This window comes from Delphinapterus leucas, chromosome 2 (genome assembly GCF_059928025.1).
Source record: "Delphinapterus leucas isolate spDelLeu-1000000601 "Yukka" chromosome 2, BTC_Dleu_Yukka2, whole genome shotgun sequence".
NCBI lineage: Eukaryota > Metazoa > Chordata > Mammalia > Artiodactyla > Monodontidae > Delphinapterus > Delphinapterus leucas.
Window position 1 is genome coordinate 179,787,601 of NC_143130.1, and position 279,421 is coordinate 180,067,021.

The 279,421-nt window shown below is 52.6% G+C and overlaps 6 protein-coding genes, 1 long non-coding RNA gene, 1 other non-coding gene and 1 pseudogene across 9 annotated transcripts; 5 read left to right on the forward strand and 4 right to left on the reverse strand.

The window, feature by feature from the left end:
- The first annotated feature begins 212 nt into the window (after positions 1-212).
- Positions 213-13,773, forward strand: LOC149750371 (uncharacterized). Its single transcript, XR_016392286.1, has 3 exons — positions 213-2,345; positions 11,531-11,649; positions 12,793-13,773. It is a non-coding gene; the product is annotated as an uncharacterized LOC149750371 (long non-coding RNA).
- Positions 13,774-13,829: 56 nt separating this feature from the next.
- Positions 13,830-18,567, reverse strand: ATP5MJ (ATP synthase membrane subunit j). The gene is made up of 4 exons (XM_022575966.2): positions 18,461-18,567; positions 15,435-15,558; positions 14,674-14,697; positions 13,830-13,980 (listed from the first exon to the last, which is right to left on the reverse strand). Exons 2-4 carry the CDS (start codon positions 15,556-15,558, stop codon positions 13,946-13,948), a joined length of 183 nt encoding a protein of 60 aa, XP_022431674.1. The 5' UTR covers positions 18,461-18,567; the 3' UTR covers positions 13,830-13,945.
- On the forward strand, positions 15,503-140,067 carry TDRD9 (tudor domain containing 9). Its single transcript, XM_089908266.1, has 36 exons — positions 15,503-23,303; positions 38,979-39,085; positions 46,248-46,345; positions 47,614-47,835; positions 48,530-48,652; positions 52,582-52,662; positions 56,207-56,371; positions 64,334-64,437; positions 87,696-87,760; positions 89,514-89,568; positions 89,719-89,803; positions 91,177-91,234; positions 94,330-94,434; positions 99,475-99,572; positions 100,354-100,485; positions 101,440-101,605; positions 101,694-101,757; positions 102,054-102,117; positions 102,526-102,570; positions 103,251-103,304; positions 105,537-105,653; positions 107,207-107,314; positions 109,288-109,388; positions 113,080-113,253; positions 114,681-114,792; positions 115,878-116,090; positions 116,373-116,462; positions 116,962-117,222; positions 118,346-118,501; positions 119,980-120,050; positions 121,793-121,902; positions 122,453-122,549; positions 123,750-123,888; positions 129,792-129,910; positions 136,991-137,063; positions 138,332-140,067. The coding sequence occupies exons 1-36, from the start codon at positions 23,098-23,100 to the stop codon at positions 138,431-138,433; spliced, it is 4,140 nt and encodes a 1,379-aa protein (XP_089764392.1). The 5' UTR covers positions 15,503-23,097; the 3' UTR covers positions 138,434-140,067.
- RD3L (RD3 like) lies at positions 31,852-33,336 on the reverse strand. The gene is made up of 2 exons (XM_022575965.2): positions 32,531-33,336; positions 31,852-32,149 (listed from the first exon to the last, which is right to left on the reverse strand). Exons 1-2 carry the CDS (start codon positions 32,827-32,829, stop codon positions 31,852-31,854), a joined length of 597 nt encoding a protein of 198 aa, XP_022431673.1. The 5' UTR covers positions 32,830-33,336.
- LOC111176023 (large ribosomal subunit protein eL6 pseudogene) lies at positions 126,253-127,153 on the forward strand (annotated as a pseudogene).
- A 19,462-nt stretch (positions 140,068-159,529) lies between the features above and the next one.
- Positions 159,530-159,636, reverse strand: LOC115802959 (U6 spliceosomal RNA). The gene has a single exon (XR_004023547.1). It is a non-coding gene; the product is annotated as a U6 spliceosomal RNA (small nuclear RNA).
- A 9,429-nt stretch (positions 159,637-169,065) lies between these two features.
- On the forward strand, positions 169,066-198,382 carry ASPG (asparaginase). The gene is made up of 15 exons (XM_089908267.1): positions 169,066-169,188; positions 173,979-174,087; positions 174,716-174,827; positions 176,066-176,191; positions 177,684-177,767; positions 178,375-178,501; positions 181,842-181,954; positions 184,113-184,295; positions 184,392-184,505; positions 185,008-185,124; positions 186,467-186,562; positions 186,805-186,968; positions 189,367-189,453; positions 191,813-191,893; positions 192,421-198,382. The coding sequence occupies exons 1-15, from the start codon at positions 169,107-169,109 to the stop codon at positions 192,527-192,529; spliced, it is 1,704 nt and encodes a 567-aa protein (XP_089764393.1). The 5' UTR covers positions 169,066-169,106; the 3' UTR covers positions 192,530-198,382.
- Positions 187,737-198,290, reverse strand: LOC149750372 (uncharacterized). Its single transcript, XM_089906289.1, has 3 exons — positions 198,186-198,290; positions 193,844-198,082; positions 187,737-189,561 (listed from the first exon to the last, which is right to left on the reverse strand). Exons 1-2 carry the CDS (start codon positions 198,288-198,290, stop codon positions 196,475-196,477), a joined length of 1,713 nt encoding a protein of 570 aa, XP_089762415.1. The 3' UTR covers positions 187,737-189,561; positions 193,844-196,474.
- Positions 198,383-214,503: 16,121 nt separating the features above from the next.
- On the forward strand, positions 214,504-257,688 carry KIF26A (kinesin family member 26A). 2 transcript variants are annotated; one of them, XM_022575952.3, is made up of 16 exons: positions 214,504-214,676; positions 217,223-217,468; positions 229,946-230,380; positions 236,958-237,148; positions 242,993-243,182; positions 247,291-247,503; positions 248,036-248,129; positions 248,415-248,677; positions 248,791-248,974; positions 249,091-249,253; positions 249,582-249,744; positions 250,366-253,222; positions 254,176-254,381; positions 254,488-254,508; positions 254,876-255,026; positions 255,222-257,688. In XM_022575952.3, exons 1-16 carry the CDS (start codon positions 214,539-214,541, stop codon positions 255,401-255,403), a joined length of 5,697 nt encoding a protein of 1,898 aa, XP_022431660.2. In that variant the 5' UTR covers positions 214,504-214,538; the 3' UTR covers positions 255,404-257,688. The 2 variants fall into 2 exon arrangements, with proteins under 2 accessions (XP_022431660.2, XP_022431661.2); XM_022575953.3 differs by lacking the exon at positions 214,504-214,676 and adding an exon at positions 215,244-216,870.
- The last annotated feature ends 21,733 nt before the right edge of the window (positions 257,689-279,421 follow it).

A 279,421-nucleotide genomic window follows, 5' to 3' on the forward strand; every position in this document is an offset into this window, starting at 1 on the left:
TCCCCCGTCTCCCAGCTCCCCGCCCACACTCGGCTCTCCAGGCCCTGACGCTATGGACACGATGCTGCCGCCCATCTTCGGGGAGCAGGGGCTCCCAGAGCCCAGCGGTGACCAGGCAGCGGGTGTGACCTCCTGGGAGGCCAACCTTGGAACTTGTTTTTCTTGGCGCCCTCCTGGGGACTGCATTCCACCGACCCCAAAACACAAAGCCAGTTAGGAGGGCAGGGCTGCGTTAGGCTCTCAGGGTGTAATTCTTCTTGCCCTTGCAAGGAGGGTGCAATTTACATTTTTATTTATTTGAAATCACACAGTAATTCTTTTTTTAAAAAAAGTAATTAATTAATTAATTTTTGGCTGTGTTGGGTCTCTGTTGCTGCGCACAGGCTTTCTCTAGTTGCAGCGAGCGGGGGCTACTCTTCGTTGTGGTGCGCGGGCTTATTATTGCGGGGGCTTCTCTTGTTGCAGAGCACGGGCTCTAGGTGCACGGGCTTCAGTAGTTGTGGCACGCAGGCTCAGTAGTTGTGGCTCCCGGGCTCTAGAGAGCAGGCTCAGTAGTTGTGGCGCACAGGCTTAGTTGCTCTGCAGCATATGGGACCTTCCCGGACCAGAGCTCGAACCCGTGTCCCCTGCGTTGGCAGGTGGATTCTTAACCACTGTGCCACCAGGAAAGTCCCACACACAGTTAATTCTTGAACACAGTCTCATATAAATCAAAGTGTTACCAATAAAATCCAAATGCATCTTGATCAAGCCCCTTTATTGTGCCCCCCGACTCCCCGTATATTCCGTTTTGTTTCGGCGCCTACTTTGCCAGGTTTTTACTGATATACAAGCTCGTGCCTATATAAACACATAGTTTGAGTGTTGTGCCTGTGTGTGTGTTTAAACTCAAAGGGTGTCGCTCTGTATGTATCATGCTGTAAACTGCTTTTCCCTTGAGCAGACTAAATCTTGGAGATCCTGTCAGTGTGCATAGATCTTCCTTATGACCTGCGTCTGCTGCGGAGGACCCGAGGCTACAGCAATGGCCCCCACAGGAGTCAGCATGCCCATTTTATGGATGAGGAAGTTGAGGCTCAGTGAGGTTGGGTGACTGGCCCAGCGTCACCTCCAGCTGTTTGAGGGTTGGGTCTGGCAGGGACTGGGAGAGGGGCAGGTGGGACTGCTGAGTGTGGAGCACAAAGAAAGGAGTGGCAGGTGAAGGGGACCCCAAGGGCAGAGTCCAGATGCCCGAGGGAGGAAATCAATCAGGGCCTCTGGGAGTCTCAGCGATCCCGGATGGATCAGGCAGGAAGCTGGCCCTCCGCTGGAAGCCGAAGAATTCTGCAGGCCCCGCCCGGCCACACGCTCGCTCTCCCTTCCGGGGCCCGACTCCCCTGAGACTCTGTGGCCGGGGTGCTCAGGGCTGGGCGATGACCGAGTGGGCCCTGTCCTCCAGGACACATGGCCTGGGCCCACTGCCATGCCAGGCGGGCCCAGGGGCAGGGGCAGGGGCAGGTACTGCCCACGTCCATCCCCCACATCCCCATGACACCAGCTCTGGATGTACTCTGCCGGGTGCTCATTCCCCAGGACCTATGTCAGTGTGAGGCACGTGCCGGAAAGACCAGGCCACCCGGGCGGGCCCAGGGTGTGACCTGCAGTGCTTCCCACGACGGCCGAGCCGGCCAAGATGCTGATTGGGGTGGGCTTCCTGAAGACGTGGAAGGACGCAGGGAAGTGGCCTCCAGCCTCCTCAATGCGCTGCTTCCTCCTGACTCACTGCTGGCCTGCCCACCTGTGGCGGGAAGTCACCAAACCTTCCCAGACTTAGGAGCACCTGCCGGGAGATGGGCCTTGCCCCACGCTCCCTACATGTGCCTGCCTCAGCTGACCCACTTCCCAGGCATTTGGCTGAAAGAGGCCAAGGCAATCCCGAGGGGTGGGGTGGGTGCGGCCGGGGTGTGTCCATGGGGCCAGCGCCCATGCAGCATTCTCGGCCTGGTTTCCCAGGGCTGTGCCCCACCTGACCACCTTGTGCCTGTCCCCTTGGAAGCCACTGGCTTATTCACAAGGCCACTTGTGCCCAGCAGCTCAGGGGCATCGCTGCCAGCAGGCTGTCAGTCGGGGCCTTCCCGAAAGAGTCCCAGGGAGGAGCGTCCCTGGGCTTGGTCTGCAGGTTCCGTGCACCCCAGGTCCTGCTGCTCTCCTGGCTGTATGACTTGGACCAGCTACCTCTGGCCCTTCAGGCTTCCTGACTTACAGCGGAGACCCTCAGATTCCATCTCACACGCCGTTACCTGGATCAGACAGAGCCCGGTGTTCAGGAGGAACGGAGCGAGCTGACCACAGGCTGCTGCATCGGGGTCAGTAGCATCTCTGCTTTCTGAGTCTGTATCTCGCCCAAGCAGACTTACTCCCATTAAATCCCGTGGGGCTCACTTTTGGAGCTCTCAGTTTGCCTGCAGAGCAGAATCTCTTGGGGAGCATTTTTTAAAAACTTTCATTATGTGGAACATTGTTAATATTTTACATCGAACTTTTTACAGAAGTAGACAGGATTTATACTGAACTTTCATATCCCCATATCAACCATCAACTCATGCCCATCTTGTTTTATTTATAGTCTACCCAGTTCCCCTTCTCCCTACATTGTTTTGAATCAGACAAAGGAGGTTTTTATCTTTTAGCTGTTTTTTTTAAGTACAAGTGCCAGACTCTCACCCCCAGCAATTTAATCGAGTCATCCAGGCTGGGGCCCAGAAAAAGTGTATTTTAGCGAAGCTCCTTCCTGGGAGACACAGAGGTGCAGCCAGTGGGGAGGGTTTAGAGCCAGCAGATCTATGGAGCTGCTTCCAGGAGGGTCTGGGAGACACCGCGAGACCCCAGAGCGGTGGTACATGGGGTGTCAGCCCAACAACCCTGACCTAGACGTTCAGGTTTGGACGGCCCCCTCTGAGGGCGCATGACACCTTCACTCCAGATGAGGGAGAGAGATCCCATCCCACTCTGACGTGGAGGGTCTGGAGGGGGTGCTGACAGCCCCAGCAATCCCGTGCTTGGGAAAGCAAAGACCAGAGTGGATAAACCCACCTGGAAAGTGGTTAACTGGTCAACCACAAGGCTGCATGTTCCCAGGGGCTGTGCCAGCCAGTTCCTATCAAAGGAGATCCTGGCGCTGGCAGAGCTGGCCCACAAAGGATGCTTTGTTCACCCGTTAAAATAAACACTTCCCCTGGATATTTACTCCCAGGACTCAAATGTAATATGGGGTGTAAGTTACTCTTTAACAGGAGACCTGATCCAGGCCACCAAGCTCTCCTGAACTAATTTCCTGGAAGAAAGGCATCCCTCCGCCAGCCCAGGGGTTTGTTAACCACTCCCCGTGGCGGTCAGAGAGGCTGGCCGTGGCCATCACCCAGACCCCAGGTTCACCCTGAGAACCCTGGTCCTGAGGGCCAGCCTCAGTCTTCCCTGAAGAAGAGTGGCGGTGACCGGTGAGTCCTCGCTGTCTGGGCAGTGAAACCAGAGGCTCTGCAAACACGTGTCTTCCTCTGGTCTGTTCAGTTCCCACCTGGAGAGAACACGAGTGGACTTGGGCTCCTAGCCGGAGAAGGGGGCATGCAGGTGTCCAGACAGGCCCCTGGCACCAGGACCCAGCACACACCCACAGCACTGCCACCAAACCTGGACTTCTAGGTCAGGATCATTGGGTTGACATACTCGACACATCAATCTTTAAAGGTTAAATATAACTTCACGAACTTGGGGGCTTTTACAATCAAAAATTTCAAAGCCCAGTCAATGGAGTGAGAGGTGATGGTCAGAGCTGTCGTGAAGGAAAGCCGGCTGCCAGTCTCTGCTTGCCACACCGATTGGATCAGGTGGACACCTGACCTGAAGGCAGCTCACGCACAGGCTGGCCATGCCCTGTAGCCTGGTGCAGAAAGATGGGCTGGGCCAGTCAGATGTCCCCCTCAGGTATCTGGACCAGGAAGAGAGGAGGGGAGATGCCCCAGAGAGGAGGGTAATGCAGCAAAATGTCACATGGGCCGCACACAGCATCATGACCTCATCCTCGGGCCAAGACCAGGAGGAGGAGAGGAGTGGGCAGAACAGGCACCAGGGAGAAGAAATGCTAGCAGGGGGAGGCCTAAGGGATGCCGAGACCTTCCTTCTCCCAGATCCAGTTCTCCTTCCAGGAGGCCCAGGAGGCCCAGGAGCCCCAATGCTTTCCTTGGGTTCCCCAGGGATCCTGTCCTGTCCAGGCCGACGTGAAGACAAGCCAAGTGAGAGCATCTTGGGATGGACGTCTGTGGACACTGGAGCCTGGTCTCCTTCTGGTCTGCCTTGGTTTACAGGAGGGGCAAGAGTGGAGTCGGGCTGTCCCCTGCACACGAGGGTGGCTCTGTACAGTCCAATGGCCACCTTCAGGTAAATGTAGGTCAGCTCACATTGGCTCACAAGCTGGGATGCTAGCACCTGGCTGTAGGTGTCGGGTGCAGGTGGCCCACCTGTGGGAGGGGCCTGGTGAACAGAGGGACAGTGTGGGTGGGAAGGGCCCAGGGGAGGTCCTGGCCAGTAGTGACACTAGCTCCATCTGTGTTATACCTGTATTTGACTGCAAACCGGGGACTGGAAGACAGTCCGTCTCCTGGAGAGAGGGGACAGAGCCAGGCAGGAAGGCAGGACCTCTGATGCCCAGCCTTGTGCTCAAACAGTGGCTGGGAGGCAGCGGGCCAGCTCAGCCTGCTAACTGGATGCACCAGGGGGCTGGAGGGGAGATGACACTGGGCCCAAGGCCACCCTCCAGGTCACCAGAAATCGAGCTAGGGCCACAAGACTAACTGTGGCCCCCAGACACTGGTGCGGTGGGGCCCCCAGCCTTGGTCAGGGATCGCAGGGAGGGAAGGGAAGCAAGTGTTCAGATATGCAGCTCTTCCCCGGTGACACCTGGGCACTGGGCCCTGTGTTAGGAAAACCTGCTGTGCTCACGTCTGACTCACTGACTGGGCAGAACTGCAGGTGGCTGAGGACCTTGCTGGAGCCTCTGCTCCAGGCTTCCTTCAGAGGCAGGCTCTTCCAAGGGTCTTGAACTTGTGTGATCAGAAGCTCCTTGAGGGCTCCTTAAAGCACAGGCCCGCTGCCTGCCCGAGTGTGTGATGCCGCAGGTCTGGGTGGGGCCTGAGGACCTGCATTTCCTACCGGTTCCCAGATGCTGCTGCCGCTGCAGTGGCCCCGGGACCCCACTTTGAGAGCCACCGCTGTGGCTCAAGCCATTTCAGAGAGGACTTATTTTCAATCATTCTGCACCTGCTTCCTTTTGGAAGGGGGCTGCGGCCCTGTCCAGTGCACTTGAATCACCTATCCTGGACCACTGTCTCCAGGGTGCTGGGGCTCGAGGGCAGGGATCTGGGGAGTGAGGGCAGAGCCCTGCTTCCTTCCTGAAGGTGGGGTGCGGAGACCTCTAGGCAGTGCCTGGAGCTCAGGGCACAGCTCACCTGTGGAAAGGGGTTCTTGGCAGGGATGGGGACCCAGGGACCCCACTTCGATGGCTGGCAGAGGCTCTGAGGCCAGCGGCGCCTCAGCACACGGGATGGACTTTGGAGCTGCTCCGGCTCCCCGGGTGAGGGCATGGGAGGCCACAGTGCTGCTTTCACTGGAAAAGCCACTGGGTTTTGAGGCCAGAGAGGAGATGCAAACACAAGGCTCCTCTCTGCCCTTTTCAAAAGACAGAATGCCCGCACTTCAATGGCAGTGTCTGCACTGAGTCCGGCCATTGTTCGCAGGAGGTAGAACCCCAGCCTCCAGGACAGGCGGCTCCTGTGCTCCCCACAGGAGTCCCTTTGTGGGGTGGGGGAGGCGCTGGGCCCCCGCCAGTCTCCTGGATGCTTCAGGACACTGGCAGGTCCGCTGTAATGTTCCCAAGCCACAGGCTGGGGTATCAAGTCACCTGAAGGAAGGTGATATGAAGGTCAGGGGAGAGCGCAGAGGCATGGCCGCCATGCCGAGGTACCTGTATGCAGGGCCGTGTACTGGGCACCCCTGGGATTCCTGTCACGTTCATTTGAAAGGTGTCTGGAGGCTCAGGATGGGCGGTCAGAAGCTGACTCCCGGGAGAGGACGCGGGTGCGGGTGGCTTCTTGGGGAAGTGGCACCAGGGGAGATCGCGAGGGCGGGGAGGAGCAGGCTTTGTAACACTTTGCAAGAGGAAGAAGCCAATCCGGGGGTTCCACAGGGGAGGGCCGCCCCGGGGGACGTGAACTCGCGGCACTCCTGGCTCCTCCCTGGGCCAGTCCCCAAAAGCAACTTTGCAGGGGCTGCAATGGGGGAGGCCAGCAAAGCCGGGAGGGCACTCAGGGCCATGAGCAGATCCCAGGGGTCTGTGGCAGCAGTGACAGCAGCCACCCCACCTGAGTCCTCCATAGACCCTTCAAGATGGGAAGGAAAACGTCCTTGTAATTCTTTTAAGAAATTCACCTACCAAGGGAGATGTGTAATGATTAAAAGAGCTTAGTGATTATAACCCATAATGGAATAGAATCTGAAAAAGAATATATATAGAGAGAGATATATATGCATATATAACTGAATCACTGTGCTATACACTTGAAACTAACACATTATAAATTAACTACACTTCAATTAAAAAAAAAATAAAAGAGCTTAGTGACACCAGAAGGGCGTATGCAAAACATGGTGAGAGCAGGAGGTGTGGATTCCATCTTGGGGCTTCCTGCGCTGTCCCTTGGCTCAGGGAGAGCCGGAGAATGCTGGACAAAGTCTCACCATGAAGAAAAGAGAAAACCCAAATAAACAAAACAAGAAGTGCAAGAGGAGAAGTCACAACTGATACTGCAGAAGCACAAAACACAGCACTATGAATTATCCCGTGCCAACAAATTGGACAACCTAGAAGAAATGTACAACTTTCTAGAAACATACAGCCCACCAAAACTGAATACAGTAGAAACAGACAACTTGAAAAGACCGATCACTAGATGTGAAATAAAACCTGTAATAAAAAAACCCTTACGGGGGCTTCCCTGGTGGCTCAGTGGTTAAGAATCCGCCTGCCAACGCAGGGGACACGGGTTTGAGCCCTGGTCCGGGAAGATCCCACGTACCGTGGAGCAACTAAGCTCATGCGCCACAACTACTGAGCCTGCACTCTAGAGCCCGTGTGCCACAACTACTGAGCCTGTGAGCCACAACTACTGAGCCTGCACTCTAGAGCCCGTGCTCCACAACAAGAGAAGCCACCGCAATGAGAAGCCTACACACTGCAACTAAGAGTAGCCCCTGCACAGCAATGAAGACCCAATGTAGCCAAAAATAAATAAATTAAATAAATAAATTAAAACAAAACAAAAAAAACCTCCCTACAAACAGAAGTCCAGGACCAGATGGCTTCACAAGCGAATTCTACCAAACATACAAAGATGAATTTATACCAATTCTTCTCAAACTCTTCCAAAAGACTGAAGAGGGAACACTCCCAAAGACATTATATGAAGCCACTATCACCCCGGTATCAAACCCAGACAAAGACACCACCAAAAAAGAAAATTACTGGCCAATATCTTTGATGAATATAGATGCAAAAATTCTCAACAAATATTAGCAAACTGGACTTCCCTGGTGGCGCAGTGGTTAGGAACCTGCCTGCCAATGCAGGGGACACGGGTTTGAGCCCTGGTCCGGGAAGATCCCACATGCCACGGACAACTAAGCCCATGCAACACAACTACTGAGCCTGTGCTCTAGAGCCTGCGAGCCACAACTACTGAGCCCATGTGCCACAACTACTGAAGTCTGTGCACCTAGAGCCTGTGCTCTGCAGGAGAAGCCACCGCAATGAGAGGCTTGTGCACCACAACGAAGGGTAGCCCCTGCTCAACGCAACTAGAGAAAGCCCATGTGCAGCAATGAAGACCCAAAGCAGCCAAAAATAAATAAATAAATAAATTTATATTAAAAAAAATTAGGAAACTGAATCCAACAATACATAAAAAAGATCATACACCATGACCAAGTTGGATTCATCCCAGGGGCACAAGGATGGTTCAACATACGCAAATCAATCAATGTGATACACCACGTCAACAAAAGAAAAGATAAAAACCACATGATCATCACAATAGATGCAGAAAAAAATCTGATAAAATTCAACATCTATTCATGATAAAAACCCTTAAAAAGTGGAATAGAGGGAATATATCTCAAATAATAAAAGCTATTTATGACAAACCCACAGCCAACATAATAGTCAATGGTGAAATGCTGAAATCCTTCCCCCTAAAATCTGGAATAAGACAAAGGATGCCCACTTTCACCACTTTTCTTCAACACAGTATTGGAAATCTTAGCCATAGCAATCAGACAAGCAAAAAAAAAGGTAGTCAAATTGGCAGGGAAGAGGTAAAATTGTCATTATATGCAGATGACAGAATGCTATATATAGAAAACCCTGAAGACTCCATACAAACACTACTATAACTGATAAATGAATTCAGCAAGGTTGCAGGATACAAGTTTAACATACAGAAATTGGTTGTATTTCTTCACACTAACAATGAAACATCAGAAAGGAGATGTAAACAAACAATTTTTTTAAAAATTTGTTTTATTTATTTTTGGCTGCATTGGGTCTTTGTTGCTGTGTGTGGGCTTTCTCTAGTTGCGGTGGGCAGGAGCTACTCTTTGTTGCGGTACGCAAGCTTCTCATTAAGGTGGCAGAGCATGGGCTCTAGGTGCGTGGGCTTCAGTAGTTGTGGCGCGTGGGCTCAGTATCTGTGGCTCACGGGCTCTAGAGTGCAGGCTCAGCAGTTGTGGCGCACGGGCTTAGTTGCTCTGCAGCATGTGGGATCTTCCCGGACCGGGACACAAACCTGTGTCCCCTGCATTGGCAGGCGGACTCTCAACCACTGCACCACCAGGGAAGCCCTATATGTATATTTTAAATAAATTTATTTACTCATTTTTGGCTGCGTTGGGTCTTTGCTGCTGAGCGTGGGCTTTCACTAGTTGTACAGAGCGGGGTACTCTTCGTTGTGGTGCATGGGCTTCCTATTGTGGTGGCTCCTCTTTGTTGCAGCACATGGGCTCTAGGCACATGGGCTTCAGTAGTTGCAGCATATGGGCTCAGCAGTTGTGGCTCACGGGCTCTAGAGCGCAGGCTCAATAGTTGAGGTGCATGGGCTTAGCTGCTCCGCAGCATGTGGGATCTTCCCGGACCAGGGCTCAAACCCATGTCTCCTGCACTGGCAGATGGATTCTTAACCACTGCGCCACCAGGGAAGTCCTAGATGCACTTATATTGTGGACGTCCCATTCCATCCCTACCTTGCTGAGAAACTTTACACGAATGGATGTTTAATTTTGTCTAATGCTTTTTTTTTTTTTGGCATCTATTGAGATGCTATTGTTTTTCCTTGTTATTGTAGTAATATGGTGAGCTACATTGATTTTTTTTTTTTAGTTAAGCAAAGAACACCTTATTTCTGCTACACATAATAGCATACTACCCTAAGAAACAACTACTACTATTTTTTTCTTATTGAAATACAGCTGATTTTCAGTGTTGTGTTAGTTACTGCTGTACAGCAAAGTGATTCAATTATACATACATACATATATATATGTATATACACATTAAAAAAATTTTTTTTCCATTATGATTTACCACAGGATATTGAATATAGTTCTCTGTGCTACATAGTAGGACCTTGTTGTTTATCTATTCTACATATAAAAGCTTACATCTGCTAACCCCAACCTCCCACTCCATCCCTCCCCCACTACTACTATTTTAGTTTCAGCATTAATATGTGCATTTACAAATATAGGTCATCATGTATATCAAAAAATACGCCAGTAATCCCTGCTCCCCGGAGAAAACAATGCTGCAGATAGATTATCAGTCAGTCAGCTGAGGATTATGTCATTATCTAGTCTTTGTTCTTAAGAATCAGCAGGTTCTCTGCTGTTTGCCAGATTCTTTCTCTTGGGGAACCTGCCAGCGTAACCTGATCCTATTCAGGGTTTCTTAAACATCTCAATTTCTCTCCATTCTCTCTATTGAATGTTGCCATTGATTAAAATCCACATCTCATTGATTTTTGAATGTTAAACCAACCCTTCCTTGGTCATGACTTTTTACTTCTGATTGGATTCAATTTGCTAAAATTTTGTTAAAAACTTTGGCATCTATGTTCAAGAGGAATATTGGTCTATAGTTTTCTCTTAATGTCGCTCTACTTTTGAATCATGCTGGTGCTGATCTCACAGAATGAGTTGGGGAGTGTTTCCCCCTGTTCTATTAAGGAAGAATTTGTGTATAATTGGTATTATTTCATTCTTCAATATCTGGTGTAACTCATCAGGGAAGCCATCTGAGCCTGGAGTTTTCTGAGCAAGTTTTCAACTACAGATTAAATTTCTTTGATTTAGGGCTATTTGGGTTCTCCATTCTTCTTGAGCAAGCTTCAGTGGTGTCTCACAAGGAACTTGTCAATTTCATACACCCTGTAGAATTTTCTGGTTTCAAGCTCTTTGTGATATTCCCTTATCCTTTTAATATCTGTAGAATCTGTAGTAACGGCACCTCCCTCATTCCTGATATTACTTTTTTCTTCTTCCTTTATTTTTTCTTCATCAGTCTAGCTAGAGTGTCCATTTTATTTATCTTCTCAAAGAACAAGCTTCTGCTTTCACTGAGTGCCTACTACAAATGCCTGGTCCTATGTGAGATACCAGGTGGAAAGAGATGAATTAGTGTCCTTTACATAAATCTGCTATTTTATTCTTTTTTAGAAACTCCTCTGCTTTTTATTTCTGAAATTTTTTTTTTTTTTTTTTTGTGGTACGCAGGCCTCTCACTGTTGTGGCCTCTCCCGTTGCGGAGCACAGGCTCTGGACATGCAGGCTCAGTGGCCATGGCTCACAGGCCTAGCCACTCCGCGGCATGTGGGGTCTTCCCGGACCGGGGCACGAACCCGTGTCCCCTGCATCGGCAGGCGGACTCTCAACCACTGTGTCACCAGGGAAGCCCTGAAATTTTTTTTAAAAATTAATTTGATTTATTATTTATTTTTGGCTGTGTTGGGTCTTTGTTGCCGCACACAGGCCTTTTTTAGTTGCGGTGCGTGGGCCTCCTATTGCGGTGGCCTCTCTCGTTGCAGAGCATGGGCTCTAGGCGCGCAGGTTTCAGTAGTTGTGGCTTGTGGGCTCTAGAGCACAGGCTCAGTAGTTGTGGCACACGGGCTTAGCTGCTCCGTGGCATGTGGTATCCTCCTGGACCAGGGCTCGAACCCATGTCCCCTGCATCGGCAGGCGGACTCTCAACCACTGCGCCACCAGGGAAGTCCCAAATCAATCATCTTACAGGTGCCACACAGCTCGACTGGGGCACACGCACCCCTGGGATATATTAATACAATGACAAGCAAGCAACACATGCCTCCTCCAGAGGCTCCCTGGTAGCTGAAACACACTGTTGAAAGTTACCCCTTCAGATGCTGGGACCATGTTCTCCTCCCTCTGCCTTTAGGGTCCTCCACAGGCCACTCTGAAGAACACTGACGAAGCACGGATGGGCGGGATGTGTGGACCTCTGGATAAAGGGCCTCCTTGGAGCTCCACCTGGAAACTGGCTGCTCCTGCCCACGGGTGAGTTTGAGGCCCTCTCTGCTTCTGTAGACAGACGTCTCTCTTTTGCCGGCACCGCCCGAGCGCTGCTCTGAACAGGGTGCCCCCCGTGCCCAGCACAGCTCCGCACAGTCCCACATCTGTACTCAGCGCCCACAGGAAGCCTGGTGACGACAGGCTGGCGGCATGCACTGGCTCCACCTGCAGGCCACCTCGGGACATGACCGGCTTGTGTGCAAACAGCAAGTGGGTTCTGGGCAGCAACAAAACTCTGCTTCTTTCTGCAACAAAACACGCTGCCCCCACTTAGGAATTAGGGACGGGAAACCACTTGGTGCAGCAGGAAGACAGTTTTGTTCCACTCTTTAAGGCACGGCTGATGCTGGGCACAGTCTCCAGGGGTGGGGATGGGGGTAGAGCAGGTCTCTCCTCAACATCCTCCAACCTGCCGCTCTCACAGGCCACAGGGTCCACCTTTCATAGGATATACTCCATCTCAGTCAAGTTCCCTTCACAACATAAATCCCAAGAGCCCCTCACCCCATTCTGCAAAGGTGCAGTACGGGCAACTGGTCCATGACGGGTTTTTATTTACTGATGATAACTCAAGGAACCCACAAGCAGTAGAGAGGGACACACTCCCAGGGCTTGCACACCAGCTCCTCTGCTGATTCCAGGGGCTGGCTGCCCAGGCCTCACCTTCTCCTTCTCCAGATAAGAGCTCAGCCTCCCGGAGCGCAAGTCCTCATCCCAGCATCGGCTAGCTGACCTCTGGCACTTCACTGCCCTCTCTCAGCCTCAGTTTCCTCCTATGTAAAATGGGACTGCAGCTCTACCTCATTCGGTTCTTAGGACTCAGTGTGCTAAGAGGCACAGCACCAGGGGGAACATGGGTGGACACTGATGTAGTGGATGTAAGGGCTCGGGGTGGGAGGGGGCGGGACGTTCTTTGTACGGATCAGTGGTTCTCAAAGTGTGGTCCCTGGGCATCAGCACGTCCTGGGAACCTGTGAGAGATACAAGTTCTCAGGCCCCTTGCCACACCAATGGAAGCAGAAATGCTGGGCCCCGCTAGTCCTTGCTGACCGCCCTCCAGGTGATGCCTGTCTCAGAACAGATGGCCCACGTGAGTAATTTTTAAGATTAGGACTTTCTGATCCACAGTGCTGGCTCATCCTCTGGAGGGAGAAGAGAACAAAAGCTTATCGGAGAAAATGTGATCCCTGCTTTAGAATGCAACCCTGCTCCCAGCTCCAATGCCAGCTCTCACTGGGGCTGTACGACGCTTTCACGCCAGTTCCCCGTTGAGCCAACAACCGTGAGGCAGTCAGTGAGCCTGATAAGTGGGTTTTATCCCCATTTTACAACAGAAGAAACCAAGGCTCAGAGACTCCATCCAAAAGTGGCAGCCATTTGTCAGGCACCAACCACGGCGAGAGACCAGGACCAAGACCTGGGCCACCATTTCTATTCCACAGGCAGACCCCCGTCACCTGCAAAGCACCAGATTTCAAACTGGACTCAATTCCACCCCTACGCTTACTGCTTTAGAATCTATTTTTTAAATGCAATTTTAGGGGTTTTGGTAATCGCCTTAAATGGAGAAAACCATTATGCAGCATTCACTTGACATTAGCCAAACTAGAAGAAGTATCAATTGCTTTAAAAAAAAAAATTTATGTACCTTGCCTTAGAAGTGATTTCTGGATAAAATTTTCTAGAGCTTATAATTCCATCCACCATGTGATCTAATATTGCCTATTTCTAAAGCATTTTACATAACTTTGCTGTACACCTGAAACTAACAACATTGTAAATCAAGTATACTCCAATAAAATTTTTTTTAAAAAGGCATTGTACAGTTTAAATAATGCTCTTGCATACTTTCTCTTACTGCACTCCACAGTAACTCTAAGTTAGAACTTACACATTATCTCCATTTTCCAGATGAGAAAACAGAGGCTCAGGGAGGTCATAGGAGTTAAGTAGCAGAGTCATCTGCTTACCACTTACTGACCTCCAGAGTGTGAAGTCTAGATCTGCCCTCCACCCCTGTGCTAACCGAGGTGTTCACTCATCGGCCCCTTGGATTTCCTAAGGACAGGGCAGCTCGGCGAGACTCTGGCTGCACCTGGTGCGCGCAGACCTACTCGGAGTGTGGCGGGGGCGGGTCGAAGGGAGGGACACGGGTGCAGGCAGCATGGGTCTCACAGGTACGTTTATTCATGCCCAAGGGCAGCGGCACTGCTGCAAGTCAACCCGATGTCCCACGTTCCCACAACACAGCCAGACCGACGTCCCATCCAAGGAGAGCTTGTTAATGATGACCACGAGCAGGCTCAGGACTGGAAGCTTTTCAAAGAGAAGCGTGACACAGATACAATTTAGGAGGAAAGGAACAAGCAGACTGTGGTTCATTATATAGGTATGTACTGACAAGCCAGAAGATCCAAAGGACAACTTTCAACATGATGGAGCACATGGAGGGTTATTTCTATACGAATGTACATGGAGGGTCTGTGGAATCAACATGGGCATGCAGCTCACGTGCAGGCGCAAAGAGCAAGCAGCACGGAAATGTCTCCTCCCCAAGGTCAAGGGTCAGTCCTAAGTTTGCACAGGAATCAGATGACTAGAGTTTCACTGTCATTTGGAAGCGAAGTGAAGAAACGCCCAGCACTAGGGCACAAATTTATGTGGTTCTTGCTTTCAAAACACGTTTTACAGGGCAGCCCACTGGCACAGCTAACTCCTGCTTGCCTACTGGTGACACCAGCTAGCTCCGATCAATTCATTTCACTCCTGGAAGCTGTACTTGGCCCAAGGGGTGAGCAACGGTTTTTAACACACAGACTGTAGGGGGCAGAACTTCAGAGTCCGCTTCCAGCAGGCCAGCGCTCTCCACGTTCTGAAGTGCTCCTACTGCCTCTGCGTGCTTAGTGAACCACGCAGCAGCTTCAATTCACAACAGGGATATACCTTGTCCCAAAAAGGTACGATGGGGTTTTTTCATTCCCCACCCATTTTAAGAAGCAGAAATCTTACCTTTCAAGGCTTTACTTCTTTTATCTAAAATAAATGGAAAGAAAAATTGGTCATGTCAATGCTTTACAAAAATGCCTTTAGTCGACTCACTGTCGAAATCATCATTTGGCTGAAAAGTTCATAGCTTAGGCAAAGCTATTAAATGAAGCTTTCAGAAAATAGGAATTCCTATAGTGTCTCAAAGCCAAGAAGTGGTAAAAATTCTACCACAGATGTTCTCTCAACAGTTAAACAGCCCTTCAGAATCCGCAGGACTCTTCACACTCTACCAGGTTCTAACCTCCAGTCTTGCAGTTTAAAGTTTCTCCTTTCTTTCCTCTTTTTAACCAATCGCTCATTCATACACAGTTGGCCCTCATCTCTGCTTCACTGAGAACCAAATGGTTACTCTGCCCCAATTTTTATTAAGGAAATATTTAAACGTTCAGATCAGTGGAAAAGGTACAGTAAAACACTACATACCATGACACTTCATCCCTAAATATTTTAACCTGCATCTCTTAAAACTAAGGACATCTCCTATGCATTCTAAATACCATTGCCACACCTAAGAAAATTAACAATTCCGATATCAAGGTCTTGTTCAAATTTCTTATCGCTGACATAGCTCTTACACTCCCCACATTTTAACAAAGGACCACCAGGGGTTCAGATGTTCACTCCTAGTTAAGAACCACAGCTTCTTTACAATATGAACTGTGATTCCTCTTGAAAGTAATTTTCTTCTTGACCTCCAATGAATCAAACACAAAGAAACTTACCAGCACTCCTGATTTTATAAACGATAAAAGCCATCAGCCCCATTCCTACCCAAATCTCCTGGTAAACTTGGGTATAGTAGGGCTTCATGGGGATCCAAACATTCTTAATAAGGCTTTGAAGCATCTGAAAAGGAACACAGTGATAAATATTACCATGACTATTGTTTTAAACCTAACTGGTAAGAAGTTTCCATTTATTAAGTTTGACCCTATTTCCCAAACTATTCAACAGGGAGCAGCCCCTATGCCAGACCTGCTACCCGAAGCCATTCCAACATCTACATGGGGACTCCCGCTCTCAACAGCTTTCCAAGCTCCACTCACCTCTCACCATCCCCTGACCTTGGCCATCCGGGCACTCCTCACTTCACATTCCTCCAGCCCCAGAGCTCTCCCAGCCCGGGCTGTCCCACGCTGTCATCAATGGTCCCCCTCTCCGAAGGCTATCGTCCACGAATGCCCCCAAATTATGCCAAGAATGACACACTTTTGAAGAAACTAGCATACCTGCATCACCATGTTAAGAACTGTTGGCGTTCAAAGCTGGGAAAGAACACGGTCAAGGCATGGTGATTTCCCTGTGACACTAACACCCAGGCTTGGGCTCACGTTCACCAGCTGTATCTCAGTCCTTCTTTTGTTTTGTTTGAATCTCAGCTGTACTGAGGCATAACTGACGTATAAACTGTGAGTCATTTACGGTGTACACCATGGTGGTGACTTGATACCTGTGCACAGTGTGCAGGGACTTCCCCTGTCTAGGCGATTAACACATCCATCACCTCACTTTTTTTTTTTTTTGGAGAGAACTTTCACTTCTCTAAAGAGCCAGAGCATCTGGGAGAACAGTGTCCTTGGTAGAGGCAGCTCACGGGCCAAGACCCAAGGTCAGAACACGCTTGGAGTGGGAGGAACAGCGAGAAGGCCACTGCGGTCACTCAGATTCAAATCCTGGCTCTGTCATTTTCCAGCTAACTTAAACTGCCTCGGTTTCCTCATCTCTAAAACAGCACCCGCCTCAGAGGGCTGTTATGAAGATGGAGGAGTTGCTCTGTGTCAATTGCAGTATCTGCTGTCCTACAGCAAGTGCTTGTTACATAAAGTGTCATGGCTGGGCTAGTGGACAGAAGATGGCCAGGTCATACAGGGCCTTGGAGGCCACAGCAAAGAGCGCAGCTTTTATTCTCAGAATGTCATGCAAATTTAACAGCATTCATGAAGTGCTTTACTTGCTTATCTCCTGCACTACTTGGACATATCTGGCTGGACACAGTTGCCTGAGATCACACAGCTGAATCTGTAAGTCACCCAGCTGGATCTGCTCCTCATTACTGAGAATCTGCTCTGAGGCCTGGCTTCCAGCTCTTCCAAAGAGAGAACACACCCAGGCTGAGACCCAGGCCTGAAGGCTAGCCAGCCCCCTGAGTGACCCAGGAAGACGTGACTGTGTCCTCCTCCTGGAACCCCTTGCAGACATGTCTGCCCTCACATTTCCTGTCTTCAGGCAGTACCGGGATGCTCTGCCAGAGCATAACGTTCCAAGAAACCAACAGCCCTGTCCTGAAAAGGCAGATGAGAGGATCCAAACAGGATGTGGAGGAAGCCTCTGGAAGCCCTGGACAGGAAGAGATCAGAGGCACTGAGCAAATTCCTCTCCTCCCTGTGCCCAGCACTGACCGGGAAGGAAGACCAATGGGGTCGGAAGCCTGCGAATCCTAGGTTCCTACACCAGTTCAGCCTGTTTTGCCCTCGATCCTGGCAATGTCTTGAAGCTGTCATTTCAGAGGTTTCCCTTTCTGTGAAACAGGGATAGCTCCACCTGCCCCACTGGGCTCTCAAAGTAAAGGACCCCAACCTACTGCCTGGTGTGGAATAAAACCTCAGTAAGTGATGGCAGCAAGAGCAGAAAGAGTGTCTGCAAATGCCCAGCTGAGCACAATAGTACTAAGCTCCTGAGGTTCCACGAGGAAGGACTTAAGGAGCTGAGGGCAAGGCCCAGGTCAGGTAGTGGCCTTAGAGCAAGGCCGGAAGGGGATCTAGAAGGAAAAGAGTAAAGCAAACTGGGAGGGTGTAAAGGAGGTAAGAAGGAGCCAAAGAAACTTCTGTTATCTCCATATTTTGCTCGGGGCCCAGGCCCCTGGTGTTGTCTCCTCACCTAGAATTACCCAAGAGTGCTTCAGGGTAGGTACACGGGAGATGCTTACCTCTCACCCCGCCTTCGGCCCAAGGCTGACATATCTGGCTGGACAAGCGACATGTTCCCAATGTTTACAAAATGAGGCCCCCTACTTTTTCTGCCTGAGTTCATTCTATCTAGCATCGTTTCCCAGCTGTGTGAGTTTTATTAGCGCCCATTCCTTCAAAGACCCGTCCTATTCAAAGGCCAAGTGGGTGTCGGCTGTGTCCGTTTAAGTCTGCAAAGTGGTTGGTATGTTACATTAACAGCAAACTATCACCTGATCTTACAGTGGAAACAGGAAACGTCTGACCCGTTGAGCCTCAGACCGGGCTTCACAGGCTGAGGTCCGTACAATTGCAATAACCTCCGATCCCGTTTTGGTCCCCGTTTCCCCCTCTCCCAAAGCCCTGTCATACGTACAGTGTAGCTCCGAGAACAGTGCGCTTGCAAGGAAACTTGAGGTGTAAAGGAGAGAAGAGAGTAAACGTGGGGAAAGAGCTCTCGGCTTGGATCCTGACCCCATCACTAACCTGCCCTGTAAGCTCGGTTAGGTGGTTGAACCTCTCACGGCCAAAGGAAAAGGCGTAGCGCGGCCTCGACTAATAACAGCTAACCCCAGAACGACCTCCCTTTACAGTTTGGGGGACCCAAGTAAAAAGTGCGCGTGGGCAGGGAGAAGAGTTGGACCTCAAGGTCAGCGGGGATGGAGGTGTGGCCGCGGTGGGACCGGGGAGGCTCCCACCCGCTGCGGAGGCCACTCCGGGCCCCAGGTCCTCGCCGCCCGCGATCCGGCCCCTCACCGTACCGGCTACCCCGCGCCGAGCGCCGACCCCAGCCCCGCACTCACCTCGGCGAAAGACTAGCGCCTCAGCCAGCCCCAACTCAAAGCTGATGTCTCGGAAAGGTCACCGAACGCGCAGGCGCCGCGCGGGGCCTGCCGGGAAGGCGGAAGGAGCGGCGTCGCCCTAGACCAGCGCGCCTCCCCCGGCCGCGCCTGCGCACCACAGCGCCCCCAGCGGCCGCCCGGGTTCGGCCGCCTGGAGGGTTGGGGGAGGGGACGTGGTGTGTGTGTGTGTGTGTGTGTGTGTGTGTGTGTGTGTGTGTGTGTGTGTGTGCGCGCGCGCGCGACAATCACGTGACTTAACCATTCGTATTTGCCTGGGAGTGGGACTTTCAGTGCTGAAACTGAGGTGCTCTTGGACAAAGCCGACGAGTTGGTCTACCTGAAAAAGGGAATCTTTACTTGTGTTAAACGCAGAAAAGTTGCATCTCCCGTCTCTGATTTTCTTGCCATTTCTCTGTGTTAACATTTTTTGCTCTGCATATTTTTATGCATCAATTCTGTGCATCGTAATTCTACTCAACAGACAATCTAAAGACTTCCACAGGGGTGCAAGACACTGGACCTAAAAGACGCAGGCTTTAAAAATAACCATGCTTGGGACCTCCTGGTGGTTCAGTAAGACTCTGTGCTCCCAATGCCGGGGGCCGAGGTTCGATCCCTGGTCCTGGAACTAGATCCCACGTGCATACCACAACTAAGAGTCCACATGCCACAACTAAGGGTTCGCATTGCCACAACTAAAAGATCCTGCATGCCTCAACTAAACATGCCACAACGAAGATCCCACAACTAAGACCCGTGCAGCCAAAATAAATAAATATTAAAAAATAAATAAAAATAACCATGCTTAATATGTGCAAGAAATTAAACAACAAGACTGAAAATCTCAGCAGAAAACTGGAAACTGTAAAAAGTTAAACAAAAGAAAGCCACTTAGCTGACTTGAAAAAGAGCCCAATAGAAGTTGGATTGATTTAGCAACAGATTAGACAGTTGAAGAATTACTGAATTGGAGGCTGGGTTAGAAGAAACCATTCAGGAACACAGACAAAAGAGAAAGGAACAGCAAGAAAGTCTATCATAGGTGTAACTGGTGTCTTAGTATAACTGCCAATCTAGAATTCCATGCGTGAGGAAATTAGCATTCAGAACAGAAGGCGAAATGACATTTTGGGCCAACTAAGACTGAGGGAATAATCACCAGTAGGTCTGCAGATTAAAAAAAAAAATCAATGTTCATTATTCAGGCAGAAGGAAAGTGAGCTCAGAAGGAAGGATGGGGAGGGTGAAAGGAAGAGCAACAGACTTGGTCCTACTTCGAAGTGAAAGGAGCTTAGGATCAAATGAAGCTGCATGCAAAACTTGGAAAACTTAGGGTAGTGATGCTCAAAGTGTGGTCTCGGGGTACCCAAGGCCCCCGAGGGCCGAAACTATTGTTTGTAATAATGGTAAGATGTTACTTGTCTTTTTCACTAGAATTCTCTCACAAGTGTACGGTGGAGTTTTCCAGAGGCTGTGTGGCTTGTGATGCCACAACAAATAAGTACAAAAACAGGAGAATCCAGCTATCTTCCATTATGGCAGACACTAAGAGGTCTGTGAAAATGTAAGCGTCTTTTACTCTTCTCAAACACAAAAATTTGGGGGTAAATATAGTGACTTTTCATAATGATTCCCTTTAACATCAACTGGTTTTATTATCATCACTTTAAAATGAATTTAAGAAGTAAATAAAACATTTCTCAGTTGCAATCCCTAAATAAAGCAGATAGAACCCACGTAAACAAAAGCTCTGTAGGGTCTTCAACAATGTTTTTCTTCAACAATTTTTTTTTTTTTTTTTTTTTTGCGGTACGCGGGCCTCTCACTGTTGTGGCCTCTCCCGTTTCGGAGCACAGGCTCCAGACGCGCAGGCTCAGCGGCCATGGCTCACGGGCCCAGACGCTCCGCGGCATGTGGGATCTTCCCGGACCTGGGCACGAACCCATGTCCCCTGCATCGGCAGGCGGACTCTCAACCACTGCGCCACCAGGGAAGCCCTCTTCAACAATTTTTAAGCATGTAAGTGGGTCCTGAGACACGGACAAGGTTTGAAACACTGTCTTAGAAAAAGAATGTTTTAGACTAATAATGAGCTAGAAAACCACAGAGGACAATAAGCACTTAGGAAGAACTTAAGGAAGAGCATCATCATTGTAAAGCTATTTCAAGACAAATCTTTTAAACTTCAAACTCGACTTGAGAGCAACAGAATTTTAATGTCCTCAGCTGTTAATCCAACGTAGCCCATGAAAAACACATGTTCAAAGAAAACAATGTTTAAAGAAAGGGTCATCCCAGCAGATTAATTCAAAATGCAAAATGCTGTATTTTGTGGCTGGGAAGGTCACTGAAGATATGAAGGTATTTTGGGCAAAGCTCCTCCCACTTCAGAGCATCAACATCACTTGGAATTGCTCTCAGCTGTTTTCCCTTTGGGCCTGAAGCTCCAACTGCCCTGGGGACGCAAATATGAGAAACCTCCACCAAGGCCCGCTCCGTGGCCTTCCCCTTTGCTCTAGCCTAGATGTCTACATGCCTATACGGAACTATGAAGCTGCCTCTTTTTAACTGTGGACTTTGGGCAGGAATGCCAGATGAGCTGGGCCAGATGACTAAAGAGCACCAAGAACTACTCATGAAATGAAGGGGGCTCGAAGCCATTTACTCTGTCACGACACCGAATGTTAACCAGTGTTTCGTCTGGAAAGTGGCAGTTAAATGACAACACATTTCAAAACTGAAGAAGCATCAAGACGGTGTCCTTCAACTGCAGTTAAAAACTCAAACCTCAGGAGGACCGAAGGAGGTAGTAAGCCAAAAGGATCAAAGAACAGAAAAAGCCCTTCAGAAAACATCTGCGTGAAAGGCACTTTCTTCAGAAAAAGAGCAACTTCCACTTAGAAACACACTCACTGTAACATCAACAAAGGAAGGTCGTGTGGGAACAGTACCGTACTAGGAAACACAAATGGGATTTGCAGAGTTGTTTGAAGTGGTTTTGGCCTATCTTGTGAAATTCAGAACATGTGCTAGCCTTCACAAAATGGATGAAGTTGCAGTATTTTCCAACCAATGCTGAATGACATACTGAGAGTCTAAATGACTTTATGATCACATTTTCTTACTTATTGAAAAATATGTTCTTTTTTCCTTGCCAAAAAATGTGCGTGTGAGGGGGACTTTTGAAGCCTGCACTATTTGGAACAGTAAAAATACGAGGCCCAGGGCTCGTAATACATCAGTGGTGTGGCCAAGATAGGGCCTGGGACTTCTAGCTCAGTACCATGCTGGGTTTGTTTTTTGTAAGAAACCAGTAGCTCAACCCGGCCTAGTCTGACTTCTCTCTGCACTGTTGTCAGGCTGACCTCCTATCTGCCACTCTTTGGGCATTTTCCAGTGTTTAACTGATTGGCCCTCACGCTGTTGACCAGTGCCATGCTCTGGATGCCTCCCACCTATTTCTTCACAGGGCTCTTTCCTGTGAGCCCGCACTGTGCCAGACACTGCACTGGGCACTGACGGTGTGAAGGTGAGCAGGCAGTAACGTCACTCTTCTGATTCTCCCTGTTGCCTTTCTTCCTTTGTATATCTTTACTGGATTTTTCCTCTCTGACCCTTCTTTCAGGCTGCTTCCTAATTTCTCTCTACCTTCACTGGCTCTGGCCTGGACCATTTCAGCTGCTCCCAGGGTGGTTTTAACCACCATCCATTTGCTGACGACCTCCAAATGCGAACCTCTCACCACCTGTTTCTGTCTAGCTGTGGGGAGGACACCACCCCTGAGACGCGGATTTAGGAAGGAAGGAAGGAAGGAAGATGAACTCAGTTTAGTCAAGATCTCGCCCCACTGAACTTCTTCCAGATCCTCAATTCAGCCAGCAGGGCCACCTGCCTTTAGGCCTTCATCAGCGGACTACCTCCCCCTCCGAGTCCTCTTTCGCCGAGCTTGTTCCTGGTTCTTCTGCAGGTTTCCACTTAGGTGTCATTTTCTCCAAGAAGCCTTCCCCGACTTCCTTGCTCCCTTCCCCAAATTAGGTGCAAGATGTCCCAGGTTAGCAGGCTCTGGTTTGCCTTCCATCTTCTCCATGCTGAGGTCTATTACCACGACCCTGCACTGGGCCAGGCGCACAGCTGGTGCTCAATAAACGTCTGTCCCGTGTTGGCCCAGAGCGCCCACCAAGCCTCAGATGGAGTAGCCCTCAAAGCGGGAGATTGGAGAGAGACTGGAGGCCTTGTTCTTGCACATCCCGGGTTTGCTGATGCTGGGCCGCGCCCCCAGACGGCCGAGGGGCCCTGAGGGACTCGTTTTGCCAACTTCGGTACCTGGCGGCCGACCCCCAGCGGCCGGACTTCGGCGTCGCTGACGGGCAAGCGCTCCCGGCAGGCTTCACACGGCGCAGCGGGGCGGGGCCGGTGGCACAAGGTCAGGGTGGCGCGTGGGGCGCGTGGCGCGTGTGGGGCGCTCTGATTGGAGGGCTTGCGGCGGGGCGGGGCCGCGGGCCTGCAGACGCTGCGTCGTGCGGGCGCTGCGTCGTGGTGCGACGTGTTCCCGCTTCTCTGACCCGAGGTTGAAGAGGCGCGGACGCCGGCCTGTGAGCATGCTGCGCAAGCTCACCCTCGACCAGATCAATGACTGGTTCACCATCGGCAAGACGGTGACCAATGTGGAGCTGCTGGGCTCGCCGCCCGCCCTCCCGGCCGAGGTGGCCCGGGACGAGGCGCAGCGCAGGGACGTGGGCCATGAGGCCCCGGCTCCGGCCCAGGCCCAGGCCCAGGCCCAGGCCAGGCTGGTGCCGCCCGGGAGGTAAGGAGGCTGGGGGGGAGAGACGGGGGCGGGCGCAGGTGCGGGCCTGGGCAACGAGGACCTAGGCCTCCCCGACCCCGCATGACGATGTCGCTGGCCTCGGCCGCTCTGGTGAGATGTCTGGCCGTCCCAGAGTGAGCTGGCCGCCAAGCAAGCCCCACCCCGTGGCTTGGTCCAGGTTAACTTCTCCCTCCCAGAAGTGGAGCCGCTCCAGAGTTTGGTTCAGTTTAAAAACTTTTTATTGGTAGGCTTTATTTATTTACTTTTTAGAGCAATTTAAGTTTATGGAGAAATTGAACAGAAAGTAGAGCCCCATGTACCTCCTGCTCCCCGAACAGTTTCTCTCATTGTCAGCATCTAGCTTTACTGTGGTATGTTTATTATTATTAACTAAATCAGTCGATAAGACGAGGGTTCATTCTTTTTTTTTTTTTTTGCGGTACGCGGGCCTCTCACTGCTGCGGCCCCTCCCGCCGCGGAGCACAGGCTCCGGACGCGCAGGCTCAGCGGCCGTGGCTCACGGGCCCAGCCTCTCCGCGGCACGTGGGACCCTCCCGAACCGGGGCACGAACCCGTGTCCCCTGCATCGGCAGGCGGACTCTCAACCACTGCGCCACCAGGGAAGCCCTCCTCCATGTCTTTTTAGGGCTTGGTAGCTCGTTTCTTTTTAGTGCTGAATAATATTCCATTGTCTGGATGCACCACGGCCCGATCACCACTGAAGAATATCTCGGTGGCTTCCAAGTTTTGGCAGTTATAAATAAAGCTGCTGTAAACATTCTTGTGCAGGTTTTTGTGGGCTCAGAAGTTTCGGCGCATTTGGGTAAATACCAAGGAGCACTAGTGCTGGATCTTTGTTCAGTTTTATTAGTGCTTCTCCTCCCATTATTCCTTGACTTGGGTGCTGTCAGTTAATCTGTTCACATGATTTTAGTGGAAATAAGGCAAGAGGATGCCTATATTTGTAGGAGACCTAGACCTGGTGAGTAGAAACACCTGCTCCCTCTTTAAAGAAGGTCAGTGTGGAAGTATCCCCTGCTTGGGGTATCTGCATCACTGCTTGGCCTCTTCCCCCCGAGTTCAACACCCTTTACCGTTGAGAGGGTGGTTTTGATTTTAATTTTTTTTAAGTTACCATTGTGCATTGCCCCCAGCCTTCACCCCCATTTGATCTAGTGGATGGACTCAAGAGTCTGAGCCACGGTCTCATGGGTTGTTTCGAGCCTTTGTAAAGTCAAGTGCAACTTGGGATCGTTGGTAAATTTGTTTCTTGGAGGCAGGGAGGGGATAGAGAGACTCTGGTACAGCTTTAGAGTGGCTGTTTTGTTTACGTTTTCACACACTTTGTTTCCTTTAATTACTCTGGCGAATGATCCCTTAGATCCGCCCCCTGCCCCCACTCCCCTGCTTGCTCCATAGACTTAATGGGCAGAACAGTATTGCTTTTAAATGACTCACTGTGGTACTGAAGTAAGCTATTATTGACCTTGTCAGAAACGACAAGCATGGATTTAAATGTCCTTTTAACTTCCTGGACCCTTAATGCTCATCTAATGCCAGAGTCTCTAGCAAATTGTAGGCACTCAGTTAAATATAGCTATATTATTTAATCCTCAAAACAACCCTTTGAGGTTGCTGGCATTACCTTGATTTTATAGATGAGGAAACACACTTGGGTGGTAGAGTGACTTGCCTGGTTTCCAGGAATAAATGGTCAAGGTAGGTAGAATGACTTCCTCCCCCACCCCCAAAAGATATCCACTGGAACCTGTGAGCATTTTACGTAACGTGGCAAAAGGGATTTTGCAGATGTAATTAAGGTTACAGATCCTAAAATAGGGAGATTACCTGGATTATCTAATCAAATGAGCTCTTAAAAGCAGAGACCTTTTCTGGGTAGAGTCAGGGATTTGAAACTTGAGAGGGACTTGACTGGTCATTGTTAGAGGGGCCACATGGAAAGCTTGAGAAGGAATGTGGGCAGCTAAGAGCAAAGACTGGATACTGGCTGACAGCCAGCAAGGAAATGGGGACCTCAGTTCTACAACTTCAAGGAACTGAATTTGGCCAACGACCTGAATGAGCCTCCAGCTTAGGGAATGCAGCCCTGCCAACACCTTGATTTTGGCCTTGTGGGACCCTAGACAGAGGACCCAGTTGGGTCCACCTGGACTTGTGATTTACAGAAACTGAGAGATAATGAATTTGTGTTGTTTTAATCTGCTGAACTTGGGGTGACTTGTGGCAGCAGCAGGAAACTAATACAGTGGTAGAGCTGGGATTCAGACTTAGGTGAGCTGCCTATGAAGCTGTTGCAGCTACAGTGCCTGGCAGACAACGGCTGCTCAGAGGCTTGTTGAATGATGTCTTCCCAGTGAAGGAGAGTTTTTTTTAAAAATAAATTTATTTATTTAATTTATTTATTTTTGGCTGCGTTGGGTCCTCATTGCTACATGTGGGCTGCTCTAGTTGCAGCGAGTGGGGGCTACTCTTCATCGCGGTGTGCAGGCTTCTCATCGTGGTGGCTTCTCTTGTTGCGGAGCATGGGCTCTAGGTGCGCGGGCTTCAGTAGTTGTGGCACGTGGGCTCAGTAGTTGTGGCTTGCGGGCTCTAGAGCGCAGGCTCAGGAGTTGTGGCGCAGCGGGCTTAGTTGCTCTGCGGCATGTGGGACCTTCCTGGACCAGGGCTCGAACCTGTATCCCCTGCATTGGCGGGCGGATTCTTAACCACTGTGCCACCAGGGAAGCCCTGAAGGAGAGTTTTTATGTTGGTGAGAAAACATTCGATGTAGGGGAAGGCAGGCTTTATAGGTCTAGGGTATCGCATAATGAAAAGGTATTTGAGAGGAACAGTCACTCAGGTGGGAAGATTAGCTTGCATTGAGTCCCCGGAGTCCAGTCTGTGGGTGCTGTTAAATCAGCTTAATGAGTCATATGAGTTGTGACCAAAAAAAGAGCAATAGAAAATACCAGACTGTATCATGGTAGTTCAAATAAGAATTGCTCTGTGAGATGGACCTGTGTCTGTGTGGTGAGTACAGAGTCACAATGTGAGTTTCTTTCTGAAAGAAAGCCCTGCTTGAGTTCCTGTGGTGAGAAGTGAGCCAGGACCAGGAGTTGGGAAGGGTGGTAAAGTGAGTAGGGGTAGTTGAATGGTTTGCAAATGATATATTCAGTGATCCTATGAATTTCTTCCCATCTTGTTTTCCACATGTTATTGTATTTTCGCTCCTTTGTGCTGATTGTGGGGTATGCTTTCCCTTTTTTCTTTTTCTTTTGGCTGTGCTGGGTCTTCGTTGCAGGCTTCTCTCTAGTTGTGGTGCGTGGGTTTCATTGCCCTGCAGCATGTGGGATCTTAGTTTCCCGACCAGGGATTGAACCCGTGTCCCCTGCGTTGGAAGGCAGATTCTTAATCACTGCACCACCAGGGAAGTCCTGGGGTATGCTTTCTTTTATTTTTACATTCCTGTTTCTTCACCTTGGCATATGAAAAAGAGAAACTCAGTGGCTGTGTTAGGCCGTTGTGTTTTCCTCCAGGGTTGTCTGTGCCAGCTTTCCTTTGGAATGCAGGGCATGGTCCTCAGATTGTGGCTGGCAGCCTCGCTGCAATCCCATTGCCCTTCTGCCCAGTGTTGCTTTCTTTGTGTGTGGACTTCCCTCTGTCTTCCTAACTCACGCGAACTCCTGGGCTCATGACGGTCTTGCTTAATTCTCGCTTTGACATCTTTGACTCTCCAGTACCTTAAAATGTACTTTGTCACAGAGAAACTCCACTACAGAAAGCTTTCAAATCACTTTTCAAAAGCATCTGGTGATGCTGTTACCCAGTTTCCCTTTTTGTTAATTTCACGTTTCCTTCTTGAAATGTCTTACTATAAGCTGAATGCCTACTGCGTTGTGCATTGTGTCAGGTGACACAGGCAGTACAAGCAATCTCACTCCTTCTGACAGACGAGGCAAGTTCCATCTTATAGCTGAGGAAGTCAAGGATCAGGTAAGTTGAGAAACTTATCCCAGCCCATGTATCTGTTATGTTGTACAATGGGTGTATTTGACTCCAAAGCATGTGACTTTTTCCTTTTTGCCTTGTCTTTCAGTATTTAGGCCTTCCCTAGATGGTAGTATTTGCTTGTGTTACCCTCCAAGGAGTTCTGTTTTCTGTTCACCCACAAAAGTCCATGTTTTTTAAAAACCTTTGTCTGTTTAACAGATTTAGTCTATTAGGTAATTTTCCCGTTAATTGAAAAACTATTTGAGTGTCTATTCTGTATCTACCACGTGCAGCTGGAGTAGAGGGATTGAGAGGGAGGGAGGACATGAAGTCAGAGAGGCAGCAGGGTGCCAGGTCAAGAGTTCCTTGTTCAGTCTCAGTGAGCAGCCTGCTGCTTCATCTTTGACATCCGGGAGCCCACTGGAGGGCGCTTGGAGATTTTGGGCATAGCTGCCACGTGTGGTCTCCGCTCTGACAGGGTCACTGCCAGTTGAATGAATGAAGGGGGCCCAGGGCAGAAACAGGGAGGTCAGGTATCAACTTTATGTGTAAACTTGGTTGCACCATGGTGCCCAGATATTTGGTCAAACATTACTCTGGGTCTTTCAGTGAAGATATTTTTTGGATAGAATTAACGTTTAAATAGGCGGATTTTGAGTAAAGCAGGTTAACCTCCATAATGTGGGTGAGCCTCATGCAATCAGTTTATGGCCTGAATAGAACAAAGACTGATCTCCCCTGAGCAAGAAGGAATTCTGCCAACAAACTCCCTTTAGACTCAGACTGCAACTGACCTGGGTCTCCAGCAGATTTTGGACTTGCACCTCTACAATTGTGTAAGCTAATACCTTAAAACTAATCTCTGTATATACAGATGTCCTGTTGGTTCTGTTTCTTTGGAGAACCCTTACTAATACATCATCCAAGCAAGAGAGGGGACGATGGTTTAGACCAGGACAGTAGCAGTGGAGGTGGTAAGCGATGGTGGAATTCAGGGTATATTACTAAGAGGCGGGAACTTTGTAGCTGGATCAGGTATAGAATAGGAATGGGGAAGCAGTCACGGGTGACACCAAGGTTTCCGGCTGAGCATTTGGAAGGTGTTGCCATCCACTGAGAAAGGCCAGACCGCAGGAAGAGCTGGTTTTGGGGGAATACGAGGTGTTTGATTTTGAACATGTTAACTCTGAAAATCCTGTTAGATAACAGTAAGTGCATGAATCGAGGAAAGAAGTCTGGTTATGGAGCTAGATGTTTGGCAGTTTAAGGCTTTGAGGCCAATGAGACGAGACCACCCAGGATCTGGGTGATGGAGCCTGGTGGGTGAGTGCAGAGAGAGGGGACGTCTAAGGACCCAAGCCTGGAGCACCTGAATGTTTAGAGGTTGGTGAGAAAAAATGTGCAAAGGAGACCGAGAAGGAACCACCAGCAGGGTCCGAGGAAAACCAAGCGAGCGAGCCTGTTTTAAACAACTGCTTGCTTAGTGCCCTGTATGTGCATCTCTTAGTACTTTGAAGGAATTATTTATTTATTTATCTATTTAATTTATTTATTTTTACTTTTTATTTTTTGGCTGCGTTGGGTCTTCGTTGCTGCACGCGGGCTTCCTCTAGTTGCGGCGAGCGGGGGCTGCTCTTCATTGCGGTGTGCGGGCTTCTCATTGCGGTGGCTTCTTTTTGTGGAGCACAGGCTCTAGGTGTGCAGGCTTCAGTAGTTGTGGTGCACGGGCTCAGTAGTTGTGGCACACGGGCTTAGTTGCTCCACAGCATGTGGGATCTTCCTGGACCAGGGCTTGAACCTGTGTCCCCTGCACTGGCAGGCGGATTCTTAACTGCTGTGCCACCAGGGAAGTCCCAAGGAATTATTTTATGCGTTGTTTTCCCCACATAAGAACTTCTTGAGGGTGCAGATTTTCACTGAATCTCCACCTCTTAGCACAGTACCTGGCATATAGTAGGAACTCAGATGTCTGTTTGGATGAATGAACTGCCTTCGTAGGTCCCAATTATTGATTGCTTACAATGTGCTTGGTCCTTATTCTAGAAATGATGAGAGTTGCTTCCTCAATTGCTCCTACCTTGAGTGAATCCTGAAATCTGAGTTATTCCTCTGACCAGAGCTGATTTCCCTAAGGTAGGGGTGTGCGTGAGTGTGTGTGTGTGTGTATGTACACAATCAGTCCAATAAAAATCAGCGTATCCTGGCAACTGTACCGTAAAGTATTTCTAGAATAAGAGTGTCTCACTGTGTATACGATCACCACCCTGGTCTAAATAAACCACCATCATCTCTTGCCTGGATTATTACAAAAGCCTTCTATTTTTGGTCTCCTGGCTTCCTGTCTTTGCCCCCAATAATTTATTTTAGCACCTAGAAGAATACCTGGCGTGAGGTGGATGCCCAGTTGATATTTCTTGAATGAAGGAATCCTTGTTTGTTTTTTTTTTGCGGTATGCGGGCCTCTCACTGCTGCAGCCTCTCCTGCAGCGGAGCACAGGCTCCGGACGCGCAGGCTCAACGGCCATGGCTCACGGGCCCAGCCGCTCCGCGGCATGTGGGATCCTCCCGGACCGGGGCATGAACCCGCGTCCCCTGCATCGGCAGGCGGACTCTCAACCACTGCGCCACCAGGGAAGCCCTGAATGAAGGAATCCTTGAGTAAACATTCACACGTAAGGTTTGAGGAGCACATGTGCGACTTTCTGTGGGGTAGATGGCTATTAGAACAAGATGTAGACTCTGATTGTGGCTTACCGAGTGTTCCTCCATCTGGCACCTGACTCACCTCCTGCTGTCTTTCACTGCATTCTGGACACATTGGCATTTTTCTATGTCTTGAAGACACCACACTCCTTTCCACACTGGGGCTTCCACACCTGTCTGTCTTGTGCCTGGAGTGCCTGCCCTCTTCCATTCCTGCCCTGTTTCTTCCCATGACAGGCTCCTTTCATCATTCGGGGCTCTGCTCCTTCAAGAAGTCTCCTGTGACCTCCATAGCTACAGAAGTCTTCCCCCAGCTTCTTTGGCAGTCTCTCTAGTCTTTGTGAACTTTTTCTCCTCCTCTAAAGCACTTATCACTTGCCCCAAGTCTTGCTGTTTGTGATGTGTTTTGGGGTCCTCCACCATTGTGGGGGGGCCAGAATGATTCTGAGATTTCTGGCTTGTAGAATTGGATGGATAGGTAGGGTTGTCAGTTCCTGAGAAATGACTGGAAAACACTAGTTGAGGTGTTCGAAGAGTTATGCTTTTAGTTTGTGTAAAGTGTGTTGTTTTGATTCCTCTGTTCCTTTCTTGAATTTTATTTATCCTTTTAGGAAACAAACCTCTATGATTTGGTTTTGAGCATGTTGATTTAAGTTGCCTGTAAGTCTCCCAGAGGAGGTGTCAAGTAGGCAATTGCCTGTATGCATTTGGAGCTCAGACGTAAGTTGGGGCTGGAGGTGGTGTAGGGGCCTGCCAGGCTGATGTGAATCCTAGCCCTGCCATTCAGTATCTCTTGTGATATTGGGCAAAGGCATCGAACAGGTGTGAGGCTGTTTGCTGATCTGTCAGATGGGAATAACATCACCTACTTTCAAGTAGGTGCACGAACCCGTGTCCCCTGCATCGGCAGGTGGACTCTCAACCACTGCGCCACCAGGGAAGCCCCTTTTTTTTCTTTTTAATGAAAAAAAACTCACTCGAATAAATCTCCAAATATAAAGTTATGGACATTAGGTTCCTTGGATTTTCTTTTAAGAATGGTATAGATTCTAGCGCTTTATCATAGAAATAAATCTGACTAATGAATAGTTCCCTACTTTAATGAAATTCTGAGAGGTTGAATTTTACATGTTAAATATTTTGCTATTTTAAATGAACATAATATTGGTTTAGATTATAGATTGGCATTGACTGTTTTTCTTTGAGTAGCTGTTACTACCGTTGTTAAACTAGTCCATTTCTTTTTTGCTCATGTAATATAGAGCTGTTTTTTAAATACTTTTCCTTAATGCTGGTTGAGATTAAAAACGAATCTCAGTGTTGGGATGAAGCACTGCTTTGTTTTCAAACTGCACATTATTTTTTCCCTCACCGCCGTCTTCCCCCTCCCCCGCAGAGAATGACTGATCCATTGTTACATTGTAAAGATAAGATTCACATCAATCATTTATTTTATTCTATACATAGTTCTTTTTAGAATAAAAGCAAGGTTAATGTCAAAGTTAATTTATCGAATTTCATACTTGGTACTTTCATACAAATTTCATATTTCAGATTTCAAAATAAAATGCCTTAGTTCCTGTTGGGATGTGTTTGAGGTATAAGAAAATACTTCAAACATTTTTTGAAAATATTTAGGAAACATTTTAGTTAAAAGCATACTGTTCAATGAAAACATTGCATTTTTAGAGTGGTTAAAAAAGGAACACTATTTAAAACATAGGCTACATCGACAGGAATTTTAACTTATGATCTTGCGACAAAGAGTAGCATTAAGTCACATCACTTTCTCTTTTTCTTAATATTAAGGGTTCTGATACTAAGACTGTCAAAAACTCCTCTGTTTACAAGTAATTTAACTTGATGGGTAATAATATGGTAGGTTCCATATCGTTTGTGAGAATGTTGGGAACCTGTTCTTTGTGTTTTTGTCTACGTAACTTGAAATAGTGGGTATTTCATCCTTGTCTGGACTCTTGGAGCTTTCTCCTGGGATCACGGAGCGAACAGGACAGGCTGCGCTCTGTGACTCTTCCACGCCTTCTTGCTGACTGCCTTTGTCAGTACTACTTAAGAAGTCCTTCAGAACTTGCTTGAAGATGTAGACAATTTCCCATGGCAGTACATCATTTTCTGCTAGAACTTCTCGAAATCTAGAGGCAAAGCAGTTATCAGTATTCAATTCAGAAAATCTCTTTTGTCGTATCCCTTTGTCTCCAAAATTCAGCTTAGATAATGTAACCATATAGTAGTTACCCACCTTGTGAGTAAACTGCACATTGCTTTAAAATTATACTTCTAGTAAAGAAATTTCAAAAGAGACTTTAAAACATTTCCTAGCCAGTGAAATATCAACAGTGTTTTGTTTTGTTTTGTTTTGTTTTTGTCCGGCCCATCCTTAGGGATTTTGGTTGCTGGGTAGTTGATACACATGATTAAAAAATTTATATGATATAATACGATTTCCAATCTAAAGATATGAGGAGCTTAGACTTGACAGCAAATATCACAAGAAGGGAACGTAGTATTTTTACCTGCTGAGAATAGCTCCAGTTTGACAAGGTTGAACCTGTGAGCAAAGAACTTCAAGTTGTCTTTGTTCAGTAGCTGGGATGGTTGCGTGGGGATTCTGATAGTTTCTCAGCCAATTGTAATCCACACCTGTTCTTTTCACTTTTTGCTCATTTTCGATCTCTTGTATTAATCTCTCTCGTTCCTTTAGATGCCATTTTAATTCCCGAAGCAGAGTCTTTGTCACTACTTCTGAGTCAGGGTAGCGTGTGGATTTGTAGGAATTGTGTTTTGGCCATTTCATCCAGCCAAAAAGTGGCATTTTTAGCCTATGGAAATATTCTCACTTGTTTATTTGCATAAAATATTATGGTTCTGATGAGCAAATATTTGTTTCTTTACAGTAACTTTGCCAGAAAAGTGCATGAATTTTTCACTGGTTAGATATAAAGCTCAAAATAAGATTAGAATGGATTAAAGTCTTAATTTCTAACTAGGTCAGTGCCAAAAACCAGGCTTTGAAAATACTTTTATGTAGCTAAGGAGAAATGAAATGCAGTCAGATAATCTACAGACTGAACAATTTTCTGAAAATACCACTAACACTTGCTATTAAAAGTTCTTAGGAGGCTTTAAAATATTAACATATAGGAAAGTGCTATCTGCAAACATACTTTTGACTTATGTTTTGTACAGAAAAGGTTTAAAGATTACCTGTGAAGTTGATGGATCCGATGTGGTGATGTTGCCGAAGAGTTTACTTGAATTGGTGATGAAGCTGTGCTTCACTCAGGCATATCTCCTTCTCCTGGATGTGTCCCCTGTTGAAAGAATGATTCTCCTCCTTTACCCACTGAAACTGTATTTGAAATAACTAACCTTCTATGTTAGGAATGAGGTTGTGATGTTTTCATTTGGAGAGAATGCTCATTAATTCACCTTGTAAGTAAGCTAGAAGAAATGACAAAAATAACTTACTATTTAATCTTTACAAATTATATAATGGTTTGCCTTTTGAATGTAGCTCAGTGTATTTGAAAGAGATGCCGGTAGCTACAGATTCTGGTCCTAAATGCATTTAGACATATCTTTGATAAAGAAACGAAGAAAGGTCGTCTGAAGCACCACAGATGCGCTGCCAGCTCAAGTGAAGACTGTCGCACGATGCGATGCTTTGCTGTGCATAGCTGCGGGTCACAGTTTAGTGCTGTATTTTTATGCCTGTAGAGCTCTAAAAATAACCATGTTGCTTTTATTCTTCAGCTTAACTTTCAGTCGGTTTAGAAGCCAGGTCACTGTCCCCTCTAATGAAAGCAGGAAAAATAGATCAGACTTGACTATTTGCACAATATACATTCTGAGAAACCTCGTTACAATTGAGCAAAGTAGGCAAAGTATGCTGATATCAGTCGTGTGAAATATTTAGTAAATGTTATATTCTGTACACATTTTGTTTTTCTAAATAGTATTTAAATTTGTATATTTAAACAAGTTGTAATGCTCGAGGACATTATATACACATAAGTAGATAACTTTAAAATATACTTTATAATCTCTAAAAACATGGTGATAAGACAATAATAGATTAAGGTCAGAAAAAAAATAGAGCGATGACAACATATCAAGTTCACAACAAAATCTTATAGTTCATTATAGAAAATCATTTTCGTGTTTTCTTTTGGAGCTGAAAGTGAAACTTATTCACAGTTTGGGCGAGTACTGATGTGTAATTGGTCTTTATTGTGCTAGTTTTCTATTCCAGAGAGGTTTGTGTCTTTGGTTTAAGCATGGACAGGTTCGTTACTCTGTAGTTCTGTGTTAAATGACTGTGTAGTGGCTTTTCCTTTTATAATATTTGTTTCTTCTGTTGCTTTTTCCTTCAAATGAACTGTGAAGAATAGACCTCGTTTACATCAGACCTGCATGTCATGCATGATAAAGAGTGATGTGTGTGGTCATCCTCCAGCTCCTGTTACTTATATGTTAGAAAAACCCAGATGTCAGGATTCATTATCTGTAACTAGAAGGTTTTCATATTACATTGTGTATAGTACTGTGAAAGGGAAGGGAGTAAAGTTTATCATGACAGAACTGTCCTATCTGATTTTCTACTATAGTTATGATGAGTCAGGCTGCTTCTCCCTTTGAATAGACTCGTTGTCATTGCTTTAATTTTTAAATTTTTTGCCTCTGAAATGGTAACAAAAATATAAAAAATGTATTGGATGTGTAGCATAAACCGACTTTCTGTTCCAGGCCCTCTTTAGTCTTGCCTGTCCCTTCTTCTCCGGCTTGCTCTCTTGCTCTACCTGAGTCTGTCTGTCGTGTCAGCCAAGCCTGACTGCCCCACACAGGCCGTGCTCCCTCCGGCACTTCAGCTTTGGTCACACTGACTCTCTCTTCTGAGTTGCTCGTTTTTCTTTTCCATGTACCTATACTGTAATTCTCTTATTTATTTATTTTTGCCTGTGTTGGGTCTCCGTTGCTGCGCGAGAGATTTCTCTAGTCGCGGTGAGTGGGGGCTACTCTTCATTGTGGTGCGCGGGCTTCTCATTGCGGTGGCTTCTCTTGTTGTGGAGCATGGGCTCTAGGCTTGCGGACTTCAGTAGTTGCGGCACGCAGGCTCTAGGGCGTGTGGGCTTCAGCAGTTGTGGCGTGCGGGCTCCGTAGTTGTGGTGCGTGGGCTCAGTAGTTGTGGTGCGCAGGCTCAGTAGTTGTGGTGCACGGGCTCAGTAGTTGTGGCTCGCGGGCTCTAGAGCACAGGCTCAGTAGTTGTGGCGCACGGGCTTAGTTGCTCCGCCACGTGTGAGATCTTCCCGGACCAAGGATCGAACCTGTGTCCCCTGCACTGGCAGGCAGATTTTAAACTACTGTTCCCCCAGGGAAGTCCCTATACTGTAACTCTTTTTTTAGGGCTCAGTTTCGATACCAACTAATTTTTTCTTCTGTCTGAGGGAAAAACATTTTTCCCTTGGCCCCCACGCCCTGTTCCTTTGAATTCCGGTTTTATTTCTCTTTACTGTTAAACTAATAGTCCTTTACAACTAGGTTCTGTCTGTCCTCCACTTATTTGCAGCTCTCATTAGCTCAGCAGATAGTTTTGACTGTGCCGTGTCCTAGATGCAGGTTAGGGACTGGGGATGCAGCAGTGGACCAGACAGACCTATTCTCTGTCCTCATGGAGCCCGTGTTCTAGTGGAAAGATGAACCCGAGGACCCAAATCACCCAGTGCAGCGGTCATGATACACTCGAGGTCTCCCCAGTTCACTGTGGAGGTCAGGGAAGGCCTTTCTGGGTAGGGGCTGTCCTTTGAGCAGAGGTTTAAAGACCAGCGAGGAAGCCACACAACGCGCCTCATGCGGCCAGCTCCCCCCTCTGCTTGGCCTGTTAGTGCCTAGCTGGCTATTGAGATTCAAGTCTGGCCTTCAGGGAGCTTTCCTTACGCCTCGGCTCACATTCAGTGCGTTTTCCTTTGATCTTCCTCGGGTAAGCCAATTTTCCTAGTACTTAGTGTGTGCTACTTGCATTATTATACGTTTTATTTTTTCTGTCCTATCTCCGGAGACTGTTATGCCCAAACGGCATTCTCTGACTACAGTAGTCCCCTACTAGCATGTAGATAGAGAACAGAAGTATTTGTAGATCAAGGAAAGGAAGTACCTTTGCATTAATCCTTCCTGTTTGTTGGGAGTATAACCAGATTAATGTTGGATTTTATTCGTCACACATTTTAGTAAGTTGAATAAATGAATTATTTCTAATGAATTGCAACCTCATTAGGCTATTTTATGTGGAAGACATAAAGCTTAAACTATGACGCAGTTAGGTTAATTTCTTTTTGGTCTTTGTCATGGTTTTCTAGGCTTTATCTTCTTAGCTGAACAGCAAAAAATTTTATGACTTGAAGTGAGATAGGATCATATCATTCATTTTGTGTGTGTGTGTGTGTGTGTGTGTGTGTGTAGAAGTTTAAGATGTGTAAGGAAGTACTTAAGTCTAAAAAGACAAAATTTTGGAATCTCGAAGGGCAGGCTACGGAGCCAGGTTGTTTATATACAACTTGTATATATTTATGATCGGGGGCCTTATACAGTTCTCAGCAGCATTTGATTGCAATTAAAGGAAGATTTTTCATTGTGAGAGGACTGATATCTTTCTGTTTTTAATCCCTTTGCTACTGAATTCAGAGTTCTGAATTATTGGTTGGTTCTTTTTGGCTATTAAAGATGCATTTAATATTTGAGAAACTGTGATGTTAAATTCCTTTTCCCAATATTATTCCCTCTTTAAAATACTCTAATTAAAACACACTGAGATGTACTTTTTCATGTTAAAAATCCTATTCTATTGGGTTGTCCACATCTTACTAACTTAAGAGAATTCTTAGTGTGCGTCTGCGTTCTGTGCCGCAAGTGTTTACTCGAGAGAGACCATTGTTCTTGCTCTGTAACCTTTATAGACGTTGTTCACAAGTTTTACATTATAGTTCAGTTCAGTTTGTTGATATTTTCCTTTTCTGACTTTTCCTTTTTTGTGTTCTTGTTTAAGCCCTTCTTTACTTCAAAGTTACAACATACAGAAGAAGATCAGCTTTTTAGGCTTAAAAAAATAAGTACTCCTGGGTGTTGAGTTGGTTTGAAATTGATTTGAGATTGGTTTGAGGTGTAGGGGTCCCCAAATTGGATAATCATTATTCAAAGTAAGTAGTCATTGTTCCACCCAGGAGATTTTCCTGATTCCTTGTACGCCCAGTAACTGTGTGGCGTATCCTGGGTATTTTGAATATTATACTATATTATGGGACTCTGGGTCTTGCTTAAATCCTGTGGGGAATGCAGCTGGCCGGCTGTGTTCAGGCTGCAAGTTCCAGCCAGCTTCCTTTGGGCAGTGGTCCCTCTGGTTTTCAGAGCCTTTGCAGGGTTGTCTGGATCTGTCTTGCACTGTGCCATCTAGTGGCCGTCCTGTAGCTCAGTTCTCAAAGTCTGTGATGGGCCGTTTGGGGTCAGGGCGCGCCTGCCAGCCCAGGGGTGCACCCAGCAGTTCCTAAAGGTTCTCAGGTGTCTGCAATCTCCCTGGTGCTTTCCCAGCCCAGGGCCTCCCTTTTCTGGTCCTCTGGCCAGAAGACAGGGGCTTTGTTGCCCTGCTCTGCCAGGCACTTCCTGCAGTGATGTCTGTCTCCCAGGCCAAGCAGTGGGAGGGCAGAGAAAGAAAAAAGGCAGTGAGAGTTGGCCCCACCCTCTTGTAGAGGGAGTTTCCCTCCCTCGGAGTTTGATGCTCCCACCGCACCTGGCTTGTGAGAGAATGGAGAAAAGAAAAATGTAAGGTGTGCACTGCCCCCGTTTTGAGTATTTGGAGTCCCCTTTCCTGCTGGACCATATGGTAGCTCTATTTTTAGTTTTTTAAAGAACCTCCATACTGTTCTCCATAGTGGCTGCGTTTTGGAAAACAGCCACTTTACGTTCCCACCAACAGTGTAGGAAGGTTCTCTTCTCCACACCCTCTCCAGCATTTTATTATTTGTAAATTTTTTGATGATGGCCATTCTGACTAGTGTGAGGTGATACCTCATTGCACTTTTGATTTGCATTTCTCTAATAATTAGCAATGTTGAGCATCTTTTCATGTGCCTCTTGGCCACCTGGATGTCTTCTGTGGAGAAATGTCTACTCAGGTCTTCTGTCCATTTTTTGATTGGGTTGTTTTTTTTTGATGCTGAGCTGTGTGAGCCATTTGTATAGTTTGGAAATTAAGCCCTTGTCTGTCGCATCATTTGCAAATATTTTCTCCCATTCTGTAGGTTGTCTTTTTTTTTTTTTATGGTTTCCTTTGCTGTGCAAAAGGTTGTAAGTTTGATTAGTTCCCTTTGTTTATTTTTGGTTTTATTTCTATTGCCTTGGGATACTGACCTAAGAAAACACATTGCTATGATTTATGTCAGAGGATGTTTTGCTTCTGTGCTCTCCTGAACCTGTAGCGTCTTGACTGCCTTTAGTTCAAAATAATCCTCATGCAAAAGTGACACATTTTAGGGAGGCTCATTCTGAACCCCTACAGCTCCCATACATGTCTTTGCATGTGCTTCCTTGTCTACAGGTGCTGCGAATACTGCCCTTGGGGAAGATACTGAGGAAAGAAGTGTCAGCTGGCAGGAGATGTGTTCTGAGGTTAATAGGACAGGTCACAGTGCTCTGCGGAGTAACCACTTGTACCCATCTGCCTCCCTCTCCTCGTAACCCAAGCATAGTTGTACTTCTTGCCAATTCAAAGGGTGGAAAAGGTTTCTCATTGTTTTAATTTGCATCTATTTGGTGACTGACTGTGAATTTGAGTGTATTTTCATTTGTTTATTGACGATTTGCAGGTTTTTTTATAGGACTTAATGTAAAAGTAACTATTCAAGAATTCTCCTAGCATGTGGGAATTTCTTGGCTTTCTGTAAACAGTGTACTAACTTTTAATATTCTTTGCAGGCCACTGAGCCAAAAGAGCTCAGAGACGGAGTATGTTAACAAATACAGAAAACTTGAAGCACAGGAGTTTGATATGTATGGCAGTGATCATTCAACCAGTGGGCCAGGTAAACGAGTATCTTTAAATATCATAAAATATGATATGTGAGTTGTTCACATGTTAAAACATTAACTTCCTTTTTTTTTTTTTTTTGCGATACACGGGCCTCTCACTGTTGTGGCCTCTCCCGTTGCGGAGCACAGGCTCCGGACGCGCAGGCTCAGCGGCCATGGCCCACGGGCCCAGCCGCTCTGCGGCATGTGGGATCTTCCCAGACCGAGGCACGAACCCACGTCCCCTGCATCAGCAGGCAGACTCTCAACCACTGCACCTCCAGGGAAGCCCTAAAACATTAACTTCTTAAAAGTCTTTAAGAAGTGTATTTTGATCAATAACGACTCCATATTGCTTGTTAATTCAGGATTTTGGGGGGAGCAGTATATGACAGATTATAAATTGTGAGTGTGTGATGATGTGTTGTGAGCTGCTCATGTTTTCCTCTCGTAAGCACAGTGTCTAAATAGTCTGTCCTTTGGAAGACTAATAACGGTCCCTGACCTTACTATTAATTAGAATTACTTAAAATTGTTATTATAATTTTAATAATAACAATACAATAATATATTATATTATTATAAAATTATTTCATTGTTATTAAAATTATTATAGTTTTTAAAATAATAATCATATTAAAACAAAATTTTAAATAGTACATAAATGTATACAGTAAAAGGTAAAGGTCCTTCTTAACCTCTCCTCCTCCTAAGGAGGAGATACAAGGATACAACTGTTCAGAGTTTAGGTTAAGCTAGTTACTTTCTGTGAGTATGCACTTTCTTTTAGTGAGCTGATTGTCTTATTAGCGTTAGACCGTATTCATATGACAGAAGTAAGTTTTTGATTTTTTTGCTTTATAAAAGGTTATCCGTCACAAACTTCCTACCAATTCAGTCAGGAAGTTCTGCCTCCTTTCTTTCTACTCTGTGTACTTATGCTCGGACTTAGGGACAGAAGTTGGGGTTAGAGTAATATTTTCCAGCCTTTTTGAAAATTATGAAATATAGTCCATACATAAAAGTATACTAATCCTTATTCTTCTTGGTCTTTATTTGGGTTTCTTGACAATATAAAATATTGGTATCTTTCATCAATTCTGGAAAATTCTGAGCCATTATCTATGCTCCACTCTCTCATGCAGTTTTGTATTTTTCATTTTTTTGGTCACTCTACTATATGCAGATTAATTTCTCATTGTTCATCTTTCTCCTAAGGCAGAAGCAGCTTTGAGTTCTTTGTCTTCCCCTCTGTGTCCTTGCCTTATTATAGACTTTGGCCTGGTGTTTCCTCTCTCTCTTGCCAAGCTTTCGGTTTTTTAAACATGATGTTTGTATATTTCGTCTAGCATCTTTAGTTGTCCTCAGGAGGAATATTTGTGTGAACAACCCAGTACATTATTACCAGAAGTGATAGTTCAAAGTGATAGTGTGTCCTTTGATTCAATATTTACTTATTCTAAGAAAAGTACAACGTAGTATGTGTAAGAACATTTATTGCATTGTTGCTTATTTATGGGAAGCCTTAGAAGTCTCTTAAATGTCAGTGAACAGAGGCCTGGTGATTTTTATCTGTGTAGGAGAGTGTGTGGACTTTGATAGAAGCCTGAAATAGCTGTGTGTTATTGTGGAAACACATCTGTCATTTAATATTTCCTTTTGGGGAAGTGTGTTAGTTTTCAGAAGACTCTTGATGATGTGATTCTTCTTGTTGCACTCACATATACAAACCCCGAGCACACCACTGTGGGTCCTGCAGCCTGCCATAGGGATTGCCGCTGTGTGGAGGTGGCTAGATGACAAATGAGTGCCTGCAAGTGCAAGTGTCTGCTCTTGTAACTTTTGACTTGGATTCATATTTGAAACTGCTATTTGCTTCCTCTGTCCATGGCATCTTAATATATTTGGAGCTTTTCACTAGGCAGTCATATAGCTTTGACTGCACTTGGAGGATTGACTCAACGACCAATGTTTATCAAGGTGTGTGCCAGGGACAGTGTGAAGCAATGAGAATATAAGTTAAAAAGACCTGGTCCCTCTTCTTACAGAGGTTATCATTTAATCATGTAGTTACACAAGTAAATGCTTTTGGAGGTAAATCCTCTGAAAGATAAACTCTCTGGGGACTTAGGACAAGGGTTTCTGCCTTTAGCTGGGGTATCAGGAAAGTAACAATTGAGCTTGGAGCTGAAGAATTAATAGAAGTTATAGAAGTTACCTAGACAGTTTGGGGATCGGGGGAGGGGAAAATGTATGCAGACGGCCTGTAATAGGAGAAAGTCTGGGGTGTGGGTGGGCAGGGTCAGTTGGAGACTGAATAATAGCCCTCCACAGAGATCCTCACCCTCCTCTTCAGAACATGTGGTGACTGTGCTACATCACATGGTAAAAGGAACTTTACATATTAAGTTGAGGAGCTTGAGGTGGAGGGACTGGGGGTGGGTCTGGTGTAATCGCAGGGCTGTAAGCAGAGTCAGTCGTAGATGTGAGGACAGAAGCCGGAGTGATACAAGGAGGGGGCGGTGAGCCAGGGAGTGCAGACGGCTTCTTGAAGCTGAAGAGGTGGGGAATGGGTTCTTCCCCACAGAGCCTCCAGAAGGAACCAGCTGTGCAGACCTCTGGATCTTAGCCCAGACTGCTTTTGGACCTCTGACGTTCAGAGCTGTAAGAGAATACTGTAAATGTGTGTTGTTTTAAGCTACTAAGGTTGGGATCACGTGTCACAGGAGCAGTAGAAGACGAATGCGGTTGTGTCGGATGAGGCTGGATGAGATGTAGGCACAACTGGTGACAGGGCCTGGGGCCATGACTAAGAATTTTAGGTTTTAAGAATTTTAGTTTTTTTTGTTTGTTTGTTTTTGCGGTACGCGGGCCTCTCACTGTTGTGGCCTCTCCCGCTACGCAGCACAGGCTCCGGACGCGGCTCAGCAGCCATGGCTCACAGGCCCAGCCGCTCCACGGCATGTGGGATCTTCCCGGACCGGGGCACGAACCCGTGTCTCCTGCATTGCCAGGCGGACTCTCAACCACTGCGCCACCAGGGAAGCCCAAGAATTTTAGTCTTAATACTCAGAGCAAGGGGAAGCTGTTGAAAGTTCTAGCTTTACCTTGGCATGAGTGTGTGTGGGTGGGGGAACGTCGAGGGATGAGATCAGTGTTTTGAGAAGACCACTCTGGTCATATTGGAGAGACTGGACTGGTGGGGACTAGCATGGACATGAGGAGAAGTCCAGGTGAGACTGGATGGTGACTGATGACTGGGGTGATGGCATGGCGTGGGGAGCCGGTTGTGGGATGGCCGGACAGGACCAGGTGATGCATGGATGGGGATGTGAGGGAGGAGAGGGGCCGCAGGAAGCAGGAGGTGCTGCTCCATGCTTTGAAGTGCGGCAGTGCCTATGGGAAGGAGATGAGGTTCTCGTGTGTGTGTGTGTGTGTGTGTGTATACACAGCTATTTCTATCCCTATTCTGTCTGTTTACATTAAAACTGTGAGATTGCACTGGTACCTCTAATTCCAGTCCAGCCCCAAGGTTTCAACGTGAAAATTTTGTTATATCTAGTTTAAAATACTTTGATTCAAAATACCTTTGCTGGGACTTCCCTGGTGGTGCAGTGGTTAAGAATCCACCTGCCAGCAGGGGACATGGATTTGAGCCCTGGTCTGGGAAGATCCCACATGCCATGTAGCAACTAAGCCCGTGAGCCGCAACTATTGAGCCTGCGCTCTGGAGCCCGCAAGTCACAACTACTGAGCCCGCGTGCCACAACTACTGAAGCCCGTGTGCCTAGAGCCTGTGCTCTGCAACAAGAGAAGCCACCACAGTGAGAAGCCCATGTACTGCAACAAAGACCCAACACAGCCAAAATAAAAATAAATAAATAAATAAATAATAAATTAAAAAATAATAATAATTTAAAAATACGTTTGCTTTTGGCGTGATACAGGTGTTATTTCATCTATATAACTGTTTTAAAAAATCATTTCTGAGTAGAAATCCAAGAACACACATTCATTGAATTTCTGTGAATTACATTAGAATCATTGTATATAGTTTAAAGTAAATCATTTTTTAAAAATTGAGATTTAATAGCATTTCTGAACAGCTTGACCTTGGTTCTAGGCTGTGGACTCCTGCGGGGTTTCTGTTGTTTTCATATAGCAGTTTTGAATTTGTCCTGGCATGGTGTCCTTAGTTGTGATTAAAGGCCACAGTGCTACCTCCCTTTTAATTTGGTGATATTTTTGCTGGTGGTTTCCATCCCTTTGATAGCTTTTCTTTTGAGTTTAAGAGAATGGCCTGTCTGGAGTTTTTAATAACTGAAAAGGGAAATATTCAAATTAAGTTTAATTTTGTGTTTGGAATACCAACCCATACTTGGAAAAAGTGATATGTAATTATTTTGAAGATTTAATTTTATACTTAAATCAGCAATGTAGTAATTAAACTTATTTTCTGTAGTGTACAGTGTCTAGATTTTATGATAAGAAACATTATTATGTTCTCCAGTTAAAATCCATTATATACTGTTTGGAACCCTGACTGCTGAATTTTTTTGGTTAGATTTTTTGTATTTGAGAAACTAGCAATTTTCATGGTTTCCAGTTTTTTCCAGTTCATGTGAGATATTTTAATGTTAATAACCTCAGATAAAGAGATAACAGGAAAATAAAATTTGAGGTTGAGGTATTTCTCATATCACTTTTGGATTACACTTTGCTGTACGTGGCTTGTTGATCTGCGTTGTTACCCGTTTCCTCTGAGAATTTACCTGTAATATTTTCCTGGCCCCTCCTTTGATTTGGTTGCTGCTGCACAGGTGAAAGAGCTGCACAGCCGTGAACATGTCTTTTGCTTCTGGTCTTCCCTCTGGCGGTGGATGTGGAGGCTGGACTTGATTTGCGCTCGGGTCGGCTGCAGCCAGTGACCTAAAAGTGTCAGCCCGTGTTTCTTGTTAAATAGAGAGAGGGCTGTGGTTTAGACAATACAGTTAGGACTTCTGCAATTTTTTTCTTGTAGCATTTCTGTCTTTAAGCAGCAACCTTCAAAATGCATGTAATCGAGGAATGTAAGTCACATCAGTGTTGTCAAAGTGATGGCTCGTTCAGCAGCACCGTGAGCCACGGCTGCAGGTTCTGAGCAAAAAATACAGCTGCTACCTTTCTGTCTTTCTAAAGAGTCTGTGTCACCTCTCTTCCCCATGCAGGCCTTGTCCCTCTCACCCTGTGTCCCACTCCCTGTCACTGCATCTCCCAGCGGTGTAGCAGCTCAGGAGCTCCTCCCTCTGTCTCTCCTCGTTCGTTGGGCCTCGTGGAGTCTCATCCCTTCCCTTTGTGTTAAGAAGGCCTATTATTGATTGATAAGCCTACCAACACCAAGAATGGGAAGGTCTCTATTTTTTCCCTATTTATGCATATATCATCTCAGTTCTTGCATTTGTAGACTGGCCTGGGTACCCAGCCATCATTTAGAATTCGACATAATTTAATAAAATCTTGGAACCATTTGTAAGTTAGGAACTGTTTACACATTGAGTTTTGCTACATGTTTTGAAGGTAGTGTGGTTAAATTAAAGGGCTTTTTAGCTGAGAGTGCTTCTGGAAGGGGTGAGATTGAGCGCAAGTATACCAGTGGGAACACAGGACAGCGTCAGTGATTGTGTTTCTTAAAAGCTAAGCGGAGCAATGGAAGGAGAGTGAGATGTGAGAGTGGACAGAAGTGCACACTTTGTGGAGTTTGGCAGTCAGTAGTGAGGTGACTAGAAGGTTAGAAAGCTGTTGAGGGCAGGACTTAGAGAACTTTCCCCTGAAGTCAGTGCCGCGATGCCCTAGAAGGAACTCTGTTTCCACAAAGAAGCTGTTTTTGCTTTGAGAGAGAACAGAACTGGCTCCTCTGTTCTTAAAATTCAGAACAAGTACTGCACATCTTGATTCAACTATAGGAAAATAGCCATTTTCATTATATAGTTAGACCGATTTTGAAACTGAGAGTATGTGTAGGAGAAAATGTAGGAGAGCAAAAACAAAGCATGGACACGTGTGTCAAGTGGGAAGGGTGACGGCAGAACAGAGGGAGAGGCTGGGGCAGAGAAGCGAAGGGCTGGGAGGAACAGGGAGGGCGGTGTTGAGGGGAGACCTGGGGAGGGAGCCAGCTCAGTGCTGAGTTTGGGGGGGACAGGGAAGCTTTCAAAGTTTGTTTACTTTGGAAGTAAAACTTACTTCCCAATCCTGTGAATTTTGATGATTTATCAAGAATTTGTGGCATCCCCGGAGTATAGTGCGTGTATTTACAGGAGGACGTTCAATAGCAGAGCTGGGCAGACCTCCCCAGGGTGTGTCTTTCTTTTTTTTTTTAAATAATAAATTTATTTTACTTTATTTATTTATTTTTGGCTGTGTTGGGTCTTCGTTGCTGCTTAACAGGCCTTCTCTAGTTGCAGCGAGCGGGGGCTACTCTTCATTGCAGTGCACGGGCTTCTCATTGCGGTGGCTTTTCTCATTGTGGAGCACGGGCTGTAGGCACGCGGGCTTCAGTAGTTGTGGCACGTGGGCTCAGTAGTCATGTCTCACGGGCTCTAGAGCGCAGGCTCAGTAGTTGTGGCGCATGGGCTTAGTTGCTCCACGGCATGTAGGATCTTCCCGGACCAGGGATCGAACCCGTGTCCCCTGTATTGGCAGGCGGACTGTCAACCACTGCACCATCAGGGAAGCGCCCCAGGGTGTGTCTTTGTCAGAGTGAAGTTGTCCCTTCCAGGGTGCTTATTCCTAAGGTATCCTTATGGTGTTTGGTTGTCTACTACGGATTTAGTAGCAAGGAATGAACACTTAACAAATTGGTGTGAAATTTCAAATAAAAGTTTGTTCTTTAAGCTAATCATTTTTGTGCCATTTTCAAGTGATGAGTACTGTGCTCTACAGATCTTTTATCTTAGAAGGTAGTGCTGAGCCTTCAACACTGATTGCTGTGATGGAGGGTAAGACGGTGCTCAGCTTGTATAAATTACTCGCAGTGGGTGCTAAGGGAATTTCCTAATTACCCTGCTCACAGTGTTAGCCTGTACAATATGTATTTGTGTGTGTGTACAGCTTGCTGTGTATATAGATAAAACAGTAGGTTGTTCACCTTGTCTTTTTTCATATAAGAAATAGCATCGTATTTGTTTTGTCTGAATCCAGGTCCAAGGCCACCTTTAGCTAAATCAAGCAGTGTGATGTGCATCCCAGAGACAACTTATAAATATCCTGATTTGCCTATAAATCGATGTAAGGAAGAGGTAAAATTATTTTTGTCATAATGTAATTTTGTTGTTTGACTAAATACCGGCGACCCAGCACTTGGTTTCTGGTCTGAAAGTGATGAGGTGCTGGGCAGGCACCCTGGGGAGGTGGTTTTGTGTAATAAGCGTGTTGATGGCCTTCCTTTCGGCTGTGCTTCACTTGTTCAGCCTTCCCCTGAGCTCATCTCCTCATATTTAATTATTCACCTAGTCTTCCCTGCTCCGAAATAAGTGTGAGTAAACACCTGCTGGGCCCCAGGAGAGCTGCTTCTCGCAATACCGGCTGCCCAGACTTTTTAGAAAGCAAATAATGCCCTCAGCTGCAGTCTTCTCTAGCATTCCACTGGGTTTTCTTTGCACTCTGCCTCATTTGTTTGCCTGGTGATTGGTCAGTCATTGATATGTAATTTTAAGAACAATGTTGGGCAATATAGCAGCAGGATGGTTACACTTTTAATTAGTTACATGTTATTAAACATGGGTAAAAGTAAGCGTATTGAAACCTTAACTGTACTAGCGGAAGAAGTGGTTATGGATAGGAACAAACTGTAAATGTTCTAAATTTAATTTTTATTTTGCTTTAGATCGAATCATGCAGCTTTTGTAGAGTAGATATACTTTATTAATTTTTAAGAGGCCAGTATTCAAATTAATTTGTATTCCCTGACCATGGCAATCGCTAGAGTGATAAGAGCTTACACATATCTAGGGTGGAGGCGGGGAGCGGTGGGGAGAGATCGGGCTGGCGTTCTCGGGCCGCTCCATGCAGTCTGTACGTGGCGCACTAGAAGTTCATTGTTTTTAAGTGTGTCTGAAGAGTTTCAAATGAGAATTTAAAGCCACTTGAGTGTAATAACAGCTGTGTTTTCATGTTTCTCAGTAGAATTACACGGAGGTTCATTACAAAATTTTAAAATAATAGAAATTTAGACTTAGCAAGAGCTATAGAAATTCATTTTGGTGTTTTCATATTTATAGACGAAGAAATTGAGACATGGGGATCAGTGAACTTGGCCTGAATTTCTGTGGCCATTAGTTATTGTTCACTGTTCAAATTGGTTTCAAATTCAGCAGCCATTAGTAACCTTCTTTCTCTCGTTTGTGATGTTTAGGTGGTTAGGTAATAATTTAACTTTTAAGGATGAAAAGAAAATAAATTCTGAAAGTCTTCTTGAGATAAAGCTTTTGGTTCATAGGTAATACTTTATTACATCATTGTTAAATTTGTGGCAATTTTGAAGGTTTGTTTTTTGTTCTAATTCTAGGTCATTTCTTTGATAGAAAGTAATTCTGTGGTAATTATACACGGTGCCACTGGTAGTGGTAAAAGTACTCAGCTCCCGCAGTATATCTTGGATCATTACATCCAACGCTCTACCTATTGCAACATTGTGGTCACCCAGCCACGGAAGATCGGGGCCAGCAGCATCGCCAGGTGGATCAGTAAAGAGCGCGCCTGGACTTTGGGTGGTTTGGTGGGCTATCAGGTGAGACTGAGAGAGGGAGCCATCTCTCTCTGTTAATTTTTGTTTTTAATTTACCTTTTGGCCATGCCACATGGCATGTGGGATCTTAGTTCCTTGACCAGGGATTGAACCCATGCCCCCTGTGTTGCAAGCGCAGAGTCTTAACCACTGGACTGCCAGGGAAGTCCCTCTTTGTTAATTTTTAATTTTATACAAGTTGATGATAAGGTGTGATTATTTTCTGCTGGAAAAGAAAATGAAATCAGTTGCTTATAGAGCAGAATTATGGCATAATTTTAAAAACAGTGAATCTCTGAAGTTCTTGAAAATATTGATAACTTTAGTTTCTTTCTCAGTTGAATAGAAAAGAAGTGAGAATGCTCAGACTTGAGAATGGCTTTTATATAATTTTATCTTTCAATTATATCTTTATGTTGAAGATGTCTTCATACACAATCATCTTAACATAAAAATGATACGGGAAGTACGACTAGATAGGCCAGTCTCTCCACCCATCACCAAAGAAGAAGAAGAAGAAGAAAAATCAACTTGAGAATTTCAGTTTTAATTTAGACCCTATATTTTTTGTGATATACAGTAATTTTTTTCCCCTTTCTTACCTTCATTATGAAATGAGCATAGCATTTTTTGGTAATTAAATGTGAACCACTTAAACTGAAAATTTTCTCCTTTCTTTTCCCTTCCCCAATTTTAGGTAGGGCTGGAGAGAATAGCGACGGAAGACACCAGGTTAATCTATGTGACAGGCGGGGTGCTGCTGCGGAAGATAGTCAGCGCCAGGAGTTTGATGGAATTCACACATGTCTTCATCGATGAAGTAGGTGCTCTGCTCTTCTGTTCATACTCCTGTTTGGTGAGAGAACACAGTGCAAGTTACTTGTAAAGTGTCAAAAAGTAATTTGGGCCTATATCTGCTTATTCTACTAAGAATGTTGATTTTCTGTTTTGATCCTTTGCTCTTACTTCCAAAATGCGGGTGGGGAGGTTGAGGACTGTGAATCCTTGTTTAGAGCAGGGGTTGGCAGACTACAGCCCTCAGGCCGAAGCTGGCCCCTGTTCTTGTAAGTAAAGTTTTATTGGCACACAGTTTTGCTCTTTGTTTATGATTGCTGGTGTTCTACAGAAGAGATGAATAGTTGGGACAGGACCGCATGTTCCGTGAAGCTGGAAGTATTTGCCCTCTGGCCTTTTACAGGGAAAGGCTGCTGACCCTGGTTTAGAGTGTTAGCCACATCAGACAATTAAGAACTTTAATTGTCTGTAGGTATTTTTAGTGCCTTACAGATACTTTCCATCTAGTAAAACAAGGACAATAATATCTTTTAAGAAAATGAATAAAGTAAATAGATGATATTGATCTATTCACTTTTCTAAAAAAATCCCTAATAAAGTATTGTGAACACTGTCTCTGTGCCAGTCTTAGCTTTCTCGACTTTTCTCAGTAAGGATGGAATATTTAATTGATTTTGATTTGATCCTATTCTGTTCTGTTTAGGCCGTGCCACGCGGCTTGTGGGATCTTAGTTCCCTGACCAGGGATTGAACCTGCGCCCTCTGCAGTGAGAGCGCCGAGTCCTAACCACTGGACCACCAGGGAATTCCCAATTTTGTTTATATAGAGTTTTTTGAGGTGGGGAGATGCTGTGTTCAAACAGTTTTCCCAGGAGCTTTGGAAATGCCTCTACCCCAAACTCTTGAGTTTTAAACCTCATCAGTAATTATGCCTTGAGAAGCTTTACTTATTTCTTGTGGCGTTAGAAACATCAGCAAATAAATAGGATTTGTGGGAGACTGTGAGGTGGGGCTGGAGTACCTGATAGAGGCTGGAATGAAACCCCCTGAGCAGCCCTTTAGGGAAAGGTCTCTCCATTCTCTTGATATGTTGTGTGATCAGTAGAATACCAAAACATACTGCCAATGGAAATAATCAGTAAACAGTCTATAATAGGAATAGAAAAGAGTGTTATTTGAGCCAAACTAAGGACTATAGCCTGGGACACACAGGTTAAAGAAGCTCTTGAATTGTGTTCTGCTGGACTACAAAATGGGGGGCTTATAAAGGCAAAAACTGAAAAATACAAGTTGTTTGTTGAGAATTAGGATTGGAGCTGGAGAGAAATAAGGGTGCTAGTTAAGCAAGGATTGGTTGGGGTCTGGAATGGTTGCATAGTTATAAGCGGAGACCTTGAGACCATAATAAGGTTGTAGCTGGCAGCTGCTGGCAGATACTGTTTTGAGAATGGCTGGAGGTGTCCTTGAGTCTGATACAGTTCAGAAAATTCAGGTTCCAAGTGATGGAGGAACGTGTCTGAAACCACATCCACAAGGGCCACCCGGCTCCATTTTGGATGCCTGAACCATAGTTACTCCATCTTTATGTTTAAGTGCATTCTCGTCGTTAATGGTTAAAGCAGATGCACAATGCCTGTGTGACAAGCCACAAAACAAGGCTGTTCTAATTAGCATAAAGTCCAAGCATGTCACGTATAAGCCAGAATGACTTCCCCATACCTCAATATGTGAAAATTTCTTCCATCGATACTGCAGGTAAAGCTGAATGGGTGCATTTACTAGCTTGTGTACATTTACTTGGTTTTAAATTACTGTTGTTTGGGAGAGTAAAAGGTGGAAAATATGTTGTTATTCTTTGCAATACAGTGTGATGTGCAGTATGGTTCATAATTTTTCTTTATGACTTTTGGCAGTTTTGAGTGTCTTTAGGTAGTGATGAAATTCAAACTTAGGCAGTATGCCCAAAGGTGGTATTACACAGTCCACAGTAGTTACCGTTTGTTGTTGAACCTTTTACTGAGGCCTCCAGATAGCATGGTGTTGTGGGGTAGTTCACTCCGGAGCTCTACTTCTCATGCCTCCATTTATTTCTGTAGATCCAGCCACTTTCTGACTGTGTTAGGAGGTGTCTTTGCACACACACGCCTGAGTGGCGTGGACATGCCCATGCACAGCGTTACTGGGTGCATTCTTTCCTGAAGCTGTGTGATGGTAGCTGAACACAGGTCAGCTACACTGTGCAGGAGCTTGTCCTACAGGGGGGTGCCTCGTCACCTGGTTACACGAGCAGCTTCCTACTCTACCACCGTGTCCCCAGCGCCTCGTAGGTGTTCTAATAACTATTGCTTAAAGAATTAATGGGTTGGATAGACCTGAAGTTTCAGTTTTACAAAGAATATTGTTCCTATTGTGCAGGATGATTTGAATTCCAAAAGAAATCTAAGTAAAGTTGAAGGTGGCCAGGCAGTTGAAAATGGAATGATCATGTCCTTCAGTTCTTAGCTCTTGAAAAAGAATAAACTAGCTTCAGGTGAATCATTCGTTTAGTAAACATTTTTTGAGTACCTGCCTCATTAGGTGCTGAGGTTATAAAGATGCAGGAGTTGTAGTTTCTGCTCTTAGCCACTCTGCTGGGGAGACACATATCTACTGAGATATGTGTAATTATGGGCAACGGAGAAGGGCCTGGGGCAGGGAGAGGACTGTGGGCATCCTGGGATATAGGGGTGAGTGGGGTCCTCAGGGCAGGAGGGGGAGGCAGCCCGGCCTCCAGCAACTGGGAGAAGCCGGGTTGTGTGAAGTCAGAGCTCTGGAGGCTGTAGTGGTGGTGTGGAGGCCAGGGGAGTCTCAGCGCTAAGGAGAGGTCACTTTGGGGCTCTTGCCTGAGCACAGCCTTTATTGTTCTTTATTAAGTACGCGAGGCAGGATGTTTGTGTTGAGGAAGTGCTCTGGGGTTTGGTGATAGAATGAAATGAGAGTTGGATTAATAAGGTGTCTGTTAGGGTTTCCAGCCGTTAGGCCAGAACGTTAAATACTTTTCAGCTGCTGTTTTTTTCTTTTCTCTGTACTACTTTTGTCCATACCTGCTTCAGTGGGAAGTGCGGCCAGGAAGGAGCCGGCTAGAGAACAAACAATGGAGCCTTTTGCCTGGAGGAGAAGGGAGCGCCCTCTTTCAGACTCAGCTAATCTCTCCACTTGGGCAGAGGAATGTCCCAGAGTAGAATCTGCTGTCCCCTTGTGCCATGGGGAGCCCGACTAAGTGTAGAGAAACGGCCGCACGTGACTTAGCCCTGGGTGTTGGCTGGTTCGGGACAGGCCCTCGGGGACTCGGCCTGGAGGGTGCTGTCTGAGCAGCAGGCCCCCGGGGGACCCCGCAGCCCCATTTCCCCGGGTGCTACTGCGGGGCTTCCGATTGCCCTCAGCTCTTCACCCAGCCCTGCGCTACCTGTTCTGACTGAGCCAGCTCTTCCGGAGCCCACCCTGTGAGTTCCAGCCTGCCAGGCAGGGGGCACTGCTGCCTGGGCATAGCCACCGCCCTGCACTCCCTTGCTGAAGTAGTAGCGTAAACATGCCCGTGCAGAGGGGTGCTGTGGGCCGGGAGCGGCAGAGGGAGGCTGGTCTGCTGCTTCTCGGTGGTGGCATGCTTTGTGTTGTCACAGTGGGCAGGGCTGAGAGCGCTAAACATTCCTCTGTCCAGATGCCAGTAGGGCCCTACAGAGAAGCACGGGGGCTGGGGGCGACAGTGACGCACACGCCCCTCGTGTGCTCTCTGGTTTGTGGGCCGCCGTTCTTTGCTTCCTCTTAACCAGGAGTGATAGTTTCCTGAGGAACGGCGTTTAGCGCAGAGACTTAGTCCCCAGGCCCCTAGGCGCACTGTTGAACCCCTTGCCCTCCGGTCACTCAGCGGTGATATGTGCCTTCCCATGTTGGGGGTGCCCCCTTTCTATTTTGCAGGTACACGAGCGAACTGAAGAAATGGATTTCCTGTTGTTGGTCGTCCGCAAACTTCTAAGAACAAATTCACGTTTTGTGAAGGTAAAGTTGATTTCATGAGTAACTGGAACATTTAGGGTTAAGATTTATTATTTAGTTTTGTTTCTCTTTATTTTAATAGAAGCTAGTTGTTCATTGTCTTGTGTAGTCCTCCAGATCTTGCTAGGAAACTGGCTAAAGGGCGCTCTTGTATGATCAGACTATGGAGTACTTTTTGGTTATTATGTTGCATTAAATTGTGAAATATTCTCCAGGCTGCAGGAAATGATCTGATGCTAGTTGATGCTAATGAAATGCTGGGTATTAGAGCACTGATTTTGGTTGAATAGGTACCATAATCTGAAGGTATGTGACTATATCTGTAATCTCTGTTTTAAAAGTAGCACTGAGTCACATTGAAGTTTGAGAATAGTTATATGCACTGTTATTATAGGAGACTTGAGTTAGGAGCTAACTGGAAGTCCGTGGCAAAAATGGTAAACATTGCTTACATTCTGTTTGAGCAAAAAGGACAAAGAAGTGAACTAGGCCAAAATAGCAAAAGGTTTATAATTATGCAGTTTAGACATAGGTCAACCCAGCCATGCTAAGTAGGAGTCTTTCAGAAGCAGCAGTGATTGGGTGCATGTCATTCATTATATAAAGGAACTGTGGAAGGATTTGCTGTTATTGGAAAGCAGATGCCCTCTAAATCATAACATATTTTGTCTTCAGGTGTTTCATCTCTCTGTCCGTTCAGGGAGACATTCCCACCCTGCCCCAAGGTGGGGACATCAACCTTAGGAGGCTCACAGTCTCACCTGGTGGGTGCTGACTAAATGGCACCTGAAATTTGCAATAAGTTGTCTTATTGCTTGAGATGACTATAAAATGAATGAGAGAATTTGGCTATTTCATTCCTTTTTCTGAATCTTAAAGATGACATTGAAGGTTGTTCAACAATTCTGGACCTTTCTTTTTCTTTGTTTTTTGGCCGTGCCGTGGGGCATGTGGGATCTCAGTTCCCTGACCAGGGATTGAACCCATGCCCCCTGCATAGGAAACGTGGAGTCTTAACCACTGGACTGCCAAGGAAGTCCCCAGAATCTGGACCTTTCTTTTTTTTTTAAATTTATTTATTTTTGGCTGCGTTGGGTCTTTGTTGCTGCACGTGGGCTTTCTCTAGTTGTGGTGAGCAGGGGGCTATTCTTCATTGTGGTGTGCGGGCTTCTCATTGCAGTGGCTTCTCTTGTTGTGGAGCACGGGCTCTAGGTGCATGGGCTTCAGTAGTTGTGGCTCATGGGCTCAGTAGTTGTGACTTGCAGGCTCTAGAGCGCAGGCTCAGTAGTTGTGGCGCATGGGTTTAGTTGCTTCACGGCATGTGGGATCTTCCCGGACCAGGGCTCGAACCCGTGTCCCCTGCATTGGCAGGCGGATTCTTAACCACTGCGCCACGAGGGAAGCCCCCAAATTCCTTTTTTCTTACTTTTTAGAAAGAGAGTGGCTGTCAGAGACTTAGATGCAGGAGCACGGGCAGATGGGCCTTCCAGACCCCCTTCCGCTCCCCACCCATACCTTTAGAGGTCCCTGGCTTTGTGCCATCCCCCAGCCTGCTGACCCTGCTGTCACTGCTGGCTGACCAGACTCAGCCCAGGCCACCCTGGACAAGCAGGTGTCTTGGGCAGGCTGTTGAACGGTCTGTCTGGAGGAGAGGCTGAGAGCTGCTTGGGGGAGGGTGCACGACAGGGAAGTTGGTGGCAGCACGGAACCTCATAGCTTTGAGCAGTCCAGATTTGACCTTCTCGTCGCCTGCTGCCTCAGTAGAACAAAAGCCTTGCAGTTCCTTAGCCTCACTGTTCCTTGGAAGGTGGTTTAGAGAACATCTGCAATGGGTGTGCCCATTGGGGGCCACTCTTACACCCCAAGTGGTTTCTCAGAGCCTGCCTTCTAACCATAAGCATCTTGTCTCAGTGAGTTCTGGTCAGCAGGACTTTGACCTCTTGTATCTAACATTAGCTGGGAAAATACAGACATTTTGTTTACCCAGTAAGTGTATTAATAATACCTGTGTAAAGTTTTTACTTTTCTGCTAAGATTTACACTTCAGAAACGTAGTAGGTAGTCAGTGGTCAGCAGATAGCTGTGTTTACCTCCTGCTTAGCATTTTGGAGACTGGTGGATGGCGCAGACCCTTTGTAACGCTGCCACCTTCTCCAGGGCACAGCTGATGGGCTGTGGATGCTGCCTCTGGTATTCATGGCTGAGTTTCTTAAGGATGTCATCCCATATTTGCTTTTTGGCAAAACTGAAACCTGTGGTGAGTCCCTGAGCCTCTGCTGTCCCACTTGGTCTGGACTGGTTCCCCTGGGCTGCTGCACAGCGGCTGTCCTGGGGCTTCTCCAGTTTCTCGGCTTAGAGTCAAGGTTTTATGGGCCCCTTTTCTTCTTCCTCTTTCGTGCCTTTTTTTTTTAAAGAGCTTTTGTATATTTTTAATAAATTTATTTTATTTATTTATTTTTGTCTGCGTTGGGTCTTTGTTGCTGCGCGTGGGCTTTTTCTAGTTGCAGCGAGCGGGGGTTACTCTTTGTTGGCGGTGTGCCGTCTTCTCATTGCAGTGGCTTCTCTTGTTGCGGAGCACAGGCTCTAGGCATGTGGGCTTCAGTAGTTGTGGCACATGGGCTCAGTAGTTGTGGCTCGTGGGCTCAGTAGTTGTGGCTTGCAGGCTCCAGAGCGCAGGCTCTGTGGTGGCACATGGGATTCGTTGCTCTGCGGCATGTGGGATCTTCCCGGACCAGGGCTCGAACCCGTGTCCCCTACATTGGCAAGCAGATTCTTAATCACTGCGCCACCAGGGAAGCCCTCTCTTTGGTGCTTTTTACTCCCTCATTTTTCTGGAGCATAACATCTAGTAGCTTATTCTGTCTTAAGTTAGCTTTCTTTTTTTTTTTTAGCTGTAGCTTTTTTTTTTTTTAAATAAATTATTTATTTTAGTTTCGGCTGTGTTGTGTCTTCGTTGCTGCACGCGGGCTTTCTCTAGTTGTGGTGAGCGGGGGCTACTCTTTGTTGTGGTGCACGGGCTTCTCATTGCAGTGGCTTCTCTTGCTGTGGAGCACGGGCTCTAGGTGCGCAGACTTTAGTAGTTGTGGCACGTGGGCTCAGTAGCTGTGGCTCACGGGCTCTAGAGCGCAGGCTCAGTAGTTGTGGCACACGGGTTTAGTTGCTCCACAGCATGTGGGATCTTCCCGGACCAGGGCTCGAACCTGTGTCCCCTGCATTGGCAGGCGGATTCTTAACCACTGCACCATCAGGGAAGCCCTTAAGTTAGCTTTCTGATGCAAAGTGTCCTTTTAGGTTAATGGTTGTAATTTAGCATAATTGGAGAAATGTAATTTCTCACTTGATAAAGCAATTGAAGAGAAATTTAAAAGTTGGCATCTCTGAGCATTCTTTAAACTGTAATAATTTGAATTACACTGGAGATCAAATTGAAGTATTCAGTTAAAGTTTTGAAAATTATTAAAACAGAAGACAAGCCTAGAATTGTAAAAGTATTTCATTTCAGTTATTATCATCATCATTTTGTCTAATGGTTTTTCTTACTCTGTAGGTAGTCCTGATGTCAGCCACCATCAACTGTAAAGAGTTTGCAGATTACTTTGCTGTTCCTGTTCAGAACAAGGTGAACCCTGCTTATATTTTTGAAGTGGAAGGAAAGCCCTATGCAGTTGAGGAGTATTATCTTAATGATTTGGAGCACGTTCATCATAGCAGGGTATGTTGGAACGCACTGTTTCTTTTACAGTGAATGTACTTTTGTATTTGATCACACCTGCATTTATTAGCTACAACTGCAAGGCTCTTTTGGAGCTTAAAATTGGAGCAGAGAGGTGGTGTGGGATGGGGCTGGAGAAGAATAAGAGGAAGGAAGCTCCGGGGTTTGTTGTCATAAACGTGAGCATGATAAGCACTCTGTGTGTCCCGGTGAAAGTTATTCAAACTGCTTTTGTACTTTATTGATGTTGAAGAAAAAATGTCAGCTTTTGGTCAGCTGCAAAATGGCAGATTCAGCTGAGGGTAGGAGGTAATTTTATTTCTGTTAAATTAAATTTTCTAATGTAAGTTGAATTGCTCTAAACTGAAGAAGGATTGCATTGTGGGAACAGTGTGTGATAACATATTCTTATGAAAAGTTGCAGTTGATTTACAGTTGTTTTCACGTGGGTAATACATTTATAGGATTTGAAGATCGAAGAGTATATGCAGGTATAAAATATCTCCTTCCTACTCCTGTCCATTGTCTGCCCAGTTCCCCCACTAAATTATTGTCATTAATTTCTCTGGATCTTTCCATATTTACAGGCAAATATGGGTGTATTGTTTCTGTTTTTTACAGAATGATAGCGTTCTATGTGCATCTTGTTTTTTTTTTTCACTTACCTTTTCACATTTTTTACATGTCATATAGTTTCTTCATTTCCTTTTTAGAGCTACATAACATTCTTTTATGTGAATATAAATATAAAGATTATTCTTTTTTTTTAAATTGAAGTATGGTTGATTTACAATGTTGTGTTAGTTTCTGGTGTACAAAGTGATTCGGTTATATATATATTGTGTGTGTATATATATTCTTTTTCATATTCTTTTCCATTATGGTTTATTACAGGGTCTTGAATATAGTTCCCTGTGCTATACAGTAGGACCTTAACTGTTTATGTATTTTATATGTAGTAGTTGGTATCTGCTAATCCCAAACTCCTAATTTATCTCTCCCCCACCCCTTTTCCCCTTTCATAACCAGAAGTTTGTTTTCTATGTCTCTGAGTCTTTCTGCAAATAAGTTCATTTGTATCATATTTTAGATTCCACATGTAAGAGATATCATATGGTATTTGTCTTTCTCTGTCTGACTTACTTCACTTACTATGATAATCTCTAGGTCCATCCATGTTGCTGCAAATGGCATTATTTCATTCTTTTCTATGGCTGAGTAGTATCCCATTGTATATATGTACCACATCTTCTTTACCCATTCATCTGTCGATGGACATTTAGGTTGCTTCTATGCCTTGGCTATTGTGAATAGTGCTGCTATGAACGTTGGGGTGCATGTAGTAAAGATTATTCTTTATTTAACTAATCTCCAGTGTTTCTTATCTTTTCTTATTAAAAACAGTGCTAAAGAGAACATCTTTGTGCATGTGAAGGTATATCTTGTAGGCCAGGGTTTCTTAGCCTCAGCACAGTTGATATTTTGGGCCAGGTAATTCTGTATGGCGGGGGCTGTCCTGTGCATTGGAGGATGCTTGATATTTAATAGCTCTGCTGGCCTTGACCCACCAGATGCAAGTAGGGCTCCTTCCCATCCCCACCCCCCTGTGACAACCAAAAATGTTTCTGGACATCCCTGGGATGGGAGTAAAACACCTCTTTCGAGGACCCCTGTGTAGGTTGTGCCTTCCTGGAAGTGGGTCAGAGGATGTGTGCATTTAGAATTTTGATGCACGTTGCCAAATTGCTCTATATAAGAGTTTGACTTTTATTAAAAACATCTGTAGGGACTTCCCTGGCGGTCCAGTGGTTAAGACTCTGGACTCCCAATGTAGGGGACATGGGTTTGATCCCTGGTTGGGGAACTAAGATCCCACATGCTGCGCAGCTCGGCCAAAAAAAAAGAAAAATCTGTAATGTTAAAATAAACAGTCTCTACTACAATGAGTCGACTGACTAGGGTTCACCTCATTAGAAGATGTGTTTTGTCAAATCTAATTATGTCAGAGGGAGGCCAGTGATGGCCATTAGAATGTAGCACTTCTTTTTTTTTCTCCCAGCTTTTAATTTTTTTTAAAAAATTAATTAATTATTTATTTTTGGCTGCATTGGGTCTTTGTTGCTGCGCGTGGGCTTTAGCTGCGGCAAGCGGGGCTACTCTCCGTTGCAGTGCACGGGCTTCTCACTGCAGTGGCTCCTCTTGTTGCGGAGCACGGGCTCTAGGCGCGTGGGCTTCGGTAGTTGTGGTACACGGGCTCAGTAGTTGTGGCTCGCGGGCTCTAGAGCGCAGGTTCAGTAGTTGTGGTGCACGGGCTTAGTTGCCCCGTGGCATGTGGGATATTCCCAGACCAGGGCTCAAAACCCGTGTCCCCTGCATTCGCAGGCGGGTTCTTAACCACTGTGCCAACAGGGAGGTCCTCTCCCAGCTTTTAAAATGACAGTATTTCAAAACAGAAAAGTAGAAAGAAATTTTGTAGTGAACACCCGTGTGTCCATCACCTAGAGTCTACAGTTAACATTTACTTTGTAGCACTTCAAAAAAACCCCAAACCTGTCAGAACTAAGAAACTAACACTGGAACATTACTATTAGCTGAACTTGAGTTTGTTTGGATTTCACTGGCTTTCCCTAAAGTTCTTTTTCTGCTCTAGGATCCCACATTGTGTTTAGCTGTCATGTCTCCTTAGGTTCCCCTGGGCTGTGACAGTTTCTCAGACTTCTCTTATTTTTGATGACCTTGATGATTTTTAGGAGAACTGGCCAGGTATTTTGTAGGATGCCCCATTACTGGAATTTTTCTGGTGTTTTTCTCATGATTAGACCGGGGCTATGAGTTTGGGGGAGGAAGACCACCGGGGTGAAGTGTTGTTCCATCACATAATGACCAGCAGCACGGCTCATTGCTGGTGACATGACCTTGATCTCCTGGCCCCGGTGGTGTTTACCAGGTTTCTCCCTTGTAACGTTACTCTGCCCTCCTTTTCTTTTTCCATATATACGTATGTGTGTGTATATATATGTATACGTGTGTGTGTGTATATATATGTGTGTGTGTGTATATACGTGTGTGTGTATATATATACGTGTGTGTGTATATATACGTGTGTGTGTATATATATGTATGTGTGTATATGTATATACATATGTGTGTGTATATATACGTGTATATATACATATGTGTGTGTATATATATACGTATGTGTGTATATATACGTATGTGTGTGTGTATATATATACGTGTGTGTATATACGTCTGTGTGTATATATACGTGTGTATATATATACGTATGTGTGTATATATACGTATGTGTGTATATATATACGTGTGTGTGTATATATATACGTATGTGTGTGTATATATATACGTGTGTGTGTATATATATACGTATGTGTGTGTGTATATATATACGTATGTGTGTGTGTATATATATACGTATGTGTGTGTATATATACGTGTGTGTATATATACGTGTGTGTGTATATATATACGTGTGTGTATATATATACGTGTGTGTGTATATATACGTATGTGTGTATATATATACGTGTGTGTGTATATATACGTGTGTATATATACGTATGTGTGTATATATATACGTGTGTGTATATATATACGTGTGTGTATATATATACGTGTGTGTATATATATACGTATGTGTGTATATATATACGTGTGTGTATATATATACGTATGCGTGTGTATATAGATATACGTATGCGTGTGTATATATACGTATGCGTGTGTATATATATACGTGTGCGTGTGTGTATATATACGTGTGTGTATATATATACGTGTGTATATATATACGTATGTGTGTATATATACGTATGTGTGTGTATATATACGTGTGTGTATATATACGTGTGTGTATATATATACGTGTGTGTATATATATACGTATGTGTGTATATACGTATGTGTGTGTATATATACGTATGTATGTGTGTATATATACGTGTGTGTATATATACTATGTGTGTGTATATATACACGTGTGTGTATATATACACGTGTGTGTATATATACGTGTGTATATATACGTATGCGTGTGTATATATATACGTGTGCGTGTGTATATATACACGTGTGTGTGTATATACACGTGTGTGTATATATACGTATGTGTGTGTATATATACATACGTGTGTGTGTGTATATATACACGTGTGTATATATACGTGTGCGTGTATATATACGTGTGCGTATACATACACGTGTGCGTGTATATATACACGTGTGTGTATATATACGTGTGTGTGTATATACGTATGTGTGTGTATATATACTGTGTGTATATATACGTGTGTGTATATACGTGTGTATATATACACGCGTGTGTATATATACGTGCGTGTGTGTGTATACGCGCGTGTGTGTATATACACGCGTGTGTGTATATATACATGTGTGTGTGTATATACGTGTGTGTATATACGTGTGTGTGTATATACGTGTGTGTATATACGTGTGTGTGTGTATATACGTGTGTGTGTATATATATGTGTGTGTCTATATATACGTGTGTGTCTATATATATGTGTGTGTCTATATATACGTGTGTGTGTCTATATATACGTGTGTGTATATATATACGTGTGTGTGTATATATATACGTGTGTGTGTATATATACGTGTGTGTGTATATATACGTGTGTGTGTATACGTATGTGTGTGTGTATATATACGTATGTGTGTGTATATACACGCGTGTGTATATACACGTGTGTGTGTATATACACGTGTGTATATATATACGTGTGTGTATATATACGTGTGTGTGTATATACACGTGTGTATATATATACGTGTGTATATATATACGTGTGTGTGTGTATATATATACGTATGTGTGTGTATACATATATATACATGTGTGTGTGTATATATATATGTATGTGTGTGTATATATATATACGTATGTGTGTGTGTGTATATATATATATATGTTAGGTTAGTTTTATTGTCTGTCACTGCTCCCCCCCCAAGGTTATGAACAGGGTAAGGAGACACTTTCTTTCCTTTTCTTACTGGACTCCGTGGTTGGAAACAAGTCTCTCTAAGTGCAGCCCGTATTCAAGGTGGAGGGGAGAGGGCCCGTATTTATAACATTTAAGCATTGTGCCTTGTCTGACCCATTTTGGAATATGAGTAATAATGCTTTACTAGTCTTTTCACCTGGCCAATGTCTGATTGACTTCTGTTGATGTGTATTTTGTGTTTGATTCCTTGTGGATGTGCTGAGGAGCGGGGTCTGGCCTGGGCACGTTCCGTGAGCCTGTGTAGGCCCTGGCAGCAGATGGGTGCATCGTGTTCACCTGCTAGAGGACATCTGGCCCCAGCGCTGTTTACCGTATGTCCTGATCGGTGTCACTTAGGGTTTCAATGAACCGATACTCAAGATTTAACTCTGTATTAATTTTAAGCCTTACAGAAAAGGTGCTTTATGTAGATTCTGTTATAGCTTTTGGAGTCAGAGGGCCTTTGTTAAAATCACAGTTTTATTACCGTGATTAGTCGTGCTGTCATGTGATTACTCAGCACGCTGTCTCGTGTTGCGAGGGAGAAGGTCCTCCTCCTCCAGAGCAGCAGCCTCTTCACCCTGTGGTTGTCTCATCCCTTCCCACCTCCTTAGGGGCCTCGTCTGATTCACTGCCCTCCTCTCCGTGTCTTTCCTAGCATCTTGTCCACATTTAAACGGCACTGAGTCTCTTTCATCTTAAAAGACACCCACGTTAGGTGCGCTGTTTCTCATAGCTTTTGCCAGACTTTGAACTCCCAGTGCCCACTTCTCCACCCTCCCCCCACTGACTGCCACCTCTCAGCCGAGACTGCACCCCGCAGTGTCACTAGTAACCACCTCGTGAAGTCCAGAGCACTCGGCCCTACACCCCCTGAGCTCTCTCTAATATTTGACACTGTTGGCCACTTTGATTTTCTTGAAACTCACCATTCCCTTGGGTCCCATGATGCCCTCCTGGTCTTTCTGTTACCAACTCTGGCTGTTACTTTCAGTGTCCTTTGAAGAGCCCTTTTCATGCTTCATTTTCAACTTTTTTTTTAATTGCCAAAAAACCCTCACAAAACCTGCCCGTAGGAAAGGACATAAAATGTAATCATGAACTGGGATAAATTGTGGCCACCCGTGATCTGCAGCCTGGTCCAGCAGCAGAGCATGGCCCACTCCCCAGGCCTCCCCGTGGGTTCTTTTTGGAGCACACTCCACCACCCTAGAGCATCATTGTTCTATAATTCTGCTTGGTTTTGCTGTAATCCATTTGAAGGGGAATTGGGAGGATGGTGTGGGACGGGTTGCTTCCCGGACAGGCTGGTTGGCCTGGGCGAGGCCGACTGGGATGGAGGCAGACAGGCAGGGCTCCAGGGCCTCAGCTTGGAACAGAAAAATCATGGTCGCTGAACACTGGGCACCGGTGGGTGGGCTGACTGGAGCCACCCTGGCCCCGCCTCTGTGAATAGCAGCGCTTCCCTCCACAGTCCCGCTCCTGACTGAGCATGCCCTCTGCAGTGCACTTCACTCCACTGCCTGCCCACACTGTGCTCTCTGGGAATGCGGAGGCTTGTCTGTCGTGCCTCCTCCTGGTTTCCTCTCCGCAAACAGAAGGGAATGGGTACAGCAGGTCGATGGGTGGGCTGTGACTAGTGTATGTCCTTTGTCACCTGTGTCAAGGCTGGCTTGGAGAAAGCAGGGCTATGTTTGGTATCTTAGCAGTGTGTTCAAAAAATATTCTCTAGGCTTGGATTCTAGAACTCAGTGAAATCACTTGTGAACTGATGTCATGCTTTTCCCACAACTTGTTTGTAGGAAAACAATTCTAGATGGATTTGGATCTACTGTTGGAGTTTGTGAAAAGTATACCTTTTCTTCTATTTCTTTTTTGTCTGGTTGTGTTATGGTAAATACTGGTTATTGTTTGGGTAAAGTAGCAAATTATTTAAAGGTTGAACATCAAGAATGCTTATTCAAAATTATTGATTAAATAAGAGTCAATTTGTCATATTTATATTAGTAGAATTGTAATTTTAATGAAACATGGATTATTTGAATACTAGCTGACTTAATTTACTCTAAGTAAAAATTGGAAAAGGAGTTTCTCCTGAAGTCTTCTGATCTGTTTTTCACAAAATCAAATGTTGTGTCTTTCATACAGTACTTGATAAGTAAAATTATTAAATAAACAAAATAAACAAAAATATTCTTGGTGAAAAAACTCAGTATGGCTACAAAATAGATTTTATGGCAACAATGACATAACCTAATGCTGGATATTCTGGAGAGATATGCAGTGATGGCCTTGGTCCTATGAACACTCTCAGCTCAGACTGGTAATTCTAACCTCACCAGGGAGTCTGTGGATGTGGTTGAACCCCAGTGTTCCAGAGAAGCACCTGAAGGGCAAGTTTAAAGGAACTGGCCTCCACGTGGCTTTGTTTTAATACACAGTTAAAAGTAGTCTAGGGACCCCCTCAAAAAGCTTGGTAGCTATAATATGACATGGTTATATTATTACTGTAAATTGGCAGATACAGATGGGCTGTTGCCTTCTCCCGGTACTTGTGATTTTTAGGGCTATTTTCCACATGATGCTGTTGCAGTCCTCAGGCGCTCTGAGGTCGAGGGCATGAGCACTGCCTCTGACCAGAAGCTCTTCCTGGCTCCACCGGCATTGGGAGCAACTTTTCCTTTGTTTTCGTAATAGATTTCCCACCAGAGGTCTCACTTCTGTATGTGTGGACCCTGACTCCTCCGTTGCTCCCGCGACGTGTGTGCCGTGAGTGTCGGGGCCTTGAGAAGGGCTTGACGCTTAGCATTCACCAGATACTGGCTGCAAACGATGCCATGTTTGTTCGGGGTATTTGTTATGGTGGTAAACTCGCGGGTCACCCATCCAACCCGAGTTTCCTTGGTGATCCTGTTTTGGCTTTTCCTCTTCCTCTTTCTAGCTTTCTCCTCACCTCTTGGAGGAGCCAGTGATAACCAAGGACATCTATGAAGTCGCTGTCTCCCTCATTCAGATGTTTGATGACTTGGACATGAAGGAGAGTGGGTAAGAGGTGCTCCACGTGGCAGTGTACTTGAATGTATCTGAGAATTAAGAAATCTTTATTCGTTCTGAAGCTTTTTACTGTTTTTATAATAGTAACTGTAGATACTGTTTCAGTAGTCACTGTGTATATTTTAAAATAATGTCAGTATCTTGCAAATTTTTTTACTGGAAACTTCTATTTTAAAGTAGTTAAAATCATGCTAAGAACAGTTTAGGACTGACTGTGTTTAAAGCTAGAAACTGCAGCCTGAAGATAGAATAGTTTTTCCAGACACACAGAAGTCATGTCAGGGCTTCCCTGGTGGCGCGGTGGTCGGGAATCCGCCTGCCATATCAGGGGACATGGGTTCGAGCCCTGGTCCAGGAAGATCTCACATGGCGCGGAGCAACTAAGTCTGTGTGCCACAACTACTGAGCCTGCGCTCTAAAGCCTGCAAGCCACAACTACTGAGCCCATGTGCCACAACTACTGAAGCCCGGGTGCCTGGAGCCCCTGCTCCGCAGCAAGAGAAGCCACCGCAATGAGAAGCCCGTGCACCGCAACGAAGAGTAGCCCCCGCTCACCGCAACTAGAGAAAGCCCACACGCAGCAACGAAGACCCAACACAGGCAAAAATTAATTAATTAATTAATTAATTTAAAAGTAGAAAGATAAAACCAAAAGCTAATAAAAATCTTTAAAAAGAAAAAAAAAAAAGGAAGTCATGTCAGTCAAGTCACTCACAGTCCTAAGGTAAAACTCAAAGGACCACATTAGGAGAAACTGTTGAAAGCCTTTCTTTGCCTTTGTTTCCATTTACTGTGAAGATATATTCCCGATTCTAAGCAGTCTCCCATTGTAATCCAGACGCTTTTTCATTTAGCTGGCTCTTTGAAACCTAGAACATATTTATTTTCCCTTAAGGACAATTTTAGGTTCCAAGTGGTAGTTAGAGTCTTAATTTTCAAAATATTATACCATATTAAGACCTTTTACTGTGCTCATTTTGCTACAGCTCATAAATACCATTTATAATTGGGACAACAAACAGAATATAGATTCCACCTCCTCATAGTAACCAGCACTCGGTTGCTGGGAAAGCTGTTCTCTTATAGGCCCTAGACACACACAGACATGGTATTTCTCTTCTTTTAGTTGTTAGTTGTGTAACGTAAACATACAGAAAGTGTCAAGGTATTCACTGTCTTTAGTTCCTCCTCAAGGTATTCATTGTCTTACATTCCTGGTGAACAGTACCTTGCAGTGAGGTGGCTGTATTCTGTGCCTTCAGAATAGATTTCCTGCCAGACATTTCACTTTTGTGTGTTCGGATTCTGACTCCCCCGTTTCTCCAGTGCCGGGGTCAGGGATGTGCCAGGATCTCCATGTGTCTGGGGCCTTGAGTAGTGCTTGACACATGAGTTGGAAAATCCAAGTTACATGCAGCTCTGTTTTTAAGCTCCCACAATTTTTTTGTTGTTTTTAATATGATCAGTGTGTTTAGCTTTACTCAGATATATATCATTTTATTCATCATTGTTTCATCTTAGACTTTCCTTTACTTTTTCTAATTTCTTAAGTAACTTTATTGAGGTATAATTTACATATATTAAATATACCCTTTTTTATTGTCTTTCAATATTTTACGATATTTTCCCATAATATTCTGGCTTCTCTTATTATGGTGAGAGGTTACCTTTTGGTTCAGCTGTTCCTTGTAGGTAAATCTGCCTTTGCCTGGTTAACTTTCAGCCTCCTTCCTTGTCTTTGTCCTGTGGTTTGACTGCTGTGAATAGGTGTGGCAGTCTTTTCATTGATCTTGCTTGAGGCTCAGTGGACTCAGGGAGTCTGAATGGTGGTGGCTTGGGTGTTGCCCAGCAACCTTTCATCCAGTAGTATCCACTGATGCTCTCTCCTGAGTCATTGGTACATTAGTGAGGTTCTGATTTTATCACTTGTTCTTATTATTCTCTGAGATTGTTCTATAAAGAGGAATTTTCCTTTTATTACCCTGCCTCTTTTCTCCTTATCTCTCTTTCCATGTCACAGTGGACTCGTGGATTTTTTTTTTCCGTTTTAAATAGATTTTATTTTTTAGAGCAGTTTTAGGTTCAAGGCAAAATTGAGCAGAAAGTACAAATAGTTCCTGTGTACCCCCTTTCCTACAGATGCACAGCCTCCCCTCCTATCAAGTCTCCTACCAGAGTAGCACATTTGTTACAATTGACACATCATTATCACTTAGAGACTATAGTTTAGGGTTCACTCTTAACCCTAAAGATTCCTAGAAATCCTCTGTGCTTGACCTGTTCATCCCTTCCTCCTCCATAACCTCTGGCAATCACTGACTTTTTACTGTCTCCATGGTTTTGCCTTTTCCAGAATGTCATAGAGTTGGAATCGTACATATTGCAGCTTTTAGATTGGCTTCTTTCACTTAGAAATAAGCAGTTAAAGTTCCTCCATGTGTTTTCAGGACTTTTTAGTGCTGAATCATATTTTATCATCTGGATGCACCACAGTCTGTTTACCTGTTCACCTACTGAAGGACATCTTGGTTGCTTTCAAGTTTTGGCAATTGTGAATAAAGCCACTATAAATATCCAAGTGCAGGTTTTTGTGTGGATGTAAGTTTTCATTTCATTTGAGTAAATACCAACGAGTGCATTCGTTAGATCATATGGTAAGAGTATGTTTAGTTTTGTAAGAAACTGCGAAATTGTGCTCCAAGGTGGCTGCACCATTTTGCATTCCCACCAGCAATGAACAAGAGTTCCTGTTGCTCCACATCCTCTCCAGCGTTTGGTGCTGTCAGTGTTCTGACAGTTCTAATAGGTATGCAGTGGTATCTTGTTTTAATTTGCATTTCCCTGATGACATATGTTGTGGAGCATCTTTTCATAGGTTTATTTGACATCTGTGTGTCTTATTTGGTGATGTGTCTTTTCAGGGCTTTTGCCCATTTTTTACTTGGATTGTTCATATTCTTATTGTTGAGTTCTAAGAGCATTATATATATATTTAGGATAACAGGTCTTTTTATCATATATGTGTTTTGCAAATGTTTCCTCTTGGTCTGTGGTTTGTCTTCTCATTCTCTTGAGACTCATGGATTTTATTTATTTAAAGTGCCAAAGTTAATCAGTTTTATTTTTTTAACAGTCAGTTGTCCAAAATTTGGCCAGCGGGAGCCTTTGGTAAGTTGGCTCCTGTATTATTTGACGTGACTTCCTTAGTTTTGGGGCATTTATTTGCTTTCTGGCACAAGGTGTTCCAAGCCATTCATCTTGTTCTTTCCCTGCACTAGACCAAGAATCATTTCTCCAAGGAACTGATCCTTGTAGTGAGGAATGTTTTTAGAAAACAGGATTTGGATTCTAAGTGTGCTCATTGCTACTGGGGTGTCTGTCATTGCTTCTAAGTCTTTTCAGTGGCTGTAATTTTATTGAAGTATAGTTGATTTACAATGTTGTGTTAGTTCCAGGTGTACAGCAAAGGGATTCGTGTGTGTGTGTGTATATATATATATATATATATATATATATATATATATATATTCTTTTTCAGATTCTTCTCAATTAAAGGTTATATTCCACTGGAGTAATATTTCATTGTATATATGTACCACATCATCTTTATCTGTTCATCTGTCAGTGGACATTTAGGTTGTTTCCATGTCTTGGCTATTTGAATAGTCTGCTGTGAACATAGGGGTGCATGTATCTTTTTGAGTTATAGTTTTGTCTGGATATATGCCCAGGAGTGGGATTGCTCTATCATATGGTAATTCTATTTTTAGTTATTGAAGGAACCTCCATACTCTTCTCCATAGTGGCTGCATCAACTTACATTCCCATTAACAGCGTAGGAGGGTTCCCTTTTCTCCACACCCTCTCCAGCATTTGTTATTTGTAGACTTTTTAATGATGGCCATTCTGACTGGCGTGAGGTGGTACCTCATTGTAGTTTTGACTTGCATTTCTCTAATAATTAGCAATGTTGAACATTTTTTCATGTGCCTGTTGCCCATCTGTATGTCTTCTTTGGAAAAATGTCTATTTGGAAATGTCTATTTCTGCCCATTTTTTGTTTGTTTTTTGTTGTTGTTGGTAATTTATTTTAACTGTCATACATGAAATGATATTTAAACTCAAATTTAATATTGTTCTTTTCTTAGCTTTTCTTTTATATGTTCGTTACTGAACCAAACTCAGGTCTGCTCACCCATGTGCAGTAAAGCAAGTCTACTGACGCTGGTTGTGGTGAAGAAAAGTGCAGGGTTTATTGCAGGCGCCAAGCAAGGAGTCCAGGCAGCTAATGCTCAAAAAGCCTGAACTCCTTGAAAGCCTTTAAAGGCTTTTAAAGACAGGTTTTTAAAGGTAGGGTGAGGGAGAGTTGTGGGGTGCCTGATCAGCTCGTGGACGCTCGTCTGATTGGTTGTTGATGAGGTAATCGGGAGTCAACATCCTCAGCCTTCTGGTTCCAACTGGTCTGGGGTCTACAGGCTTGTGGTCACCATGCAGTTAACTTCTTCTACCTGGTGGGGGTTTCAGTATCTGCAAAACAGCTCAAAGGATGTGGCTCAGGATAGTACCTATTGCCCTTGAGGAGGAACTAAAGGTCCTTGACTTTGTTTAATGGCTAAACTATTATTATTTTGTCTTGCTTGACTGTTTTCCTTTGTTTCTGCATTTTTTCACTTCTCTGATTAAATTTGCTCTTTGGAACTCTTGGAAGGCCTAGGAGGCTAAAGTTTTTCTACAAATAAGAGGAAGGTGGAGGACATGGTGTGTGTGTGGGGTGGTTTCTGTCCTGGGAAGGCCCCATAGGGTCCTGCTTGATTACATTTTTAGTGCTTTTCTTAAACACCAAAACTTCTGGTTGCTAAAACATTATTTGCTTATTTGTTTTCCCCCATAATATAATAAAAAAATAGTTTAACAAGTAAATAGTGATAGTCCTTCTAAAACTAAACCTGTGAGTGAAGTATAAAACTGCTTTGCTGTTCCTTTTGTTCTTAGAATATATCTCGCTGGATATACAGTCAGAGAGAGCTGTTTTCAAATATTACTTTAAATAATAATTCTCTCTGTTTGGTAACCAGTTTATTTTACACCTAGGTTCATTTGTTTATTAGTTGCCTATTTAAAACATTTTAAAGAACCCTATTTTAATTGATTATTTGCCATAATTTCCTTCCTTCCACTTTTTTGGTTTACTTTGTTACTGTTTTTTAACTATTAAATTGATTGTTATTTTAGTTTCATCCTTTTATTTTATCGATAGAAGTATTTAATCCATGAATTTTTATTTGGTGACTTCTGTGATTGTATCCCATATGTTCTGATATGTAGTGTTTTTGTTATTTTTGAGACAGTCTCAATTTTGGCTTATATTTCCCCTTTGACCCAAGAGAAATTAAATTTTTTTTGATAAAAGGGCCTTTAAGCACTTTTTACTAATAATGTCAAGTTTGATGGAATTGTTATCATAAAATATTATTTGTATTATTTTTGCTTCATGGAACTGAAGTGTTTTTTTTTTTTTCTGTGATCTAGCACATGGTCAGTTGTCATGAATATTCTGCATGCCCTTGAAATGACAATTTTTATTATCAGAGTGAAAAGTTTGACATATGGTCATAAGTTGCACACTATCCATTATGTTGTTAGCTTTTTAAATTTATTTTTTTTTTAGAATTTTTTTTTTGATGTGGACCATGTTTTAAAGTCTTTATTGAATTTGTTACAATACCGCTTCTGCTTTATGTTTTGGTTTTTTGGCCCCAAGGCATGTGGGATCTCAGCTCCCCGACCAGGGATCAAACCAGCACCCCCTGCATTGGAAGGCGAAGTCTTAACCACTGGACCGCCAGGGAGGTCCCTAAATTTATTTTTTGACCCTTGGAATGGTTGTGGAATGAGACTGGTGTGTGAAGCCTCCTCTTATTAGTGTATTTCTGTTTCTCCCTTCATCATGTGTGGTTTCTGCTTTGTGAAGAGGGCTGCTCCAGTCTTTTGCTGCTAGATACTCATAACTGTCACAGTGTCGTGAACTATGGCCTTCTGCATTATACTGTGCCCTTCTTTGCCTTGCTTAATACTGTGGAGTCTGAATTCTACTTTGTCATATATCAAGATTGCAACTCTTGCTTTCTTTTGTTTGTCTTTACCTCTAAAATCGTTGCCATCCATTTGTTTTCATTTTCTGAATTGCTTAGTGTCTAAGTGTGAGTTTTGCATATAGCATAGAGTTGGTTTTGCTTTGTGAGCTACTTGAAAATCTTTTTCTTTTGCTCATTGGCTTCAGCCATCCAGGCTTACTGATGTATATGACTCATGTGTTCAGCCTCAGATATGTCATATTTATTGCATGGTTCTTCCTTTTCTTTTTATGTTTTGAATTTTTTCTTGGTAGTTAGGGATGTTTATACTTTTGTTTTTTTGTTTACCTTTAATACCTTTATATAAGGCCCATATGTTACATAGCCTTCTTATATTTGGGTTTTTTTTCCAATTTTTTTAAACTGACATATAGTTGATTTACAATATTGTGTTCTAGGTATACAGCATATTGATTCAGTTTTATATATGTGTGTGTGTGTGTGTGTGTGTGTGTGTGTGTATGTATATATATACTTTTTCAGGTTCTTTTCCCTTATAGGTTATTACAAAATATTGAGTATAGTTCCTTGTGCTATACAGTAATTCCTTGTTAGTTATCTATTTTTTTTTGAATTTTATTTATTTTTTTATATAGCAGGTTCTTATTAGTCATCCATTTCATACACATCAGTGTACACATGTCCATCCCAATCTCAAGTTCAGCACACGCCCCCGCCCCCCCCCCACTGCTTTCCCCCCTTGGTGTCCATATGTTTGTTCTCTACATCTGTGTCTCTATTTCTGCCCTGCAGACCAGTTCATTGGTACCATTTTTCTAGGTTCCACATATATGTGTTAATATGCCATATTTTTTTTCTCTTTCTGACTTCGCTCTGTATGACAGTCTCTAGATTCATCCACATCTCTACAAAGGACCCAATTTCATTCCTTTTTATGGCTGAGTAATATTCCATTGTATATATGTACCACATCTTTATCCACTCGTCTGTCAATGGGCATTTAGGTTGCTTCCGTGACCTGACTATTGTAAATAGTGCTGCAGTGAACATTGGGGTGCATGTGTCTTTTTGAATTGTGGTTTTCTCTGGGTATATGCCCAGTAGTGGGATTGCTGGGTCATATGGTAATTCTGTTTTTAGTTTTTGAAGGAACCACCATACTGTTCTCTGTAGTGGCTGTATCAATTTACATTCCCACCAACAGTGCAAGAGAATTCCCTTTTCTCCACACCCTCTCCAGCATTCGTTGTTTGTAGATTTTCTGATGATGCCCATTCTAACTGGTGTGAGGTGATACCTGATTGTAGTTTTGATTTGCATGTCTCTAATAATTACTGATTTTAAACAGCTTTTCATGTGTTCCTCGGCCATCTGTATGTCCTCTTTGGAGAAATGTCTATTTAGGTCTTCTGCCCATTTTTTGATTGGGTTGTTTGTTTTTTTTAATATTGAGCTGCATGAGCTGTTTGTATATTTTGGAGATTAATCCCTTGATTTGTTTGCAAATATTTTTTCCCATTCTGAGGGTTGTCTTTTCATCTTGTTTGTAGTTTCCTATGCTTTGCAAAAGCTTTGGAGTTTCATTAGATCCCATTTGTTTATTTTATTTAATTTATTTATTATTTTTTTTTGCGGTATGCGGGCCTCTCACTGCTGTGGCCTCTTCCGTTGCAGAGCACAGGCTCCAGATGCGCAGGCTCAGCGGCCATGGCTCACGGGCCCAGCCGCTTCGCGGCATGTGGGATCTTCCCAGACTGGGGCACGAACCCATGTCCCCTGCATCGGCAGGTGGACTCTCAACCACTGCACCACCAGGGAAGCCCCCATTTGTTTATTTTTGTTTTTATTTCCATTACTCTAAGAGGTGGATCAAAAAAGATCTTGCTGTGATTTATGTCAAAGAGTGTTCTTCCTATGTTTTCCTCTAAGAGTTTTATAGTGTCCAGTCTTACATTTAGGTCTCTAATCCATTTTGAGTTTATTTTTGTGTATGGTGTTAGGGAGTGTTCTAATTTCATTCTTTTATTATGTAGCTGTCCAGTTTTCCCAGCACCACTTACTGTCTTCTCTCCATTGTATATCCTTGCCTTCTTTGTCATAGATTAGTTGACCGTAGGTGCGTGGGTTTATCTCTGTGCTTTCTATCCTGTTCCATTGATCTATATTTCTGCTTTTGTGCCAGTACCATATTGTCTTGATTACTGTAGCTTTGTAGTATAGTCTCAAGTCAGGGATTCTGATTCCTCCAGCTCTGTTTTTTTCCCTCAAGACTGCTTTGACTATTCGGGGTCTTTTGTGTCTCCATACAAATTTTAAGATTTTTTGTTCTAGTTCTGTAAAAAATTGCCAATGGTAATTTGATAGGGATTGCATTGAATCTGTGGATTGCTTTGGGTAGTATAGTCATTTTCACAATATTGATTCTTCCAATCCAAGAACATGGTATATCTCTCCATCCGTTGGTATCATCTTTAATTTCTTTCAACAGAGTCTTATAGTTTTCTGCATACAGGTCTTTTTTCTCCCTAGGTTGGTTTATTCCTAGGTATTTTACTCTTTGTTGCAGTGGTAAATGAGAGTGTTTCCTTAATCTCTTTCTGATCTTTCATTGTTAGTGTATAGGAATGCAAGAGATTTCTGTGCCTTAATTTTGTATCCTGCAACTTTACCAAATTCACTGATTAGCTCTAGTAGTTTTCTGTGGCATCTTTAGGATTCTCTGCATATAGTATCATGTCATCTGCAGACAGTGCCAGTTTTACTTCTTTTCCAATTTGTATTCCTTTTATATCTTTTTCTTCTCTGATTGCTGTGGCTAGGACTTCCAAAACTGTGTTGAATAATAGTGATGAGAGTGGACATCCTTGTCTTGTTCCTGATCTTAGAGGAAATGCTTTCAGTTTTTCACCATTGAGAATGATGTTCGCTGTGGGTTTGAGATATATGGCCTTTATTATGTTGAGGTAGGTTCCCTCTATGCCCACTTTCTGGAGAGTTTTTATCATAAATGGGTGTTGAATTTTGTCAAAAGCTTTTTCTGCATCTGTTGAGATGATCATATGGTTTTTCTTCTTCAGTTTGTGAATATGGTGTATCACATTGATTGATATGTGTATATTGAAGAATCCTTGCATCCCTGGGATAAATCCCACTTGATCATGGTGTATGATCCTTTTAATTGTTGTTGGATTCTGTTTGCTAGTATTTTGTTGAGGATTTTTGCATCTAAATTCATCAGTGATATTGGTCTGTAATTTTCTTTTTTTGTAGTATCTTTCTCTGGTTTTGGTATCAGGCTGAAAGGGGCCTCATAGAATGAGTTTGGGAGTGTTCCTTCCTCTGCAATTTTTTGGAAGAGTTTGAGAAGGATGGGTGTTAGCTCTTCTTTAAATGTTTGATAGAATTCACCTGTGAAGCCATCTGGTCCTGGGCTTTTGTTTGTTGGAAGATTTTTTTTTTTTTTGTGGTACGCGGGCCTCTCACTGTTGTGGTCTCTCCCGTTGCGGAGCACAGGCTCCAGACGTGCAGGCTCAGCGGCCATGGCTCCCGGGCCCAGCCGCTCCGCGGCACATGGGATCTTCCCACACCGAGGCACAAACCCGTGTCCCCTGCATCGGCAGGTGGACTTTCAACCACTGCGCCACCAGGGAAGCCCGGCAGGCGGACTCTCAACCACTGCGCCACCAGGGAAGCCCTTGTTGGAAGATTTTTAATCTTCAATTAAATCTTCAGTTTCAATTTCATTACTTGTGATTGGTCTGTTCATATTTTCTGTTTCTTCCTGATTCAGTCTTGGAGGTTATACCTTTGTAAGAATTTGTCCATTTCTTCCAGATTGTCCATTTTATTGGCATAGAGTTACTTGTAGTAGTCTCTTAGGATGCTTTGTATTTCTGCAGTGTCTGTTGTAACTTCTCCTTTTTCATTTCTAATTTTATTGATTTGAGTCCTCTCTGTCTTTTTCTTTTTTAAAAAATTTATTTATTATTTATTTTTGGCTGTGTTGGGTCTTCATTTCTGTGCGAGGGCTTTCTTGAGTTGCGGCAAGCGGGGGCCACTCTTCATCGCCATGCGCGGGCCTCTCACTATCGTGGCCTCTCTTGTTGCGGAGCACAGGCTCCGTAGTTGTGGCTCACGGGCCAAGTTGCTCCGCGGCATGTGGGATCTTCCCAGACCAGGGCTCGAACCTGTGTCCCCTGCATTGGCAGGCAGATTCTCAACCACTGCACCACCAGGGAAACCCTGTCTTTTTCTTGATGAGTCTGGCTAATGGTTTATCAACTTTGTTTATCTTCTCAAAGAACCAGCTTTTAGTTTTATTGACCTTTGCTATTGTTTTCTTTGTTTCTATTTCATTTATTTCTGCTCTGATCTTTATGATTTCTTTCTTCTGCTAACTTTGGGTTTTGTTTGTTCTTCTTTCTGTAGTTCGTTTAGGTGTAAGGTTAGGTTGTTTATTTGAGATTTTTCTTGCTTCTTGAGGTAGGCTTGTATAGCTATAAACTTCCCTCTTTGAATTGCTTTTGCTGCATCCCATAGGTTTTGGACCGTCATGTTTTAATTACCATTTGTCTCTAGGTAATTTTTGATTTCCTCTTTGATTTCTTCAGTGATCTCTTGGTAATTTAGTAACGTATTGTTTAGCCTCCATGTGTTTGTGTTTTTTATGTTTTTTTCCCCCTGTAATTGATTTCTTAATCTCATAGTGTTGTGGTCAGAAAAGATGCTTGATATGATTTCAATTTTCTTAAAGTTACTGAGGCTTGATTTGTGACCCAAGATGTGATCTATCCTGGAGAATGTTCTGTGTGCACTTGAGAAGAAAGTGTAATCTGCTGTTTTTGGATGGAATGTCCTATAAATATCAATTAAATCTATCTGGTCTATTGTGTCATTTAAAGTTTGTGTGTCCTTATTAATTTTCCGTTTGGATGATCTGTCCATTGGTGTAAGTGAGGTGTTAAAGTCCCCCACTATTATTGTGTTACTGTCAGTTTCCTCTTTTATAGGTGTTAGCAGTTGCCTTATGCATTGAGATGCTCCTATGTTGGGTGCATATATATTTATAATTGTTATATCTTCTTCTTGGATTGATCCCTTGATCATTATGTAGTGTCCTTCCTTGTCTCTTGTAACATTCTTTATTATAAAGTCTATTTCATCTGATATGAGTGTTGCTACTCCAGCTTTCTTTTGATTTCCATTTGCATGGAATATCTTTTTCCATCCCCTCACTTGCAGTCTGTATGTGTCCCTAGGTCTGAAGTGGGTCTCTTGTAGACAGCGTATATATGGGTCTTGTTTTTGTATCCATTCAGCGAGCCTGTGTCTTTTGGTTGGAGCATTTAATCCATTCACGTTTAAGGTAGTTATCGATATGTATGTTCCTATTATCATTTTCGTAATTGTTTTGGGTTTGTTTTTTTAGGTCCTTTTCTTCTCTTGTGTTTCCCACTTAGAGAAGTTCCTTTAGCATTTTTTGTAGAACTGGTTTGGTGTTGCTGAATTCTCTTAGCTTTTGCTTGTCTGTAAAACTTTTGATTTCTCCATCGAATCTGAATGAGATCCTTGCTGGGTAGAGTAATCTTGGTTGTAGGTTCTTCCCTTTTATCACTTTAAGTATATCATGCCACTCCCTTCTGGCTTGTAGAGTTTCTGCTGAGAAATCAGCTGTTAACCTTATGTTAACCTTATGGGAGTTCCCTTGTATGTTATTTGTCATTCTTCCCTTGCTGCTTTCAGTAATTTTTCTTTGTCTTCAGTTTTGCCAGTTTGATTACTATGTGTCCTGGCGTGTTTCTCCTTGTGTTTATCTGGTATGGGACTCTCTGCACTTCCTGGACTTGGGTGGCTATTTCCTTTCCCATGTTAGGGAAGTTTTTGACTATAATCTCTTGAAATATTTTCTCTGGTCCTTTCTCTCTCTCTTCTCCTTCTGGGACCCCTATAATGCGAATGTTGTTGCACTTAATGTTGTCCCAGAGGTTTCTTAGGCTGTCTTCATTTCTTTTCATTCTTTTTTCTTTACTCTGTTCTGCAGCAGTGAATTCCACCATTTTGTCTTCCAGGTCACTTATCCATTCTTCTGCCTCAGTTATTCTGCTATTGATTCCTTCTAGTGTATTTTTCATTTCAGTTATTGTGTTGTTCATCTCTGTTTGTTTGTTCTTTAATTCTTCTAGGTCTTTGTTAAATATTTCTTGCATCTTCTTGATCTTTGCCTCCGTTCTTTTTCCAAGGTCCTGGATCATCTTCACTCTCATTATTCTGAATTCTTTTTCTGGAAGGTTGCTTATCTCCACTTCATTTTGTCTTTTTTCTGGGGTTTTAAGTTGTTCCTTCATCTGGTACCTAGCCCTCTGCCTTTTCATCTTGTCTCTCTTTCTGTGAACGCGGTTTTTGTTCCACAGGCTGTAGGATTGTAGTTCTTCTTGCTTCCACTGTCTAGCCTCTGGTGGATCTGGTTATCTGTTTTATACATAGTAGTGGGTATGTGTTAATCCCAAACTCCTTATTTATCCCTCCCCCAACCTTTCCCCTTTGGTAACCATAAATTTATTTTCTATGTCTGTGGGTCTATTTCTGTTTTGTGAATAAGTTCACTTATATCTTTTTTTTTTTTTTTTTTTAGATTCCACATATAAGCAGTATCATATGGTATTTGTCTTTCTCTGTCTGGCTTACTTCACTTAGTATGATAATCTCTAGGTCCATCCATGCTGCTGCAAATGGCATTATTTCATTCTTTTTATGGCTGAGTTGTATTCCATTGTATATGTACATGCACCACATCTTTCTTATCCATTAATCTGTCCATGGACATGTTGGTTGCTTCCATGTCTCAGCTATTATAAACAGTGCTGCTCTGAACTTAGGGGTACATTGTATCTTTTTGACTTATAGTTTTCTCCATGCTCAGGAGTGGGATTGCTGGATCATATGGTAGTTCTATTTTTAGTTTTCTGAGGCACCTCCATACTGTTTTCCATAGCGGCTGCATCAATTTTAACATTCCCACCAACAGTGTAGGAAGGTTTGCTTTTCTCCACACCCTTTCCAGCATTTGTTATTTGTAGACTTTTTGATGATGGCCATTCTAACCGGAATGAGGTGATACCTCATTGTAGTTTTGACTTGCATTTCTCTAATAATTAGCAATGTTGAGCGTTTTTTCCTATGCCTGTTGACCATCTGTATTTCTTCTGGAGGTATGTCTCTTTAGGTCTTCTGCCTATTTTGTGATTGGGTTGTTTTTTTTGGTATTGAGCTATATGAGCTATTTGTTCATTTTGGAAATTAATCCCTTGTCGGTTGCATTGTTTGCAAATATTTTCTCCCACTCTGTAGGTTGTCTTTTCATTTCATTTATGGTTTCCTTTGCTATGCAAAAGCTTTTAAGTTTAATTAGGTCCCATTTGTTTATTTTTGTTTTTATTTCCATTACTCTAGGAGATGGATCCAAAAAGATATTGCTTCAATTTATGTCAAAGAGTGCTCTGCCTATGTTTTCCTCTAGAAGTTTTATAGTATCCAGTTTTACATTTAGGTCTTTAATCCATTTTGAGTTTATTTTTGTGCATGGTGTTAGAGAATGTTCTAATTTCATTTTTTAATATGTAGCTGTCCAGTTTTCCCAGCTCCACTTATTGAAAAGACTGTCTTTTCTCCATTGTGTATTCTTACCTCCTTTGTCATAGATTACTAGACCATAGGTGTGTGGGTTTATTTCTGGGCTTTCCATCCTGTTCCATTGATGTATATTTCTGTTTTCGTGACAGCACCATACTGTTTTGATTACTGTGGCTTTGTAGTATAATCTTAAGCCAGGCAGCCTGATTCCTCCAGCTCCATTTTTCTTTGTCAAGATTGCTTTGGCCATTCTGGGTCATTTATGTTTCCATACAAATTAAAAAAATTTTTATTCTGTGATCATTTGATCATCTCAATAGATGCAGAAAAAGCTTTTGATAATATTCAACATCCATTTATGATAAAAACTCTCCAGGAAGTGGGCATAGAGGGAAGCTACCTCAACATAAGAAGGGCCATATGTGACAAACTCACAGATAACATTATAGTCAATGGTGAAAAGCTGAAAGTATTTCTTCTAAGATCAGGAGCAAGACAAGGATGCCCACTCTCACCAGTTTAATTCAACATAGTTTGTCTCTTTCTTTTCCGGTACGTGGGCCTCTCACTGCTGTGGCCTCTCCCGTTGCAGAGCACAGGCTCTGGACGCGCAGGCTCAGCGGCCATGGCTCACGGGCCCAGCCGCTTCGTGGCACGTGGGATCCTCCCAGACCGGGGCATGAACCTGTGTCCCCTGCATTGGCAGGCAGACTCTCAACCACTGCGCCACCAGGGAAGCCCCTTCAACGTAGTTTTGGAAGTCCTAGTCACATCAGTCAGAGAAGAAAAAGAAATAAAAGGCATCCAAACTAGAAAAGAAGTCATAAAACTGTACTGTTTGCAGATGACATCATATATGTTAACCTAAGAAAATATTCTTCGACTTCCACTTGCTACCTTTGTGGCAAACAAGGAACTTATTGTACTTGTCCCCATCTAAGCCCTCCATTCTCCTTCCTTTTTCTCCCCTTAGTTTAAAAATGGCTTTATTGAGATATAATTCACATACTGTACAGTTCATACATTTAAAGTGTACATTTCAGTAGTTTCTGGTATATTCACATATATGTGCAGCCATCACCATAGTCAATTTTAGAATATTTTCATCACCTCAGAAAGAAACCTTGAACCCTTTAATTGTTGCTCCTTGTCTTTCCCATCACCCCTGCACCTAAGCAACCACTAATCAACTCTCTGTATATATTTCCCTATTCTTTTTTTTTTTTTTTTTGTGGTACGCGGGTCTCTCACTGTTGTGGCCCCTCTCGTTGCGGAGCACAGGCTCCAGACGCGCAGGCTCAGCAGCCATGGCTCATGGGCCCAGCTGCTCCGCGGCATGTGGGATCTTCCCGGACCGGGGCACGAACCTGTGTCCCCTGCATCAGCAGGTGGACTCTCAACCACTGCGCCACCAGGGAAGCCCTGGTGTTAGGGAATGTTCTGATTTCGTTCTTTTACATGTAGCTGTCCAGTTTTCCCAGCACCACTTATTGAAGAGGCTGTCTTTTCTCCATTGTATATTCTTGGCTCCTTTATCAAAAATAAGGTGACCGTATGTGTGTGGGTTTATCTCTGGGCTTTCTATCCTGTTCCATTGATCTGTATTTCTGTTTTTGTACCAGTTCCATACTGTCTTGATTACTCTAGCTTTGTAGTATAGTCTGAAGTCCGGGAATCTGATTCCTCCAGCTCCATTTTTCTTTCTCAAGATTGCTTTGGCTATTCGGCGTCTTTTGTGTTTCCATACAAATTGTGAAATTTTTTGTTCTAGTTCTGTGAAAAACACCATTGGTTGATTGATAGGGATTGCAGTGAATCTGTAGACTGCTTTGGGTAGTATAGTCATTTTCACAGTGTTGACTCTTCCAATCCAAGAACATGGTATATCTCTCCATCTGTTTGTATTGCCTTTTATTTCTTTTATCAGTGTCTTATAGTTTTCTGCCTACAGGTCTTTTCTCTCCTCAGGTAGGTTTATTCCTAGGTATTTTACTCTTTCTGTTGCAGTGGTAAATGGGAGTGTTTCCTTAATTTCTCCTTCAGATTTTTCATCATTAGTGTATAGGAATGCAGGAGATTTCTGTGCCTTAATTTTGTATCCTACAACTTTACCAGATTCATTGATGAGCTCTAGTAGTTTTCTGGTAGCATCTTTAGGATTCTCTATGTATAGTATAGTATCGTGTCCTCTGCAAACAGTGACAGTTTTACCTCTTCTTTTCCGATTTGGATTCCTTTTATTTATTTTTTCTTCTGTGACTGCCGTGGCTAAAACTTCCAAAACTGTTTTGAAAAATAGTGGTGAGAGTGGGCCACCCTGTCTTGTTCTGATCTTAGAGGAAATGGTTTCAGTTTTTCACCATTGAGAACGATGTTGGCTGTGGGTTTGTCATATATGGCCTTTATTATGTTGAGGTAAGTTCCGTGTATGCCTACTTTCTGGAGGGTTTTTATCATAAATGGATGTTGAATTATGTCAGAAGTTTTTCCTGCATCTATTGAGATGATCATATTGTTTTTCTCCTTCAGTTTGTTAATATGGTGTATCACATTGATTTGCGTATATTGAAGAATCCTTGCATTCCTGGGATAAACCCCACTTGATCATGGTGTATGTTCCTTTTAATGTGCTGTTGGATTCTGTTTGCTAGTATTTTGTTGAGGATTTTTGCATCTATGTTCATCAGTGATATTGTCCTGTAGTTTCCTTTTTTAATCACATCTTTGTCTGGTTTTGGTATCGGGGTGATGGTGGCCTCATAGAATGGGTTTGGGAATGTTCCTCCCTCTGCTCTATTTTGGAAGAGTTTGAGAAGGATGGGTGTTAGCTCTTCTCTAAATGTTTGATAGAATTCATCTGTGAAGCCATCTGGTTCTGGGCTTTTGTTTGTTGGAAAATTTTTAATCACAGTTTCAATTTCAGTGCTTGTGATTGGTCTGTTTATATTTTCTATTTCTTCCTGGTTCAGTCTCAGAAGTTTGTGCTTTTCTAAGAATTTGTCCATTTCTTCTAGGTTGTCCATTTTATTGGCATATAGGTGCTTGTAGTAATCTCTCATTATGATCCTTTGTATTTCTGCAGTGTACTTGTTACTTCTCCTTTTTCATTTCTAATTCTATTGATTTGAGTCTTCTCTTTTTTTTCTTGATGAGTCTGGCTAATGGTTTATCAATTTTGTTTATCTTCTCAAAGAACCAGCTTTTAGTTTTATTGATCTTTGCTATTGTTTCCTTCATTTCTTTTTCATTTATTTCTGATCTGATCTTTTTGATTTCTTTCCTTCTGCTAACTTGGGTTTTTTTTGGTTCTTGTTTGTCTCATTGCTTTAGGTGTAAGGTTAGGTTGTTTATTTGAGATGTTTCCTATTTCTTAAGGTAGGATCGTATTGCTATAAACTTCCCTCTTAGAGCTGCTCTTGCTGCATCCCATAGGTTTTGGGTTGTTGTGGTTTCATTGTCATTTGTCTCTAGGTAGTTTTTGATTTCCTCTTTGACTTCTTCAGTGATCTCTTGGTAATTTAGTAATGTATTGTTCAGCCTCCATGTGTTTGTATTTTTTATAGTTTTTTTCCTGTAATTGATATCTAGTCTCATAGCATTGTGGTCAGAAAAGATACTTGATATGATTTCCATTTTCTTAAATTTACCAAGGCTTGATTTGTGACCCAAGGTATGATCTATCCTGGAGAATGTTCGATGAGCACTTGAGAAGAAAGTGTATTCTGTTGTTTTGGGATGGAACGTCCTATAAATATCAATTAAGTCCATCTTGTCTAATGTGTCATTTAAAGCTTGTATTTCCTTATTCATTTTCATTTTGTATGATCTGTCCTTTGGTGAAAGAGGGGTGTTAAAGTCCCATACTGTTACGGTGTTACTGTTGATTTCCCCTTTTATGGCTCTTAGCATTTGCCTTATGTATTGAGATGCTCCTATGTTGGGTGCATAAATATTTACAATTGTTATATCTTCTTCTTGGATTGATCCCTTGATCATTATGTAGTATCCTTCTTTGTCTCTTGTAATAGTCTTTATTTTAAAATCTATTTTGTCTGGGGCTTCCCTGGTGGCGCAGTGGTTGAGAGTCTGCCTGCCGATGCAGGGGACATGGGTTTGTGCCCCAGTCCGGGAGGATCCCACATGCCACAGAGCGGCTAGGTCCATGAGCCATGGCCGCTGAGCCTGCGCATCCGGAGCCTATGCTCCGCGACGGGAGAGGCCACAACAGTGAGAGGCCCGTGTACCACAAAAATAAAAATAAAGTCTATTTTGTCTGATATGAGAATTGCTACTCCAGCTTTCTTTTGATTTCCATTTGCATGGAATATCTTTTTCCATCCCCTCACTTTCAGTCTGTATGTGTCCCTAGGTCTGATGTGGGTCTCTTGTAGGCAGCATATGTACAGGTCTTATTTTTGTATGCATTCAGCCAGTCTGTGTCTTTTGGTTGGAGCATTTAATCCATTTACATTTAAGGTAATTATCGATATGTATGTTCCTGTTACCATTTCCTTAATTGTTTTGGGTTTGTTGTTTTAGGTCTTTTCCTTCTCTTGTGTTTCCTGCCTAGAGAAGTTCCTTTAGCATTTGTTGTAAAGCTGGTTTGGTGGTGCTGAATTCTCTTAACTTTTGCTTGTCTGTAAAGGTTTTAATTTCTCCATCGAATCTGAATGAGATCCTTGCTGGGTAGAGTAATCTTGGTTGTAGGTTTTTCCCTTTCATCACTTTAAATATGTCCTGCCAGTCCCTTCTGGCTTGCAGAGTTTCTGCTGAAAGATCAGCTGTTAACCTCATGGGGATTCCCTTGTATGTTATTTGTTGCTTTTCCCTTGCTGCTTTTAATATTTTTTCTTTGTATTTAATTTTTGATAGTTTGATTAATATGTGTCTTGTTGTGTTTCTCCTTGGATTTATCCTGTATGGGATTCTGTGCTTCCTGGACTTGAATGACTGTTCCCTTTCCTATTTAGGGAAGTTTTCAGCTATAATCTTTTCAAATATTTTCATAGACCCTTTCTTTTTGTCTTCTTCTTCTGGGACCCCTGTAATTCGAACGTTGTTGTGTTTAATGTTGTCCCAGAGGTCTCTCAGACTGTCCTCAATTCTTTTCCTTCTCTTTTCTTTATTCTGCTCTGCGGTACTTATTTCCACTGTTTCATCTTCCAAGTCACTTACCCGTTCTTCTGCCTCAGTTATTCTGCTATTGATTCCTTCTAGAGAATTTTTAATTTCACTTATTTTGTTGTTCATTATTGTTTGCTCTTTAATTCTTCTGTATCCTTGCTAAACGTTTCTTGTATTTTCTCCATCCTGTTTTCAAGATTTTGGATCATCTTTACTGTCACTACTCTGAATTCTTTTTCAGGTAGAGTGCCTGTTTCCTCTTCATTTGGTCAGGTGGGTTTTTTTCTTGCTCATTCATCTGCTGTGTGTTTTTCTGTCTTCTCATTTTGCTTACCTTACTGTGTTTGGGGTCTCCTTTTTGCAGGCTGCAGGTTCGTAGTTCCCATTGTTTTTGGTGACTACCCCCAGTGGGTGAGGTTGGTTCAGTGGGTTGTGTAGGCTTCCTGGTGGAGGGGACTAGCGCCTGTGTTCTGGTGGATGAGGCTGGATCTTGTCTTCCTCGTGGGCAGGGCTGCATCCGGTGGTGTTTTGAGGGGCGGGGGTATGTGAACTTAGTATGATTTTAGGCTGCCTCTCTAATGGGTGGGGTTGTATTCCTGTCTTGCTAGTTGTTTGGCATGGGGTGTCCAGCACTGGAGCTTGCTGGCCGTTGGGTGGAGCTGGGTCTTAGCGTTGAGGTGGAGATCTCTGGGAGAGCCCTTGCCAATTGACATTACCTGGGGCTGGGAGGTCTCTGGTGGTCCAGTGTCCTGAACTCGGCTTTTCCACCTCAGAGGCTCGGGCCTGACATCAGGCCAGAGTACCAAGACCCTGTCAGCCACATGGTTCAGACGAAAAGGGAGAAAAAAGGAAAGAAAAAAAAGTTTAAAAATTATTAAAATAAAAAAATAATAAAACAAAGAAAAAAAAAGAGAGCAACCAAACCAGTAAACAAACCCACCAATGATAACAAGTGCTAAAAACTAAACTAAGATCAACATGAAAATCAGAAACAAATCAGTCGCAGAGAACAAACCCCAAGTCTACAGTTTCTCCCAAGTCCACTGCCTCAGTTTTGGGACGATTCGTTGTCTATTCAGGTATTCCACAGATGCAGGTACATCAAGTTGATTGTGGGGATTTAATCCACTGCTCCTGAGGCTGCTGGGAGAGATTTCCCTTTCTCTTCTTCGTTCGAACAGCTCCTGGGGTTCAGCTTTGGTTTTGGCCCCTCCTCTGCATGTAGGTTGCCCTCAGGCATCTGTTCCCGCCCAGACAGGAGGGGGTTAAAGCAGCGGCTCATTAGGGGACTATTGCTCACTCAGGCCAGGGGGAAGTGAGGGGTAAGGTAGTCATAATTATAACGCAGGGCGAGCCTGCAGCGGCAGAGGCGGCTGTGATGTGGCAACAGCCTGGGGCGTGCAGTGTGTTCTCCCGGGGAAGTTGTCCCTGGATCACGGGACCCTGGCAGTGACGGGCTGCATAGACTCCCAGGGCAGGGGGTTGGGGGGTGGATAGTGACCTGCGCTTTTCACACTGGTTTTTTGGTGGCAGCAGCAGCAGCGTTAGCGTTTCATGCCTGTTTCTGGGGTCCAAGCTGATAGCCGCGGCTCATGCCCATCTCTGGAGCTTGCTTAGGCAGTGCTCTGCCTTCTGTGGGTAGACAGGGAAGGAATCCCCTCTCTTGCACACCCCGAAACAGTGGTCTCTTGCCTCTTAGGCAGGTCCAGACTTTTTCGCAGACTCCCTCCTGGCTAGCTGTGATACACTGGCCCTCTCAGGCTGTGTTCACGCAGCCAACCCCAGTCCTCTCCCTGGGATCTGCCCTCCGAAGCTCGAGCCTCATCTCCCAGCCCCCATCTGCCCCCGGGCGGGTGAGCAGACAAGCCTCTCGGGCTGCTGAGTGCTGGTCGGCACGGATCCTCTGTGCAGGGATCTCTCCTCTTTGCCCTCTGCACCCTGTTGCTGCGCTCTTCTCCGTGGCTCCGAAGCTTCCCCCGCCACTCCCCGTCTCCGCCAGTGAGGCGTCTTCCTAGCGTGTGGAAACTTTTCCTTCTTCACAGCTCCCTCCTAGAGGTGCAGGTCCTGTCCCTATTGTTTCTCCTGTCTGTTTTTTCTTTTTTCTTTTGCCCTACCCAGGTACATGGGGATTTTCTTGCCTTTTGGGAAGACTGAGGTCTTCTGCCAGGGTTCAGTAGGTATTCTGTAAGAGTTGTTCCACATGTAGATGTATATTTGATGTGGAAGGAAGGTGATCTGCATGTCTTACTCCTCTGCCATCTTGAAGGTCCCCAACAATTGATTTTTGTTTATTGATCTTATATTCTGCAACTTTGTTGAACTCATTTATTAGTTCTAGGAGGATTCCTTAGGGTTTCTGTATATAAGATCATGTCATCTATTGAATAAAGATAGTTTTATTTCTTCTTTTCCAATCTGGATGCCTTGTATTTCTTTTTCTTGCCTAACTGCCCTGGCTAGAACCTCCAGTACATTGTTGAAAAGAAGTGTCAAGTGTGGATGCCCTTGTCTTGTTACTGATCATAGGGGGAAAACATCCATCTTTCTCTGTTAGGTTATTATGTTTGCTGAGGGCTTTTTGTAGATGACCTTCATCAGGTTGAGAAAGTTCACTTCTATTTCTAGTTTGTTGAGTGTTCTTTTTTTTTAATTAATTAATTACTTTATTTATTTATTTTTGGCTGCGTTGGGTCTTTGTTACTGTGCATGGGCTCTCTCTAGTTGCAGCGAGTGGGGGCTATTCTTTGTTGCAGTGCGCGGGCTTCTCATTGTGGTAGCTTTTCTTGTTGTGGAGCGTGGGCTCTGGGTGCGCAGGCTTCAGTAGTTGTGGCTCATGGGCTCTAGAGTCCAGGCTCAGTAGTTGTGGCACACGGGCTTAGTTCCTCTGCAGCATGTGGGGTCTTCCTGGACCAGGGCTCAAACCCGTGTCCCCTGCATTGACAGGCGGATTCTTAACCACTGTGCCACCAGGGAAGTCCTGCTGAGTGTTTTTTAAATGAAAGCGTGTTAGATTTTATTAGATGATTTTTGTCTATTGAGATAATCATGTGATTTTTGTCTTTGTTGATTTTTGAGATGTTAAATCAACTTTGCATCCCTCGGATAAATCCCACTTGGTCATGGTGTATGCTTCTTTTTATATGTTGCTGGATTTGGTTTACTTAGTATTTTGTTGAGGATTTTTACATTCATATTCTTAAGGTATTGGTCTGTAGTTTTCTTATGTCTGTCTGGTTTTGGTATCAGGGTAATACTGGCCTCATAAAATGAGTTGGGAAATGTTCTGTTTTTTTGGAAGAGTTTGTGAAGAATTGGTATTACTTCTTTGAATGTTTTTTGGAATTCAGCTGTGAAGCCATTGGGGTCTGGGCTTTCTTTATGGGTAGTTTTAAAATTACTAATTCAATCTTGTTGTTTGTTATAGATCTATTCAGATTGTCTGTTTTTTCTTGGGTCAGTTTCAGTAGTTTGTGTCTTTTTAGGACTAGTAGTAATGTCTTCTCTTTCATTTCTCATTGTAGTATATGGACTTGCTTTTTTTCTTTTGGTCAAACTAGGTAGATTTGTCAATTTGTTGATCTTTTCAAAGAGCTAGGTTTTTGTTTTTCTGTTGTTTTTCTTTTCCTATTTCATTGATTTCCACTCTAATCTTTATTTTTTTCTTGGAACAGTCAAGAAACAACAATCCATGCTGTGCCTGGGAACAGTAACTGCAAAGAAAGAGGAGGGGGTGAGAGGGGTAAACTAGTAACTGCAGCTCCGTGGCTCTTTGTCCCCTCTTTGTTCTTGTCACGGTCTTACTGCTGAACTGAAGGGGCTGATTTCCTTGTTTCTTGTCTGTCTCTCTAGCTAGAATGTAAGCTCCAAAGAGTGGGGACCTTGTCTGTCTTTCTGCTGTGCCTGCCTGAGGGAGGAGGGCCTGGCACAGGGGAGGGGCTCAAGGGTTTGTGGAGGAATGAAAGTTCTGACTTCGCACAACTTAAATATGTTGCTAACAGCAGGGAGGCGAGAGGACAGTTTGAGATCTTGGTCTATAAACATGCTTTCTAATAATAGTTTGGATTCCTTGGAGTTGAAGTTTTGTTTGTAGTAGTTTTTCTAAATGTTTGTATTTTGAGGTTCTGGATTACAGTCACTGAATTTCAAAGAAGACTTTTTCGGATAGTGAGTTTTTATGGGAGAAAGTAGTCAAGAGGCTTGGGGTCCCTTGGGTGATCCTGGGGCTTTGGACAGTGTCTCACGTCCTGGGGCCTCTGTGTTTTCTTATGTAAAAGAAGGAAAATTATACTCGATGGCCTAGATGTAAGAACCTTTCAGGGTCAGAAGCCATAATATGAGGATTCTGGAAAAACAGTGGCTACTTAGCCTTGATTAATACTTGTGCACTTCACATTTTAACAGGACCAAGACGTGGTCGGGCACCCCATTTGTGTCAGAGCGGAGCAGTGTGTTGGTGTTTTTGCCAGGTGAGTGTCATTCTTCCGTGATCTAGAATCTGCGCTGGATGGAGACTAGTTTGTGTCTCGCACGTATTGTGAAAAATGGTATTTGTAGTGCGGGTTTATTCTTTTTAGACTCTGGGAATGTGAATAAATGTGATTTTCGGTTTGACTTCTTACTATAACCTTTGTGTTGCTAAAAACGTTGACAATGAACAGTTTAACTTTTTGAGGGCAGTCTGACCCCCTTCAGAAAAAATTGGCTATGTTAAATTTGCTATTTCATACATATGGTTATAAATGTGAAGTAATTGTCATCTGTCTGTATTTAAAGCTTATTTAATAACAATATCATTATTGTAATACCATGAAAATCATCAGGGTAGCCCTTGAGTTCCTTTTTCTTCAGTATTTGACAAAATAATCTCTTAAGATACTTAAAGATTAATCTTTGTTAAGTTGTACTTTTTCAAAATGATGATTTTGATTTTTTAATCAAGTGATATAGCTGAGGAAACCTTATGACAATAATTCATGTATTCTTTGCTGTTGCAAGGTAATATGTAGAACATATGAGTATTTGTGCTACTTGTGGTGGAGAACAAAAAGCATGAATAAAGTAACATTTTACTTTGGAATGCAGCATGGGAGTTTAGAACTTTGATCATGTTTTGCTTAGGTTGATACGGATTAGCTTTATATCCAGGAAACAAGCATTAGCTGACAGTGGTATGGAGTTGCATTTGTCCCAATAAATATTTGTCAGTGATTGCTGTGTGCATAATATTGTATCAAGGAAGAAATGACCAAAGTAGAGTCAGGGCAGTACTATCTTAAGAACACCTGATGTGAAATAAATGCTTTCTAACTGCTAAACATTGCCTGAATAAAATATGTATAAATGATATTTTACAGTTTAGTTTGTTGTTTTTCTTTTATGTGTTTATGTGAGTTCATTTGACAGTACATTTATTTCATTAATTGATCTTTGGGGAATGGTTCTGTGTTAGTTTTTTTAGGGCTACTGTAACAAAGTGCTATAAACCAGAAAGCTTAGAACAAGAGAAGTTTATTCTTTCACTCTGCTGGAGACTAGAAGTTCAAAATCAAGGTGTCAGCAGGGCCCTGCTCCCTCTGAGGCTCTGGGTAGAATCCTTCCTTGACTCTTCCCAGCTTCTCTTGGCCGTCAGTCTTTGGCCCTCCTTGGCTTGTGGCTGCAATACTTCTATCTCTGCCTTGATCGTTACGTGGCGTTTTCTGTGCAGGTGTCTTCTTGTGAGGACACCAGTCCTATTGGAATAAAGGCCTATTTCTCTCCACTGTGACCTCATCTTAACTAATTATATCTGCAATCATGCTTTATTTACAAATATGAACCTTATGAAAAAAAATTAAAACATCTCTGTGACGAAGACTTTTTAAATATTAATTTTTGGTTGTAAAATTTTGCATAATCAAAGTAGGACATTTGGAAAACCAGTGGCGGGAAGAGAGGAATGTAAAATTACTCATCTCCTATGGCCAGCACTCACAGGCCATTGTTGTGGAAAGGAAAACATAGAAAGAATATGGTTTTTCTCATATTTTTGAGTTAGTGGTAGTCAGTGTCATTATGCATTTTTACTTGTAATTTTGATATATTTAGGTGAAGAGGATAAAAAAGTCAGATAAAATGAATTGGTAGAGCCGTATTTATAAAAGATGTCATCTTAATTTAAAGGTTGTTTTCTAGAAATAAATACAAATCTTTTTTTCCCCCTCCACTTATTTTCTTCCCTAGGTCTGGGTGAAATAAACTATATGCATGAACTTCTCACAAACATGGTTCATAAAAGGTGTGTTTAAAATGATACTGTTGTATTTTTACTTGTAAAGCATTGTATTGTTTCTAGCTTAAATAATTTTAATGATCTCAATGAGTAGTTATTCATTTTCATATATATCTAGTCTTTATGGATATTTTATTTCATTTACTTCTTTCTTAGGTTACAGGTCTATCCACTTCATTCAAGTGTGACTTTGGAAGAACAGAATAATGTGTTTTTAAGTCCAGTGCCTGGGTACAGAAAGGTAGGACAGCTGGGAGACCAGTTCTGAGCACTTAGGTACATTTTCCTTAGAGACTCTGCTAATGAGAAGTGCTGACATTCCAGCTGTTTGTACGATATGTTCTGTAGCTGGTGGTTAGTCACCTAAACAAGCACTTGCCTGATGAGCCAAGTATGTTATTTCATTTTGTCTGTATTTTACAAGTCAGTTTGCTAAGGTTTTTTATTTCCTCAGTCTCAGGACCTTGTTTCTAGTGGATTTCAGTGCCTCTTACCCCCAGCAGTTCTTAAACTGTGGGACTGTTCTCTTGTCCCTGGCACTGCGCTGGAGGTTTTGGTTAGAACCCACATTCTTAGTCCTGGTTTAAGAGTATTTCTTTAATTTTCTTTTTTATGTGTGAATGATGGGATTGTCTTATCACAACCCTTCTAGTGCTGCTTGAGATCACCAGGGACTCCAGACATGCAGCCCAGTCCCCTTGATTCCAGTGAGAAGGTTCTGCATCTCTAGGGGCAGCCTAGACCTTGCATGGCAACTCAGGGCTCTTATGTACTACAGACCTTCCTGGGAACTTTAGCCTGGTTGTGCTCTGTGCCCCTGGGTAATTCCAAGACCCCCTGAAGCTATCATATCTGAGGTCAGGGAGAGCTGTCTTTGCCCTGTTTCTTGCCTGCTGCTTTTATGAACCTTCTGTGTTGCATGGGCCTGGTTTTCTGTACATCAGGGGCTTCCACTGGACCCGTGGAATGATTCCACCAGGAAAAGGCTGTACCTTAACATTGAGGTGTAGGGGTTAAGAGTATGCGTGGGGAGTTGGACAGATGACATGGGTCTCTGTCCCCTGTAGGTGTGTGCTTCTGAGCACATCGCTTCTCAGACTTAATTTTACTGTTGGAAAGTAGAGTCGATAACACTTACCTTGCAGAGCTGTTAGGAAGGTTAATTATAATAATATATGTCCGTACTTAAATTGTGGTAGTGCTGCAGTGCCTGACACGAAGTAGGTGTCCAATGATTGGATGCTGGTGCTACAGGTAATAGCTAATATTTATTGAGCACTTGGTTCACGCCTGGAGCAGTTCTAAGCATTTCACGTTTATTAACTCAAGTAATAGGGAAGATATTATTGTTATCTCCATTCTATAGATGAGAAAACTGAGGTTAAGTAGTCCAGGGTCCAACGCTGGGGTAGGGCAGAGCTGGGATTCAGAGCAGGTTTGGCTGCTGAGCCCGCGCTGCACTGACTCCTCCTCGTGCCCCGCCCCCAGGACCCTTGACTAACTGTGACTTCTGTATAAAATAGAAAAAATGGCTAATTTCAAAATTTGAGCCCAGTACCTAATGATTTCCTGTATATAGTGAGCATGTCAGATTCTTTTTTTGATGTTTGATAGGTCATTCTGTCTACCAACATTGCGGAGAGTTCTGTCACGGTTCCAGACGTCAAATATGGTGAGATCCTGCTGTTCTCCTCACAAAGTAAACCATAGTATTTGTAGCCTGTGTCCCCCTCAGGAGTTGTGCTTCCCCGTCTCTTCCCCTGTTCTGGAGGAGAGAATGTAGGAAAGTGGGTTCCGAAGTTCCTCCTGTACGTCTCTCTCCCCCGCCCTCCTCTGAGCTCACGTGTCTGTTCAGCCGGGCAGCCTCTGCGGCGCAGCTACTAACACACACAGGAAGCGATCGGGGGCGTCCCCGGGGCGCTGTGGGCAGTAGGAGAGCTTTGGGGCTGCCCCTGCTGGACATAGTGACTGGAGGGAGGGGCCCGAGCCCGCCCTGTTGCTGCAGGTCGTTGAGAAAGACACCACGTCAGCGTGGGGTGAGGCCACTCATAGTCTGGTCTCCCACGTGTGTGTCCTTGATGATGCTGTGAGGTTGCGTTAATTCATGTTCGGGAGCCTGACGCTTGCTGGGCGCTGTTCTCGGTTGTTGGCAGGTGTACGGGGCGAGTGAGGCGTGTTGTCTTCTGGTGGGAGAGCCAGGCAGTTAGCAGGGGAAGAAATAGGTGCAATTTCAGGTCGAGGTAGATGTTATGTAGGGAAATAAATCAGAGAAAGCGATTACAGTTAATTGGGTAAATGACCTTTTAGATGGGGCGATGTGGGAACACCTCTGTGAGGACGTGATAGCTGAGGAAGGCGTGACTTGGGTGAGGAGTGAGCGTGGAAAGAGGCGGGACAGCGTGGGGAGCAGCTGCGAGGAGCAGCAAGGTGGCCAGTGTGGCTAGGACAGGTCAGCCGGCGCCACAGCAGCCCTCCGTCTGGGCCAGCGGCCGTCCAGGTGCTGCGGGGACAGTGCACAAACAGGCGAGGCTCCGTTCTCCTGACACATGGGGGGCGGGTGTTGACACGCAGGCAATCAGTTAGACAAACAGCCACGTGCCGCCAGGTAGACTGCCGCATGTCCAGAGGAAGAGGTGGAGGAGCGGGGCAGGGGTCAGGGAGGGGCAGCCGGAGCTGCGGGGGCAGCGGCCAGTGGGGGCATCTGCGGGAAGGGCGTTTCTGTAGAAGGGACAGGAGGCGCCAAGTCCCTGAAGGAGCGCAGGACAGCCGGGAGGCCGGGCGAGCTGGACGGGGCGAGGTCAGGGGGGTCACGGGCACCAGGGCACCAGGCGTGGAGGCCACCAGGGCATCGGAGACTCCAGCTTTTCCCGAGGGAGCCGGGGACGTCAGCGACTTGTGAGGGAGGAACGACGGCACGTCAGGTCCGCTCGACAGCCTGTGGGGGACATGGTGGGGGAGACGGAGATGAGGCTGAGGAGAGGGCCGGTGGGCGTCGGGTGCCTTAGGAGGGGAGCCCGGGGGGCAGAGGCGGAGGCGGCCATTCCTGGGCGGAGCCTGCGGGGATTTGACTTGCTGAGGGGTCGGGTGCAGCGGTTTCATGGCTCGTGGTGACTCCCCGCCATGCGCCCCATCCCTGGGAGTCAGCGGAGACTGGCCCGGGCTGTTGAGACGGCGGCGGATGGCCTGGTGGCGGCCTTGAGGAGGTTAGGGCGAGGGCTCCGCGCCGCCCAGGGAGCATGAGCGGACGGTTCAAGGGGGGGAGCCTGTGGAGGCGCGGCCGGCTTGGAGGGGTCACGGAGGGTCGGCGCCGAGGCACTGGGGGTCGTGAAGCCAGACGGCGCTCCTGAGGCAGTGTCTGTGACGGGCGGGCGGAGAGCCGGGGCAGCGGCCAGAGCGCTGGCGGGCCGGGAGAACGTGTGTGCCAGGCGGCGCGGGGCCCAGAGGTGCAGAGGACGCGTGGGAGCCGGCCATGGGGGTGGGGCGAGGCACCTGGTGGGCGGCTTGGCTCCCATCCTGGGGAGGAGGCCGATGTGGGCGGAGGGGTGCTGCTGAGGGGGTGCAGGGTCCTCTGACGGCCTCTGCGTTCCCCGTGAGCCAGAGGCCAGGCCTCAGCTGAAAGCGAGCAGAACAGGAAGTGCCGGAGGTGTGAGGAGGCTGGATGGACGGGGCAGCCTGAGTCCCGAGGGCCGCTGGCGACCGGGAGCTTAAAGGGCACCGTCAGCCTACAGCCCGTTTTGTTTCTCTTCTTCCCTCTCCCGCCCCTTGGGCTGCGCGGTGTAGGTGGAGAGCTGTGATCAGCAGGTCTGGGGTCGAGTCAGCTGAGCAGAGCAGGGTGACAGGAGGCCAGGGGTCAAGGCAGATGTGTGGAGTGGTCACAGTGGGGGCTGGGAGCCCGTGGCTTGGTCAGGAGGGAAGGAAGGTCATTAGGCGGAGGGGCGGGGACAGTTAGCAGCAGGCCCTGACGTGCACAGATGGCAGGTCCGTTTGTAGGGATTAAGGGTAGGGTTACAGGACGGGGGGGTGGGGGGGGTGGGAGGGGAGGAAAGCGGTCTGGTGCCAGGGAAAGGTGCTTGCGATTGAGATTGAGGGGGGGTCAGGTAGGGTGGTGGGAAGGAGATGCTGAGACAGGTGGGAGATAGGATCTCGAAACCGAGGGCCTCGGCGTTGCCAGCACCGTTTTTATGGGAATGGAGATCCCCAAACGCTATGGCGGGAGGAGTGTTCAAGAGCCCTGGGGAGCCAGCAAGGAGGGCTGGTGGTGGTAGCGCAGTCAGTGAGCAGGAGGGAAGCGGCGCTGAGGAGCAGGCCGAGGCCGAGGCGGGCCGGGACAGGAGCCAGCACCGCCCCGCCAGCTGCCTGCTCTCCTTCCAGGGGCTGGGAGCGCGACACTGCAGCACAGAGATGCTGAGAGCGGCTGTCCCCCCCCGGCCCCCCGCCCCGCCAGTGCGCACACGGGATTGGGACCTGGCAGTCCCCCACTTTACCTGTGCTCCTGCGCAGCCCGCGTAGGCTCGTATTATGACGTGTGGGCTCTTACAGGGCATATGTTCTTTCTGCCCAGACTCCCAGGACTTAGAAGAAAGAATGGGACCCCGGCCTCCCCGTCCTAGGCAGTCAGGAATGGCCGGTGCATTTCCGGAGGCTTCTGTGTGTACACTAATTGTAAAGGCTGTGTGTTTCATAAGTTGTCTTATCGCTATGCATTGTGATTGTTACACAATTATTTTTTGCTAGCCTGGTATTTACATTCTCTTTTTTAAATGACAGTTATAGATTTTTGTTTGACTAGAACTCTGGTTTGTGATGAAGATACGAATTACCAGAGCCTGCGATTGAGTTGGGCCTCTAAAACCAGTTGTGATCAGAGAAAAGGTAAGGCATTTGTGTTCCAGCACAATAATAGGAGTTGGTGGCGCATTCGGGTGTCTTCTTGAATTTTTTGCTTTTTGTACCTTTAGTCTTACTCAGAGATTTCCTTTATTGGAACTGGTTTTAAGTTCTAAGCAACAGCATTTCATACTGTCAGGCTCTCTGTTCAAATCCACGATCCTCCTCGTGTCCATTGAAGTAGGTAAGAGCCTTTGCACATACTGGATGAGAGTTCTGTCATCTTTCACAGTGACTAGTTACGGAAGCCGTGCGGGTCCCTTGCTAATTGCTGCTAGTCCTTCCTGTGACTTCTCTCCAAGTTGTCCTCCTTCCAGGATGATCTTTCCTGAGCTGAGCCGGCTCCACGGAGGGGCAGCCTTTTCTGCGAGTGCACACGGTGTATTGCTGGGGAGACGAGGGTGTGGAGTCGTTTGTCGGGGCCAGGATGTCGGGGGGTGGGGGGGGCTTTGGCCACAGTGGCCGTGCAGTTGCCTGCGGGGAGTGGCCCCAGGACACAGCCTTCTCGCCATGGACTGAGACGTAGCTTGTGCTTTATGAGAGAGCCTTCAGGGAGGACAGCTGAAGGACTGCTCCAAGAATACCTGTTGGGTTGGGTCATAAAGCTACCACATCAAAAAACAGAATAGAGGCCACATTTACTGAATGCTTGCCACAGGCCAGGCACGAGTCTAAGTGTTTTCCGTGTACTTACGCATTTACCCCTCATTCCCCCAGTGAGGTAGCGCGCTGTTAACACCCCGACTTCTCAGTGATGCAGCCGACACACAGAAGGAGTAGCCTGCTCGGGTTACCCTGGGAAGTGCTGGGACCGAGACTAGGACCCAGACGTACGGCTACAGCCCGCAACTTTAACCATGTTGTCGTGTTACCTCTCTTGAAATGACTTGCCTGGAGAGGGATTAAGAGAGAATGATTAAGGGACTTCCCTGGTGGCGCAGTGGTTAAGAATCCGCCTGCCAGTGCAAGGGACATGGGTTTGAGCCCTGATCCCACAGGCCGCGGAGCAACTAAACTCATGCGCCACAACTACTGAGCCTGCGCTCTAGAGCCCGTGAGCCACAACTACTGAGCCCGCGTGCCACAACTACTGAAGCCCGCACGCCTAGAGCCCATGCTTCGCAACAAGAGAAGACACCGCAATGAGAAACCCACGCACCGCAACGAAGAGTAGCCCGCGCTCGCCGCAACTAAAGCCCACGTGCAGCAATGAAGACCCAACACAGACAAAAAAATTAATTAATTAATTTTAAAAAAAGAGAATGATTAAGGAGTCACTGAAATATGGTCATGGAGAGCTTCTCATCACCTTGGGAAAAGCTTATGTATTGTTATAATCATCTCAACCCCCACCCCCGCCAAAAAAAACCCAGAACATAAAACTATGCTTAGAAGAAGTGATTAGAAATATTGTTGGCCAAAAAGTTCGTTTGGTTTTTGCCATAAGGTGTAATGGAAAAAAGCCAACCCAATAGATATACAAAAATGTTTAAAGTGATTATTTTTGGGTCAGTCTTGAGATTATAGGAATTGTATCCTTTGTCTTTTTGTATGTTCAAAATTTCTATGATTAGAAAATTTTTCCCATACAGGAAGTTGCAAAAAATGGTACATAGAGTCCCTTGAACCCTGGCCCCAGCATCTCAGCTTGTTAGTGGTGACACCTCCTACCTCAGAGCAGCGTCAGCCCAGGCAGCTGATGTCAGCACAGGGCTGGACCGCGCACCCTAGTCAGTTGCCCAGGTTCACACTGTGCAGGCCTCTCTCCAGTTGATCCCATGTGTAGCCACCGCCACGGTCAGGACACAGAACTGTTCCAGCTGCCTTGAAGGAGCTGCCTGGTGCTGCATCTCTAGCCACACTGTCCCCTGCCACTCTCTGCCGACCTCGAACCCCTTCTTCATAGCCATAGCTATGGCCTTTCAAGGACATTATTTAGGTGGAATCATACCGCATATAACCTTTTAAGATTGGCTTTCTTCACTCGTAGTGAAGTGTAGTGTCCTTAAGCTCCATCCAAGTTGCTGCATGTGTCAAAAGTTTCCTTTTTATTGCTGAATAATATTCCATTGTATTTTGAAAATTAGTAAAGGGAAACCTCTCTAAAATGGAGGGGGAGGTCAGAAGGGGGCGCTCTTGTGCGGTACCACCTGAAGTACCACTGGAGCTCAATTATAGGAAGAATTGTCAACTTCAGATGCCAACAAGAACCAGCAACAGGAAAGAAGCATCAGTTATAGGCCCCAACAGGAAAAACTGTGCCTTGCATCTCCCACAAGAAGTCATCTGCCCCAGCAACTCGGCCAGTGAGAAACCGTCCCCACCCTGAACTCTCACTTTTCTCCAGTGGACTTGTGTTCAAAATAACCCCTCCCAGCTTCCTCCTTTTTCTCTATAAAATAATGTTCCTCTTCTTTATATGGGACTTGCCTATGGTTTTTGCCATAGCTTGCTTGTCCCAAATTGCAATTCTCTGCTATTTCTGAATAAACCCATTTTGCTGGTAAAATTACTGTTTTTATTTATTTATTTTGAATATTTATTTATTTGGCTGCACCAGGTCTTAGTTGCGGTACTCAGCATCTTTTAGTTGCGGCACTTGGGATCTTTTAGTTGTGGCACGCAGGATCTAGTTCCCTGACCAGGGATCGAACCCAGGCCCCCTGCATTGGGAGCGTGGAGTCTTAACCACTGGACCACCAGGGAAGTCCCAATTACTATTTTATTTTTAAGGTCAACAGTACCATTCACCTGTTGAGGGGCATTTGAGCTGTTTGTAGTTCTTGGCGATTACAAATAAAGCTACTGTGAATATTGATGTACAAGTTTTTGTGTGGACATAAAATTGCATTTCTCTGGGATAAAATCCCAGGAGTGCAATTACTGGGTGGTATGGTAAGTATATGTTTACTTTTATAAGAAACTGCCCCAAACTATCTCCATGGTGGCTGTACCATTTTACAGTTGTACCAGCAATGTGTGAGATCTGTTTTTTTCACATCCTTGCCAGCATTTGGTATACCACTATTTTTTATTTTAGCCATTCTAAAAGGTACATAATAATATCTCATTGCAATTCTAATTTGCATTTCCTTAATGCTAATGAGGTTAAATGTCTTTTCTTATGCTTATTTGTCTTCTGTATCTCTTCAGTGAAATGTCTGTTCAAGTCTTTGGCCCATTTTCTAACTGGATTGTTTGTATTTTTATTGTTGAGTTTTGGGAGTTCTTTATATTATATATACTAGATATAGTCCTTTATTAGATAGGTGGTTTCCAAATATTTCACCCAGTCTATATTTTGTCTTTTAATCCTCTTAACAGGGTATTTCATAGACAAAAAGTTTTAAATTTTGGTGTGGTCTAATTTATCAGTTTCTCATTTTATGCATCATGCCTCTGGTGTCATGTGAAAAACTCTTCACCTAGCCCTAGGTTGCAAAGATTTTTCTCCTGTGTTTTCTTCTAGACATTTCGTAGATATGTTTTGCATTTGTATCTGTGATCCATTTGAATTAACTTTTGTAGATGGTGTGAGGTTTGCTTATGGATGCCCAGCTGTTCCTGCACCACTGTTCTCCTCCCATTGAAGGCTTCTGTGCCTTTGTGAAACATCGCTTGGGTGTACTTTTCTGGGTGTATTTCTGATTCTTCATTACGTTCTATTAGCTGTGTGTTTTTCTCTCTACCAATACCACATTGTCTTGATCACCGTATAGTAAGACTTATCACGAAACAGATGGATTCCTCCCACTTTATTCCTCATTTTCAGAATTGTTTTAGCTATTCGACTTTGCCTTTCCATATAGACTTTAGAATAATCTTGTCTATATTCACACACAAAAAAGCCTCCTGTGATTTTGCTAGGAATTGTGTTAACCTGTACATCAGTGTGTGGAGAATTGATATATTTGCTCTGATGAAGCTGCGTATCCCTGAACATAGTGTGTCTCCCTTTATTTAGGTCGTCTTTGATTTGTTTAATCAGCATTTTGTTGTTCTCAGCATACAGATCCCTGTATATGTTTTGCTAGATTTACACCTAAGTAATTTGGAGGGATTATAACGATTGTGATGGCGTTTTTAATTCCGGTTTTCACATGTTCATTTCTAGTGTATAGAAATGTGATTGATTTTTGTGTGTTGGTATTGTGCCCTGTGACTTGCTGATTTCACCGATTAGTTCTAGGAGTTGATTTTGGTTTTGTCATTACCTTGGGATTTTCCATTTAGACAGTCCTGTCATTTGAAGATATGGTGGATAGATGGTGGCGGAGGCAGCATTCTGGACTCTGCACTCAGTCTCCTGTGGCAGGACAGGTGGGTGGGGGCAGAAGGGGATGGGGGTCCAGGCTCCACAGGTGGGGAAGGAAAGCTCCTCCCTGGGCTGCCCTGTTTTTTAAAAGCTGAGTATTTGTGAAGGATCCCCGCTCCCCACCTGTCTCCTGTCTCTCAGATTTTATTGTGTTTGGGGATAAAGGAGTCTCCATTGCACAAGCAATACCATCACAAGAGAGCAGTCGTTTATAGGATGGTCTCCGTGGTCCAGGCCTGGTTTTGAGCTGTTTGCGTGTGATCACTCATTTCATATGAAGCCATTGTCTTGAAGGACGCCTTTGCGGAGGTGTTGGGATGGGTAACAACCAGCCGTTTCACTGGGGCTTCTCTCGCCAGCTTGATTACTTTTGTTTGGTGACCTCTGTATTTTTACCAGTATGAACTATGCATTTGCAGGAGATGTGTGGTATTTAAAATGTTTAGATTGCCATTGTGTTTTGGGGCCAAGGTGTTTCTCTTTAGAAATATGCATTGGATTTTCCACTATATATCACTGAGTAGGAGTCAGCACTTAATCTGTATATAGAAGATCACTTCTAACACTTATTCTGAAGTTTTTACCAAACTGACCTGGTTTGGTAGAAGATAACGGAAGTTTTTCTTAATATTTAATGGTTATTCTTAAGTATATCTTTATGCTAGTGTTAAAGTAATTAACGTCAGAGTTTGAACGTTTCTCCTTTGCAGGCCGTGCTGGACGAGTGTCTAAAGGATACTGTTACAGACTCATACACAAGGATTTCTGGGACCGCTCCATCCCCGACCATGTCATTCCTGAGATGTTGGTAGTAAACTTCGGCCATCTTTATGACATAGTTTGTTTTTTGTAGACAGTTTTGCTGAACAGTTTAATATAATTTTGAGTGTCGTATGATTTTGATCCCAGAAAAATCACTTCTGATCAAACTCGTCTTTAATCACAGAACTGGCTTCTAGTCACTAAGCACCAGTGAGGGACTTCACACCCATGTCACGTTTCTGGCCCTGTAGGAGGACTGTCCACAGACGCTGCTGCTGTGTGTTTATTTATTTATTTATTTGTTTGTTTATTTATTTTGCGGTACGCGGGCCTCTCACTGCTGTGGCCTCTCCCGTTGCGGAGCACAGGCTCCAGACGCGCAGGCTCAGCGGCCATGGCTCACGGGCCCAGCCGCTCCGCTGCATGTGGGATCTTCCCGGACCGGGGCACGAGCCCATGTCCCCTGCATCGGCAGGCGGACTCTCAACCACTGCGCCACCAGGGAAGCCCTGCTGTGTGCTTTTATAGTTCATGCTGTGGAACTGGCTTCTGTCTTTCCTCTCCTGCCTCTCTCTCCTTTCTCTCCCTCTCTCCCCGCTTCCTCTCCTTTCTTTCTCACCCTTTCCCTTTTCCATCTTCCCTTCTTTATCTCTCTCTCTCCTTCTCTTCCCCCATCTCTTCATCTCCCATTTCTCTCTCTCCTTCTCCCACTCCTCTTTCTCTGTTTTCCTTTCTTCTTTTTCTCTCCTCCTCTCTCTAGTCATGTGAATAGGTTAATTGATTTACTTATTTTTACTGTTTCTCAATTTCAGTTCTGTTCTTTTCAGCGTTGTCCATTAGGAAGCACAATATTGAAAGTGAAATTACTTGATATGGGTGAACCGAGGGCTCTGCTGGCAACAGCCCTTTCTCCACCTAGCCTGAGTGACATTGAACGCACCATCCTTCTGCTAAAGGAGGTGGGACCATCTGATACTTGTTCGTGTTAGGAAAAGCTAAGATTTTTTGGGTGAATTTTAGAAGTTTCATACTGTGGATATCTTTAAGGTATTTTGACAGTTGTAAATAATCAGCATTTCCTTGGAAAAGCATGTCATGACTAATTTTTGATTCCAGATTTTATATATGTTGTTCAGACCAGCTTTGTTAGTTGTCTGAAGGTGAAGCTCCTACTCTCTCACCCCGCCCCCGTGGGGGATTGCTGTTTGTTGGCGGGGCTGAGAAGCGCTGGATAGGAGATGGCAGCCGTAGAGCTCTGCTCTCCTGCCCTGGCTCTGTGAGCCTCCTCCCCACTTCCCCTCTAGTTCTGCTCTTCACCCTCATGCTAGCCTCTCCTCTTCCTGTTGCTGGAAGCCCTGCTCTGCTCCTGTGCATTCTCTGACTCTCCCCCGACCCACGCTCCGCTCTTGCTGCATGCAGTGCCCAGTGCCCCGGCCTGGGCAGGCCACCTGTTGGGGCTGTGCACATCCTGCCTCAGACCCTCAAAGCTGGGGCTGCCTCTAATACCTTGGGTACCTGCCTGGGCGTCCGTAAAATACACTTAGTCCAGTTGAGGACGTCGTTCTCTGTGCGCAGTCTGTACGTTTTGGCTGTGAGTGACCACGCGACGTGGTGGTTGGAGGTTTGGTTTAGTGCTGTGCGTGCCATGTTCGTTAAATCTGGGACTTAAGTAGACTTTTGTGGGGGTAGCTTGAGCATCACCTCCCAGCATTAAAAAATAATAAAATGTGTTCTGAGTATCAAAACACGTATTAAAAAACTTTAGTGTCAGTCTTTCATAAGTTGACTTAGGTATCTTTTAGAGCCTTATTCACCAAAATTTGGTCGTTTCCTGTTTTAAACTCCCTGCCTTAAGGAAGAAAAGAGTGTGAATAAATCAGTGCTTGCTAATCGCACTGATTTATTTTATAAAGGTTGGAGCACTTGCGGTGAGTGGGCAGAGAGGAGATGAAAACCCCCATGATGGTGAATTGACCTTCTTAGGAAGAGTTTTAGCCCAACTTCCTGTTAATCAGCAGCTTGGTAAACTCATAGTCCTCGGACATGCGTTTGGATGTCTAGACGAGTGTCTTATCATAGGTGAGTGTGGGAGCCGAGAAGCGGGAATGGGGGGTGATGTAAGGCTACTCCAACAGTCTTATCTTCTCTTTGTTTTTTCTCTTGTTAGCGGCATCTCTTTCTTTGAAGAATTTTTTTGTGATGCCTTTTAGGCAGCATCTTGATGGATACAGGTATTTAACATTCATATTTGTTTTTTGTTGTTGTGGTGGTTTTTTTTTTTTGCGGTACACGGGCCTCTCACTGTTGTGGCCTCTCCCGTTGCGGAGCACAGGCTCCGGACGCGCAGGCCTAGCAGCCATGGCTCACGGGCCCAGCCGCTCCGCGGCATGTGGTATCTTCCCGGACCAGGGCACGAACCCGTGTCCCCTGCATCGGCAGGCAGACTCTCAAGCACTGCGCCAACATTCATATTTTTAAAAGTCACTGTGTTTTAGTGGTGTCAAGTGACACTGTTCATTGTTTATAGGAACAAAGTGGATTTCTGTGGCAACAGTAAGAGTGACTGTGCTGCGCTTGTTGAAGCGTTCAGGGTAAGTTTTCCCAGCGTGAGCTGTGAAGGCGGCTGCCACCGCTTGTCAGCACATGCCGTCTCTACCAGAAGCACTGTGAGGGTTGCCGATGTCCATTAGTAAGCAAAGTGTGTTGGGAGATGGGGACTTCCCTGGCGGTCCAGTGGTTAGGACTGCATGCTTCCACTGCAGGGGGCGCAGGTGCCATCCCTGGTCAGGGAGCTGAGATCCTGTAAGCCTTGCGGCACAGACAAAAAAAAAAAAAAATTGTGTTGGGAGAAGTAGATGAGGGTGGGAGTCCAATTCTATGAAGTAGATTGGAAAAATTAAATTTGTAAATTTTCTGTGGTCAGAATGTGTTGAAATTGGACTTACTTTATTCGCTAACCGAATTTTTTTATTTTGAAACTCTGGATCATTTGTTTTTAGGCTTGGCAGACTTGCAGGCAAAGAGGAGAGCTGCGGCATCCGAAGGTCGGTGAGCTGTTTCTTTGTGGATGGCTGCCTGTGTCGTGGAAGCTTCCCGAGCCTTCTCTAGCTCAGCCTCAGCGCTGTGTGTGAACCGGCAGTGTTCAGCCTGAGTGGAGGTCACTGTGGACGGTTCTTAGGGCCCGCAGTCCAGGGCAGCTCCTGGGCTCACCTTCAGCTGTAGTCACTTCCCAGAGGCAGCCGTGCTGCCTGTCGCCCACCCCTGGGTAGTAGTGACCCTTCCTGTGTCAGGAGCCTCTTAGCTGCCAGTACTGAATACCTGTGGGATGTGCCTCGGTGTGTTGGCTCAAAACTAGGAAACCCGAAGCTTTTCGTTCTGCTGTTTTCAGCAAAGTTTTAGATAATGGGCTTGAAAAAACCAACCTGTTAGCCTTCATTTTTTGGGGTGGGCGTGGTTGCGTGTTGTTCTTCTTCTAAACTGACTAGGTTCAAAAGATTGTTGATAGGTCTGTGTGTTTAAATTTGCCATGCCTAGATGTATCCTTAAAATAACTACGTGAGTTACTCGTGAAAGTCACCTTTTACAGAGTCAGCCATATTATTTTTCTTGTTGGTGTATATTCTTTTTGGTGTATACTTTTAGCCGAGATATATGGATTACAGTAGCCAAATTAGCTCTGATTTGTTACGTTAATATTGAATATTATCCTTTTATGTATTTAAAGGATGAACTTGACTGGGGACGGTTAAATTACATTCAGATCAAGAGAATTAGAGAGGTAAGTTATAAATTCTTTGAATGCAAGTAAAGATGACTTATCAAATGTTTATCAAGTACCAGCAGTACCCAGGGTAGCAGAGAGTATTCCAAGAAGTACATCCTCGTTTCCAGCTTTGGTAGAATTTATGTGTTCCATTCACGGTTACATTGACTACAGCTGAAGGACACAGATTAAGGTCAGCAAAGGTAAGAGGCGGGTGGGGAGGAGCCAGGAGAGACCAGGTGCCAGCTTGCAGCCGTCCTCTCCCGGTGGAGTCTTCTGGGCAGCACGATGTGTGACAACCCACGTGAAGTACTGCAAGCCAGGGAGGCTGTCCCGAGCCTTGGCGTCCAAGGTTTTATTGAGGGTTGGTTACATAAGTGTGGGGTGCCCACATGGCTGACCTTAACTTCCTTAGTTTTTAGCCCCTCCGGAGGTTACTGATACTGTATGTCCTCACCATACAGAAGTCACATTTCTACCATGAACTGTTTATTGTGTCCAAGGCCTCAGGTAAACAAAGTCACTCTTACAAGGCAGGATATTCCAAGGGCCTGGAGGTGACCTGCCAGGAGCCAGACCTTTCTTTGGAATGTCCAGGGTGTGGACAACCGGGCCTACTGACTTAATCCTTTACTGCACAGTTTGCAAGACAATCTGTCTTTTTTGTTTGTTTGTTTTTTGTTTGTTTTTTTTTTTGAATCTGTTTTATTTTTATTTTCAGAGAACTTACTCTTGGTTTGATTTGTCAGTTTTACTGTGCAGGTGTGTTGAGGGAAGGGGAAAGGTGGAGGATTTCAAAGGATTGATTTTTAATTTTTTCCATTAATTTAGTTTTTCTGTGTCTCTTGGTTTACGTTTTCAGTCTTACTGAGATGAGAATTTAATTTCTTAATACTTTCAGTCTTTCTAATTAAAGGTATTTAAAGCTGTGAATTTTCTTATGAGCACAGTTTGGGGCACATCTCATTGATTTGTGACATGTAGGGATCTCATTGTTTTCCCTGTCTGTAACTTATTTTAGTGTTGGTTTCCTCCTTGATTCAGAGTTTTTAGAAGAATATTTGAGTTTACAGGTAGAAAGAAATATTTTTAGGTATCTTGTTTTTTGTTAATATTTTTGTTTTTATTGCATTTTGATCAGAGAAAGTGACTTGCATAATTTTTAGTTGATTTTTAATTAGAGAAGTTGTATGTATCAATACTACAGCCTTACAGAAGATTTTTTTTAATAAAATTATTTTTTATTTATTTATTTTTGTCTGCATTGGGTGTTTGTTGCTGCACGCAGGCTTTCTCTAGTTGCGGTGAGTGGGGACTACCCTTCTTTGAGGTGACTTCTCTTGTTGCAGAGCTCGGGCTCTAGGTGCGCGGGCTCAGTAGTTGTGGCACACGGGCTCTAGAGCGCAGGCTCAGTAGATGTGGCTCACGGGCTTAGTTGCTCCGTGGCATGTGGAATCTTCCCAGACCAGGGCTCGAACCCACGTCTCCTGCGATGGCAGGGAGCTTCTTAATCACTGCACCACCAGGGAAGTCCCCTCTTAGCTTGTGTTTAATCACAAAAGAAGTATACGTTTATGGCAGAGGTTTCGGAAGTGTTTAAAGGACTTAAAGCAAAGGCTGTGATCATAGTCTCCTGTTCCTCTGACACCTGTAGATGACTGTGTTTGTGCATTTGCAGTGGTTTCCTGTGTGTGCTTATAAACTGGGATCATGAAGCATATACAGCTTTGTATCCTGGTATTTTCTGTTAATATTGTATTGAGCATCCTTTCCATTCTTTATTAATTAATCTTTAATAAGATGGTTCTTTAAATGAGTTTTTAGATTTTTTCATTAATTTTCTTGGCTGCATTGGGTCTTCGTTGCAGTGCGCGGGCTTCTCATTGCGGTGGCTTCTCTCGTTGCGGAGCACGGGCTCTAGAGCATGCGGGCTTCCGTAGATGTGGTGCGTGGGCTCAGTAGTTGCTGCTTGCAGGCTCAGTAGTTGTGGCACACGGGCTTAGTTGCTCCACAGCATGTGGGATCTTCCCAGACCAGGGCTCGAACCCGTGTCCCCTGCACTGGCAGGTGGATTCTTAACCACTGTGCCACCAGGGAAGTCCTAATAATATGGTTCTTCATTGCTGCAGTGTTTCATCCCATAGACATACTCATGCTTTCCCCATTATGTACTACTTTTCTAGTGCATTTGCTATTCTGAATAATATAATCACTTGGAGACATCATCTCCCAATGTGTTTTTCTTAGGTGGCTGAATTATATGAAGAATTGAAGACTAGAATCTCACAGTTCAACATGTATGTTGATTCCCGGCGGCCTGTCATGGACCAAGAGTATACATACAAGCAGCGATTCATCCTGCAGGTACTCTGGAGTTTCCTGGATGTCTCTTCCTGGTTCTTTCTGCTTATTAGGTCTTGTGGTTTTGACAGGGCTTATTTCCTCCTCCTTTTTTTTTTTTAAAAATGATTTGGAAAGCTTACAGTTATTAATTAGAAATCTGACGGCTTTTTAAAATTTTTAATTAATTAATTAATTTTTTGCTGCGTTGGGTCTTCGTTGCTGCACGCTGGCTTTCTCTAGTTGTGGTGAGCGGGGGCTACACTTCATTGCGGTGCGCGGGCTTCTCATTGCAGTGGCTCCTCTTGTTGCAGGGCACGGGCTCTAGGCACACGGGCTTCAGTAGTTGTGGCTCATGGGCTCAGTATTTGTGGCTTGCGGGCTCTAGAGTGCAGCCTCAGTAGTTGTGGCGCACGGGCTTAGTTGTGCTCCACGGCATGTGTGATCTTCCCGGACCAGGGCTCGAACCGGTGTCCTCTGCATTGGCAGGTGGATTCTCAACCACTGCACCAGCAGGGAAGCCCTAGTTCCCCTTTCTGATACAAATCATGCCTCACAGGAGATTTTAGGTCCATAGTGCTAATACTGTGTTTGGGCACCAAGAAAAACTCTGGTCTTATACCTAGTTTAGGTTTTCCATGTCACTGAGTTGCTGATCCAGACCCATTTCTAATCTCTGGAGTAGTGTTTCTAAAGACTGCTAAATGTTATTACTGCTTCTGGAGAGATCCTTTTGTTTTGGCTTTTAAGAAAGTATAAATGCTGTTAACATTATTATGTGGTTCTTCCCTTGCACTGAAAAATTATTTTAACTTTGGAGGCCATGATCAAATTAGCTTGTTGGATGGAACCATCTAGGCATTGTGTAGAGGGAAGTGTGTCCTAGAAAGGTGGCCAGTACTTCTGATGTAGGGGCTCAGAGGAGGAGTACCTCTTGTATGTGTCAGTGTGTTGGCTGACGCATACAGAATTGGGTTCTAGGTGGATCCTGTAAACTGGGGGATGCTGGGAAATGGAGTGTTTCTCTGGATGTAAAATTACTTGAAGTTTAGGAGAGACTCTTCCATGGGTGTATGTTTCATATAGTATATTTTTATTGAAGAAGGGACTCCTCGCAGCATGCTTTTAGAAGTGAATATTCGATGCAAGCCTGCTGCTCTAAACCTAAGTGTCTTAATTGTAATTTTATCTAAACATTTGGGAAAGGGCCTGACCCATAGAAGTGAGTATGTCAGGGAAAATGTAGAAAAAGTTGGCTAACCCCCGGGGCTCTCTGTGTACAATCATTTGTATCCTTGTTCAACTCACCACTGCTTTCTAAACCTCATTCTGAAAAGTACTTAGGCTCCTTGGAGGAAAGACCATGCAGAAAGTGTTTCGGTTATGGGGAAGTAACCAGAATTGTGACTTTCTGCTTGATTGGTTTAAAGGTCCAGTGGTTTTTTTTGTTTTTTTGTTTTTTAACATTAAGCTCAGCTTTTATATTGTAGATGATACTCTGGGATGAGGTTAGTATATTGGTGAGATAAAGTGATAAAATAATGCTGTTACTTCATGAAAATAAGTTTCTCTTCCAGGTTGTATTGGCAGGTGCTTTTTATCCAAATTACTTTACTTTTGGGCACCCCGACGAAGAGATGGCAGTGAGGGAGCTGGCGGGCAAAGACCCAAAGACAACCATTGTGGTAGGTGGAGAGATAGGCAGCCTTCTCTGGGGTGGAGGCCGGGTGCTCAGTTTTCAGATGAGCTTCATTCCAATGTGGCGAACACGGAACATTTTATTTCCCCACTTGCCTCTATATTTTTATAAGTACTAAGTGGATTTTTTTCCCCTAAAGTGAATTTCATGGCTTGTCTGACCTTTTCACATGCATCCACTAGTTTCTCAGTCTCGCTTCCTGTTTTGCAGACCTAACCTTAAAAAAGAAAGCCTAAAAAAAAAAAAAGGAAGCCTTGCAGAGTTAGGTATTCATGGCTAACCTTGACTGCTCATGTCCCATTTTGAAGGATTTAAGATACTTCTCCATAAATTTAAGAACATTTAGTTAATTGACAACTTCATTTTACACAAAGTAAAGAGTTATATGGTTGGCACCTTTGTACTGTGATTTAAACTCTGATCCCCATTCATGCTTAATAGAATCGCCTAGAGAGTGTTTATTTTGAAATTCAGATTTGAGGCCCCATGGCACAGAATCTGAACTAGAAAGTGTGGCCTGGAAATCAGTGTTTAACATGAGCTTTGGGCAAATCTGATGGTCAGTCCCAGGCACTGACTATCAGATCAACATTTGTGGACCCTTTGTTTAAACCTGAGTACAGGATCACTTCAGGGTAGGCAACTGGAATAAAGCATTTGGCAATCGGGCTTTTAGCGGATCCTGGGTTCCATTACCGGCCTATATCTAATAAAAAGGGGGTATAGAGCACGTGGCAGAGTTCCTGGCCTAAAGTAAACATGCCATCATTGCCAGCTCTTACTCCTCTTGTTGTTTCCATCACACTGTTACTGAAGAAGTAAGAGTTCACAAGGGAGAGGGTCTCTGCAGAGCACTGGAGAGGAGCTGGTGCTCGCACTGGGGACGAGAGGCAGCTGAGATGCAGTTTGTACCTGGGGGCGGGTTTTACCTGAAGGGGCCGTCATTAGATCCTTTTTGCTCTCGAGGAGGTGTGGCTGGGCCTCTGCTCGTACTGACCGTCATGGTGGACCAAGCCCTTCTGGTTGGCTTCCTCTCATGCCTTGGTGGTGCTCCCTCCTGACCTGTGCACCAGGGGAGGGACCCCACAGCACATTTCCTCAGACGTGGGCTGTGCTTGCCTCCTTCAGCCTGTTCACCTTGCCAGCCAGGGGCCAAAAGGTTACCTGCTGTGTGCGTTATAAAAACTAAGTGTGGCTAGTGTTTACGTAGCGTTATCATCTGTGAGGGCCTTTGTCGAGTGCTTTTTACTCATTCTTCTCTGAGCTTCACATTGGCTCTCTGAGTGAGGACTTATTGTCCCCCTTAATTAGTGATGTGGCTGTTGGGTCCTAGGGTGGCTCCATAACTTTCTGCCTGCAGAACGCTGACAAGCCAGGACTTGAGCTCAGACCTGAGTCCCCAGCCCTTGCTTTTCAGCCACCCACTGCCTCTCATGGAGCTGTGCTGGGCTCTGAGATAAGCAGGTCACGGGGCAGGGGACTCCCAGTTTCGCGCCGGAGCTCGGAACACAGATTGCCCTGGTGGGAGGGAGAAAGCACTCGGACAGGGAGGGGTTGCTGCAGCTCCTTTCCTGTTAGAGCAGCCTACGGGGTGAGGACGCACCCCCTCCTCCACCAAGTGGTGCATTTCCCTTTAACATTTAAGTTCCTGCTGTTGCCTATATAGAAATACTATGTTTTTAAAAGATGTATTTAGTCAGCTTGGTTATTTTAAGGTAAAAATGAAAAATAAGTCTTAACTTTTCTGTATCAGACTTTTGGACTCTTTTAACAGGGGAAGAATTAGCCTTTGTTTAACATGTATTATTAAAACTTATTATAATTTAGAAGTCATTAGTCCTTAAATACCCTGCTGTCGGGTCTACGCCTTGTGCTTAAAGACAGCGTGCTCTGTTTTTGTGAACATTATGACCGTGAGCTCTGTGTTTGCTCCTGTTAATGCAGTGTGGTGTTTTACAGCTGAAGCACGTTCCTCCCTATGGATTTCTCTACTATAAACAACTGCAGTCTCTCTTTAGACAGTGCGGCCAAGTCAGATCCATCGTGTTTGATGGTGCAAAGTAAGTAGTGTATTTTTGTAATCCACCGCAATTACGAAAGAACCACGAGATTTTATGTTTACAGGGGCTGATTCTTTCAGCTTGGGGGCGTGTGGAAATGGGTCGTCAGAGGGCTGCTGAGGACACAGCTCTTAAAGCACAGCTGTGGTTTATCTTGTTGTCAGGAGCAGTTTATCTTCTCTTTGAACCACGTTCCTCCTAAAGGACGTCTGGTGCCGAGAAGGTTCAGTAGGGTGATGAGGTTCAGGGTTGGCGCTCTGGAAGTGCCCTGCACTCGGGCGTGTCCATCTGAGATTTCACAGTAAGTTGCCAGCCGCCAGAGATGCCTGCAGGAGAGTTTATCTGCTTATAGTTATTTAGAACTTAGATGTTCTGAATATTTTTGGAAGACAAATATTGCAAAACTCAGTTACATTTGGCCTATTTTAATTGCAGATAAGGAGTAAGTGGTGTGTTTTGGAGTATCACTTTGAGTTTTCATTTCCAAGAGAGAATGCTTATGCACAGAAAAGGCTATTAGGGTTTTTAAATTGATTTTTAATTTTTAAAATTGGGGGCTTCCCTGGTGGCGCAGTGGTTGAGAGTCCGTCTGCCAATGCAGGGGACGCGGGTTCGTGCCCCGGTCCGGGAGGATCCCACATGCCGCGGAGTGGCTGGGCCCGTGAGCCACGGCCACTGAGCCTGCGCGTTTGGAGCCTGTGCCCCGCAACGGGAGAAGCCACAACAGTGAGAGGCCCACATACCACGAGAAAAAAAAAAAAAAAAAAAAATGGAAAAAATTTTCTCGTGTCCTACACATTTTATTAATTTACAAAGTTTTGTAAATCTAGTAAATAAGAAATACTTTTAGTTTTTCTTTGATTAATGTCCAATAACTCAAGTTGAGCATATTCATTCTGCTTAAATTTTGGATTAATTGCCTCACACATTTTAAGTTCCATTCCTGTGATTAATATATTGATTTTCTTTGTAAGCATGTAAATGCCTCACATGGCAAATATATAACCCTAATAAGTAAAGTCTTTCTAGGTGCTTCTAACAACTGTTACAGATTTAATTAAACTTACAGTGTCTCAAGTTTTCTTAAATATTCTTATATAAATTAGCAGTCAAATTCTTAATCACATATACAAAATCACTTACTTAAAAATTGGATCCTCGTAGCTACACCGTCTTTCTTGAATATGGAAAGTCCATTTGCCTTGCTGAGCCTCCAGTTCTGTGTGCGTGGGTGCTCTTCGTCCTGATTTGGATAGTGCAGTCTGGGCTCTCGCTAAGCTTGCAGCGGCCTCTTTCCTTAATCCTTACTGCTGGATTGCATTTGGTGTTCATTTCTTCTTCTTTCTGTCAGGGTTATCTATATAGGTATTCTAATTATATTTTACTTGATTCCTCATAGATTTCTGGTGTTTAGTCATAATACCAATGTCATACCAATTACTTGGGGATGTAACAGTGTTCTTCTGGTGATACCAGTCCTGTGCATCAAATATTAAAGGCAGAGAATGACATAAAATAGTTGCTGAGTCAAGACTGTCCTCCCCCTTGGGATCCAGCAGGGCCTGCTGTGTGCAGGACCAAGGGCACTGGAGCACAGGCCGTACGTGGGCGCACGTTTCCTCCTGTGAGACATTTTCAAATTAGTGGTCGGCGTGGAGAGTAAAATCAGTTCCACAGATGTTTGCCCATCGTGAAGTGTCCTGGGAGAGGCCTGGGGGGTTGGAAGAAGATATCGCATCTGAGGCTCGGAGTAGGAGCAGTGACATTCACCTGGGCCTTCCTCTGGAGGAGTTGGAGGGGCCTGGAGGGGAGGCAGCCCTGGCAGGTGGGGCAGGAGCCCAGTGTGAGCGGAGCTGTGGTTTGGGAAAGCGTAGGGTGTGTGCCAGGCGCAGCCAGAGCCCTCTTGCCGGGAGCTGGTTTTGTGTCAGATTGAGTCTGAAGAGTGGGCGTCAGGCGCTGTCTTTCGGATGGTATTTGTAGCCAGCTGACGAGTATGAACGCCAGTAGTGGGTATTTAGAGAGCCCTGGGTGTTCTGACTAGAACTGTGTTTTGTAGAACTTAACTGGGGAGTGATGAAGAGGAGACGAAGCCGTCCAGCATAAACTTGGCAGTCGTCCAAGCCGAGGTGACTTTTGACATGAAAAGGGGGCAGCGGATGGGAGGGAAGAGCTCTTGGATTCGGCTGTTGATGGCCCGTGGAGGACCAAGATGAGATAGGAGCTAGCGAGGGCCAGGACTTCAGCCGGGGGGAGTGGACAGGAGGGCAGGGCTGGGGGCTGAGGGGGGCGCGGGGAATGTCACGGGTTTGGCTCTCGCCACGTGTTGAGTTGAAAATACTCAGGGAAGACGAGAGTCTTGGAAATGTGCTCTAGAGTATTTGAAAGAAATTATTTCTAAGGAGAGGCTTAGGCTCCTTCTAGAGAAAGATGGCAGAAATGGAAGTGAATAAAGGGAGCTGAGGACAGGAGGAGACTGCACGTGCTCACTTGTGAGCTCACTCAGGGTCGGTGGAGGGGGCTTGAAAGGGAGCCGAGGGCAGGGGGACAGTGCGGTGGAGACAGGAGGCTGCGGAGAGGCCAGAGGACTGGACAGGATGGGACGCGACAGGCTGCCCTTCATCAGCTCGGGGTCCTTCCAGGCCACCCAGAATCACACATTTCCATGACAGTAGTTGAGGCAGTCATAAGTCTATCTTTCTGAGTATGATGTTTTGCTCCGGGAGATTTTGACGTGCATATACAAACAAATGTAAACTTGAAGATTTTTTCCTTTTTGCCAGGAAGTGTCTGGCAGGCACCCTTACTGCATGTTTTTTTTTTTAAATTAATTTATTTTTTGGCTGTGTTGGGTCTTCGTTGCTGCGCGCGGACTTTCTCTAGTTGCAGCGAGCGCGGGCTACTCTTCATTGCGGTGCGTGGGCTTCCCATTGCCGTGGCCTCTCCTGTTGCAGAGCACGGGCTCTAGGTGTGCGGGTTTCAGTAGTTGTGGCACACGGGCTCGGTAGTTGTGGCTCACGGGCTCTAGAGCGCAGGCTCAGTAGTTGTGGTGCACGGGCTTAGTTGCTCCGCGGCATGTGGAATCTTCCCGAACCAGGGCTGAAACCCATGTCCCCTGCATTGGCAGGCAGATTCTTAACCACTGAGCCACCAGGGAAGTCCCCTTACTGCATGTTTGATTCTTATTCCCCCAGAGGGAGGAATGTGATAATAGGACACCGCGATGTGGTTGGGTCGTAAGGTGGGGCATGCCTCAACATTACTGGGTGATAAACTGGATGGTTTTTTGGATGGAGATCAGAAAGATCACTGAACTACTCAGTTGTGTGCTTTTCTCTGTCTGATTTTTATTTTACAATAAAATAGAAGAAAACAAAAACCCGAATCTGTCACTTTGTTCTAATGATGAGAATTAAGATTTCTTAGCCGAAAATTCCTTTTGAACTTAATCTTTATTCTGCATTATACTGAGTAATACATGAGGATGATACTTGGTTTTAATTTAATGGTATGTCATTGTAACTTTTATTTCTCTTAAGTGAATAATTTTCCCTTAGATACGTCTTCTTGATTAATTATTGAAGGAAGAGTTGCTGGTATTTTGAAGAGAGGTGTTACTGAAAATCTCTGTCTAAACTTGAGAGAAATTAACATGCCTCATAAACTTATTTTTTTATTTACATTTGTGGAACAGAGCCTTTGTGGAGTTTTCACGCAATCCAACAGAGAGGTTTAAAACTCTTCCTGCAGTGTATATGGCCATTAAGATGTCTCAGCTGAAAGTTTCCCTTGAACTCAGTGTTCATTCTGCAGAGGAGATTGAAGGGAAGGTGCAAGGAGGGGCTGTTTCCAAGCTCAGGAATACAAGGTATTTTCAGAAGGGAGGCGGGCACAACTCTGTCCACCTGCTTTCACATTCTCAATATTATTTTTAAACAACTGTTTAACCTTGCTTAAGTTCACACTAAAAGCACTGGCGTGGTAGCCTGGTTTCATCATCTCCTAGCTGTGTGTGCTTGGGCACATTACTTGACCTCTCTGAACCTCAGTGTTTTCATCTGTTTAATAGCTATGATACCTATTGTACAAGGCTGTTTGGAGGATTGGGTAGAACCATTTGTGTCATTTTCAGTTTAAATCGGAGGGATTGACCCTAATGTTAGTTTCCTTTCTTCCTCCTTACAGTTACTGCCTTTCTCTTCCTAAGCAGAGGAGAGTCTCCCTTGCCCTTAGCAGAGCCAGCAGTGGGACAAGACGCAGGTGCAGTTGGGAGCAGCCCACCACTTGCCAGCACAGGCCACCCGTCCCTGTTGAGCAGGGTGGGGGGGCCGGACTGCCTGCACGGGTCTGCTTGGCCCCCAGGCAACTGCTGTGCAGTTCGCAGGCTGGCTTCTCTTGGACCAAATTAAATCGCCCTTCAGTGTTTCTGACAGGTTACTTTGCCTTTCAGTCATATTCACACAGTGCTGTATGTAGGAATTCTCCCGCATCTTTTCTTGTTTGTAATCTTTTTAACCCCATGAGGAATTTGACAGGGATTTGAGGAATTGTTGAGGTAGGGAAGTATGTTCCATCGAGTTTCATCCAGTGTGGGATGGTTTGATTCTGCGAGTTTGGGAGTTGAGTGGGTTCAGTCTGTAATAACATGGAGTAGGCCCGTCTTGCTGGGTAACTTAGCCTGAGTCACTCTTGTTTAATAAGTGGGTTGGAAAATTGGGAAGAGAGGTGGATCAGATCTCTTATAATTCTTCCTCTTGATTTAAGAATAAAATTATTAGGAAAGGAAACTTTTTATCAATTTATATTTCATCTCCTGGAATTTTAGCATCTATTATATTATTGCTTCAAGAGATGAATGATAATTCTTCAGTTTATTAGAAAATCACGTATGTGTTTCCTAACAACATTAAATAGGCTTGGATTCTTGTAGTTTTCTAAAAGTCAGAGTCAGTCACCTCTGAAACCACAAGTTAGGAAACATTGCAGGTCCTAGATTTAGAATTTATATCCTTAAAAGTAGATATTCCGTAACAGTCTTGACCTTTAGAATATATTCCTGAAGGGTAGTATGTAACTACTGGCGTACACACCCTCCCCCAGGGCAGCTCAGGAAGCCATCAGAAACTCACATTTCAGATAAGATCGACTTCGTTTGTCATCTCGGCTTTAGGTATTTTATTAAAATGTTCTTTTCTTATAGAAACAGTGGAATAGTTCAAGCAGTAACTTCATATATGTAAACATGTTTTCTTTGTAATACTTTTATTGCCTTTTAAAATAAATTGTGTTAAATAGGGTGAATGTGGACTTCCAGAAGCAGACAGTTGATCCTGTGCAAGTCTCATTTAACACGTTAGACAGATCCCAGAAGATTACAGATCTCTTCTTAACGATTGATGTTACAGAGGTAAGAATGGTGTGGTCCAGTCATCAGAGCTTTTCTGTCGTCTTAATCTAGAGCTGTCATGTTGTACACGTGAGATAGTGGATGTATAGAGACACTCGCCCACAGCCTGTGTACCTTAGTCATCTACACTGGACCCTTAAACAGTGTGGGGCTAATCCATGGGTAACTCACTGTCGGCCCTCCGTATCCGTGGTCCCACCGCATCCTCAGATTCGACCAGCCACGGACCATGCAGTCCTGTAGTCTTTACTGTTGAAAAGTATCCGGGTAAGCAGACCCTCGCAGAGCAAACCTGCCTTGTTTAAGGGTTACCTGTAGCAAATCTGGATGAGCTTGAATTACTCTCACTTGCTGAATTGAAATGTGGCTGTAACACAAATGTGTAAACACAAATATTCATTCTAGAGTCAAAGTTTAATTTTTAAAATGTTAGTACATTTTAAAATCAGTTTTGGCGACAAGATACATGTAAAAATGTTAATTGGCATAGTGCTATTTGCTTGTGTAATTCAATTTACATCCACAAAACTAGCATTGGCACCATTATTCATTGGGGTATAGTTTTTACTTCTTCAAAATAAAATTTCAGTTAAAATGCATCGGGCTTCCTGGTAAATCTGTAGTTACCCTTCACTGGGAGACTTCCCATAGAAACCTGGATGCCAGGAGACTGGAGAGCTCCAGCAGTGCGGCCCTGGCCATCTTGCAGCGGCAGCAGGCGAGGACATCCACTCTCCCGTCCCCTCACTGCTCTTCCAGGGGGCTGTGCGTTCACCCCGCACCCAGCCCTCACCACCCAGAGGGCCCCTGGGGCCCCTGGGGTCTGGTCAGGGATGGAACAGCCCTGTTCTCATGTGCCCCCCAGAGCCTACAGTGCTTGTGTGCCCGCAAGTCTTGTGCCTCCAGACAGCGTTCCTCACCTCGCTCAACCCGGGCACCCCCTCCCCCGTAGAATACTTAGGGACCGGGGAATCTGGCTTGTGACATGTAGTAGGGTGGTATGCCAGGGCTGCAGTTTGAGAGTCTGTGCCTCTTGACGGAAATCCTCTCTAGAGTTCATCTCTGCTCTTCCTCCTCCTTTTTAGGTGGTTGAAGTGGGGCACTTTTGGGGATATAGGATTGATGAAAAAAGCTCAGAGATTCTGAAAAAGCTTACTGCTGAAATCAGCCGTCTGAAGTTGGTGCCCTTGCCCGTTCACCCACATCCAGACTTGGTCTGTCTGGCTCCTTTTGCTGATTTTGATAAAGAAAGCTACTTTAGAGCACAAATCCTTTATGTTTCTGGAAATTCTGCTGAGGTATGTTTTTCTGTAACAAATCACTGAAAGGGAAATGAAACAGACTTATAGCAGTTGATAGAAAGTCTTTTCTAACCTCAAGTGGAAATTAAATATAAACTAATTACAGTTAGAAAAGTGGTCTAGTAGCAAAGTTACTTCCCTCAGTGACGTGAGGATTTAAGCCCCAGTCCCTGGGAATCCTGTGATGACAGAGCTGGGATGGACGGTCGAGTGGCCGTGGCTGGTGGCACAGTGTTTGCCTGGGCCTGTACTAACGGAGGCACTTTCCTCATCCTCTAGGTGTTCTTTGTAGACTACGGAAACAGAGCGCATGTAGCTCTGGACGTCTTAATGGAGATTCCCTGTCAGTTTCTTGAACTTCCCTTTCAGGTAAGGTCGAGACGCTCCCGTGGTCTGAGAGCGTAAAGCTAGAAGGGTTCTGGAGGCCATGTGGTTGCCCCTCAGCTTATGGACAGGGCCAAGGCCCAGAGGGCTGGCATTCGTTTTGTCGTGCTCTCCGAATTTGGTTTCTGCTTCTTCCCAAAAATATATTGCTGTAGATATTTTTGCTAGTACTGCTTTTGGAGCAAGTTAAAATGTATGGAGTGTTTCACACTTAGCAAAAAAGGTAGTTTTAATTCAGCAGTAATTTCTAATGCTTTCCCACATAAACTTTCTAAAAGTTATTCTAAACTTTTTTTGTTTTCGAAAAGGAAAAACAAGGGTTTTTTTACCTATGAAATCCTCACTTACCCTGAAACTGTTTTCAGTAGGATTTGTAGGAGATCACTGGTGAGGATCCCAGCACCAGGGTCACTTTTCAGTGGTATTTGGGGTGAGTGTCTCGCACATTTATAAACTGGCTCAGCTGTGCGCTTCTGTCTCGTAGGCTTTGGAGTTTAAGATTTGCAAGATGCGCCCATCCGCGAGGTGTCTGGTGTGCGGCGAGCACTGGAGCGGCAGGGCCAGCCGGCGCTTCTCCTCGCTGGTCAGTGGCCACGCCCTCCTCGTGAAGGTCTTCTCCGTGGTGCATGGCGTCCTACATGTGGACGCCTACCTCTCCTCGGCGCTGCAGGACGCCGTCAACGTGCGAGACGTCCTCGTCAAGGAGGGCTATGCCGAGCTGGCCGAGGAGCCCTATGAGTCCAAGGTGTGCGCTTCCGTCCTCCTTTTAGGAGCCTGTGTGTGTGTCTGAGTGTGTGTGTGCAGAGGGCGGGGGAGTGAGAGAGAAGGGGGGCCCTTTTCCTCTCTCAGGATATTGGGGGGTGAAGAGCTGGACAGTGTTTAGTGTGTTGAGGTCTGTGGTGCCCTCGTAAATGTCTTCTAGTTTCTTTGAGACCGAATAATGGTGGTCAAGTGATGTTCTTGTTGGTTTCTGATTATGGAGCTGTTTTTTTTTTTCTTGGAATGAAGATTATATGTGAAAATGTTCTCTGTTTGGGGATTTTTAAAAAAATGGATTCCAAGATTTAGCTCCCTAAGGAAAGTAATCATATAAAATATTAGTTTCAAGTATTTTGAACATTTCAAAATGTCTTTCAGCTGTTTCTTTCAAAATCAGTTCTGAAGCTATTTTTCTTGATCTGAAGGTTTGAGGTGCCACATTGAGGCTCACGTTGAAGGTGGTTTGTTTTTCCTTCTGTAATTTCTGCTGGGGATGAGGTGCTGAGTTGGGCAAGGGACAAACAAGCAGGATAACGTCACTCTAGAGCTGGCTGGGTTGTGTTTCCATGTGGGAAAACACTTCCGGGGATCCTGGTAATATTCCCAATATGAAACTGACTTTTTTTTTTTTTTTTTTTTTTTTTTTGCGGTACGCGGGCCTCTCACTGTTGTGGCCTCTCCCGTTGTGGAGCGCAGGCTCAGCGGCCATGGCTCACAGGCCCAGCCGCTCCGCGGCATGTGGGATCCTCCCGGACCAGGGCACGAACCCGTGTCCCCTGCATCGGCAGGTGGACTCTCAACCACTGTGCCACCGGGGAAGCCCGAAACTGACATTTTGTATACAAAAAATTCTTTTTCTCACTCTTTTCAGTTATTTGATGGCTGAAAGGTAGTAAAGGCTAATGAATTGAGCCTTTAATGCATTCTGTTTTATTTCTTTTGTTTGAATTTTAAAATGTACTTGAGAAAATTATCTTTTGATACCTTAATAATGTAAAGATCACCTAAGAATAAGGTCATGCCTGTGAAATACTTTGATTAGCTTGGAATAAAGTGCTTTTAGTACTGGTTTTCCTTTTAGCAAAATGAACTTTTCTTATTTTGTTCAGCAAAGCCATGAAGTTCTCAAGGGTCTCTTTTCCAAATCAGCAGAATATGTGACAGACATGTCCGAGCCATCCGCCTTGAAAGACGACAAAAAGTATCTGATCCGGATTTTGTTAGAGAGCTTTTCTTCCAATAAACTGGGTAACCCAAACTGCAAGGTAATTTATAGGAGTTATTTTAAAATACAGTTAAAATTAAAAAAAAATCATTCTACATTTATAAGCTGAATTGTAGCTAGTAGTCATGGTGGTTTTTTCTTTACTGTTTTTTTTAAAATTAATTTATTTTTGGCTGTGTTGGGTTTTCGTTGCTGCGCGTGGGCTTTTTATAGTTGTGGTGAGCGGGGGCTGCTCTTCGTTGCGGTGCACGGGCTTCTCATTGCTGTGGCTTCTCTTGTTGTGGAGCACGGGCTCTAGGCACGTGGGCTTCAGTAGTTGTGGCACGTGGGCTTCAGTAGTTGTGGCTCATGGGCTCTAGAGCACAGGCTCAGTAGTTGAGGTGTACGAGCTTAGTTGTTCCGCGGCATGTGGGGTCTTCCCGGACCAGGGCTCGAACCTGTGTCCCCTGCATTGGCAGGTGGAGTCTTAACCACTGTGCCACCAGGGAAGTCCCTCTTTACTGGTTTTTAACTGTTACTTTTCTCACAATAGAGCCTATATTAATAAGACCAAAACCCAGGGTTTAGTATAGAGCAATGCTTTGACTAGTTCTTCTTTTCTTCCAAAAAAAAATTATTTATTTATTTATTTATTTATTAATTAATTAGCTAGCTAGCTATTCCGGGTCTTAGTTGCAGCATGTGGGGTCTAGTTCCCTGACCAGGCTCGAACCTGGGCCCCCTGCATTGGGAGCGCAGAGTCTTAGCCAGTGGGCCACCAGGGAAGTCCCATGACTAGTTCTTTTTTAAAACTAACCTTTCCAAAGGCGATGTTGAGTGAAAAAAATGCACAGCCTGAAAGTTGAGGATTATATTTTATTTGGCAGACTTTCTGAGGACTTGAAGCCTGGGAGGCAGCCTCTCAGGTAGTTCTGAGGGACTGCTCCGAAGAGGTGAAGGAGAAGCCAGGATGTATAGGAATTTTGCAACAAAAACCAGGCAGTCGGACAGCAGGCAACATTTTTCAGTCACAGCGACCAGTGCTTGTCTGTCAGAGCAAGGGGAAGCACAGTGTGTGGGCTTTTGAGAACCAGCGTCAAGGCTTAGCTTCATCCCGTGGAGGTGCTCTAGTCACTTGGCCCGTTTGGAGGAGGGCTGACAGGGACTCACTCTTACACTGCCCCAGCCTTTGGCTGTGTGGTCATAGACCTGCTTATTTAACTGGAATAGTCTGCTGCCATGAAAAGAATACTTTCACTGAAGTATTTGGCAGTGTTTCCTTTTTTTGACCAAAGTATGTGTATGTATTTATATATATAGAGAGAGGAAAGTTAGCGAAACCATGGAAGGAATCAGTTGCATACCAGAAAAATACCTCCTTTAACGCATTTTTCTCCCATTAAATCTCAAAGATGTTATGACTGACGAAGGTGTAGCTTTTTTCTTTTTTTAAACTATGAGCTGGCTTTTGGATTTTTTAAATGTATGTGAAGTGACATTTTACTTACTGGTAACATCTTGTATATTTTATGTGTACAGGCAATACTTCATGGGCCTTTTAACCCTTATGAACTGAGGTGTCATAGTCTGACCAGAATATCCAAGTTCAGGTATGATTAACTTAAGTTTCCCATGAAGTTTTTTTCTTTGGTCCTCTTTTTACAGAGCTCATCAGAAACTATCTTTTTTTTAATACCTGACCTGTAGGAATGTGTTACTTTTTCTGACTCCTTCCAGCTTCTCCACTAGCTCCAAATCTGCAGTTCCCATTCTCTCTTATGTGAAAGCCATTCTGTATAAGACATGTTGGAGTATCTTTCATCAAAGCCTTCGTTTTTTCTGCTCTTACTGTAATTGTTATACATTCAGCAGGTCTGTGAGTGCCCCCTGCGTCCTGGGAGCAGTTGGGGAGAACAGTAGTGAACAAACACAGCTGGTGTCCTCCCTCAGATTATGGGTCCAGTGGGCAGAGGGTAGGACAGAGAAAGCCACTTATTTCAAGATAGGTTGATGAGGGTCTTGTTAGGGGCCATGGAACATTACGAAGGCATCTAAGAGGGGCCCCTGTCCACAGTCGGAAGGCCGTCGAGATTTTCCAGGGAAATGTGAGACCTGAAGCCTGCAGAGGAGTTAGACCAGGAGAAGTCCAGCTGTCAGGGCAGGCAGGGTGAGGGCTGGGTGGGGAGGGTCCCAGCAGCAGGCATATGGGCCTTGGGTCACCTCTGAGGAAGTGGAGGGAAAGTGCGGGGGCTGCAGAGCCTCACAAGCCACGTGGGAAGCCTCACTGTGTGTGCTTTATTTTTTAATTTTTTTAATTTTTTATAAATTATTTATTTTTGGGTGTGTTGGGTCTTCGTTTCTGTGCAAGGGCTTTCTCTAGTTGCAGTGAGTGGGGGCCACTCTTCATCGCGGTGCGCGGGCCTCTCACTGTCACGGCCTCTCTTGTTGCGGAGCACAGGCTCCGGACGCGCAGGCTCAGTAGTTGTGGCTCACGGGCTCTAGAGCGCAGGCTCAGTAGTTGTGGTGCATGGGCTTAGTTGCTCCACAGCATGTGGGAGCTTCCCAGACCAGGGCTCGAACCCATGTCCCCTGCATTGGCAGGCAGACTCTCAACCACTGCGCCACCAGGGAAGCCCTGTGTGCACTTTAAATGGTCACTTCGGCTACAGGGTAGACCCTGGCTTCTCGAAGTCTCCTCCAGGACCAGCAGCAGACGTGTCCCCAAGAGCTTGTTAGGGATGCAGGGCTCAGCCCCACCCAGACCTTTCGAACCTGCATTTTCACAAGGTGTTCAAGTGCTCTGTGAACACTTTAAAGTGTGCAGAGCTCCAGCATGAAGGACGCTCGGGTAGGCGCAGACCTCTGAGGCTGCTCACACTGTGCTCCAGAGCAGGACCGCCGTGGACCGTGCCGAGTCCACGACAGGAGGTGCAGAGGTGGGCAGCTTTGTGAGAGCTTTCGGTGTGGACCCAGCAGGCCGGTGCCTGATTAGAGTTGGTGCTGGGGGAGGAGTGGGAGTGGAGGGCGCCCTGCTGGGCTCCGCTGAGAGGGGGAAGGGGGCGGGTGGCCACGGCACAGAGGTCTGGGGCGCAGGTAGAGGTTCGGGCAGCGTCAGCACGTGGCTCCAGGGATGGCTGGGATCACACGAGGGGTGGAAGAGCGGAAGGGGTGGAGGACCAGCCCCAGGGCTCCAGCGTGAGGAGGCTCAGTGCAGACGGGCCGTGGTGTATTGCGCCTGTTGGGCCTGTGTCTGCGTGTCGGAGTGCCTTTGAAACGTGCTCCTCGCGGGTTTGGCGTCACTCACTGCCTCGCGGGTGGGGGAGCAGCCGTCTCCCGACAGCTCTCCTTTCAGGCGTGTTCGGATTGAGAAGGAGAGCATCAACTCCGTCATCATCAGCGACAGCCCTGAGGACCTCCACCAGAGGATGCTGGTTGCAGCTTCCCTTTCGGTTAACGCCACCGGTGAGTGAAGGCCTGCTGTCCCTGCGGTGTTGCTTTTCTCTTCTTCCCCTTGACTCCAGTTCCTGGAACAGTTTGTCTTGTAATCAGTGAACAGCCTCACGCCTGTGTGCCATGTTTTAGACTATTTCCTGAGTACACTGGCTGGTGGGAGTTTAAGAACTGGAGCATCATCACCTTCCCGCTGTGCAGGGATGCGTGGATTGATTCCTTGATCATCCATTCATTCCACTGTGCTTGGCCACGAAGGAGAGCAAATCCAAGAGCTTGGCCCAGGGACAAACCCTATAGCCTAAGGAGGAGAAAGGAAAGGCGAGAGTAACCAGACAGGACGGGTCCCCAAACGGGGTCGAAGCTTGAGCCTTAGGATAAGGGGTTCCTCTTGGGGTGCTGTGGGGACCGACACCAGGGAGCACTTCTCTGCTGGGGCACATCTGTGGGGACAGACTCAACACAGGGAGGGAGGCCTGAGGACAAGGAGGAGTTGTGGGGGGGAAGATGGCACACTCATTACAATGCGCCCAGCGCTGCCCTTGGCTGTGACTGTCCACAGGGTCCACCATGCTGCTGAGGGAGACCTCGCTGATGCCGCACATCCCCGGCCTTCCTGCGCTTCTCAGCATGCTGTTTGCACCAGTCATGGAGCTCAGGTATGGGGTGCTCCCTCGTCTTGTCCCCAGGCTTTGGTAAGATGCGAACCCAGTGGGAGAAACGGGGCCCCTCCCTCCTTTTGGAGAGAAAGCGCTGATGGAAAAGTGTCCTTGGCAGGTCTGGAGGCCGGCCGCACCTCCCCCAGCTTCAGTGTGATTGAGGGAGGCATTATGGTTATTTGCGGAGCTACACTGAGACTCAGTTTAGAAAGAAGCTCAGAGAGCTGACAAGGACATGCAGCCTCACACAGGAGCGTGACTTGAAGTGGGGCAAGGGATCAAAGTGGAGGTGGAGGTGAGGCCCAGCATCAGCACCGCGCTGATGGACGTCCTGTTGTTAATGGGCTGTGGTTGTGACACCAAGTCTCCTGGCACCGGTTGTCAGTGGGAAACCATGCCCGTCCCACTCGCGATGGTGCCACGAGGTAAGACTGCAGCGGTGGCTCTTTCTTGTGCCAAGATCAGACAGGAACTCCTAGAGGCTTTAGTAAAGAGAAGTGTGTCAGTGAGCAGGGCTCGCTTTTTTTTTTTAATTAATTAATTAATTTCTTTTTGGCTGCATTGGGTCTTCATTGCTGCGTGCGGGCTTTCTCTAGTTGCGGCGAGCAGGGGCTACTCTTCGTTCCAGTGCGTGGGCTGCTCATTGCGGTGGCTTCTCGTTGTGGAGCATGGGCTCTAGGCGTGTGGGCTTCAGTAGTTGTGGCATGTAGGCTCAGTAGTTGTGGCTCACGGGCTCTAGAGCGCTGGCTTCAGTAGTTGTGACACACGGGCTCAGTTGTTGTGGCTTGCGGGCTCTAGAGTGCCAGGTCAGTAGTTGTGACGCACGGGCTTAGTTGCTCCACAGCATGTGGGATCTTCCCGGACCAGGGCTCGAACCTGCGTCCCCTGCATTGGCAGCCGGATTCTTAACCAATGCGCCACCAGGGAAGCCCCTCAATATTTTCTAATAACCTATAAGGGAAAAGAGTCTGAAGAGGGATATATACACATACATACATATATATATCCAAATTGCTGTGTTGTATACCTGAAACTAACACAATATTGTTAATCAACTATACTTCAATAAGTAAATAAATATATATATACTATCTGTATGTATAAAATAAACTCAGGCTGCCCATTCAAAAAAACAAAAACAAAAAACCCCGTGGCTTAACAATTTTGAAATATTAACTTTTCTCAAAACTTTTCATTTAGAGTTGATCGAGATGGCAAATGCTATACTGGAGTCCTCTGTGGTTTGGGGTGGAATCCGACTACAGGGGCCCCTCTCCTGCCGGAGCATGACATGGAGCTCGCATTTGACGTGCAGTTCAGCGTGGAGGATGCCATAGAGGTAAGGCTGCTGAGGTCATCATAGAGTGGGAGCTGCTGCTCGCTCTCGTTTTGCTGGTACAGCCGTTTAGCAACAGGAGCTGTGTCTGACGCCGTGCTTAAAATGCAGGCGCACACCTCCGGTCCTGGAGGTGCTCGCTCTCCCTTGACCTGCCTGTTTTACTTTTCTGTGCAAAGTAGCTTCCTGACAGGTGGTGCTCTCTGAATTTCTCATTAGGTACCTCCCGGCACAGTAAGCCTTCCTGGGCAGTAGGACTGAACAGCAGGCAGCAAGACTGCCGTGCATGTCTACCCAGGCCTCACCCCAAGTCAGGACCAGCTGGACATCCTTGCTAGTTCCTGTTGGGGACTGAGGAAAGTCCTGCCCCACTCGGTCCTTTCCACACACACGCGGTGGGGGGCTTGCTGGGCTGACCCTTGGGTGCAAACTCGACTCTGCAGCGGAAGTACCTATGCTGGTCTGGGACCAGATCAGTGCACAAGTTAAGGCTGACCATTTAGAGACTTGGGTGACAAAGTAATTTTATAGCTTTTGAATTTAATAATGAAAAATTTGGGCTTATGTTTTATATGCTTTTGTTTTTGTATTTCATTGTTGTAGTAACTCAGTTCTCTTGCATTTTACAAAATGAGAAACAAAGCTGGTCTTTCAGGACAGGTAGTTTGGAAGCACTCCTCCAGAGTGCTAGAAGTTCCATGGAGTCGCTGAGGTTGGCATAGCTGTGCAGGAGGGGGTGGGGTGGGGGAGGGGCACTGGGTGAGGCCTGCGGTCTGGTCCTTTCTCCAGGGGGCATGTGGCTTTGTTGATTGAACTTGACTGCCCTTTCATGTAAAGGGGCTTTGGAGCTTAAAAGTACTCCTTAGATCATAGACCTAGTCATGAAATGTGAAGCTGTAAAACTTCTAGAAGTAAATGCAGGAGAAAATCTATATGACCTTGGGTTTGGCAATGAGTTTGTAGATGCAATGAAGCATAATCTGAAAGAAAAAATTGATAATTTGGACTTTATCAAATTAAAACCTGCTCTGCAGAAGACCCTGTTAAGAGGATGAAAAGACAAGCTACACACGGGGAGGAAATATTTGCAAATATGTATCTAAGGAAGGACTTTTGTTCATAATGTGTAATGAACTCTTAAAACTCAACAAAATAAGCAATTAAATTAAATATGGATGGCAATAAACCAATGAAAAGGTGTTCAACATCATATGTCATTAGGAAAATGCAAGTTAAGATCTCAGTGATGTACCTCTGCAGACCTATTAGAATGGCTAAAATCCAAAAAACTGAAAATACCCAGTGCTGGCAAGGATGTGGAGCAACAGGAACACTGTTACTGCTGGTGGGAGTGCAGAGCGGGGCTAGTGTTTTGTGGAGGATAAGGTTCTTCAAAGTTAAACATACACCGACCGTAAGACCCAGGAGTCCTACTTTTAAGTATTTATCAAAGAGATTTGAAAACTTACATCCACATAAGACCTGTTTGTGAATATGGATTGCAGCATTCATAATAGCTAACAACTGGAAGCAGTCAAGATGTCCTTCAGCAGGGGATGGACAAGCTGTGGCACAGCCGTACACAGTGGAGCACTGCGCAGCAGTAAAGGGAGTGAGCAGTTGATTCCTGCAACAACGTGAGCGAATTTTAAATGCATGTTATTAAGTGAGAGAAGCCAGGACTCGGGCGGGGGCTGCAGATGGTATGATTCTATTCATATGACATTCTGGAAAAGGCCAGACTATAGGGACGGAAAACAGATTCGTGGTTCCTGGGGGCAGAGGAGTGATGGACCACAAAGGATACCACAGGGACTGGAGAGTGAAGGAGCTGCCCTGTGTGTGCTGCGGGGGTAGATGCATGGCTCTGTGTGCTTGTCAAAACCCGTAGTCTGACTACCAAATGTAAAATAGATGGCTAGTGGGAAGCAGCCGCATAGCACAGGGAGGTCAGCTCGGTGACTTGTGACCACCTAGAGGGGTGGGATAGGGAGGGTGGGAGGGAGACGCAAGAGGAGGGGATATAGGGTTGTATGTATGTATATAGCTGAATCACTTTGTTATACAGCAGAAACTAACACAACATTGTAAAGCAATTGTACTCCAATGAAGATGTTAAAAACAACAACAACAAAAAACCAAAAAATCCCATAGTCTGGGGCTTCCCTGTTGGTGTAGTGGTTAAGACTCCACGCTCCCAGTGCAGGGGGCCCGGGTTCGATCCTTGGTCAGGGAATTAGATCCCACGTGCGTGCCGCAGCTAAGAGTTAGCCTGCCACAACTAAGGAGCCCATTGCTGCAACTAAGGAGTCCACCTGCTGCAGCTAAGACCTGGTGCAACCAAATAAGTAAGTAAAAAAATAGTTTTTCCCATCTTGCAAGATGGCGGGTGAAAAGGCTGAGAAGCCAGATACTAAGGAGAAAAACCTGAAGCCAAGAAGGCTGATGCTGGTGGCAAGGTTAAAAAGGTGAAGCAGGTTAAGAAGGGGAAGCCTCACTGCAGCCGAAACCCTGTCCTCGTCAGAGGAATTGGCAGATATTCCCGATCGGCTGTGTATTCCAGAAAGGCCTCGTACGAGAGGAAGTATTCAGCAGCTAAATCCAAGGTTGAAAAGAAAAAGAAGGTGAAGGTTCTTGCTACTGTCACAAAACCAGTTGGTGGTGACAAGAATGGTGGTACCCGGGTGGTTAAACTTCGCAAAATGCCTAGGTATCATCCTACTGAAGATGTGCCTTGAGAGCTGTTGAGTCACGGCAAAAAACCCTTCAGTAAGCATGTGAGAAAACTGCGCGCTAGCATCACTCCTGGGACCATTCTGATCTGCCTCACTGGGCGCCACAGAGGCAAGAGGGTCATTTTCCTGAAGCAGCTGAGCAGTGGCTTGCTACTTGTGACCGGGCCTCTGTCCCTCAATCGAGTTCCTCTGTGGAGAACACACCAGAAATCTGTCATTGCCACTTCCACCAAAATTGATATCAGTGGTGTGAAAATCCCAGAACATCTCACTGACGCTTACTTCAAGAAGAAGAAACTGCGTAAGCCCAGGCACCAGGAAGGTGAGATCTTCGACACAGAGAGAGAGAAATACGAGATTACAGAGCAGCGGAAGGTTGATCAGAAAGCTGTGGACTCAAATCCTGCAAAGAATCAAAGCTGTTCCTCAGCTCCAGGGCTACCTCCGCTCTGTGTTCGCTCTTACAAACAGAATTTATCCTCACAAAGTAGTGTTCTAAACTTCTTACAAAGAACCTAATTAAATAATTGGGTCCAAAAAAAAATAAGTAAAAAAATAAATATTAAAAAAAAAAAACATAGTCCATGCCCCGTGAAAGAGTGGAACTCTGATATATGCAATCCACACACACACACACACACACACACACACCCAACACCGACTAGGATTTGGGGGATAATTGCATTGAAGGGGGTGAGGGGAAAAGGAGCTTTGGAAAACACTTTTGACTGGAAATGGTAAGGCTCCTGTCTTCTACTTGGTAAAGTTGTTTCTCATGGAGTGCAAGTTATTTCTGAAACTGTGTGCTACTGGGCTTGAGCAACAGAGTAAACGGACGCAGGAGCCAGGTTTCTTATTACTAAACTTAGAGATGGACTTAGAAAGGAAGGCTAGAACACACCCTGTGGGACAGGGTGACTGAGAGACATGGTTCAGTAGGAATTCATGTTTAACTTCATGCAAGTAAGTTACGTGTGTATACATGATTTCGTACGCACGCACCAATAACCTAGCTCTCTGAGCGCAAGAAATGATGACACCCCAGTAGCCATGAACAAACCCAGGGCCCAGATTGCGGTTTCTGATAGGATTTTCCAATAAAAGGAACCAGGGCTCCTTGGAGAAATGGGCAGAGGAAACACAGGATGAGCCTGGAGCTTCTTGTAGAGCGAGGAAGTAAAGAAGCACTCAAGAAACAAAAGTATGCAGCCTGTCACAGGGACATGGGAGGCCAGTGGCCAGGGTTGGGACAGAGCAATAAAATAAATCATGGGGTATTGGGTTATAACCCACAGTGTCCAAAGGGTGTAAACAAGTGATTGAATAAACAAATGGGGACGAGGAGACAAATCTTCCACTCAGGAGAATTCCCAGCAGTGCCCAGGAGGTGGAGCTTACACCTCCCCTGTTCCCTCCTCCCCGCTTTGAGAGTGGACTAGACTTAGTGACTGGCTTCCACGGAGCCTGGCAGACACTGCCTCGGCTAAGTGGCCAAGGCCAGCATCACCAGTGATCCGTCCTGGCGATGGCGCACGTGTCCTGACGGGACGGGATGAGAAGGGCCCCCACCTCTTTGGGGTTCTCCCCAGAACTCACCACCCCAACCTAATCATGAGAAAGGCGTCACATAAGCCCAGACTAGGGGGCATCTCACAAAATATCTGACCAGAAATCAGAACTGTCAAGGTCTCAAAAAACAGGAAAAGGCTAAGAAACTGCCCTGGACCAAAGGAGACCGGGGAGACGTGACAACAGGTGCAGTGTGGTGCCCTGGATTGGGTCCGGAGATAGAAAGAGGACGTGAGTGGAAAAGGTGGTCAAATCCACATGGAGCCTGGACTCCAGTTAATAGTGACGTGCCCAGGTCAGCCTCTGAGTAGTGACAGATGGACTGCGGGTGGAAGGCGTTCGCGTCTGGGAGGGGTGCACGGAACGTCTGTTCTGTCTTCGCTGCTCTTCCTAAATTTCAGATTACTCAAAGCAGAAAGTTCATTAAACACTATGACACAGGCTGGAACAAAATATGGCACGTTGTTACTCTGGGGGGCACTCCTCAGGCTTCTGTGGGAACGTTGCAAACAGGGCGACAGTAGGGGCCGAGAGGGGCGGAAAGGGTGAAGGGGTCAGGTACATGGTGACCGGTGGTAACTGGACTTACTGTGCAGTGTATACAAGCACCGAATTATTCTTTTGTACCCCTGCAACTAACATACTGTCATGTACCAATTGTACCTCAATTGAAAAAACACACACAAGGGACTTCCCTGGTGGTCCAGTGGTTAAGAATCCTCCTTCCAATGCAGGGGACGTGGGTTCAATCCCTGGTCGGTGAACTAAGATCCCACATGCTGTGGGGCAACTAAGCCCATGTGCTCTAGAGCCTGCGTGCCACAACTACTAAGGCCACGTGCTCTGGAGCCCGTGTGCCACAACTAGAGAGAAGCTCGTGCTGCAGCGAAAGACCCCATGTGCCTCAACTAAGACCTGATGCAGCCAAATAAATAAATATTAAAAAAAATAAAGGAAGAAAAGACACACACAAAGTGAGAGGAACATATGGTCCTCCCTCGGTATCTGTGGGAGATTGGTTCCAAGACCCCCATCAGATACCAAAATCTGCAGAAGCTCAAGTCCCTTATATAAAATGGTGTAGTATTTGCATATAACCTGTACACACCACCCATACACTTTAGATGATCTCTGGATTACTTATAATACCTAATACAATGTAAACCCTATGTAAATAGTTGCCAGTGTATGGCAAATTCAGGTTTTGATTTTTGGAACTTCATGGAATTTTTTTTTTCTGAATGTTTTTGATCCAAGGTTGGTTGAATCCACAGATACAGAGGGCTTACTGGGTATGTGATACAAGTAGATTTTGAACAGTGTAACCCCATGGGTTAAACTATTAAATTTTAATAGAAGTTTAAAAAGTGTGCTTACACTGAAAAGTCTGAACCTTCCTTGCTGTTTTTTTTTCTGTTATTGCTTCTTAAATTATTGATAGTGGTTATTGGTGTTATTTGTGTCGTTTTGATAATTTCTTCCAGAAACGATACTGATGATAATCATGAAAATATGAAATCTGAATGCTTATGAATTATTTAAATGTGGAGTGGAATTCAATTATAGAAGAACCATATGAGTACGTTGCCATTTTATTTACAGATTAATATTCTCAGAGCTGCTATTAACAAGCTAGTGTGTGATGGACCAAATGGATCGATGTGTCTTGGGCCAGAAAGGATCACACAGTTGCAGGATAATGCTCGGCAGAAACTTTTAGGGTGAGTTGTGTGATGACAAGTTTTCTTTCTTAGCTGTCTAGATTGTGAATGCCTTGAATTGTTTATGAGACGTGATAGACTGATCCTCTGACGCGGGGCGGCAGCTAGAGGTGCCAGACGGAGGCACCAGCCACCTGTGTCCTGATCGTCAGCCAGGAGCCAGGCAGCAAGTAGGGGCGGCTTGAGAATGTGATAAAGAGACCCTTTCAAATGGCACAGGCAGGTCGGAGGGAAACCACAGTGGGCACCTCAGGGGGAAAGGGAGGGAAGGGGCCTGGGCTGTGGAGGCTGAGAGGCTGTGTGGAGAGGACCAACTTACAGGAGTGGGCCCCGCTGTCACGCTTCCCCCTCCCCCTCCGACACTTGCTGGGCTCTCCGTTGGCCAAACCCAATCCCAATCCCTAGGACAGGGGCTCTCGTTGGTGCAGCCTGTGAGCCCAGGTCAGCCTGGACAGCTCAGAGGAGGCCGAGAAGGGAGGACAGACATGGGGGAGGAGCAAACAGAAGGCTCCCGGCACATCCAGTCCTGCGTGAGAACAGGGAGCAGTGGACACCTTTCAGAAAGGTGTTAGATAAACAGAGCTGCCTTAGCCATTGTGATAAAGGCTGAAAATATTTTTACGTGAACTTTGTGTTGAAGTTTAACATACATACAGTGCACAGGTCATCTCAGTGTGTTTGCACGCAGTGAATGTGCCACGTGACCAGCAGCTGAGGGAAACCGTGTTATAAAACATAAGAAGTGCTCATAAAGCTAAAAGAAATCACCCAAAATGCATATGGGAAGGAGCGGCAGGTCACCAAATTGGCAGATGCTCCCTGTTCTTACACAGCTCTGCTCCCAATAGCACAGGACACCTTCTCGCCAGGAAGGACCAGTCACCTGGTGCTCCTTTGCCTCTCCTTATCCCCTCTCTCTCCACCCCCGACGAGGGTGGCCGTGTCCTGACTTGCTGTGCTCTGGGTAGGTGGGGGTTAGGGTAGCAGTTCAGTGGTTTTAGTAAGTTTGCGGACTTGTGCTAACCATCACCACAACTCAGCTTTACAACAGTTCTGTCATCCCCAAAAGTTCGCTTATAAATACCTTAGAACAGTTGTGGTGATAGTCACACAAATCTGTAAATTTACTAAAATTATTAAATTGTGTACTTAAATTAATTAGTTCTTGGTACGTACCTCAATAAAGCTGTTTTTAGAAACACAAGTTCTTACGTTTGTCAGCAACTCCTATTCCTGCCCCCACTCTGGGCAACCACTGAGCTGCTCTTGGTCTCCATAGATTTGCCTTCTCTGAAAATTTTATATAAATGGCATAATGTTTTTTTAAAAAAAAATCTGGCTTCTTTTATTGAGCATAATATGTTTGAGGTTCATCCGTGTTGTAACATGTTTGTTCTTTTTAACAACTGAATAATACTCCACTGTTTGTCTATGCCATATTTCCTTTATCCATCCATTCACCAGTTGATGAAATGGTTGGATTGTTTCCAGTATTTGGCTGTTATGAATAATGCTACTCTGGAAAGTCATGTAAAGTCTTTGACTGAACATATATTTTCTTCTCTCTCGGGTAGATATCTAGGAGTAGAATTGGTAGGTTGTATAGTAAGTTTATGTTAATTTTAAGAAATGGACAAACTGTTTTCCAAAGTGACTTGCGTATTACATTCCCACCAGCAACATATGACAGTTCCAGTCTCTTCACATCCTTGCCTGCACCTGGCATTGTCAGTGTATTTTTTGTTGTACTTAATCTAGTGGAGTTATGGTAGTATCTTATTATGGTTTTAATTTGCATTTCCTTAATAACTAATGATATAAAAGATCTTTTTATATCCTTATTAACCAGTCATACACCTTTTCTGGTGAAGTATCTTCAGATCTTTTCCCTGTTTTTTAATTGGCTTGATTGTCGTCTTATTGAGTTGTAGGAATTCTTTATAATGCTATAGCTAAAGGTCTCTTCCGAATTTGCAATTTGCAGATATTTTCCCCGTCACACAGCTTGTCTTTTCATTTTCTTAATGGCATATCCTAAAGAACACGTTATTAATTTTGATGGTGTCCACTTTAGCTTTTTTAAAAAAAATTTTATGCTTTTGGTGTTATATCTGAAAAATCTTTGCTAAACCCAACTTCACAGAAGAGTTTTCTTTCTCCTCTGTTTTCCTCTAATTCTTATATTTACTTATGGTACTGAGGTCTTTGATCCATTTTGAGATGATATTTGTATATGGTGTGACGTGTAAGAGTCTTAAGTTCATTTTTTCACATATGAACATCCAGTTGTTATAACATCATTTGCTGAAGAACTGTCTTTTCCCCCTCTGAATTGCCTTGGCACCTGTCAAAAATCAATTGGCCATAAATGTAAAGATTTATTTTTGAACTTTCCTATTTTCTGTTGATTTGTGTCTGTCTTTAATAGAAATTGGGTAGTGTTAGTCCTCATATTTTGTTCTTCTTTTTCAAAGTTGTTTTTTTACTCTTTTAGATCCTTTTACTTTCCATATAAAATTTAAGATCGTCTTGTTCATTTCTACAACAAACCTTGCAGGGGTTGTGATGGGGCTTGTATTGAATCTGTAGATCAGTTTGAGGAGAACTGCCATCTTAACAGTATTGAGTTGTACAATGCACTGAGCTGGAATGTCTGTTAGATATCCTTTAATTTCCCTTAACACTTTTTATGGTTTTCAAGTGTGCAGTATTTTGTTAAATTATTTCTATTTTAGTCTTTTTGATGCTATTGTGAATTTAAATTGTTTTCTTTATTTTTGCATTGTTCATTGCTAGAAATGAACAATTGATTTTTTTTTTTTTTTTTTTTGGCGGTACACGGGCCTCTCACTGTTGTGGCCTCTCCCATTGCGGAGCACAGGCTCCGGACGTGCAGGCTCAGCGGCCATGGCTCACGGGCCTAGCCGCTCCGCGGCATGTGGGATCTTCCCGGATCGGGGCACAAACCCGTGTCCCCTGCATCAGCAGGTGACTCTCAACCACTGCGCCACCAAGGAAGCTCGATTTTTATATATTGATCTTTTATCCTGTGACCTTGTTAAACCTGTTTGTTAGTGCCAGTAGTTTTTGTAGGTTCTTTAGGATTTCCTACATACAGGATCATATCTATGAATAAAGACAGTTTTACTGCTTCCTTTCCAATCTGTATGCTCTTAATTTCTTTTTCCTGTTTTATTACACTGGCTAGAACCCTCTGTATTGAGCTGAATAGAAGTGGTGAGAACATACATCTTTGCCTTGTTCCCAGTTTTGGGGAGAAAGCATCGTTTTTCACTACTAAGTATGTTAGCTGCAGGTTAGCTGCAGGGTTTTTTAGAGGCTCTTTATCAGGTTGAAGGAGTTACTTTCTATTCCTAGTTTGCTGAGAGCTTTCATAAGGAAAGAATGTCACATTTTGCCAAATGCCTTTTCTGTGTCTGTGAGATAATCATGTTTTTTTTCCTTTGATTTGTATGGTATATTACATTAATTGCTTTTTGGTTGTTAAAACTAGCCTGCATTCCCGGGCTGAATTCCACATAGTGTGTAATTCTTTTTATAAACTTGTTTTATTTTTATTTATTTTTAAAATTTATTTTTATTTTTGGCTGTGTTGAGTCTTCGTTGTTGCATGCGGACTTTCTCTGGTTGCAGCAAGTGGGGGCTACTCTTTGTTGCAGTGTGCGGGCTTCTCACTGCGGTGGCTTCTCTTGTTGCGGAGCTCTAGGCGTGCAGGCTCAGTAGCTGTGGCTCGCAGGCTCAGTAGCTGTGGCACACGAGCCTAGTTGCTCTGCAGCATATGGGATCTTCCCGGACCAGGGCTCAAACCTGTGTCCCCTGCGTTGGCAGGCGGATTCTTAACCACTGCGCCATGAGGGAAGTCCCTATAAACTTGTTTTATAGCAAACAAGTTAAAGGTTTTTAATAGGTTTTTGCTAAAGATTTTTCATCCGTTTTCATGAGGGTTATTGGTTTCACAAGATATCACAAGTTTTCTTGTGATATCTTTGTCTGATTTGGTATCAGAGTAGCACTGGCTTCATAGAATGAGTTAGGAGGTGTTTCCTGCTATTTTCTGAAAGAGTTTATATAAGATTGATATTTCTTTAAATATTTGATAGAAATTACTAATGAAATCATTTGAGCTTGGACTTCTCTTTGTGGGGGGATTTTAAATTACTAATTTCTTGTGTTTTAGGTCTGTTCAGATTTTCTTTCTTCTTAAGTCAGTTTAGCTTAGCTAAAGTTTATTACTTCTGTTGACCCCTTTAAAGAACTAACTTTTGGTTTTGTTGATTTTTCCCCCCCCTAGTGTTTAACTTTTTTCTGTTTCATTGATGTTCACTCTCATAATGATTATTCCCTTACTTCTGATTGCTTTGGGTTTAGCGTGCTCTTTTTCTAGTTTCATAACTTATAAGCTTAATTATTGTTTTGAGACCTTCTTTTCTGTTACAGACGTTCAAAGCTATACATTTCTCTCCGTTACTGTTTTTGCTGCATCCCATACTTCTTGATTTGTTGTATTTTGATTTTTATTCTTTGTAAAATATTCTCTAGTTTCCCTTGTGATTTCTTCTTTGACGGGTTATTTAGAAGTATATTGTTTAATTTTCAAGTACTTTGGGATTTTTCAACTTTTTAAAATGTTGATATATAATTTATTTCTGTGTAGGTATTATACATACTTGGAATGATTTCAGTCTTTCAGAATTTCTTTTAAAATTTATTGAGACTTTTTTTATGGCCTGACATACAGTCTTTCCTGGAAAATGGTCCATGTTCACTTGAGAAGAATGCACGTCTGTTGTTGGGTGGGCGTTTTGTAGATGTTGGGTGGATTGAGTTGGTGCTCTAGGACTCACTGTCTTTGCTGCTCTTCTCTCTAGTTCTGTAATGTTGAAACTGGGGTATTGAAATTTCTAACTAATCATTGAGTTATTTCTTTTTTCAAGTCTGTCAGCTTTTCTTTTATGTCCTTTGGGGCTCTGTTAGACACGTTTATGTTTATAATTTTTGTATCTTTCTGATGTATTAGCCCTTTCATCATTATGAAATCTTTTTATTCTAGTAATATTTCTTGTTTTAAAGTCTATTTTGTCTGATATTAATATAGCTACTCTGGCTTGGTTTTGTTACTGTTTGCATGGCATATCTTTTCCTATCCTTTTACTTATAACCTATTTGCATCTTTGAATTTTTATAAATGATTTTTCTGCCCTATTCCTGCTCTCCTCTCCTTTGGGACTCCCATTTTACATGTGTTTGTGTACAATTGATGTTGTCCCACTGATCTCTGAGGCTCTGGTCATTTTTCTTCAATCCTTTTTCTCTCTGTTGTTCAGATTAGTTAGCTTCTATTGATCTATCCTTAAGTTTACTGATTCTTTATTTGTCCATCTCACACCTGCAGATTTTGGTCTCCTACATAAGGAATTTTCCATTTTAGTTATTGTACCTTTCAACTCTAAAATTTCTCTTTGGTTCTGTGTATAGTTTTAAATTTTTATTGAGATTACCTTTGAGTCATTGCCATCATATTTTCCTTTATTTCTTTAAACACAGTTTGCTTTAAAGTCTTACCTGCTAAAACCACATCTGAGTCCACTCAATCAGCTTCTGTTGGCTGTTCTTTTTTTTATTCCTGAGTATGGGTCACACATTCCTGTTTCTTCACAAAATATCTCATAATTTTTGCTGAAAATTGGGCATTTTAGATAATGTAGTGTATTAATGTAGGGTTTTGATTACTCCCTGCAAAATTCTGCAGAATCAGTTTCCCCACTATGTTGTAAGGCCACTAATGCCTGTTTTTTTAATTCTCCTTTTTATTTTTCAGCCTGGCTTGTTAGGGGTCATCCTTGTGTCTGCATTGCTTAGTGCTCAGCCAATGACTAGTGAGAAGTTGTGCTTAAATACCTAAGTCATTAAGGCTTCTGCCCTCTGCTGGTGGGTCTCTGTGTGGGTCAGGTAGTACATCCAAAGTTCAGGCAGTTTTGAAATCTGGCTTTTATTTCTTGCCAGGGCTTTCCTGTGCGTGTATGCCACCTTCTAGTCGGCCAGGGCTGTGTGGCAGGCCAGGGGCCTTCGTAGGTCTCTGCTGCACGGGTGTGCGCAGCTTCTCCGTCAGCTAGGGAGTGTGTGGTGAGCCCGACTAGCCTCTGCGGCACTCGTTTCCAGGATCTCCCTCTTGCATTTCTGGATTGTCAGCTGGTCTGCTGCTGGCCCCAAGCAGGACCAGGGCAGAAGGCTCCCAGAGCTGTGGGCTTTCTCCATTTATTTCCTACTGAGGTTGCCATTTTTACTGACAGTGCTGCCAGGCATGAGGGTTTTTACTTTACCCTCTGCTCCAAATCAAGTAAATTCAGTCTGGCAGTGAAGATGCCTGTTTTCACCCTGGGAACACTAGGGTGCCAGGTTGAGCTGGTGGGGTGGGTGTGAGTGGTGGGTGTGAGTAGCCCCAGGCATGAATTCCACAGACTCCACTGTTGTTACCTGGAGTTCAGCAGTTTTTCGTGAATGAATGCTTCTGAATTTGCTTTTGGTTAATATCCAGAGTCTTCAGGCATGGTTTTTGGACGATTTTGTCTAGTTTTATAGTTGTTTGGGGGGGTAGTGCAAGATTTGCAGACTTCTTTACATTCTTATTGCTAGAATTCTCTATCTCTGCCTTTTTAAGCTGATGACATTTCCAACTTGTCATGGCTGCTTAAGAATAAATGGTATAAAAGATCCTTTTACATTTCCTAGAACTTGACTTGGTAACCCAGGCGACGTGTGGTAACGGAGCAGCTCCACTGGTTACTAGGGGAACACAGAAAACAAGGGTCAGTCTTATGGACCCACGTTGCTCCATTTTTTTTTGTTTTTGAATGTATAGGGGGTTAAAATATTCTCTGATCATAATTACATAAATTTTGACCTTTCAGAAACTTATTGGAGTTACAATTCTGAGGGAAAGTACATAGGATTTAAGTACAAAGTACATAGGATTTAAATCTCATTTTAAAAATCACAGTAGTGTTTTCAATTGCTAACGTATAATTAAGGTGACTTAAACTCTCTTTTTTTAAATTTTAGTTTGTTCTGTCCATTGAAACCAAGAGAGAAGATTGTTCCTAAGTGGCATGAAAAGCCATATGAGTGGAATCAGGTGAGTGAGAAATAGGTGGCCATGTGAGCAGCCTACCACCAGGATTGATGGGAACAGAGCTCTTGATGGATTCAGGGGCTCCAACAGGGTTGGTGGAGGATGCCCGGGGAGCAGAGGGAGCCTGGCGGCAAAGTGCGTGGTTCTTTGGTTAACGGGGCAGGGTCACAGGCCACACAGGCTGTTTCTGGATAGTATACTCTGTGTAATGTCTTGGTGAAAAATTAGACCTCAGGCTAATTATCCTTTAATTTTGGATAAAACAGGTATGAGTGTTTGGATAGGGTACATTGGTTGTTGTTGGAGTGGCTTGGAGACATCCACCTTCTCACTGTGCCCTCATATGGCAGAGAGAGTGGTGTCTCTCTGGTGTCTCTTCTTATAAGGGCATTAATCCCATCCTAATCCCATCATGGGAGCCCCACCGTCATGACCTCATCTAACCTGAATAACCTCGCAAAGGCCTCATCTCCAAATATCATCACATTGGGGATTCGGAAGACACAATTCAGTCCATAGCAGTTGTGAAGTAGGGCACGGCCCATATGGGGCACCTTGACATTTCCTGTCTGTAAGATTTAGAGTAAAATGTAACTTCAGGAAGGGAACTCAGGGAGGAGTTTGAAGCTTTAATCCTAGAGCCAAGGATGTCTTTATAAATAAACCAGCTGGGGCACTAGTTCCTCATTCCTTGGCAGTGGAAGTAGGCTACCACCCCTGGAGATGGTGTTGTCCCACTCTGAGTCTGGAAGTTACTTCTGCTGCGGAATGTTCCTTCTCTCCATGTGCTCCATGACTGGTTTCCCCTGTTAGAGCCCTAAGGACCAGTCCCTGGAGCCAGCTCCATCATGTGCACAGAGCTGTGCCCCAGCCACCTCTCCTACAGCCTCCACGGGGGTGTTTGAAGCTAATAGCAGGGCTTAATTGGAAAGCAGAATTTCATTCTGAGGTTGATGTGGTTTAGAAAACTTACATGCTTTAATGCCTCTGTTCACGTTTACTGTTCACAGTTACATAGGAAGGAATGTATGGGAGATTTCTGGGTAAAGATTGCCATATTATTAGGATGAATTTAAAGATGAAATAGCAGATATATAGTATTTATTGTTGTGAGAATAGAGAAGCATTCTGTAAATATTTTTGGAAAATTAAAAGAGTAGTTTCTGCCATCTTATGTGTCTATGTATATGTGTGTGTATAATTTTATTTGTTTTACTTTATGTCTAGAAAAGTCCCATTGCAGAGCCTGACTGGTCCTTTTGCCCCGACAGGTTGATCTGAAGCTGGTGATGGAGCAGGCGGACCGGGAGAGCAGCAGAGGGAAGAACACCTTTCTGTACCAGCTGCACAAACTGATCGTCCTCAGGTCCTAGACGGGATGCAGGCTGTACCCAGCCCTCCTGGGGGCCATGGAGGCCTGTTAAAGGCTCCACCCGCAGGCTGCCTCCCTCTGTCCACTCTGTCTGAAAGGCCTTCTCGGTCCCAGTTCCTTTCCTCTTCGGATGGTGGCTGGAAAGTGGTATTTCTGTTCAAGTGAAAGATTGGGAAAAGCCTAGTCTTTTCTAGAAACAGAAGATCACTGTATTAATAAACACTTTGGGAATAGTTATTCTGAAAGAAGACTTCATTTGGAAAAAGAGCTGTATTTTGCTTTCAATTTACTAAGGTAAATATAAGTGGCTAATTTTTCATGTAAGGTTCTAGAACATGCTTGTATGTTCTATTTTGTTACACTGGTTTAAACCTGGGGCACAGGAGAAACCAGGGCTCCCAGTGTACCACAAGGGGAAAGCAGTGTGTTTTTTCAAAACCATGTGCCATTTTCTAATTTTTTTTCCATGAAGGAAAATACCTAATTTTGGTAAAACTACTTCAGTTTTGTATATTTTAGGTTTCTACTTAAGTTAAATTCTTAGTCCACATTTTGGAAATTAGAGAGATTACCTGGTCACTAGTATATCTATGTTAAAACAATAAAAGCATTAGACTAAGTTTGTTTCTGACAGTTATTAGTCAGAGGAGATTAAAAGGTATTTCATTCTGAAAAAAATCCAAATAAAGGAATATAGACTTCTTTTTAAAAGTCAACTTTTGTCAGACAGGGTTTCACCAGAAAAGCAGAGCCACTGTAAATGCAGCAGTAAATGAGATCTGAGTTAGCTCTTACACGAGCGTGACAGGAGCTGGAGTGAAGGTCTGGAAGGGCCAGTGGGCGGATCGGAGAAATGGTCCACCTGAGCCGGCTGCTTACAGGCGGACAGTTTGAGGCTTGTGAGAGCACACATATTTGGTCAGCAACGTGGGGTCATGACCAGGAGCTCATGTAGAGAACTCGAAAACCACCCCGTCTAGGGGAGCTTCTGTAAACTGGGGGCCTGGCCAAGGGCTGTGCTGGGCCGGCAGCCAGGAAGCACGCTGGATGCTGAGTGTGCCGGCAGCAGCGGCTGCTCCCGACACGACCGTCTGAGCACATGGCCCCCACTTCACCTGTGCCCCAGTCTTGCTCAGCTGCTTCTGAGGCAGCCCAGAGCAGAAGCATTCCAGTGGGGGGTTTCTGGGGAATGCGCTTCCCACCTTTATGCAGGAGGTGGTGCTACCAAGCTAGCAACACACCATCCTTTGTTCAACTTTAAGGTTAAGATTTCACCTGCCTTGTGAAAAGAAGCAGGATATTTTGACCCTGCTGTTTGCTTTTTGCTTTGCCAGGTGGAAGTAGTTAGCCCATGTCTGCAGAGTGAGCACATTGTGGGGTTAGCAGTGCAGGAGGACAGACCTGAGCCGATGAGCACCCGTTCTGCTTGTTAGCTTTTGAATAAAAGTTCTGTGAATGGTTAAAAAATTAAATAGTACCAAAAGGCTTGTTTAAAAAAAGAAAAAAAAATACAGTTTTTTGATTTCTCTGGTTCTCACCCTCAAAGAAAACCATTCTAACTCTTACCTGTTTTGTTTTTTGGAATTGCCTCCATCTTGATAAGTACTTTATTAAGTAAATTATGCTTTTTCATGATTTCCGCTTTAGTCATTAATTAATTGCTGCTATAATAGATGAAGATTGAGCTCTTTCCATCTTTCTGTACCTTATTTTCCCCATCCCTCATACAGTCACGTCAATATTGCTGGTTAAATCAGTCATCAGTCTTTATAACATTAACTTTGTAAATATTATTTTCTGCAAAACCAGGTAGTGTATTTGATGGCATCTCCTTCCACATCACTTTAATTTAGAGGGTAATTGCCTTGCTTTTCATGTGCATAATTCTCTAGTCACATACTTTTAAACAGTTGTTTATTCTTAGAAAGTTATGTATTACTTGCTAAGTAAGTAACTTTATTTAAAAAGTTACTTAGGGGCTTCCCTGGTGGCGCGGTGGTTGAGAGTCCACCTGCTGATGCAGGGGGCACGGGTTCACGCCCCGGTCTGGGAGGGTCCCACGTGCCGCGGAGCAGCTGGGCCCGTGAGCCATGGCCGCTGGTCCTGCACGTCCGGAGCCTGTGCTCCACAGTGGGAGAGGCCGTGGCAGTGAGAGGCCCGCGTACCGCCAAAAAAAAAAAAAAAAAAAGTTAGTAATACATATCCGTGATGTGAAATGAAAAGGTTTTAAAGGGCAGGTAGGAAAAGTCTGTCTTCCCATCCCACCAGCGCTGAGCTCTCCTCTGAGGCGGCTGTGGTTTCTTCATTTGCACAGTCCTTCAGCGGGTGTTAATTAAGCACATACTGTGCCCCAGGCACTGGGGCAGGTGCTTACAGACACTGACACCCTCACGGAGCTGACCTCAGAGTGTGTATAGGCAAAGGATGGGCAACCAGGCAGGCAGTGGTAAGAGCTGTGAAGTCAGTTGAAGGGACTGAAGGGATGGGGCAGAAGGTGCCTGCTGTCTATAAAGGGCCCAGTGGTAAATGTCCTAGGCTCTGTGGGCCACGTGGTGTCTGTGCTGCTCGTCAGCTCTGCAGTTGTAGCTCAGAAGTTGTCGTAGGTGATACTTAAACAAATGAGTGGGCTGCATTCCAGAAAAAAAAAAATTTATAAAAACAAGTGTCAGACCATGGTTGTTGTTTTGCTGACCCTGCAGTAGAGGGCAGGGGCAGGTGCAGGGCAGTGACACTGTCCTGTAGACGGCAGTCAGGGAAAGCCTTTGTGATGGGGGGACAGCCAGTAGAGATCCCATCTGGGGATATCTGGGAAAAAGGTGTTCTGGGCAGAGGAAAATGTGCCCAGGCCCTGAGGAGGGAGCACATGCTTGGTGTATTTGGAGAGCCAGCCAGGAGGCTGGGGGCAAGGATGGTTAGGAGGGGACATTAGACAGAAGCCAGGTCTGGGACCGTGGGGCAGAGTCCAGCTTTTATTCTGAGTGAGGTGGCAGGCTCACAGAGGGGCTTGAGCAGTAGTACCGTGCCTCAACTGATTTTCTGAGAGAGACCATCCTGGCTGCTGCATGGGGCACAGGGTGAGATCACTGCAGGTAAGGCACAGGGAGAGACACTGGTGCTGAGAGCAGGTGGCCGGACTGGGGTGTGTTCCAGAGGGGAAGGAACACGAGGGAACAGGGTTGGATTTGAAAAATCAGAGAGGAAGAACGTTCTCAGGACGCCAGTGTAGTGGGCTGAACTTCCCCTCAAAGCCGTGTCCACATCTTAACCCCTGGGACTCTCTGGAAATGTGATCTTACTTGGAGAAAGGATCTGATTAGGTAAGTTAAGGATGCTGAGATGAGAAGATCATCCTGGATTTAGGGTAGGCCCTAAAGCCGATAATCAGCATCCTTATAACAGACACATAGAGGACCCAGAGGGAAGAGGCCATGTGAAGATGGAGGCAGAGATTGGAGCGATGTGGTCCTGAGGCAAGGACCACCCAGAGCCACCAGAGGCTGGAAGAGGCAGGGGGAACCTCCCCTAGAGCTGTGGGAAGAGTGGAACCCTGCTGGCCCCTTGCTCTCAGACTCCTGGCCTCCAGAGCTGTAGAGAATCCACTTCTGTCGTGTCAAGCCCCCAGTGTGTTACAGCAGTCACAGAAAGCTAAAAAATGGACACAACTGTCATCTTTCTAAGATCTAACACGGGAAAAAATGGCTCCAAAGAAATCCCACAGTGACAGAAGCTCTGACTAATGCAACTATAGATAGAACACACCTCCCCAAACATTCTCTGTTTAGAAAATTGAGCAGGGAATTTTACAGATTTAGTGAAATTCATTCCAGAAAATACTTTTTTCAGTGAAAATTTTCATTGTTGATATAATGCTAATTAATGTGTTTTAGATTCACAAACACTTTGTCAGAATGGTGTCAGAATGGCAGGCGAATGCCTTGTAGCTGAAACTTCCTGCCTGATGTCTAGTTGCTGCCCCTTCTCCCGTCCTCCGCCCTGTGGCATGCACGTCACCTCAGTGCTCAGATGCCTCTAGTCCAGCCTGGACGCGCCTTTGGCTGTCGTGTCACCACACAACCTTGCAGCCTGGGTCCCAGTGCCACGGGGCTATTTCTCATCATTTCCTGAGCATTGCATGTACTTGGGTATTCTGTCCGTGCACACAGTGTTCCTTCCGCTTGGATTGACTTCTACCCCTGCTTGCCCCGACTTCTGCCCCTGCTTGCCCCTGGTGAATTCCTCCTCTGCCTCTGTACACCCCCAGCGGTGCCCTTTGTACTGCAAAGCTGTCCGTAAGTCTCTGGACAGAATTAAGTATCCCGTCTCCTGGGTGGTCCAAGGATCTGCTTATGCTGCCAGAATTAAGTGGTTCGTTTATTCCACAAGCGTTTTTGGATTGCCTTTTGAGAGGTTAGGGTTGATGACCCCGCCCCTTAGTAAATGCTAAGAGAGGGGTTTCACATTATATGTCTCTTAAGGGTAGAATCTGTATTAATTTCTGAATCTGAAATACCTGACACCTACTTGGTATTCAAATACGGTTTGAATAGAACCCACCACAGCCTGGGGAGGGAGGGAGACAGGAGGGGAGGGGCTGAGGGGTGGCCCTGTGTTGAGAGGAGCAGGAGGGCCGCGGGCGGGGTGAAAGCCACGGGCATACACCCAGACAGTGCTCCTGCCTGTCCAGGCTTCTCCAGCAGGGAAACCCGATGGCACTGGCCAGTGCATGTGCCTCGAGGCAGCTGGCAAAGCCACCTCCTGTCACGGGGCTTATTGCCATGGAGATGTCAAAGTGCTGTGTTCAGATGTTAAGAGCGACTTGCTAAATGTGAAGTGGATTAGTGAATCCCAGCAGTTCTGACTTAGAAGTGCAGAAGGAGATTATCAACGTAAGTAGTTTTAGGAAGAGGCAGCTTTCTGGACAGGTGAATACCTGCTGGCACCAGGCACAGGGCGCTGGAGGTAGAAGTGAAGGAGGCTTCCTGCCCGCAAGAGCTCATGGTTTAGTGAGGAGACAGTGTTCAGGAGGAGCGTGGTCTGTGTTGTCACGGGGCAGCCGGGGCCGCAGGGGGCTCTTGTCGAGGGTGGGCCTTAGCCTGGTGCAGGTGGGCGTGGGGGGAGTCTCCCCAAACTCGGCGTTTCTGCTGAGCTTTGAGGACAGGTGGAGAGTCTGATGAGGAAACTGGTTGGGGCCCGGAGGGGCAGCTGTGTGAAGACGCTGGAATGCCTGCACGGTTGGGAGACTGAGCGGTTCTGGGAGGCTGAGTGGTTCTGGAAGGTTCCGGAAGGCTCAGGTGTAGGATCGAAGACAGGGAAACTAGCCCGAGGGGAGACTGAAGGGGTGGGGAGCAGCTGTTTTTCTGTCTGCCCTGCAGTACCTCCCCGACCCTGTCCTGAGAACTCTGGACACTGGACACCCCCTTCTGAGTATTGCTTCTCCTCCCAGGCCATCTGTGTGGTGGGCTCCATATTGATCCAGAAGTGGGCACCTGCCTTCACTGGACCACTATGCCCGTCAGGTTTTTAAATTGGAGATCAGGGCGTCAGGCCACTCTCGAGTGGCTGAAACGAGAAGGCCTGAAGCTCTGGAGTTCTCTTCCGTGGGGAGAAGGCCAGCCTGCTGCCTGAGTGATGGCTGAAGCCATCATGTCCAGAGAAGCAGGGATGGGAGGGGCAGGGGAGCTTGAAGGACATTTGAGTCCTTTGTTCTGGCCTCAGTCCTGCCCCTGGGGTCCGTGACACCGTCCAGAAGTCTAATAATAAACTCTGCTTGACAGGTAGGCTGGTTCAGGTTGGGGTTTGTCTGAGAGAATGCCAGCAGACAATGGAGTGTGGGGTTTTATAATGAAGGCAGCGCCTGCCAGCGAGGGGTGTTAAGCAGAGCAGTGACATGATAACGTCTGGACTGTAGATAATTCCGGCTTCAGGGTGATGAATAGATGGGATGAATAGGAGCAGAAAATGATGAGACCGACGACTGGGAGAACAGCTGCTCGGGCAGGAGGAGGGGACCTTCCAGGACCGAGGCAGGCAGGAGCTGGGGAGAGAGAAGAATGGATTTTCACACCCCTGAAGGAGGTAGGCTTAATGTATAACTGGGTGGTGAACAGTCTTCCGGGGTGGCCTTTAGCGTTTAATTTAGATAATTGGGTCAATGGCGACATCTTTTGCCAGGAAAACAACAGTTTTGGTGGAATGGGGAAGATTGTGGATTTGAGCTTGAATCACCCATGGGTAGTTGAGCAAAGATGTATAAGAAGCCGAGAGGTGTCTGGAGGTCAGGAGAGGCATCTGGGTGGAGGGAAGGGTCTTGGATGGAGCAATTTACAGGTGGTCACTGAACTATTTTATTTTTTCTCTTAGAATTTAATTTCCAAAACACGTCTGCAATTCCATCATGTGTCACCATCTTGGTGGCCACCAGCATCTCTGATCCAGTAACTTCCTGACCCAGTCTCTCCGTGGCTTCTGTTTTCCTCCGCTTCTGCCCATTCTTCCTTTTAGAAGTAGGGATCCGATCATAAAATTCAGTGTTCCACAGGCCTCCTGGGCCATGGTTAGTGTGTTGGGGAGATGGGGGAAGAAAACATCTTGGCGTGGGAAGTACTTGGACACTAGTCTTCACGTGATGGCCATGGTCACAAGGGCCGTGGAAGGGGGGGAGCCCTGAATGGGGACTTACAAACAAGCAAGGGGAGAGATGCAGTGGCTGCAACCTGGGCAGACCAGGAAACTGGGGAGGGAGTGGTCAGAGGCAGTCCCTTCGTGATGAGTAATAAACATGAAGGTGAAGGGAACAGAATCAAGTGTTAGTTATTACGTGGACTGAATTTTCCCACCAAAGGACAGGTACCTAAATAGAGCTGAGAAATAAACAAAACCCAGCTCTACACTACACAGCTAACACAGCTTCAAGTGTTTTAAGAGAACACACTTAAAGTGGTGAAAGTTGAAAATAAAGACGAGGGCAAAGATACCAGATAAATGAGAACAAAAAGCAGAATGTACAGCTAACATCGGACGAGGTGATGTTTAAGGTCAAGTGTGTTGAATTAAGAGGAATGTTATGTAATGTCAAAGGCACAATTAATGGTGTGTTAGGAACACGTGTGCACCAAGCAGCATAGTGATGGAGAGCCTGAACAGAAAGTTTCTGGAAATGCTGGGAGAATTTCATGCAAATACAGTGCTAATGGGTGATCTCGGAACACCTGGGTTCACTCCTGAGCATTCTAATTGACCAATTAGGATACAGAAATTAAATCATACAGTCAATAAAGCTGATATAATATGTATGTAGAATCCCGCAACCCTCACATTTCAAGTATCCTTTCTCTTAGGTTTGTGAAATGTTTACAAAAATAGATCATGTATGTGACTACAAAGAAACACTTTTTTTAAATCAGAGAATTTAAAGGCCACATTTTTTTGGTTATAATCCATTAAAGTTGGACATAAATAATAAAAAGGTGTCCCCCTCCTTTCCGAATTTTAACTGCTTGGAAATTAGAAAAAGAAGATGCACATATATAACTCGGATCAAAAGAAGAAATTAAAAGAAAAATCACAAACTGCCAAGAATGCAATGAAAAGATGCTCTGTGCTGAAATGTGTACGATTCTCAGGCTAAAAGAAAAAGGAACTAAGTATTCTTAAGAAATTAGACAAAGAAAAGCAATTGCTGGGACTTCCCTGGTGGTCCAGTGGGTAAGACTCTGTGCTCCCAGTGCAGGGGGCCTAGGTTTGATCCCTGATCGGGGAACTAGATCCCACATGCTGCACCTAAGAGTTCGCATGCCACAGCTAAAGATCCTGCATGCCACAATGAAGACCCGTTGCAGCCAAAATAAATAAAATATTAAAAAAAAATTTTTTTAATTGCTCGGAAGAGAAATATAGTAAAGATATAAAATCAGGAAATAGAAATTAATCAGGATAAATAAGTCCAAAAGCTGGTTTCATAAAAATAGATAAGCCCGTCACAAGTCTGACTAAGAGAAAAAATAACAACAGGAGCAAAACAGGCTAAATGGAGTGAAATTCCACTAAAAAAGGGTCTGGCATCAGCTTGGCTCGCAGCCTGCAGAGAACAGATGACCCAAATGCTGGCTAATCTCTCTCAAGCCACCTTCAGTTCATCTGAAGAAGCTGGCGCATGACTTTAATGTCACTACACAGAGCCCACTTAGGAATACAGACAGAAAAAACTAAATTATCACCAAACGGAATCCAGTGATGTTGAAAAAAAAAAAAAAAACTGACAAAGCAGGGCCTATTCCAGGAACGTAAGAGCAGTTTCATGTCAAGAACCATCAGTCAAGTCCCACATTAATACAGGAGGAAAAGTGTGTGGTTCTATTCAATGGATGCTGAAAAGGCATTTCATGAAATTTAGCATCAATTGCTAAGTCAAAAGAAAAAAATGAAGTACAGCAGAAACAGTAGAGAGTTGCAGGCAGTTCTTGCTTGCACAGCAGGCGGGGCGGCGAAAATGCAGACAGTCTGCGAAGCTGTCCTGTGAGATGCGTGGTCAGAACAGTAGAACACTGTCCGCTTCAAATACAGAGAATAATGAAAAGAACAGTCAATCTAGTGCATATCGTACACTGTAATTTAAAAGATTGGAAACACTGAGAATTAAAGTGAAAAAACAGTGGTTTGAACAGCGCTTCCCTCTTTTCACCGTCTAACTTTTGGCGCGGAACCTTCACAGTCCTTCCTAGGTCGGAACGAGCATCCAGCACCGCCCTCTTGCCGGAAAGCTGGCCCTGCTCCCTCGGCGTCCTCCTCCCCGTTGCCCCAGGTCCCGGGCCGCGCACCTCCAGCCCCAGAGCAGCCAACAGGGCCTGCGTCCCCTGCAGCCTCTCTTCTAGGGGCGTTAGGGTCCACTCCGATTTCACTGCCAGTGTTATCAGCGCTTTTCCTATCTTTGCTGCACTTTCACCTCAATTGGCCGGTTTCCTCTTTAAAGTGTCCGTTTTTGTAAGACATCATGTGAGTTTGTCCCTGGTGAGGCAAGGAGGCGACGCCACTACAGACTTTGCAGTTTGTGTGTGAGTGAAATAACACACTCGGTGATCAGGGACCGACGGACTTCGGGAGAAACGCAGTGTGGACGGAGGAGCTCAGCGCGCGCCCGGCTTGTCCCGGGCGCAGCTGCTCACGGTCACCACGCTGCGGGGACTGGGGTCTAAACCGAGTTGTTGGGAGGCTGGTGCTCCTGAAAAGGAATGAAAGCCCAAAATCCACAGTAAGTGTCCTCTTCAGTGGCAAAGCATTCAGACCATTCAGTTAAAATTAGGAACTGGACGGGGATGTCTCCTGTGCCTATTGTTTAAAACAACTTGAAGGGGCTTCCCTGATGGCGCAGTGGGTAAGAATCCGCCTGCCAATGCAGGAGACATGGGTTCGTGCCCTGGTCCGGGAAGATCCCACATGCTTCGGAGCAACTAAGCACGTGCACCGCAACTACTGAAGCCAGTGCGCCTAGAGCCCATGCTCCGCAACAAGCCCCCGCTCGCTGCAACTAGAGAAAGCCCACGTGCAGCAACAAAGACCCAACACAGCCAAAAATAAAAACAAATTTATTAAAAGTTAAAAAAAATAAAACGACTTGAAGGTTCTAGCAAATGCAATAAACCTAGAAAGATGGAATAACTGATACAACATTAGACATAGATAAAGCTCTTTTTTGCCGGTATGATGTATAATCTGTGTGTTGGGGTCCCTAAGACCTCCTCCAGTTTTGGTGATTCCCTAGCAGGACCCACAGCTAAGAGTTATGACAGCAAAAGGATATGAAGTAAAATCAGCAAAGGAAGCAGGCACATGGGCAAAGTCCATGAAAGCAGCAGGTGCAAACTTCCAAGAGCCCTCTCCCAGGGAAGTCACACACCGTTAATTTGTCCGGCAATGAGCTGTGACAGCCTGTGTGAAGTGCTGTCCACTGGGAATCTCCTCGGAGTCTCAGTGCCCGGGGGTCGGTCGTCTTGGAGGCTGGTCGCCTAGGCCCCCTCTGTCCCACATGCGCTGCGATGACAGTCTCCCAGTTCGGCATAAACCTCAGCGTTTATGCAAAGGGTTTAGGCTCAGTGAGTCGCCCTTATAAGTTAGAGAACGGCGGGAACCCTCCTGAAGTCTAAGCTCCCAGATGCCAGGCAAAGGCCAGCCCTGCAAGCAGAGGCCTTTCCAGGAGTCCAGGATCGTGCCTGCTGTGCGAGCTCTGCAACAACAAGATCCTTTGGTAAGGCTTCTGGACACACGCTAGGGATACAAAAGTCATTAGCTTCCGTGGCAACGAGAGCCTAGAAGGCCTTCCATGTACATCCTGAAAAAATATGCTTCAGAATAAAGGTGGAGCATCTATACCCTCATGAAGAAAACTGAGACGGTATTGAAAGACAGAAACAAAATCTGAACAGATGAAAAAGCATACTTGGGAAGATTTTACATCATGAAAGATGTCGTTGATATGCAAATATAGTACAATTCCAGTAAGAATCCCAATGAGGTATCTTTTTGGATTTGGATGAAAATATCTTGAAATTGTATGCGGATGAGTAAATGCCCGAGGATAGAATCCTGCTTGAGGTATGGGCAGCCCCTTATTAACCTAGGTGGGAAAACCAGAAGCTATACAAGGAGATACAAACATACTTGATTAACGCTGAAAAACGTCGTATGGCAAAAGACACCATAACCAGTCACCGGGTAGAATGGAAAATATTTGTGATGTGGATGACCAAGGGCTAATATATACTACGCAAAAACCTTAAAAAAAAACCCATCAGGAAAGAGCAACAATCAAACAGAAAAACAACAATTATATGAATAGAAGGTGTAGAGAAGAGCAAATCTTAATGGCCAGAAACATGAAAATGCTCAAATTCCTTAGGAGTAAGGGAAATAGAAACCAGCGAGCTTTATACCCACAGACTGGTGGGCAAGACTTTTTAAAGTGCTGTATCATACAGCTGCAACTATTCCCTGGTGACGGGTAGTCACCACTTCTCTTCTGCCTCACACTGTACAGCTGTCCTGACATATCAAAGTTAAAGGAGAGGCCTGTTTTCAATTTTCACAGATGTTGCCAGATTGACTTCCAAAGAAGCTAAAACACTTCATATTTTACCAGCAATATATATATTTTTTCCCTTCCACCTCCACATCAGCAACTTTTAAAATGATACAGCACTTTTAAAAAGATCCGGCCGCCGCCATTAAAGAGTGAGCTGAGATTTAGAGCTGCTCCCTGAAGGGATTCCACAAGGAAGGGCGAGTGGGAACAGAGAGGTGCGGAAATGTGCATATTATCTCATTCTAAAAATAAGTAACCACGTTACATGTACACGTGTGTGTGTTTGTGCTTATGCTTGTCTGGAAGGGACTAAGAGCACAGAGAAAAATGTGGAAGGATACATTCTAGATAATGACCTCTGTCATCTGGGATGGGATGGGCCCTTTTAGATTTCTTCCTGCTGCTCTCCTGGAACACAGACCCGATGGCTGGTGCTTCAGCAGCCATCTTCAACCTTGAGATGACCTTGATAGTGGAAACCACCCACATACAATGGCAGAATCTGGGTTCCTGTCAACCAACCATCCCACTAGCCCTGGACTGCCTACCTCTAGACTTCTTTTATGTGAGAGGGAAACTAACTTTTTAAACTCTTTGTTACTTTTGGTCTGTGTTACAAGCAGCCGAACATAGTTCCTGTTTGATACAATATATACTTTAAAAAAAGAACTTAAAAAGTAAAAGAATACACATTCAATCAACAAAGGGCTCAGTTACAGGAGGAGTATTAAAAATTGCAAGAAGAGACCAAGGCAAATGGATATCGTCTAGATTCAGTGCAGTCATGGATATTTGCTTCCAGGCTATACGTTCTGACTTGGCTGAATTCAAAGTAACTCTTGACCACCTGCTTCCCACTCTGCAAAGTCCAGGCTTCCTTTTAGAAGCATAGACATTATCCAAATTGCCAGAATCCAAGTGAGTAAAGCATCTTCTACTAAGTGTCTTCTCTCTCCACCATGAAGTTACTCTGTACATTAAGGAATGCAAAAGATGGATCTGATCCAGCCCCTGACGGCAAGTTAAGACTCCCTAGAAACTAGAGAACAATGGCTGAGGGTGCAATTAAATACCACGTGAGGAAGTGCTGCAGAATGTAGCGCTCTGCTTTCTGTCATGTCATGGATTATTCCCTGGATTTGCTTTTGAGTCGGAACAATCGTTTTAGAACATTAACTGGAAAAGATTTTTTTTTCAAGCAAAAGAGAAAAATGGCTTTATAACCTCAGAGAAGTAGTATAATGTTGAAAGATGATAGGCAAAGACTTCAGAGGAATCTTAAATTAGACTGTGCTTTTGAAGACCTGCAGTTAGAGAGGCGTGTTATCTCTTACATAATATTTTCTTGCTTAAATTACATTTCATAATGAGCTACTTATACTTGGGTTTCAGGAAACCAATTCCAGTGTGGGGAACGTGTTTTTCCTCGCAAGTGGAGAAACATCAGAATGACAGCACTGCCCTCTGGCGCCTCTCTCCTGGAACTACAGGTTTTGCCTCAGCAAAAGGCAACGCTTTTGAAGCTTTTCTGAATGTTAGCTTGCAAACTGGTAATGGTAGGGACTACCTCATAAATGAAAAAAAAATTGGAAGTACTGATGAGAAATTATGACCAGAAAGCAGAATTTCTTCCAACTTTGTGGAAGCATTTTTATAAACAATATGGAGCGTTATATAAGTTTTATTGTTTGTATGTTATTGGTTGCTCGGGCTTATTACAAAATAACTTGATTTGGGAGCGCATAAAACAAAAAGATATTGCCCGGTCTTTTTATGTTCTCTCCTTTTTTCATATAGCTCTAAGTCAGCGGTTATTTTTGCCTTTTCTAAAAATGGAGGCACCGTTTACACACAGGGAGTGTATGGATCTGAGTCATAGTTCAGCGAATGCTGACGGACTCGTGCAGCCACACCTCTACTAAGAGAACAGAATGTCTCCATCAGCACTGAAGCCTCCACGTGCACAGCAAGCACCGTTCTGACTTCCTTCACTGTACAGTAGTCTTGACTGTTGCAGAAGTTCATGTAAGTGGAATCCTACAGCGGAACGTACTCTTTCGGTCAGGCTGCTTTTTGCTCAACATAATATTTTTGAGGTTCATTCGTGTTGTTGTATAAATCAATCATTTGTTCTTTTATTGTCCATTGTACGAAAACAGCGGTTTATTTATCCACTCTCCTACTGATGGGCATGTGGATTGTTTTCACTTTGGGCCTATGATGAATGAAGCTGCTGTGAACAAGTCCTTGTAGATACATGTTTTCATGTCTCCTGGATAAATACCTAGGAGTGGTGAGATTACTGGGTCATAGAGCAGATGGTGGTTGGACTTTATAAGGAGTTGACCAAACTTTCCCAAGTGGTGGCTGCTTGGAGCCTTCTCTTCCTGTAGTCTTTAGAATTCTGTCTACCCCACTAAACTAAAGTAGTTAAGCCCCTCTTATGAATTGTTCTTTGTATTAAATTTTACCTGTATCTTCCTCAGTGAAGTATTTGCTCAAGTCTTATGCCTCGTTTAGGGGGTTGGTGTTTTTTTGTTTTTTTGTTTGTTTTTTTTTTGCGGTACGTGGGCCTCTCACTGCTGTGGCCTCTCCCGTTGCGGAGCACAGGCTCCGGACGCGCAGGCTCAGCGGCCATGGCTCACGGGCCCAGCCGTTCCGCGCCATGTGGGATCTTCCCGGACTGGCCACGAACCCGTGTCCCCCGCATCGGCAGGCGGACTCGCAACCACCGCGCCACCAGGGAAGCCCCTGGGGGTTGGTGTTTTTATTACTGAATTGTGGGAGTTCTTTATTCAGGATATAAGTGCTGTGTCAGGTATATGTTTTGCGAAAATTTTATCCTAGTCTATCCTTGCCTATTCATTTTATTGTAGTAAAAACACAAAACAATTACCGTTACAAAATGTTAAGTGTATTTACATTGCTGTGAAACCCGTCTCCAGGACTTTTTCATCTTGTGGATCTGAAACTCTGTCCCCCCTGAAGAGCACGCCCCCCTCCTCCTTCAGCTCCCAACAGCCACCACTCTCCTTTCTGTCTTACCTCACATAAGTAGGTTTATGCAGTATTTGTCTTTTTGTGACTGGCTTATCCCATTTAGTGTAATGTTCTCAAGACTCACCTGTGTTGCAGCCTGTGCCAGAACTTACTTCCTTTTTAAGGCTGAGTAAGAGTCCATTGTGTGGATGGACGTTAGGCTTTTCCGTTCATCCATCCATGGACACTTGGGTGGCTCGCACCTCTTGGCTGTTGTGAATAGTGCTGCTGTGAGCATGGGTGTGCAAAGATGTCCTCAAGACACTGCTTTTAATTCTTTTGGATGAATACCCAGAAGTGGGATTGATGGACCATATGGTAGTTCTAGTTTTAATTTTTTGAGAACCCTCCATACTGTTTTCCATAGTGCCTGCACCATTTTAAAATCCTGCCGGCAGTGCACAAAGCTTCCAATTTCTCTACCTTCTCACCCCTATTTGTTGTTTTCTGTTGTTGTTGTTGTTTATAGCAGCCACACTATTGGGTATAAGGTGACGTCTCGTTGTGACGCTGTTTGCATTTCTCTGATGACTAGTCACGTTGAGCACCTTTTCAGGTGCTTATTGGTCATTTGTATATAATCTAGAGAAATGTCCATCCAAGTCCTTTGTTCATTTTTATTTTCTTTTATTTTTTAATTTTTTTTGCGGTACGCGGGCCTCTCACTGTTGTGGCCTCTCCCTTTGCGGAGCACAGGCCCCCGGACGCGCAGGCTCAGCGGCCGTGGCTCACGGGCCCAGCCGCTCCGCGGCATGTGGGATCTTCCAGGAGCGGGGCACGAACCCGTGTCCCCTGCATCGGCAGGCGGACTCTCAACCACTGCGCCACCAGGGAAGCCCCTTTGTTCATTTTTAAAGTGAGTTATTTGATTTTTGTTGATTTGTAGGAATCCTTTATACATTCTATTAACCCCTTATCAGGTACCTGATTTGCAAATATTTTCTTTGATTCTGTAGGTTGCTTTTCACTTTGTTTATTGTGTCCTTTGATGCACAAAAGTTTTAAAGTTTAATCTAGTCCCATTTGTCTGTCTTCCTTTTGTTGCCTGTGCTTTTGGTGTCACATCCAAGAAATTATTGCCAAGTCCAGTGTCATGAAGCTTTCCCCCATGTTTTCTTCTAGGAGTTTTATAGTTTTAGGTCTTACGTTTAGGTCTTTTAGCCGTTTTGAGTTATTTATTATATGTGGTCTATTCATTTTTTAACAGTGTCTTGAGATGAAGTGTAGTTTGGGATTTTGATGTTTATTAATTTAAAATTTTTATTTTATGGTTAGTTCCTTTGAGTTTCCTAAGAAATCTTTGTCACAGAGAAATGCTTCTGTGTTTTCTTCTAGAAATGTTATAGTTTCAGCGTTTGTATTTGCGCTTGTGACCCACGTCAGGTTCACTCCTGTGTGGGGTGAGGTCGGGGCGGAGGGTATTTTCCCTTGGAGGGGCTACTGCAGCAGACCTCCCCGTCCTGTTGGATGCTGCGATGCTCCACTGGCTTCCCCTCAAGGTGGCAGATGTTCTCCTCCAGCTGGCAGGGCCCCTCGGCTGTCAGTTCTCTCTGGGGACGTTTTTTGCTGAAGAAGCCCTGCCCTCCCCTGCTTCGCAAATCACACTTTCCTCCAGAGGAAGTGTGCGTCCAGTGACTGATCCATACAGGGCTTGAAAACACCTTCTCTTGAAATCCAGACAGCTGTGCAGGCCGGCCCCGAGGCCCTGGGCTGGCTGGGGTCTCCCTGGGGCTGGACCTCCCTCCCCTGCAGGGCTGCGTCCCAAGAGCACCCCCCAATCAGCCTACCCCAGGGCCCGGCCACGCCTCACACCTCCTTGACTGGGGGCAGGGGTGGGGCTCCTGCAGGGCGCCTGGACCCTCCGGGGAGTGGGAGGGCAACAGCGGCCTACTCTTCCCAGAGCCCCTGGTCACACGCGTGGCACGGTCTTCGCGTGCAAGGCATCCACTTGGTCCCTTTCGGCTCCTTGTACCAGTTTCCAGGCGGGGTGTTTTCCTCCTCACCTCCAGCAAGCAATCCCTGGGCCTCAGCAGGTGCCTGGGACGTCCCGTCAGCTCTCACGTCCAGGGATCAGCCCTGCAGAATGGTCCCCCCGCCTCACACACACGTCAGACCCCAGTCACAAGGCTCAGTTGTCACCTGGGCTTCTGACTGACCGTCTGTAGATCAAGGTGTCCGTGACCCCCTCCTCAGGTTCAATTAACTTGCTAAAGCGGCTCGCAGAACTCAGGGAAACATGGTGCTTACACCAGATTAGTCCAAAAGGGGTGTGAAGATTAATGGAGGGAAACCTCACTGAAACGGGGTCAGGAGGCCAGAGGGGGCGCCCTCATCACGGACCACTCACATCAGTGCAGCTCCCGGTGGGTGGACACTGCAGGCCAACGCTGCTTTGTTGCCCTTTGCAGATACCGTGTGTTTTTACAAACTGAAGCTTTGTGGTGACCTTGCGTCAGCACGTCTGTTGGCACTGTTTTCCCGGAAGCATTTGCTCACTTTGTCACGTTTTGGTAATTCTCTCAGTATCGCAAACTTTATTATTATTACCGTATTTGTTATGGTGACCTGTGACCTTTGAAGTTACGTTGTCATTGTTTTGGGGCGCCTTGAACTGCACCCATGTCAGCCGGCAACCTTAATGGACGGATGTGCCTGTGTTCTGACTGCTGACCGGCGTCCCCCCCCCCCGCCCGCTTCTTCCCCCCAGGCCCCCCCATCCCCTGCGTCATGACAGCACGAAATCAGGCCAGTTAATCCCCCTACAAAGGCCCCTAAGTGTTCAAGTGAAAGGAAGAGTGGCATCTCTCTGCAAGCCACACCCCGCATCCCCGCAGGGCCCTGCCCTGCAGCCCGACACCACCCTCTGCATGGCTCAGAAAGGCTCAGCCTGGTGCCCGGGTCACCCTGGGTCCCTTCTAGCCCGTCCCTCGTCCTCCACACCGCCCTTTGTCCCCAGAGCAGTGGGCTACCCTGTGACAGCTCAGAGTGTCCCGAGGCGGTGAGAGGCAAGGCCTGAGTCCGGTGTGCAGTTACCAGCGGCCTGGGTGGGCATGCCAGGGAGCCTGCTGCCACCCTCCCAGGGCTGAGTCCCGGGGTGGGAACAGCTGCTGCCCCCAGTGACCGGGCTCAGGCAGGAGCGTGTCAACGGTGGGTGTGTAGAGCCGCAGCATTTGGGAGGAAGGCCCGAGCCGGGCTTAGCCCATTTGGGCTTAGCCGAAGAGGCTCCCCACTCTTCTCCCCGGTTCCCATCCCCCATCGGGAGGGCTTCTTTGGCGCCTCTCCCTCCCGCGCCTCCCGCCGTGTCCCAGGTGCAGCTCTTCTCCCTGCTCTGTTCTCGAGCCTCCTGTTGACAAAAACATTCATCCATATTCAATCTAAGAAAAAATGGAAAATTTTATTCGAGCCAACCTGAGGATTCTAACGCGGGGACAGTCTTTCAGAAGCTCTGAGGACTGTTCCTCCCCTTAGAGGTCAAAGCACAGTTGTATATGTTTTTGAGACAAAGGGTTATACGTCAAGGTAACATGTGGACACTTTACAGAGTCCAGCAAGGGGAGTGGTGGGTCATCGTGACCCCTTATGGGATTGAGAAAGGAATGTTATCTCCTAAGGAGTGACTTTGCTGGCGCCGGGGGAACCGGCCTTTTGGGCGTGTCTCGCGGCGGGGGGTGTCTAGTTAGTGTGTGATGCAGACGCACAGGGCGTGCTGAAGGGGGCCAACGGCAGAGAAAATTTTATGTTAACTTTTTCTTTTCTTGCCTTAAAAATCACCTTACCTCGTCATTCCCACCTGACGGCCCTCAGTCGCCACTGCAGCCATTTGAGCCAGTGCCTGCTGCTGCCCCCACGTGCTGTCCACAGGCCCGCCCTGCTCACTGGCCACAGGAGCCTCTGGGAGCCTCAGGGGTCTCACGTGACACACAGGTGCGTCCCAGGCCGAAGGAATCGTGTTCGTGAGGGTGTCCCGCAGTGACTGGCCCCTCGGATGGCTTTGTGAAAGGGGGAGAAGCTGAGGGAGCCTGTGGCCCCCCGGTGTCTGCCAGGGCCTCAGGAGAGAGGGGGTGCGCTTTTCCCAGAGGACTGGTGGGGGGCTGCTTCCCCAGTGCCCACCATACCTTCAGGACCCGCGGCTGCTCTGCCCCCATGGAGTCCCCACGTGTCTGTCTGCAGAGGCTGAGCCCTCGGACTGCTGCTCGAGACCCGTGAGGGCGGAGGCGACGACCAGGGACGAAAGCCTGCCCCAGTGGGTGGGCTGAGTGGAGGGGGGTCCCCATCTGCCACCGGAAGGCCAGCCACCACGTGGCCACCGGTTCTCCGCCGGCCGCTCCCCACACCGCACATAAGTGTGTGGACGTGACTGTCCCCATAACGCTTCATTTGCGGGGACAGCTGGGCCACATTTGGCCCTTGAGTCATGGTTTGCTGGCCCCTGGTCTAGGCCCGTGGTTCTCAAACTTGTGCTTGCGTCATTGTTCCCCCGCGGGGGTATCGGAGCATAGATTGTCGGGGTCCACCCCCGGGTTTCTGAGTCAGGCCGTCTGCCAAGTGTGCCTTTCCAAGTTCCAGGTGAGGCTCTAGACCAGGGCTGGCTTTGAGAGCCCTGCTCCGGAAGACGGGTACGAGTGCCGGGTGGGCAGGGAGCAAGTAGTTGGGGCTGTGGGTGCATTGGGACCAGCCAGGAGCTTCCAAGCCCCAGACACGCCTCCCCCGCCGTGATCCTGCTGTCTGGGACACGCCTCCCCCGCCGTGACCCCGCTGTCTGGGACACGCCTCCCCCGCCGTGATCCCGCTGTCTGGGATGGGGCCGGGCGTCATATTTTATAAATGCCCCGGGAGGGGTTCTGACCCCGAGCACCCCTGCGCTGGGGGCAGGGAATGGCTCTAGCAAGGGTGTGGATGGGAAGAGAGAGAGAAAAGAGGGTACGAGGGGTCCCTGGGGGTCCAAGAAACAAGTTCCTCTGAACAACTTGAGAAGTAAAACAGATAAAGGCAGGGGTTGGGGTGACCTTGATGAGAACTGATGGCCCTGCCCAGGTCCTCAAAACCCACCTCCCAGTCTGGGCACCACTGGCAAGGCTTGACCAGTGGAGGAGCCTTGGGGGATCCTGGAACAGCTCTTCACTCCAGGGAGAGGGTCTGGGACAGTTCCCTGCCCCCAGGGGGAGAGAGAGGATTGGGGACAGCTCCCGCCCCAGGGAGAGGGCTGCACATGTCATCACCCCCAACCACTGAGTTGGGAAGACCAATCCCTGTGGGAGGAGCCAGATCCTCTGGCAGGGGCACGATGGGCACTGAAGCAGCCCTCCAGGGGTCGTTTGTCCCCTCTGCTCTACAACAGGGGGTCAGGTTGCCCAGGGCCTTCATCTTCCTTAGGGTCTGGGCACCCCACCCACCCATCCACACACACACACTCAAGCCCTGGTGTTGGCATGTGGACCCCACCTTCACCCCTGACTCTCCTGGCTTCTCCCCTTTTCCTGGCTTCACAGCTGCAATGTCAGGCTCAGGCTGGGCCTCGGTCTCCCTGCTTCCACTCCAAGACACCTTGTTGCCATGACTTTAAATGTCATCCCTGTGCTCTTGACTCTAGAGCATACAGCTGTTGTTTCCTCTGGGCTCTCCAGGTGGTATCTCAAACATAAGGCACCCAGCATGGCCCCAATTCCTGCCCCAGGCTTTCTGGACTTGGGAAAGAACATCTCCATCAAAGGTGCTGCTCTGGTCCAAACTTGAGTTGTCCCTGTTTTTATTTTTAGTGTTCCAATAAAACTTTATTGGGGATGGGAATATATGTATATGTATAACTCATTCACTTTGTTGTAGAACAGAAACTAACACACCATTATAAAGCAATTATACTCCAATAAAAATGTTAAAAAAAAAGAACAGAAAACTTTATTGGGAGACTCCCCTGGTGGTGCAGAGGTTGAGAATCTGCCTACCAATGCAGGGGACACAGGTTCGGGCCTGGTCCGGGAAGATCCTATGTGCCACGGAGCAGCTAAGCCCGTGCGCCACAACTGCTGATCCTGTGCTCTTGAGCCCACGAGCCACAACTACAGAGCCCGTGAGCCACAACTACTGAAGCCCACGCGCCTAGAGCCCGTGCTCCACAACAAGAGAAGCCACCACAATGAGAAGCCCGCGGACCGCAACGAAGAGTAGCCCCCGCTCGCCACAACTAGAGAAAAGCCTGTGTGCAGCAACAAAGACCCAACGCAGCCAAAAATAAATAAATAAATAAGTAAATAAATTTACTAAAAAAAAAAAAACTTTATTGGAACTGGCCCAAGTGGTGGGTCAGATTTGGTCCATGGGTCACTGTTTTCCACTTTTGCATTAATCCACTGTCCAGTGGTGTGTTTTAAAAAAATTTTTATAGTGATTTTTATTTATTTATTTTTGTGGTACGCGGGCCTCTCACTGCTGTGGCCTCTCCTGTTGTGGAGCACAGGCTCCGGACACGCAGGCTCAGCGCCCATGGCTCACGGGCCCAGCCGCTCCGCGGCATGTGGGATCTTCCCGGAGCGGGGCACGAACCCGTGTCCCCTGCATCGGCAGGCGGACTCTCAACCACTGTGCCACCAGGGAAGCCCTGATTTTTATTTTTATACAATTTTATTTTATTTTATTTTTTAATAATTTATTTACTTTTGGCTGCGTTGGGTCTTCACTGCTGTGCATGAGCCCTCTCCAGCTGCGGCGAGCGGGAGCCACTCATCGCCACAGTGCATGGGCCTCTCACTGTGGTAGCTTCCCTTGTTGCGGAGCACGGACTCTAGGGGCGCGGGCCTCAGCAGCTGTGGTGCACAGGCCTAGCTGCTCCGCGGCATGTGGGATCCCCCTGGACCAGGGCTCGAACCCGTGTCCCCTGCATCGGCAGGCGGACTCTCAACCACTGTGCCACCAGGGAAGTCCCTTTTATACAATTTTAAAGGTTACTTTCCATTTACAGTTATTACAAAATATTGGCTATATTCCCCTAAATATATGGAACACTTCGCGAATTTGCATGTCATCTTTGTGCAGAGGCCACGCCAATCTCCTCTCTATCGTTTCAGTTTTCATATATGTGCTGCCAGAGTGAGCACGAGTCGTCCCTGAGTCTTGTCTTTGCCTCACACCCCAAGCTTCAAAACATGCTCCCGGGATGACCACCTCTCACTTCCTCCCCAGCTACTGTCACACTTCTGCGGGACCCTGACTGCACAGCCCTCAGCGGCTCTCCTGACCCCTCCTGTCTGCCTCTCTCCACACAGCAGAGCTTAAGTCGAACCAGCCAGCCCTCTGGGGGCTGACAGTCACATTTAGGGTTAAACCCAGGGTCCTTACCTGGCTCCACGACCCCTCAGCCAGCATCTGACCTCCTGGGCATTGTTCAGACTCTCAGGCTTGTGCCTGCCTGGGGCCCTGGCACCTGCCTCTTTCTGCCTGGCATACTTGCTCTCTGCTTAGGCTCTGCTCAGACATCAGCCCTTCAGAGAGACTGTCCCTTGCCACCCTGTTGGAAGCAGGACCATCTATCACTCTACTCCCTGTTGTTCCTTACAGCACTTGTCATCGCCCGACACTGGGGGAGGGTTGTCTGTTGCTGCTCCTCCCCACCAGAAGGTGTGCTCCAGGAGGACAGGGGCTGAGTCCCCAGGGCCTAGAGAAGCTCCTGGCACACAGCAGGGACCCACACACGTGTCACGTAAACAGTTAAGTAAGAGAACGTTTAGACGTAGGTAACCATAAGCAAAAATACAATCAAAGCAGAATAGTGAGGAAGGCTGGCAGAGGAGCTGAGCTGCCAGACGGTGTCTGCAAATGACATTCAGTCACACACCCTGGAAAAGAAGCCACTGTTAGGATATCACCAGAAAAGCCCTGCCCGACATACAAACTTGGTTTCCTGGGACTTACGGTTAACCAGTGAGTTGTAAAGGAATGGCTTCCCAAGGTGAATTGTGGCTCAGATAGACAGAGGAGCATGTATGAAAGAGTCTACTTACCCCACAGGCAGGGGCCCAGGCAGGTGTTAGGACCCGCTCCAGGGAGAAGCCCAATGACAAACACACATATAGAGCAGGAACGGTGATATGAATGTGCAAACAGATGCAAAACTGGGCTTTCTGGGTGGAGGGGCTGAACTGTGTCTCCCCCTATATTAACATGGTGAAGCCCTGACTCCTCAGCACCTCGGAATGTGACTGGCTGTATTTGGAGACAGGACCTTGAAAGAGATGATTAGGTTAAAACAAACAAAAAAAAATGTGGCCATTAGGGTGGGTCCTAATCCAATCTGACCGGTGTTCTTTTAAGAAGAGGAAATGTGTTCACTCAAAGAGACAAAGAGATGTGTGTGCAGAGAGCCATCCACTTACCAAGGAGAGGCCTCAGAAGAAACCCACCCTTCTCAGCTTGACATGGAACTTCCAGCCTCCAGAGCTGTGAGAAAATAAACTTCTGTTGTTTAAACCACCCAGTCTGTGGTACTTTGTTGTAACAGCCTGAGCAGATTAACACAAACACTCCCCGGACAGGTTCATTTGCTTGTGTGTCGACAAGAATTACTTTTGCATTGTTGTCAGTTATCAAAATAACTTCTGTCAATGAAAAACATTAATCAACAGTCAATCTAAGAAACAGATGGAAAATTTTATTTGAACCAACCTGAGGATTATAACCTGGGAGACAGTCTTTCATAAAGCTCTGAGGACTGTTCTGTCTGTTAGAGGTCAAAGCACACTTATGTAAGATATTTTGAGAAAAAGGGTTTTATGTCAAATGACATATTGACAGTTTACACAATTCAGATCTACATGTTCAAAGTGAGTAGTGGGTCATCGTGACCCCTTACAGGATTAAGAAGGAAGCTTGTCTCCTAAGAAGTTAAGAATGTGGTGGGTCATTTCGACCTTTACAAGATTAAGAAGGAATGTTATCTACTAAGGAGGTCTGGTTAATGCAAATGCACAATGCACACTACGGGGGAGGGAGGAAACCCAAACAGGCAGAGAAAATTTTTATATTTAAATTTTTCTTGTCTTGCCATAAAATATGAATTTTATTTCATCAATTTCCCCCTTTTGATCATTAATCTTTTGATAGAAAGCATTAGGTGGTCAAATATTTGGTCCCTCAATATCAGGGTGGCTGCTTACCTGCCCTGAGTCCATCATGTCCCTCAATGTTGGGTCTTAGTAAACCCAGTTCTTTCTTTCCCTTTAGGGGTTGCACTAGTAAGATATTTGGCAAGGACTAATGGTGAATTCCAATTTGTCCAATAGGACTTATGCCAATTTTACCTTGCATGTGCATTGTGCATGTTCATTAATTTATAGAGAACTATAGGTGTGAGCAATAGTTTCAAGTCGTTTAGATATCATCTTAATAGAAGTAGGTGATACACAGACCGAAAGGCAAGAAACTATCACTTTACTTTTTAAAAATATTTATTTATTTAGCCTGCCCTGGGTCTTAGTTGTGGCATGCAGACTTCTTAGTTGCAGCATGCAAATTCTCAGTTGCAGCATGCAAATTCTCAGTTGTGGCATGCATGTGGGATCTAGTTCCCTGACCAGGGATCAAACCCGGGCCCCTTGCATTGGGAGCCCTGAGTCTTAGCTACTGGACCACCAGGGAAGTCCCAAAAAACTATCACTTTCTATGTTATACAAACTGTAATCAAAATTGACAATAACAGTAACAATGTCATTAGTAAAGGTTTAAGCAAAGATCCTGCTAAACCATACCATTTTCCTAGTATCTCCCCTACATTGGGAAGAGGATTCTTCAGAGCTGAAATTTGATTCTTCATATGTATCTTAAGATGAATTATGTTAGAAGATTCATCAGGTATAAAAACCCAATATTCAGTGTGTGTCATAACACACGTTCCCCCTTGGAGAGCAGTTAGAGAATATTTAGGGCTATACGATTCTGCAGGACTGATTTTCTCATCATGAAGACTTCTGAATCAAGCAAGCTAATGGCTTGATGACTACCATTCAAAGCTTGCTGAGTAAATTTTGTTAAAGCCTCTGTGGTTAATGTTATATTCTATTCCAAGTGAAGGAACAAATATTGCCACCAGGTGGTCATACCATTGGAAAATCGATCAAACCCGGTGTGCTCACATTACAGGCAGATTGGCAGGGACTGTCTCCAAAACTACCCACAGCTGACCTTGAGCCAAAGGGAGAAATACATTTGGTTCATAAGCAAAAGTGTGAACAATTGTCAAAGTAATTGGTATACGAGCCTGGTCTTGTATACCATCTTGGGTCAGGCGTCTACTTCAGACGTTTGTTGTCTCCTCATCCTGGTCTGGTAGTGCTGGTCTTAGTTGAAGTAGGGTGTCAGAAACAGGAGTTGCAGTCAATTCAAGAGAGGAGGACTGTTAGGTCCCTTCCAACCTGGCTGTAAAGAATCCTTTATCTGATGCCTTTTCCAGTATGCATAATCTCCTTTTCGAAGTTCATGGGGCATCTGATCTTCATCCAAAGATAGATTATTGTGATAAGATTCAGAAACAAACTTAGAATGTCCTTTTAATATAATCCAGTTAAACTTTACGGTAATGTAACATAGCAACAAGGAGCCATCTGGGAAGTGATTCTTAGGTAGTAAATACAAAACAAAAGCAAAAACACCCTTAAAGACAACAACACTAGAACTTAATGTTCACTGAAATGTAATATTTTTCTCTCTAAAGTTACCCTCATTTCTACCAATGATATAGCCAAATTAAGACTACTTAATTTGCAAAATAAGTCTGGTTTCAATAAACTTGGCCTGATTATTTCCGTAAGTGTAATTGATCATACGGGTTCTTACAATATGGCTGTGCTGGAACTTTTTATAAAGAATCTCAAATTGAACTTTTAAAAGACCTCTCTGGGCTTCCCTGGTGGCGCAGTTGTTGAGAGTCCGCCTGCCGATGCAGAGGACGCGGGTTCGTGCCCCGGTCTGGGAAGATCCCACATGCCATGGAGCGGCTGGGCCTATGAGCCATGGCCGCTGAGCCTGCACGTCCGGAGCCTGTGCTCCGCAACGGGAGAGGCCACAGCAGTGAGAGGCTCGCGTACTGAAATAAATAAATAAATAAATAAAAATAAAAATAAAAGACCTCTCAAGGCCAGGAAAGCCATGCCAAGGTCTTGTTATCAGATTCTGCCTGTAATATCTACAGATTTGGGTGGATTCCTTTCTTCTAGAGGTCCCCCAAATATCTTGAGATTCTTGCACCTGTCAGGAGGTGGCCTTCCTTGTTCACCTGGAAAGGCTGCTGGGAACTTAAGAGTTTCCAGTTTCTGGAGGGATCAGGTAGAAAGAAAAGATAAATGTTTCAGTTCTAATTACAAAGGTATAATTTACCAAATTTAAGTCATAAGTCGCTTAAGGGGAAGGGTTTCCTTATATCTGGAAAACACAGATTAAAAACCAGTAATATTCCAGACAAAAACCCCAAAAATTATAACCATACTCATCAGGTTGCTCAGTCTATGTGACTAATCCTTAATCTTCTTTTAACAGCTTTATGAAGTCACCAGGTTAAAGAATTCTTTAATTTCTTACCCAGCTCAGCAGTATGACCTGAAAGTGATCAGAAACCTGTACTTGTCCAAAAGCCCTTTATATGAATCTTCTTGAAGATGGAGCATTTTTGCAAAAGCATCTGAGTAAAACAATAACTATCTATAAATGACAAAAGACTTTGAAAGGCGTGGTTAAAGACCTGATTACAATGCAATTGACAAACTTCGTTACCGTTGTGACATACAACATTTTAAGATGTTAACTAGAATTATAATTGATAACATTTTATCAGGATATACCCGATTTTTAGGAGTTCCATATAATTTCTTTTTTTAAAAATAAATTTATTTATTATTTATTTATGTTTTGGCTGTGTTGGGTCTTCATTGCTGCACGTGGGCTTTCTCTAGTTGCGGCTAGCAGGGGCTACTCTTCGTTGTGGTGTGCGGGCTTCTCATTGGGTTGGCTTGTCTTTGTATAGGAGCACAGGGTCTAGGTGTGTGGGCTTCAGTAGTTGTGGCACGTGGGCTCAGTAGCTGTGGCTCGCGGGCTCTAGAGCACAGGCTCAGTAGTTGTGGCACACGGGATTAGTTGCTCCGCGGCATGTGGGATCTTCCCGGACCAGGGCTCGAACCTGTGTCCCCTGCATTGGCAGGCAGATTCTTAACCCCTGCGCCACCAGGGACGTCCCTGTATAATTTCTAGACTATCTATTTTAATAAAATTTACCCATACAATATAACCTAAGAAGGTTTATCACTCATTTGATGATGCTTCCCTTGTAATTTAACAACCAAATAAGCCTAATTAGTTTAATATGCTTCTTTGATAAGAAGAGCAAACAATTCTCTTGAGGTGTTCTGGGGGCCTTTGGGAAACCTCAAAGTTAGTCAGAGGTCAGACAAACTTCAATTCGAATTTGATCTTTGTCAAAAATATCAAAAAGGCTTTAAAAACCCTTTATCAAATAGGATCATAGGTCTCTGTGAAACAATACTTACTGACTTAACCAAGTGACAATAAAAGATTTCAAAGGCACATACATAAAGTTACAATAGATTAATTAAAAGGTAAAGGAACCTTACAATCTGTTATCAAAAGCAGATTGATATTCTAAGAAAACTTTGTTCTCTTAACAAAGAGAAAATCATACTCCATTTTTGCACCAGCCTTTTTTTTTCTTTTTCTCGCTGCACAGCTTGCGGGGTCTTAGTTCCCCAACCGGGGATTGAACCTGCGGCCCCAGCAGTGAGAGTGCCGAGTCCTAACCACTGAACTGCCAGGGAATTCCCACCAGCCTTTTTTTTTTTTTTTTTGCGGTACGCGGGCCTCTCACTGCTGTGTTCTCTCCCGTTGCGGAGCACAGGCTCTGGACGCGCAGGCTCAGCGGCCATGGCTCACGGGCCCAGCCGCTCCGCGGCATGTGGGATCTTCCCGGACCGGGGCACGAACCCGTGTCCCCTGCATCGGCAGGCGGACTCTCAGCCACTGTGCCACCAGGGAAGCCCCCACCAGCTTATTTTTAATAACAAAATTCATTTACTCAAATTCAATCTAAATCTTAGTCCTGACCACCGTAGAATTCCCTTATTTTTTTTATTTAAAAAAATTGATTAATTAATTAATTATTTGGCTGCATCTGGTCTTAGTTGCGGCACACAGGATCTTGGTTGTGGCATGCAGGATCTTTTGTTGCGGTGCGCGGGTTCTTTGCTGCAGTGCGTGGGCTCCTCTCTAGTCGTGGTGCGGGGGCTCCAGAGCGCACGGGCTTAGTTGCCCTGCGGCATGTGGGATCTTATTTCCCCGACCAGGGATCGAACCTGCGTCCCCTGCATTGGAAGGTGGATTCTTAACCACTGGACCACCAAAGAAGTCCCTAGAATTCCCTTCTAAAGATCTTCCCCCGCCCCCGCAAACCTTCTACAACTTTCTCTATCCATATTAAGTTGTGCTTTACTTTCTATACTATTTAGAAATAGCCAGCTTTAGGACAAAATTACTTCCTTTTCCTTTACAAAAACACACGTCCATTTCTTTTACCTTCCTTCTCCTTACATACACTAGTGTTTTCCTTATTAATTTTTAATTATATATTTTAATTACAATTTTTAACCTTAGTTTTAAAACCTTAAAAAACCTTAGTGAAAACCAAGGAGAAGTTAATTATGAACTATTTATCATACCAGCATTTCCTGATTGCCAAATTTAAGAACATAGTCTAGAAACTAATTTCTTTCCTCAGTGGAATACAAGACCTGTCCAATGAACAAAACATCTTTAGTTTTTCTCTAATAAGAAGACTAAAGTAAGGGCTTCCCTGGTGGCGCAAGTGTAAAGAATCCACCTGCCAATGCAGGGGACACGGGTTTGTGCCCTGGTCTGGAAAGATCCCACATGCCACAGAGCAACTAAGCCCGTGCGTCACAACTACTGAGCCTGCGCTCTAGAGCCCACGAGGCACAACTACTGAGCCCGTGTGCCACAACTACTTAAGCCCGTGCGCCTAGAGCCTGTGCTCCGCAACAAGAGAAGCCATTGCAATGAGAAGCCCACCCACCGCAATGAAGAGTAGCCCCTGCTTGCCACAACTAGAGAAAGCCCGCGTGCAGCAATGAAGACTTAATGCAGCCAAAAATAAAATAAATAAATAAATAAATAAAAGACAAAAGTAGGTAAACTTAGACTTGTTTAGCAATGAATGTTTCAGTATCTTATTTGGAAATGATATGGATATTCAATGAATTCCCATCATTTAACTTAATTTAGCAGTTTCAAGTTACCAAAAACCTGGAGAAACTATTTTTAAGTAGACAGTCCTAAAACATACTTTTTCCTAAAGAATTCACCTAGAAACTCTTATTTACATTTCATTTACTTAAAAGTTTCATCATATCATGTTATTTTTCTTGCTGACCAATTTTGCAACAGGAATAAGATTTTTGTTTTTAAAAGAACTAAATTTTAAAAAAAAATTTATTTATTTTTGGCTGCGTTGGGTCTTTGTTTATAGAACTGCTTAATTCCCTTTAAGCCAGTTAAATAGAGCTCTTTTACTAGTTAAATTTGGCGACACCACACATCTACAACACACACATATATATAGATACAACACACAGACACAGAGACCCCATAGTTCCCATTCCAAAATTTCAGCCATGAGTCAGGTACAATAGTACAAAATCCATCAGTTACATACAACACAGGGAATATAGCCAATATTTTATAATAACTGTCAATGAAAAAGCAATCGGTCGATCTAAGAAAGAAATGGAAAATTTTATTTGAGCCAAACTTGAGGACTCTAACCTGGGAAGAGCATCTCAGAAAGCTCTGAGAACTGTTCTGCCCATTAGAAGTCAAGGCACAGTTCTATAATTTGTTGAGACAGAAAGCTGTACGCCAGATGACTTATTATTGACAGTTTACATAATCCAGATCTAAGCGTCATCCTGGTGAGTCATGTGACCCCTTACAAGATCAAGAAGGAATGTGACCATTGGAGGAGTTGTCTTGTCGACGCTAGGAGAAAGTTCCTCTTCACGGTTGAGCAGGTATTCCTGCTGATGGGGGAGGGGAAGGTCTGGTCGATGCCTAACGCAGACACACAGTGCACGGTGCGGGAAGTGAGGAGGCCAAAGGGCAGAGAAGAGTTTTTATGTTCAAATTTTTCTTGTCTTGCCATAAAATATGAATTTTGTTTCACATAACTATAAATAGAGCATAACTTTTAAAAATTGTGAATCGCTATATTGTACACCTATAACATATAATGTCTACATCAACTATACTGCAGTAAAAAAAATAATAATAAAAGGTAAAGCTACCCCCGCAAAAAATCTCATCAGTTACAAAAGGGGTTGGCTTCAAATTGGGTTTCTGGCAGATGGAACAGATCAAGGTCACCTGTTTGGATGGCTAAATCGTTTTTACTAATATACAGGGAGAAGACATTTGTATCTGTCCTTGACAAGTCAAGTTCCAAATTACCTATCCCTCCCCTCCCTTTTGTTTTTTCTTAGGTTAAGAGTTACCGTCCTGAAATTTGCATTTTTAAAAGACGGCCGGGATTAAAGTTCCCAGAGAGGACCAGGTAGAACATTGACATCTGAAAGGCATAGGAGAAAAGAAAGTTCCTCCTAGGAAGATTTTGTTCCCTTAAGGCCAGAATTACTTTTACTCTTGTCTTGACAGAAAATAGGAATTTTATTTCATCACTTCCATGGAATCAAAATCAAGTACGGGGAGGGCTCTCTCTGGAGAGGAATCAGTTTTCCAGCAAACCACGTCGTGGTCCCTGTCGTCCCCCCAGCCCACCACCGCCGCCAGTCAGGGTACAGGGCCTTGGTGTGCCGGCACCCAGGGAGGGAAACACGGACTCAATGCATCTGAGATGAAGCCTGCGGCTTGTTCCTCCCGGTACCCTGCATCCCCCTTCCCTTCCCTCCGTAGGATCTCCTGGGACTGAAGGTGGTGGGCTCTATCTAGCCCTGGAGGGGGTCCCTTCGGGCCCTTCTGGACGGTGTGAGTGGGCCGGCTGGGGTCTCTGCCTGCCCCCGCCATCCCAGGCACTGGACACCGAGGGCATGGTCAACAGTGCTGGATCTACTGGAGCGCCAGGGCCTGGGGGGACTGCCTGGGAGGGGATGGCGACCCCGCTCCGCATTGGGGGTCCTCTGGCACCACTGTCCGTGAGGCACCTGGCCTTTGAGCCACAAGTCACAGCTACTCAAAACGCCCCGGCCCGCTGCACTGAAGTCGGATCGCCTGGGATCGCTCGGGACCTGTCCCCTATCCGCCCACCCGGGACCGGACCCGCCCCGCCCCTCCCCCTCCCCTCCCCCTCCCCCTCCCCCCATCCCGGGACAGGCCCCGACCCTCCGGCGAGTATCCGCCCCCAGGCAGGTCCCTCCACACCCCCCGCAGGTCCCTCCCTCCCCCGCCCCGCCCCCGGCAGGCTCCGCCCCTCCCCCCCCGGCAGCCCTCTGCGCGCCCCGCCTGCCGTCAGTCCCCCCGGTCCCCGGTCCCCTGGCTCACGGGCATGGCGCGCGCGGCGGGGCCCGAGCGGCGGCTCCTGGCCATCTACACCGGAGGCACCATCGGCATGCGGAGCGAGCGCGGCGGTGAGTGGGTGCCGGCGCCCGGGCACCGCGGGTGGGGTGGGGGTCGTCCGCTCGCCTTTGGCCTGTCGGGGGTCGCCAGGCCCCGCGGGGCCGCGCCCCTGACCCCGCCGCTCCCGGTGGGCGGTCAGCCCGCCCGGGGGCACAGCCTCTCCCCCGCGCTGTCGTCGGCTCCTCCCGGGGCCGAGCCTCGACCACCGTGGCGTCTGTCTGAGCGCCCTACCCCGCACAGACAAGCCGGTGGGCAGGTGTTCAGAGTCTGCCGACGCCCCTCACTGGGGACCACCGAGCGGCTGCAAGGCGACCCCAGCCGTTCCCCGCTGTTCCCGGCCCGGGCTCGGCCGGGCAGCGGGCACCAGACACCTTTGGGAAGTGTTCACGTGCACGAGCAGTCCGGGCAGGTTGGGCGTTTCGTTTCTCTGCCCCTGTGACGTTGGCCTGAGTGGGTCCTCGAGGCAGTGACTGCTGGGCCGGGCGCTGAGCTCTGCGGGCCACTGGGGCAGGGGTGCCCCCAGGCCGGGCAGAGCACCTTTGGGCAGGGACCGGGTTTGGGGAGCCTGGGGCCCCGCAGGGGTGGGAAGAGGACTGTACACACCTCCAGAATGTTCCAGCGCTCCCGGGAGAGCGGACACTGTCTGTGCTCTCCACACAGGCCCCCCGGGCTCCCTCCCTGGCCCCAGGTGCCTGTCCGGGCTGTCCTCACACCTGGCCCTGGAGTGTCCCCCTACTCGGATCGTCTGCCAGCTCCATGGCGGGGGACGTGCCAGAGCTGCCCCGTGCTAACAGGACGGTCGCCTTTGCCCTTGGTCCTGGGGCCACTTCCCCAGCGCCCCCTCCTGGCCACCGTTTCCACTGAAGCAGCTATGCAGATGCCACTAGCACTTTCTCGCTCCAGCAACTGCTTCTGGGTCCTCTGGGCCTGTTCGTGCCATCCCCCGACACTGGCTGCCAATTCGCAGACATCTCTTGAGGCCCACTCCGTGCTGGGCCCCAGGACTCAGACCCCCAAAGAGCCCTGTCCTGGAGGCGCTCAGGGATGGAGAGCATGGTTTCCACACCCCCTCACACCCTCCCCCCCCAGTTACTCCCCCTGGGCTGCTGGGGAGTCTGCCCTGTGCTGCCCCAGGGCTGGGGCAGACAGCGGGGAGTGGCTGGCCCTGTCTGCATCCCTGGACTGTCTGGGGCCCTGGCCCACCCCTGTCGCTGCCCCTCCAGGCTTGGCACCTGGCCAACTGTGATTGCTGAGATTCCATTGAGCTCGACTCATTGTTCTCCAGGGTCCAGGCTGCAGGGACAAGGTGGACTCTGACCTGGATCCCACCTGCACTGCGTCGTGTCCCCTCACAGCCCCCCACCTCCCCGGGGCCCCTTAGGCTCACTCTCCCAGGCGCTGCCTTTTCCAGAGAGGATGTAAACTCCCACGTCTGGAAGGTGACCTGGAGACTGACTCTAGAAAGACGGGGTGTGGTGGGAGCGCCTTTCAGACAGGCAGGAGTCATCCACGAGACCTCAGGACAGCACCCCAGGCTGGGGACGGAGCCAGATGGATGGAGGAGCCAGGCCTGGGCCCGTTGGGCCGCCGTGCTCTGCCGGCCTCTGCCCTCTCTGAGCCCAGCTGGGGGCTGGGGGGACGCAGACACTCCAGGCCCTTCCTGCCCGGGGAATTCTGATCCGGAGGGCGGAGGGCATCAATGATTAACTCGCCTGGCACTGCTGATATGGGCTCCGGCCCACGAGGGGGTGGTGAGGGGCAGCCACAGCAAAGCTGTTTGGATTGTCGCTGTTGGGAGCCCTTCTGCGCCTGCTGGTAAACAGTGGCCTGCAGGGCACTCGGCGCCCCACACGTGAGCTCTGCCAAAGGTCAGGATGGTGACAGGAGGGCAGAGGCCGTGGCAGCTAGGGACGCCCGTCACCCATCCCCTCTCTGAGTTTGGGGAAGATGTCACTGGTCAAGGGACATCGTGAATCCCAAATCAGCCGATCACCCCAAGCCCAAGGCCGAGCAGCATCACGGCTCAGGAGCCCTGACGCCCTGAGCGTCCCTCGTGGGCCTGGCTCCTGGCGGGCGTAGCAGGGTGAGTAGAGCCTCGGAGCCTGGCAGCTGAAGGTGCCAGGACATCCCAGGAGGCCACCGGAGGGCCTGGCAGCCAAGCCGCATCCGGAGGGGTGATGTCCATGGCTTCTTGCGCCCTTGGCCTAGACCCCCTTCCTGAGTGAGTTGCCACACGTTCACAAGTTCACTGTTTTATAGCCTGAGCTGTGCTGGGATGGCCCTTACAGATGAGTGGGTCTCGTGGAGCCGCTGCCAGTGACAGCTCCCTGCCTGCACGGCCTGGGGACAAGGCCCGGGCAGGACGGCTTCTGCTTCTATAGGGCCTGAAGCTTGGGGGCCCGTGCTAAGAAAGAGACTACAATTTACAAAATCAGAATTAGATGAGAAAGCAGGTGTTTATTTGTTTGTTTCGTTGTTGTTAGTTTTTTCGGCTGCACCGCGCAGCACGTGGGATCTTAGTTCCCTGACCAGGGCTCGAACCCATGCCCCCTGCGGTGGTCGTCTTAACCACTGGATTGCCAGGGAAGTCCCCTTGTTTTTGTTTTTTTTTGGGGGGGAACAGGTGTTTATTTAGAATGACGAAGGAAATCACAACAAGCTGCTAGCTCTGAAAAGCCAAGAACATTCCAAATCCCAGAAAAGTATGTTTTGTCCGCTGACTCCCTGAGCCTCCCTCAGGGCTGTTCCCCACGCCTTTGGCTGATTGGTGTAAAGACGTGTCGGCAGAATTCTGCACAGAGCGGACAGAACAGGAGAGTTTAGCCTTCTCTTCGGCTGGTTTTGCCTGTCCACCCACACGCTCCCCAGGCGGGGACACCAGGGTCTGGGCCCCGTGGGGCTCGCTGGCCCTGCACCTTCCTGCCGCCCCGAGGCGTGGAGTGTCCCCGGAAGCCAGTGTCCCACCGTCCACTAGCAATAGCCTCACTCTGGGTGGAGGTGACCGTGCACATCACCTGCCCCGTCAGTGGATCCCAGGTTTACATGGACACCCCAGTGCCACCCACTGGGAGGGCAGCTAGCGTGAAGAGTGGCGTGCGGGCTTCCTGCGGCTGCCCTGACCCGTGACCACAAACGGGGGCCTAGAGCAGCAGAAGCATCTCTCGGGAGATGCTCCATCACTGCAGGCCGGTGTGTTCGTGTCTCTGCTCTGTCCTTACACAGCCTTCTCTGGGTGTCAACTCTCTTCTGTCTCTGTCTTACAAGGATGTGAGTGGTGGTACTCAGCACCCACCCGCATAAGCCAGCATCATCTCATCATCTCAGGACCCTAACTCAATCACGGCCTCAAAACCTTTGCATTTCAGGTCCTGGGGGTCAGGAGGGGACACCTTTTGGGGCCTGACGCAGAAGGGTGGGTGGCTCTGAGACTCCCTCAATGCCCAGGGTTTGGAGTTCAGGCCTCCTTGCTGTCAGGGCTGGCGAGTCCAGACCTTTGTGGAGGCAGGTGTGTGTCCTGGCCACACTTCAGGCATCTCGGGAGGGTGGCCGGGCTGGCAGTCACACACGGATGTCCCCTCTGTCTACTGAGCCCCGTCACTCCTGCAGCAAAGCATATGGAGCCCCTAAAGGGCGCTTCCTGGGTTGGGGGGCTGTTCAAGGTGGTCCCCCTTGGGTCTCCTTCTCTGGCTGGGGAGATGGCACCACGAAGATCCTTGGGCCAACGCAACTGTGTTTACTGGGGGTTGGCAAGAGCTGGGCCTGGGATTTACTTGGGACAGTTTATTACGCGGCAGCAGGAGACTGATACACCGGGCAAAGGGTGAAGGCTGGGAGCAATGTTGTCGCCCAGGGTGACCACTGACCCTGGTCCTGAAGGTCTTACATGTTTCAGCCAAGGGTGCTTCTCGAGGGGGAACCCTGCTGTTCTCGCCTCTGTGTCCAGGTGTTCGACATAGCCAGGAGTGTGGGAGACGCCCAACAGAACCTCAGTGAGGGGTGCATATGCCCAGAGAAGTTTAGCCGACTTGACCAAGGTCACAGAGCTTGCAGGGAGCAGGGTGGGGCAAAAAGCCAGGGCCCCAGTGCAAAGATTCTTCTGGGAGCCTTTGCTGAGGAGTTGTTTGTTTCCAGGAAACACTTGTGACTTCTCAGGGTTTTCTTAGAACACACACCGTTTCTGCCCAGTGCCTCCTTAGATGCATGTTTCTGGACATGGAGGCTGCAGGCAGAGGGCCTGGGCTGGACCCTGAAGGTGTCACACACAGTCCAGGTAGGGAGAAACGGTAACAGGGAGCGTGTGGGAATGGCACCAGCATCTGGACATCAAGGAGGGCTTCCTGGAAGTGGTATCCTGAGCTGGGATGAAGCACCTGCTGGGTGAGAAGCGGAAAGGAGTAGAGGACTTCCAGGCAGAGCCAACAGCGTGTCCACGGGCAGAGCGGTGTGGACGTTCTGGGAAGTGGGGGAAGAAGAGTGGGCACATGTGTCCGAGTTGTCAGAGGGCCAGGGCCCCCTGAGCCTCGGTGGCGGAGCCCTGGGGCTGTCTGGGTGAGAGTAGCAGTCCCGACACCGGGCAGCTGCCCATCCTTGCCAGGGCCCGGGGCAGCTGCAGGCCCGTCTGCCCAGCCTCTGACTTCCCTGAGGGCCAGAGCTCACCCAGCCAGCTCCCAGCCCCCCACCCCTGCTGCCCAGCCCCCAGTGAGGAGGGAGGGGCCGGTGGTGGAGGGTGTGTGTGGAGGGGGCGGTACTGGTGGTGGCTACCAGCCTCTGACCCTGCCTCCCTGCCCGACCCCGCCTGCAGTGCTCGTCCCTGGCAAGGGCCTGGCCGCCGTTCTGAGGACACTGCCCATGTTCCACGATGAGGGGCATGCCCAGGCCTGTGGCCTCCCCGAGGACACCTTAGTGCTGCCGTGAGTGTCGGCTCCTCGGGGGTCCCGGGCAGGGACGATGGCCAGCTGTCATGGGGTGGGGGGCATCCTGAGACTGGCGCCTGCCAGGCTGTGGCTTCTCAGTGTGTCCATGGCGAGCTGCTAGAGGATGCTGTCCCCACGGGCTCCCACTTCGATGGCTCTAGAACTGACTACAGCCCCCTTTCAAGTGAGCCCCGTGGGGACTGAAGCCCATAGGAGAGGCAAGGGCTGGCCCCAGGTGCCCCGCCTTGTGAAGGTCCCTCTGTTTCCCAGCTTGTGGCCCAGGCTGTCCGCTGCTTTTCGCTGCTGGCCGGCTGAGCGGGGAGTTGCCCTCCCGGTCGCTGACCTCCCTCCTGCCAGCAGCCCTCCTCCCAGGGTCGTCCTGGCTCACCGAGGGGAGGGGACACTGCTCTGGAGCAACCTGGCCTGGCCTGTCCTTGGCCCCTCCCGGGACCACGGTCCTTGCTCCTGGGGCCTCGAGTGGAAGGGAGCTGGTGGGGATGCAGAGCCCACGGCCACGGCCCTGGGTGCGGGGGCCTGGCTGGGCAGAAGGGAACGGGGCCGCCGAGCGAGCAGGCAGGCGGGCGCAGAGTGCGAGCCTGCTGTCCACCTCCTGCAGGCCTGCCAGCCCCACCTGCCCCGACCAGAGGGTCATGTACACGGTGCTGGAGTGCCAGCCTCTCTTCGACTCCAGTGACATGACCATCACTGAGTGGGTTCAGATCGCCCAGACCATTGAGGTGAGGTGACGGGGGAGTGTGGGCGGGGCTGGGGCCAGGAGCCAAGTGGGTCGCACCTCAGCTGCAAGGCTCCCAAGGCCCTTTTACCTGCACCCGTGAGGGTGGGCATCGAGGGACCCCATTTCTCACCTTCCTCCCTTAAGAAAGCCCGCTCCCCACAGAAAGGCTTGTCGCACAGCCTGCCCCTTCCTGGCCGCAGGGCGCTGGCCCCAGTTCCACACTTGTCTCGTTCTGCTGGGGCAGGACGGCTTCCGGGGCCTCACCCCTCTCACGGTGAGCGCCTGGGACCGCGTGCGGCCCTGGGCCCGGCCCTTGTGTCTCTGAATGTCCGTAGCCGTGCTCTGGGGCAGTGTCCCTGCTCTGTGGCCAGCAGCATCCTACAGTTGGGGCCCGACCACTTCTCTGAACGCCTAGGGCCGCTGTCCTGGCCGCAGAGGCCAGCCATGCGCAGATTCACTGTGTGGCCAGCAGAGGGCGCCCCAGCCCGCCACGTAGCTCGGCTCCCCTGCAGCTACAGGCCCAGCCTGGCTTGGTCTTTCAGTGGGCCGCGAGAGATGGTCCCCTGAGGTCCCCTTGCCTCCCGGGACTGTGCCCCTCGCAACTACAACCCAGGTCAGCTGCCCACTGAGGCCCAGACTTGGCTGCCCGCTAGGAGGTGGTGGCCGGGGCTGCATCCCTGCAGAGGTGGCCTGTGTGCCTGGAGGCACCTTCCCCATGTCCGCCTGTGGGCATCCTTTCCACCTCTCACATCACAGCCAGCTCCCAGCACTGGCTGTGCCTTGTGTCCGCACCTGGCCCTCCCACTGGACCGAGAGGCTGGCGGGCTTGCTCACCCCTCAGACCCTGCTGCCCCAGGGGCAGTGGTCACTGAGCAAGGGGCCCTCCAGGAGCACCGAGCTGACCAGTGTGCTCGGGAGCCCAGACCGGGCATTGCACGGGGCAGACCTTCCCATCCTCAGATAAGAGTGTTCAGAGACCCCGACCTGAGTTCTCCCATGGGTTAGGGGTGTCACGGGGAGGCCCGAGGGGACGGGAGGAGGCTGTCCTGGGCGCGAGGAGAGCACAGGCGCCGGGACTCCAGGCAGAAGCTCCATTTCCAGCGCGCTTCCCCGGCCAGCGGTGACCCGGGTCCCACTGGCACCTCCCCGGGTCCCTCCAGCTGTATGTGGGGCCCTTACCTTCCTTTTCCTGGTGGCCCCGAAGGCCAGGCCTGCCTGAGCTTGCCGCCCCTCCTGCAGAGACACTACGGGCAGTACCATGGCTTTGTGGTCATCCATGGCACCGACACCATGGCCTTCGCCGCCTCCGTGCTCTCCTTCATGCTGGAAAACCTGCAGAAAACTGTCATCCTCACTGGTGCCCAGGTAACAACCCGGGCTGCCCAGTGGGCACAAGGTCCGGGCCTTCCTGAGGCCACAGGGCAGTTCAGCGCTGCTGGGGGCCCAGGTGGGTCCCCGGGCTCCTTGCTCGGTCCGGCAGCTCCCCGAGCTGGTTCCTGCTCTGCCTGAGCCGGCCAGCGCTGGTCAGTGCCCTGGTCCTGCCTGGTGCCAGCCCTGCCACCCTGGGGGTGGGTCCACAGCCTGCTGCCAGCCTTGTCCAGCTGCCCTCCTTTTGTCGCTGTCATCCTCTTCCCACTGTGGTTCCCACCGATGCCATCCCTGGGCACCTGGGCGCATGCTACCCCCTCCTCTCTCACCCTGACCCAGCACAACCCCCAAAGCCAACAGGTGGAATATTCTAGAAAACTGCTGGATTTGAAGGGGGGTGGTGGGGGAAGCCTGGACCCCCGTCAGGGCCTGCGTCAGAGGCTGCCTGCGGTGGCGCCACGGGGCCAGCCCTCCCCAAGGCCCTGGAGAGCCTTCCCCGGGGTCAGAGGTCGGGAAATCCCGTTGCCAGGTGCTGACCCGGCTGCCTGCCCTGCTCTGTCCATGGTCCCTGCGGGTGTCACAGTGGGGCGGCCCCACTCAGGGGAGGCCCAGGGACGCACCGCACACACCCCATTGCTGCCGAGCACGTCCCACTCGGAGCTTGAGTGGAGGGATGGGGTGCAGGCTGACCCTGGCCCTTCCCAGACCCTCCTGAGCCCCTGGGTGTAGGTCGCCATCAGGCCTCTCCCAAGGGACGAAGGGGAGGGTTTTGAGCACTGCCGGCCCCGGGGAAGGATCACGCTCGTGCTCTTCTAACCCCCGTGCTGGCCCTGATGAAGCGTCCCTGTTATAACGCAGGGGAGACTGAGGCTCAAGGCGCGGGGCTGCTGGCCCACTGCCACACCCCTTCTGAGGACCCAGGACTGTGGCCCCAGGCCAGGGCTCATCCTCTGGAGGCCCTGGGCCCACCCCTGCCCAGCCGGCCCGTCTGCATACCCCTTTGTTGCCTTCCTGGGCAGGAGTGGTGGGGATCTGGGTACGGGTCAGCGTCAGCCCCGGGGGCACTGGCCCTCACGTAGACACGGGAGCAGGCCTGGGACCTGGTGCTCGGAGGTCCCGCGTGAGGCTTCTGGCCGTCGCGTCCACCCACGGTCAGCCCTTGGCCACCCGGTCCAGAACTGGCTGGGGCAGTGACGGAGCAGGGCCTCTGTGCCCCGGGGCCAGGGAGATGGGCTGGGCAGTGGCAGGTCCCTGGGCAGGAGCCCATCCGGCCGGCCTCCGGCAGCGGGCACTGGGGCCTGCGGGGAGCAGAGGGCGCTGGGGTGCGGGCCAGACTGGCATGCCCAGCAGGTGCAGCTCCCCGAGCAGCGGTCCCCACCGACCCGAGCCTGCCTGCCCCCTCTCCTGGACCCCTGCCCGGGCTCCGCACTGGCTCCCTCCTACACTGCCTGAGCCTCAGCCCCTCTCCTCTCCGTGGCCTCTCCTCCAGGTGCCCATCCACGCCCTGTGGAACGACGGCCGTGAGAACCTGCTGGGTGCCCTGCTGCTGGCTGGCCAGTACGTGATCCCCGAGGTACCTCCTCCTGCCTCCTTCCTGCGGCTCCTGGGAACCCAGGCCCGGGGCTCGGGGTGTGGTGCTCAGGGGGACACACAGGGGCGCGTCTGGAAGGGTTTAAAGATCTGTCTTTCCCCTTGAACGTGAAGTACACCGTAGAGAAAATGGGAAAATAGAGAAGGCGGCAGGAGACAGTCACTGCCTCTCACCCCCCGAGACGTCTGCTGCTGGCAGTGTGGTGGATCTCTCCGGGTCACGTGCATATATATGTGGTTTACGTATATTTGTCTCATGCCTATGATATGGTGTATATTTGTTTACACCACGTGCATATGTACGTGTGCACGTTCCCATTAGTAGGTTGTACTGGTTTTGGAGCGGGCTCTTTTTCCTCTTCATCTCTCCTGGTCACGTGGTGACACAGGGAGGCATTTACAAGATCCCCCCTCACATCTCAGGGGACGGGGAGAGGAGCCCTGCGAGGGGGTCGCCCGCCCTGGGGAGGGGCTTCATGGAACGCCGTCAGGGCCTGTCTCACTGCCGAGGTGCCCAGCCCGCCCCACGGGAACAGCTCCTGAGCAGGGTGGGGGCTCCCCGGCGCTGAGCTGCTCCCCGCCCCCCGCAGGTCTGCCTGTTCTTCCAGAACCAGCTGTTTCGGGGCAACCGAGTGACCAAGGTGGACACGCGCAGGTTTGCGGCCTTCTGCTCCCCCAACCTGCCCCCTCTGGCCACCGTGGGCGCTGATGTCACAAGTAAGTGAGCAGGGGTCACGTCGTGCAGGGAGCTGCCGTGGGGACTGTGCGGGGCCTCCTGGGTGGGAGCGCACGGCTCGGGGTTCTGCCCTGGGCTGCGGAGAAGCCGGGGACTGGGGGGCGCTGCTCAGAGTGGGGAGGCCCCAGCAGGTAACCCCGGCTCGGAGCCGGGGGGCCATCCTGGGAGGGGCCACGTGGCCCCAGGCCCAGGAGTCCCTCAGTGACGGTCAGTGGCTCTGCCACTCGCCTCGGCCTCCCGGGGACGTGGTTCTCGTAGTGCGACCTCATCCTGGGGACTTTCAGGGATGTTTCAGGCTGCCCAGCCCCTGTCGTGGGGTTGCCCGACGCCTCCCGTGGGTGGTGGACCCTGAGCCCTCCCCCCGGGGGACCCCCGACGCCGGCCCTGGTGAGGAGCCGTCTCCAGCCCAGTCCTCGGCGAGCGCCGTGGGGTTGGTGCTCAGGCCTCACCCGACTCAGCCACCCTCATGGCCGTGGAGACGCTCTCCACCCAGGATGTCCGCTCTCCTGTGTGTCTCCGGGGCCCCCCGCCCCCGCTCCGGGTCCGCCGTGGGCATGGCCAGCCCCTCCGCGAGGCGACGTGACGGCTTCACTCCGGTGGCCTTGCTGTCCGCCCGGTCCCTGCCGTCTACATGTTGCCCCCTCGCCCCCCGCACCGTGTCTCCTCCTGTGCCTTCGAGACGTGGGCATCCAGGCGTGGTGGTGGGCAGGACCTCTGCCAGGCAGTTGTGGGGCTACAGCAGGAGGAGGGAAGGACCATGCAGGGAGGCATTGCGGCCCCAAGCCCTGACTTCATTCTGGGGGTCTTACCCTGCATTTCCCTCCCCCTGCCCACCCACCCTGCTTGCCGGAGCGGCCTGGGGGTTGGTAAGGCCCAGAACGGTCGGTGCATCTAAGGTGTGTATAGCACGCCTGGGTTCTCGGGGCCAGAGTCAGGAAGGCTTCCTGGAGGAGGTGGCCCATGTGCTGGTACTGGCAGATGGATCGCTTCCTTGCTGTGGTGGGCAGTGGCGCTCAGCCCCTCCTGCCCTGGTGCCAGCCAGCTGAGGAAGGAGGAGTGGGCGGGAAGGAGGGGGCGGCCGCTGTGCAGGCCTCCCTCCCCCGTGGGGGCTGAGTCACACCTTCTCTGGGGCTCAGAGGGGAGCTCCCAGGACGCAGCCCACTGGCAGGTGCGGAGTTCACCCTGGATCCCCAGGCCCCTACCTGTGCCACGCCAAGCCCGCGCCGGCCTTGAGGTGCAGGGCACACTGGTGCAGGCTGGGCTGGGCGGCTGGCCGGGTGAGGGGCTGAGGCTGGCCCCGAGAGGAGAGGCCGCCCTTGGACCCCCAAGCCCGTGATCCCAGGAGGATTGTGTCCCCCCAGCCAGGGTGCCCGTGTGGTGTGTGAGGGTCCCGGGCTGGTCCCGGCACCTGGTGCTGAGAAACACCAGCCTCTGCCCGGGGTGTGTCCGGCGGGGCCCCTGGGGAGGCGGGGAGCTGGGGGCTGCCACCAGCACTGGGGCGGCCGGCGCCCTCTCACTGCTTTTTGTTGCATTTTCCCTCCCCTCTGTGAGGTTGTCACAGACGAGGGGCTCGGGGCTCGGGGGGGGGGAGCTGTGCCGGGCAAGGGGTGGGTGGGGGGGTGGGTGCTGGCACCGCCCTTCCCCGAGTGGGTGAGGCACGTGCGGTCACACCGGGCCTCCAGGAGCCCCAGGTTCTCGCTGTGCAGAAGCCCTGGCCCCAGGGAGGGGGAGTCAGGCCGACAGGCTCAGGCCAGCGGGGTCCCAGCAGCTGAAGGGGATGCGGGACCCAGTGTCCCCTGTGCACGTGGGCTCCGCTACGTGGCCCTGCAGTGGCAGTGTTAGGACCTAGCAGGGACGGTGGTCCTCACACCACCTTCCCTCCTCTCGGCCCCTCTGCGCATGGGGACAGCGGTCCCCTGGTGTCCAGTAGGCCCAGGTGGAAAGACTTGGGGTCCCATGGACTCTGAGGGGGATGGGCTGGCCGGGCAGGGCGGCGTGGGCCTGCTCTGTCTCCGTAAACCCCCCTCTGCAGCCATAACTCCTGGCTGGTGGCCTCGCTCCCACCCGCCGCCGTCTTATCTGCTCGCCCAGCTGGGGCCGGGGCCCGAAATTGAAGGACGCCTCTCGCTGCTGACGGCCGCCCTCCTCCCAAGCCCATCCCCCAGAGCCCCCGCGTCTCCCACCCTCCCAGCTCCCTGTGAAAGGGCAGCACGTGTCTGGAACGTTCCTCAGTTTATTATCATATGAGAATTGCTCTGGTGGAAACAGCAGGAGGCCCGCAGGCTTGCAACCCCCTCCACGCGACCGGGTTGGTGGAGGAGCCCTGGGCGGGGGCCCTGGAGCCCGCATTCCCCTCCAGGCTCTGCACCTGACTCTGGGCAGCCTTGGGCAAGGCCCTTTCCCTCCCTGGGCCTCAGTTTCCCTGGGCTGGACAATGGGGCCTCCTTGGTACCTGCTCCCTCAGCCCGGCCTCTGCTCGAGGCTGCCATGTGCGAGGGGCCGAGAGAATGGGACCCTGGGCTCAGCGCCGGGCTCCTGAGGGTCGAAGGCCAGGCCTGCCGCCCAGATGCCTGCCCCCTGCCCATGGCTGGAGCAGAAGGCCTGGGAGGCCTTTGGTCCCCGCAGAGCAGCAGCCTTTAGACGCACGGAGAGGCTGATCCTCTGGGGAGTTCTCGGCATGGCAGGCACTGACCCCACGGAATTGCCCCCTTCACGCTCCACGGGGCTTAGGAGCCGCCCTGGGCGTGGAGAGCGGGCTGGGCTCACGTTAGGCCTCTGAGACTTTGGCGTGAATGAGATGGAGGTTTTCTTTCCCCAAAGGTTAGGGATCCAGAAGACTCATTCATTCATTCATTCACTGACTTGCTGGGCCGTGGGCCAGGTCGGTGCCCAGTAAGGGGCTCGTGAGGCTGGCTGGTCAGAGGATGCCGCCCTGACTGCTCCTGGGACCCAGGATTGCAGGTTCCTGGTGATCCCCCAGCTCTGCCCCGTCTGCTGTGCTTCTTGCTGTTGCACGTGCCGTGCCCTCTGCCTGGAAGGCCCTTCCTCCACCTGCCCTTCCCCTCTCCTGCACTGGCGTGGCCTGCTGGGCTCTGGAGGCCTCTGTCCCTGCAGGGTCCTCTTTGCCCCCTGAACCCCACGCCTGCCACGGGGGCTGGCTCAGGCTGGAGCTGCGCCCCTCGCCTGAGCGAGCTGGGAGAGGGGGCAGGGGACGGGACTCCGGAGGCACCAGACAGAGGCCGGGGGGTCCGGGGAGGCTGGGCCGGGACCGTGGCCTGCAGATGGCTGGAAGGTGTGCATTCGGTCCCTCTGTCCTCACAGTCAACCGGGAGCTGGTGCGGAAGGTCCGTGGGCAGGGCCGGCTGGTGGTGCACAGCAGCATGGAGCGCGACGTGGGCCTGCTGCGCCTCTACCCCGGGATCCCCGCCACCCTGGTAGGGACCCCGGCTCAGCCCCCACGGTGCCTGCCTCCTGTACCCCCTCCCCTCCCCACCTTCGTGTCACTGGGACCTGCACCCCCTCTGCTGCCTTCTCAGCCCGTTCACCTTATTTGTGACCTGGGCTTGTCCCCGCGGATGTCACAGCACCGGGTTCCGAGGGCTCCTCTGAGGCTGAGGGAGTGTGGCCCTGGACTCTGCTCTTTCTTGTGGCCGCTCTGGTGGTCCCTGCCGTCCACCCCTTGGCCACCAGCTGTTCCTGGGGCGGACAAAGCGCCTGCCTCCGTCCTGCCCAGTGAGTCAGGCCCAGATGCTGGGCTGCCAGTTGGATGGAGGGGTCTCGGGTAAAAGCGTCTCTGGGCATCTCTGGCACTGAGTGCGGGGCTGCAGGGGCTCAGAACACGCTTGCTTCAGTGCTGTGACCGGCAGGGCACTGCAGCCCCCTCTTCTACCCTACACACGTGGCTTCCCAGGTGTGTCGCTATACCTGGGGTGGCCTGGCATCGGGCTGCCTTTAACCTCTGGGCCACAGTCTGTGAACTGGAGCCTGCTCCCCTCCCAGGGCGCTGGGGACAGACTGGGCAGAGCCGCGTTGGGACCAGAAGGGTTTTGCTGGAGGCGCGCTCCAGTGAGGGCTGCCCTCGAAGATGAGGGTCGTCCCGGGGGCTGGTGGCTGGATCCCACGCACAGGTCTCACGTCGTATAGTAGCCAGAGGCCACTGCACGAGGCTGCCATCTTAAGTGGGGCTTAGCTGCACAGGCTCCTTCTGGGAAAGCATGCCGGCCTGTGAAGTCTTTCTAGAACATGCCGTAGCTGGGGGAGTGCAGAGCCATAAGCTGCGCCGAGCTCAGGCGGGGGGACGGGACCCCCAGGGCTTCGCTCGACGGGGACTTCTGGGCTGTCGGGGCAGGGCCTGCTGCTGGTGACCTAGTCTCCAGCGGCAGCGGGTCCTGGTCTCCAGTCTCCCCGTTCCCGGGTACCTGCCAGCAACAGGTCTGCTTTCACCTTTGGTCTCTACCTGGAGAAGCAGAGGGAGCCGATGGCAGTTCTGAGAGGCTCTGATGGGGGCACAGCCAGAGGGCTGGACGCCTGCTGCACATGTCAGCAGCTTGGCCTCTGGGCTCCCCCGTGTAGCAGGTTCAGGGACAGACAGTGCTCAGCCCTGGGGCCTCTGTGCTGACACAGGGCATGGTTGAGCTGGGCAACAGGTGTCCCCGCAGGGTGGACTCTGAGGGGACCATCCTTGTTCGAGGTAAACCCCAGGCCCTGTCCTCTTCTTCTTCTTTTTTTTTTAAAATTAATTAATTAATTTTTGCCTGTGTTGGGTCTTCGTTGCTGCACGTGGGCTTTCTCTAGTTGTGGCGAGCGGGGGCTGCTCTTCGTTGCGGTGTGTGGGCTTCCCATTGCGGTGGCTTCTCTTGTTGCAGAGCATGGGTTCTAGGAGCGCGGGCTTCAGTAGTTGTGGCACTGCGGGCTCAGTAGTTGTGGCGTGCGGGTTCTAGAGCGCAGGCTCAGTAGTTGTGGCTCACGGGCTTAGTTGCTCCACAGCATGTTGGATCTTCCTGGACCGGGGCTCGAACCTGTGTTCCCTGCACTGGCAGGTGAACTCTTAACCACTGCGCCACCAGGGAAGCCCCCGTCCCCTGTCTTCCGAGTGGAGCCTTGCAGCCTTGTGGGATGTGCGGACAGCACCCTGGCCTAAGCTGAACCCTGCATGTGTGTTTAGCTGCAGGGCCCTTTCCCCACACACTGGCTTGCTGGGAGCATCCCCTGCATGTGTGTTTAGCTGCAGGGCCCTTTCCCCACATGCTGGCTTGCTGGGAGCATCACCTGTTGTGTGTCAGACGGGGCAGAGCTTTGGACCGGATGGAGGGGCCAGGGGCCGGGAGGGGCGGTGTGGTGGCCCAGCTGGGATGGGGGGCCCTTCACTCCGTGAGACCTTTGATGGCCCTTTCTCATCTCCAGCTGGCTCCTTGTGACCTCTGACCCATTTCCACGGTGTTTGTGGCCTTAACACTTAGAAGGGGACAAGGTTCCCTTTGGGGGGATGTGTTGGGGAGCGTGGCGGGCACCGAGGGTGCAGGGCCAGCCTGTTGGTCCCCATTGCTGGAGCAGGAAGCCAGGCCCCTCACCCTCGCCTCCTGGCCCCCGCAGGTCCGGGTCTTCCTGCAACCCCCCCTAAAGGGCGTGGTCATGGAAACCTTCGGATCGGGAAACGGGCCCACCAAGCCCGACCTGCTTCAGGAGCTGCGGGTGGCAGCTGAGCGAGGCCTGGTCATCGTCAACTGCACCCACTGCCTTCAGGGCGCCGTCACCTCAGACTATGGCGCTGGCACGGTGGGGCGGGGACACCGAGGCCTTGGGAGGGAGGGCAGGGGCAAGTCTGGCTGTGACCCCGTGCCCCATCGTCCGCCGGTGCCTCCGTTCCTGCAGGCCCTGGCGGGAGCCGGCACCATCTCAGGCTCCGACATGACATCGGAGGCGGCCCTGGCCAAGCTGTCGTATGTGCTTGGCCTGCCGGGGCTGAGCCTGGATGGCAGGAAGGAGGTGCGTGCCCCTCCGGCTGGGGACCCGGGCCCACACTGGTGGGCGGTGGGGCCCAGTCCGGGGGATGTGTGCCTGGGTTTGGAAGGGGGGCGAGGACGGGGGGGCTCCCCCGAACGGTTGCCAACCCCAAGCCCGGGCACTGCCTGTCCTCACCTCGAGGAGCCCCAGGTCTGGCTTGGGCTGAGGATCCCCAAACTGCTCCCAGGGTATCCCCTCCCTCTTGCTTTTCAGGCTGGCCTCAGACACGGCTGTCCCCGGGCCCTGGGGCTGGGCAGAGGCCACAGGGGCCTGGGGAGACCCTGGGCTGGAGGGCTGGAGGGTGGGGCCGGCCTGGTGTGGGGATCTGCCTGGGGTTAGGCTCCGGCCTCAGGCATGGAGCCCGAGGGAGGAGTTTCAGGCCCTGGGCAGCCCTCTCCCGGGGCCTGGCCTGCGAGGTTGGTCTGGGCTGCTGGGTCCGGGCCCTGATGGAGCTGGCCCGGCTCTCCGTGTGCCCCCCCGGCAGCTGCTGGCCAGGGACCTGCGCGGGGAGATGACGCTGCCTGCTGTGGACGAGCTCCGGCCCTCTCTGCGGGGCAGCACGCTGGGCCGCGGGGTTGCCCAGCTCCTTAGTCTGAGCCAGGTACTGTCCAGCGTGGGCGAGGGGGTCTGGGCGGTGGGTCCCTGAGGGATGGGCTCCCGCCCCCTGGCATTTTGGTGCCAGGAGCAGAAAACCACCAGGCACGAACTGGTTCTGGGCTCGGGGCCACAGTGGGGAGGGTTTGCAGGGACTCGTGGGCCAGTGTGTGGGAAGGGGCCAGGCAGTCGAGAGGGGCCCTTGCAGCGTGCACACGGTGCTCAGAACGTGGCCGCTCACCCGGTGGGGAGCCGGGCCGGGCCTGCTGGCCCTGGTGCAGGGCCGCCTCGTGAGGGGGGCGCTCTCAGGCAGCATGGGCGCTCCGTCCGTCCTGCTGCTGGCGGGAGAGAGGTGTCTGCTCTGGGGTCTCCCCGGGAAGAGGGGCCAGGCTTGGAGCTCCTTCCCCTTCTCAGCCAGGGTGCCCAGGCCCAGGAAGGGACCGAGGACTTGCTTTAGGGCCTGGGATCTGAGATTTAAGCTGGGCCAGGCTCACGGGGGTGACTGGGGCCTCCTGGTGCCCCACCTTACCACTACCCCCGGCACTGGCCTCTGGGAGAAGTGTTCAGACCTGGTGCACCTGGCAGGAGACGGGCACTGTGTCCCGTTGCTGACCCGGGTCACACCACGTGCCTCAGTTTCCCCTCTGCAGAGTGAGGGTGGGAGAGTGGAGAGTGGCGGGAACTTAACCTGCTTGCCAGGGATGGGCAGCAGCCAGACGTGTGCGGCCTGTCGTCACAGTGGATGCCTCGGGCCTTAATGACTCCAGATCTCAGGCCCCGCCATGGTGCCTGGCGCGGGGATGCCTACGGGGGCCTCTGATGGGACCCCCAGCCGTCTGGCGCCTTGGGGAGCTGTTAGGCGACCCATGGAATTCCCAGCACGGGGTCCAGGCGTCCCTTCCTGCTGGGGAGGGCCAGGCACCCCTTCCCACCCTCCCCCAGGCAGGTGCCCTATGAGTTACCCCTGCCTCCTGGCCCGCAGGAGAGGCAGGCGAGGACATGGGTCTCAGCGGGCGGGTGGCAGGCCCCGGTCACACAGCTGATGGGACAGAGCCAGGTGTTGGCCTGTGTCCTGCCTGGACTTTGCTCCCAGGGCTGGGGGTCCCGAGTAGGCCTCGGGTGTGGTGCCTAGCCCCTTCCTTTTACCATGTTGAGACTTGAGGGGGCGCTGGACCCCATCCTGGGACTCACTGCCGACACGGTGCGTGGGCCAGCAGGGTTCCCACGGGCCCTGCGCCCCACCTCTGCCCACCTGTTCCCCTGCTCCTGGCCCTGCCCACTCCTGGGGGTGGTGAGGACCCCAGGAAGCGGCAGGGGTCCCAAGGTGCTGCGGCGCCCCCTCACCCCAGGAGGCTGAGGATGTGCGAGATGCCCTGGCACCCAGCCTGGCCTGCGCCGCGGCCCACGCCGGCGACCTGGAGGCCCTGCAGGCGCTTGCAGAGCTGGTGAGACCCCTGCCCGCCTTCGGGGACCAGCTCCAGCTGCACCAGGCCCCGGGGGGTGGGGCGCTGCCCAGATGTGGGCAGGACTGCCTGTCCCGGGGCTTGCTCACCTCCCTGCAGCCGAGGGGGGCACGTGGCTGTGTCAGGCCCCCCTTGGGTGCACCCCGACCCTGTCCCTTCCCTGTGGCCTACCTGGCCCTGTCCGGCCTCCCCTCAGTGGGTGGTGATCCCTTGCACCGCCCCAGGGCAGTGACCTGAGCCTGGAGGACTTTGGTGGTCAAACTCCGCTGCACTCGGCTGCCCGAGGGGGCCAGGCTGGGGTGGTCACCATGCTGTTGCAGAGAGGGCTGGACGTGAACGCACGGGACAAGGATGGCCTCAGCCCGCTGCTGCTGGCCGTGAGGGGCAGGTACTGGGCTGGGGGGGCGGGCACTGTGGCGGATGTGCGGGCAGGGGTGCCGTGTGGGGCAGGGCCTGGACAGGAATGCCTCAGAGGGGGCCTTCAGTGTGCCTGTGGTCACACAGCATGCCCAGGCAAAGCCAGGTGGGACCAAGGACGCTTGCTTCCTGGAGCCTCGCCCACCTCCAGCTGGGCCCTAGGCACTAGCGGTGACCTTGCCAGGTGTGAACAGGGCCCAGACTGGGAGGCCTGACTCTGGGCAGGGTGGTCAGGGAGGGCTTCCTGGAGGTGACCACCAAGCTGAGCCAGGCAGGCCCGGCAAGGCCCTGGCACGGAATTTCTAGAAAAGAAAAACGCTTACAGAGCACAAGGGGTCTCATGTGTGTTCCCTCCGTCCTCCACCTGAGGGGCTGGGGGTGGGGCAAGGGGAGAAACCCCCAACCCAGCACTGGGATGGAGCAGGTACAGAGCAGGTGACATAGTGCCAGACGTTGGGCTGGGTGAGCACAGGTCCCCAAGGGGGCAGGCTCAGCATGCATGCTAGTGGGGGGGGTCCCCCAAGCTGGCCCCATCCAACAAACCCTGGCTTTTTAGGGCAGGGCCCCAGCCTGGGTTTTATTGGGGGCCCCCGCCCAAGTGGAGAGTTGCAGAGCTGAGCTCTTGCTGAGGCCCGAGGGCCCTGGGCAGTCATTGTGGGCACCTGACGTCTGGTTCCTTCTAAGGAGGAGCAGAGGCCCCCTGCCCTGCAACCAAGGCCAGAGGCTGGGGCCCCCTGGAGGGGCCACCCTGTGTGCTCACCTGTGACGTGCACTGCAGGCTGGGGCGGCGGCACCTTGCAGGGCGGGTTGTGTGAGGATCGACGTGAAGGAAAACACACGAGCTGGTGGTCACCACCCGGGAGCCGGGGTCACAGGCTCTGACCCCTTCCCTTGGGGTTGGGCCTGGCGGGCGGGCAGCCAGCCAGCCGAGGCTGGAGGAGCAGGCATCGGGGCTGGTGAACACCTGTACCCGTGTCCTCTGCTGGGGTGGCTGTCTCCTTGCCCTCCCAGGCCCGCCTGGCGTCTCTCCGAGGGGCAGGCCTCTCCTGCTCTGACGGACAGTTGGAACTCACGGCGGATGGGCACGGTGGGGCCTGGTAGCCACTTGGCCCTGCATTCTAGGGGCTTACGTTGCTCCGAGGCCTGGAACTTTCTGGGAAGACCTAGGGGCAGGGGCGGGACCACTCCCCCACCTGTTTCCCCGTCCCCTGCCCGGCAGCTGGGAGGGGCATCACATACATGTGTGTGTGAGCGCACTGGTGAGCACGGGTGTGAGGGTGTGTCTGGGACACGGGGATCACAGGCCTTGCTTTCCATCTCTTGTAGTCTTGCTGTTTCCGAATGCAGAGCTGGTCTCAGTTTAGCATCTGCCACAGGCCCCGGGCCCTCCCCAGGGGCTCTCGGCCTGCAGGACCCTGGGTTATTTCTGGGGGTCTCATGAGTCCTATGGAGAGCCCAGGCCACCAGACCGCTCGGCTCAGTCCTGGGCCAGGGCGCCTCACCCTTGGGGCAGTGGGCAGTGGGGTAGCCCCTCCCTCTCAGCCTCCTGGGAGCATCAAAGGGTTCTCAGAACAGGCGGGGGACCGAGGGGGAGGGCTTCACGTGGGGTGTGCCCGTGGCGCCCAGGCCAGGTGATCTGGCTGGAGACTCTGCGGCTCACACTTGGGTGTGGGTGGCAGCATGGTGAGCTCACCCCGTCCTGGTCCCACCCGCTCGTCCCCAGCTGGCTGTCACGGCAGCTCCCTCGCCTCCCGAACCGGTCTCCCGGCTCACCCCCCAGCGGGCCCTGCTGTGCCCTGGAGGGGCTGGCCTCACCCTGGAGGGCTCCGGGGGGGGTGGGGGGGCCCCACTCTCCTCCCCAGCTCCCTAAAAGTGGGGTGACCATGCAGTTGATGGTACACCCCCAAACTCGGGGCTCTGTGCTCTCTGTTCCTGGGCTCGGAGCAGGTGCCTCGACACCCACAGGCCTCTGGGCCCTGCTCCGGGCCAGCCTGACGCCCATGTTCTTCCGTCAATGTCTCATGCCCACCCCATCCCCAAGGGCAGACTACCGGCCCAAGGGATTCCGTTTTCCCAGACTCGGCCCTGGCGGGTGTGAGCTCGGCAGGGAGGCTCCTCCAGTGTGGGCCGTCCGAAGGTGCCCAGAGCGGGGCCTCGGGGCCTTTGGCGGGGGTGCTGCGGACGGAGGTGCTGCACAGCCAGGGCTGACTGACCGCCCCCCCGGCGTGGGTCTGGGTGCTGGGGACCGAGGTGGGGTGGCCCTAGTCTGGGGAGGGTGGGTTCCTGGTCTTGGGCACAGGACAAGGCCCTGCTGGCGTCTCGCAGAGGCTGCGGCGGGCAGGCGGTCACCACGCTGTTTCTCACGGCAGGCATCAGGGTGTCATTGGGCTGCTGCGGGCGGCTGGGGCCTGCCTGTCCCCCCAGGAACTGGAGGACTCGGGGACAGAGCTCTGCAGGTGAGGGTCGCAGGCGTACCTGTGCTTCCCAGGACGTGGGCTTCAGAGCGGGGAGAGCCCATCGTGCACCAGCTGGGCCCTTGGAGCACTTGAGGGTGGGGTTTGTTCCTAGAAGAGGGAGCAGTCCAGCAAGGGGGTGTGTGTGAGCGTGTGCGTGAGTGTGTGTGGGTAGAGGAGGGCCGTGGAGGGGTCGGCTGGGAGGGTGCCTGGGTGTGGGCTCGGGGGAGCCTGGGCTGCGTTTGGGGAGGTTGGGGGCACGGGGTGGGGGCAGGGCAGTCGGCAGCTCTCACGCGTGGCCGTGCTCCCCCGTGGGGAGGACACCAAGGCCCAGCAGCTGCCCTGCCCTGGTCGGCGTTCGGCTGCCAGCTGCCAGCAGGACTCTGACCTCAGCCGCTCTGAGTGACCACCAGGCAGACCTGGGGAGGCTGAGGCCCGGGAGGGGTGGTGGTAGGCTGGGCAGGGGGCAGGCAGCCTCCGCTCCTTCCTCCGTCCCCTGGGACCCTCCCCGTGGCGCTGCAGATGTTCTGTTGCTGGCTCCCCCCCACCCCGCCCTGCCCACCAGCCCCTCCTGTGTCCAGCCCGGGCTGCCCTGGGCAGGTCTGAGGCCTCGAGGAGGGGAGGGGCCGAGGGGGGGCAGGCTGGGGGCTGGAAGCGCCTTGGAAGTCAGAGCCCCCAGGCGTGGGCTGGGTGACAAGGGCGGTGTCTTAGACCGTGGCTGCTGTGGTGTGAGGAGGGGTGGCTGCCTGCTCTCCAGGAAGAGGACCTGAAGCTCTGGCCCCCTCGTCCCCACCGGCCAGCATCCCCCCACCCCCGAGCCTTGGAGGCCCCCGTCCTAGACACAGTGGGGTGGAGAGAGCCCACTGGCCCCAGCCTCAGCCCCTCCCTCCCTGGAGTGCAGCGTCCCTGGGGGGACGAATCCTGCTGGCTGACCTGCCTCTTCTCAGCACCGACAGGGCTAAGGCGGGCGGGGCTGGGGGGTCTCAGACGTGCGGGATGGTGGCGGGGCCCAGGCGGGGAGGGTCTTGGCTCTGAAGGGACTTCTGGGGTGATTTGGTTCAGAGCTGCACCCCAGGTGGGCCTCGATGGCTCCGTTGACAGATGGGGAAACAGGCAGAGGGGGGAAGTGGCAGCCAGCTCCCACGGGAGTGGGTCATCCGACCTGAGCTGCTTGGCTGGATTTGTTGGGGGCCCTTGGCCAGCTCTTCCAGGAGGTGAGTGTGTGTGGGAACCAGCGTGAGAGGCCTGCAGGCAGATCTGGGGGCGGGGCGGGTGGTGGTGCCGTCAGCGTGATTCACCTCAGGGATGACCCAGCGCCGCTTCGGGGGCTGCTGCTGCCGTTTCCTGACCCAGAGGGAGTCCCTAGGGCCCCGTTGGGGGATGGCCCTTCTGCCCGGCAGTCCTGGCCAGCACACCTGGCTTGGACCCCTTCCCTGCCTGGTCCCAGGGTGAGAGCAAAGGGAGGATGCAGACGACCCCACGAGGGCCCGGGAGGTGCGCTGTGAGTCCCCCGCCACCTCCCTAGGGCAGGCAGGCCCAGGCCCCCTCCTAGCCAGGACCCCCCCATGCGGCCTGCCTCTGTGGGCCCCGCCAGGGAGAGCTGTGTTGTGAAATATGAAACTGGCGGGCGGCACTCAGCCGGTGGGGTGTGTGTGGTGTGCACGTGCACGCGTGTGCGTGCATCCTCACGCGTGTGCCTTCGTGTGCGCACCCTTGACCTGAGTCCCAGTCACCCCTGCTGGGTGAAACCAGACTCCAGGCCGTCAGCTGGCCCGCAGCGACTCCTGCGCTCCTGCCCCAGGGCTCGGGCACTGCTGGGTCAGCTGTTTGGGGCTGGCTTTGCAAAAGTGCCGGTGGGCAGATGGACGTGTGCCCGGTGGTCTCTGACGGCTCCCCGTCCTCCGCTCCCCCTCCCAGGCTGGCATCCAGGGCAGACTGTGAAGGCCTGCGGGCATGGTGGCAGGCAGGGGCCGACCTGAGGCAGCCGGGCTATGATGGGCGCAGCGCCCTGCACGTCGTGAGTGCCAACAGTGCCCTCTGAGGCCACCTCGTCCAGGAAGGCCTCCCTGACAGCTCCATTGGCTCCCGCTTCCCAAATGCCCAACTCCTGCTCTCCGGGTGGATGCACTTCATATGCGGGAACCACAGGGGTGGGAGGGCTGTCCCTTTTCCTGTCCCAGGTTCCCTCCCAGGGCCGAGACCTGTGGGGACAAGGGCAACGGAGGAGTCATGGGGTCCTTGGTACATGGGTGGGAGGGCAGCCTGGTGGGCCACTGGGGGTGGGAGGCGGGGTTCAGGGCCAGGCTGCTGGTCCGAATCCCTGAGGCAGCCCCTCCCGCATTCCCCTTCACCCACCCTGCAGGCAGAGGCAGCTGGGAGCCTGGAAGTGGTGGCCCTTCTGCAGAGCCTTCAGGGTGGGGTTGGTGACCAGGCCCTGGGCCCAGTAAGTCCCCCAGCCCCCTGTGGGGTTGGACCTGGTGGGGACTGTGTCCTGGGGACAGAGCCGGTCTAAGTCAGTGGGGCCTGCAGAGCCCCTCCTGTGGGTGGGGCGCACCCTCTGTGGGAAGCTGCAAACTGCCTGGAGGGAGGGCCAACCCCAGACCCCCTGCTTCCGTCCTGTCAGGCCGCCCCATAGTGCACCCTGCCCCATGGCGCACCCTGCCGCGGCACTGGAGGCCCCAGCCATGGTCAAGAAGCTCCCCGAGCCTGGAGGGGGCCTGCCCGCCCTGCCCCGCCCCACCAGGACCAGCACCCACTGGGCTGGGTGGGCCAGGTTCCAGCTGACTCCCCACCCCCACCCCATCAGCTGGCCTTCCGGAAAACTCTCCAGGCTGGTTGGGTTTGCTCAGGTCCTTGGGTCCCTCCCCTGTGAAAGCCTGCTTCCCACTGACAGGTGCCCGGGCTTGTCTGTCTGCTCTGCCTCCATACAGTATCTGGGCCTCCACTCCTCTAGAGACCTCCCGTTGTCAGGAAGCGCTGCCTGGTGTCTAACCTGAAGCTGTCCTGCTGCAGTGTAAGCCACTCCTTCCTGTTGAGACCTGCCGGAAGGATGACGGCAGGCCCACCCCCGCGGCTCTGACTGTGCTGTGTGCCCCCTTCCCCTGCCCCCCTCCTCGCTGCTGGAGCTGCTTCCCATTCTGTTTGCAGAATGCAGCCTAAAGGTCTTTGTTGGGTAGAGTGGCAATAAAATCTCTCTGAGGGCCATTCCCTCCCGAGATCCCCAAAGCCCGGCTCCAGTGGGTCTGTCTGGGTCCCAGGACCGTGGGTATGTGTGTGGGGTGTCAGGCCCCAGGCTCTGGGTCACCCTGGGGGTGAGGGACGCCCCGCCAATCCTTCCCAAGGCACCAGGAGTGAGTGTAAGTGTGGGCCCCTGGGTGGGGTGGGCAGGCTGTTCCCTCCCCAGACAGCCTCTGCCCCATCTCCTCTCCTCCCAGACCTCCTCTTGAAGCTTGGGGTCACCTCCTCCAGGCAGCCCCCACCCACATCTTCTTCTGCTGAACTCTCCTCATGGAGACCATCTCTCTATCTCTCCCGGTGCCCCTCGTCCGTTCTTCACGGGGGCCTCTGCGGTGTGCCGGCCCCTTGGCCCCATTCATTGCAGCCCCTGATCTGCTGGTAGCGCGGGACCTGCTGCCTCTTATGAGCCAGGCCCATCCTGGGGAGCCTGGGTGGGCGGGAGCGCCCTGCTGTGCGCAGGTGTGGGATGGGCAGGGCAGGCCCGGGCCTGGTGGGTGTGGCTCTCTGAGGCCAGTGTCACTGCCTTACCAGAGGCCCCGCTGGGGCTGAAATCAGGTGTTTGGACCCACGGCCTGAACTGGAAGCACCGGAAGCAGTCCGGTGGGGCGACAAGGGCATGACCTTGGGCCTGGGCTGGCCTGAGGCCTCCCGCCCCCGCCCCGCCCCTGGCCCTGCTGGGCGCGAGGAGCCTCCCCGCTCCAGGTCCCCCACCACCTTGGCCCCTCGCTAACTGCCCCCATAAGGACTGCCTTCAATCTGTCCGTCTGGCCCCTGAGCTGGGGGCTCAGGAAGCCGCTGGGCCCAACCTGAGGGCAAGGGTGACCCTAAAGAGCTCTCCCTTGCACCCACCATGCAGCTTCTCCCAGAGGCGCTGGGCCGGGGGCGGCTCCGCCCGCACCCCCAGGCTTCTCAGCCCGGTTCCCAGGCCCGGCCTGGCAGCCTTCCAGATCTTGCCCAGACACGGGTGTGCCTGGGCCTTGCACAAACAGGTGACACCACACGAGCGTGGTGGGGCCCCATACCCTGACGACAGCCCAGTGAGCGGGGGCCTGGGGGGAAGAGGGACCCTGGGGCTCCAGAGCCGGGAGCCCCTGCAGTTGCCGGTGGGCTGGGACCCTCAGAAGGCCAGAGGGTGGCAGGACCATTGGACAAATACCTGGACAATTGGAGAGCACCTTCCGCATCCCACTGCCGGTACCCATCCCCACGTCCTCCGTGGCGCCCGGCACACAGCAGCTCACCAGACACAGCCATCCCCTTTGGCTCTGCTGCCAAGGGACGGGGGACCGGATGGGGCAGAGCCTGTGCTCACGGCCACGCCACACTCAGCGCGTCTCCCAGGCCCCGCGGAGCCCAGATCGTGAGAGCTGCAGTGCCTCAAGTTACCCCACGTGGGCCCTCCCTCCCAGAAAGCCGGCCAGTGGAGGAGTGCCCACTGGAACCCGGTGTCCCAGGGCGAGAGCACTCGCTGCACTGGCTTTTCCCCAAGTGGGTCATCGAGGGCAGGGGAGAGGCTTCTGCCAGCTCCCCTCCAGGCCCCCACTTCTCAGGCCCCTCCCCACACTTGGGGGATGCAGAGCCCCACAATGAGCGGCTCCTGGACTGGGCAGGTGTCCCAGGAAGCTCTGGAAAGTCTCAGACATCTGTCTGAAAAGTTCCCCAGGGCCATTCCTCAGAGAGTGGCCAAGTCGCAGCAGGGGAGTAAGGGGCCGCCCTCCTCGCCCCCAGCGCTGCGCAAGGTGGGGGCAGGGGGATAGCCCTGCGAATAACAAAGTTGAAGGGTCACCTGCCAGGCGCTAGCTTCCATCCCGCGACGCCCCCGAATGGGCACCAGCCCATCTTCCTTCCCACTTTACAGCTGAAGAAACTAAGGCCCAGGCCTGTGCTCAGGGTCCCAGGCGGGCACGTGGCAGAGCTGGGCTACCAGCCCGCCTGGCACTGCACCGGCCCCCTCACCCCTTGAAGGTAGTGCCACCGGGAGAGGTCGCCGGGCTGGTGGGAAATGCGGGAGTGAGGCGAGCTCGGCGAGGGCGGGGTACACGTGCAAGGCGCCCAGATCCCCTCGGGGTCTCAGAGGGGCCGGAGCTGCGTGGCTCGCACCCGGTGATTTCACTTGGGGTGGCGCTTCGGCTCCCAACAGCCCATCTCCTGTCACTGGGATCCCAGGGTTATCGCTGGGAAACATCTCTCATTTAGGCCGTTATCCACGTTTACCCAGTGTCTTCTGTCCTTAGATTTCTCAGTCAGGGCCGCCCTCACCCCAGCTACAGGTCACACCTCAATACCTCCTGCTGCGAGTGGGGGCCCCAGGCACTGGTACTGGTCACCTCTTCCTCTCCACTCTTACCAGTCCCCTCTGGTGCCGGCGACGGTGGCAGTGTGGAGGGAGAGGTCTGCCCCGGACTGGGCTGCACCAGGGCCGAGAACAGGGGACAGGAGAGGTGGGGTCTTTCCGCCCATGCAGTGACGGGGGTGCGCGTGTGGGGGGGTGGGGGTGGGGGGTGGGGGGGCAGGAGCTCCCAAGCTCATTGTCTTGGCTACACCCCTCTGTGCCCCCTCCCCCAGCTCCTGCCCACACACGCTGCCACTCAGGCCTGTAGGCTCAGCAGAGACGTGGGCTGTGGGGTCCCAGCTCCACCGTGGAGCGCCGTGTGACCTCTGAGAGGCCACTGCCTCTCTCTGAGCCTCAGTTTCCCCAACTGCAAATGGAAACGATGAAACCTTTGCTACTCACTTTACTGGGTGGTGGTGCAGGTAAACCACACACAGCATGTGTGACAAGGTCTAGAGGGTCCGTCACAACTCGGTGGCTGCATCCCGACCTGGGACCAGCCTGGGCTCCCGAGCCCAGAGGACACGGGGGTGCAGCTGGTGGCGCGGCCTTGTGTGGCCACCCTGGACTTAGCCAAACGATGGTGACCACCACCCGCCGCCCCCCCACCCCCGGGCCGCACCAGTGGCTCAGGGTTTGGGCCGAGGACTTTAGGGGTCACCTCCCTCCAAATTTTCTCTTTCCTAAAGCTTGGATTCTGCCATTAGCCCCCAGCGGGCAGCTCTGCTGCCCCAACATGTCCAGGTGACTAAAGTGGGCAGGCCGGGGTGCACGGGGCTGCGGGGTGCCGGCCCAGGGCTCTGCCGGGCGTGGAGGGGACGGGGACAGGAATGTTGTGCCCTGGCTCCCCTGCCACCCAGGGTGGGGAGTGTGGGCGCAGGATGGGGCTTCCAGCGTGGGCTCTGAGGAGGGGTCTGGGCTGCCCTCCTTACCCTCTGGGAGGAGACAGGGTCTGAGAACCAGAAACCTGCCGGCGCGTCCTCACCCTCCCTCTAGTTTCACTTTCCATTTGTTCCCTTCCTCCCCTCTCCCACGAAGTTCCCTTTGAAGTGAGAAGGGACACGGATGGGCGTGTCCAGCCGGCCCTCCCGCCACCCATGGGCGGTACCCGGGTCCCGGGCTTCTGCCGGCTCCGGTCCTCACCTGGGCACCAATTCGGCTGCCGTCCCCACCTCCCCGCAGTGAGCCCGGGCGCCCCGGGTCCCTGGCGGGACGGTGCGGGTATGGTCCCCGGGCCCGGAGCGTGGACCCCAGGGGCACTGGGGGCAGCGGGCCGGGCGGGGCCGGGAGGCCGGTGAGTCAGGGCCACCCCCGCGTGGGCGCGCCGAGCAGGTACCGGGGCCGCGGACGACCGGCCGCGCGACCTGCCGGCCCGGGAGCCGCCCCGCCCGGAAAAACCGGTCGGGCCGGCGCGGCCCGGGCGCATTCCGGCGGCGGGGGAGGGCGGCCACCAGCTTAAAAGGCGCTGCGGCACTGGCCGCCGCCGCACGGACGCACCGCCGGGCATCGCGGGGCCGTGGGCAGAGGGGACGCGCCGCCGGGACGGCTGGGCTTGCGGGGGCTCGTCGGGCGCGGTCGGTCGGTCGGGGCTGGGTCCGGCTGCCGCGCTCCCCCTGCGTGTCCGGGCGTCGGGGCGCGCGGCCGGGGTCCCGGGCGGCGGGGCTCTTCTCTCCACAGCGCGGCGGACGCGGATCGCGCGCTGGGTTCAGTGGTTCTTAACAGTTCAACAGTTCTGTAGCGCAATTGTGAAATGTTTAGGACCACTAGACCCGGCGGGCCTGCACGCAGCGACAGCAATGGAGCGGCCCACGCGCGGCCCGGGAGCAGGGCCAGGGGCGGGGGCGCCTGGAAGGAGACCTCGGACCCTGCGCCGCGCACCCTAGGCCGGCCCAGGCCCTCTGCACCTCGCCCGGCAGACCCCGAGGCCGGGCCTGGGGCCGAGCGCAGCGGGAGGCGGCGGGGCGTGATGGCGCCGAGCGCTGGGAAGCGCTGGGAAGGGCTGGGAAGCGCTGGGAGGCGCTGGGAAGCCCTGGGAAGCCCTGGGAAGGGCTGGGGTTTGGGCGCGCCGGGCCCACGCTCCTGGCGCGCTGCCTGCGCGGAGAAGCCACTGCTGTCCTCCTGTAGCCCGAGCACCCCCCCACCCCTTCGACACTTAAAACTCCGTCGGCTTCCCAGCCGGGCCCTGGCGGTGGCCGCGCGGGGTGAAGGAGCTCTCCTAGCCCTCGGCCTCCCGGTCCTGGTGACGCGGAGGCCGCGCCCTCCGGGGCGGGAGTGGGTCGTGGGCTCGGGCTTGCTGGTGGAGAGCTGGAGCCTTCGCTTCGCAGAGGGCCCGTGCGGGGCGATTGCAGGGGCCCAGTGACAGCGTGTGGAATGAATGAAGGACCCCCAGGGACAGAAACGTGTGGGGGGGAGGAAGTTGGGAGACCACGCCCCAGGTAGGGGAACAGGCCCGCGGACTCGGTGGGCCGGACCGCCTTGGCCAGGGCGTCCCCTCTGCAGTGCGTCCTGGGAGCACGCGCCCGATAGGTCCCGTGGGAGCCGCGGGAGCCCGCGTATCTCTGGGAGGGGCTGGCCCCAGCGGGGGCTCAGCAAAGTGTCACCCCATTCCCACCTCCCGCCAGGGCGAGGCGTCCCTCCCGGAGGATGAGACTGACCTGCCCGGGAGCCTGCCTGGCCCGCGGGTGTGGCGCCACCCTCTGGGGAGGGAAGGTCCCTGCCTCCTTGGCCCCCGGGAGTAGGGGAGCCGAAGGGCAGCCTGGATGGCGGGTCGGACAGGCCTGGGTTTGAGGCCCACCGGAGGCGCGCGGACCAGCTGGATGGCTTTGGGCCAGTCACCAGCTCGTGAGTGTGGTGGTGGTGGTTCGCGGGGTGGGAGGGCGGATGCCAGCCCTCTACAGGGTGGATGTGAGGACAGGAGACGTGGTGTGGAGGGAGAGGCTGGCCGCACGCAGGATGTGGCCCCAGCCCAGGCTGTGGGCCCTCTGGCTGCCTGGGGGAGGGGTCGTGTACCCGGCATGAGGGTCCACCTTCCAGCCGGCACTTTCCCCCTTTGCTCAGTAAACTCTACTGCAGCTGCCTCTCGGGAGCACAGCAGGGCCAGGCCGGGTCCGCGGTGCTCTGAGGGGCCCAGAGGGTCTCAGCAAGGCTGCTGACGCTGTCTCCTGACCGCCAGTGGCAGCTTCATTCGACAGTGTTCTTCCTGCCCCACCTGCTGTGCCCCCAGCAGCCCAGAGGCAGGGGCTCCCCTGCTGGGGTCCAGGTGAGGGGTCATGGGGTGTTACCTAGTCTGTGGTCTGGAATCATTTTGTACGATGTGAATATATACATTACAGACTGATGAAAATAAACATATGTTCTAAAGCATCATCGTGTCCCGGGCTGGCTGTCCTTTCTCCCCCGGGCCTCGTCGTGGTCTCTTCTTCCTTCCAGCCCCAGAGGAAGAGAAATGAGGACACTTGTGTAGGGGGGTGGCCAGGTCCCCACCTGGCCTGGCTGCCAGCCTCTGCCTTGCCTCTGGCCCCGTGGTCTCCCAGCAAGCCCCTAGCCCCTGCCACCAGCTTTCTCTTAGTTGGGGAAGGGACACCTCCTGAAACCTTCTCCCACCTCCCTGACCCAGGCCCCTGGGCCCCTCCCCGCCTTCTGTTTTGAGCTGCTGCCTTGAAGAGCCGGGCTGGGGAGAGGGCTTGGTCCCGGGGCCCCAACTTCAGGTGGCTCCACCTGCTTCCAGCCTCACCCCATACTGGCGCCCGGCTGGCTGCTACCGTGCCCAGCCTGGCTGGACTCTGGTCACCGGGAGGGGCGAGGTTGGAGGGCTTAGGGGCTGAAGTGATGGAGGACCCTCCTCGGCCGTACCCACCCCCCTCCCCCATCCTGGCACAGACTGAGAGTCAGTCGTGGTTACAAGCCTTGTCGCCCATAAGCAAGTGACCGTGGCAATTCCCTCCTCTCAGAGAGCCCATTGTTTCCTCTGGCAGTGGGGCTGGTAGTGCCCATCTCGCGGGGCTCGCTGCAGGGCCACTCCCAGAGCGCTGATGTGGGGCAGAGCTAGAGCTTATCGCAGGGACGGTAATACCTCGTGTGGGAGGGCTGATGGGGGGAAGAGCCCAGGTAGCAATGGGGTGGGGTCTCAGCCCACGCCCCCTCGGTCCCTGGGGCTTTCTGTGACAAGCCCTGTCTCTGCTCACATACATTGGCCCCTGCCCCTGCCCCCCGACCCCTCTCCTCTCTCTGGCATTATGCCCAGGGTCCCCAGTACCCATTCTCTTTAGCAATGGAAGCCCCTAGTGTCCACTGGGCACTTGGCCCCCTGGGCTGCTAGTGTGGGGTTCTGGCCTGCCTCTACTTCCTCTTTCCCCTTTCCCCTTTCCGGGTGGAACCAGGCCACTGTGGTGCTAAGCCCGCCCTGGCCTTGCAGACAGAGGGCCACCCTGGGCCATGGCAGAGCCTCCCTGGATGAGGCTGACCAACTCATCAAGGTTTGCCTGGGACTTTCAGGTTTTAACACTGGAAATCTCATGTTCTGGGCGCCCTGTTTGTTCAGGGCAAACTGGGACAGCTGATCACCCCACCCTGGACTAGTTCGGGGGATCCACCACCCTGGTTCCTTGGACCACTTACCAGCTTGTCTTTTCCACAAGAGAAATTAACCTTCTGTTTTTTAAAGCCACTGTTATTTTGGTCTCTGTTAAAGTAGCTAAACCAGTCTTCTGAGCGAGTGGTCTCCAGCTTTGCCATGTGGCTGTCACCGGGAGGGCTGGTGAAGGTCACCAGGCCCAGGCTCAGAGCAGGATGGACGGGGAACCCACGCCTTGGCCAGGTTCCCAGGTGATTCTGATCGAGGCCCAAGGCCAGGAACCACTGTCTTAAGTGATTGATCTCAGCAAGAGAAAAGCATTGGAGGAATGAGGGTAGACAGACCCCGGAACCTGTGGCTTTTGCAGATGTCCCGAGCCTCTAATCCCCAGGGAAGCAAGAGCCCAGAACAGACACTGCCTGTCAGTCCCTCTGTCCCCAGCATCCCTGCCTGAGTCCCTAGGGCATGGGCAACCTGCTGGAGGCTCCCCCCAGGCTATAGTGAGTCTACATCCAAGTGCCCCTGAGGTTGAGAATCTTCATAGAGGAGGAGGGACAGATGACAGTTCCCTACTTTCTCCACATCCTTGGTGACTTGGTGAGTGTCCACTGCGACGGTGCTGTGGTTCTTGAAGACTGCGGGGCACACAGATGGCAGGGGACATGTCCAAGAGAGCTTCCCTCAAGCCCTCCAGTCGTTGGGGATCACTCTTTTTTTTTTTTTTTGAAGTCTTATTTTATTTTATTTTTTAATCATACCTCATCTAAAAAAATAGCTCTGAAATTGCAATGGATACTACTGAATACACATAGTTGATGACTTTAATCAGGCATTCTTTGTTTTTTTTTTTAACATCTTTATTGGAGTATAATTGCTTTACAATGGTGTGTTAGTTTCTGCTGTATAACAAAGTGAATCAGCTATACATATACATATATCCCCATATCTCCTCCCTCTTGCGTCTCCCTCCCACCCTCCCTATCCCACTCCTCTAGGTGGTCACAAAGCATCGAGCTGATCTCCCTGTGCTATGAGGCAGCTTCCCACGAGCTATCTATTTTACCTTTGTTAGTGTATATATGTCCACTCCACTCTCTCACTTTGTCCCAGCTTACCCTTCCCCCTCCCCGTGTCTTCAAGTCCATTCTCTACATCTGCGCCTTTATTCCTGTCCTGCCCCTGGGTTCTTCAGAACCATTTTTTTTTTTTAGATTCCATATACATGTGTTAGCATACGGTATTTGTTTTTCTCTTTCTGACTTACTTCACTCTGTATGACAGACTCTAGGTCCATCCACCTCACTACAAATAACTCAATTTCGTTCCTTTTTATGGCTGAGTAATATTCCATTGTATATGGGGATCACCCTTGTCTTTATTTTTTCAGTGTCTAAAGAGGTAATTAACGTATAGTAAAATCTACAATGTATGTTAAAAGCGTACAATCTGATGGCGTTTGCCCTATGCATACATCCATGAAACCATCTCCATTACCAAGGTAAGGAGCAGATCCACCCCCCAACGGGGTTAACGTGGCCCTTTGCGATTACTTCCTCCCTTCCCCAACGCCCCCCACCCCTGACACGAAGTTTTCTTTCTTGGAACATTTTCAAATGCAAATTCAATATCTTTAATGGATATAGGACTATTTGGTTTATCTATTTCTTCTCAGGGGAGTTTTATCAGTTTGTATCTTTCAAAGAATTTGTTTATTTAATCTAAGTTGTCAGATTTATTGGTATAAAGTTATTCATGATATTCCATTATTATTTGTTTGGCATCTGTAGCATCTGTGCAATGTCCCATCTCACATTCTTTTATTTTTTCAAAATTTTATTTATTTATTTATCTGCCCAGCATACGGGATCTTAGTTCCCCAACCAGGAATTGAACCTGTACCCCCCTGCAGTGGAAACTCGGAGTCTTAACTGCTGGACCGCCAGGGAAGTTCCCTCCCCTTCTTTTTTTTTTTTTTTTAAACCCAAACTCCCTGATGGTTTTCAGGGAGGATTTTTTTTTTTAAGATTTTTAAATTTATTATTTATTTTATTTATTTTTGGCTGGGTCAGATCTTAGTTGTGGCACCAGGATCTTCACTGAGTCATGAGGGATCTTTTGTTGTGGCACACAGGCTTCTGTCTAGTTGTGGTGTACGGTTTCCAGGGCGCGTGGGCTCTGTAGTTTGTGACATGCGGGCTCTCTCATTGAGGCGCACAAGCTCAGTAGTTGTGGCGCACGGGCTTAGTTGCCCCATGGCATGTGGGATCTCAGTTCCCTGACCAGGAATCGAACCTGCATCCCCTGCATTGTAAGGTGAATCCTTTACCACTGGACCACTAGGGAAGTCCCCCCTCCCGCCCTTAATATTGATGATTTTGTGTTTTCTCAGCCTGGCTAGAGGTTTATCATTTTTATTGATCATCTGAAAGAACCCACTGTGAGTTTGATTAATGTTCTCTATTATTTTTCTGTTTTCTATTTAATTGATTTCCACTCTTTTATCTCTGTTATTTCCCTTCTTCTACTTACTTTAGGTTTTGTTTTTCTTTTTGTTTTTTGTTCTGCTTTTCTAGCTTCTTCTTTTTTTTTTGCGGTACATGGGCCTCTCACTGTTGTGTGGCCTCTCCCGTTGTGGAGCACAGGCTCCGGATGCGCAGGCTCAGCGGCCATGGCTCACGGGCCCAGCCGCTCTGTGGCATGTGGGATCTTCCCGGACCGGGGCACGAACCCGTGTCCCCTGCATCGGCAGGCGAACTCTCAACCACTGCGCCACCAGGGAAGCCCTCTAGCTTCTTAAGATGGTGTCTGTTAGGCCATTTGAGGTTGACCCAAAGCTCCCTGAAGCTCTGTTCATTGTTTTTTTAAATATTTATTTATTGATTGATTGATTTGGCTGTGCCAGGTCTTAGTTGCGGCACATGGGATCTTCGTTGCTGTGTTAGGGATCTTTAGTTGCAGCATGCAGGATCTAGTTCCCTGACCAGGGATGGAACCCGGGCCCCCTGCATTGGGAGCGCGGAGTCTTAACCACTGGAACAGGGGAGCCCCTCTGTTCATTGTTTACAGTTTTGTTTTCTCTGTGTTTCACTTTGGATAGTTTCTATTTCCAGCTAAATAATTGCTTCTTCTGCAGTGTCTAATTGGTATTAATTGCATCAGTGTAATTGTCATCCTGGACGTTATATTTTCCACCTATGGGAGCTTGGCTGGGTCTGTTTAATAGCGTAATCTCTGCTTAATGTATTTAAGCATTCCTAGACCTTCTTGAACTGCAATAGTTACAACAGTAGTTTTAATGTTCTTGTGAACTGATTTTATCATGTACATCACTTCTGGGTCTGTTTCTGTGTGTGTGTGTGCGTGTGCGTGTGTGTGCGTGTGTGTGCGTGTTATTTATTTATTTATTGAAGTATAGTTGATTTACAGTATTGTGTTCGTTTCAGGTGTACAGCAAAGGGATTCAGTTATGTGTGTATACATCTATCTATCTACCTATCTATCTATCAATCTATCTATCTATCTACCTATCTATCTACCTATCTATCTATCTACCTATCTACCTATCTACCTGTCTACCTATCTATCTACCTATCTATCTATCTATCTATCTACCTATCTATCAATCTATCTATCTATCTACCTGTCTACCTATCTATCTACCTATCTATCTATCTATCTATCTACATATCTATCTACCTATCTATCTACCTACCTATCTATCTATCTATCTATCTATCTACCTATCTATCTATCTATCTACATATCTATCTACCTATCTACCTATCTACCTATCTATCTATCTATCTATCTACCTACCTATCTATCTATCTATCTACCTATCTATCTATTTATCTATCTACCTATCTACCTATCTATCTACCTACCTACCTATCTACCTATCTATCTATCTACCTATCTACCTATCTATCTACTTATCTATCTATCTATCTATCTATCTATCTATCTATCTATCTACCTATCTATTTATCTATCTACCTATCTATCTACCTATCTACCTACCTATCTATCTATCTATCTATCTACCTATCTATCTACCTATCTATCTACCTATCTATCTATTCTTTTTCAGATTCTTTTGCTTTATAGGGATATTGATATTGAGGGACTTCCCTGGTGGTCCAGTGGTAAAGAATCTACCTTCTAATGCAGGGGACATGGGTTTGATCCCTGGTCGAGGACCTGAGATCCCACATGCCACAGGGCAACTAAGCCCGCGCACCACAACTCCTGAGCTCGCACGCCTCAACGAGAGAGCCCGCGTGCCACAAACTATAGAGCCCACGCGCTCTGGAACCCTCACACCACAACTAGAGAAGAGAAAACCCACACGTCACAACGAGAGAAGCCTGTGTGCCGGAATGAAAGATCACATGTGCCTCAGCGAAGATCCCACATGCCGCAACTAAGACCTAATGCAGCCAAAGAAACCCAAAAACAAACCAGAATTAAAAAACCCCAAGATATTGAATATAGTTCCCTGTGCTATACAGTAAATCCTTGTCATTTATCTATTCTAGATCTAGTAGCGTGCATGTGTTGATCCCAAACTCCTAATTTATCCCCCTTTTCCACTTTGATAACCGTAAGTTTGTTTTCTATGTCTGTGAGTCTGTTTTTGTTTTGTAAATAAGTTCATTTGTGTTATTTTTTTAGATTCCACATTTAAGTGATATATGCTATTTCCATCTGACTTACCTCACTTAGTATGGTCATCTCTAGGTCCATCCATGTTACTGCAGACGACATTGTTTCATTCTTTTTTATGGCTGAGTACTATTCTGACATATACATACACAGAGATATCTCACATCTCCTTAATCCATTCCTCTGTTGAGAGACACTTAGGTTGCTCCCATGTCTTGCCTATTGTGAATAGCGCTGCTATGAACATTGGGGTGCATGTATTTTTTCACATTAGGGTTTTCATCTTTTCTGGGTATACGCCCAGGAGTGGGATTGCTCTAACATATGGTAATTCTATTTTTAGTTTTTAAAAGAACCTCCATACTGTTTGTTCTCCAAACTGTGCACCAATTTACATTCCCACCCACAGTGTAGGAGGCTTCTCCGGGCCTGTTTCTGTTAACTGATTTTTCTCCTCATTTTGTGGTTTTCTGTTTCTTTGTGTGCCTGGTAATTTTTGATTGGCTGCCAAGCATTGTGGCTTTAAACACTGTTGGGTGCTGGATAATTTTGTACCTTACAAACATTGTGAGCCTTGTCCTGGGATGTGCTTGAACTACCTGCAAAGAGCTTGATCCTTTTGAGGATTGCTTTTAGCTTTGTTAAGCAGGAGCTGTTCAACATTTATTCTGTTGCCCCAACAATGAGGCAGCCCTCAAGTCCTCTACCCAACACCTTGCAAACAATGAGACTTATTCCTTCTGGTCAGTGGGAACACACACCATTCCCAGCATGTTTAAAATTTTTTTTTAATTATGGGAAAATATACAATACATAAAATTTATTCTTTTAACCATTTTTTTTTTCGGTATGTGGGCCTCTTACTGTTGTAGCCTCTCCTGTTGCAGAGCACAGGCTCTGGACGCGCAGGCTCAGCAGCCATGGCTCACGGGCCCAGTCGCTCTGCGGCATGTGGGATCCTCCCGCACCAGGGCACGAACCTGTGTCCCCTGCATCGGCAGGCGGACTCTCAACCACTGCGCCACCAGGGAAGCCCTCTTTTAACCATTTTTAAATGCACAGTTCTGTGGCATTATGTACATTCACATCGCTGTGCAACCATTGCCACCATCCACCTCCAGAACTTTTTCTCATCTTGTGAAACTGAAACTCTTTCTCCATTAAATAATGGTTCCCCGTTCCCCTCCTCCCAGCCCTTGGAACCACTGTTCTACTTTCTGTCTTTAAAAAAAAAATTATTAATTTATTTGGCTGCGCTGGGTCTTAGTTGTAGCATGCGGGAGCTTTGTTGTGGCGCAAGGATCTTTAGTTGCGGTGTGCATGCAGGATCTAGTTCCCCAACCAGGGATCGAATCTAGGCCCCCTGCATTGGGAGCACGGAGCCTTAACCACTGGACCACCAGGGAAGTCCCTCTACTTTCTCTCTTTCAGAGTTAAGACAGTTACCTCAAATGAGCAGAGTCGTACTGTATTTCCATCTTCTGTGACTGGCTTGTTTCACTGAGCAAATGTCCTCAAGGCTCATCCATCTTGTGGCAGGTGTCAGGATTCCCTGCTTCCTCGAGGCGCGGAGCAGTGCTCCACCGTGTGGTGGGACCGCAGCTTGCTGACCTACTCCTCTGTCGATGGACACTTGAGTTGCCTCCACCTTTGGGCTGCTGTGAGCGATGCTGCTGTAGACATGGTGTGCGCGCATCTGCTTTGGTTCCCACGTGGTTGAAACGCAGGCAGCTTTCCTTCTGTTCCCTCCCGGTGGCTCCTTCTCTGGCCTTGGGGAACGTCCTTTCCTTCACGTGCCGACGGGCACTGGGCTAGAGACTCAAGGGGCCCCTTTGCCGGTCTCCAGAGCTATGGTGGTTCTGGCAGCTCTTCTCTCTGAGACTCTGCCCTGCAGGCTCGCGCAGCCTTGGCTGCCTCAGAGTCCCGACGGTGTGCGCTCTGTCCGGGGATGCCTGAGAGCTCCCCCTGGTGCCCCCTCCACGTGCTGAGGCCCGTCAGCTCTCCCCGGCCAGTGGGCTGGGCCAGCGCACGCCCTGCCTCACCTGCTGCCCTCTCTCAGGGGTGCCTGTCCCGTCCTGCCTGAGAGCCAATGTCTGTGAATGGTTGCTTCACCCATTTTGTCCCTTTTTGAATATTTCTGGTGGGAGTGTGAATCTGGTCGCTGCTGCTCTATCTTGGCTCAAAAAGCCCCCCGCCCCGTTACCGCAAGAATAGTGGCTCAAACCTCCCCCTGTGATCTGCTGATTCTTTGCCATGGTCCTCTCCCAGAAATGTGTGTTGTGACAGACACACGGTTGGGGGTGGGGTCCCCATCCTGCTCTCCTCTGGAACTAGATCTCTCCTGGACTCTTCGTGCTTACCACCCCCGATGCTGGATTTTCCTGGGGACTCAGATGTTCCACTGGCTCAGTGCTGGGGCATGGAGGCTCCATCAGATCCCACCTAAATCCACGTGTAGCTCGTCACACGTACACACAACTTCCCTGAGGGCCTGGCCTCAGCAGAAGTGGGTGGAGGTGGCCACCTCCAGGAGTGGTTCCTGGGGGGTGTCTAAGTGGCAGAGCCAGCTCAGTCCCGGCAGAGGGGACCCTCCAGGTACCTTGTCCTCCTCCCTCCAAGACTCAGCCTTCCTTTTTCTCCAGACCAAGTCCCCATCGTGCCTGAGGAGTGTCTTGGGAAGATGCCCCAGCACACAGGCCAAGGTGACATGCCATGGGCAAGGTGACACTTGGCCATACATTTTGTGAAGTCTGGCTTCTTTAGTCTTTGCTCCTCGTTTTAAAAACCATTCAGATAAGTGTTTAATTTTCCTTTGGAGTCACTTTGGTCTCAGACCGTGGGTGGTGGTATAAAGCACTCAATTGCTTTCTTTGTAATTTCCACTGGGATTTTTCTCTAGAGTTATTCAGAAGTATGTTTTCACTTTCATCTACATTTCTAAATTAAACAAATAATTTCTTTTAAAAGTGAACTTTAAGCGTTTATATAATTTAAAAAGTCAAATAATAATTATAAAACTTGTTAAGAAAAACAGGAGCTTCCTGCCCCAAGTTAGCATACTATGTCACCATTCCTTTCTGGTACAGTTTTTAATTAAAAAAATAATTGCCTCATTTTTTAATTTGCATAGTTATGATGGAAGTTTATATCCCTTCTAAATGTGTTCAAACACATTATGTAATCTATATCCTTCCTTCCCTCCCTCCCGCCCTCCCTCCTTTCCTCCCTCCCTTCCTCCCTCCCTCTCTTCCTTTCTTCCTTCCTTCTTTCCTTCTTTCCTTCCTTCTTTCTAAGGCCTCCCTGTACAGTGCTCTGAATGCCTGCTCCAATCTGGACCCTTAGGACTCAGCTGACACCTGTAAACCTCTGTTCACCACCCTGGAAATGCCCTTTATCTCTTTCCTGGGTTGGAGTCCCATTTCCTTGATCCCATGTCCTCTTTTTCCTTGGTTTAGTTCTTTATTTGGGAGGAGCCCATCTGCCAGGAACTTGGAGAAAGGGAAAGATCAAAGGCCAAGTTTTTGTCTTCATTCTACTTTTCTACTCAGTTGATAGTTGGGCTGGGTATAGAATTCTAGATAGGGAATAATTTTTCCTCAGCGTTTTGGAAACTGCTCTATTCTCTTCTAGTTTCCATTTGCTACTGTTGAGAAGTAGAGGCCAATCTGCTTCTTGCTTGACATGTGGATTCCTCCCCCCATCGCAAGCTTTTAGTATCTTCTGTTTGTTCCTGGTGTTGTTTTGAGATTTCACAAAGATGTTGGTCTTTCTTTCTTTTTTTTTTAAATTGTGGAAACCATTAAATCCTCAGTCCTTAGTTCTGGGATTTTTTTTTTCATTATTTCCTTACCCATATTTTTTCTGCTCTTTCTTCCTGCAACTACTATTATTCAGATATTGAACTTCTTACTCTAATCCTGTAATTTTCTTTTCTTTCTCCTCCCCTTATTTTTCTCTTTCTTTTTCTTCTACTTTCTGGGGTATTTCCTTGATTTTATCTTTCATCCTTTCGAATTTTATTTCTGTTATCACAGTTTTATTTTCCAAGTGCTTCTCTTATTGTTCTCTGAATTGCATCTGTACTTAAGTTCATGGAACTCAACGTCTTCTCTTCTTTCTTTGAGGAACCCCCATGGTCATGCCCAGGATGAGTGAGGTATGGTGGTTCATGAGGCATGCAGATGTCCTCGACATGGTCAGTGGTGTGCCTGGACCCTGGGGTCTGGAGGGCGTGGCTCCCTCAGCACCCCCATCTTTATTCATCCAGCACACCAGCTCATGCTGTTTGCATTCTCAGTGTGTGTGGTCCATCATGCTGTACACTCTTGTGTAAGCTGTATTATGCACACACACACACACACACACACACACACACACCCAACCTGTGTTCAAAAGGGCAGCTTCATGTCCAGCCCTGGTTCCTGCAGATCCAGAGCTGAGCTGGACTCTGCCCCTGCCCTGGAGAGGTGAAGGGAGCTGTTTGTATGGGACAGTCACCCAGACGGGCTCCTCAGGAAGCAGCAAGGCCATTTCTGGCACGTTGTCAGGGCAGTGATGCAGCTGCACTAGGGTTTTCCCAGGGCTTTCCAGCTTGCACCCCCTGCCCCCATGTGTCCCTCTACCCTGGTCATTGCCTGTCCTCGAGCTAGAGGTTGAGCCCAGGTCTTTGAGGGGTAGGGGGAGACGGAGCAAAAACGGGGGTGAGGGAGGAGGAAGGAGTCGGGGTGGGCTGAGGCCTGTGGGGGTGGGGGGGACACAGGGAGGCACGTGGAGGGGATGCTGAAGAGGTCTCAGGGCTGGCACCTCTCACTCTCAGGGGTCTAAGCAAGCCCCTGCCCCTCTCAGGGCCTCAGTTTTCCTATCTGCATAAGAGGGAAACCAGACGGTTTCTGTCTCAAATATTGATGCATTCTTTTTCACCAGAGACTGTGGCCAAGGGGCGCCATCTGCCGGCCACAAGTGGCAGTGTCCCCATTGCAGCTGTGGCTGTGTGAACACAGGGGATTGGCTTCCCAGAGTCCTGGTTCCTGCCCTCTGACCCCATCAACCAGGGAGTCGGGGAGGAGGGGTCTGCTCCTGCTACTTGGTGACCTTCCTGACTGGTTTCCTGTCTTCCTTAAACATTCACTGACACCTGGGAATCAGTGACACCTGTGCCCTGGAGGGACACAGGAACATGCCAGGTGCGGCAGGAGTACCAGGACTGGGGGACTAGTTCTGCCTAGGGCTTGAAGCCTTCCTGGAAGAGATGGCATCTGAGTGCACCCTGAAGTTGGAGTTCGTCAGCTATGAGGGGGAAGTCCAGGCAAAGAGGACAAAAGAAGTTGAAGGAGCGGAGCCCAAAGAGGAGGAGGTCCAGGCTGGGTGCCTTGCGGGCTGGCTGAGGGACCACCACTTTCTGTGGGGCACCTCAGAATTTCTACTGGGGCTGGGAGCCTTGCAGGGTGGGCTGGAGGGCCAGAGTGCTCCTGTCACGGTGCGGCCACTCATTACAGGGTTTGGGGACCACTCGGTGCCACGTACATTTCCTCTCGGGAGCTAGGGAGGTTCAGACAGATCAGGAATGCTTCCATCTGGGCCAGGAAGTGTCCTCAGGCGGGTCAAACCCGCTGACCTAGGGCTGGGCTGGGCGGGTCTGGGCAAGTCATCCCAGGGTCAGGGTCTGACCCTGCAGCCTTGCTCTGGATCGGGTGGGAAGGAGGGCCAGTGTGAGGAGGCCAGAGCAGACATCCAGGTTGGGGGCCAGAAGGGCTGCACCCAGGAAGGGGATGGAGGGCAGGCGCCCCTCTGCAATGGGACTTCACACAGGAATTAGCAACAAAAAGCATGCCTGGGAATCACTCATGCCTTTATTTCTTCAACAGCTATCAGTGGGTATCTACCCTGCGTCAGGTATGAGAGAAACAGCCGATTTTCTAATGGGGATGACGCGCAGTAAACAAGACAAATAAGAAACATTCATAGTAACGCATGGTAGGTGCTGAGGAGGAAAACTAAAGCATTGCAGTGCTGGGGAATATTGGGAGGGTTTGGGGTTTTAGGTAAGGTGGGTAGGGAGGGCTTTGCCAGGAAGGTGACCTTCCAGAAAAGAGAGAGAGAGCAGAGTGGATGTCTGGGGAACAGCGTCCCCTGCCGAGGGAACAGGAATGAGCCCCTGAGGGGGCGGTGCTCAGCAACAGCAAGGAGTCTGTGAGGCTGTGGGACGCTGGGGCTCCCAGGGCATGACAAGGCAAGCAAAAGTCCTGAGCAGAGAGGTGGTGTGATATCACCCACCGGCTCGAAGGCATCCCTGGCTGCTGTGTTGAGAGCAGACCCAAGGAGGTGGCAGTGGTCACAGAGCCTCCAGTTAGGGGCCCCTGCAGTAAACATGACGGTGGCCGGGACAGGGCATGGGCAGCACAGGCTGTGCAAAGCAGTCTGACTCTGGTCATTGTGTCAAGGGCGCGGGAACAGGAAATCCTGATGGATAGGACCCAAGGGCGCCGAGAGCAAGCAGGAGTCAAGGATGACTCCAGGGTGATTGAACTGAGTGAACGAATGAGCGAGTGAATGATGGAAAACCCAGCACCCAGGAGGCCCCTCCTCCACTGCCCTTATCTGAGCCCATCCCCACGTGACTTGAAGAAAGGGCCAAGGGGCGGGCCCTTGCGCCACGGCGCTGGCCGAGGTGCTGAAACCACGGTGCTGGAGGTGGTCCCATCTCTCTGGGCCTGGGGCTCCTCCTGGCGTGGGGTGCTGGGCAGGGGCGCGGGGCAGAGGGCAGGGGGGGTGGCCCAGTGACCAGTGAGGGTCCCTGTTCCACAGGGCGCCGGCCTGACTCTGCTGGTCTCTCTCTCTCTCTACTTGACACACCCTTATCCTGCAGCCCACTGCGGCAGGGGTGGGGGTGGGGATGTGATCATCCTCGCCTCCTGCTTCTGACCCCCGGCTGAGAGCCCCCAGGTCAAGGCCATGTCCTGCCCTCCACAGCTGCACTACTGGGGCCAGGCCCTGGGGGTGAAGGGGCTACCTGCACAGACGCTGGATCCAGACGGCCTGGGATGCATTCTGGCAACTTTGTCCACCACTCTGCCTGTTTCCTCATCTGTGTGCTGGGGATCGCAGTAACACCCCCTGCTAGAGTTGTTGTGAAAATTAAATGAGTGGCCCCCAGCACTCAGCCACCCCTGAAGGAGAACTGGGAACATGGCTGATCTTCTCCTGACCTGAAGCCTGCCGCCCCAACCCCCCCGGAGACCCTGCCCTGAGCCGAGGTGGGCTTCCCTTGCGGACACGGTGGGGCTGTCATCACGGGCCGCCCTCTTGAGGCACCCCTCACCACCCACCCCAGACATGAGCCCAGCCTCTTGGAGGGGTGCTGAGGGGGCGCCTGGCGAGCTGACCAGACTTGGAGAAGTTGGGAGGGGCCCAAGCCCCCCTTGAGATAAGGGGGAAGGTTTCTTTCCCTCCCCCACCCTGCCCATGGAGGGGAGGGAGGGGCTGCTCCATGCTGAGTGGGGTCCTAGTTCGAGGACCTCAGATCATCTTATCTCTGGCAGCTTAGGCACTGCAATCCTTTTTTTTTTTTGCGGTACGCGGGCCTCTCACTGTTGTGGCCTCTCCCGTTGAGGAGCACAGGCTCCGGACGCGCAGGCTCTGCGGCCATGGCTCACGGGCCCAGTCGCTCCGTGGCATGTGGGATCTTCCCAGACCAGGGCACAAACCCGTGTCTCCTGCATCGGCAGACGGACTCTCAACCACTGCGCCACCAGGGAAGCCCTGCAATCCTTCTTGAACTCTTTATTAAACACCCACACTCATGGTTTAAATGCCCTGCAACAGTTAAAACCACACGGGGGGGGGGGGAGGCGGGGAGAAAGTGGAGAGAAGCCTCTCTCCGGCCCACCCTCTCCTCTCCGCAGAAGCAACAACTCCTACCTGTCCCTTGCGTCTCTCCCAGGAAAGGTCCAGGCCTTTATGGGCATAAATGTTCTCTAGAAACGCAAACCTGACCCTGCTGCACACTGTGTCTGGGCATCTTTCCAGGATCCCCTGGTTTTTGACCTGTGTCTACTGTCAGCGAGGATCGAGTATTAGGATCTGTTGGCCGTTTCCCTACTGGTCCCCTTTGCCACCATCATAGAGACTGCTGCCAGGCATTCATCTTCCAAAGTGCAACGTGGACGCATGTCAGGATGCCGGCCCAGCTCTCAGATTGCTGGCTGGAAGGGCTTGGCCCCTCTTAGAAAGGCTGGCTGGGGGTGGGCTGGAGACCACCCACGGGAACTTGGGTTGCATATGGAACTGGGGGCGTTTCCCAGTGTCGCCAGCGGGTCGTGGTGAGGTGGGGGTATGGCTCAGGCTCCCCATGCCCGGTGCAGGACTCTGACCACTGCAGCCTGGTGTCCTCCCGCTGTCCTGAAATACTGCCATGTGGGGTCTGATTGGAAGCCGAGTCCAGCAATTAATCCTGTCAGAGCTCCACTCAGCTGCAGGGGTTTTTCTCCTTTGCTCCCTTGGCCTAGATTTCCCCTGGGACAGCTCTGACTGGCCGTGGCGTGCTTGGTAAATTAAATGTTAAAAAAAATCCCCACGATGGCTTTAATCAATCCACTGAGAAGGTGGCAGCCCCCTCCCAGAAGAGCGGGGTCCACTGGAGGAAGCGCCCCAGGATCAGGGTCTTGGAGAGGTGGGGAGGGAGGAGGGTGGGAGGTCCCCAGGGTGGCCTCCAGTGGCCGACAGGAGGGGCTGAGGAGGGGGAGTGGGCGACTCCGGGCCTCCTTGTGGCTTCTGCCCTGATCTCTGCCCCAGGCCAGGAGTAGCCACGGGGATGGGGAGGCGGGCAGCTCCTCCCGGGGTGTCTCTCCTGACGCGAGGCCCGGGTGGGGCAGAGCAGTGGTAATGGCCAGCCCTGCGCCGGGCAGATAAGGTGTTTATGATGAGCCCTTCGGGTGCAGTCAGGTGGAGACAATGTCCTCCAGTTGCCACTGGAGTGTCAGGGGAGGAACGCCGTGAAGCAGGAGGGTCTCCCAGCGGCGGAAGAGGGGTGAGTAGGGAGAGTCCATGGTCCTTTCCAGGGAGCAGAGGGGGCTGCCGGGCTGGCCCAGCCCAGCTGTCATGTCAGGCCATCTGCGCACCTGTGCCTCTGAAAGGGCCCAGCGCTGTGACGTCCAGGCCCTCGCTTCTCTGGTCTTCTCTCCATGCCTGCTTACCTTCCGCATCCTGTTCAGGTCCATCTCCCCCGGCAGTGTTGCTTAATACCCACCCCGCTAACTCCCAAAGACCTCGCCGTGGGCCTAGGTTATTTAGGAAACCCTGTCCCGGGGCTCCACCCTCCCCAGGCAGGCGTCCCGCCGCCTGGCCTGCGCCCACAGAGGGCGCCCGTCAGCTTGCGAGGCTGGGGGGCTGCGCACTGAAGGAGCGCGGGATTCGGGCCTGAGTTTGTATCCCGGTAGAACCCAGACCCTGCTCCCCGAGCGTCCCGCCACGGACTCCGAAATTTGGTCGCGCCTGGCGAATAGCAGGGATCCTCCAGCCCGCAGGAGTTCCAGGAACGGCCGGAGGGGTTCAGGTCAAGGGCAGAGAAGGCTGCAGGTGGCTGCGGAATCGGGGTGCTGGAGTGGAGGCGCTCTGAGGTCCTGGTGGGACGGGCCTTAGGAGTCCGTTGACCGAGGCTGGGGTGTGGGATGGGGGGCTTCCGAGGAGGGGCCCCAGACAGGAGCGCTGTGGAGCATGGGGAGAGGGGGGAGCGCAAGGTCACTGGGCTCCCTACACATGTCTAGGGACTGGGACCCCCAAGGCGCGGAGTCCCCAGGGCGGATTGGAGTGGGAGGGGTCACGACACGCCCCCTGTCCGCCGGGGTTTTGCGGAATCCCGCTAGGCGCTGCCGCCCGGACCCTGGGCTTCCCGGCCACAGCACCCGGTAGGAGGCGCGCGAAGCAAGGGGGTGCGGACCCAGGCCGGGTCCTGGCCCCCATCCTCCGCCCCAGGGCCAGCAGGGTACTCGCCCCCCGCCCCTCCTCCTCGGGTGTGCGTGTCCGGGAGTCTGGCTCGCCGCTCTGGCGGAGGGGGCGCTGTCGGCGCGGGCGGGCGGGGCCGGAGCGCGGGGGCGCGCGGCGCGGAGCCAGCGCAGGGGCCGCCGACGCGGGCCGCGGAGGACTGGGGACCTGGCGGGCTGCCCTGCGCGGTGCGGGCGCGGCGGAGGCGGGCGCGCGGCCAGTGAGCACGCGGGCGGGGAGGCGGCGGCGGCGGCGGCGGCGGCGGCGGCGGCGGGGGCGCCGCTCCCCGCGCTCCGCTCTTCCATGGCGCTGCCGGGGCCGCCCGAGCCGCCCCGCGGCGCGCCCCGCAAGGCGCCCAGCCTGCTGGAGATGGGGGCGCTCTGCCTGGACTCGGAGATCATCCTGGGGTTCACCAGCCACCTCCTGCGGCGCCGAGCCAAGGTGAGGGCCGGGCGGCGGGACCCGGCTGGCGGCAGAGGCGCCGTCCCGCTACTTTGCGGCGCGGCTCCCGCGGCCCAGGGTGCGGCGCCGGGAAAGAGGCGGCAGGTCCCGAGCAGCGTCGCGCAGGCCGGGCCGCACTTTTCCCCCTTAGTGCTGCCCTATCTCTCTCTCTCCCCTCAGCGAAGCGTCCTGAGCGGGGGACTGTCGGCGAGGGAGGAGAGCGCAGCGCAGGGACTCCGAGTCCCACCGCGCGCCTTGCTGGGGAGGGAGAGGCTGGGGGCCGCGGGTCTCGCGGCTGATCCCGAGTCCCGAGGTGGTCCAGGTTCCGCGGGGCCGTGTCTGGCCGTCCCCGGGAACCCAGGTGTAGGGTGTGAGCGTGTGCTTCTGGAAGCGCCGCAGCCGTGCGGGCAAACGAAGTTGCGGGTGTGGCCGGCCCCGGGCATAGGACAAGGGCTCCTGGGGCCGATGTGTTTCCGGAGGTGCAGGTGAGGAGTGTGTGCGTCGGCGTGCTATAGAGTCGCGCTTCCCGGGCCTGCGTATGTGTGTGTCTGTGTCCCAGAGCAGTTGAGGGGCGGGGGCTGCGATGTCCCGCGGTACCCAGATCCGGACGGGGGTGACGCCCCTTTCCTTCGAGGAGCTAGAAAAGGAGAAGAGCTTCGGCGTCCAGGCCGAGTGGAAAGGGGCTGGACGACGTGGGACCGTGGAGTGAGAGTGGGGACCCTTTGCCCACTTTATGCTCCCCTCGCCGCTTTGCAGGCCAAGAACAACTGGGAGAGCCAGGAGGGGCAGATCACCCCGCTCCACTCTTTTCTGGGGAGTGAGTGCGTAGGTGGAGAGGACCTTTCTAGTGAAAGGGAGGGTGGGCAAAACATAAAGAAGGAGTCGCTTTGAGGGGCTCAGGAGAGGCGGGGAGCGGCTCGAATCTGTGTGAGGGTCGCACTGCGTGCCGGGGAGCTGCGGTTGGGGTCTCCGCCTGGGCCGCGGTTTTCCAGCCGCCCTCTGCTCTGGCTCCGCTCCTTCTCGACCCCCTCCCCCGGCGCGCCTCTTCGTCCCGGACGTGTGGCGCGAGGCCTCTTCCGAGCCTCGCGGCGGCGGGTGCGCGGAGGCCAGAAGGGGGCGCTCGCGTCGCGAGAAACCGGGTGGCCGCGCCCGCGGAGCCCGACCCTGGATTTCTGGCTGACCCAGAGCCGGACCCGGATCCGCCTGCCGCCTCGGATAGCGAAGACACTTAGGGCTGAGCTGGAGCGGGAGCAACTGGTCGCCGGAGAAGGGGGGCGACCTCCCAGCCGGAGACTAACAGGCAATTAATTCCGGAGCTAAGTTCCCATCTGCCCGGCCGGCTGACAACAGGTCCCGCGCACACCCCCAGGGCCACCTCCTCCCTCTTCCCGGGCGCACGGCGCGCACACCGGCCTTCTTGCACACGCGCGGCTGCAAAGACTCGCGTGCCGTTTGCAGACACGCCTAGGCACAGATAGACTGGCATGGGCGCAGCACGTTCCGAGGCGCAGAGCCCGGCGATGCTCACCCATGCGTGACAGTTAGACCCAAAGTGTGGCCACCGACACGCGGAGTGCGCTGGATTTTCAGGAAAAAGCGATCGGGAGCCTGGGGGCCGGGGTTCCCTTCCACTTTGTTGTGTGACCTTGGGCAAGGCCTTCCCCTCCGCGGCCTCAGTTTTCTCGCCTGTAAAGTGACGAGTGGGTTGGGGCCTCCCAGGAGACCCCAGTGTCCCAGGAGAGATGCAGGAAGGCGCATACGCGCGCGTGTACGGGGTATCTCACCGCGGCCCCCAGCGCCCCTCCCTCGGGCTGGGACTCGCCTGACAGGTTGGGGGCCTCGGAGTGGGTGCGGCCGCGCGGCGCTGCGGGACCCCCTCCCCCACACACTGCAGAGCGAGGGCTTGGGCGGGGCGGGACAGCTCTCCCGGAGCCCCGCCCCTCCCCGCCCCCGGAGTCCCCGGCCCCGCCCTCGTTTCCGAGCGCGCTCGCCGCCACAGCCATCGCGCTCTCCGCCACTTGCCTGCTCCGCGAACTTCGGAGCGGCCGGCCTCGCCATGGGGGCGTCCTCAGGCCGGATCACGTAGCCGCGGCGACCCCGGAGAGCCCTCGTGGCCCCGAAGCGACGGCCCAGCCCTTCCTGCGTCCCGGCCATGGGCAGCCGCGGCGCCCCCCTGTGTGCGGCGCAGCCCGCGGTACGCGCAGCGGGGCACGAGAGGGAGGCGGGCGACTGGGGGCCGGCGGATGGCCCGGGACCGGGCCCGGGACGGAGGACACTGGCAGGGTGCGCGGCGCCCCCTGGGGGCCGGGCCTGGAGCGGAGCGCGGCTGGCGACGGCCTCCCGCTGGGGTGGGGGGGGCCGGGCAATGAAGCTCTCCCGGCATGGAAGAACACGTTGCGCTGCAGGTTCGTGCCCAGCGCTCGTAACTTTGTCGAGTGAGTCACTCGGCCTGGGTCGCTCTGAGGTCTGGAGTCTCCGGTGCTGGGTACCGGGGTGGCGCCGCCCAGCGGCCCAAGCTCACTGTCCCCTTCTGCCCCCCCCACCAGGTGACAGAGGGCGGCCCGGCCCGCGAGACGTTGCAGCTGCTGGAGGTGCCCCCCCGCAAGAGGCTGACCGCCGGGCCCGAGCAGGATCCATGCGGCAGCCGCCCTGCGCCCGAGGGCGCCGGGGCGGGCGCGGAGCAGGGCCACTCGGCTGGTGGAGGCGGCTGGTGTCGCCACTGCCACACGAAGCTCGCCGAGCTCAAGCGACAGGCGTGGAAGCTGGTCGGCGGGCCCGGGACACCCCTCCGGGTAAGTGACCCTTCCTCAGGCCGACCCCTGGGACGGGTCCTATGCTGGAACTTGGGAGTCTTCGGGGCCTGGAGGGAGGCAAGGTTCCACCGTGGATTTTGGGCCAGTCCCTTCTCTTCTCTGGGCCTCGGTTTCCCGTCTGTTAACACCTTGTGTGTGAGTTGGGGCATTTCATCCTAAGAGGGTCCCACTGTCTGATGGGAGGGGCTGGGTGGGCGTTTCTGCTGCAGATGTCCCACAGCTGGAAGCCTAGTGTGTGTTTGGGAGAGGGAGAAGAGGGGGAGATGGCGGGGCCTCCACCCCGGGCGGGACAGCTCCTGCCTTGCCAGCGGCAAGAGGTTATTTGGTGCGTTGTCGCCCTTGGAGCACCTGGGCCCCCAGCCAAGTGTCTGGAAACTGCACACCTGGGGCAGGAGGGCTTGGAGGGCCAGAGGGTGGGCCAGCTGCTGTGAGGGGGGGCCCCCTCCCTGTCCCCTCCCAGGGCCATGGCTAAGAGTTGCGTGTGGCCCACAACCTGGGGCTCTGCCACTTTAGGCAGTGGCCACCCATCTGGCCCCCCAGGCTCCAGACCCAGCTGCCAAGGTGTTGGCCAGGGGATGGCGCTCTGCCGAATTCTGTAGCCAGCGGGCTTGCCCTGGTCTTGGAAGGAGCAGGGACCATTGTTCCAGGAACAATGCGCTCTGGAAGTTTGCACAGCCTGGGAAGCTGGGGGCTGGGGGCGGGGGGGGGGGTGGTTCTCCAGAGGAAGCCCTTCCCGCCTGACCTGCAGCCTTTCTGAAAGCTGTCCTGGGAAGTAAGCCTGCATAATCCCCATTGAATCTAAATATAGTTCTCCGAGGAGGCCCTGTTGTCTGGGCGAGACCCTGGCCTCCTGGGGTCCAGCGGTGTTCCCCATGGCATTGGGAGTGGGGATGTGAGTCTGGTTTGTGTCCTGGGCACCCTCGCTCTGTGGTCAGGGGAGGGGGCCTGTGGCCCGTCCTGGGGTGGAGCTGCACGCTCCCGCATCTGCTGCCCTGAGCAGGGTGCAGCCTTGCCACGCTCTGTGCCCCGCATGGCCTGAATCTGGTTGAAAAGACGTGAGAAGACCTTCACGGCCCCGGGAGAGGGTGTTCTGGGCTAGACTCCTGGGGGCCTGACAGGGCCACAGGGCCATCTTACTACCCCGTTAGGGGAAATTGAGACCAGAGAGAGGAGAGGCTTTAGTGACTGAACTGGGCTTTGCCTGGTGGTGCTGGACATGTGGCCGGTGGGTCGCAGGTGGGCAGGGGATCCTGGTGGAGAGAGCTGCAGGTCACACTAGTCACTGGTGGATTCGGGGTCCCTCATCTGGAGGTCTCAGTGGTTGTTTCCTGCAGACAGCTCATCAGGGAAGGCCCTGGACCACCCACAGTGCTCACCTTCTACCTCCCCTGGCCTCCCCGAGTTTGGCGTTTGACACTGGGTACCCTTCAGTGCCAGGTGAGGGCTTACCCCCTTCCCTAGCTGTCCCTGGCACCCAGCGGCCTGTTCACGCAGCAGACCAGGGTCTCTGGCTTTGTTGATCTCTTTGGCCCCTTCCCCCGCTGCATTTCCTCCTTTGTCAGATGGGGGTAGCCTCCAGGGGCCCTTCTGGGGTGCTGTCCAACCTGTAGGGTGCTGTGCCTGAGGAAGGGAGGGCCCCGTCATCCACTGTTTCTCCAGAGAGGGTGGGAATGGGCCCAAGGGGGCTTCAGGCCCTTGGGCTGAGCCACCTGGGCCGTGGGACATGGGACAAGGTGGCTGGGGCCTTGGCGGGTGTCATTGTCCTGTGTGACCCAGGCTGATTCGCGCACAGCCTGCAGCCTCACCTGGCCTGCCCCAGAGCTTCCTGCAGGGCAGGCTGGGGAGATGGTGCCCGGGATGGGCTTGTGCAGCTGCTTCTGCTTTTAGTTTGCAAAGGAGGCTGGGGCAGCCGGGGGGACCCGCGTGTGCCTGGCTCTGGGTGAGCCCCAGGGGGTCCTCCCAGGAGTCTGGCCCGATGGTCCAGGGGCACTGGGCTCTGCTCTGAGGCTGACAAGGCACTGGAATGTAGAGTTTGTGGTCTAGAATTTTCCCTCGGGGGCCCTTTCTTGTTTCTCATCGTGAGGAGATGAGCTTTGTGAGAACGGCACTTCACGGTTTACAGAGAAATTTGCTGGCTGTCATCTCACTTAGTCCCATGCTTGGGGCATCTCGGGAGGCCCCTGTCCGGAGGTGGCTTGCTGGGCTCCCATGGCCTGGGATGAGGGTGGAGCTGGGACCCCAGCCTGGCTGAGAGGCCCTTGCCCCTGGGGTCCCTGCCTGGTCTCAGGTGGGAGGGAGCCTTGCAAGGGTCGAGGGACGTGATCTTTCACGGCCACCCCATACGCTGCCTGAGGCATCTCTGCCGGGGCTCGACTCCCCGCTGGCTTCTTGCCCACCCTCCTGCCAGGTGACAGCTCCGGGCTGTGGGGCCTTGGGCAGGTTCGCTGAGAGCTCGTGGCCTCGGTTTCCCTCTCTGTACCTGGGACCACCTTCGCACCCCTTTCACAGGTGTGTTGGGCCACGTCTGGCACAGGCTGGCCCGTATGCCTCAGCCCTTGTTGCTTTTGCTGGGATGTAGGCTCGGGGGTCATGCTGTGCCCAGGTCTTTGGTGCCCATGGGAGGTGGGCGGGTGGCCTGGGTGGAGGGCCCGCCTCCCCCTTGCTGCCTCTGCTCCCTTCTCCCTGCGCTTGCCTCAGTTTCCGCACCTGGGCAGTGAGGATGACCGTGGTTCCCGCCCAGGGACCTCATCCATGGGGAGCAGATAGGACTGTGCCCCCTGCTTTTGAGCCCCAATGTCCCTGGGGGCCGTGGGGGAGGGAACATGCTCTGCCTGCCCAGCTTGGAGCCCAGAGACCGTCCTGCCTGAACTGAGAGGGGTGGTGGGCCTGGTTGTGGAGGGGATGCCAGGCTGGGGCCTCTGGGCCTCCATGGAGCCACCTCTGCTCTCACCAGGGTCCAAGGCCTTGTCTCTGAGTGACCCCTTTGGACCCCTGCGTGGCCTGGAGCACGCCCTTCGGACTGTCCTGTGGCCTCCATGGGCCGCTCCTCCCGTGGGCCCCGCTGCAGATGCCCTGCTTCTCCCCAGACCCCCTCCCCCTGCCCCAGCCTCCCCAGGTGGTCCTGCCAGTTCCCTGCTCTGCTCTCCCTGCCCCTGCCTCTGAGAGGCCTCTGCTGGGAGCTCCCAGAACCCCCCCACCCAGGGACCAAAGCCAGGCCTTCCTCTCCTCCACGACTGAGCGCCCTCCAGCTTAGTACTGGCCACTCTATCCCCCGAGTCAGAAGCTGAGGCCCCAGCCTTCCCTGGCAAACTGGTCACCAAGTTCCTGCAGGCCCCTGTCATTGTCCCCCGGCCCAGCCCACCCACAGCTGCCCACCCTCAGGGCAGCCAGAGGGGACTCTCTGAACTGTGGAGCCCTCAGGAGGGTCCGTGGTCAGTCCTGGGTCCTGCTGTCCACCTGGGCCCTGCCAGACTGAGGCCAGACCAAGGCCCCCCGAAAGGCACAGTCCCTGGGCACGGGGCCCCTTCTTCATTGCATGGTGGTCTGCCACAGCGCCCCTTTGGCAGACTCCCCCCCTCGCCGTGCCCCTTTGGCAGACTCCCCCCCGTGCCCCTTTGGCAGACTCCCCCCCCGTGCCCCTTTGGCAGACTCCCCCCGGTGCCCCTTTGACAGACTTACCCCCCCACCTCCACCCCATACTCATTTGGTGGAACCGTACAGCCTGAGTTGCCCTGAGCCCTGCTTGGGCAGCTGACGGTGGTGGGGGACTCGGACCTCACTGAGTGCCCTCACTTTGAGCTCCTGGCACAGAGCCTGGTGGCCCTCCACGTGCAGTGAACCTCTCCTCCCCTCCCCCGAGCTTTCCCTCCCCCACATCTCCACCGTCCTCCCAGAGGCTACCCCTGCTGCCACCTGGCCCCGCCTTTTCTCAGCCCTTCCCACACTCCACGGCCACTGTGTGGTCTCTGTGGCCAGTGTGCTACCCCCAGGCCAGGAGCTCTGTCAGGGCAGGCCTGGGGTCTGGGTCACCCAGAAACGTTTGTTGAACGACTGAGTGACCAGATCTTGCCTCCCACACCCTGCTGTGTTCACCCTGAGGGCTGCTGGACTGGATCTTGGCTCTCCCTGCCACCCCATATGAGGCCCTTGTGGAGGATGGCGGTCCCCAGCCCCTTGCAGCTGTGGGGGGCAGGGATCCTGCTTGGGGATCTGCTCCAGCTGCCGCCCAGACGCATCGCGTGGAGGTGGTGACTCTTCTGGAACCCGGGACGTCCACGTGTCAACACGGCACTGAATTGATTAGTGCTCAGATGGGGGAAGTGATCAGTTCTCCTTTCGATCTTGGGAATCTCTCGCTCACCTAGACAGGGGCGTCTCGTCCTCCCCCACCCTGCGAATTCCAGAACCACTGCCCACCCATGCAGCCCCAGCACTGGTTCGTGTTTTTCACCAAGCTGGACAGCGAGTCTGAAGGCTGCCGGGAGGCCGTGGGCTCACCCTGGGCACAGCTCGGGGTGAGTGACCAGGCTTCTAAGGCTAGAGGCCTGGAGACCCTCCCATCTCTCTCTGGGGCCTGGCTCAGGAGTGGTGGGCCTCTGTCACCACCCCCAGGAAGCCTGCGTGGTCTGTCCCCACCGCCCCCAGCTCTGACTGCACTGGTATGCCATGGTGGGGTCCCGGGGCGGCAGGGGCTTGGCCCAGCTGGTGCTGGACATTTGCCACCTGGGGTCACAGTCCCTGGGCCCGTGTCCCCCATGCTGTTTGGAGCCTGGCCTGAGCTCCACCAGCTTCTGGGGGGGCTCCCCGGGGCGGGGCGCCTGGTGTCAGCAGCATTCTCCAGCTGAGCCAGGTGTCGGCAGGCCCCAGAGGCAGCTGGGAGGTGTGGGAGGGGCCGGTGCTCCCTGGCTGGCTGCTGGGCACTCTCCCAGCTGGTAGGGGACTGATGACTCAGCCGGGGGGGGGATCAGGCCGTGGGGACCAAGCCTGGGCGGGAGGAGGGAGGAGGCCGGTCAGGCCTGGCCTTGCCACCTGGCCTCTGCAAGACCTCGGCCGGCCCCTCCACACCCTGCCCTGGCCCCCTCCTCCCTAGGTGGGCGGTGGTCTAGCTGGTGTCCCCTGCTGTCCCTGAGAACTTCCTTTGGTCCCATCCGTGTGCCCGTCTTGGGTCCTTGCTGGTCTGGGGTTTCGGGGAGTGAGGGTGGGCAGTGGGGGCGGGACTGAGCTTCGGGTCCTGAACATCTGTCCTCTGAATGTCAGCCAGAGGCGGAGATGGGGCTTTGGGGGCCGGCTGGGGTCTGGGGTAGGGAGCTTCTTGAGGGGAGTCCAGTTGCAGTCAGCACTGGGGCTGAGCAGGGGAATGAGTTGTGGTGACTTTCCTCACTGCCTCTCTGCTGAAAGGGGGAGGGTCAGGGTGTCATCCCTGTACCTCGGGCTGCTCAGTGCCTTTCCGGGGGCTTGTCTTGGTCTGGCATGGCTTAAGGGAGGGGGTCTGGGGCCTTCTCAAGGCTCCCTCGAGTGTCCTGAAGGGATCTTTTACTTGGCAGTTGGAAGAGCTGGTTGTCGTCTTGAATGGCAAGGAAAGTCTAGTTTCCTTTTTCCTTTGCCTGCCAGGAAGCTCACAGCAAATGCAGTCTTCAGCTTCCGCCAACCACATGGGCCCTTTCTCACACATCTGTGGGAACTGATCGTTCCTAGCTGCTCTAACATGACTGTCTCTAGCCACGTGGTTTTACTTCCAATTTATGCCAAGTAATTCCTGGAAGCCACCGCAGTTTTTGTGCAAGAAGGTGCGGGGTATGAATAAATAAACAGGATGGAAGTGGATCGAGTGTCCCTCAGTGCGTCTGGCCTCCGTCCACTCATCTGCTTCCTGGGGACGGGGAACCCGTGTGGTGGGGGGTGGCATTCAGGGCCAGGCTGTCCCCTGTCAGGTTTCTGGAAGCAGCCAGTCTGGGCTGTCTGGGACCCTCTGGGAGCTGCTCTCTGGTCATGCACCCCTGAGCCCTGACCTCTGAGCCCCGTGATCTTCATTCCCGCTGGGTGGACGCGTGGTGGACAAGCCTCTCTCCCCAGCTCCTGTGGCCCCAGTTCCCGTGGCCCTAGCTCCTGTGGCCCCAGCTCCTGTGGTGTGGTCGCTTCTTGGCAGGGCCTCAGCTGCCCTGTCTGGGAACAGCGTCCTTGGGCTGACTAGACACTCTGGCCCCCTCTGGGTGAAGGGGCGCTTTCGCTTCTGGTGCTACGTTTTGTGGTCGAGGGACCAACGTGGACTGCAGGGCTCCTGGGAGGGCTCCCCGGACTCATCTGGTCTGGTCCCTGCCCCCCTGGGCAGCATGCCAGGCTTCGGCTGTGGGCGCTGGGCTGGGGCAGGGGTGGGTGGACTCAGCTGGGTGCCTGGGGCTGGTGGATTTACGGTCCTACACGGCCCAGTGACAGGCTGCTGTGTCCGCCTTGGGTGGATGTCCTTACACCGCCGTGTGCGTTCACCTCTGATCCCGTGTGATGGATGCTGGCCTGCACAACTGCCTCTGTTTCCGGGTGGAGCGTGCCGGGCGCTGGCCCTGCCCCGTGCCCTGCTCGGGGGTGTGGGCTGCAGAGTCGGCTCCTTCCGAATTGCCCCGTCCTAGGCTCCCCGTCACCATCCTCCCCCACACAGCCTTGGTGCGAGGCCACAGCCCAGTTTTCTTCCTGGAATCCCCGCCAGCCCCACATACTTGGCCTGTTCAAAACCCGTCACCAGTGAGCAGGCCTCTGGGAATTATGTGCTTAGCTCCACCACCCCACGTGCCAGGGGAGGAAGTAGTGGACACACGGGTGTGAGTGACTTGCCCGAGGCCACGCACCCTGGCTTCTCCACCTCTGAATTCTGTGCTCTTAACCAAAGTGCCCTGGGAGGGAGGGCTCTGGAAAGGGGCACCCAGGAGGACCTCCTGGAGGAGGTGGTATTTGATCTGGGCTGGAATTAGCCCAGAGGTGGGGTGAGGGTCTCCAGGGGCGGAGCATCAAGAGCTCGAGGATGGGGTTGCCCGGAGCACATGCGGAGACTGTGTCTTGGTTGCCCTGTAGGGTGACAAGGGGAAAGCAGGATGAGGTCGAAGGTCGGGAGGTGGGGTGGAGTGCAGTTGCGCTCCAGCCCTGGAGTAGAAGTGGGGCCTGGGGGGTCCTGGGAAGCCCTCTGATAAAGGGCCGTAGTTCCGAGCTCTTCTAGCAGCCTTGTTGGAGGGGCTGGTGGCCGGGGGTGGCCCTGTGTGCAGAAGAACACGGTATCTGGGGCCACCTGGGGGCAGGGGCCCCATTCGGCTTCTGCACCTGCCCCTTTTGCCGGGACTCAGAGCCTCCCAAGTGGCATTGGGGGCCCTGGCCGTGGCTGGGCTTGCGGGGCGCGATCTGCCACGGCCCGTTGTCCAGATGAGGAAACTGAGGTCCACAGGCTGTGCTTGCATCCAGAGGTGGACAGTCACACTGAAGGTTGTGTCTGGCTGGGTACCAGGCACCCCCTCCCACCCTGCGGCGGGTGTCCTGATGGAGCTGCTTCTCCACCACCCTCACCCGCTGAGGCCGTCCTGCCTGTCTGGCCTTTAGCCCCCCTGGCCCCCGCCACCCTTGTGTGGCCTCGTGTGGAGGATAGAGAGGCCGTTGAGGGGAGGAGGTCTCAATGAGCTAGTGTGTGCCCCGAGCTGCCCAGCTGGCCGGTGCCTGGCACAGGGCCTTGGGGATGGGTGCTGGGCAGCGCTGGGTGGGCCAGGCTGCGGCCCCCCTCCCCTCCCCCCGTGTCAGCTTGGGGCCTCAGAGCTGCAGGCCTGCAGGCCGGGGTGGTCTCTGGCGGCCTGGCTGGCAGAGGGAGGGTTGGGTTTGGGTCTCCAGGCATCCCACTGGACCCAGCAGGTGGTGGGGCCTGGGGCTGGGGACCGGGCCCCTGGTGAGGCCCTGGCTGGGTGGGAGGGAGGGAGGGAGGGCCTGGGATGGCTGCGGTGTGGCTGGAAACCGAGCCCGCTGCACGCGACCTGGGAATGTCCTCGACAGCAGAGCCCGGGAGGGCAGCGCCCGGCCCGGCAGCCAGGGGTCCCTTCCTGGACCTGTTGTCAACTCCGGAAAAGGGGGCCGCGCAGGGTCACGGCCCAGCTGCTTTGTTTGTGGAGAGAAGGGAGGATGGGGCGGAGGGAGCTGTGGCTGGTGGGACCTTGCTCAGCGCCTGCTTGTCGAGCCTGACCGTGTGGCTGGCCTCTGGGCCCATGTGCTCTCCTAGCCGCCCTGCCAGTGGGTGCCCAGGCCCCCTTTTAAAAGACGGGGTGATGGGGGCTCAGAGAGGGTCGCCTCATAGCCCTGCGGCCTGGGGGCTTTTCTGAATTGGGGAATAGAGCCCCTTCCCACCCCCTCCCAGGGGGGCATCCGTGGCGGTGGGGTGGGGGGCTTCTGGTCAGCTCCCCTCCTGCCCTGCGGGGGGGCCTGGCCGGCCGGGCTGGGGAGGCCTCTCCTGGTGGTGATGGTGGGGCAGCGTGGCCCCCTCCGGGACTCCCTCACCGGAGCAAATGGAAGGATTACTTAAAGCAACTTGGAGACCCAGAAACAAAGCGAAGAATGAGAAGTCATCATTTTTAAGTGCGGGGAGGCTCCCTGAAAGCCAGAAAGCGTGCAGGGTAGGTGGTGCGCGGTGCTAAGTTGAATCAAATTAAGAAAAACGGTTTCCAAATGCAAGTGAAATATCTGTTTGATTAGACCGCAAAGGGGAAACTAAAAGTAATATTTTGCAGCAGGAAAACTACTGTCTTTCTGAAGGTGCTGGGCTCTGGAGGGGAGGGGTGGGTGCCAGGCTGCACGGTGGCCGGGGCTTTCAGGGGTTAAAATTCTGGAACTTGGGCCTGTGGACCCTGGAGCTGCCAGAAGCTGCTCCAGGGCTGGGAGAGGAGACCAGGCCCGGGGGAGGGAGGGCTGCTCCTCCCAGGCGTCCCCCAGCTCCCCGCCCTGTGCTGGGGTCTGAGGATTGTGGGCTGCACTGGGGGGAAGGGGTGGCTGAGGAGTGGGGAGGGGCCTTTGTCTCCCTGAGGGCTGTCCAGGGGTCGGCAGGTGGTGTGGAAGGTGCCGTCACCCCTCACCTTCTGGGGTCCAGGGTGCCCTTCCTGGGAGTGGCCCGTGCCAGCTCCCAGGAGAAGCCCCCTCCCTGGAGCCCCGAGCGCTGGGCCAGGGTGCTGGGGGCGGGGATCCTGGCTCTAGGCCTGTCCTGCCCAAAGCTTGCGGTCCCCAGGCTGGTCCCTCCAGCGAGGGCTGTGGTTCTGAGTGACCAGCGTGCAGTGACTGTCCCAGGCTGCTCAGTGGCCCAGCTGCTGTCTGAGCAGCCGCTTTGGCCCCTGTGCTGGCCCAGCCGCTGCTGCCTCGCCTGTCTGAGGGGCTCAGGGTCCGCTGGGCTCTCCGTGCGGTCACCCCAGGTGGGTCCCTCCTCCTGTTGGCCTTTGCCATCTCACGTGTGTGACAGGAGACGGGTTGGAGAGACGGGCCTGCCCCACGCCGGGAGCCCCTTGAGGCCCGGGGGATCAGCCAGCCTTCGGCAGTGATGATGTGAGGGTCCCCCAAGGGGTGGGCTCGGCTGCCATTGCTGCAAGGGGGTACTTGGCCCCTCAAGGGGGCTTTGGCCATGGGGTGGGCCCGGGTGTGTTGGGCCTGGCCCTCCTGGGAACTTGTGAGGCAGGACTCGGGAGACGGTGGCCTGGGGGGGCCACGAGCGCAGAAACTCCCTCAGTTGGCTCACCGAGCAGGTGACCGGGCAGCCCTGGGCTTGTCTCCCTGTGCGGGGGTGTGCTTGAGCTAGGGGGGGCTCTCTCCCCCCAGAGCAGACCCCTGTGGTTCCCACGTAGGGCTTTGATGCTCAGAGCCTGAGGCCTGGGGCCGCTGGGGCCTCCCTGGCGCCCCACCTGAATTCCTCGGGACCGGCTGGGGGCGGGGCTCGGGCGGGGGGCTGCCGTGGCCGCGCGGTGGGGGTCTGGTGCGGGCCCAGGGCTGTTAGCAGCCCCCCATGCCCTGCGTTTCCCACTTTCCTTCCGCCTCCTCCTGTGCAGGCCGTGGAGGGGATGCCAGGGCTCCCCGGAAGCAGAGCCCCTAGAACAATGGGCAGCTGGGCCTGGGCCGGGCGGGGTCTGGGCCGCCTTTCAAGTTGGTTAATGGCTCTAGTGGGCCGCCCTCCCTCGCCCTCTCACCAGCCCACCATTAGCTGCCTCCCGCTGAGTGGAAAAACCAGAGTCATCAGGGCCGGGCCTGGAAAACTGGCGGGGTTGGGGGTGGGGGATGGAGTGACAGCCGGCCCGTGGGAGCCAGGCGTGGCTGGGCCGCCGTCTGGATTCCATCTGTGGCCCACGGGCAACACGAGTGGGGTCCCCGCGGCGTTTCCGGGCCTCCCCGGGGCCCCACGGGGGAGCAGCAGGCGGGGGTGGTGTCGCTGATTGGGACCCGACACGCTGGGCGCTTCCGAGACTCTGGGGCCCGCCAGCCCCTGCTGGAGAAAAGCCAGGCCTTCCGGAGCTGCCCGTAAATCAGGTAGCTGGCAAGGCCTGGCCTGGCTGGGGTCACGCTGTCATTCGACCAGGCCTGCCCGGGGGCACGTGAGGGGGCAGCTCTATGGCCGAGCCTGCCGGGAGGGTGGGACGGCGCAGGCACACCCGATTGGACGTGCTTTGCTTTGCTGTGCTTCACAGGTGCGGTGTTTTCTGCGAGCCGAGGCCTTGTGGCAACCCCGTGTCCAGCGAGTCTGTCAGCGCCGTTTTTCTGACAGCGTCATTTTTTAATCCGCGCTGTTTTTGAACGTTAAATTGTTTTTTTAGACACAATGCTATTGCATGCTGAACAGGTTACAGTGTGTTGTAAACATAGATCTTATAATTGGGAAACCAAAACCTCATGTGACTGGCTTTATTTCAATAAAGCCTCTATTGCGGTGATCTGGACCGAAGCTGAAATATCTCCGAGGTCTGCGTGTCCTGGGGACACAGAAGCAGAGCGATGCCCTGCTGATGCTGGAGCAGTAGAGTGTACTTTCATGGCAAGGCCACCCTGTCCCAGCTGTCACCCTCCGGAGCCCTCCCAGGCATCTGTGGACACTGGTCAGGCTGGCCACAGCTCAGGCTTGGGGAACCCTGCTGGGATGAATGAGGCACCCCCTTCTGCACGGTGCTTACGGCTTCTGCATCTGAGGGTTTGGGGAGGTCGTAGTCCTTTTTTGGCCGAGAGGGCCGCTGGACTGGAGCCAGGCCTTGCCTAGAGCCTTTTGGGAGAAGTGTGGCCAGGGAGGGGAAGGCCCCGGCTCTGCAGGTTTGCAGCGGGCCCAGGCTGTGGTGATGGGGAGGGATGGGGCTGGCTGAGTCTACCAACTGGCCGAATCGGAGACCCGGGCCCGCATTTGGGGTTTGCTCTGTCAGGTGGCACTGGGGAAGTCCTGGGTGGTCACAGCCACGGCTGGGCTGGGTTCATGCTCTGCTGAGAGGATGTTCCAGCCAGGCACCTGTGGTTGGGGCTTGCCCCTCGGGGAAGGGGCAAGGATGCTGAGGGGCTGGTCCCAGCATAGACCCAGAGCCCTGCGGGGCTGCCCCGGGGAGAGGCTGAGGCAGAGCCTGGTGGGGGGTCGAGGTGCAGGGGCTGGGCCCCGGGAATGGGACTCTTAATAGCTTCCCTCCAGTGAGTTTCCTTCTAAGGATTGGCTCCCTCCTCTTCTTTCTTCCAGAGATGTCACCTCCTCCAGGAAGCCCTCCCTGACCTCCAGGCTAGGCGAGGACCTCTTCTGGGCTCCCCTGGCTCCTATTCTTAGCCCTCTCTGGTTACTAGGCTTGCAGTTAGACCCGTGTGTCCCCCTCAGTGCAGGCCAGGGGGTGGGCTGCAGGGACCAAGTCCATGCCCGGGATGGAGCGTGGAGGCCATCGAGCCTTGCCTCCTGTCTCTGCTGGCCGCGCTCGGCCTCTGTCTTCCCGTGGACTTGGAATCGCCAGCTTGGCCCTGTGGAGCAGGGCTAGAGATGCCGCAAAGGCAGGGGGAGGGTCTCCAGCCCCCCAGCCCCACCTCCACTGGCTCTGGAATAGACGTTGCTTCCAGCCGGGGCCCTGGTGCTGGCCGCCCCCAGCCCGCCGTGGATGCTTTGTTCTGCCGGCCCCCTGGCTGCTCCTTGGCCGGGCGGCCTTGGCCTTGGCTGCTGGCTGCACGTCGGGGAGCGTGCGAGTGCCTCCTTAGCCGTGAGCGAGCGTGGTGATGACGGCAGGAGGAGCTGGGCAGTTGTCAAGGGCGCCGCGAGCCTCGCTCTCAAGCCCCGATGATTATTTCCTGCTGGGTGTGTGCTGACGACACAGTTCGGGGCTTATTAGTCAGCTATGGATGGTGCAGTGGCCGCCACGCACGCTGGCCTGGCGCCTAGGACGTGAGGACCAGGCGGTGAGTCCTGGCACCCAGGCACTGATCCCTTTGTCCCTTTGTCCCCTGTTCCCCCAGGACCCGTGCCTCTCCGCTCTGCTTCTTGACGAACTGCCTGCGTGTCGCCCGGAGGCTGAGCGCCGCTGTGACGTCTGTACCACGCACCTGACCCAGCTCACACGGGAGGCTCTGCGGCTGCTTCAGGCGCCCGCCAGCCGCGAGGACCCTGACGCCCCCCATGGAGGCCCCGGACTCATGCCCCCCAGCCCCGGTGCCGCCACCGGCCCGAGGGATGGACCGGCGCTGGTGGGCCCGGTGGGGCGGCAGCTGGGCCGAGTGGGGCCAGACAGGAGGAAGGGGCTGGGCTGGCCATCCGGGCCCAGCGTCCAGGTGTCGGTGGCACCTGCTGGCCTGGGCGGGGCACTGAGCACGGTCACCATCCAGGCCCAGCAGTGCCTAGAGGGCATGTGGAGCGTCTCGAGGGTCAACAGCTTCCTGCCACCAACGTGCCTGGTGAGTGCCCGGGGCGTAGTGGGCTCTGGGCCCCCTGGGACACCAGGCAGGACGCTTACAGCCGGTCAGGGCTGGGCGCTCTCCGGGGCTGAGTGCCCAGCTCAGTGGGTGCCCTGCAGCACGGCTCCCCCTAGAGCAGGGGGGCTGTGCCTTTTGGAGGAGGCCCCAGACATTCCCAAGGCCCTCGTCAAGTCAGCCTACGAGGTCACTGGGGGGCAGGGTCCTCTTGTGTACCGTGGAGCATCGCTTCCACCTGGCACAGGCCTGTGGTTGGGGACGGTTTGGCCACTCTGAGAGCATGCGTGGCGCCGTGGGCTGATGGAAGGGCCCTGTGGGCTGCTGGGGCAAGATCAGAATGCCATCCAACATCTCCTCCTGGAGACTCCCTGTCCAGGCTCTCCTGCCTGGAGTGCAGCAGCCCTGGGTGACACAGCCCTGCCCCCTGGACAGGTGACAGAGCCTGGAGGGTAGCGGGGGGCCTGCAGGTGGTGGGGACCCCGTTCCCGCTTACACAGGGCCTGGCCTCTCAGGAGCCGCCTCTTTTTGGGTGGCTGCGGGATACCCCCTCCCTGATCCGGGGCTCCCCTCCTCAGGCCCACCAGATTGTCACCCACAGCAGTGGCATAGCTTCCGTGGAACCAGCTCTGGGCACCAGGGGTGCCGGGGGTGCCCCAGACCTGGGCTGGGTGTGCCCAGGGAGGGCCCCGCGGCCTGAGATGACCCCAGCTCCGGAGGGCGGAGCTGGGGGCCCGGCCCTGCCTTGGTCACAGGGCTTCTCTGGTGGGAGTTTCTCCCAAGTGTCCTCTGTGTCCCCCCAGTCTTCCTTCTAAGAGAAGGCGTACCAGGGTAGGGGGGTCGGGAGAGGGTGGGTTATTGGATCAGGGGTCTCCTGGGACGCTGGAGCGAGTTGCTTTGGGTTTGGTGGTACATGGGACTAGGTGTGCTGGGCGCCGGGAGGGCCTTTCCCCAGGAGGCCCAAGCCCTGCACGACATGGGGGGGGGTGGGGTGCCTTCTCCTGGGGGCCCAGCCGTGCCTGGAATAGGGGCTCACCAGGCGACAAAGTAGAAGGGACCCTGTAAGCAGAGGGACTGGTCTGTGTGCATGGAGGTGGGGAGGCCTTACTGGGAGACAGAGCTGGGGGTGGGGTCGCGGCCGCGGGGGAGCAGGTGGCGGTGCGGCACAAGTGTGGCTGTATCGTCTGCCCCCCGTGGAGTCCCAGGGGCAGGGGGATGGGTGCGTGGCTGAGAAAGCCTTTCCAGTTGCCACAGCGCCAGCCGCACCAACTCGCCCAACAAGTGTCTCTGAAATAGAGCACGAGGCAGACGTCTCCTGGGGTCTCCATGCCCCCTGGGGCTGTGGGACATGGAGGCACGAGGAGGGCCCCCAGCTCTTGGAGCAAAGTCCGTACAGCCCCTGGGCAGGACTGACCCCTGCCCTGCCCCCGTCTCTGGGCTTGCTGGCCCCTCTGACGGCACTGAGATGTGCTGGCTGGACGTTGCTGCCTCCAGGGTGGCCCTTGGCGAGACCCTGCCCTTGCTGGGAGCTGGCCCCCTGTGACTCGCTGCTGGAGCTGGTCCGCCCGAGGCTGCCCTGTCCTTGGGGCCTCCCTGGCCATCAGTAGCCTGGGGTGCACAGGGGGCTCCCAGGAAGAACTTCTGGGTCTGAACTAGCCTCCAGTTGGTGTGACTACGCCCCCTGGGTGTGGCCTCACTGTTTCCGACTCCTGCATTTGTTAAGTCCTGAGTGAGGTCAAGAAGAGGGAGACCAGCCTCTGCCGTGCCAGTCCCATGGTGCCTCCTGGCCCGAGAGCTGGGCTGCCCAGGAGGAATGTGCCGAGGGGCTCGAGAGAGCCGGGCGGCTTCCTGGAGGAGGTGGCATTGAGCTGGGCCTGGAGGGAAGTGTGAGAGATGATGGGCCCAGCGAGAAGTATATGGGGCCAGAGGAGGCTGCTGGGAATAGCCAGGGGGCTCCTTACCTGGGAGGGAGCTGAGAGCAGTCTTGCAGGTGGAGAGAGGGGTTGGCTGCGGCTCTGAGGGCTCCAGGAGGCGGAGTGGGGTGAGCGGAGGTGGGAGAGGGCGGGATGGCGTAGCGCCTCGGTGCAGCCTCCCTGCGCTGTGGTGGGGTCACTGGCCTCTAGCTGGGCAGCCCCGCCGGTGGCCTGCACACCGTAAAACGTGAACATTTAAGGCTCCTTGTTGGTTTTATGTGTGCACTGATTGCGTTCAGGGTGGGTGGGAGTGGATTTTTAATTAGACAACAGTCCTGGCAATCAATAGAGAGATTATTAGAACCATAAATAGAACTTTTGGACTCAGATGAGGTAATTTCCCCTGAACCGCGGCATTGATCATTAGAGGCGGCCCTGGAATGTTAAAATATTGCATGTTAGGCTCTAGAATTAAATACCTCTGGAGAGACGTGCTGTGAATCTCCACCACAGCCCATCAGCGGCCCTGGGTGCCACAGTCTCTAGGCAGACTTGGATCTGGGCGGGCGAGGTGGGTGGAGGGCCCGGTATGTTCTAGGCGCTGTGGCTGGGAGCCTGCCCCATGGGCTGCCGGGGGTCATTCTGTGCGCATGGCTATCTGCTGTCCGGATGGAGCAGCCCTCAGCCAACCACGCTGTTGTCGAGACTGCAGCCCGCTTCCCCGGCCAGAGCACAGAGCTCGGCCCTTTCCGGGTCATTCACCTCGCGAGTGTCCAGTGATGATTCCCGGCAGTGGGAGCCGCCCAGCGGGACAGTCGGGCAGTTGCTTTCCAGACTGTGTCAGGCAGAGGCATTTCTGCCACCGTGGGGGATGGAGGTGCCCGTGGGCCACCCCAGGTGCTCTGCCCTGGCCTGCTTCACGGGGACACGGCTGTGAACCGTGATGTCTCCCCCATGTTGGCAGGGCCCCGTCAGATGTTCACAGGACATCTGCACTCATTTTACAGCCGATGCCAAGAGATTGAGGCTTTGGCCTCCTGACCCCACGGTAGGCTAAAGGTAGCACCGCCTGGGGCGGCTGAGGGTGGGACTGAGTAACTGGGTGAAGGGTGCAGCTACCTTGGGTCCAGGCTAGCAGAGCCTGTGCGAACCTTCCCTAGTCTTGTAGACACAGGCCGGGCCCTACCCAGGGCCCCACAGTTCGTGGAGGAGGACCTGGAGCAGAGGGTTCCCAGCCCGCCACAGGGGCTGGGGCAGCGGAGGCTCGGCCTGGACAGGGAGGATGGAGGGCTTCCTGGAGGAGGTGCTGCATGCTGCTTTGAGTGGGAGGTGAGGTCATTTTTGGTGGAGCCAGGATTTTCCTCTGTCCATGGAGGCTGGGTGGCCCTGGCTTGGGGACCTGGCTCCTGCTGCCTGTGTGCCAGCCTGCTTGCCTCCCCCCACTTCCCATGAACCCTGGCGGGGGTCCCTGGTGGGTGCTCACCTGTCCTCGGGGACAAGCCCGAAACAGCGTGGGATGGAGGGAGCTTTGTCCCTCTGACCTGGCTAACCCGTTGCTGGTACCCCCTCTGGGCCTCAGTTTACCCGCCTGTGGAGTGGAAGTTGGACAGATGGGCCCCCACTTCCATGTGAGGTGCTTCTGTGACACGGGGGTGGGACAAGGCACCTGCAGAGGCTAGGACCGTCCCAGCCCGGGGCCCTCTGGGTGACTGGGCAGAGCTTTGAGGGGGCCTGGCACATGCCCAGTGGACGATGCCACCCGTGCCCCCTGCAGGGCAAGATTCAGCTCTGGCCGCCCCTTAGCCACCTCCTCCTCTGCCTCCCCACCTTTCCTCTGGGCACGAAGTGGCCCCCGGAGAGGTATTTGTCCTGAGGAGCTGGGGAACGCTGTGCTTCCCGGGCCACAGCCTTGCAGATGCGGAATGCAGGCCCAGAGGGTTCCTAAGGAATGGGTTAGCTTGGTGTTTCCCAAGAGCCGTGCTCCTTGGCACCCTGGCGCCCCGTCGTGGGCACCCTGCAGAGAGGTCTGGAGCCTCCTGCAGGGGCCTCCTGGGACGGCGGGCCCTCCTTACGCTCCTCTCTTCATGCTTTTCTTTCCTTGCTGCTGTGGCGCCTCCGTCACGTTTTCTGTTTGGCCGCCCGCCCCCCCCCGCCCTCCCCATCTGCTGTCCCCGTGTTGTGTCGTGTCGTGCGTGGTCTTCCCTCCCGCCGCCCTCCCCCGCCCCCTTGGCTTCTTTTGGCGCGTCTGGGGTCTGCTTCCGGCAGGAATCGGCAGCGGCCTCCCGGTGGCCGGAGCCGGGTCTCGGCAGCTCGTGGGCCGGCGGAGCCGAGGCGCGTGCGGGACCCCCGACAGGTCAGTGTGGGGCTCGGCCGGCCGTAGGCAGGCTGGGTGGCCTGCACTGTTGCTGGTGGGGCCGGATGTTCTGGCTGAAGGCAGAGATGCCGGCGCGGGAGGTGGGATGCTTGGGCCCCGCGGGAGTGGGTGGAGGGCCGTGTGGGGCCGTGACCTCACAGCCCTGTCCCCTGCCATCCAGGCGGCCTTGCTGGCCAGCGTAGCCGGGCCAGCCTGGGCCGCTGGACGTGGGCCCCGCCTCGGGCCAGTTGGGGCAGCGGGTACCAGGGGCGTTGCGGGGGTGAGCCCTTCCCTGGCCCCCGGGAGCCCCCGGCCGTGTGCTGCTCAGGGGGTTGCTCAGCCAGACCCAGGCCAGGCCCTGTGGGTGACGCAGCTTTTAACATCAGTCCTGTCCTCCACCGCTCTGCTCGACAAAGGAGTTTAGATCTCTCATGGGGAGCACGTATGTTAAGTGACAGAAAGGGGACTGACGTTTGAGGTGAGGGAACATCGCACGTCACGTGCGTGTAAGGCCGCAGGGGAAGTGGGCAGCGTCTAGGCTGTCGGGGACCTTGGCTGCCCCACGTCACTCACATTTGCCTTGAGCTCCACAGCTGCCTGGAGGAGAAGCAGCGTCCGGTTCCTGTTACCCAGGTCCAGGCCTGGCTGACCCCCCCCCCTTGTGGAATGTTCCCTGTGAGCGGGTGCCCCTCTGCTCCTGCAGCCCCCCCCCCCCTTGCCCTGGGGCACAGGGCCCACCTCCTGGCCGTGAGCTCCGCGTGTCCCTGCCACGTCTTGTGCTCCTGGAGGACAGATTTATTGAACACCTACTATGTGCCAGGCAAGGTGCCATGGATGTGGAGGAGACCGGGCAAGTGTAGAGGCTCCCTCCGGGGCCTCCTGATTCCTGGCATGCACTAGGTGCTCATGCAAGCTTGGGGGATCGGAGAATATGGTGCTGGGTAGTTGAGCCTGGCCTTGTTTCTCTGTGACTTGGCAGCACTACGTAGACTGGGGGAAGCTGGGGGAGGTGTGAGGGCTGGTGGAGGCCAGGGAAGGCACAGGGAGTGGCCTGGAGAAGGAGAGGGCTGGCCGGACTGGGTTCTGAGGGATGCATAGGAGTTCCTGCCCTATAGGCAGATGCGAGGCCGGTGGCAGGGTGTGGTGCGCTAGCACAGTGCCTGGCGAGGGCCTGGACTATTCCAGGTTGGCCCTTCTCTCCCACTGACCTGTCCTTGCAGCCTTGGGGGTGCTGCAGGGGGGCCAGGTGGGGGTGCTTGGCGTCCATCCAGCTTAAGGTTTTGGGCTCCCTTTGAACTTCCTTTGCAGACGTGTTTTTGCTGTGTCCCTAGGGGGGTTTTGGGAGCTGGTGCTGACCACGGGCTGGGTGGGGTGAGGCCCTCTGCCATGGTGAGGAGGGATGCTGCTGTGAGGTGGTGGGACCTCCTGCCAGAACATTCCTCCTGGGGCCCATGATGGCTTATTCTGCTGAAGTGCCACCTGACATGGCTTGTGGCTGTGTCACTTGGGAGACCCCGAGGACGCTAGGCCCTCTAGAGTGTGGCTGCCCCCTGGGTTCCTCACAGGCAGGGTCACCAGACAGTCCCCTGTCCTTTCATCCAGGTACAGAGGACTCCCTGGACAGGGCTCAGGGCCAAGTGAAGCCAGAAGCCCCAGGGACCGGGCTGTGGTGCCTGGGGAGCCTTGGGGAAGGGGATGGGGCTGGGGTGGCCGACGTCCATCCCCCTCCAGAGCCAGGTCTGGCCTGGGGGTCCAGGGCCCGACACGTGCGCATAAATGTAATATACAGTGGCCGGATCTCAAGTCTGCCAGCGCTGTCCTGGGGCACGTTTAATTATCTTTGTGCTTCGTTACGAGGCTGTCTCCCTTTCCGGAATTTATTTTAGCTAATGAGTTGGAAATGCCAGAGTAGTATTTTAGGTGATGGGAAGACAATGTATTATCATACGTGGGGCAATTAGCGCTCATGACAAACGTTTATTGTGCTTTCTTCTCAGTCGTGCCTCTGGGTGCTCCCAGACAGATGGCCCAGGGGTGAGGGGGTGGTCCCTGTCCATCGGTCCTGACCACTGTGGTCACTCTGTTTCTGGAACTGGAAGGGGGAGGGGCTGGAAAGTCCAGTCCCTGGGCGGGCGTCTGTGCCCACCTCTGCTCCAGCCACTCCCCGAGCTGGCTGGTCCCGTGCGTGCAGGGCCCAGGGAGCTTGCTGGGCTCTGGGGTGCACAGGCCTGCTTCCCCGGCTCCCCGGTGAGGGATGGGTGCCTGTCCCTCATGCGGGCTCCCTGCTTCCCTCCAGGCTGAAGCAGCGGTGGCCGCGGTGGCGGTGGCAGACACGGTCCGGGACGGCCCCCTGTCCGTGGGCCCTGATGGCGCGTCGAAGACGTGGAGCCGCGGCGGGGCCTGCACCACGGCCCTGGTCACCCCAGCCCCAGGCATCCCAGCGGGAGCCTCCACGGGCCCGTCAGCCGCAACCTCCTTCTTCCTCAGGTACGTCCTCCTGGGGCAGGGCCGGGGCCTGGCTTGGGGGCAGCTTGGGCGCGGACAGTGTGAGGGGGCCTGGGGACCTCAGCCCCTGGCCTGGCAGCCTGCGGGCCTTCCCGGAGAGATCTGTGGCCTTGCGCTGTCGGCAGTCGAGCAGAAGGGGAGCTCGCAGCCGTCCTTCCGTCCGTCCGGCCTCTCAGGGAGCCACATCGACGGCAGTGTGAGTGGAGGCCTCTCGCCCTGGGGGTGGGGTACAGCCAAGGACAGGGTTCGAACTCTGCCGCTCTGAGCTGTGCAACCCTGGGCAAGTCACGTAACCTCTCTGTGCCTCAGTTTCCTCAGAGGTGCAGCGAGCTGATGTCTGTGAGGCCCTGAGAAGACGCTGGCCCAGCGGGAGGACGCTCAGCCGTGGGTGGTGGATGTCCTCGGGCGGCCCTGAGCCAGGGCCGGCGGGAGGGGGAGGGTGGCCGTGGATGGGAGGCAGATGAGGCAGGTCTCAGGGCAGCTGTCCCTGCAGTCGGGGAGCACAGGGGTGGAACGGGCCCGGGGGAGCATCCCTGGGTGACCGAGGAGGTTGGGGTGAGCTGGGAGGCTGTCCTGGGGGCTGGCTGTACCCACACCCCACCTACCGAGCTCCCCCTGCTGGGGGGCTGCTGGCACATCCCCTCACGGCTCTGCTGTCAGATCTGGCTCCACTGTCAGCAGGAACCAAGTGGGTCCCCATCCCAGGCCCGAGCACCAGTGCGCGGGGCCGACCGGGGCCCGGTGTTTGCTCCGTCCGCGTCCTTGGGATGCCTTGCGTGGCCCCGCAGACACCAGGTCCTGGGCCGTCGGTTGTCGTGGACGAGGCCTGGCAGGCCGGGGCGCTGTGTCAGCAAGGTGCGGGGTGCGGGGGAGTGGTGTGTGGGAGCAGGGGGTCCCTTCTCCCACCTGCGCGCCCCCCGGCGATGCCCTTGGGTTCCGAGCTTCCCCCTGCGGTGTGGGGAATGCAGGATGTGCCGGTGGTAATGAGCGGTGATGGCTGGCCCGGCACGGGTCACTGTCCCATTAGCAGCCCCTGCGGGCGCTAATCTGGTCCCCTGATCCCAGGAGACTGCGCCGCGTCAGCTTGGCCCAGTGGCGGGCACACGGTGGGGTGTTGGGGGGCACCGGGCTGGTGAGCACAGCATCGTGGCCCTGTGCGGGCTCACCGCCCCAGTTAGGTGCAGAGAGCCTGGCTGGGACTCTGGCTACGGAGCAGGTGGGGCCTGCCTGGAGGGCCCGGGAGCCCTGTGGAGGGGACGAGAGGGGCAAAGTGGGCCTCGGGAGGTGTCCTGGCCCGGGTAGTCTCTGCCCCTGGACTTTGGGCAGCGGCCACGCTCCATCAGGCCGTGCTTGCTGGGGGATTTCAAGCCTGAGACCCTCTGAGGACGAAGACCAGCTCCGGGGTCTGGGGGCCACACTGGCTCATTAGCAGCCCAGGGCCCGCAGGAGGGGTGCGCCTTTTGTCTCCAGCCGAGCTAGGCTGCCTCCATTGACCTTGGGAAGTTACCATAGAAACAAGCGCTCAGGCTGGGGGCTGGGGGCTGCTTTACAAGGCATGGGGCGGGGGGTGGGGGGTGGACACTGCCGGCTGCCATTACTTCCAGCCTGTTGGATGCCCCCAGTCACCGCGGCCTCCGGAGGGTCATGGGCCATGTTGTGGGGTGGGTGTTCCTGATGGGAACACCGTCTCCAGCTCGTGCCTGATTTGGGCCCGAGACCCTCTGCTTTTTGGGGCTGTGGCACCCTTCACTGTTGGGGTGAGGTGGGGTGCTCTCAGCTGTATGTGCCCTTCTTTGCTTTGTGGGGCTGTGGCTCAGAGGGGAAAGGGGCTTGTCCAGAGTCCCCAAAGACCAGGAGCTGCTGGACCCCGGGGGGCCTCGGGCACGAGCTGAGCACATGTTCCGTGCTTCCACCTGCATCCCTCACTGGGCATCTGGGGGGCAAAGCTGACACCCAGCCTATGCCCTGCCCCTCGGAAGTTTCTGGTAGTCGGGGTGGGGTCTGTCAGCCTTTGACAGCAGCATGGAGCCTTTGAAGGAGCCGAGCCGCAGGACACAGGCTTTGAGGGTTGAGTAGGAGTCCGGTGTTTGCCAAGTCGACACGGGATAGGGTGGGGTCAGGATCTGGGTTCTCCACTGGCCCTGAGCACTCCCTGCGGGCATGCTAGCCGCGGACCTTCCCGACCACCTCCGAGCCCCTCGCCCTGCTGTGGGCAAGCCAAGGTGGGGGTGATTCTGTGGGTGCTTGGTGCCCAGGGTCTTGTTACAGGGCGTAGGGCACAGGGGTGAGGCCCGGCGCCCTGCATGCCTCAGCTGGGCTGGGTGGGTCACTCGGGCATTGCAGCCACAGCTGTGACTGAGAGCTCAGCATGCCAGCCCCCACCAGAGTCCTGAAAAGGCCGGGCCGCCAGTAATTACGTTTTCTCCGGAGGCTCTGGTGACCTTGACTCCCCCTTCCCGAGTCCTCGGGACGCTGTGTGATGTCCCCGTCCTTCCTGTCTCTGCAGCCTCTCCTCCCCCGAGATGCGTCCATTAGCGCTCTCTCCTACCTGTGCTTCTGGGCCTTTCCGGGGCTCACCTCCTGGACCCCTGAATCTAGATGGCGTGGGAAGAACTGCTGGGGGTCTTCTGGGCAGGTGCAAGGCAGGGGGAGTGGTGGGTTCCTTCGGCGACAGGAGCCCCCTGCACTCGTAGGCACCCCCGCTGCCCCATTGCAGCCTCAGCGGAGCCCCCTTCCCCACGTCAGCCCGGGTGCCCAGGCCATGGAACGTCAGGTGTGGCACCTGGCAGAGGCCCAGAACCAGAGCGGGTGCTGCCCAGAGGTGCACGGGCAGGAGGGCCCCGCGGAGAGGTGTCCCTCACCGGCAGGGTGCGTGAGGCAGCTTCATAGCCTCAGCGTGAAGTTCCCAGGTGACGTGGAAAATGCAAGCAGGCCATGGCAGGGAGCAGCGGTCCAGGTCAGGGCTGCTAGGACCTTGGGCCTTGGCCTTGGAGGCGTAGGCCCCCTTAGCAGGCAGCTCTGAGGGGGGGATGCAGGCGTGGGGCGTAGCATGTGGCATGTGGCTTGGTCCGCCGGCCTCCAGGCGGCCCAGGCAGGAAGCCCTGGGTTGGCCGTAACTGACCCCCACACACATCCAAACAGGCCCGTGTGTCTCCTCAGGGTGATTAAGGACCTCGCCATCAAGGCCAACTGCCTGTGAAATTATCTTCTTCTTTGGAAGAGGAAATTTTTCTTTGTAAAAAGGCAAATATTTTCTTTTCTGTTTATGTGAATTAATATATGGCCCGGGCCAGTGAGCCTGGGGAAAGGCCTCTGGGATTAGGTGAGAGGGCTGGGGGCTCAGAGGGAGGTTGGAGGAGCTCGGTCCCTCCCTCATTCATTAGTTCACTCCCTCCCTCCTTCCCTCCCTCAGGGCCTCATCCTGAGCTTCCCTGTGTTCTAGGCCTGGGCTTGGCAAACCCCTGCCCTCCAGAGCCCCCACCTGATGGGACACAGCCATGTGAACCTGTGGCTCAGGGCGTGGAATGGTTCCTATGGTAGCAGCAGGCACAGGGTTTGGGGAAGCCCAGTGTGGGGGCATCAGGGCAGGCTTCCCGGGGGAGGTGTCCTCTGAGGACGAGGAGAGCTGTGCGTGCAGGTGAAGTCCTGCTTTTCCAAGTCTCCTCTCTAGAGCCAAACCACTCAGACGTGCCTACCCGCCCCCTGCAGGTTCTGCCTTGAGCACCCCGCACCCCAACCCTGCTCCCCAACAATGCAGTGGGTGTTCGGGGTCCTGAGTGTGGTGCCTGTGTGTTCTCTTAGCCTCTGTGAAGCCTGGCATCACTTCCTCCCCCACCCTCACTGCCTGGAAACCAGGTCTGTGCACCCAGAAGGCTGGGACCCTCCCGAGACCACCCCCAGACCGTGTGAGCTGAGGTGCAGTTGCTCAGTGGCTGACGGGCTTGTCCCGGTTTTGAAGGGAGCTGGATTTCATCACAGGAGACAGTGCTGTCCCGAGGCCTCTGAGTCATGCCCGGTGAGGCAAGCCTGTAAGAACAGAGACCTGGAGGGCTGGGCAGGCTGGGCACAGCTTCTCAGCTCCCAGCCCTGCGGGGGCTGACCCAGGGCCAGGGAGGGAGGAGGGGGTGCCCCGAGTTAGGTCAGACCACGGGGGAGAGACGCCCAGCCAGTACCGTTCCAGCCTCGTGGGGCTGGCGGGACTTCAGATGGCTCCTGGCCCAGCCTCTGTCCAGGCGAGACCTGGGCGTGGCCAGCGGGGAAGGACACCTCCCTGTGCTCCGCTGCTGGGACCTGAGGGTGACGGAGGGGGCTGAGGTCTGTGCCGGACACCCTGGTTCCTGAGAGGGTCGCAGAGGGTGCAGAGCCGTCTGTGGCCTTGAGCAGCAGGCAAAGCACTGCCTTCTGGTGTGGCCTCTGCAGCCCGATGTCCTGTTTCCCCCAGCGCCTTACCCATCCTCCTGGCCTTCACGTACCCTTGAGCCTTGGGGGGTTCAGGGTGGCCCCACCCCAGCCTTGGGGACCCTGGGTGGCCCTGCCCGACCTAGGGAGGAGCAGGGAGCCAGCTGTGACGGGAGCGGGGGCACACCTCGGCCGTGGTGGTCTGCTGACCTGTCCAGTCTCCTTGAGGGCCCAGCTGGTGCCTCCCAGGACAGGCTGGTGCCGGGCAGTCCCTGTGCTGCTCTTCCCCCACGTCTTGGGGACTTCTGTTCAGGCGGTTTTGGGTTTAGGGCACATGGGCTCAGGCAGGAATCGGGGCCGCGTCTCTGGCTGAGGGCCCCGGCCCGGGTTGTCCGGGCAGCTCGTGGGTTCCGCTCACAGGCCCCCGCCCCTGCCAGGCGTGCACCAGCCGCCCCACTGAGTTAGGAGGGCTCCGCCCCGCACCGTAGCTTACTTTTATTTTCCTTGATGACACCTCGCTAAGAGGAAAGCCATCCCTGGGGTCTCTTAAAAGACAGCTCCTGTGAAAGATGAGAGGAGTTAAGCAAAACGCCGGTAGCTGCTCTGAGTGGGAGGCGGGCTGGGGGCCGTGTGCCCAGAGGGTACAGGCCCTCCTGTCGGGCCCCTTTGAGGGGCACAGGTGAGAATCAGGGGCCTGGGGGCTTTGGGAGAGGGAGGGCGGGCGCAGCAGGACCGGGAGAGGGGCAGCTGGGCGGGGCGGCGGGGAGCTGCCTGCAGGCCTGGTGGGCAGCTTCTTCCAGCCCTGAGTTGGCCCTACTCTGACCTCCAGCCCCTTTCGCCGGGAAGGCGGGCAGGGTGGGGGGGCTGACGGAGGCCTGGGCCATCTGGAACCAGGGCCACCTGGACCCAGGCCCATCTGTGTCACCTGTGCTGGGTGCCTTGAATGCATTCGCTCCTCAGGGCTATACACGAGGGCCTCTGGTGGTCATGTCATCCCATGTTTAGAGATGGGGAAATCGAGGCACAGAGAGGCTAAGTCACCACGTGTGGGTCATACAGCCTGTGAGTGGCTGAGCCCAGCGTGTGCCGTCCCGTCCAGCTGCTGAGCTGGGGACTTGGGGAGGCAGAGGGTGGGGGGAAGGGGATGCCCTCAGTGTGGGGTGTGGAGAGGGGCCGGGGCCCTGTGTCTGCCTGGGGCCCCTGTCGCCTGGCCTGTACTGGCAGAGCTGCCAGGGGCTGGACATGGTGGCCCCAGCCCCGGGGGCCCCTGCTTGGCTGGGGGGGAATGACCTGTGGCCGTGTAGCCGCATTTAGGGCAGGGCGGGTGGCAGGACAGCTCTGAGGACCCGCACCCGCCTCTCCTCCCTTCCCCTCCCCTCCCCTCCCCACGCCTCCCGCCCCTGCCCTCTCCACCCCTCCCCTCCCCAGGGCTGCCCAGAAGCTCAGCCTGGCCTCCAAGCGCAAGAAGCCCCACCCGCCGCCGGCCCCCGCCACCCGAGGAGCCTCCACCTACCCCACGGACTTCAGTGGGGTACTGCAGCTGTGGCCGCCCCCTGTGCCTCCCTGCCTGCTCAGGGCCGCCTCCAAGGCCAAGGACAACCCCAGCAGTGTTGGAAAGGTAGGCCCTGCCCTGACTTGGGGGTGACCCTGGGGGGGTGGCACGAGCCTGGGGTGTCTGGGCAGCTGCGGGATGGGGTGCGGGAGATGGAGGGGATGCTTCCTTCTCCTGGGCTGGACCAGGCTGGTGAGTGTACAGATGGGGCGACGGAGGCCCAGGCCCACCTTGACGGCTCCACGTGGTGGCAGGGAGCCTGGCAGACTGTGGTGGGCCTACAGGGAGTGGGTGGGAGGGTCCCAGGGGCACGGGCTGGTCTCAGTGTGGGGCGGGACGGCCAGGGCTTCCCGGGACTCAGGGGTGGGGTCTGGCCCCAAGAGCTCCCTTGCCTTGTCTTTGTTGGTGTGCTGCCCTCAGGGGGTCGGGGGGGGGGCAGGGTGGGATCCCCTAGCTATCCAGAGTCCTGGCAAAGCCCAGCCGCAGCCTGACCTGAGAAGTGGGGGAGCAGTTGAGTCAGGACGCTACCGGTTTCAGGTGGGGACGCAGGCCCAGAGTGGAGAAGGCCTCGCCCAGTCACAGGCTGGCTGCCTCCTGGCTCCTGTGGCCTTTGGCTGAGACCGGTTTCTGTCCTGGTCCCATCTGGGTTGCCTGTGACTGCCCCCCAAGTCTGGGTTGGGGCCTGCCTGTGCGGCTCTGTGTGCGTGCATTAGTGGGGGGATTCTGTGCCTCTGGAGGCACAGCGGGGTTGGGCCTGTCACCAGGGCCACACGGCTCTGGGGTGAGGACAGGACCCCAACCCTGAGCGTGCACCCCATCGCGTTTCCCTGGCCTTCTACCCGCTCTGCCCCTCCCCGAGAGTGGCGGCTGCCCACCGGGCACTGGGTCTGGCCTTTCCAGTGCCCAGAGGCCCAACCCCTGCAGAGCTGGGGGGGGGGGGTTCCACGCACCCCTGGACTCAGTCTGTCCTGCCGCCTAGGACACGCCCCAGGGGGCTTCTGCTCCTAGTGACGGGTCTGCAGAGGGGTCTGATGCATCTGCAGGGGTCACCCTGCCCGGGCCCGAGCTGCCCCCCAGGCCCCTACCCCACCCTCCCCCTGGCCCTCCTGCTGTATCCTCTGTGCTCGGCCTCCCGGAGGTCAGTCCCCGTGTCCGGACGTCCAGGAAGCCTTCCCTCACCCCATCACCACCACGCCCTGAGACGGAGGTAGATGTGTCCCCCGGGAGCTTGCTGAAGTGGGGAATCTGGGCCCTGCTTGGGCGGTGGGAGTGCCGGGGCCAGAGGGAGGACACCGCGAGCTGGCCGTGGGGAAGGGGCTCTAAGCAGCTCTGGGCCTGGTCACTCGGCCCGTCTGGGGTGGGGGCTGGGTGGCTGGAGGGTTGGGGAGGCTCGTGGTGCGGACGCTGCTTTCTTACCGCCGCCGTGTTACTTGGGGCTCCAGCAGGCCTCCCCGTCTCCCTGGGGCCAGGCCCCCCACCCAAGTATTCCAGGGCGGGGGCTCCTCCCCTCTCTCCGGCAGACCACCGCTGTGCCCTGGTCCCCTGTGGCAGGGAGCCCGTGGCCGCCTGTCCTGGTCCTCTCACCGTGCCCCCCAGAGCCCCCTCCCCAGCTCCCTGGATGTTATTTGCACGAGGAGCACACAGTTAGAAATGCCTCCTGAAAGGCATTTAACATTGTCAGAGGAAAGAAAGTTAGATTACACTCGATTCCTGACATTAATGTACCACTTAAGGTAATTCATCATTTTGCGGTATTAAAGAAGGCACCCCTCCCCCCACGACTGCCTGGGCTGTCTCAAGCCCCTTTTTATGCAAAATGTGTTTTTTCCCTACCTGGCAGCTATTCAGCGGGGCTTTGCAATATCTGAACATTTACGGGGGAGACGTGCTTGTGTGGCGCAAAGACCCTGTCATTTCCCTGCGGTAATGAAAGGATTCTCGCAGACAGTGACCCAGGCATTTAGCTGGGATGGTGGCGCGTGGCGTGGGGCTGGCGCACGCGATGTCCCCTCCCCGCCGGGAACGCTCTCCAATCCGCAGAACCCATTTGGCTCCTGAAGCGGCCAGGAGTTCACGCTGAAAAAAAATTGCCCAAAATTCCTGGGAAATGCACATTTTCATCTGCTTGGCAGTGGCGTTTGGAAATGAAATAGTTTTGTTCATGTCGTCGGGGAATAAGAGAATCGATTCTCGGCTAATGGAGCCCAGGTTCGGAGGAGCTCAATAGAAAAGTATGTCTTTCCGCGTCTCCCCGGAGGACCCCCTCTCCTTACGCGGCGCGAGTTTGCATGTCAATTTGCCACATGCCAAAGGGACGGAGATGGTGCCTCGTGCGAACTACCCACAGTAAACCAATTTCGCCGGAGTTATGTATCTGTCAGTTACAATTAAACCCGTGAAAAATATTGGCTCTGAGATGAGGCTGGTAATTTGATTTACACTGTACTGGAGAAATCGGAGATTTCACCGGAGAGCGGAGGGTGGTGTCCTCCAGCGGAAACCGGAGTCTGGTGCCTTCTCCTGGGAGGGGCCCCCCCCAGGGTGGCTTGCCCTGTCAGCACTTGGCCCCCCTTGGCCACACACAAGATGCGCGGCCCAGGGTGTTTGTTCTCCACGTGGGTTTGGGGGTGTTTGCAGTGTCGCTTGTTCTGGGCTCCTGCATCTTGGTTCCTGGCTTCCCTCCCCTCTGAGCTTTCTGTTCCCTTGAGGGCCTTGGGGCTGGTAGTCCAGCCCCAGGAGCTGGCATGAACGTGGGCAGGGAGCACGGGCAAGCCTTGCATCTGCTTTTGTGTTTGGGGGACTCACAGTGTCAGAGGCTGCCTGGTGGCCTGTTGGGCCCTGAGCTGAGCCGAGCCCTGTCCAGCTCTGCTCTGTCCCCACCCCGGGCCCCCACCCCAGGCTTCGTCGCTCCACCATCTCCCCTGGCCTGGGGATTCAGGATGCCCGTCTCCTCTGGGATCATCCCGCCCTCTTCCTTCCGGGTTCTGTGCCAGTGGGATTGCCTCTGGCGTCCTGCTGACCCGGAGTCCTGCCACAGGTGTCCGAGGGGTTTGAGTCTCCCCAGGTGTCCTTGGGGTTCCGAGCGGCTCTGGGGTCAGAAGCACCAGATCCCGTTTCTCCCTGAGGGCACCGCAGGCGTCAGGCCCGTCCCCCTCCGCGTCTTTGTCCTTCCTTCACTCCACACACTCCTGCCCGCCCACCGCCTGAGGTGCAGACACGGGAGGATGTGCCCAGGGCTCTGAAGGCCTCTGGCTTGGGGCTGGGAGCTGGGAGAAAGGGCTCCCTGGAGGAGGTGAGGCTGGACAGACACGTGGGGGGCCGGGGTGTGGGGCACTTGTCCCTCCCCTCAGCGGCCTGCCTGGCCGCGGTGCACGGGTGTCGGGAGCTGGGGGTGTGGGGAGGCCCCGGCTGTGAGCGGCCCCTGTCCTCCGCATCAGGGGTGGAGGACACACCTTCGGAGGAGCGTGCGTGGGGCTCTGAGGGGACCCTGTGGGCGGGCCGGGGCCTGTGCCTTCCTGTCTGGTTGGGCCGGGTCTTGCTGCCCCGATCTGCTTGCCCCTCTCTCTCCGCCCTCAGATTTGGGGTTTGGGATTTCAGGAGACCCACTGGCAGGCTGTGTGACACGGGTGAGACAGTCGACCTCTCTGAGTGTGTTCCCTCCCCCTTCTGAAGCCTGTGCGGGCTTGGGGGGTGGGTCGCCATGGCGGCTGGTCCAGCGGGGCGTGCCTGTGTGGGGTGACCCTGCTCTCAGAGACCTGTCTTTGGGTTCAGCTCCCTTGGTGCTGGCTCTGCCTCAGAGTCAGCGAGAGGGTGTGGAGGAGCCCCAGATCGAGGTGGGGTGCGCTCTGGGTCCCGTCCTCGTCCTTCTGTCTCTCTGCTCACTGGGGCAGCTGGAGTGTGCTCCCTCTGTCCTGCTCTCCCTCTGCGCTGTGCCCCCCGCGCTGTGCTGACGCGCTCTGTTCCCGGCCAGCCTCTCCTCTCGCTGGCCCTCGTTTTCTCCCTGCATGGCTGACCTCATGTGGGAGGCGCTCTGGCCTGGAGCTGGGGTGCCGGTGCCGCGTTCCTGCGGCGGGGGCCCCACGCCGGGGCCTGGCCCACTCTCCTGATTTGCGTGAAGCCCCTCCTGCCGTGCGCTTAGCAGCTGCTCAGATGCCCGCCCTGCCCACCTCCCCAGGTGAAGGTCGTGCTGCGGATCTGGCCTGCTCAGGGGGCCCAGCGCTTGGCCGAGTCCACGTCCTTCCTGAAGGTGGACCCGAGGAAGAAGCAGGTGACCCTCTATGACCCGGCCACGGGGCCCCCAGGCTGCACGGGTCCCCGACACGCCACCACGGCTGCCGTTCCCAAGATGTTTGCCTTCGATGCCGTCTTCCCCCAGGACTCGGAGCAGGTGAGGGTGACAGTGGCGGCCTCGGGTGGGGGCGGGGCCTTCCCGTGCAGAGCCGGGGCTGGGGGTGGGGTGGGGGGTGGGGAGGCCGGTTGTGTTTCCCCTTCCTCGCTGGCCTCCCCAGCCCTCGTGGTGTCTCCACCCAGCTCCTGGCCTGGTTCTCAGGCCAAGTTTTTCAGAGCCCATGCCCCATGGAAGCTTTCCGAGTGGTGCTTTGTTTCCCAGAGATGCTCCTCCACGCGTCCCGTGTGTGCCGTGCGTGCGTGCAGCATGGTGTGTGCCCGGCGTGGCCGCGAGGGCACTGTGACTTCTGTGTGTGCGTGCACACTGCGTGTGCCTGTCAGCTGTGTCTGGCTGGTTCATGCTGTGTGTGTGTGTCCATGTCCGGTCCGTGTGTGTCGTGTGTCCACGTGGAGATTTTTGTGTCCTTGGTCTTGGGCGCCCTCCCGGCCACCTTGTGGACTCACCGTCTGTACGTGATGAGACAGAAGTGGCGGGAGGTCAGTGGCTGCCTGACTCTGTGCCTTTCCCCCAGGCCGAGGTCTGCTCGGGGACAGTGGCCGACGTGCTTCAGTCGGTGGTCAGTGGGGCCGATGGCTGCATTTTCTCCTTTGGCCACGTGAGCCTTGGTAAATGCCCCTTACCATCCCCTCTCTGCAGTCGCTGGGCGCCGTTTCTGGGTGGGGTGGGGGGTGGGCATATCCCATATGGGCAGCAGGTGGGCACCTGGGGCGGGGGGCTTGTGGAGAGGAAGCTGAAACCCTGTAGGCCTAGAGCGTAGAGCCACGGAGTGGGTCAGAAGAGGCCCCCAGGGTCTCAGCGGCCCCAGGTTGGCCCTGAGGGCCCCGGGCAGGGCCAGGGAAGCAGCTGCCGGGTCTGGCTGGGCTCTGAGGGCTCATCACGCTGGCCCCCAGGCAAGTCCTACACCATGATCGGGAAGGACAGCTCGCCCCAGAGCCTGGGCATCGTGCCCTGCGCCATCTCCTGGCTCTTCAGGCTCATTGACGAGCGCAAGGAGAGGGTGGGCGCCCGCTTCTCCGTCCGCGTCTCGGCCGTGGAGGTGTGCGGCCGGGACCAGAGCCTGCGGGACCTGCTGGCCGAGGTGGCCTCCAGCAGCCTGCAGGACACCCAGTCCCCGGGGGTGTACCTGCGGGAGGACCCCGTCTGCGGGGCGCAGGTATGCCGAGGCCGCTGTGCGGGGAGCAGGGCCGCGGGCTTGGGGGCCGCGTGGGGGTGGCGGCTCGGCCCCGAGCCACTCAGGCGCCATCCCCGCTGTCCGTCTGTCTGCAGCTCCAGAGCCAGAGCGAGCTGCGGGCGCCCACGGCTGAGAAGGCGGCCTTCTACCTGGACGCGGCACTGGCTGCGCGCAGCGCCCGCCAGGCCGGCGGTGGCGAGGACGCCCTGGGCAGCTCGCACATGCTCTTCACGCTGCACGTGTACCAGTACCGTGTGGAGAAGTGCGGCAGGGGTGGAAGTAGGTGGCCGTGGCGCCTGCGTGGTGTGGGTCCGGCCGCCCTCCCTCTCGGCGGGACTGTCCCGGGTGTGGGTGCCCTGCGGCCGAGCCTTCACCCTCCTGCCCTGTGGTTTCAGTGTCTGGAGGCCGCAGCCGCCTGCACCTCATTGACTTCGGCAGCTGTGAGGGGGCACCTGGCAGGGGTGGGGAGGCCCCCGGGGGCCCGCCATATCTGTCCTTGTCGGCTTTGGGCAGCGTCATCTTGGCCCTGGTCAGCGGAGCCAAGCACGTGCCCTACAGGTGAGTGGTGGGCTCCTGGCCGGGGCCCTGGGGACCCAGCCCAGCCCAGCCCACGTCAGGCGTGTCCAGCGTGTCTGTGGTCCCTGAGCCCCTCAGTTCTTTGCTCCTCCATCACCTGACGGGCCTTGCTGCCCGAGGGCTGGGGGCGGGGGGGGGGTCCTGGCGCCCAGGGTGTGGGGAACAGAGGTGGGGGTCAGCCCTGACCCCGAGGCTCCAGGCCTGACCCTGGTCCAGCGAGAGGCCCTGCGGCAGCCCACACGCCCAGCCTCCCACCCGGCATCCCTCCTGGGCCCTCAGCCCCTGACCCCCACCCCTCCCCGGCCCCCAGGGAGCACAGGCTCACCATGCTGCTGCGGGAGACCCTGGCCACCGCCAACTGCCGCACCACCATGATTGCCCACGTCTCCGATGCGCCCGCCCGCCACGCCGAGACGCTCAGCACCGTGCAGCTGGCCGCCCACCTCCACCGCCTGCGTAGGAAGAAGGTCAAGGTTGGCTCCGCCTCCCACCTGCCCCTCCCTCTCCCCGAGGGCCCCTGCCTGCATGGTGGGGGTGCTGGGGCCCCGCGTCCTGGGGTCACAGGGCTGTGCCCACATGGCCTTGCCCAGAGGCGGCGGGGCCCAGGCTCGAGGTCGCCCCAAGCAGAACCGGACCTGCTCGCACTGGGGGCTGTGGTTGTCTGGCCTCTATCTGCCTGGCCCAGGGGTAGGTGTGTGCTCGGGGCAGCCTGGTGGGATGCCCGTGGCCTGTACCCCTCCCAGGCCTGGTCCAGCAGGGCATGACCCAGGCAGCCCTCCGTCGGGCCAGAGCGTGGAGTTAGGGGCACCCTGGGGTGCCCTGGGTCTGAATCCTGGGTTTGCACTTATGCGCCATGTGCTGAGGGCACGTGTTCTCACCTCCCTGTGACTCGGCTTAGTGCTTCCTTGGAAGTTGCTGAGGAGGTCCGGTTATGTTCGCGGCCGGAGACCTTTTGTGCCGGTCCAGTGCTTGATGGGACACGGTTGGTGGCTGCGCTGTCACTTCCTTCACTGGAGCGTGGTGTGTGCGGCTGGGGTGCAGGGGAAGGGGGGGCAGGTGGGGAGGCCGCTCAGGTGGGCCTGCTCTGTCCCCAGTACGCGTCCAGCTCCTCGGGTGGGGACAGCTCCTGCGAGGAAGGCCGTGCCCGCCGCCCCTCGCACCTGCGACCCTTCCACCCGCGCTCTGCAGCCCCAGACCCCGACCGCCTGGCCCCCAGCTCACCCGGTGACCCCGACTACTCATCCAGCAGCGAGCAGTCCTGCGACACCGTCATCTACGTGGGGCCGGGGGGGGCGGCGCTGTCGGACCGCGAGCTCACGGACAGCGAGGGCCCCCCCGACTTTGTGCCCATCATCCCCTCACTGAGCCGCCGCCACCCCTCCCGGGGCCTGCGTGACGCTGACCACTTCCGCTGCAGCACCTTCGCGGAGCTGCAGGAGCGGCTGGAGTGCGTCCACGGCAGCGAGGGCCCCCCAGGAGGCCTGGGTGGCACCAGCGGAGCCCAGGCTAGCCCGGCGCGCGGGGGCAGGAAGCCCTCGCTGTCCGAGGCCGCGGCCCCCAGGAAAGCCGTGGGCTCCCCACTGGCCGCCAGCACGCCTCGCGGCAGCCCCGGCCCAGATACCCACCGGGGTGCCCCAGAGCCCTCCAAGGCTGGTGGTGACCAGAGAGAGGACAGCAGTGCCAGGCCCGAGCTGCCTGTGCTGGATAAGGCCACGGGGGGCAGAGGCAGGAGGCCGCTGCCCAGCCCGGCCCCCCCACTGCCTCGGCAGCTGGAAGCTGGCGGGGCCCCGGAGGAGCCTGGGGGAGCCGACAGTGTGGGTGTGGTACGGACGCCCCCCGTGGGCATGAGCGGGCAGGAGGGCTGCCCCCGCCCCTCTGCACGCGGCCAGTGTCTGGAGCGGGGCCTGCTGACCGCCACGGTGACCTTGCAGCAGCCCGTGGAGCTCAACGGCGAGGACGAGCTGGTGCTCACACTGGTGGAGGAGCTGTCCCTGGGGGGGCTGGCCGGCCCTGGGCGCCCCTGCAGCCTGGCCGGCCTCGGCAGCGGCTGCTCCCCGCAGGCCCCGGCCTCGGGCTCGAGGCCCGTCAGCATCGTCAGCAGCATTAACGACGAGTTCGACGCGTACACCTCGCAGGCGCCCGGTGGGGCCCCGGACGGCAGCCGCGGCTCCTGCGCCAGCTCGTGGCTCAGCGAGCTCAGCGTGCGCACGGCCGACAGCCTCGGCCCCGCCCCGCGGCCTCCCTCGCGGGCCAGCCCAGACCCCTTCAGCCCTGGCTCGCCAGCGGGGCCTGACCCTCTGGGCTCCCCGATCCTGGATGGCTCCTTGGAGGGAAGCAGCTTTCAGTTCTCAGAGCAGGACAGACCGGACAGTCCCGGCCCCGCCCACAGTCCTTGTCCCACGGAGGAGGCCACGGCAGCTGCCAGCCGACCTGGCCGGGAGCCCCATGCTGCGTCTCCACGGGGGGCCACCCCAGCACCAACCATCCACTCCAGCCTTCCCCGCAAACCGAGGACTACCTCAGCGGCCGGTCGTGTGGGCTGCCCCCGCCTGGCCCTGGGCCCGCCTGGCCCTGGAGGCCTCTTCGAGGACCCTTGGCTTCTCCGGGCGGACGAATGTGGCCTGCTGCCCCTGGCCTCTGCCAGCAGGGCCCCCGGCCTGGCCCCGATGCTGGCTTGTGCCCGGAGGGTGGTGGACGGCTGTGAGGTGGGCAGGGCAGCCCACAGGCCAGAGGCCGTGGCTCAGATCCCACCGCTGCGGAGGGGAGCCACCACGCTGGGTGTGACCACGCCCTCCACATCCTTCGGGGACGCCTCGGCCGAGGCAGCGGCCTGCCTGGGCAGCCCAAAGGCCACCTCCAGCAGCAAGAAGAGTGTGGCCTCCAAAGGGGACCTCTGCCCGCGGCCTGGCGGGGGGGCGGCCCCCCCGGCCCCGCCGGTGCGCAAGTCCAGCCTGGAGCACAAGAACAGCCCGGCCCCGGCCCCTCCCCAGGCCGGGAGCCTGGCTTGGGCTGGGGCTGCCACCTTCCTCCGAGGGGAGGGGGAGGCCAGGCCTGGCGGCCGGGCCGACCACTCCATCCCCAGGGCTACGTCCAGCCTGAAGGCCCGGGCTGGCAAGGCAGAGGCAGGGTGCCGTCCTGCCACTCACGGGTCTCTGGAGCGGTGCGAGGAGGGCCTGGTGCACGGCAGCAGCAAGGCCAGGGAAGGCCCCGGGAGGCCGGCCCGGGCTGTGCCCAGGTTGGGTGTGCCGCCTGCCAGCCCCACGCCTGGGCCCGCTCCTGCCTGTAGGAGCAGCCCGGCCAAGGGCGTGGGGGCCCCCAAGCCCCCCACCAGCGGGGGCAAGGGCCGCAGCCCAGCGGCAGGCGGGTCCAGGGCTCTGGGTGCTTCAGTGAAGCCGCTGGCCCCTGTGGCGGGCAGGACCCCTGGGGCCCCAGTGACGGGCCCCAGGGTTGCCCCGCGAGTGGTGCCTTGCGTTGGGGCCAAGGCCAGCCGAGGCACCATCATGGGCACCAAGCAGGCGCTCCGGGCCGCCCACAGCCGTGTCAACGAGCTGGCGGCCGGCGGAGGCCACGGCCGAAGTGGCCCCTTGTGGGGCTCGGCCGACTCGGACAGCGGCAATGACAGCGGCGTGAACGTGTCCGAAGAGCGGCCGCCCGCGGGCCCGGTGCTGCCCTCTCCATACAGCAAGGTGACGGCCCCGCGGCGGCCGCAGCGCTACAGCAGCGGCCACGGCAGCGACAACAGCAGCGTGCTGAGCGGGGAGCTGCCGCCCGCCATGGGCCGCACGGCCCTTTTCTACCACAGCGGCGGTAGCAGCGGCTACGAGAGCATGATGCGCGACAGCGAGGCCACCGGCAGCGCCTCCTCGGCCCCTGACTCAATGAGCGACAGTGGGGCCGCATCCCCGGGCGCCCGCTCCCGCAGCCTCAAGTCCCCCAAGAAGAGGGCCACAGGTGGGTGCGGCCCAGCCCCTGCAGGGCCCGGGCCCGGCCGCACTTGACAGCCGGGCACCACCTTCGTGGATCCCAGTGTAGGCGGCCCTCCACGGTTTCATAGACGTGCCTGGGGCTGTTCAGGCTGTAGGTGTGTGCAGCCTCTACCGTCTGTAGACGCACCCAGCGTGTGCCCTTCTCTGGTCCCTACGCTGCCTCTGAGGCTGGTCCCCATGCCCTCAGAGCGGGCTGGCAGGGGTGGGCCCACACGGGGCACCCTGCTGAGGCATGGGGAGCCTGGAGAGGACTTGGGTCTGGGGCTCCAAGCCTGGTGTTCCCCCCCCGGGGCTGGTGCCCAGCTGCCTGGGAGCCCCCTGCTGTGCTGTTCCTGCCTCCAGCCCCCGGACCTTCTGTCTCTGGGGGCCTGGGTAGTGTGGGCCTGTTTCTCATGCTGTGTGTGGCTGGGGGGATTTGGCCACTGGCTGCTGTTCTCCGGGAGGGCGGGGGAGGCACGCCCTGGCTGAAGGTGGGCTGGGAAAGCAGGAGGCCGGCGTGGGGAGCAGGGAGGGGTGTGCTGGGAGATGTGGCTGGTGCCACAAGCATGGGCCTGGCTTGGGAGCCTGTCCGGAGGCGGTGCGGTAGAGACGGTTGCGATTAGGAAGCAGCGTGGCCCCTTAGGCTGTCGGAGGGCTGCCTCCAGGGCTGGCGGGTGTGACCCTGAGGCTGCTGTCCAGTAGGGAGGGTGTGGCCGTCCCCGGCCGGCTGGGGGAGGGGCTGGGGGACAGGAGCCCATCTGTTCCACCGGGCGGGCAGGGGTAGCCGGGTTTCCGGCCGGCGCTAGGCTGAGCATTTCAGGATTGGGAGGGCCCCCGTGGGCTCTGCCTGTCAGAACCGCAGCCAGGCGCCCGTCTTGGTCCTGGGCTGAGGGCTGGGGCTCGGCCTCTGCTCACCCAGCGCCCGGCTCTCTGTTGCAGGTCTGCAGCGGCGACGGCTGATCCCGGCCCCGCTGCCCGATGCTGCTGCCCTGGGCCGCAAGCCCAGCCTCCCCGGCCAGTGGGTGGACCTGCCACTGCCCCTGGCTGGCTCGCTGAAGGAACCCTTTGAGATCAAGGTGTACGAGATTGATGACGTGGAGCGCCTGCAGCGGCACTGCCTGCCCCCGAGGGAGGACCCGGCCGAGGTCGGGGCTGGGGCAGTCCGGGGGCAGGTGGTCCTGGGAGGGCAGGGTGGGCCCCTGGGGTGTGGCAGGGCAGCCCACTGACCTCATCTTGCCCTCTTGTCCACAGCCCTCCCAGAATGCAGAGAAGGTAGGAAAGGCCCCGCTCAGCCCTGAACCCCTGGCATCTCCCGATGGCCCTTGTGGGCCGAGTGGGGGGCTGGAGGGGTCCTGAGGCCACCGCTCTCGTGCCCTGGAGTTACGCTGGGGTGTGGGCGTGCTTCCCACCGCCGTGCCCACTCGTCCTGGGCCCGGGTTCCAGACAGGCACGGGTTGCTTTGGGAGCACGTGGCGTGAGCTCCCTCGGGCAGGAGGGGCCCAGGTCCTACCCCCTGCCCGCCTTTGAGGCCCTGCTGTTTGCCTGCTCGGGCCCGGGGGGTGGAGCGAGGCTCACGGAGCCCCTGGGAGCAGGCCGTCCTCCGTGCCTGAGCCCACCCGTCGCCGTCCCCGCCGCCCAGGGCCCGGTGTGCGTCAGTGCGAAGTTGCGGCTGGCCGAGCGTAGGCAGCAGCGGCTGCAGGAGGTGTGGGCCAAGCGTGAGGCGCTCCGCGAGGAGCTGGCTGAGACCCAGGGCCGGCTGATGGTGGAGCCCGGCCGCTGGCTGGAGCAGTGTGAGTCTCCCCGCTCATCCCCCCACACCCCGGGAGGCGCAGGTGCAGGACCCCAGGCTCTGCGCCCCACCTGCGCCCCCAGTCCAGCCACTTCACCCTGTCCCAGGTGGGGACCCAGAGGCTGGGAGGGAGAGAAGCATTTCCTGGGCCTTGCGGGGACCCCGGCCTGACCAGCGGTCTGCCGTCCATCCCCAGTCGAGGTGGACCCGGAGCTGGAGCCCGAGTCGGCCGAGTACCTGGCGGCCCTGGAGCGCGCCACGGCCGCCCTGGAGCAGTGCGTGAACCTGTGCAAGGCCCGCGTCATGATGGTCACCTGCTTCGACATCAGCGTCGCCGCCGCCACCGCTGCCCCGGGGCCGCAGGAGGTGGACGTCTGAGGCTGGGCACTGGGACACGAGGGAGGGGGTGGGGGTGTCGGGGGCTCGAGGACGGGACGTGGGATGGAGCGAGGATGTGGCGGGGGTTGGAGGGACGAGGATGCGGAGGGTCCAGTGGGGACCCGCGGGTCTTGGAGGCGATGGAGCGTGAGGCAGGGGAGGGGCCGGCCGAGCACGTGGACGGAGGAGCGAGTGAGCAGGACAGGGGAAGACTATCGCCCCCAGACAGCAACGCAAGTGCCTTTAACCTTGGACTGGATTTCTCTCCTTTTCGCGTTTGGTGCTAAGGACTCAAGACACCAGCAGACGGTGTGCTGGGGCCGCCGGCCCGACTGTTTGATCTGATCGCGCCTTCTTTACAGCCAAGCAGTTCCATGTAGCAAGACAGCCCCGGGCTCGCCGGGCTCTGGCTTAGGATTCAGGGTTGCTTTTCTTTCATAGCTGTTTCCTCTCAGCAGAGCCCGCCTTGGTGGTCTCCAGACCCTCGGCCTGCATGTGTTCTCTGTGCAGATTGAGCCGGTGGGGTCTTCCAGGCGGGGATGGCCGACCCCCCTCTCCCCAGGACCTGCTCTGTTCTGAGGTCACCGGGAGGGCGGCGCCCAAGGGTTGAGCTGAAGGCACCTGGCGCCTTCTTCCACGGCAGGAATTCTTACCAAAACCACAAGCAAAAAACAAACCAACACACAAAAATGGGAGGGGGAGGGGGAGGGTTTTGTAAAGGTTCTGTTAGGTTCGTATTTTTATATCGTTTTGCCTATAAATGAGGTATTTGCAGTTGGAATTTGAAGACAAATGATCTATGTTTTTATGGTTTTCTATGGAAGGTGTCACTCCGGCCGGACTCTTTCTGGGGGGTCCCCAAGCAGGGCGAGGGTCCTCGGAGGCACTTCTTGCCAAATGTAGACCAGGGGTGAGCCTGCTGACGAGCGGGACATTCCCGTCACTACGGGTTCTGTTTTCTGATCGTCATGTGTTTTCTAGGGTTGTCCAAACCTTTGTACAAATGTGTAGATAATATCTTGCTACAGCTTTTATTTGTGAATAAAAGATGCACCCCTTGTTCACGCGGCTCCTGAGTTCACTGGGCGTGTAGTCCTCTGAGGGTCCTGGGGCGAGGGGGCTGCAGGGGACCCTCCCTCTGCCCACAAACCCTACAGCATCCCCATGCAGGGACCAGCGTTGTAGGCGAGAAGGCACTGGCCGGGAGGAGGTCCTCCTGCAGGCTGGGATGCAAGCCCCCATCTCCTCTCTGTCCCCCTCCCCAGCCACTCCATCTCGAGTTGCCTGGCTCTCGGGGTCCTGAGGCAGGGAGCCAGGGGCAGGGACCGGGCTGATGGGAAGCAGCATTTTCTGGTGGGCTCCTGGCCCCCTTCCCAGAGCTTATGTTAGCTGGGGAAATCCTGGCAGCGGCCATGGTGACCCCGCGGGAGACCCCCACCTGCCTTTCCAGGAGGTAGACGAGCAGACACTCCATGGGCACGTCAAGGTTCAGGACCCCCTGAGCTGGAGGGGGTCCCCACCCAGCACAGCCACCCTCCCCACTCCGCCCCTCTCTGCTGTGCTCAGGCCGCCCTACCCGATGGCCCTGTCTGCTCCCTGGCTGCCGCCCCCGCCCCATCAGGGTGTCCCCACCGCAGGCAGCCACGCGGGCACCTCGAGGCCCCTCCCAGCCAGCCGGGCCTCTCGCAAACCCCTATGTACGCCTGGGACTTCTCCTCCGGGCGGCGAGCGTCGGGGCCCCTGCTTGGTGGCCTGGCTGCCCGGGGCTGCATCCACCCGGCACGTCACACCCTGTTTGGTCTCAGCCCGTCTCCTGGCCTCGATGGGGCCCCTCGGGGGCGTGGTGGGGTCTGAGTCATGGCCGCACCCCCTCATCGGGCACAGGGCTGAACCCCAGTGGGGCCCCGGGGGCACATGCTGGATGAATGAACGAGCGAACAAGTGAACGAGGCCTCGCCTCAAGGAGTGTCCCTCTGGGATAGAGCAGGTCCAAGACCGAGAGCACTTAACAGTTTGCAAGCTGCTTCCCTGAACCCTCCCCGGGCCCGGTCCTTTGTGTGGCCGTGTGGCCCCCGTGGTCCAGCCCCAGGGTCGTCCATACCGATCCCCCGCCCCGGACTGCCTCCTTGCTCTCTGCTGTCGATGGCATTTGGGGCCCCTGGGATCGGGGTTGCACGTCAGCCGAGAGGCACCGGGACCCTGGACCCCACACCCCACCCTGCAGGTTCTCCCTCTCTCTTCTGAGGCCAGCCTGATGCCTCCCAAGCCTTCTTCTCTGTCACTGAATTTGGGGGGTTCTGGGGGTTGGGACAGGTGTGGTGGGACTTGGGGTGGGATGGGGAGATATATCCTTTCAGGACCTGTTGTCTGAAGGGAGGGGCTGAGAAGACCCCCTGGTCTGTGGATCCGGTGATCCAGGGTCTGACCTTCCTGTGTGGAGGTGCTGGCCCGGTGGCCCTTCCATCCTGAGGGACCAGGGCGCGGCTGGGGTCTGGGTGGGTCGGGGCTCCATGCTTAGGGACCAGGGCTGGCCTGTGAGCCCGGGATCCATTCTGAGGGCTGTGCTCTTGCTCCCAGCATGCCCTGCGGCATCTCACCTGGGCTGTGTGGGGGATGGGATGGTGCGTGGGGCACGCTGGGTGGGTCCCTTTCTTCCGCGCAGAAACCCCTGCTCCCCTACCTGACCCCCAGTCACTGAGGGGCCCAGAGCCTGCTTCTCACCGAGGAGGCCCCTCCTGCCCTTGATCCTCCTGGGCCCCGCCCCGGCACCTGTCCTGGGTGGGGGGGTCTCTGTGGAGCGGGCCCAGCCTGGGGCAGTTGACCTTTGGGGCCAGCGGAGCCCTCTTCCCACAGGCCAGGGTAGGCTCAGGAGGGCAGCGCCTGCTCTGTTGGACGGGAGCCCCTGTCCTGGGGCTAGCCTGGGGGCCTGGGCGGCCTTTCATCCGGACCATCAAAGCCCTCGGCCCTGTCATTACAGGCTGGGAAGCCAGCAGGGGAGCAGCTGTGAGGACGAGAATGCCCATTTTACGGATGGGAAAGCTGCAGTGGCACGGGACCCAGCTCCTTGAACAAAGCCTGGGCCGCCCCCTGTCATGCTGCGGGCAGGGGTCTGTGGGCATCCTTCTCATTCAACATCTGTGGAAGCCAACACCCAGAGTGGGCAGGTCCCTCCTCCTGGGAGGGGAGGAGGAGGGGCGCTCCCGGTGGAGCCCCCGGGGGTCAGCCGGGTCTGGGGTGGAAGCAGAGGGCGAGGGCGGGGCTGCCTGGGCTGCTGGGGACAGGGGTGTGAGCCCACCCAGGCGAGGTCCTTTGCGGCCTCCGAGGTGCCCGCCTGACTCTCAATCTGTGAGTTCGGAGCTCAGGCCTGCTCCGCCCGCCCCCGCCCCAGCCCCGGGCACAAGGAGGCCACGAGGGGAGGTGGGGCTGGGGGGGGGGTCGGGCTGGGCTGGGTGGCCAGGGGCGGGGGGCTTACCAGGCCCAGCGGTGGCTGGGAACAGGCCTGAGCCAGGGAGGGTGGGCGGGCTGGCGGGGCGGGAACTGAGCACCTGGCCCGCGGCCCCCGGGGGAGACTTGCCCGCTCCTTCCTGGGCCCTCATCTGGACCAAGGGGCATGCTGACCCCCGCCCAGGGCTTCAGGTGCCAGGAGAAGAGTCTGGATCTTCAAGAGCGAGCGTTCGGTCCTCTGAGCCTCCTCCTGTGGTCACCCAAGCCGTGGCCCTGGGGAGGGTGACAGCAGTGGGGACGGTGGCGGGAGGGATCAGAGCAGTGGCACCAGAGGTGTGGGAGCCTGGCAGACTGCCCAAGGCCTTCTGGAGCCCGGGCTGCAGCAGGCTTCTTGCCTGCCTCGGGCCCTTCTCTGCCCGTGAGGCCATCTGTCTCCTGAGCTCTGGCCCCAGTGACGCCAGGTGTGCGGCCTTGCCCCGTCCTGACCTGTGTCCTCCCTGGGAAATGGGGGTGAGGTCACGTCAGCCGCCCCCGTGGGGCTCCCACTGGGCCTGAGCCCTGTGGCCTGGCAGGGGTGGAGTGACGGGTCCTAAATAAACAGCAGTGACCCGCCGCCCGCCCTCCCCTCGGGGGGCACCTGGCGCTCTCCCGGGTCTAGGGCAGGGGCAGCCGAGGGTAGCGGCCTCGGTTCCCGCCTCTGTTTATGCCACTGTTTGGGTGCTCATGGATGGGCGTCTGTCCCACCCCTGGGTCTCCCCCCAGGGCCCAAACCCCTGGCCGGCCTCCTGGTGCATGGTGCCATCCAGGGGTGCATGCACCACCTGTCTTGGGGTGCATGACACTCGCTTGGGATCCCTGGCCCCATGATCCTGGGGGAGTTCGAGGCCCACAGTGGATCTCCCTGCAGCCCTGGGTGGGGGAGGGTTTGTCTCACGGGTGGAGACCCCGCTACTTGCCCCAGCAGGGTGCCCGGAGCCCCCGGGGGCCGGGGCTTGGCCCTGGAGTCTGCGCCCAGCAAACAGGAAGCTCGGAGGGTGACTTCTCCCCGATGATATTGTGTTTACCAAGGCGGGATCCAGGGTCCGTTTCCACACAGGAAGCCCAGGAGGCTGGGAGGGGGCCGGGAAGGAATTCCCTGGGCTGGCCAAGAAGCCCGGCTTCCTGTGGGTCAGGTCTGTAGAGTGGGGGTGTGGGGGTGGGGATGGAGCCGCCAAGAGCTCAGGGAGGCCCCTCCCCACTCGGAACTCAGGGCTGGGGACCCTGGAAGGCCTGTGCCCCCCAGCCCCTTGAGGTTGGGGACAGGAAGGCCCAGGCCCAGGGCCTATCTCCCTACCAGACGGGCAAAGGGCCAAGGGGCATTGCGTCTCCCCCTCCCGAGTCCGGCGTGGCCTGGCACAGGGGCAGGTGGGCTCACAGGGACGTTGGAGGTCTCGGGGAGGGGTCTTCTGGGAGGGGGTGGGAGCTGGGGCGGGGCCTCCGCAGGCGCTGTACCTGGAGCCTGCCCTGTGGGCCCTCCCTCTGTGCCCGCCGCCCTGCCCGGGGGCCACCCCGCCTCCGCTCCCCACTCCAGCCTTGGGCAGCCAGAGGGTCCTCCTCAAACTTCCTCTGACCAGGTTACTTCATCCCAGATTAAAAACCACCAGTGCTCTGCTCAGGCTTCCAAACAAAGGCGGGCCTGGTAGCCAGGCCTGGAGGCCTTCATGAACGTGTGTCTTCCTCCCTCCCCTCCCCTGCCCTCCCCTGCCCTCCCCCTCCCCCCCTTTTCCTGGAGAAACAACCCCCACAGAGACAAGCACAGCGTTTCATTATGCACCCGCCACCCAGCTGCACCAAACTAGCCTCCTGCTACCCTGTATTTGCTTCAGAATCACCTTTCGAAAGTAAACTTTATCTTAGATTTATAGAAAAATTCAGAAGCTAGCACAGAGAGTTCCCTTATACCCCACACCCAGGTTCCTCTAATATTAACATCTTACGTTGGTGCGGTGGTGTACATTTGTTACAATGACAATTATTATTAACTGAAGTCCATTCTCCGTTCAGATTTTCCCTAATGTCCTTTCTCTGGCCCCGGGCCCCGCCCAGGGTAGCAGCGTGGCAGGGCGCTGGCGCCTGCGCAGATGGTTTGGAATCACCCTGCCCAAGCGAGCTGCTAATGACACCGTCGCTTGCATCTACTGGTGTGGACTTGCGGGCATTTATTTTACACTTTGGGTTATAACCCAATACTACTTAATTTTGTTACTCAAATCCCTCCAGCTTTGGCCACTGGGAGCCCTTGCATTTGGCCGGAGTCATTTTTAAAGTCCTCGATGGTTGCATGGAGGCCCTTGTGCCCTCCCCGGGTGGCCCAGTCTGGAATGGGCAGCCCACCAGCCATCCAGTGGCAAATTCGGGGCCCCCTCCCCTCCCCGGCCCGCCCGGCCTGGCCTTTCTGCTGACTCTGTGTCGGTGGCCACAGCGTCCTCACCAGCCTCCCACTGGACATTCTGTGCCCATGGGCCTGGGTCTCCAGCACTGGGAGGCCCCGAGCCCCTGAGATGACAGCTGTGAGGGCTGAGGCCCTGGGGGCGCTGCAGTCTCTGAGTGCCCAGGTGGGGGGAGCAGTCAGCCTAGGTCCCCTCCTGGGGCTCCCTGAGCGGAGGGGAGCTCCGGGGGACAGGGACTGTGCCGGGGAGGCACCCAGGCCCCACCTCTGAGCAACCCTGGCGATCTGGGAGCGGTGATGGCGTCCTTGGGGGTTGCCCGAGGCTGGGCCCGTCTCCTCCAAGGCCGGGTGCCAGGCTCTGGGCCTCACAGTGCACTCAGTGGCTGACCCAGGAGGCGGCCTGCTGGCTGGAGGGCTTGGGGCTGTAGCCTCAGTGCCGACGATGCTGGTCTAATAGCTGGTGTGACCTGGCCACCCGGCCCGGCCCCGGGGCCGGAGAAGGGGCAGTGACGTCCCCGAGAACCCATAGGGCGGCTCCAGGGTGAGGTCACCCTATACCCGCCTTCACGCTCTCATCACTTGGGGAATGTGAGGTCAGCTGGGATGTGCCGCCCACCCCCTGGGCAGCCAGGCCTCCTGCCATTGGTCATCTGGTCTGCCCACCGCCTCCAGCCATCTCCAGGGACAGCCATTTGCCCACACCCCCAATCTGGAGAAAGGCAGCCTCTCCCCCACTGGCTCCTGCTTTTCTCAGGATTTGGGAAAACATGGTCCAGGTTAATAAATGGTTTCAAATGTCCTCTGAAGACGACCTAGATGCTCCACTGAGAGAAAACTCCCAACCTGGGGGCAGCTGGTGACCCGAGCACCCCCAGAATGGACCCCTGGGTATGGGGCCTGAGACAGACGTGGCACTGTGGGTCCCAGGCAGGTCCCCCTCTTGTGCCTTGATTTCCCCTCCAGTGGAAGGAGCCACTGCCGGGCTGTGTCTGAGACGCCCAGACGGCGGACACAGACCTCTTTGGTTTGGAATAAATCTCTCCCGTTGCTCCAGCAGCTGAGACATGGGGCCGTATTTCTTGCAGCCTCGGTGGCCACCTGGGGAGGCTGATCTGCCTGGCAGAGGGGTGAAGCTCTAAATCCAGTGCCCGGTGCTGATTTGTGGGCCTGTCTGTGCTGGCCCAGGGCTCGCTGGCATCTTTACGAGGCAGGATGAGCCTCGGCTGAGAACTCGGGACCGGATGGGGATGATCTACAGCTGAGCCGGCCCTGCCTGCCCATCCACCAGCCACACTGTGTCCCCTGAGCCGGGCCCGGATCAGCCACCATCTGGGCCCCAGACTGAGGTCGAGAAGAGACTGGTGCTTGCTCCACGTCCTTGCAATTTGGCTTCAGGAAGGAATTCTTGTGGGACACAGTCCGTGGTGGAGACTTCCCAAGCCCTGTGTGCCCAGCCCTGGGCTGGGCCGAGCCAAGGGGGACAGAAGATGGAGACCCAGGTCCTGCGGCAGGGAACTGGGGCTTTCTGGGCACGGAGGCAGGAGGGATCTGTGGGTGGTGGCCTGGAGCCTGGAGACGTGAGGAGGCCGTCCTGCACTGTGCTTCCCAAGGCTGCCGGCAGAGCGTCAAGGTTACAGGTGGGCTCTGGCACCAAGCCTGGGTGCGAATCCCAGCTCTGCACCTGGGGTTTCACCATCTCCCAAACAGGGCAACAAGGCCATAGTGAGGGTCACGGGGGCTCCATGTGCACAATTCTTCGCCTGTGTCAGCAAGCGCCCGCCTCTGTTGTTCTAACATCAGTGCAGGGCTGACTCACGGTCCCGCCCCCATCCACCCAGGGTGCGCAGCACGCCCCGAAAGCCAGACTCCCCCCGGGGGTTCCCGTGTCGCTCCAGCCCGCGGGGAGCCTGCTGCCTCCTTCCCAGGAGCAGAGGTCCCGGCTCCATTTCTCGCCACTCATCTTCGGGTGATTTCATTTGCCCAGAAGTGGACACAGTTCTAACGACGTGCCGAGCTCTGGGGCTCCTACGGGATGAGTGGAGGCGAGGGGGAGGGGCAGCCCATGGAGGGAGGGGGCCGCTCCAGAAGCAGGGTGGTGGGTCCAGTGTAAGGGTCAGCCTCTGATGAGGGCCCTGCGGGTCTCCCGAGGGGGTGTGCAGTGGCAGCCCTGGGATGGGAAACTGACCCGCCTGGGGGCCCGCTTAGCTGTGAATGTCACCTGCCGGTCCCTGCTGGTCACCACGCATCAGTGACTGTCCTAGCAGGACACGTTTGGAATCCCCTGAGTCTCCATACCTGTCTCACCAACCCCTCCTTGAGCTCCCACCAAGCCCCCAGCCTCCAACCCTGACAAGAACCTCAGCCCCTCTGGGTACCTGGGTGGCCGTTGCCTGGATGGGCTGCAGGGAAGATCGCTGACCGGGGCCCACTGTGCTCCCAGGCCTGCTGGCCACTCCTGACTTCAAGACCACCCGCTGCCTACATGTGTGGCCCATTTCTGGGGTCCTGGTCCCTAAACCGCCCAGCAGACAGGGGGACACTGCTCTTGCCTCTGTAAGTGATAGTCCGCCGGTGGCTCTCTCTGGCTGAGCCTGAGACTTTCCTCGGCGGGGATCCAGGCTCAGCCAACACGCTCACCAGCTGGGCCTGTCACAAAAGGCTGGTCTCATGCCCATGCTGGCGGGCGTCCCTCCCACAGCCAGGAAGCGCAGCGTTGCCCCAGCTCCGTTTCCGGAGCAGGACAGAGCCAGGTCTGTGGCCTGGTTCCTGCACTTCCTGCTGTGTGATGCTGGGCCGGGGAGTGACCTCACCTCTCTGAGCCTCGGTCTCGCCACTGGGAAAGTGAAGAGCATAAGCAGACAGTCCCTCAGGGTGGCAGTGTGGGGGACCGAGGGAGCATTCAGTGACCCAGAGCCTATCCTTCGAGGTCAGGCACCTCCCGGCCCTGCCTGGGCTTCAGGGCCACACTCAGGCAGCTGTGGGCTGGCATCTCTGCTCCCTGCAACCGCTTCCGGGCTTGGGTTTCTGGGGCCTTCTGGGGGTTTCCCGGCTTTTCTGGAGGCCGGGCAGGACCAACCCTTTCAGGGATGTGAGCCTAGATGTTCGCATGTCTCTCAAGCCTCCGGACCCTGCACTGGTCCACTCAGAGGGGTGCAGCGGGCAGCGGGAGGCCTGGGATCTCCCAAGGATGGACTGTTCTGGGCTGTGTCGTGCCAGGGGGATGCCGAGGTGCCCCCAGGGCCTGGTGAGCTCCAGCTGGGGACTCCCGTTCTCGAGCCCTTGGGGCCTGGAACCCCAGCCTGACGGAGGCCCCGAAATCACGCCTCCTGGTCCCCAGGTCTGGGGTGGGGTTGTCTCAGAGCAGCAAAGCCGATGGCTGTGAGCTGGGCGGCCCGGCAGGTGACCCCTCCTCCGAGACCCAGGCACCGGGGCGGGGGGGGTGCATCTCACGGTCCCATCTCCCTGCTGGCCCCCTGCCGTGCTCTTCTCTCTCTCCTTGGAGAGAAAAGCATCTTCTCCATCAGCCAGAAGGGAATCGGGAATCCGGGAAGCAGTGGCAGCGGGACAAGCGGGCTGGTGTCCCTGCCTGGCCTGGGAGGGCAAGGCTGGCCTCATGTTCCATCCCTGTGTGAGCCGAGGGTGGGCCCTTCTACCCACAGTTCACTGTTTCCCTATAAACACCATGGTGACCCCGAGGGCCTGCCCTGAAGACCCCCAGTTAGCTTCACGCAGGGGTCGGGGTGGGGGGCAGTTTCCCAGGGCTGGCAGATGTGTGAGGGGAACCAGGAGGTCCTGGGCACAGTCCCGGGGACCCCAGGCCCCTCCATGGGCCACGACAGGCAGTGAGGGCTGGGAATCTGGCACGGCTCTGAGCCCTCGGGGGAAGGTCCAGACTCAGCCAGTCCTGGGCAGGGCCCAGGGCTGGGGCGGGTGGGTGGCAGGTGGGGAGGTGGCCGCTGGCCGAGCGCGGCTGGAGCATCGCGGTGCTCACTTATTTCACATTACGCTGATCGGACGGGGAGATTCAGTCCCGGGGGACGCGTGTCAGGCCATGCGATTTGTTAATAAGCTGAGGAGGAAAATGAGCTTGGTGGGAAGCACGCCTCCTCCGGAAGGACAGATTTATTACTTGGCGCGCACAGGCACACATACACGCACGCACACTCATGCAGGTGCGCACACACACGTGGGAGTTTGGCCCCAATGCTCTGTGCTCGTCATGTCAAAGTTCTTGGAATCCCGATGTTGGGGGAGTCTTTCCCACCAGGAGCCCTGCTCTCGGCCTCTTTCCCCACCTCCCCCGGTCCTGGAGGGACAGCCAGCCGGCCGGCCAGCTCAGGGGCTCAGTGGCAGGAGTGGTGACCTTCCAAGCAGTGAGCATGTGACACTTGAGCAGAGGATGGGCGGGCTGGGTGTCCCAAACTTGGCACTGCTGGATGCCTGGGGCTGTTGTGATGAAGAGTCCAGATTCTGGACCAACAGGGCAGCAGGAGGGCCCCTGAGCTGCTGCCGGGCTGGGCAGGTGCCCTTGGCTGACGCTGGGGTTGAGAGAGCAGGGCCCAGTGGGCACCTTGGTCTGTGGAGGCCAGTGGACCAGCTGCCCCCTCACCAGCCTCCCAGCTGGGTTGCATAGGGGTCTTTAAGTGTCATTTAAGAACCCTGACAGCAGCTGAGCTGGTCCTGGGCCAGGTGGGATGAGAAGCCCTCCCTCCGTCTCCCGTGGGGGCAGGCCGGGGTCCAGGCTCCTGGTAGTCAAAGCTGAGGTGACGAAGCTCTGTAGGGGAACCCCTCCTTTTTGGAGCCCCCCAGGGGCCGGGGCCGCGGGGCTGGGAGGAGCGGGGGTCCAGGAGGCTGCAGGAGATGGGTGTGGGTGGTGGTGCCTGGGCCCCAGGACTGTCCAGGGTGAGGGCAGCCATCTGGCGGGCCGGGTGGATGCCGTTTGTGGGGCACGCACCTTTATAAAATGATTATTTCCTCATCCTCTCTCTGGTTTTGTTTCTCCAGAAATGTTCATCTCCAGATCCCCTCCAGATCCTCCAGGCTCCACGACAGAGAGGGGCCTGGCTCCAGAGAGGGCTGCCCCACAGTTCCTGTAGCTCCTGCTCTTTTCCCGGGGTCTGGTGGAGGCGGGGGGCCAGCTGTCAGCTCCGAACGGCAGAGTCTGGACAGCCTCGTTCAGCAAGGGGAGGGCAACTGAGGCGAGGGGCGCGGGCTCGTGCCAAGGTCTCCCGGGCAGTTAGAGGGGCCAGGACTGGGCCCAGGCCGAAGGTCTCCATCAGCTCCCTTTCCTGTCCTGTCTGTCCCCCTGACCTTGTCGGCTTCCTCTTGCCCTCCCTCTGTCCCTCATGATGGGCTCTGTCCCCGGCCCGTTTAGTGTCCTCACAAGCCATGGTCACCGGCCCCAGTCCTCCCTGGCTGGCCCTCCCTGGGTGCCATGAGCCAGGACCCATGCGTCTGGCTTCCAGGCCTGGTCCTGGCACTTAGATCACAAGGTGGCTTCTCCCCAGGAGGCCCCCTTTCTGTCCCCAGGCACCAGGAATGGGGCAGCGGGAGGAGGGGGTGGGTCTGGGGGCTGCTGGCTCAGGCTGCCTCCCCCGCGCCTCAGAGCCAGCCTCCACCTGCCATGCTCTCTGGGAGACTCTGGCCTCCATGCCTCCCTCTCAGCCCCCATCAGCACCCCCTCCTGAAACGGGGCCTCGGGCAGCAGGGCAGTGTCTCCTGCCCCCCAACTGGCAGGCGCCCTGTGTCCCCTCGCCCAGTGCTGGGATCAGGACAGCCTGCCTTGCAGGGAGGAAGGTGTAGGTGAGATCTGAGTGAGGCACAGGTGAGGGCCGTCCCTTTGGGTGGCTGATGGAAACTTCCTGAAGTTTTTCATCTACTCCAGGCCTTCACCGTGAGCTCTGCTCAAACCGTCAACTCCAGTTCCATTTGCTCCTCAGTGGCGCCTAGGGTAGTGAGACCCTCCTGCCTCTGGCCGTGGGGGCAATCTGTGCCTGTGACGGTCTGGGGTCTGGGGTCTGAGGGTCTCAGGGCCCGCAGGTATGGGGCCTGGGGGCCTGGGGGCTTGGGGGCCTGAGGGTCTGGGGTCTGGGGTCTGAGGGTCTCAGGGCCCGCAGGTATGGGGGACTGGGGGCCTGGGGGTCTGGGGGTCTTGGGTCTGGGGTCTGAGGGTCTCAGGGCCCGCAAGTATGGGGCCTGGGGGCCTGGGGGCTTGGGGGCCTGAGGGTCTGGGGGTCTGGGGGTCTGAGGGTCTCAGGGTCTCAGGGCCCGCAGGTATGGGGCCTGGGGGCCTGGGGGCTTGGGGGCCTGAGGGTCTGGGGGTCTGGGGGTCTGAGGGTCTCAGGGTCTCAGGGCCCGCAGGTATGGGGCCTGGGGGCCTGGGGGTCTGGGGGTCTTGGGTCTGGGGTCTGAGGGTCTCAGGGCCTGCAGGTATGGAGGCCTGGGGGCCTGGGGGCCTGAGGGTCTGGGGGTCTGGGGTCTGAGGGTCTGGGGGTCTCAGGGTCTGAGGGTCTGAGGGTCTCAGGGCCTGCAGGTATGGGGCCTGGGGGCCTAGGGGCCTCAGGGTCTGGGGCTCTGGGGCAATGAGGCTCTAGGTGTCTCAGGGTCTGTGATCTGAGGGTGGGACGATTTAGGAATCTGAGGGTCTGGGGATCTGAGGGTCTAGCTCAGGTCTTTGGGCTGCTTTGGAGTTTCCCTTGAAGGAAGCTGGAGTTTGGTACAAGGATTTTCTGTTTGAAGCTTCTGTTGGCCCCAGCTGGCCATGCAAGGGGCAGGTGGGCCTCCAGGGGCCCCTGGCCTCCCAGTCTAGAGTCCTGGGCAGACTGGCCCAGACCCCAAGGGCATCCCCAAAGGCGGTGGGCCAGGGGTCCCCATGGAGGCAGCAGGTGTGGGGCTCGGAAGGGGGCAGTGAGGGAGGGGCTGGGAAGCTTCTAGGGCTGGAGTCAGGATGGAGCGGGCAGGATGGAGGGGAGGGGCAGGGCTGAGACCTATGCAGTCGCAGAGCCACTCTCGGGGTCCCCACTGTGTTCATGTCCAGCTGTGGCCGCCTTGAAGTGCTCAATTCCTAGCCCCGGGCAGTGAGGCCCCACCTGCTCCCCGCTCTGCGGCGGCGCCGTGACGGGGAAGCGGGGAGGCGGGGTGGAGGGTGGCCCCAATGTGAGCTGCAGGAGGTGGGGAAGCAGAGTGGGGAGACAGCCCTGTCCTTGCGTGTTCCCAGCCCCCTCCTCCAGGAAGGCCCCTGGGCCCCAGCCTGGCCTAGGCTCTCTCCCCACACCTTCCCGCCTGCCCCTTGGGGGCTCTCCCTCCTGGCTCCTGTGCTGTAAGCCGGGTGAGGAGGGGCCGCCATACTTGTGAGCTTAGAGACACAGCTCACTCAGGCAGGCATCTCTCCCGTGCCAATATATGGGGTGTGAAAGGCAGAGCGGAGCGGGGCGATTAGACTTGCAAATGGACCCACAGCCCAGGAGCGGGGCCTAGGGTGAGACCCAGCCCTGCTAGCGGACGTCACCCCAGGGCAAGGCAGGAGGGGGAGACTGAGGAGGGGTTGGGGCCCCTTGCTCAGGGCCGGCCAGCCTCCGCTTCCCCACACCGAGGTCCCAGACAGGCTGCAGGGGAAGGTGCCACATGGTGTCACTCCTGGCATCTGGGCCCCTCCCCTCCGTGCTTTGCCTCCTCCCGGGATGTTCCTCAGCCGCCCTACCCTGTGGGTGTCCTTGCTCTGTCCTTTTGGTGGCCCTTCTCCCTCTCCCCTCTCCCCCAGGACCACCTTGTTCCGCCCTGTGGCTTCATGTCCCCAGATCTGTGACTCTGTCACCCCTACCCCCCACCCCTGGCCTCTGCCCTGTGCCCCTTGGACTCCCCAGACCTGCGGGATCCAAACCAGTGCTTTCTCTTTCTTCAAACCCACCCCTCACCCTGCCCTCCGCCCCACTGTGGGAACTCCATCCTCCTCCCAGAACCTGGGGTGACCTGGGCTCCCCACTGCCCCCTGAGGCCTCCAACCCAACCCCATGGCCACACCAGTCCTGACCCTCGGCTCTCAGGCATGACCGGGAGAGACCCAGGTGTCTCCATCCTGGGGAGGGAGGAAGGGCGGGGTGTCTCCCGGTGACAGGCCAGAAGGTACTCTGTACTCGCAACTCAGCATCTCACTCAAAAGGACAACGTATCTCCCGTGAAATCTGGTCTGCTCTTTCTAGTCTGCTTTTGCTCATTGCTTTGTTTGCCGAGTTGCTTCCCGGTGTGGTCGAGCCGAGCAGTCCCTCAGTGGATTTCGCCGTCCGTCTGATGTGCTCCTCATGGACGCACCTGAGGGTCTCCTGCTCTTTCTCGAAACAAATATTTGCATGGAGTCCTCTGTTGCTCAGCTCAGCCCCAGCGAGCTCTGTGGCCGAGGGGGACGCCATACCCTGTACGGTGAGCGGTCAAGGTCGGGCTAAAGCTAGGGTGGTGGGAGCACCTTCCACAGAGACCCAGCTTCCGCCCCACAAACCCAATCAACACGGGAGTGATGCTGTGCCTTTGGGGAGAGGTGCCTGTCCCACCGCGCTCAGGCTGAGCTCCCGTAGGTCCTAGAAGCAGGACATACGGTCCAGCAAGTGACCTGCGGTCTGGGAGGCGATCTAGGCCAGGAGAGAAGTCAGAGAACGTATGCGGGGGGGCTCAGACGAAGGGAGGTCCTGGGGCAGGGGTAGTCAGGGAAGGCTTCCTGGAAGAGGAGACACTTAGTGAGATCCTGGAAGGCAGAGAGGACTAGACAGGCAGGGGTGAGTGTCCTCCTGGCAGAAAGGATGCTAGGTGTAATTGCAGAGGATGTGCATGGCGAGGCGGGCAGTTCAGTTCCACTGCTGTCTTGGCTGCCGGGGGAGGGGAGGCCCATCCGGGGTGGCCAGGCTGAGATGGGGCCTCGGGAGGAAAGCAAAGTGCTGTCCACCTCCCTTGCGGTCCACTGAGCACCCGAGACCTCGTTCAGCCCTCGCAGCATCCCTGCCCTGCAGCTCAAGGTCTCTCCGTAGACCCTCCACCAGTGGATGGGGAGCTGGACCCAGCACCCTGCTGGTGTTTGGCGTGCTGGGCCTCTGGCCACGGCCTCACCCGCAGTCCTTCTGGTTTAGGAGGCTGGTGAGGTGGGAGCCCCGGGACTACAGGATTGCCAACATTGCTTTGGGAACCTGTTTAGTCTGAAATGCTTTAGACAGTCCAGGGAGCCCACAGGCAGCTCCAGAAGGAAGCTTTGGGCTGAGACACAGAATTCGTCCGTTCATTCATTCATGTCAGGCAGGCATGGAGGCAGGGACCATGCTGGGAGCCGGCTCCTCTTGGCCAGTGAGAGCTGCCAGGTTTTCAGGACTTTCACGAGCCATTTGTGAAGCATATATGTCGTCATGCTGGGCCGTGGTGCCGGGTCTGTCTCACCCTGTCCCCGCTGCAGAGCCCTGCGCGAGGCCAGTCCCTAGAAGTGGTCAGATGGTCTGAAGAGGGAGGGCTCTGCCATCCGGGTGTGGCAAGCCCCTGGCAAGTCCCTTGACCCCCCTGAGCTTCAGTTTTCTCCTCTATAAACTGGGGACAGCAATCCAGGACCTCTGCGCACACCGGCCCGGGCTCCCTGGAGCTGACCGCATGGGTGTGTGTGGTGGGGGCGACACAGAAGGGCCACTGGGGGCTTGGGGGCTCCAGAGCCAAGAGGCAGGAAGCCCTGGGGTCTGTGGCTCAGGGAACCGCTCCTGCGGGCCTCGGAACTCTCTGCCACTCCCTGGACCTGCAGGGCTGAAGCCAGAGGCTTCCTGCAGAGGGTGTGTGCGTCGACACACGCGCCTGTGGACAGGCATGGGGCAGGCGTCTGGGTTGAACACGTCAGATCAGGAACCTCTTTTCAGTGCGGGGGGAAGTAGCATCAGGAACAATCATTTGTGCAGACCCAGGGATGCCCGTTTCTGCTTTCCAGGAGAGGGCACTGAGGTTCCCAGCGGAGGTGACGCCCTTGGGGTTCCCGCAGGTGGCAGGTGGCGGAGCCTCTGGCCTGTGCCTCTCATGGCCGGCACGAGGGTCCCCCTGAGCTGCCCTCCAGGACGGGTTGGCCTAGTGCAGGGGTGCAGGGCGCTCGGGCGGTCGTGGCCCAGACGCAGGCTGAGCCTGGCCTGGCCCTGGCTGAGGGCATCATGATGACCGAGGCGGGGCACCGAGGAAAAGCGCTGAAACTTCACGCCATCCATCTCTGGGTGATTTGCTGTGAAGCCAGCGAGGAGCTGCGTCCTGAATCATGTCGGGGGGTGTTACACACGTATCGTGAACAGACTGGTTCCTAAATTGTCTTTTATGAGCGCCCGCGAATCTGCAGGCAGCGGGCGTCTGGACCCAAAGCCCGCTGTTATTTGTGGCGCAGACGAGGAGGTGTTAATTACTGATGCGCCGGCCCACCTCCTCGCCACCTCCAGCGAAAATTCATGGTCCGGCCACGGGCAAATATTGATTCTGACCCTTAACATTATTATAATGAGGGATAAAAATCAAATTGCCTTCCCTGAAACTCAATCGTTCTTCCGTGCCATTCCTCATTGATCTTTCTTTCCCCAGGTTTTGCCATAAATTATTCTATTCAATTAAGTAAACTCACACATAATGGCATTTTGCAAACTGAATAATTTATTGACTGTGTTTGGTAAAAGTCTGGTTTGGGGTGGGTCAGGGAACGGAGGGGATTTGGTCCCCAGCTTGTGGAAGCCGGTCTGGGCTGGGGGCTCCAGGGGTTACCTTCTCCTCCCCGAGGGGCTCTGGGGCTGTGGGGTGGGCGGGACACAGAGCGGTGAGAGTGAGGTCCTTGGGGAGGCTCTGAGGAGGAGGGCTGGACCTGGGTGGCTTTCAGGAGGTGAGGGAAGGGAGGGGACAGTTCAGGCTCAGGGCCTGGGGCTGGGGTCCCGGTGGCCCTGGAGAGGGGCTGAGAGCGGTCACCCGTCTGCCCTCTGCCCCGCCTCGGCCTCGGCTTTGTGTCTCAGTATAAAACATCTGTGTTCGCCTTCTCAGGGCCGCCGGAACCAAGTACCCAGCCCGGGCGACTTGGATAACAGACATTTATCCTCTCGCAGTCCTGGAGGCTGGAAGTCTGAGATCAAGGTGTCGGCAGGGCTGGCTTCTCCCGAGGCCTCTCTCTGTGGCTTGCAGATGGCTGTCTTCCTGCTCTGTCCTCACGTCCCGTGCGCCTGCGAACCCCTGGCGTTTCCCTGTGCATCCAAATCTCTTATAACCAGTTAGACTGGTTTAGGACCTGCCCTAAGGGCCTCGTTTTCACCTAATCCCCCTTTCAAGGCCCTGTCTCCAAATGCCGTCACATTCTGAGGTGCCGGGGGTTGGCTTTGCATGGGAACTTGGGGGACACAGTTCAGCTCATGCCAGTATCCTTGTGGCCAGCTTGGTCCTCTGACCAGCCTTGGTGTCTGGGTCCAGCTGGCTTCTCCCAGCCTCCAGCCTCGTCTGCTGCTTCTGCACAGGAGACCGAGGGGACGGTCCCACCCCGTCCCCAGGGGCCTGGCTGCCCACCCCACCACTCACTCAGCCTGTGCCCCACCCCAGTGTCTCCTGCGTCCCTGCCCTCGGCCCGCAGTCTGAGGGGAAGCAGGACACGTGGGGGCATCTCCGCACACCCCTGGGCACTCTGCGGACAGCACAGGCGGGCGGGCCCTGGGCTTCCTGGGAAGCAGCTTCTGCAGCTCCGTACGGCCAGCCCCGGACTGTCCCCTCGGCTGTCCCTGCTGCTGCCCTCACCCACCTGTGCGGCCCCACACAGCGCCGTGGCCCGCCGTGGCCGGGACAGCCTCAGCCGTGCCCTCCGTCCACACCTCCACCTCCAGCTGGTCCTGCTGTTTAAACTTCAGATCCGGTGTCCAGCTGCCCTTTGCCTGTGTCCCCTGGACACCCCTCTGTTTCGACACACCCCAAAGAAGACCATTGCTCCCCCCGGCCTGCCCCACCCTTTCCTGGTATCCCGGTGCCAGCGGAGTGGTCACCGTTTACCCGTGGTCCAGGCCGGGAAGCCGGGGTCACTGGGCACCTCTCTTCTTGACCCCCCTCCACCCCCATGGCCCCCGAGCGATGCCAGGGCAGCAGAAGCTCTCGCTTTGGGTCGGGGCAGGGTGATAGTCAGAGACCCACCTCTAGGTCAGCCCTGGCAGGGCCTGATGCCACCTTGGCCAGGGCTTGGCTTCCAGCTCCACCCCACCCTGGAGCTGCCCCTCAACCTCAGATTCTCCTTGAGAGGCGAACAGGTACCCCTCCTTCCAGGTAGTGCAAGGTCAGGGAGGGCGTGGAAGGACCCTGAGACACAGGAAGCGCTGGTGGGCGTGGGGCAGGAGCCCGCACCGTGTAGCCTGTGGGTGGGGTCTGGGTGGAGCCGGTAGGGGGGTGTGCGAAGGGCGGAGGGGGGAGCTAGCCTGAGCCTTCTGGAAGCTGGCTCCCTCCCCCCTGTCCCCCCCACAGACCGGCTGGGCTGCCGAGGGAGCCAGGCTGCGGACCAGGCCCCTGCTGCCGCCTGGGGGACGTCACGCAGCCCAGCCTCGACTTCTCCTTCATGGACCTGGGGGCGGGCTGGGGGCGCGGGGACCGGGGATAATTACAGTTAATTGCTCCTGGATCTGGCCCTGCAGAGGCTGTCTGGGAAAGCTGTTAGCACTCATCAAATCGATAATGAGCTGCAGTTGGCAGAGCTCTTAGGCTGCGGGCTTTCCTGGGGAGCCCTCCTCTGCACCCTCCCGCACAGGCAGGGGCCCTCGCTGGAGAAAGCCTGATGAGCAGGCCCTCGGTGGGCGGAGCCGAGGGGAGGCTTGGGCTCACCCTGCCCCAGAACCCTCATGGGGAGGGGCATCCTTGGGGTGGGTCCCTGTTGCTGCTGTGGGGTGAGCGAGTGGAGAGTGATGCTGGCCTGAACTGTGGGGAAGATCCACGGAGTCCTGGGGCAGAGGAAGCGCCCACACTTCTCCAGTCTCTGAATTTTGCCCGGGACACGTCAAGCGCAGGGGCACCGAGAACTCTGGACCCTGAACTCACGGTGAAAGCCAGGGGTCTGGGACACTCGGGCTGTGGAAGCTGCTGGATGGTGGAGGAAAGGGCCACTCCTCCTGGAGGGCGGGCGGGGAGCTCAGGCCTCTGTGGGGCCGGGGGGCTGGGTGGGCGTCCTGGGGGTCCCGTGAGCGGCACGCCATAAGCCACCCAGGCTGAGAACTGTGTGTGAAACGCTAAGTATATAAACACTGGGCCCGACAGAGCCACGCTTTTCCAGATCAGCAACCGCGGGGCGGGGGCTGGAGTGGAGCCCCGAGGCAGGGAGTGTGGGCTCCTGGCTGTCTGCGCCCCACGGCAGATGCCGGTGGCTCGGACCAGCTTCATTCCTGGGCAGAGTCAGCTCCGGGTGGGGACACGCTGGCCACCAGTGGCGCCGACCCGAGGGGAGGTGTGCAGGGGGCTTTGGGGATGTGCTGAGACGGGACATGGGCGTGGCCTTCCTCCACCTCTGCCTCAGCCCCCGCCGCGTGAGGCCCTGGTCTGGTGGCCTGGTGTGGTGGGGACACAGAGGGGTCCCCCACTGCCCTCTGTGTCGCCAGCCTCAGCGCTGGGCGAGCGGTCTCTGTGGCCTCTGGCTTCGGGACTGGCGGTGTGCGGACCCAGGGCAGGGTCACCCCGCGAAGTCAGCCCGGGACAGAGCCGGGCCCGGCCCTCCACCCGCACGGCGGCTGTAGGGAACTCGTGTCCTGTCCGTGTTTAAGGTGCCCTGGCAAGTACCCTGTAGGAGTTGTTCATAGACAGAACAGTGACAGAAGGGGACAGGAGAAGGTGCCAGGAGAGGAGGCTCTGGCTGCCCCAAACTCTGAGTCCCAGGGGAGCAAAGACCGCGGGGGCCGGCTGGGGGGCGGTGACGCTGGGCAATAGACCTGGAGATTTATCCTGGGACAGCGCATCTGGCCTTTTCTGTGTTGTTCGGATTTTCTACGATGACCTTGAGCTGTTTTGAAACAGATGAAAAAAATGTAAGAAAGTGAAGGGATTGAACCTGAAAATGTGATTTGAAGAATAAGGTTTCCTTTCTCATGCCCAGTAACATTTTCACTTATCCCGGGCCTGAGCAGAAGCCGGACCGGCTCAGCCCTCAGACCCCCAGTTTAAGTCCAGTTCCGGCAAACCCCTGACGCAGCAGGTGGGCACACGGTGCGGGGGAGGGGCACTGCTAGGGGCAGGTGTGGTGACCGGGTTGGGGGGACAGCTGGCAGGAGCCTGGCACATCCGCTCATCAGGGCATCCCAGGCCCCCGAATGCTGAAGGTCACTGCAAGGACATTGCACAAAAGGTGTGTCCCTGGCTGTGTTTAAACTGAACGGTGGGCACACAGAGTCCTTATTTGCAACCAAGAGCCTTGAAACCCTACAGCGAAGCCCTGGCACCTAACTGGAACATTTGCATTTGGAGCGCATCTGTGCGAGGTTGCCAGAGGGAGGGGAGGGGGTGTGTGCTCCACAACTCCAGCTTTCCTCCATTGATTTAATCACTCAGCAAACAGCCCACGTGGGTTGGGGTTCAGCATGTGCCCGCCTTGTCCTAAGGGTGAAAATGTCCTGTCTCCCCCCATGAAGGGAGGTGGCAGGAGGACAGGGCTCAGGCTGCCCAGTGATGGCCTGGGATTGGGGAGGGGGGAACCCTCCAGTGGTCCCACCGTCTGCCTCCGTCTGTTGTTGGGTGGGGGAAAAATACCGGTACTTGAGGAAGAGTTCATTTTAGGTGTGCAAAGGCCACCTGGGCTCGGAAGCTTCCTGCCTCCCAGGCCGCCCAGAGGGGCTCAGCTGGCCCTGCCCCTCTGGCTGTGGGCAGGGGGAGGGCCTTCTGGGGAGTGGCCAGTTGCTCCCAGGGGATGGCCTTGGGCTACATATCTGAGCAGAACCCGAACCCCACGGGCCTGCGCGGTGGGTATGTGGGGGGCAGGCAGACCGGGGGGCCGTCCCCCAGCCCTCTGTCTGTTCTGCTCCTTCAGAACGAGCTCCCCAAGGCACGGCTCTGATCGTGGGCTGCGCGGCTCACACACCTTCCGTGGCTCCCTACCGCTTCGGCCACCCAGCCTGCTCTCCCACCATTCCCCGCCCGTCCCCGACCTTGGAGTTTGCTTAGCTGCTGCACGGCACACAGTACCATGGCCTGGGGGGCTTAAACAGCAGGTATTTATTGTCTCAGCCTGAGCCGTTGTGGGGGGCTGGGGGTAGACTAGGTGAAGCAGCCCCTGAGAGTGTGACACATCCCCACCCCACCCGCCTTACGCTCTAACCCCTCCTTCCCAGCTCCACCTTCATCCCTTGTGGAGGTGGATGGCCCCAGGCAGCAGGCCTCTGGAGCAAGGGTCTGGGGGTCAGGACGAGGGGCGGTGGGGGTGGTGGGCCTGGGAGAGCCAGGCCGTGGGTTCCCGTGGAGCCACAACAAAGACTCCAGAACTCCCTGCCTCCTTTAGGAGGAAGGGGGCGAGGGACCAGTGGGCCGACTGCACCATCTGTCGGGTGTGACCGGCCTGCGGGGTGCCAGGGAGGTGGGCAGAGGGCCGGGCAGACAGGGCGGCCCCCATGCCAAAAGCCCCGCTCGGCGAGTGGCCAGCCTGCAGGTCAGCATGCCCAGCTGGGTCGTTCCTGGGCCTGGGGCTCGGAGGACGGTCCCCAGACGACCCCAGGATGGACTTCCAGGGTGAGGATTAACTCATTTAAGGCAATCAAGCCACAGCAAAGCCGGTAAGTGAATTTTGCTGTGGGATCCCTCCCGTGATGGCTTCCGGGCTGGCTGGTGGCCTGCCCTTTCTTCTCACCGCGCCCTCTCTTACGGGTCCTTTAGCTCTGTCTGGCTTTTGTTCTACTGGGTGTCCTGGGGGTGCAACCTGGGAGGTGATTTAGGGGAATCTCCTGGCCAGAAATAACATTAAGGAAAAATGGATCTTGGACCATCTTTTGGTTTTTCCATTAAATCCTGTTCGTTTCCATTTCACAAAATGGTTTTCTAATCCTATTTGTGACATGCCTGTAAGCCACAGATAAAAATGGGACATTTGCATCGGGGAGTGTGTGGGGCGGGCAGCCCTCTTCCCTAAAGATAACATTAGGTTCCTTAATGCACTCACGCTCCTAGGGTTTAAAATTTTTATATGGAGGTTTAAATATTCAAAACCAGGTAGGGCTTTCCCCCTTCTGCTAACTATTAGAGACAGATTACATTTAAAAGAGGTTTAATTTGTCAGGTTGTCGCGAGCATTAATGGAGGATAAATTACACGTGTGGAGGGACCGTGTCGCCTTTGTCTGGCTGAGTCGGGGGCTGTCTGGGGTTGGCGAGGGGCGTGATGGATAGTGAACTACCTCACGCTCTACCCGACCCCCTCCGTCTGCACCAGGGCCATCAGTTACCTCTGGGGACACCTTACTGGGAGGAGCGCCAGCGATGCTGCCCACGAGCCCGTGGGCGCTTGGGGGTGTTTAGCCATCAGCCCCCGTCCCGTGTGGAGACCCTCGAGGGAGGGGACTCGTGCGGCTCACAAGAAGGGTTGGGGTCAGGGCTGGCCCTGAGCATCCATCCAGGGCTCTGCCCCTGGTGCTCCCTGGCAAGCAGGGCACCTGAGCCGGGAGTGCAGCCGCGTGTGCTGCGAGAGGTCCTGCGTGCTGTTGAGCTGGGTGGGTGGCCCTGCTGGGGCCTGCAGCATGGCCGCTGGTGCTGATGTTGTGAGGAGGTGGGGGGGTGTCCCCCGGGACAGTGGAGGGGGCCGGGTGCTCCAGTGGGGCAGCAGTGGATCCAAGTGGGAGAACTGAGCGGGGCCGTGGTGAGGATGGAGATTCGGGGAACGGCTCAGATCACCTTCAAGAATATTGGGCTTCCCTGGTGGCGCAGTGGTTGAGAGTCCGCCTGCCGATGCAGGGGACGCGGGTTCGTGCCCCGGTCTGGGAAGATCCCACATGCCGCGGAGCGGCTGGGCCCGTGAGCCATGGCCGCTGAGCCTGCGCGTCCGGAGCCTGTGCTCCAGCAACGGGAGAGGCCACAACAGTGAGAGGCCCGCGTACCACAAAAACAAAAACAAAAACAGAAAGAATATGAACTACAGCCTCAGGAGGGAGGGCTTGGGGGTCACAGTGCGGCGTGGAGGCAGCAGGGACGCGTGGCCGGGGCCCTAGACGGAGCATGGGGCTGAGGGACAGACTGGGGACCCTTATCGAGATGGCTGGGCCCCGTGGGAAGAGGGGGTCTGGGCGTCCTGGGCTTCTGCCTGGGAAACTGAGGGCTGGGTGCCCCTTGGGGAGCTGGGGCGGGAGAAGCAGGGGGCAGGCGCCCCTCGGAGCCTGGGCTGGGGCCTCTCTTTTTGGGTGCCCCATCCTCTCCTGCTTCCCCCCAATGGAGTCTGGGACAGAGACCCTTCTGCAGTCTCGTGCAGCCGCCCCAGGGCAGGAGGGGGCCTCGGCGGACTCCCAGTGCTCAGGATGTCTGCTGAGCTGCCAACACCCACACCTGCCCTGGGGAGACAGGAGACTCATGAACCCCCCGTGGGGCCCCATAGGCTGCTGACTGCCCCCCACTCTGGAACCGAGGATGAGGCTGTCAGGGTCTGAGTGCCCAGGTGGACTTGAGGGTCCCGAGCACCCCTAGCCTGGGGCCAGGGGCCCATGCAGACCCTCCTGCTTCAGAGCAGGGGACGGGAAGCCCTGGTCCCCGACTCACACTCCCCCGTCCACCTGCGCCCGTGTGAGTGGCCCTGGAGACGGGCCGTGTTCTGGGCCTACCAATTAGAGCCTCTTAGTGGAGGCCTGGCCTGGCCCGGGCACCTGGGCACCCTCTGGGGAAAGGGACGAGGATTAGGGCGCCCAAGCCCCACCTGATCTTTGTGGGGGGATCAGCCGCGGATGCTCTGTGTCCCAGCAGCAGGGTCTGTCTGTCCTTGGAGCCTCCAATTACAGCCCCCCTTGGGAAGGCGGCAGCGGGCTGTGTGGGGTTCCTGGGCCTTTGCCCTCGGAAGAGTTCCCCAAGCTGCTTGGCTACACCTCCGGCCTGAGCCTGAGCCCAAGCCCCGCCCTGGGCAGCCACAAAACCACCACCGTGCAGCATAGGCGTGGCCAGGGCTTGGGGCCTGTCCTGGTGGCCGGGGGTCCCTGAGAT

Excerpts from the sequence above, each read along its gene's own strand:
- ATP5MJ (XM_022575966.2), bottom strand. The coding sequence starts at position 15,558 with ATGCTTCAAAGCCTTATTAAGAATGTTTGGATCCCCATGAAGCCCTAC. Across the intron at positions 14,698-15,434 it reads TTATAAAATCAGGAGTGCTG|ATAAAAGAAGTAAAGCCTTG; the intron begins GTAAGTTTCTTT and ends CATTTATTTTAG. Across the intron at positions 13,981-14,673 it reads AAGAAGTAAAGCCTTGAAAG|CTTCCAGTCCTGAGCCTGCT; the intron begins GTAAGATTTCTG and ends CTCTTTGAAAAG.
- TDRD9 (XM_089908266.1), top strand. The coding sequence starts at position 23,098 with ATGCTGCGCAAGCTCACCCTCGACCAGATCAATGACTGGTTCACCATC. Across the intron at positions 23,304-38,978 it reads AGGCTGGTGCCGCCCGGGAG|GCCACTGAGCCAAAAGAGCT; the intron begins GTAAGGAGGCTG and ends TATTCTTTGCAG. Across the intron at positions 118,502-119,979 it reads TGGGTAACCCAAACTGCAAG|GCAATACTTCATGGGCCTTT; the intron begins GTAATTTATAGG and ends TTATGTGTACAG.
- RD3L (XM_022575965.2), bottom strand. The coding sequence starts at position 32,829 with ATGCCACTTTTTGGCTGGATGAAATGGCCAAAACACAATTCCTACAAA. Across the intron at positions 32,150-32,530 it reads ACTGGAGCTATTCTCAGCAG|ATTTCGAGAAGTTCTAGCAG; the intron begins GTAAAAATACTA and ends CTTTGCCTCTAG.
- ASPG (XM_089908267.1), top strand. The coding sequence starts at position 169,107 with ATGGCGCGCGCGGCGGGGCCCGAGCGGCGGCTCCTGGCCATCTACACC. Across the intron at positions 169,189-173,978 it reads CATGCGGAGCGAGCGCGGCG|TGCTCGTCCCTGGCAAGGGC; the intron begins GTGAGTGGGTGC and ends CCCCGCCTGCAG. Across the intron at positions 186,563-186,804 it reads TGCAGGCGCTTGCAGAGCTG|GGCAGTGACCTGAGCCTGGA; the intron begins GTGAGACCCCTG and ends GCACCGCCCCAG.
- LOC149750372 (XM_089906289.1), bottom strand. The coding sequence starts at position 198,290 with ATGACCCCTCACCTGGACCCCAGCAGGGGAGCCCCTGCCTCTGGGCTG. Across the intron at positions 198,083-198,185 it reads GAATGAAGCTGCCACTGGCG|AGTTTACTGAGCAAAGGGGG; the intron begins GTCAGGAGACAG and ends CAGCTGCAGTAG.
- KIF26A (XM_022575952.3), top strand. The coding sequence starts at position 214,539 with ATGGCGCTGCCGGGGCCGCCCGAGCCGCCCCGCGGCGCGCCCCGCAAG. Across the intron at positions 214,677-217,222 it reads TCCTGCGGCGCCGAGCCAAG|GTGACAGAGGGCGGCCCGGC; the intron begins GTGAGGGCCGGG and ends CCCCCCCACCAG. Across the intron at positions 248,975-249,090 it reads GAAGTGCGGCAGGGGTGGAA|TGTCTGGAGGCCGCAGCCGC; the intron begins GTAGGTGGCCGT and ends CTGTGGTTTCAG.